This window comes from Neopsephotus bourkii, unplaced genomic scaffold, assembly GCF_033783945.1.
Source record: "Neopsephotus bourkii isolate Nb327-2 ecotype Australia unplaced genomic scaffold, CSIRO-AGI_Nbou_v1 NB_1346, whole genome shotgun sequence".
In the NCBI taxonomy this organism is placed as follows: Eukaryota; Metazoa; Chordata; class Aves; order Psittaciformes; family Psittacidae; genus Neopsephotus; species Neopsephotus bourkii.
In genome coordinates, this window is record NW_026901826.1 from 2861742 (window position 1) to 3150099 (window position 288358).

The 288358-nt window shown below is 36.1% G+C and overlaps 1 protein-coding gene across 6 annotated transcripts; it reads left to right on the forward strand.

The window, feature by feature from the left end:
* The first annotated feature begins 47169 nt into the window (after positions 1-47169).
* NLGN4X (neuroligin 4 X-linked) lies at positions 47170-215547 on the forward strand. 6 transcript variants are annotated; one of them, XM_061366500.1, is made up of 9 exons: positions 47170-47803; positions 74518-74693; positions 78751-78834; positions 102656-103496; positions 143687-143746; positions 146989-147141; positions 204268-204453; positions 205836-206625; positions 214337-215547. In XM_061366500.1, exons 4-9 carry the CDS (start codon positions 103025-103027, stop codon positions 215184-215186), a joined length of 2511 nt encoding a protein of 836 aa, XP_061222484.1. In that variant the 5' UTR covers positions 47170-47803; positions 74518-74693; positions 78751-78834; positions 102656-103024; the 3' UTR covers positions 215187-215547. The 6 variants fall into 6 exon arrangements, with proteins under 6 accessions (XP_061222484.1, XP_061222483.1, XP_061222489.1 ...); XM_061366499.1 differs by lacking the exon at positions 74518-74693; XM_061366503.1 differs by lacking the exons at positions 47170-47803; positions 74518-74693 and adding an exon at positions 63613-63632.
* The last annotated feature ends 72811 nt before the right edge of the window (positions 215548-288358 follow it).

Sequence of the window (288358 nt, forward strand, 5' to 3'; positions counted from 1 at the left end):
TTTGAATGCTGGGTCCAGCATCTCCATATTTGTGGTTCCTTCATCTCTGCAATAGATCTTGCCACACTCAAAACTAAAATATTCTTAAAGGCATGACAAAAATCAACTAGTTTCTTTTCTGTTTTTTTCTTTAATCCTTTTTACAGAAATTTGCTAGGACCTGTCATTCTTATGCATAACTTATTTAGTACCTCCTTCTATATGATAAGGATAGCTGGAAAATATTTAAATCCCTTGGAAATGGAAAATCCCCTCTTCACATGAAAAATAGGTGTTTGGAGAAACCATTTACATTCTATTTACATTTTGGTGACTGAAGGCTGAAATTACTTGGCCAAGAATGCCTGAACTACAAATCACAGAATCAGGTAGGTTGGAAGATACCAGTCACCAAGCACCTACTTTGATTGCCATGACTGCCAGCCTTCAAAGATGCAGATGGTAGCTTTCCAGTGCCATTATCCAGACTACCCAGCACCTTGAATATCCTACTTCCTAAATGAACAAAACGAAAGGATGTTTGCTGACATGAAGAGGTGAAGAAAAGTGAGGGGATTTTACTGTGTTTTGGGGGGATTTGTATGTGGTTTGTTTTGGGTTGGTTGTTTTTTTTTCTAAGATCTAAAACTGCACTGGATTTTGTGTTTAGGTTTTTTTTTTTTTAATATTTTTTCACCATTTGAAGGTGGTTTTATTAAAAAAAAAAACCTACTTACTAGCCTGGGAAATGAGCCTGAAATATGTTAAACTGTTTAAACTACTTTTGAATCTGTTCATACTTATAGTACTTTTATTCTCTAGTTCTTGGTTATTACTCATAGATTTATTATTCAACTGAACTTTGAAATAATTTCCTTGGGAAGATGTCAGTTTACTTTTCCTTTATGTGTTTTACCACACACATGATTTATACTTCACTTGCTCAGATGATAGAAGGAAAGCCTTTATATTACCAGTATTGCATTATTTGTCTTAGAAAAAGATTTGTCATAATTGCCTACTGGCTACCTCTGGGAAACAGTCTAACTTTTATGCCTCTCTTACTGTTAACAATATTGTGGATCTGCAAGGATTATTAATAAACTTACAATTGTTTTTAAACGTATAAAGTGCTGTATATATCATAGGTCACCACAAATGTACCCATGGAAACAGGTTGATAATTTGGAGAAAATAGCCACCTATCTCAAAAAAAATATAATCTGGGAAAAAGAAAAACCTCCCAGTTGAAATTCAGGAAGTTACATTTTTCTGAAAATAATATCTTTTGTCTACTGTATGTTTCTATAACAAGAGTTTACTTAAAATGTAAAAAGGACCAGAAAAACGTTGAGAGATAATGGTTTGAAAATAGTATGCATATATTCTTCACTTTTCCAGCTATCATCAGATTGGGTGAGTTGGACTGAAGCTGTGTGATATACACTGATCACAGGCAGGGAAATCATAATTCAGGTCTGGAAAGAACATGAATTCAGGTGACGTTTTTAGCTAGTAAAACACTGGGGCCTATATTAAAGAATACATCCTGTGCTAAACCAAAATGGCCCAAGAATTTGACATGTTTTCCCTAATCCATGTTCTAGTAAATTCTACTTTCCAAATGCCAATAAACTGCAGCCTCCTGGAACTGCATATTAGTTTGAGGTGCTAAAGTGTCTTGGTGTGACAAGATTCAGCTTCTATACAGAAAGATTATTAGTCTGCTTATGTTCAGGAACGAAGTATTGGTGTACACCTCTCTGGATCATATCTGAATATGTCTTGTGTGAAAAAACCTGAATATTCCACAGAAGAAAAAGAAGACAAGACAAAAAGAAAAAAAAAAAAGACTGCCCCCCAAAATAAAAGAGATTTAGAAGTCTTGTTGTTATCTAATTCTCTGCACAATGCAGTACATAGAATTATTAGCATGATATTTTTTCTTGTATCGCTATAAAACATTTTACAATGCCATCAACTTTTTCACAGACTCCTAGAAGCAAATTTGAGGGTTTTTTTCTATAATATATATATGAAAGAATAAATCAATTGAAATACAACCTCCAAGAACTGTATCCTGCAGAGCTGTTTTGTGAAGATGTTACTTTCCCTTGATAATTTTGAAACAGGACAGATTCAGACTTGAAGTACAGTGACATTTTTTTTCAAATGACAGCTCTTAACCATGACTGGTACATAGCCAATGTTGCATTGTCAGATTTTGTGGTGCATCCTCTATCAACGGTAAATTTAATATCATGAACAAAAATTTTTCTGACGTGTTCTCTCACTGAAGCAAGATTTAATTCTGAAAGTCTTTTTGCCTCTGTCATATAGATCAGAGTAGCACAGTAAACACAGGTAAATTACACATCAGCAGATAAGAAAGCGCATGAAGCTTTGGCTCAGAATATACTGCATATTCCACTGTTAGAACCAATTAAAAGCTTGTTCCAAGATATATTTACAGCAAAAGGATACTTTTTAAATTTTTTTTAGGAATTCTTGGTCTCAATCATCACACTGATTTATGTGAGTCAAAAGATATGTGAATGAAAACACCTTCATTCTTTGGTAAAAAAAAAAAATCCCATTCTCCAAGCTTATATAAAAACCTCTCTATGTTATATCTAGCGGAAGGTGGCATTAAGAGAAAAACCATGATAAAAATGGGGTCAGTGCACCTATATCAAAGTGCAAATCTTCACATAATGACTACAGCAACACATCATTATAATTTTAGGCATAGAGTAGTAAGAGTTCCCCGAAGTAATTAAATATTATGGTGTAATTGACTATTCCGTATCTTTAGATGGATATTAGTCTGCCTCTTTAATAAAATATGCATAAATTATATTGTGAGAACATCCTAAACTGCATGTTTTGATTTTAAAAATATAATTAGATTTTATATAACAAAACATATGACCACTAATTATTCTTGTAAGAAGTTATCAGTACAGCAAAATGTTGTCTTGTTTAAGGTAGGAAAGAAATAACTGTGTCTGGAAAAGCTGTGTTGTTCAGGTGTTTGTTTTCCTGCTTTAAACGCAAGCAATCAATGAGATCTGCTCTTTTTCAGAACTTCTTAAATAATTAGTTTTATAAATGACCTCTGACAAAGAGGATAATGTAAAATAACTATTATTTACCACAGCTCACTGGCAGATATTCTTCTGCCAAGACATAATTTAAGAGTACAAAAAGAAATCTTCGACAACATTTTTATAAGACACCAGTGGTAGTAACCAGCTCCCACTTGTGCGTTTGAAAAATTCCTCTTAATCCATTTTCCACTTAAGTCATTGATGCATCTATATTTTTACTATGTCCGATACTAAGGACAAAATTTCATGTAAGACAGATGTGTGCCCTAACGGCCTTAATCACAGAGCCTCTCAACAGTGACTGATACGAGGACCCACAGCACTGTGGTTGTGTCTGATTCAGAACTATGGAAGGATTCAGTTCCAGCTGTAGCTTAGAAAAGTCACAGAACAGCTGTTTTTCTGATTTTATATTTTTTTACATGTTAGGCTCAAAAGTTTTATGAATACAGCTCACGAGTTTTGTGCATGTATAATTACCCACAAGAAGTGGCTAATGAGATGTTAGCACTAAATGGGAAATTGGACTCTGCACATTATTAACATATATCATAAACTCTGGATTTGTTCCAAAGCTTGCTGTAGTCACTGGAAGATACTCATTTTATTACAGTCAGCCTTGGACAGGGCTGCCTTCGGAACTGATAGTTCTGCTAAAAAAAGCAATGAAACCCAGAAAATTCAAATTTTTTTCTAAAGTAAGCTATCTTTTGAGAAGCATGGTCTGAGATATTTTGTCACATCCCAACCTAATTTTTCTTCCATTCTGTTGCCTTGAGAAAGTTCCTAAGTCATTTTCCATGTATCTGATAAATATCAGCTTTGAGCTCTAAGAATTGAACTGTATTTCCTATATTTCTATTTTCTTGCCTATATATGGTAAGTTGGTCCCCTTCTATGCAATACATGCAATACTAGTTAGGTTACAAAATAACAAAGTCATCCCTACCTGGGTGTGACCTGGTGTGGTGGATTGACTCTAGTCCAGCATGGATCACCTGCAGCATTACCAGTCCTACCAGCAATCCTGCTCAAGCATGGGCTCCTCTCTCCATGGGGCCACAGGTCCTGCCAGAAACCTGCTACAATGTGAGCTTCTCACAGGGTCACAGCCTCCTTTGGGCATCCCCCTGCTCCACCGTGGGGTACATACAAATCCAATACATCACAATCTTTATCTTTGTCTCAATGAAACACATTAGATGAGAAGTAGGTAGACACTTTTTTAATGGACTTTTTACAGATGCTTCTTGTCACAACAAAAGTACCCTAAATCCTACCAACTTGCATGGGTAAGAGTGTTGGATATGTACATAAAAGAAATAAACATGTAGCATAGTGTGGTATGATATGGTATGGTGTAGTACAGTACAGCACAGCACAGGACAGCATAGAACAGAATAGCATAGCACAGCACAACATAGTGTTATTTGTGCAAATCCTGACAGTCACAAGACTCCTGAACTGCTACGATCCTTTGATAGGTCTTAGTAGGTCAGGGATAAAAGAGAATTTGAAATGATGAGGTAAATTAAAGACCAAATCAGACCCAGCTGACCAGAATTCAATCTCAGCCTAGTCCACAACTAAGCCTTTTTCAGAGAGAAAGTTATTCTCAGACAATACAGTTATTGAATTCTGAGCAGTACAACTTTGACCTAGAATTGAAGTGCTATTAAACAGCTATCAACAACTTCAAATACTTTTGCACTGTTCTAAAATCAGTACCATAGGCTGGTAAAAGCTATCCACTTGGTTCTTGAAGATTGCACAAATCTGAGTTAATTTTTCTGGAAGCAGTCACCGAATATCATTCTGTGAGAAGTCTTAAGTTTTCCAAGGCAAAAGGCCATTAAAGTGATAAAAGCCACAAAAACCATGTGTTACTGAGAAACGTGTTCCTTACGGCTAGAAGAAAAAATCTGTGACATATTTGACCTTTTACCAACAGAAGCTGTCAAGGCATTTCTTAGCACAGCATGTAGTAAATTACAGTGGTTTGAAGATTACTTAACTGTCTAGATCCTCTAAACTAGTGAATATCCAACCTTTTTTCAGAAAAACAAATAACAAAGTAATTGTTAAGCTATCTGGTTTTCTACCTTTCTTCATGTACTGTATGACTCCTAAGGGAGCTTCTGTATGTGTCAGAGAAAGTAGAGTGTTGGTGACATTGGATTTCAAGAAGGGGAAAGTGCAAGACCCAGGGAACTACAGACCAGTCAGTCTCACCTGTGTGACTGGCAGGATCATGGAACAGATTCTCCTGGAAACTATGCTGAGGCACACAAAAAACAATGAGATGGTTGGTGACAGCCAGCATGGCTTCGCTAAGGGGAAATCCTGCTTGAACAGTTTGCTGGCCTTCTATGACAGGGCTACAGAACTGATGGATAGGGGCAAAGCAGTTGTCATCTACCTGGACTTGTGCGAAGTCCCACATAACGTGTATCTTGTCTGTAAACTGGAGAGACAGAAATTTGGTGGATGGATCACTTGGTGGATAAAGAACTGGCTGGAAGGCCGCATGCAAAGAGTTGTGGTCAATGGCTCAATGTCCAATTGGAGACCAGTAAGGAGTGGTGTCTCTTAGGAGTCGGTGTTGGGACCAGTCTTGTTCCACATCTTTGTTGGCAACATGGGCAGTGGAATTGAGTGGGCCGTCAGCAAGTTTGACGATGACACCAAGCTGTGTGGTTCAGTTGATACACTGGAGAGAAGGAATGCCATCCAGAGGGACCTTGGCACGTACAGGCTGGATATAAGGAAGAAGTTCTTTACTGTGAGGGTGGTGAGGCACTGGTACAGGTTGCCCAAAGAAGTGGTAAATGCTCCATTCCTGTCAGTGTTCAAGGCCAGGTTGGACAGAGCCTTGGGTGACATGGTTTAGGGTGAGGTGTTCCTGACCATGGCAGGGAGGTTGGAACTAAATGATCTTAAGGTCCTTTCTAACCTTAACCATTCTATGACTCTATGATAATTATTCCATTTTTATGACCAACAGGAAGAGGACATTAGTATTTCTGAAGCAGTCAACAATAGTTATTATCATGAACAAATTACTTCATAGAAGTTGGAAGGGTACTGTTTAATTAATGGAATGAATGAATATCTCTTCTGCTTTATTTTTTTTTTTATTGTAATGACAGTAAGGATGAGTTGTTTTCTTTCTAATGTAATTTCTTCTTACAGTAAAGACTCTTACGTTTCTGCTGTAACATACCTTCTTCACAAGCAACCAGCAGGCATCAGGTTGTTTTGTAGCCAGGATATTACCATCAGCTACTAATCTTCACTGGAGGCTGAAATCAACGAATGGAAGACAAGCAATGAGGAAGTTTTAATTCAAATAAGAGGACAGCAGTAATTTATTCTAGTGGTACAACAAACCTTGGAATCTGTTGATGACATATCTGCAGTACTTTTTGAGGAATACTGTTAATCAAAGACAGCTTCTGAAGTTCTCTGCTTTTGGACAGTATGGGATATCAAAATTACCTTATTTCACAAGTGTTGTTGTAAAAGCTACTTATCCTATTGTTGTTGGATGACTGGGTATCTGATTCTTAAGGATATCCCTGTCGAGCTATTGCAAGTCATTGTACTTTATGTATGAGTACAAAGTTACTTTAAAGTGTGCACTGATTAGTGCCCCTGATTTCCTTCAACAGTTGTATTTAAATTTTAAAACCATCACCAAATATTATAGTGAAAACACAAGTCCCAGATGTCAAGTTTGCTAGAAAATAATCCAAAAATATTCACATATTTATTCAGCCCAGAATACAGCAACACCAAAGGAAACTCAAAACAAAAATGCACACTAAATAAAAAAATAATAACGAAAAAAAAAGGAAAAATGCACCTCAATAACATTTTGAAGAGTAGGGATAAATTCACTTGTTCACTTGTTCAGCCATATCTTAAATCGAAGTTCCTTTTTATAAGGCACTCAAATACGACAGTGATGCTTACTTGAATAGATCTCATGTAGGCAGATCTGAACTTCTCTTAAAGTGGAAATGGTTGATGATATCTATTACATGATGGATAGGTAAGTTGCTGTGAATGTTGTCTTGACAGTGCTTGAACCTTAACCAACCTCAGTGAAAAACAGTGGATATATAATGTCACTTCATCATGCAAGAAGCTTTCAAGACACTTCATAAATGACTTGTAACAATGTTTTACCATGCGAATTTCAGATACTACTTTGCTATAACTTTTTTCTTGTTTTTAAAGGCAGATAAATGTAATTAAGCATTGATAAACTATTCTTGTTTATTACTTAGAAAACTAATGCCTTTTGAGAACAAATACCATACATTGTTATTTTAATATATACTTCACAGACTGAACTTTTGATACGTGCTTTGCAGCAGTGACCACTACAAGGACTCAACTGTTTTTTGCACAAAAGCATTTGATACAATTCTACCAACCAAAAAAACCCAAATGATTAAAGTGAAAATTACTTTAACTTCTTAGATTAAGCTATTACCTCACCAATGGTACAAATGTTACTGCAATCAAAAAGAAGATAACTGTTTTATTAAGGAGGCCATGCTAGGTTTTGAAGTACTATTTTAGCTCTTAGTCGTAAGTAAAAAAAAAAGTTTATCTTTGACCAAATCAGCTGTGCATGAATGAGAGCAGAAGGTTGGTAGAAAATGTAAACTTCTTAATGCTTTTGAGATAAATCATCTTCACTTACCAGCTAGTCTCTTAACTGCGTGTACAAATACTGGACATACAATGTAATTTCCTGCTCTATATCATAAAGACAGCATTTTGCACTTTGAACTAGTAAATTGTTATTTCTAATATATTCATTGGACCTAAAGGTTTATCCATAGAACAAAAACTTTTTTTCAGTTTGTTATCTAAATTTTTTGTGAGAATATGCTTAGTATTTTTTCAGAAAGCCGTTTTTGTTACTTGCTTCCTAATTCCTTGCACTGATTGACATTGATCCCCAAATATTTCAGGTATCTGGTGAACTTCTTTATTGAACAAGAGGTTTTGCTTCAATCTTAAATAAAGTTTTCAGAAGATTTTAATCTTTTAACATCACTAAGATCTAATACGCAGACGAAAGTCTTCAGTTTAATTTAACATTTTTTAAAGCTGCAGATATAGATCCCTATCTCGCTTCTCCCAGTCTAAGCTCTAGTGCTGTTTTGTCTCATGTCAATGATCTCTCTTACAGACACTACCTGAGCATACTTTGGAGGTTATTATGGGCTAAATACTGTTCTTATTGGCTAGGATAGATGGCACCACCTTTTCTTTTCCTGGTTGGGAAGCATGGTGAGAGGGAGAATGGAGTGAATTTTAGGAAAACAAGCAACTGGCTCATTTCTAGTAATGTAGATGTAGCACTGGGGAATTTAGATAAAATATTCTTAACCTTATTTTGACCTTGAAATAAAACTGTGTTCTAGATAGTGACTTTTTGCAATATGTGAGAATGCAGCATTCTTTGTTGACTCTCATTTAGCCTTTTGTATTGAAATTAGCTCAGTATCAAAGTGATCAGGCCTTGGGTGTTTTTTGTTTGTTTTCTTTCTTGTCAAACCTATGAATTCAATCTGAGATTGAAAAATTTGTCTATTCTGTCTCCTTTTTCCTGGACTTTCATCATGTGCAATAAGGATCCTTGAATCAAAATCAAGTATAATATTAACAAAAAGAACATCTACATGAAATGGTGTAAAATCCAACATCATCTGTAGCTGAATTAGTACTCTAGTGTTAGTTTTTGTCAAAGCCTTCTTTAGGCAGGAAGGTAGTCATGATTTACAAATAACCAATATGTTAAATAACAAGCTCCACACTGACAGTCAGTTTTCTGACTATAAACACAGGTTTCAGCAGTCCATTCTAACACTTCTTCTGACAGAAAATTCACCTAGCAGATTGAATTTAATAAGGCAAGAGCATTCATCTTGTTCTCCAAATATCACTTGCTGTGCCACCAGCATTCATGTTAAAGTGATAACAAAATCCTTCTCTGATAGTATTTTGTTGTATTTCATTGTACATAAAATACCCTGGAGGCAGGAAAGATTCTGTGAGGTTCTCAGACATAGGTATAGATGATCAACAAAAAAACTCGACATGTTCATGAACACCTTTATGCAAAGGACATAGGTTTTACCATTGTACTTTCCTGTTCCTGTCATAGTCCCTGGAAACAGCTAGTACTTGAGACTAAAGCAAGTGAGCAGCTATTCTCAGTGACTCAGAAAGGATGATGAGAAAGCAACTGGGTGACTGAGTTTTGCTTTATAACCCCTTTGTTATTACATGACAGGGATAGTGACTTTCCCCCAAACATGAATGATCCTAAAGTGACACAGTTTAGTCATCCCCAATTTATTTACACAAATTTAGAGGGAAGAGAATGGAAAAAGTGTAGCATCATATCATAGAATTCAGCGCAGGGTGGTTATCACAGTTGGGTTGTTCAGCAGACAATTCCTGTACCCAAGCGACAGCTAGAATTACAGTTTCTCCACTGAGCCCTATATTCTGTGAAACTTATTTCTTTCCCAGCTTGAATACCCACTGAGGGTTAGGAGAATGCTGTTTAGAATTCATTGTATACTAAGAAGTTTTTCATGCTCCCAGCTTTCTAAAACTGCAGGTTGGAAAGAAAATAATTCAGTGTTAGAAGGGGGTTTATGCCTCATTTTATGTATACAGTGTGTTGTTAGAGTGCTCACCTGAAACACAGGTGCTTTTTGAATTATTTGTTTTAGAGTGTCTTGCTGTGTAAGTCCTGATACACAATATTGGAGAGATACTTTTTTTGGAATGTCAACCTCAAATTAGGTAAGAGCTTATAATGATGATCTTAACCCAACAGCTTTCAAGTCCCAATTTATAAGCTTGTCATTTGTATCCCCAGGGCAAGGAACATCTGTATATCAAAACTTTGCATTTAGGATGTATTAGCGTCCTTTTATAATGTGTAGTCAAAATGCATTTTACTGACTTATGAAACTAGGTTTTAACTAGAGATGATGCTTAGAATAATAATTTCTAAATCAAAACCTTCTGTGTGTTTTAGCATGAGGGTTTTTTAAAACCTATGGGAAATATATTATTTCAACCTTGGAAAGTGTCCATTTGGGGTGCACAAACAACAAAATCAAGAGGGGAAAAATGCAAAAAATTATGATGTTTATTTTCCCCTTTATTGGCCAATTTCTGAGAATATTTTTCTATGTCTTTTAAAATATTTCACACAAAAACTAATTAGGACTGCAAACACTGCTCAAGTTACAGCTGTCTGAATCAGGGTGTTTAAGGGCAATCTTATAAAATCTGTAACTTAAAGACATCCACATGGTTACCAGTTTTGCTGCTCAGCAACCTAACCAAATAAATAACCTAAAAAAGATTAAAAATTTAAATTCTGTTTCAAAAATTGTATGCCTTTCTGTCCTAATTAAATAATCAAATTAACAAAGTAGTAAAAAGCTTCTATCTTAATGACAGCTTTCAGTTTATCTTAATTGAGGAATACAAGGATGTTACTCTTCTGTTCTGCTTTCTGATACCCATGTCAAAAGACTGTTGAAGCTATATTTTTCTAAGAAAATTATACAACAACTTGAGTTGCACATTAGTAATTCACATTTTCTAAATGCATGTAGCAAAACTCCCACACATACAGAAAAGCAGTATAAAGCCATGTCTTACTTAAATCTCACCCTACTTTAATATATTTGCAAAGAACTATATAATTAATGATGAATTTATGAAATACATATTGTCTCATTTAAAAAAATCATTGTTGTGATCAATGACTAAATATTCCCAGATCAAATCAGTAGTACTAGCCTTTTGTATACTACGTAAACACCACCATTAAAAGAAGGCTTTTTCCTGACTGTAGAACTATATCTAGTAAAACTATATCTATATATAGTAAATATATATATATAGATATACTATATATATATAGAAGATCAGTGTCTACAGAGCCATTGTATTGTCTGCTCTTTTATATGGGTCTGAATCATGGGTCACCTACCGTCATCACCTGCGACTCCTGGAACGCTTTCATCAGCGCTGCCTCCGTACAATTCTAAACATCCATTGGACTGACTATGTGTCTAATGTCACTGTCCTCGAACAGGCAGGGGTCACCAGCATCGAGGCCATATTGCTGAAATTGCAGCTGCGCTGGGCAGGGCACGTCTCTAGAATGAAGGATCACCGCCTCCCCAAGATCATGTTTTACGGTGAACTTGCCACTGGTAGCCACAAGAGAGGTGCCCCAAAGAAGAGATACAAGGACTCCCTGAAACAATACCTTAGCCTTGGCCATACTGACTACCATCAGTGGTCCACCTTGGCCTCCAATCGGGAGACTTGGAGGCACACCATACATAATGCCACTGACTCCTTTGAGAGTTCACAAAGAACTAGTCTCGAGGAGAAAAGATAATACAGGAAGAATCGCGCCCCACCTGTTTCACCCAAGGAGACCCTCTGCTGTGCTTTTTGTAGCCGGATTTGCCTATCCCACATTGGTCTTCTTATTCATCAGCGCGCTTGTAGTAAGTGTGGGTAAATGCCCTTCCCAAATCTTCGTTCGCGAAGTCAAGCCATGATTGATCTATATATAGTAAAACCTGGAGCATTAGCAAAAGAGATATTTAAGCATTTCATCGCTTGTTTGTTCTCAGAGTTTCCTACCTATCTTGCACTGTGATTTTTGTCTTTCTACAAAGTTTTCTGAATTTTCTGTGAGTGGAAGGTTAACTTCTAATTATTTAAAATAGTAAGTCACAGTGTAATAGAATCATAGAATGATTTCCTGCATCGGAAAGGACCATCAAAGATCAGATAGTCCAATCCCCATGCTTTGGACATAGGCATATTTCACATAACCAAGTTGCTTCATGGTCAGTCTAACATGGCTTTGGACACTTCCAGGGATGTGGCCCCCACGAAAGTCAGGAATATTGATTTAATTGAGAAAATCCTCCCAGTAAGAACAGTGAATTATGACAATGCCTTGCCTGAAGAAGTTGTGGAAAGTTTTTCATCATTATGAAGAGGCTGTGTAAACTTCTGTCATATATCACATAGGTATGTAAGTCATGTCTGGAAGCAGAAGACTAAAGTGAATGATATTCTGATGTCATCTCCTGTATTTCATGTTTCTAGATTTCTGCATTACCTAATGATGAAGCCAACCATTCTGATAAGATCATATATTGAATTAGATACATTCTGGTACATATTGAATTAGTGATGCATATCTACAGAATATTTCCAGAATCTACTATATCCCACACTGACCTGATTTAGAAGTCTTCTGTCTGCATTTTTGTCTTCCCATCCCATTCCCTCTGAGCTCTTCTATCAAGCAAACTTTCACTAAATGCAAACACCCCTGATTAAATTTCTGTGAAAGAAGTTTTGATTTAGATTGATCCTTACTTCCTTTTTAAAAATCTTTTGGAAAATTCATAGCAATTTCTGTCCACAGGTTAATGAAATCAGCCTCCACTCTTTGATATTGATAATATTTTTTTTTTTTTTGTGCAGTTTCATGGAGGAAAATGTACATAGAAGAGGAAAGAAAAATACCTTGTCTATAGCAAATATCTATAAAACATTTTTCATCTTTAAAGATCTCTGAAATGTTTAAAAAAATGTGCCTCGAATCTTTAATTTCTTAATGTATTTCTTAAGCCTTGTGCTCTTTTTGTTTAGTAAGGCTAAGCGTACATAGAATCATAGAATAGTTAGGGTTGGAAAGGATCTTAAGATCACCAAGTTCAAACCCCCTGTCATGGGAAGGGACACCTCACACTAAAACATATCACCCAAGGCCTTGTCCAGCCTGGCCTTGAACACTGCCAGGGATGGAGCATTCGCAACTTCCCTGGGCAACCTATTCCAGTGCCTCACCACCCTAACAGGAAAGAATTTGCTCCTTATATCCAATCCAAACTTCCCCTGTTTAAGTTTCAACAGATTACCACTTGTCCTATCACTACAGTCCCTAATGAAGAGTCCATCCCCAGCATCCCTATAGGCCCCCTTCAGATACTGGAAGGCAGCTATGAGGTCTCCACGCAGCCTTCTCTTCTCCAGGCTGAGCAGCCCCAACTTTCTCAGCCTGTCTTCATATGGGAGGTGCTCCAGTCCCCTGATCATCCTCGTGGCCCTCCTCTCGACTTGCTCCCACAGTTCCATGTAGTTTTTATGTTGAGGACACCAGAACTGTACACAATACTACCCAAGCGAGGTCTCACAAGAGCAGAGTAAAGGGGCAGGATCACCTCCTTCGACCTGCTTGGTCATGCTCCTTTTGATACAGCCCAGGATACAGTTGGCTTTCTGAGCTGCAAGCGCACACTGCCAGCTCATGTTCATTTTCTCATTAAGACAAACATTTCCTATTAAAAATGATCAACAGAAAAATATAATCATATAGCTTGAAAGAGGTAAGATGTTTCCATGTCGTAATACAAGAACTGTCAGATTTTTGCCCTGAATTATCCATAGAAAAGATGTTTTTTGTTACAGCTGTGATGTTAATTAAAAAAAAACACAACACTACAACAAAACCAACAAAAAAAATCCCAAAACACATGCACAAAAACAACAAAAAAACCAAACAAAACCAAAACCAAAAAACAAACCAAAATAATAACAAACAAACAAAAATGAAAAAAGCCTCAAGATCTCTAAGTCTGAAAAATCTGTTTTTCAATCTGTTTGGTAAATAGCAAAAATGATTTATAATTTGTGAAAATAAACATAAATGTAACAGTGTTTGTATCAGCACTCGTTATAATTTTATAGGTAAATGCCAGAATTTGCAGTTAGCAAAACACTGTAAACCAAATTATAGTTGCAAAATTATTTTACTTTGAAAACTGACTGCTTGGTCTGCTCTGATCCTTTCACACATTTCATACCACTGTCAAACTAAAGGGACTATTTGCTCTTTCCCTGCATAGATTTTTAGCATATTTTTAAAGCTTCCCTTTACAATATGTTATCTAATGGCATACACAGAATCAATTTAGTTTCCTTTTTTCAACTGTAGTTGTACTTTTCTTTCAAAAAAATGAATCTGTATCTACCAATCATCATATTCTTTTACCTCCAAAACAGGTACCACTTGTCTTGAGTTCTTACTTTCTAACTGGAAGAATCTTTGTTACTGTCCATTCAAAATGAATTTTGAACATTGTAGGCTTCTTAGAGGGAGTGGGAGGGATGTGAAGGGAAAGTAGCTAAATGGCCTTTCATTCAGCTGACACAGCACAAATTTAGGAAGGTTTTATTCTAAACACTGCAGAAGTCATCTAGCACAATTTTATGTGTTTGCATGTATTCAGGTAGAATAGGCCATCCTTTTCCCTTATCAGAGATATTACATAAGTTAGTATGCTCACAAACTAACAAATAAGCCCAAGGAAATTAACAACTAACAAATAAGCCCATCTCAAAATAATACTGATTGACTATAAGTGTACCTTTAGCCAAAATGGATGTGGCCAGGCTTTTCACAAACAAAGTTTACTTTCTTGTCCACGTCTCTGACACAGAAGAGTTTCTCAACCCTATTTTAAAGGTTAAAAGCCAGGGGCACAGAAAGTTCAAAGATCTTGTCTCAAATTACTGGGGATTTTCTATTATAACTAAGAATTAAATCAAAACCTGATGCTGATGATTACTTCCATAACAGCAAACCTAGTTGTTTATTTTTGCTCCTACGAAGGAAGGATATTTCTCCCTTATCTTATTGTTATATTCTCTGAGTGCCTTGCCAACTTCTCCATAGAGGACTTACTTTTTTATGTGTGTGTGTGTGTTATATTTTGTTACCTATTTTTTTACATTTAGAAGAAAAACCTGTTGCCATGATCATTAGGACCATTTTATCTTTAGGAGTCATAGGAAGAACTGTCATTCTCTTTCGTCTTGCTGGTGAATATCTTAGCTCTTGCTGAATTTTCTGTTTCTTGTCTTCTGTAAGAGAAGTATCATATCCTTACCAAGGCATGCTTAAAATAACATGAACACATTATTCACAGCTTAAATTTTCTACATATAGTAAATGCATCATTTTGGCAACAATCTAACAGCAAAATAAAAATGCCTAATTTTAAAGGCTACCTATCTGTAGATATCTGATTACCCTCAGTAAAGTACATGGTAAAAAACACAAAGCACATTACGGTTATAAACCCTTGGTAATTGCTGCAAATGAATTTGTTCCATTTTAGGAGTTAGGAATTTTATTAAATATGGCTTAGATAAGCCTCAGCAAATTATTTATTGGGCAATAATCCTTAAAATGAATTTACTTTTACTGGTGGTTGACCACTTACAGCTGTTTAACAAACCATTCATAATACAATAAGTACAGGCATAAATGCTACTTAAACATCAACCAAGTCATTTTAAATTAACATAATCATCTGTTTATAACACTTGGTTTGATTCAGTGATTATAGCAGCCCTTACAAGAAAAGGAAACCAGCAAGTGTTATTTTGTTTGGGTTTATTCTGTATATGCATGTCTTGTAGGTATGTGGGGAATATACTAAGATAATTAAAAGGTCATGAAATGAACTTTTAAGTCACAGATTTGATGGGTACATATTTTTGCCCAAGATAGGTATACATTGCAGCTGTTATCAGCTACTTTGAGAAATGTCCTTGCAAGGAAGACCATTTCTTGGCTTCCAAGAGTTAGCTCTTCTTAACTTTCACATGGTCACTGTGAGCAGTGAATACCCAGCAGCTGTGGTGATTCACTTATCTGATACAAATCTTAAAAGGTAGACTACTACTATATTAACTATTTTTAGTTGCAGTCTACCATTAGAAGACCCACTGAATTTTCAATCTGTGTTAGAAAGTGAAGATGATGCAATAATGTTTCACTATACTCTTTGAAATCTTGAATTTTTACCACTTTGATGGATACTTTCTATGGCAAATCTTTGCCTCAGGTTCAAATCTTCTTTGATAAGGTCTGCTAAATATTGGTTTTTAGATCTGTTGCTACTGTTAACTGTTTTCTCCAAATTGACCTTGAATTTTGGAGAAAGGATTTGCATTTTTCAGTTGATTTTTTCCTTTAGAAATTTGGGATGTTTTGTCTATTGATATCTAACACACACACACAAATCTCTGAAACTTTGTGCTTGCTCACATAATTATCTTTTGTGTCCAGAAAGACTAACTGGAGAACTGACTTCTAGATGACAGCAGGTTAGAAGGGAGGACCAAAGCTTTGATATAAGAAAGGCTGATCTTGACTAAAAGATGGAATAATATGACAAGTTTTAACTTCATAGTTTCATGTTTCTTTGATTTTCTTTACTCATCCTTGTGAGAAGACTCACTGGGGAAGACAGGCAGCTAGTATTCATCCATTTTTAAAAACAGAACTAAGAGATGTCGAAAGTGTGTTTGGTTCTAAAAACATACAAACCAACCAAACAAAGAAATCCACAGACTTCTAATATAATGACTTCTGAATAAAGCTAAAGGTATATGCTATTCTTTTTTGCAAAACTAGCTCATGGTTTCTCAGGGATGAGGTGCTCTGGCATACAACAAATGCTTTTGGCTGGAACAAGGTGCTCTTGACATACAACAAATACTTTTAAGAACCACTGACTACATAGGCCAGGGTCAGGTGGAAAATATTAGTTCAGTCAGTCTTTTACAGTACATAAAAGACAGTAATTTGGTAATGTTAAGATACTGTTGTGGTTTAAGCCGAGCTGGTAACTCAGAAACATGCAGTTGCTCACTCACTCCCCCCCCCGCTTCCTCCCCTGGCTCCCAGAGGGATGGGGAGGAGAATAAAAAGAATGTAACTCACACAGGTTGAAATAAGAACAGTCCAGTAACTAAGGTATAACACAGACCTCTACTGCTACCACCAATAACAATAATGATAAGAGAAATAAGAAGAGAATACAACCGCTCACCACCCACCGACCGACACCCAGCCCAACCCAAGCAGTGATCTAGCCCTTCCGGGTAACTGCCCCCAGTTTACATCCTGGGCATGACGTGCTGTGGTATGGAATACCTCTTTGGATAGTTTGGGTCAGGTGTCCTGTCTCTGCTTCCTCACAGCTTCCCCTCCTCCTTGGCAGAGCATGAGACTCAAAGTCCTTGGCTGGAGTAAGAGCCAAGTGGCAATGGTGTTACCAGTGTTGTTCCCAGGCTGAAAGTCAAAACCACAGCACTGCATCAGTTACTAAGAAGGAGAAAAATGACTGCTACTGCTGAACCCAGGACAGATGCCAAAAATATATTTGTTTTGTCTGTTGCTTTTATTTTTTTCTAGCTGTTAGCACTGTGTGCAAAGTACAGTGTAATGTTTTGTCTCACTGTCAGAGAAGTTGTCCATAAAGCATACAGAAATCCTGGAGCATAGAATGAATGCTAGCAGAGCCATCCATAGTGCAACAAACTAGGAGATCCCCACCCATCCTTTTTTGACCCCATTTTCTTAAGAAGCTGAACTTCTTTTCAGAGAATGTTTCCCCTTCCAACTTTCTTATGCAGCTTTTCGGTCAGAAGAAGGAAAACTTTAGTCCACTTTCTTTATAACAACCTTTGAATTTAAAAAGAAAACTGTTGCAGTATGTAAAACTATTGTCTTTACTTGAAAAATGAAAGAAAAAGTACCTATTTATTTCAATATTGGCTTACTGTAATTTTATTTACATTTCATATCTAAACTTATATTGATACTGTATATATAGAATTTATTTCATACTTAATTTGCAACCAAAGTAGATGCCATGAAAATATGTACCAAAAGATTAAATTTAAAGTTGAATTCCCTAAATTCCCTATAGCACTTCTGATACTAATGAGTATATAAGATTTTACTTTGTTACTTATATGGAAGATTTGGAAATCTAGTCTGCCTACACTGTTCTAAAATCTCATGCTCCTTCTTGAAATGTAAGATGGGAAGATGGTGCAGCTATCTGAGCTGGTGTTGCTTCAGGCCTAGAAACAGAATGGTTGCATTCAGACAATGCATTCTAAGAGTAACCCTGCTGTAACTGAAGTAATGAGTTTTTTCACTGAGACAAGTAAAATCATGTTTAGAAACTTTATACAGAAATTGCATGGAAGTTAGCTTACATGCTCAACATTAGCAGACTGTCAAATTTAAGGCTGTGGGGGAAGTCCAGTGGGAAAACAGAAGCCCAGTGGGAAAACAGAACAAGATTAAATTTCTTGTGGTGTGCAAGTGGATGATTGTAAATAATTCAGACAAAATATTGATATTTCAAGAGGGAAGAAATAAAGAGTCCTAAGTTATTATAAATGTAAGTAATTTATAATGGCTATTCTCTGGACTTGCTTCAAACACTAATCAAAGAGTGAAGGTATATAAATACAAAAGATTTCTTGACCGAGTTCCAGTGGCAAACACCTGGAGGGCGTATTTGATGAACTGATAAAGGGGTTACACAGTCTGAGTTTTTTAATGTTTTATTAAATATGGGTAATTCAGAATCCTATATGTTAGTGCACGACATTAATAATACAATGGCAGCTGGACAGGAAAAAAAAAAGGAAAATAAGCAATTTTTCTATGAGATCATTTTTTTGCAAAAAATTACAGTAGTGAACAATTAATTATAATGCAGCTTTTTTGCAAACTCCTCACAGCAGGGAGGAATTTGCAAGAAAGGAGTTTAGTTTCTGAAAGAATATCGAAGTGGAAAATGAAATCAAGGCTGTTGAGAAACAACTGCTCTGTATAGTTTTACAGTCACCCCCGTTAGTTTTGGCTTTTTTTTTTCCTAGCACCTAACTAAATATAGACAGGTTAAGCTTGAAATAAACTTTTTCATTACAGTGACTGTTCTCGTTGATCACAATATCCCATTTTTTCCCTGAAGACAAATTTGTCATCTGAGGCAAGAACTTCAACATGAAATGTATCCTGCTATAGAAATTTCCTTTCTATATTTCTGTTCAACGTTTAACCTCACCCCTGTAGGTAACTGTGGAATCCATTTATCCTTCACTGTGGTTAGTATACCCCTCTTCTGTCCACAACAAGTTAATGCTAATGACTGCTTCAGCTTGTATTCACTTTCCTAATGGTGAACAGATAGATCTCCAATTCCATTGTTTTCACAAAGTGATTAAACTGTCTACATCAGTAGGTAAAATCAAACTAAATTGGTGTCTACACTATAAATTGTTCCCATGCAGTCAAAAAGCAGGAACATGCTCTTAAAATTCAGGGAGAAGGGAGTAGGAATAAGGGGAAGAGCCCTTTAGTTTACCTATGATTGACACTGAAACCCTATTCTAGTTACGGAGTCACATTCTGGAATTTAGAAGGGTTTAGGAATATTTTTTATTTGGTTTACTGTACAAGCCATCATCCCCTGCTATACAGTATATTAAAGAAAAGCACTAAAACCTGCTTGTATGATTCCTAGTGTTCTTCAAATTCGGCCAAAAAATCTAGGACTGCTTTTGCAGTTTCTTTTGCAGTAAATACTAATGTTATTCACATACCCCTAAAAATCTGTGGATGGTGTTTTGGTTTGGTTTGGATTTTTTTGAGGAGCAGACAAGCAAGTTTTCAATGAGAATAACTATGAGGTACCTCTAAGAAGAATTTTTGAAAGTTCTCATTATGAGGACAGAATTCTGTTCACCTGTGATCTGTGATTATGTCACTCACATGTTGCTTTTCTAGCTCAGATTTCTCAGGAAGGCAATTATAGGTGGTGAACAGAAAAGCTGGCTTCCCTCCCCCTGTATCATACAGTAACTTTGGCATGCATATTACGTGCATAAAAAATAAACCCAAATGTATATATCTGCAAAAAAGATCTCTATTTTCTGGTTATATACACATAGGTATAAATGAAAGAAGATAGAGGGTTATTCACTTTTATGACATTGTTGTCTATAATTGCTATCTTGGTTCTCTGCCATGGTTTAATGGTGTTATTGGTTTAACATCCCAGAACAGAATATTCCCTGGTTGCTTTACATCACATTTCTGTTTGCATAACATTTTAACTTAAGTTACTGTTTAAGTACATAATGATCTCTGCATGTTGTAAGATAAAAATTATAACAATATGCGTGTTTTGAATATGTAAGAAAGCATGTTATGTACTCTGAGTTAATTTCCATAAGGTCTACAGAGTATAAGACCTATTAAAATAACCCTTTATTTTGACCACTGTTTTTTTTAAAGGGCAGTAACCTCAAGCATGTCTCCAAACCTTTTAAAGGTCTCTTGTAGAATATATGCATGAAGACGTGGTATTTACATTGCATGTTCAAAGTTGTCTTTGCTACACAGATAATTACAAATGGGGTGAGATTTTTATTTCTAAATTGAAAAAGTAGTTTTAGCTCCTTTTATGTATTGAAGCAACTAGAGACAATAACATAAAAATAGAAACAGCTAACACCTATAGTTTTACACTACCCAGAAGGCCTGATAGGAAGAGAATTTGTGACTGTTGTGAGGTCTGTTCTCTGCAAAAAAATAGGAATTTGGAGCTGTTTAGTAAACTAAGTGAAGAAGATATGCAGCAGGATTGCTTAGGTACAGAATATTCTGGAGAGAAAGACTCAAAAGTACAGATAAGGGAAGTGCTTGCTTTTGATAATTGTTTATCTAGGGAAACAGGCTTTATGTGTATGGTTTCACATGAGGTATCAGTTTCCCCTATTAGAACTTTCCTGTTAGACATCAAATATTGATGATCGCTATGAATGAAGGAACATCATATGCAAAGGGTAAGTTACTGCAGGCATTTGTAGTAGATGCATTTTACTATGCACTTTGCCATGCTGGCAGTGACATTAAACTGTGACAATAACAAGCATAATATAGTTGTATTGTAATCTGCTATTAGATGGAGATGGGTTTCCTGATTGCTCTATGTATATAGCTTCTAGCGGATTAGTGTCCTTACGAGTACTAGTAGAAAGCGCTGTGTAAAAAGAATAACTACTGTCAATCTGTAGCTGACCCAAATGGCTACTCATGAGACTGATCCAAAATTCTTGTATACTATGGAGGCCACCAGCTTCTTCAGTGTCCCTGTTAATAAGGAATCCAAGGTTATTCCTACATTTTCAGTGTTTGATACAGGTAACAGTTTGACCTTCTCAAATATCAGCTTTATCTGTTTTGTGTACTATTTGGGAAAATAAGGAAAGTATGTAAAATGTTATATTTTAGAATACATATGTTGACAAACGGGCAGATTTAAAGCCTCCTGGGTATCCTTGGGGTATCATTGAAGAATTGTCTCCATGTTCTTTGGGGAGCTTATAAAACTAGAACTGCCAACGTATTATAAGACATTCATTCAAAGCAAATCCTATTCAAGCATGGCTGATCAAAAATATATGGCACTAATAATAAGCATGTGTAGGAATACTGTTCCTGGGCTTGTGAATCTGGTTATCTACAGCAAAAATTAAGCTAAAATAAACTTTTACTTTCTTCAAGCACAGTTTGCACCTCAGACTTAGGTTAGATAAACTAGCTAATTTTTACTGAAGAAAATCTAGTGGTTTATATACTCTTTCTTCAAGGATTTTATAAGATTTAAAATAGCTCACAGGATAAAAGGAATCTCACATTCTGTATCACAGTGTGGCAAGCTATTTGAGTAATGCTTGGAAACTTAGCAAATGCTTCATAGTAAGTTATAAACATCATCCCAAAATAGTAATACAGAAACAACTAACTCTGCTTATCTTACTTTTCAATGAAAAAGAAGAAAAAAAAAGTAGGTCTCTGCAAAAAGTTTAATGTATGTGGCATTATCATCAAGTATTCTGTTAGCTCTACATTACAGAACCATGAAAAGGTTCAGAACTGGGGGCAAATATCTGCAAAAAGCAGAATGATTTGGAATGACTTTTCAGAATGTAGATGAACTTTCAGAAGAAGCTGACTTGTATGAAGACTTCCCTTCGACAGGATTTACAGATGAGCACTGAACAGGAAAACAAAATCAATCTGATTCCCAAAGAAAGCCTTACATAAAATTTATCATTTGCTCAAAAAAAGAAAAGGGAGAGAGTCCAGGGGAGGGCTGAGGGGGAAACCACTATGCTGTTCCTATCAATACCTTAAAAATGGGCTTTTATTTCTTGATTGTAACTCATGCTGACGTGGATAAAGGAAGCAAAAATCGTCAAGGCAAAGATTTCATGAAACAGTCTACATCATTCAGCCTTCCTGTGAACAGGAACATGGGCAGAATATTAAGAAGAAAAAAAATGCTGTCATTAATAAGCTACAAGTATGTACATGCATACAGAGTGCTTCTACATTCATTCTCCAGCCACAAGGATGTAAAGGCTTAAGTTACAATATTAAAGACCAAGGAATCTGTCTGTAGATGCTACTCAAAAAGCATGACATTGAACAGGGGAGGGAAGAGAAGGGAGGATTATTTCTGTTAGGCAGGAGTGGGGATGGGGGGGAACAGTGACAGTGTAAGTTTTCAAAGCTATTAGCCAAGTAAATGTGCTCAGCAGTTTGATAACATACCTGCTAATAACACAGTGCAGTACTCAAGTGGATCTTGGTGTCCCTAAACTAATTGGTATAAAAAATAATATGCATTTTGAGGTAGTGAAATGGCATAAATCATGCCACAGCAAGCCACCAAAATCATCTGCTGTGAGCACTCTTGGAGATTATTAACTTGAATGTGAGTTTCATTGGGTTCCTGTGTCTTACTCTAACCACAAAGAAAAAATAATCTTGAAAACAAAACCAAACAAAACCAAAACATAACCAATACCAAAATCAACAAAGCAGATCTTAGGCAGAGTTTGTCTGGATGATTTCCATTTGACAGGTTTAGAATCAGGTGATAACAGAGGAGCTACCTTGTAGCCATATACAAGAACCTACAGTAGCATGCCTCAGAGAGAAAAAAGGTTGTCTTGTTTTTTTCCCCTATTGTCTTTTGTCTTTTTTCTTTTCTTTTTTTTTTTTTTTGTTGTTTTTGTGTGTGTGTGTTTTTTGGTTTTTTTTTTTTTAATTCCTGTTTTGCTACACCTAGCTAAAAGATTAAATAAAAGAAGGTTTAATATGCCAAGGTCAATCACTGCAGTTTTAACAACTTTGTAATCTGGAGAAAGATCTTTGAAGACGTATTTGAGGTGAGTTCTCAGAAATCTGTTCTTTCTCAGTTTCTGCAGAAATATTACTAGCATTAAGCATCCTGAGCACTTTAGATTTTGGAGTAAAAATTATGTGACCTTAAATGTGTTCCCTTGCTGTGTTAGAAAAGTTATAGCCTTTTCCCCAGGGGAGACTCTTTTCGTTCACATGCAATTACTCTTACACTTGTTTACGTTACAGACTTAAAATGCTCAGTGTGAAATCTGTATTGGCAAGGAAACCATTCTGGATTCACTGAACAGACATGAGTAATCCCACACCGCTTGTAATATTGCTATATCTGGCCAAAAATATTACAGCTGGCAAGAGTAATAAATAGCATTTAGGCCAGACATAAATAATTTTGTAGTATTATATTGCTATTCTGTTTTCTAGCAGAGAAATTGGGGTTTATTGTTAATGAAAAATCTGACATATTTTTTATGTTTCTTCATTAGAGACATTGGTCTATGTGTTTTAAGTGTTTGTAAGCAGTATTTCCTGGCCTACCGTGGTATGTTACTTAATTATCATTGCACTCTTTTGCTTCTGTTCTCATAAGAGGCAATTCTCCTAAAAGACCTGAATGGACTGCCTTGGTATGCCTCTCTCTTGATATTCAGACTTTAACAGTCTAAAAGATGCTTTCCTCACATCACTACAGCTAGTGACAGGTCAGCTACTTGTCTTGTTTTTTGTGCTTTGAACAGAAATCTAAGCCTGCCTCCAACCTGTCTCTTCCCTCTTCTTACATTTTTTATATTCCAGTAAGAATGTGATGGATTGATTTATTTATTTGTTTATTTATCTACCTATTTATTTATTTTGCCATGAGCTATAAGAACTCCTCCTACATTCAGGACAAACCTTTCCTTTGTGTTTGTACTGGTCCATGTGGGGTCAAAAAGAGCATTCGTTGTGGAAAGAGCTTGGCCTTGAAGCTCTGTCTGTTTCACACTTCTCTCATAAACATTCCCTGAATTAAGAGCAATAGATTCACAATATATGAATGGCTATTTATCAAGCTTTGTTTCATCCCAGCAATGGAAAGACCTGAGGTGGAAATAATTCAGAGTTATTATGTATTTGTATTGGTTTGGCTTTCATATTTAAGGGAAACAAAAAGAGGTACTGCGGTAGGAGTTTACTGATATTTCATGTATCTGTTGGTGAATGTAACTGGGAAAATATTTTGTCCTCTCACTTCCCAGTGGAAAACAACAAATAAATAAAAAAATCAGGTTTTGAGGCTACTAAAGAGGAAGTTCAGATAGATAGGCATTTTGTTACTGAAAGGGGGCAGAAGTATGTATATAATCCCCATTTTCAAGAAGGGGAGAATGGATGACCCAGGCAATTACAGCCCAGTCACTTTCACCCCTGTGCCTGGCAAAATCTTGGAGCAGATTCTACTGGAAGGCATGCTAAGGCACAGGAGAATCAACAAGGTGCTTGGTGACAGCCAGCATGGCTTCACTAAGGAGAAATCCTGCTTGACCAATTTGGTGGCCTTCTACGATGGAGCTACAGAACTGAGGGACAGGGGTAGAGCAGTTGATGTCATCTACCTGGATTTGAGCAAAGGATTTGACAGTGTCCCACAAAATATCCTCGTCTCTAAATTGGAAGACATCAATTTGATGAATGGACCACTCAGTGGATAAAGAACTGACTGGATGGCTACACACTAAGAATTGTGGTCAATGGCTCAATGTCCAGCTGGAGACCAGTAACGAGTGGTGTCCCTCAGGGATCAGTGTTGGGACCGGTCTTGTTCAACATCTTTGTCATTGACATGGACAGTGGGATTGAGTGCGCCCTCAGCAGTTTGCCGATGACACCAAGCTGTGTGGTTCGGTTGATACGCTGGAGGGAAGGAATGCCATCCAGAGGGACCTTGACACACTTGTGAGGTGGGCTGATGCCAACCTCATGAAGTTTAACCATGCCAAGTGCAAGGTCCTACACCTGGGTTGGAGCAATCCCAGACACAGCTACAGGTTGGGCAGAGAAGAGATTCAGAGCAGGCCTGCGGAGAAGAACTTGGGGGTTCTGGTAGATGAGAAAATGAACATGAGCTGGCTTCAGTGTGCGCTGACAACCCAGAAAGCCAACTGTATCCTGGGCTGCATCAAAAGAAGCTTGACCAGCAGGTTGAAGGATGTGATCCTACCCCTCTGCTCTGCTCTTGTGAGACGTCACTTGAAGTATTGTGTGCAGTTCTGGTGTCCTCAACATAAAAAGGACATGGATCTGCTGGAACAAGTCGAGAGGAAGGCCACAAGGCTGATCAGGGTACTGGAGCACCTCCCGTATGAAGACAGGCTGGGAAAGTTGGGGCTGTTCAGCCTGGAGAAGAGAAGGCTGCATGGAGACCTCATAGCTGCCTTCCAGTATCTGAAGTGGGCATATAGGGATGCAGGGGATGGACTCTTCATTAGGGACTGTAGTGGTAGGACAAGTGGTAATGGGTTGAAACTTAAACAGTGGAAGTTTAGATTGGATATAAGGAGCAAATTCTTTCCTGTTAGGGTGGTGAGGCATTGGAATGTGTTGCCCAGGGAGGTTGTGAATGCTCCATCCCTGGCAGTGTTCAGGGCCAGGTTGGACGAAGCCTTGGGTGTCATGGTTTAGTGTGAGGTGCCCTTTCGAACCCTAACTATTCTGTGATTCTATGATTCTAATGCTGTCTTATATGGGCATATCTTTAAAATTAATTTTCTCACTCTAAGCAAGAGTAGGAAAGCAAAAAAGTGCGGTAAATAATATTTATGTTATTCATTTCACACATTCGGAGGGTAACCTTTACTTGAAACCAAGGAAGGAGTAGCATATGTTAAGAATCATATTGATTTCTTTTGGCCCTACTATATTGATGTCCAGTGTGTCTGTTTAAAGAGCTATGCCCCTTGTATGTGTATGTTTGTTGCAAAGGGATTCAACAATGAACTTTTTCTAAACAGTGTTTAACATCACTTATGAAATAAAATGTTCTTTAAAGCAAATTAATTTTACATTCCTTATAATGAGTTTCAAATATATGAAGCTATTAACATGGTTGGAGGACTTCTGTAAGATTTACCTATCAGAGTTTTCTGAATTTGCCTTATCATGGCATGGGTCAGATCAAGAAACAGTTCAGAAAACTCTGCACGGCTATCACTAGGTTATTTCTGGTTTTTCTTTCTATTAACAGTCTGTGAATAGGAAACATCACTCTAAAGTAAAACAAGATACTGTGAGAATCAAAAAGCATCTGTTGTCACTATAAACTCTTAACTTTTAGGGTCTAATACCAGCTTGTAGGAATGATCTGGTTTTAAACAGCATTTTAGTCATAAAAAATTGTACTTTTCTAGATGTTTATTATTATCTCAGGACCATAAAATGAACTAGCAGAGGCTCTAAAGTCTTGCTTTTTGTCTGTTTAGAAGAAGAAGCTGATATTTTCAGTTGGGAGACAGAGTTAGCCCATTTTGTTTACTATAGGCCATGTAGCAAAGACAAACCTCAAAAGAATAAGGAAAGAAAAAAGAATGCATACCAGAGGTAGATTTTGTTATTTTTATATGGAAAATATCTTTATGGACATGCCTTATGTTAATACTGTGATTTGTATCTTTACCACTAATGAAAAAAGCAGATAAGCAAAAAAAAGAAACCTCAAATATTTTTTCTTTTATTTTCTTCAATTTTTATTTCAAATCACTACACAGTCTTAGGTAAGGTGTAACAGAACAGAGTATCTTCTTTTACAGTGCTACAAATTAAAAATTAAAATAGTGTGCTATATGTGTCATCATCTTTTTATAAATAAACACATAAAAGAAACTTAACACCAGAAAGATAAATATATCACAAATTGTTTGAAAGGAGGAAGACTGAGTGGTGAATGTCTTCATCCAGAAAGTCTGTCACTTAGACCAAAACAAATCAAAATAAAAACAACCAACACTTCCCAAAACAACCGAACTCAAATTGACACATCTTTTATTTGGCTATGACTGAAATTGCTGACCAGGAGGCAATGTGATGACCTCTGCTCTCAGCCGTGATCATGGCATTGAAAAGTGTCATTGTGAGAAATTGGAAAAGTGCAGAAATTACATCAATGACTGAGTGGACACACACAATACACGATGTGCTTGTTATGGAAAAAAATGGACACATTACTTATGAGATAAATGCAACAACAAGGCTGTCACCTGGTACCCTGCTTTTTTGGTTTGTAATTTTTTTCTTTTTTTTCTTCTCTTCAAATGTCATATACATTCTAGTCACCAAAATTTGAACAGTTATAAAGACTGAAAATAATATATCCATATATATATATATAAGTTAACACATATGAAGAAGCTGGCTGTATTTGCACTGAGAAGACAGTGGCTTGTGGGCTGTACTGGGGCTGTCTAGCGCCGTTGTTCATTTATCAATGGATAGCATGCTGTAACAACAGTTTAATTTACAAAGAACAACATATCAGGGACAGCCAGTGGTGGTACTGATAGTGATGTACAAAGATTTCATTTACAGCATTAGGACACAGTATACATTGTTTGTGTATTCCAGGAAAAAAGGTTGTATATATTCTTATTTAGAACCACCTAAGAAAATTCAAGGGGTTTGAAATGTCATTTTTAAGTACACATTATGCTAATATTTGTCTTTTATTTTTGTTTTGCAAACACAACATTTTTAGTTGTTTCTTGATATCCTATACATTTCATCATTCATGTCTTGAATATCCTCTTCAAAATTATAAATATGTTTGTGGTAGTGGTCTTCAGTGATAATTATACAAGACAGATGTTAAGTTTTTTTTGGGAGAGGATTGTAAAATATGATTTCCTGAAGAATGAAAGTGCAACAAAACACTTCAAGCACTCTAACCCCTATTAAAGGTAGTTTTCACTGCATTTCTGCTTCTTATGGTCTGACACTATTTTGTTCTGTAACCTTGTCAGAAGTATAAGATGCCTTTCTAATTTACTAGTAGCGCATCTGAGGTGTATAAGTACATCAAAATGTGTACATCTCAGAGTGCTAGATGAACTCACTTGTCACTCACTGGGGAAACTCTCATTCCATTGCTTAAACCAATGCTTAAGTAGCATTGCCAGGACTGGGATTATCCAGTCACATATGATAGAGGAGAAGGAAATGCTGGGCTTCACTTATTGCAAATGTACCTTAGGCTGCTATTGCTCTGGTTACTTGTAAAACCAAAGTTATTATAGCATACTGAATAATAAAATCAAAGTTGTTCAAAACATTTTTTGATTTATAAAAATACAACTCTTCAGTGTATGGAAAGTCCTTAAAGAAATCATCAGAGATATTGATATAATGAAGTCTTTATCTGTCTTATTTCCTGGAACTGTATTACAATTGATTCGGAGAAAACTCCAGGAACAAACTTGCCAACCAAGTTTTCAACTTGGAGAGCAGCATTATCATTCCACATACATGAGACAGATTTAGGCCTTCAGTCATATTTATATATCATCACCATACTAGTGTGATTCCCATGTGTTATAGAAATGGCTTTGATTAACACAGTGTTTGACTGTAGTCACAGTACTGAGTTTCTAGATGGAACATTAATTGGACAGGTTTTTCTATTATTTGATATGTTTAGTAGTATAAGAAAAATGGGAATATTTACCAGGGGAGGCACCATCCAGTCTAAGTGTATCAGAAAGTATTGTTTGAATTTGGATTCTGGACTTCCTGTCTAACTTCAGATATCAGCTTCATGTTCCTATTCAATTTACTTGTACTTTCTTTTGTCTCAAACACTTGGAAGGGACATGAAATTCTCTTGGTGGCGAGTATACACTTCAACTTGTCACATTCCTCATAGGGTATTAGTTGGAGGGGCATCTCCAAGGAATTTTCCAATTTTGTTAACCCTGATCTTGCAGAAATATTATTTCGCCTAAAGAGAGGGGAATGTTCTGACTGACTTGACTGATATTTTATTTCCAAATTGTTCCATTCAAGAGAATATGATTACTAAAGTTTACTTTCAAAGTAAAATGTTACTCATTGTAGATTACAGCATTGGAATTTGGCCTATATTTGTAGTATTTCTCCCTTTTGATAGGAAGAAAAAATGGCAAACCTGACCACACCACTGTGAAATTTCTCATAGGAAACACTTTCTATAGATGTCCAAATGGTTAATCTAAAAAAAAATAGTTTTCCCTATCATGTCTTTTCAGCATTTTAGTGAGATATGATGTTGTTTGGCACATTTTGGTGTGTAATGTGACTTATTACACTCTTAAGTAGCTTATGAAGTAAGCATAGTCTGCCTTCAGGGGTGTATTTCAATCAAAGCAGTTGTTATGTCAGTTGATTCCAGAAGCAGTGAAATAAAAATACAAGAAAAAAGCAGAAAGCTAGTCTGCTCCTCTGGGGTTTTTTATAATCATGCAGTAAATCGTTTTTGTAGTCAGATATACATGCTATTGCTTCCATAGAAAAGCAGTGGAAGCTGAAGCAGACACTGGGAGAAATGACTGCTAGTCATTCACACTTATCAGTCACTTGCTCTGTGACCTGAAGAACCCCTGTTCTGTACTTTTTATCTGTTGAATGAAAATCCTTTAACAGCTGATGACAGCTGTTGTGTGTTTCAAGCTTTCACTTAAACAGTGAGAAATGAAACATGTTTGTTGTGGTTATGTGTTCTGGATATGAACATATTAAATGAACCAAAACAATGCAAACCAAAACAAAACAAAAACTTTAAAAAAGCCTCTGAGTGAACTGGCAAGAACTGATTATATTTTAAAACTGAAGTTTTCCTGCAAACCAAATTTAACCGCACTGAGAACCTCCATTAGAAGATTAAGTGATCCCTGAAAAAATGAAACTGGAATTAATCTGGGGTGAGCTAGTAAGATGGCTAGGCAGTAGCTTATTAAAATTGTCAAATGACTAGAGATCAACATCTTGTGATGTCACACTGGGAAATGCAGCAAAACGTGCAGTAAAAATGTATTCCTAAATTTGCTGATATTTGCCCTTAAATAACATTGCTTTTGAAGTGAGACAGTAGTTTCAGGACAGAGGTAACACCATTCCCTGCCCTCCTTCTACCCCCCCAAGCTTCATATGGGTAGCCCAAATGGAGATTCACTTTGTAATAACACTGATGTGTTGCAAACACAATTTTCTGGAGAAACTTGCATTGAAACTGCAAAATTTTGGGATAAGAATAGTCCCATTAGTGAGCAAAGGAATTTGGATATTGAAGTATCTGGACTATTGATGTTGACGCTAGCATTGCCAGCGTAAACAGTTTGTCAGGCATTTATCTTTTGTTACAGGTGTGGCAAATATCTGACTAAGACCTTAGTAGCAAACAAACTGGGAAGCTTCTAAACAGCCAAGTACAGGCATCTGGGATAGGATAGGTCACCAGCATCCTTGTAAGTGTGCGACAGCAATTCTCAACCTTTTCAAACTGTGATTAGTCATCTAATTGTGCGTCCAAATTTAGGTGGCGCATTTTGCATGCATAATTAAGTTATTTCCTGAAGATCTCTCCTAATTTTTAATTACTGCTGAAGCTAGCGTTAAATATGGAGTTAGCCAGTCTGCACACCAATTTCCTTTAGAAACTGGATGCAGACAGCTTGTGACAAGCGTGAGTATTCATAGAATACAGAAACTGGCTGCTGTCTGGGCTAGGATATGTGAACTTCACCACAGGTTCAGGTTAATTCCCTCACTGTCTGGCTGCAGTGAAATCATTCAGTCTTAATTGGTTACTGAAGCATTGCTCTAATATGCAAAGCAGAAAACTTTTTACATTTAAAGAAATACTTCTGAAGCTCTTGTTCTCTATACCTGCTATACAAAAATGTAAAAGCTTAATACAGAGTGACAGAAACCCTTATCTAATCTGATTTTCAGTGCTGAAATCAGAAATGATGACAGTGTAGCCACCTTGTTTTGGTATATATTTCAATATCTTGTTAATCAGATTAAAATCTCTATACGCTACAATTATCTGAGTAGCAATACCACAGACAAGCAGGAGCTTTGCCCAAGTAAGGATTTAGTAATTTGTCCTGCCCCTTTCCTCTAATCCATGCTGCTTTGTTAATATGAGGAATTTTTCCTAGAGGTGTACATCCCAAAGCTCCACAGATCAGTCAACACACTGAAAACAATAGTAGCACTAAACTCATACTCTTTATGGGAGGTTTGCATTTTGCTAACAAAGATGGTCACAAATTTGCTGAATATGTCCCTATTGGCAACACCCTATTTTATTTGCCTTCCTCCATCATTCAACAACAAATGTCTTCAATAAGAGCTCAGCTGCTGTGTTCTGATTTTCATCTCAGTCTCTGCTCTGCTTCTGTAAGGCAAATCTTAACAAATCAAAAATGGAGGTCTTAGCTCCCTTTTCCATTTAGTCTTTCTAGCCTTGTTAAGTTAGACTCTTAGTGTGTAAATTAACCTGAAAATGCTCCACTGGCCTTTTCCAAAGGGGTAGTGTTTGTCAAAGAGGAGATCACAGGAAATAGTATTTTTCTCTTGTATGGTTTCTTCTTCCTTAACATCCACAAGCACTTTGCAAAGTTTGACTGGATTCAACCTCCTGCATTGTAGGAGACAAATGTTCAAATCACAAGGAAGTAGAAATATGAAGAAGGAATAACTGCTCCCCTCCTCTGCAAATGATTTACATATATTGTATATTCCCAAGACTGATATTTCCGTAGTGGGATATATATATGAAAAAAAACTTTTTTGGCATGTATTTTCATGCTATAATCAAACATCCATTTTATTTTATCAACACTGTGGTGGTAGATGTTATCAGTATGGTCACAAAGGGGCAAGACAAATCTGTGTGCAACAGATCAATAAACAGGCATTGAAAGGACCATTCTGGTGTGTCCTGTCTAACTTTCCTGATACAACAGGTACAGATATGGGTAACTACAAAGGGAATGAAATACAAAAAAGTGACAAAGCTTACGTGTTTATATATGGTTTCCTATTGCTGCTACTGCCATACACAAATATTTGGCCACAGAGACTGGTGGGATGACCCTGTAAGGCATTTTCTCTGATTTTACATAGGTTTCTTCCTGTTGATATTCCCATCACCAATCCTAAGTAAAAGAGTGGCTTAGGTGTTACAAAAAGTATTAGAAGAATTTTCTTTCCTTCTTTTCTCATAAATGTACCACATGCACTTTTGACTTAAACTTACCAAATATTCTCATTTGAATTTCGTTCTTAAAGAAATTGTTTAAAGCATTCAAACAAAAAGTTCACTAAAGGCTTACAGGTTCTGTTTTGTTGTGGCTTCTTTTTTAAAACTACACTGGATCTTTGACTAAAAGAAAATCCTAAGCTTTAAACTGAAAACTGATTCTGTTTTTTAAGTTAATCATCATGGCTCAAAATGATTTTCAGTTCATAAAAATGTCTTTCCTTCCACTCATCTCTTGTGCTGGTCTATACTCTTTTCACTCTGCCCCTCACTTATACACTGTCTTGTCTTTAAAGCAAATTATATCCATTCATAATTAATTGTATAATTCTAATAGAAGCCAACCTTTAAAAGAAGGAGAGACCTCTTTTGAGACACTTTTAACTTGCTCTTCAAACTATAAAATCTCTTTTGTCCTTCCCTGAGTTTCAAAATTCAAGTAACAATTATTGATTTCTGACATACTCTTCCATGATTCAACCCTTATTCATGTGCACATTATTACATATTTCTTTTTGACCTTTATTTTGTTGATTATTTACTGTACTCAGCTACCAGAGCTATGAATTGCTTAATAATTTAGCAGAAAACCTGTGGGTATTATATGCCCTCATAACTCCATTGATGAAATATATTCCATATAAAAAAGAAGTACCTTGTACTGATATTTCTCAGTCTTCCAGTATGACCAAGAATATTTACTATTATTAAGATCTGAAGTGTCAGTTCTGGCATAAGAGGAAGACTTTTAATATATCTAAGGGATATTGTAATATTAGTTTCATCATAAAAAGCTTTGTTAGGTCAAAGGTAATAGTTTATTTAATAAATGCCTTAAGTAATAAAAAAAAGTGAAAAAAGTCAGTTTCCTTTTGTCAAAAACCAATAGTATGACATGATTTTGGTTGAACTTTCCAAATACTGCACTGGAACTAAGTGGGAAAAGTTCATACTTAAACTTCATCTGTCAGGGTTGAAAGCTTTTCCACATGTAATAGATACAGCTACACTATTTTCATCTTTGGCTTTAGATATTTGACTTTAACTGTAAGAATAGTGATTTGTCTGGGTGTTTTATGTGATTGTGGGGTTTTGTGCTACAGATAATAAAATTTGTCTTCTCTAGTTTGCTCTCTTAAATTCCAGACAATTCCAGTGCCGTTTTTCATACGAAATTAAATTTTACAATCAGCAGCATATGGAATTTAAGCTAATGGGTCCATTTGGGTTTACACTCAGTGCAATTATGAGATTTAGGATGTTCCCTATGTAGTTCTCTATGATGAGTGAAGAAGGGATACTGCCTAAGAGCTACCACCCTGGTGCATCTTTGCTACAATTTTAAAATATAAAACACTTGTTATGAGTTTTCAGAGAATCCTTCTGGAATGAGATCATATCCAACTGATGCTTCTGCTGCAATAAATACCATGCAATGTAAAAAGTATGGAAACATGATCTTTTTTCAAAGGCTTTGAGAGATTTTAGCAATGTTTTCAGTATAATTTTTGTTTGTGATGTGTTCTGATTTCTGTTTCTAGCATGTAAATTCACTACTGTAGCATCATGGAGATGTTACTGAAGGGAAGTTTCAGAAACTACTTAGAAGATTTTCTTAACAGCTGCTGTTGGTTACACAACTCTGATTCTTCTGTGTTAGTAGAGGATTATATGTCCTGCTAATAATACATTGTCAAACAGATCTTTCCACATAGATTAGACCACCTAATGCACACTGTGTTTGTGACAGGGTAAGGCATGAAGAGAGATGTATTTTGATATATTCCATGTCATGTAAAAATTTCAAAGATTTCTGAAATCGGATTCTGAAATCCTTCTTAAAGTTTCTGAAATCAGATTACTCTTCCCCCTCCCTCAAATACATCCTTGAACAGAGGTTTCACGTCCTTAATAATGCTGTATTGTACAACTGGAATGGCACATTTTGGACCCCCTGAAGTTCCTTATTGGATATAAAACATAATTTCAGAATGAAACCCCATAAACATCAGGTGCAAAATTAGAATTCAAAATAAAAGATATTTTAAAACGGAAAGAAAAATACTGCTCTTGCTATAGCTGTTCTTTGGGGTTTTGGGAGAGTGTGTGTGGTTTGCTTTTTTTTGTTTGAAGAATGTAAACTTCAGTGGTCAATGGCAAACATACACTCACTGTTCAGGGTAACTTAAGCTGGTGTGAAGCATTTATGCTGACAGGAGGTTGCTGGCAACTTCATGCTGATATTACTGAATTAGGGATCAGAGACATGCTATGGATTCTCTAATCCACTTGGAAAGTTGAGAAGTCAGCATTCTGTCTTCTGATACAACTGTAAAATGAACAGAAACTTTATTGTGGTTGCTTTCAATTTCTGCACATTCTAAACATTAACGAATTCCTGGACACTTTATGCAATAGGGAAGTATTGTAGTAAATGAGATTCTTTCTTTGGTGGAAACTTCTGTATTTGTCAAAAAACAACTTCTGAAAGCTTCTAAATGTTATTATTATAAATGCAAATATTTCAGAGGATTTTATTTGCAATATAGAGTAAATATTTTACACACACACACATTTCTTTACCTATATATGATGCTGGCTGGTCATACACAAACAGTGCAACGTTTTGATTTATGAAGAAATATAGTACAATCCTCTGATAATGAGCTGGAATTTCATTTTATCTCCTGTTTTAGTGATATGTACTGTGTTTTCATCTGGAATGCCATGGATACAACATAGATCAAAATTCTCAGTATCTGCTCCTCTAAGAAGGTCATTCATATTTGCTTCAAGACTAAGATTAGATCATGAAATATGTTCATTGGTTAAATCTAGACTCCAGGAGCATTTAGAGAAGTACATCGCAAAATTTCCCATGGGTATATTTTGGCAGTGAAAGCCGGCAGCATCAGAAATGTATGTTGACTCCTAGTAAAAGTCATGAACGTTTTGCTATAATTTTATTAATTTTAAGTATGATGGAAAATTGCCAGACACAAATCACTTTATTTTTTTTAATTTTCTTTTATAAAAAAGGTATCTTTCTACAGCAGAAGTTAGTAAAAGATGGTACTTTATAATCTATTATATTGAATTTGTGAGAAACATTAAACAAAGCCAGGAATGGACCTCACTATGCTACTGTTTGTTTTCCTTTGTTAATACTTTTTCTGAGCTTTTGGAAACTTCTCAGAAAGAAAAAGAGTACAGCTGAAAACTAAAAGACCAAACATGTAAACATGGTTTACATGAGCAATAATTACAGAATTACCTTAGACTGATTAAGTGAGCATCCCTATGGATGCACAGCTATGGATCTGGGGACATATTTAGTTTCAGGATCGCTGAATCCCTATCATGAATATCAATTAATCATTTAATTTTTATAAAATAAGTGATTCCCATAGTAAAAGATTTTTTCAAAAGGTATGAAAACATGGCTGGTGGAAAATAATTTATTATATCCAGAATGAATGATAGTGCATTACAGATACTCATTTATGTATTCTCTTCTTTTTTTTTTTTTTTTTTTTTTTTGGTGTAAGGACCTATTATATTTTTTGACAGTCACAACAAAAGAACAAGTGACAATATTTGAAGTGTTATAATTATTCATGACTTAGGAGGAAGAAAGCCCTCTTTCTCTCTCCATACTCGCAGGCCCTCCAAAGCATGCACCGTTAAATGATCAAAAATTCCAGTCATACTTAGGGAGCAATTTAATGTCTGCTGAAGTCAATGGGAATCTTTCCACTACTCTTTGCTGTAGCTTGCTAGATCATAGAGTTTTTAGGAAACGGTTTGTCTTTTCATTAGGCACAAACCATGCAAAACAAATACGATCTCAATCTTGATTACATAATTGTACAGATACTGTTCTAACAGAAAATAGTAGGGGGTTTTCAATCCAATGTGTCAATGTGGACTATGTGAGGGAAAAAAAAAAGTAATCCTTTAAAATATTTCTCTCTTTTCTTCCTCTTTTCAGTGGTAGGTGAAATCCCAGCCTCCATTACCCTAACTTTCCTTTGGTACTGGCTTTAATAATGCCAAGATTTCTCCCAAAATACAAGTTCAACAAATAAGCCTACATGATTTTATTTAAGATAATTTGATACTATGACATTCTTCATTCTCTGCTGATTCTTATTTGCTACTTTCGAATAAATCTTTGACTAAACCACAATAAAATAAATTTTAAATACTGAAAGGTAGATTAAATTAGATAAAATATTTTACAATGTTTCAGACTTGCAAGTAAACCATACAGTTCCTATAGGTTTGAGCTTGTTTATCAGCTAGCACTAAACGTTTACTGTAAATTATATCATTAGTTTTCCTATTTTTTTTTCCATACTCAAAAGTATAACCTATCAAAAGAATGTGCCTTTTGCCTTGAAGTCTAAGTATTTTTAGGTCAATTGATTCACATCTAGTGCTTACTGTGTGTTATTAGGTTAGTCAGCTTCTGACAAATGTAACAGAGATTCCAAATAAGATTATTTTTATATCACTGTTTACAAATCTTAGTTCTCAGCTGGGATTAGGGAGATTAGAAAGCACAAACCATTAAAAAAAAAATCATGAAGATGTGTTAGCTTGTGGCAAACTAGCAAATCTGTTATCATCTTCGGTTGTCTTGTCTGTGTTTAGAACAGAAAAGTTGCCTATGGCTGAAATTACTCAGTAGAGACAAACAGTAGACACACATGCCACATCCCTACCATGCACAATGTTCAACGTATAAATTTGATTTTGGGTGCTAGCTGCATCCAGCTGGCCTCTAGCACAGCCTTAGGGCTTATGTCATCTGCACTGACAGACAGAAATGCCCAAGGAGCTGCTCTGCCAGAAAGAATCACTCAGTGCTCACTGTTTAAACCCGTTCCACCTTTGACATACCATTATGAAGTCTGGAGTTAGCAAAAAGTCAATGTTTGCTTGCATCAAGATGCTTCTGTCTGAAGATATCATGCAATTCTTCTACATTGTCAGACTCATTCAAGTTGTATTTGTGAGGGGCAAAGCCTGGATTCCAAATTATTTAAGGTGTGTCTGAAATAACAATAAAGTGCTCCCCCAGCTAACCTAGTCAAGTCTAAAGGGATCCATAAGTGGCTTTTTTTTGCCTTATTCACTCAAAGCCCAATGCATGAAGGTAAACTGCCATTAACTTTTCTTATTAAAAAATCTGCCACTTAAAATAGTGAATGCTACTCTCAGTTTACAAAAAAGGTTAGTTCTGAAGATCAGACGTGCTACCCATGCTGTTGACCTTGCTATAATATGACAGCACCTCACAGAGTGGTGAGACAGCTGTATGTAATAACCTCCTGAATAATCACACTTAGAAACCACCTTCTGAATGGAGCCAAACAGCTGCTTCTATTATTCAAATGTATTGGCTACTATTTTAAAACTTGTTTCCTCCAAACCAAACTTGCAAGCAAACACGTGTTTTTCAATTATCTGCGACCTTACCAAGTCACACCTCACTTCATGTAACCTCAAGGTTTCAGCTTGATTGGGTTTGGTTATTTATTTATTTATTACTTCTGTAAACACCTAAAACTGCAGCTACACTAACTTCATTCTGCAGGTTAATTAGGAGTAAGAATGTGGTTCACTAACCTGCTTAAGCCATGGCTTTCTTTGGAGTCTTCTCAAATTGTTTCATGATAATACCCATTACTAATATAGAGTGCCATTATGGTATTACCCTATTCACTATGATCTCCCAAACTGCAAGCCTAAGTATGCTTAGGTCAATTGATTCACATTTATTGCTTACTGCGGAGACACAGCAGCAAAAGTGTCAATGCTAGCTCGTATTTCACATGTCAAGGAATCCAAGTTTAAGAAATTATTCATGTAATCGTCGTATTTAAAATGGCCACCCAGAAAAAAGCAGAAGAGAGGCTTTTTTTAAGTATTGAACCAACAATTATTCAAAATGTGTAGGAAAACTACATGCACACTGTTAATATTTGCCAGAATAGAGCATTTCTTTTCCAGCTTGCAAGCTTAACTGACCTAGTTGAGGTAAAGAGACAAACTGCAATTTTTTCCACCTTTGGTCTTGATACGTGCACATTTAGAGGTAGGTTATAAAATGTTCTGTGAGTCATGTCAAACTGTGATAGAAATACACAACCTTCACCTCTCTCTCTTGAGTACAGTGAGTGATCAAGGGGTGCTGAGAGACAATAACTGCATTTGATCATAGCAGATGGTTTTCACTCATCCTGTTGACTGCACGGAATGACTGACAACCATATGAGGAAATAATAAGTGTTAAAAGGGCAATGATATGTTGGGACAAAGGAAAAGAGAGAACCATAAATCACTTTTTTTGTTAAAAAGGAAAATTGTTATGGCTGTGATAGTTGCTTACCATTTTTCAGAAGTGTCTAACTGTAATCTTACGCAACTTCTTCCTGCTGCACACACCTGCTGCCTCCAATATTAAATATATGTAATAAGGGCATTAGAGTAGACAGTGACTTTTTTATGTAATTGCACTAAGCCTCGGGATGAAACTGCAATAAATATAAGTTTTAACACACATAAGTTATCAATGAATATTACAATTTTATTAATAGTATGATGACAGCAAGGACACATGTTGACCAGTTATGACTGTCATGAGGTATGGCAATTTTGTGCAGGTCACCTTTTTTAATAGGATAATACTGTTAAATAATCTTATATACCTTATATAAAGACATATATAAAAAATACATCTTTTTTTACAATCCTCTAGAGCACGTGGTCTGTGTTGCTGTTTGACAAAGAATTAGGATATTATTTTAGACTGTCTGGTCTTAGATGTATCCTTCTCTGTCCCTTTCACAGGCTGTCACATGTGTAGAATTATCATAGACTCACAGAATGGCTTGGGTTGGAAAGTACCTTAAAGACCATCCCATTCCAACCCCCCTGCCATGAGCAGGGACACCTCCCAGGAAGACCAGGTTGCCCAAAGTCCCATCCAACCCGGCCTGGAACATTTTCAGGGATGGGGCAGCCACAGCTTCTCTGGGCAAACTGTGCCAGTGCCTCACCAACCTCACAGTAAAGAACTTCTTAAAAAGAAATGTTTAAAGCCATTCCCACTTGTCCTGTCACCACACGCCCTTGTAAAAAGTCCCCCTCTATATTTCTTGTGCCCCCTCTTAGATACTGGAAACAGCTCTAAGTTCTTCCCCAACCCTTCTCTTTTCCAGGCTGAACAACCCCACCTCTCTCAGCCTCTCTGCACAGGAGAGGTGATCCAGCCCTCTGATCATCTTTGTGGCTGTCCTCTGGACTTGGTCCAACAGATCTGTGTCCTTCTTATGTTGTGGCTTCCGAGTGAGTGCAGTACTGCAGGGGGGTCTCACCAGAGTGGAGTAGAGGGGGAGAATCATCTCCCTCAGCCCGCTTGCCATGCTTATTTTGAGGCAGCCCAGCATATGATTGGCTTTCTGGTCTGTGAGCACACATTGCCATGTCATGTTCAGCTTCTTGTCAACCAACACCCCTGAATCATTCTATCTGCTCCTATCTGTCTTCCTTATCTGGGGCTTATCTGCTCAGTCTTCCTAGTCAGACATCCTGTAACAGACTCCCACTATAATGTCACCTATCCCTGCCGTCCCTTTAAGCCTGACCTATAAGCTCTCAGTTGTCTCCTCCTCCATCGCCAGGTGTAGCTCCATGCACTTCAGATGTTTATTGACATAGAGGGTGACATCACCTCCTCATCTGCCCTGCCTATCCTTCCTGGAGGGCCTGTATCTTTCTGTTCAGCACTCCAGTCACAGGAGCCATCCCACCATGTCTCTTTGGTGCCAGTAAGATCATAGCCCTGCAGGCTATGAGTGGGGGATAAATAAGAAAATATCTCTCCCAGAGAGTTTATATTGTAAATGTCACACAAGAAGATGAAGGCTGAGAGGGATATGACCTATAAATAAATGAACATGATGATGACTGACACAGTTTTGTTTATTAAATATGTTTGTTGTTGCTGCTTTTCCCTAGATCCTGAGGAATTATCTTTCCAACCTGCTGTAAATAATTAGCAGAAAATATCCATAGCAGATGAGGCTTTGAAAGCTTTTGATAGATCCTCTCTAGGTCAGTGGATTATTCTGCCAATGAGGACTCTGATAGCACTAATGGAAGTCCACCTGAGCCCTACTGATGATAATACTACCAGCAGACACCCTGATAAATTATAATGGGTGCAGCAGTAGCAGCAGCCACTCCAGAAATATCCTTAAAGTGAATTTCCTTTAATGGCTGGGAAGACAAATGGCTCACATTTTATCATTGGATTCCTCCTCTTTCAGAAAATTGCCAATAAACTTCCTGCTCTTAGCTGAAGATTTGGCAGGGACTTGAACATAACAGATTTAATCCATTCAGTAGCTTTCATCTGTTCACTTATGTCAGTTATTTGTTCAAACCATTCTTCCTAAACCAACCAATCTTACGTCTTTTTATACCTGAAATTAAGATAATTTGTTTTTCAAATGGCTCACAAACTGAAGTGGTGTTTCTGAGGAGAACGAGCTTTTCTACAGTGGTTATTCAGAAGCAATTGCCTGTAAATACTTAAATTCATGATATACTTCCCATTTAGATTCTGGAGTTTCTTTTTGGTCTTCCCAGACCCTCTTAGCATGAACAGCTTCTACCTAACTCTTCCTAAACACAGAACCCCAGAGCATTAACTGTGAGCACACAAATGTCACCAGATTCCTGGGGCTTAATGAGCTACCTCACATTGGCTGAGCTTGCATGCTTTGTTAGCACTCTGATTTTCTTTCACTTAGCAAACATTTGCAACAGCCACAGTTTAAGACATTATTCCCCTATCCCAAGTTGTTTGCTCTTGTTCTGCTGCTGAAGACCAAACTTGCAGCCAGCGTGGCAGAACAAATATTCCTTTTCTCTTAAAGGATAGTTTAAACTGCCATTCATTGCTTATTTAATATAGTCTGTTGTCTTATTCTAAGTGGTTAACACATGCAAACTTTTCTTATGCTGATTTAATTTCAGAGAATGATGATCTCTGGCAGAGGGTGGCATTAAAGCTGGATCTAGTTTCCCTAGTGCTTGTCTATAAATGCTTTTAGCTCTTTTATTACAAAGTAAAACACATTACTTGTAATCTGTGAAGGAAATTGCCCCACATTTGGGATAGGCTAACAACATATTGATGAATAGGTTACTCAGCTGACAGGCAGAACTTGACAGTGTTCTTATAGCTTGAACGTCTCAGGTCTGGTAAGTGGCTTGATACCTGAGGCATTTCAAATAATACTTATGCAAATCTTCTTACGAAAGTCACTGTCAGAGACATTAGTGCTTCCAGAATCACCTGGTCACCATATAATGCCTCTTTTTGCTCAAGCATTCAGCGAGTGAAGTTAGGAGGCTTAGATTCAATGCCTTCATCAGTCTGTGGAGTTTCAAACATTTATTCTCAAAAGATTGCAATACAATAGGGGTAGTTTAGGTAGAAAGCACTCTCCACATTCCAGCTGAAACCGTACTTTGAGTAGCAAAAGAAACTGGAATATCTTGGCCAGGAAAAGCATGAATGATACAATCCAGTGAGAAGGGCATTTGGAAATAGGCATCACTATACTACTGAGACTGTCTTTTATGTAATTATTTTGTGAAAAGAAAAATAATTTCAATACTTCTGATCTTCTAATTGCCTCTTTTTGTAGTCCAAAAGCAAGACATCTTCTAACAACTTCTAAGAATTATTTTTGCAGAAAATTTACTTGCCATTTGAAGCTTGCAGCTATAGCATTCTTTTGAAGCCCACAGGTCTGTGAGCAATGTCTTACAGACCACCAGTTGACAAAGGAGTTACCTGCAGAGCTATTATGCTTGGTTTTGAACATCCAGATCCTTAACACTGTGGCTGTGGATGAAACCTAAATTGCTGAAGAGAGCTGACTTGTGAATGATTGTCGCATTCAGAGGTGACATTAGCATTAGGTATTTAGGGACTGTATTTCATTTCTCTTTGATTTCATTTAATGATATTTCTGCTCTCCTTCCTGTGCTATTCAAGTGCAGTTAAAGATGCACACACATACTGGTAAATTGTTTTTTGTTTCCTATATGGTGTTAGGTACATGCTTTTCTGTAATCCTTAAATTATGCTATAAATAATTCTTTCTAATATTAATAACTCCTCAGTCAGCATAGCACTTTAAAACTTAAAAGGTTATACAGAGCTTGTAAGATCTGACTTCAAGGCACTTTGTGTCTGTTTCTGAGAATGGAAGCAGGGGTGGATAACTAGCCTCTGGTTAGCTCAATCTTTTATACCAATGAAAGTTACAAACCACATTTGTCAAGATCAAATCAAGATTTCTATGGCTATGTAGGGCAGACTGCACTTTCAGCATTTATGTGAATGGTACATGAATATACACCACAAGTATTAATCTGAATAAAATTCTAAGCATATAAACCCTAAAAAAAAAAAAAAGACAAAAAAAGACAAAAAAGACTGATTTTAAAGCACAGGGAATAATTCAGCTTATTATTAAAGAATGGTTTTGTCTGTTTGCCTGCAGTAGGAGCTTTTTTAATGCTATTGATCATATTAACTACCATACCACTCAAGCAGCCTAACTGCACTGTACCTATATAGTGCCTAATACAGAAAATATAGGGGTCCCTCCTCGAAAGATGCAGACCTGAAAGGCAACAGGGATATTGGCTGTGAGTCTGCATAAAGATTGCCTTGACTCACTATCATTATAAATATCACCTTAGGCCTTGTGCTGTGTTGATTAGATGCTGTGGTTTCTGGGCAAACTGCATAACTAGAGAACATTTTCAGCTGTCCAGAATATATTGCACAGAAACACGCTGTATACCCTTTCACATATTTCCAAACATGCAAACTGAAAATACCCATAAGTTAATTATTGATCTCATGATTATTTGTGTCTGAGTGATATTTTGAAGATTAAACACACTACAGTATAGGAAAGCAGCTATTGTGGTGTTGCCAAATACTGATCAGGAGTTTGTCTCCCTAATTAGGTCTAGTTTCAGATAAAAGGAAGACCCTTGTTTTGAATAATCATGAACACAAGGAGAGGGTGTTTAAGAAGTTTCCAGTTCAGACAAGCACATTGGTAACTGAGGGAAGGTCTTCACAGTGCAAGTATTAGCTTTTTTCATTGTTATTTTCTTGTGGAAAAATTCCAGCAAAGGTTAATCATGTAGGATCTTGGTAAGGATCTCAAAGAAAATATTAAATAATTTCAGGAGAAGTTTGCAAATGCTGTCTATAGTAAGATCAATGACAACCAGTTTTCCATAAACATTAGGAAACATCCAAGCACTGTAAATTGATTTCTTTATAGAATGATATCTATAGTTAAACTGAGAATATAGGTCTCACTTTAAAACAAGATAATGCATTTTTGTAAATCAGAGGAAAAAAAAATGCTGAAACCATGCTTAGAAATTAGGAACATGAATTCCCAGCACACACGGAGGCCAAGATTAAATGTGATCCTTATAAAAATAAAAATGAGAAGTTGAGTAAAGGACTGTATTAATAGGACCTCAGTGACAATTCCATATCCTATTCCAGAGTTTACACTTTTAAAAGGATAATAATAAATGGTAAGGTTGAAAAAAGCCTTGCAAAGATGAATCATAGTCTGGAAAGCCTTGTAGTAAGAGACTAGGGAAACAGAATCTAATTATCTCAACAATAAGGAGGTTAGAAGGTTGACTAATAACGATCTGTAAAGTATGTAAGTTCTAAAAAAGAAGTTAATACTAAAAGGCTCTTTAATTCAATAGACAAATCCAAAGTGAAGTTTAATTCTGCAAGTCAGGAATGTGAGTTTGAAAGTGAGAGTAATTAGGCACTGGTAAAATTTACCCAGATGTTGTGGAATTGAAAACCTTTTTTTTTTTTTTTTTTTTTTTTAAGGAAAAACTCACATACTTTAGTTCCACAGCAAATAGATGGCTTTATGGAAAAAAACCCCAACCAACCGACAAAAAAAACAACGAAAAACAAAAAACAAAAAACCAAACCAAAACCAAAGAAGCAAACCTGAAAAAAAAAAACCAACAAACTGATGAAGCACTTAGCTGAAATTATATGAAGATCTCTGTAGATAATTATAATGGTCTCTTCCAGCTTTGACTTTACAGAAGGATGTCCAGAGCCTGGCAACAGTTTCCACCATTACAGAACTGAAACCCTGGCTCTGTTAAAGTCAGTATCTGTAACCCCTTCATGAAATTTAAGGTTGCATCTCAGGAAGGGTACAACTACAAATTCCTGTATTTTACTCCCTAAAAAAAGGACCAAAATATATGAAGTGAACCTTCTGTGCTATTATCTACATCTACAGTATTTTTGGGGTTGGAGCTTTCTCAGAAGGAGAAAACACCACTTAAAGTTCTAGTAAAAGATGCTAAGGAAAAGGTAATTGGAATGCAATTCCCTTCCCTTCTGTTATACTTTCTTGCTACAGAAATGAAATAGTGGAAATTTTACTATGATTGAACATGGGAGATTAAATCATGCCTCAGTTTGACTGACACACAAAAAGAGGTTGCATGGGATGGAACTCAGGAGAGTTTGGCCTGTCTTCAGTCAGACTGTCAGTATTGCAATTTCTTTAGATTTCACTGTTTACAAGTCGAGTTGAGTTGGGTTAATACTATAACACAATGCCTCCTTGTAAGAAGATATGGTGTTACTAAGCAAGTGGCATTCTTCTCTCTGAATGATTGCTCCTGGCCTCCTGCTTGCTGTTATAAATATGCAGCGGATTGCTGCAGATAACCTCCCAATAAGCCACAGCTTCCAACTGTACATTTAGCTTTTTGAAAGTTGTAAGAGGAGACGACTACATTCCACTGTTCTGAGTGAACACCTTCCACTAAAATCCTTGGATTGTCTACTTGTGTAGAGTCTATGGAAAGTTTAGGTTTATTGCTGTGTTTGAGAATAGAAACCACTAGTTGCAAATATTAGATATGATCCTTTTGTAACCTGCAATAAATTGCCTTCTGATATTACAACACAGGTGGGATATCATTATTCAGATTAGCTAGTGCATACTTTAATATCCTCCAAATTTATCTTGTAAAATGCACGACATACTCATCAAAATAAAGACTGTCCTGCAAAATTTGGGACAGATGGCAGTGCAAGATGACATCTTTTCTAAATGTGTCAAAATGTGCACTCAGTCAAGCAGTATGATTGGTTGCACATTCTGCGTGCGTTATTAAAATGACAAAAGCAGTAGAATTCACTTGCATGAACACCTGCTGTTAGGAGTCACCTAAAATAATGCAAAACATATAATTAAGCGATATAAAAATAATTATTTTACTGACAAATAAGTTAACAGTTTAACGTAGCTATTGCATTGCTTCAAATGTTTTAAGTCAGTGAATTACACCTGTGCTTAGATTTACAACATTCAAAACCAAAACATGCCTTCCTAAATGATACTGAATGAATACCATGCAACAAAACACTATATAAGTACAGACACACAACAGGCCTACTGTTGTCTGCTAGATGGTATCTTTAGATCAGATAGTATATATTCTTTTACCACTTGAAACAGGAGAGCATAGAAGTAATCGATAAGCCAAATATCACAACCAGAACTCAGATTTGAGAAAACAAAGCACTATCTGCTCTCTTGTTAGAATCTGACATTGTGGTAGAAGCAAAGCATCTAGAAAAGAATAGCTTCTGACTTATTTTTTCCTTTCCTTCTGCATGTGAAAATGTCAGAGACTCAGCTTATGAAGTCTAATAGAAGTCTTGTGTCAGGAAGTCTCCTCAAGGCATGAATATGATTTTTGCTTCAAATTATGGAATGATGTTCAAGACCTCTTTATTTTGTTCTCTGTTTTGTTCTCACAGAAATCAGCCAGCCCTCACCTGATCTCAGTGCAGGGTCTTGCGCTCTGGGTAATGTTAAGTGCTGTTATTAAACCCATCAAAGCAACATGCTGTGGAGTGAAACAAGGGGCATCTGTTGGAGGCCTGAGCACATATTTGCTACACCACCCTCAGTCTGAAATTATACATGGGAAGTAAACTGGAGACCCTGTGTTGTAGTACTTAGCAATAACCACAGGCCCTCCTCTTCAGCCCTTACACTTGACCTTCAAAACAGTGTCTAGCTAACTAAAATAGGGACATTAAATAACTGGTCGCATTGTGGGGAAAAAAACCCAAACAAAACAAACAACAACAACAAAAAAATCAACCAAGGCAAAATCAACCCAAACCACCACAATTGAAATAAAACAAAACGATTGGACACTGGGCAAATGTCTACTTTGCTATTTTTTTTGTATGTGAGGAAAGGCAATAGGAACAAAACACTTCAGTGGTTGGTATGCAATTATAATGTTAGCTGCCTTCAAATGCATCTTGGTGAACATGGTAACGACAGCCTGGTATTGTAGAGGCTTCAGCTTTCAAGGGTTAACAGAGACCACACTTGCTGAACGCGATCCCGGAGCAAGGAGAGCGACAGCCTAAACTGCGTGATTCCCACCCGCACACCGGCACACTCACCCCGCGGTGTGCACAGGCCCCCCTCCCCCGGTGGCCGGTGCCGGCGCCCGATCCCTGCTGCGCGGGGCTGCGGCGCTCCCGGCCCGGGGCTGAGGATGGAGACGGGGTTTCTGTAGCGATGGGGCCGGCGGCGGGGAGCCATTGGCTGCCGGCTTCGCAAATTTCATTCAGTTTGGTCCAATCGCAGGAGGAGAGCGCCTGGTACAGCCTGGACCTCTTCCCCCACCCGCTCTTCCCCCCTCTCCCTCTCCCCCCTCTCCCTCCCAGCTCGCCTCGCCTTGCAGATCAGTCTCTCCCGGCTCGGTCTCTCTGCATAGGCAGTCACGGCTCCGGCTCGCAGATCTAACTCTCCCTCTCGCACTGATTGCAATGAATTTTCTGCCCGAATGTAGGTCTCTTACAACCGAGAACACGACTTTCCTCCAATTCCAGTGTTGCTGGCTTTCTTGTCGTTATTTTTAATTTTTCTCTCCCCCACCCCCCCCCTTCCCCCTTCGTCGTCGTTGCATTCCTTTGGAGAAGGGAATCGCGTTGGATTCCAAAAACGAGAGCAGGAACCGTGTGTGAATAATCTCGGCTGCATGATAGCCCGAGAGGATTTCCTGAAAGAATCGGTGTGAAAAAGACCCCTGTGCTTCTGCAGCTATTCCGGTGTAAAGGTAGGAGTGCTGGATTTGCCGTTCGAGTGCTCATTTTCATTTTTTTCTGTTGCTTCCCCCTACCTTTCTGTTTCTTCTCTATTTGCCCCCCCCCCCCGCGAGGGTGGGGGAGAGGGAGAGGTGTTGCAGTTGCTACTCTGGCAAAGGGCGAGCAGTTTGCTGCAGTCGTCTGTGCTTTTACTTTTCCCATCGTGATAAAGCGATACTTTCTTTCTGCCATCTCCACCATCATCTGCGATCTGGTTGTCACATATGCATATTTATGCAAATTTTTTTTTTTTTTTTTTTTTTTTTAAATCCACTCCGGTCTCGTTCCCTATACATTCCCCCCTTGCACCATAATTTGTAGGCATTTTGCTGCAATCAGCTATTTGGAAAGGCTCTGGGGTTCTGTGTGAGATGTTTACAAAGTAGCTCTGCCTTACAGCCAAATAAACAGAAGAGTGTGGAGGAGAGGAGGGAAAAAATATCTGCAGTACAGGCAGCAAGGGAAAGAACGAAGCCACAGTTTCCTGCCAGCGCGGAGAAGAGCAGGAGCGGTACCTCATGCCCTGCGTGCGCCTCTGGTTATCGGGGAAACACAAAACCTACACATACGGCTCTGGTTAACCACTTCCCTGGCCGCCACCGCAACCATAGAGAGGCAGAAGGGAGACGGCAGTGGGGGGAGAACGAGGGAGGCTGCCGCTCAGAGGAAATCTGTCTCTTCTTGGGTTAAGCGGTTCACCCGCTTTGACTAAAGCCAAACCGCGATGGGTTTGCCTTCTTCCTCCTTTCCCGCCCCCATTTCCTTATTTTCTTTTTGTTTCCCTCTTCTCCCCCCCCCCCCCCCCTTTTTTTTTTTTTCTCACTGTGGGCTGAGGTAAAATGCCCGGTCCTATGTTGGGCATGGGTATCTGCACTCAGTGGAGCGGGGAACCGGCGCTGGGCAGAGCCAGCGTGCACGGAGCCCTGGCGCGGGGAGATGAATGGAGAACGGGGGGTAACAAGAAAGACAAAAAGACAGGCACCACCGGTGCCCCCCCCCGAAGACAGGCACCACCCTCCCCCGCGCCCCCAGCCCGACAGTAAATCGTCCCTCCGCACAGGCAGGGGGCTGGCGGCGTGAGGCGCCGCCGCGGTTTGCCCCTTCCCCAGGGTAGAAGCCCCGCAGCCCTCACCGACCGACCGGCATGGGCCCATCACACGGGTAGTGTTGGAACGGGAAGGGGGGAAGCAGCGGAGGCGCCGGCAGCCCCCGTTCAGCCCCAACACCCCCCACACGTTTCCGCGGGCGCGCAGGGCTGGGGCGGGCAGGGCGCGCCCCCGCGCAGCGGCTGCGGCGTGGAGGGATGTGGGGGGAACGGGCCCGTGCCAGTGCCCCGCGCGGGGGTGAGGGCAGGCGGCGGCGTGAGCCGGACACTTGGCTGGTTCGGGCGCGCGGCTTTTGGGGCAGGGGGTGTGCGGTGGAAGAGAAGTTTACGGAGAACACGGGTGCAGCAGGGGCGGGCGTGCGGCCGCCAGGTGGCGCTGCGGGCCCTTCCAGCCGCGCCACCTCCCGCACCGCAGGGGTTGTCCCGCGTCCGCCGCTGGGTCCCGCCGTTTTTGGGGCGGATCGGCCGCGTTAGGGACGGGGGTTCGGTGCTGTGTCCGCGCTGGGGTGGGGGTGAGCGCTTGGAGGGCGGAAAACGTTCGGAGGGGAGGTGGGGGGGCAGAATTTCCCCGGCCCAGGCCCTGCCGGGCTGCAGCAGGGAGCAGGGACGTGTGACAGCTGCGGGAACTGGTGGTGGTGCGGGGTGCCTGTGGTCAGCGTTTGCGTCTGGAGGCAAAATGTGTGGAGAGACTTTCTGCTAGTTACTGTGGTAAGGGTGACAGAAACGCGTGTGCAAGCTTAGACGTTTTGTATTTAAAAAAACGACCACTACAGAGGACAAAAATGGGAAAAAAAAAAGAGGAAAAATAAAAATAGAAAAAAGGAAAGTAAAAAGAAAAAAAAAAGAAAAATTAAAAGAAAAAGGAAAGGAAAAGAGAGCTCTTTAGCCATGTTTGATCTGTATTGAAAGCAAATGTGTGTAAAATTCTAGACTGACTTTTTGCTTTTAAATGATTGATAATGTTAAGGGGATACATGCACATGTTTAGAAGTAGATGATCAGAAGGCAAAGCTTAACTGGATGAATGGAAATCTCTGATATTTTTCTCCTCCCAAGCCATAAATACAACTGCTAATTTAGATATCTCATTAAATGGAAGGGCAGTAGTCCACATCCCATGGGACACAAATGAAGTTTAATAATTATCTAATGGATAAATCCTGTCAGCATTAAAGAAATAAACTGATTTTTCCTGTCACCCTAAGAAAAGAAGTAATAATTTCCACTGATTGTAATTCCTAGATGAGAACACAACTCTGCTTTATAAATCTGACCAGATTTTGTATATCAAATGAACCTTTCATTTTAATTTTGCTTACAAAGATTTATTTCATATTCTAACTATTAATATTACCTATGTGAGCTTCTATACAGGTAGCATCCGTACAGATGTGTGTTAAGGCAGGACATCTGAAATGTTTTTGCCTATACTACTGAGTAGAAGGTTGCATGGATTGTCTTATGAGTCATATTCTAATGAAAGATTAAAGACTGAGAACATGAAAACATGACGTGCAGTTTCTTGTAACTCAAACCAGAAAGATCTATGATGGCATGCAATTTTCTCTAACAATGTAAAAAGAAATGTAATTGTGTCCTACTCATTTTTATAATCTTGGAAGTATTACCCTTTTGTGTGTAAATACACCTGTTATTGCTCTCTAGTTGTATGGCTGTATATCATATAGGTGCAATTACTGTTGGTGTGCTCTATGCTTCTACAACCTATTAAGTTGTACCAGATACTGAAACTGAAATTCAGTTTGGCATCCAAAATGTCTTGGTCCTCAAGAGGATTCTAATTCAAAGCCAATTCAAAATTTTTTTTTTTATGTTTTTTTTTTCTTCGTTTAGTTTAATGGCCCTTAGGTTTGGTCTCTACTGGAGAGCATTTGTGTAGACAAGAAAATACATGTTTTCTTCCTCCTGCATTTCTGGAGGGAGTGAATACTTGCCTGGTATTATTTTTTTTTTTTTTAAATGCAGTGCTGCATCACAGACATGTAGATTATAAATTTTAAAATTCCTAATGTTTGTTCTTGATCATTAAAAACCAGTGGTCAGTGGTGAAGTGTCATTTCTTTTAAAGGTATCACAATGCAAGCAAACAAAAGCAAGCCTCATAGTGTAACTGAAACAGGCCAACGGGGTCAAAATAAGGCAAGTGGCAAAAACCAGTAGCTTTACTGGAGATTCTGTGCTAGCGTATCTATTTTATATTCTTTCAAATACTTTATCTTTTTAGCTGATCCTGTGTTCTTGGGCAAATCATTCACCTGACAATTCCTATGTTTGATAAATGTCACTCTAAATAGGCATCCTGTCATACAGAGATGAAGGCAAGAGGCAAAAGAAAAACTGTTTAACTGAAGCTTTGTGTAAAAGATACCATATAGAAACACAGATTTGTTTGTTTGTTATGGGTTTTTTTGTTTGGTGGGTTGGTTTTTTTTGTTTTTTGTTTTGTTTTTTTTAACAAAAGTGATTCAAGGAGCATTTACTGACTGCTGCATAGTGGTTTGCACATTTGTTTTTGACAGGTTCTCAATACAGCCTCCTCTTGGCCTTTCAAACACGCTTGCTGCTATTTGATGGCTGAATCACATAGTGTAAAGAACAGCTCCACCTGAGTAGGACAGGAATAAGCATCATGCTACAACCAGCATATAATTTAGTCATTCTGTCACTTGAAGACTTGTCAAGATTCAGGATCTTTGCTGCACGCGTAAGGTTGGTTAGTTATATGCACTGAATAGTAAGGCTGTGAGTTTTAAAAGAAACCAAAACTTAATAAAAAAGACTAAAACATAAGCTGCAGAAATCAATGTAAGTATCTCATGTCTAGCTGCAGCTATCCTCTATCGTAGTTCAACTCAGGTACTTTAAAGCAATGTTTGTAAAGCACTTCTGCTGTGGGTGATTTTGATCCTCACAGCTGACAGGGTTTTAATAGTTTTTTTAATAGTACAGCACTTTTAATAGTGCTGTACTTCTCATTGTATTTATTTTAGTAGTTCCCATACTGGATTTGAAGAGGAGAAAGACAAAAACTCAAACAAAAATAAAACAAAACCCTACACCAGTTATAACTCCTCAAACAACAAAGAAAAACAACCCAACTTGCTGTTTAGTGGAGTTGTTTTTTCTTTTTCCAATACTCTTGGAAAAATTATTTGCAATGAGATAGGTCACAATGCTAATTGACTTTAAACAACTTGAAATGGATATAAAGGTAGAGAAGATAAAATTGAAAAAATGATTAATAGCTTGCAGTACCTTATTTAAATTTAAAGGTCAAAAGGATGAATGCTCATATTAAAATAAGCTGTGTATGAAGCAGGTTACTTTATGTCTTGCATGCATACGTTGCATGAGGACCTGGATAGAAGCAGCCCATGTAGAACACTGGCTTTTCATGTGAGATCTGCAGTGGGGCTTTAGCAGTGGCATGGCTAATTCAAACCAAATGCACGATCTCTAGCTAGGAATGCTCAGATTTGTACTCTAATAATCTAAAAATAAATTGCAGTCAAAATGCATGATTCTTCCTTTTGTCTGTCTTCTGTGCTGAGTGCACACACCCCTCAATGCCATAGGACGTATTTAATTAGGTGTATGCCTCTGACTAGCTTCTGTAGAGGGTTAGGTTTTTCCATGCTTGTCTATCTTTTGTTATTTATGTGCTCACTGAGATTTTCAACTTGATGGGGAAGCTGAGCCTTTCAAGAGAGGTAAGCCTTGAAAATGAACGGCAGTCAGTAATTATGCAGTGGTTGTTATGATTTCATATATAGAATGAATTGGCTCATTTTTATATACTTGTATATAAATTTAATTTAAATAAATAAAAAATATTGACATTTGGTTGCACACATAGATACTAAGCCAGTTCAATATTTCACCATAGTAGATGACAGATAAAATATTAGTGGCATGATTTGATGGTAGCAAACTTCCATCTAGCAGTATCTTTTGGATTTCCATCTGTTGAATGCTGTAGACAAAAATATATGGCCTGCTATTTCTGATTGCAAATGAGTCCAGAGGTAAGACCTTTCCTTTGTCCTCCAAGTGGAGGTAGTCAGTCACTGTCATCTAGGAGAGGTCTAGTACAGCCAGAAGTGGAAGTTTGTCCCTAAGTGTTGCTTGACGTGTTATAATGGCTTGATTGTTTCGGAAATGCTGGTTGCTACAGTGTCTGGGTCAGTAGTCACAGGCCCAGTACAGACCTGGAAGGAACAGATTTTCAAACTCTTGCGACTGTGCTCTGTAGTGTTGCTGTCAAGTTAGTGGTCTTTCCAAGACTGACCAGCCATATTGATCAGTGCCATCATGTGGTGATCTTGTGATATTGTTGCTGGACATCACTGGGTTGGAGGTCAAGTTTCTTTATGTTTTAAAGTCAGTTTGGACCATTAGTGAAAAAAAACACAACAGTTTTTAATGGCAACAAGTCTTCTTTAAAAAAAAAAAAAAGTATTTAGAAACACTATGGAGAGGACCAAAAAAAATTCAGTTACATTTTCTCTAACAGGATTTCTTTTATGCTTTTGAACTCCAGTGAAAAATGAGTTCATGAGCTTCAATAACACTTTTGTTTGGAGATGTTATTTTCCAAAACAGACTGTGCAGTAATTAGTTCCAAATACCTATTTGTTTTATTCCAATAAACAAGTACTACATTATGTGTCCTACTTCTGACTTCTGATATATAAAAGCCCTACTTCTATGCACCCAAATGTAATAAAACAAGGACAAAGCTGATTGATAGCCTCATTTTCAAATAAAGAATTTGGAATGGAACCAGATTCTTGGTGTTTTATTTCTGTATCTTCATTTTGTACTGACTTCTGTAGTCCTGAATTTAGAATTAATTTTTCAGTTTTCCATAAATCTTAATCTTGCAAAGTAGATGTGCTAGTCAGTTTTCCTTTCCAATAAATAAAGTTCTTTGCAGACCTTATGCAGTACTCTACTATTAAAACCAGCAAGGAATTACTCAAAATTTATCAATAGTACAATTATAAATCTAAAAATATTTTTTCTGCTAATAAATAAACCTTTTTCTTTTTTTCCTTTCTACTACTTTATTGATTTCACTCCACCAGTCTGTATCACTTATTAGCCAAATATCTCTTTCTAGCATTTGGGCATACACAGATCAAACTATCAGAAAATTATACAGGGAATATATTTACGCTTTGAGAGATGAGTTTACCTTTTTCTGATCTACTGTGAATGATTTCCAGATCTGTCTTTTCAAAGAAACAAAATCAGTATATTATTAATACAGGGCCATATAACATATAAGCCATATGCTACCTAATGTACAATAAATTTTTACTCATTTTTTAATTGGATCTAAGCATAGAACATTAACAGACTTGTGTAATAGGACTGAGATTAACAGCCCATTGACAGATTAGTGTCATAGGATCAGGTCTTGTTGAATTCAGTGCAAAGAGTCCTGTTAATTTTAAAAGGCTTTTGGTCAGGTCCTAAGAGTAGGTAGAATTTGGATAGAATTATATGGAGTATTTGCATACAACTGGCAGTGTCATACCGCTTAGAAGTTTTCTCCCAGCTTCATGTTAAGTTCTGCTGATGAAATTGCATCAAACTTTTGTTTGAAAAGTAAAAAAGGAAGCAGTAGGCTCTGAAAAATAGGTACATCTGCATCTCTTCATTGAAAAGCTTCTTACAGGTGTGGATGATAACATCCACTAGAGAAGTATCCTAGATGATGTATGAGCATGTACTGTCTCAACTCATGCTCTGTTGGTGACTGTGTATAAAATAGAGGCTTGTTACTATCTGTGATTTCTCCCTGAAGTTCCTTGGATTGACTTTTCAACAGAAGCTGGGTATGTGCTAATAACCAAACTGATGTACTATACACATCCAGTTTGTAGACTCTTTCATGCAGTCATCTGGTTAGCTGTGGTTGTGCTGATGAGAGTTTTTGCCTTATCTCAAAAGTAGCTTTATAATATTGTTATGTTCAGTTGTACTGGTTTTGGATCATAGATGTCAATGTTATAGACAGTTGTGACAAAAAAGGGCAAAATCCTACCCTGGATTCCAGAGGAATTATGTAAGAAAAGGTGAAGCCCACATGAATCTTTGCTACATCTGCCATTACCAAAACTCTGAAGTTTGTATAGTAAGACTGTATCTGGATTTCATGGGATGTCTCAGACAGATAAAAAAGTTGCTAGCAATGACTAGAGGAAGCAGAATAGTGACTTATTGCTGTATGAAATGTACCGATCACCCAAATTTTAGAGCAGATGGTTCAAGGCAGTATTTCAAGACAACATTCATTAGTCAGTGTTGTTTCTCAGTTACCTACGTAGTCACTGATTTGCTGGCTGGATTGTCCCAAGCCAAATACATCTCTATCACTAATGTAATTATTTTAATGTCTACCTACTGCATTCTACATCATATACATGAAAGTAAAGATAAGTTCTCAGTACACAATGGCATGAGGGGAAGTAGAATTTTCTGCAAATTATGCACAGCTGGACAGACTAACTGAGGTGCCCAAGGCTGTGAATTTGTATTAACATAGCCAGCAGTAGGTCTGCTGCCCAAATTAGATATGTTCAGTGTGTATAGATTCCAGTGTGCAGGTGGTGAATTGGGAGACAGATGATGTAGATTCACTGGTTTTGGCAGATTAAATAATAGCAAGTGGCACAACTGGAAATTAATTGTGGAGCTGGAGCACATCTCCTTAGGGAAGAGCTAGCATGTTAATTTCATGCTCACTGTGATAATACTTTGCTTTAGTTCAGGTGCACAAGTTACAGTGCATGATAGGTGGACTTAGTGCTTCAGTTTAAACAGGTTAACAGGTATTAAGAAAACACGCTACTTCATTTAATATTACATTTGTTATGTCTTTTCTTTCCCCCCCGTTCTTGTAGCTGAACCATGTTCAGGTTATGTTTTTTGATGATAAATGCTTACTGTTTATATTGGTTTGATGACATCTCTACATAGAGGTAGTGTTTTGGATGCAGTACCTTAGGAATTTGATAATGTAGGCCAGACAGTACTTGCATTTAAAGAACAGAGTACCTTATTAGGGCCAGTAAGATTTTTACACTACTGGACTGTGAAAGGCATGCTGCATTGATTTGTCTGCTCTGATCTGGTAAAGAGGTGATACGTTGCTGAAATGTAGCAGGTTAATGTGCAGTTATCATGTACCATTATCTTACATTGAGTTGTTATGGGCATAGAGTGTCATGCAAGCACAAGCAAGAGCAGTTCCCTGCTAGAAGAGCTGGCCTGTCTTAATTTGCACTCTAGTGTAGCAAAACCCTATTTCTCCTTGAAATTGTCAGTCTGTATTTTTATTTCCCTTGGAAATAAGAAGTTGTAGTGAACTGTCCTCCTGCTCAAATCTGTCTTGTCTAAGAGCATTGGCTTCATGAGACTGAAACTAGAACATATAGTTAGGATTTCTCATTTTCTCTACTTCTGCAGTTCCTGCAAAGGTTTTCATTTGTTTGTTTGTTTCTTTTCCTGTAATGTTGTAATTTGTCTGAGCATCCCAGACCTTTTGAAGTGCTTTTTGTTCACGACTTACTAAGTGTATAATACTGGTTAGTATAATGACAATGGCTTCAACAGCTAAAACAGAAACCCCATTACCTCTTGGCAATTTGCATTAGCAGTTCTCTTATGCTGAATTTGCGCACCTTTTTGTGAAGGATTTCTTGTTCAGGCAATAGAAATTATATTAGCAATGTAGAAGTTACATTAGCAATGTTGTAGGAAGGATAGGAGATGAGAGCGGTTGTAATGGTGTTGAATTCTCTTAGCTCTTAGCTAGATAAGGATGGAAAACTAAATGAAACTTGCATTTGATATATGAGTAAATGATAACTGAACCATAACAATTCACAGAAATATCCTTCTGTGGTAGATTTTAGTTTTTGTTTGCCCCTAGAGGGTGACCATTTGCTTAGGCTTGATAGTGCACTGCTTTCTGAAACTAGTTGGAGCTGGTTTATTTAAGAGGAACCAAAATGTGTGTAGGTGAAGAAGATACTGTCTGGAGCCAGAGGTGTCAATAAGGATGTTGGAGAGATGGTCCAGTTCCATTTTGGAAGAAAATTCATGGATTTGTTAACAGCAGTGATAGCATTTGTAACACCACTTCTACCTCTTAAGGCCTGAAATCTAAGCACTAATTATGTCTAAAATAAGTCAACTGCATATTTTAGTTCTCACCTTTTCCTCTGTGCAAATGAAGATGCTTCTTCAATGGCCAAGCCCCTCATTCTCTTATTCATCATCTTTAACTTGTGGTGTTTTCTTTCTCTTCTCATTGCCTCAAGGTGAACATCCTAGTCAGAGACTGCAAACAAGCAGTAAGATGTAGACAATCAGTATTACAAGAAGGATAATGTGATTAGCTTTCACAGAAAAAGAATAATAATGGAGTGAGTGGGAGGAGGTAAGAAGTCACTTGCAGCTTCAGTAGAGTCTCAAAACAAATAGAGGGTGCTCACTAAAGAAACAAAATAAGAATATAAGAAAAGGATAGGAGTGACAGGTTCGCTGCTGACGACAGCAGGCAAAGCATGGAGAATAGAGTAGTGAGAGGAGTGGCAGTCAGATACTGGATTCTGGAGAGCTTACAGTAGTGGGATATAAGACAAGGTGGACCTACAAGAGGAGGTGATGCTTTTGGACATGAGAGTTTTGTTTAGTCTGAGGGGGTGCAATATTTTAAAAGGAAATTCACTATATGCATCAAGGTGAAATATGATTCTTAGTATCCTCACTCTGTAGGGACATAGCTTATACTCTTTGAAACTGAGTCTGTTTTCTTCTGAATAATCTTTTAAAATGTTGGGGTTTTTTGTCCAAGTAAAGCATTTACTAAAATGTCACCCTCTTTTTTTTAAGGAAACCATACCCAGTGGTATCATCACTGAATATATATCTATTTAGGATTGTTTATTTAGTTTTATCCTGTTTTTCCAAAGAATCATAATAAATCTTATTTTCTGTTTAATTTCAAGTATATGGCTTTTGTTTTGTAGTATTTTTTCTTTCTTTTTTCTTTTTTTTTTTTTCACTTTTTTTCTTTTTTTTTTTAACGTGTTGGTTTGAATTTTTTTTTTTTTTCCCAGTATGGCAAATTTTACTATTAACCTGAAGTTCCTCAGAGAAATTAGTCTTGCAAAGAAGTCCATGCAGAACGTGGTAAAAATATTACCTAGCATTATATAAAGCCAGGCTTGGCAAAGTACGTGGGTTTTGATGGTTCTGTCACTTGGTAATGGAGGGGGGAGGGGAAGAAAAGTAGAGTAAAATGTATCTTCATCCTACTCATATACATCACTCAAAGATGTTAATGTAATAGTTGATGAAAAGTCTGTGTAGGGGCTGCTGTACCATTACTTCATATCTAAGTTATATTCCATAGTTACAAATCTTTTCTCAGATCACTTTTTAAAACAAAATCACAGTGATGTAGCTCTGCCTAGGCCAAAATACTGTCTTTTAAAATAGTAGATCTTCGATGAGAAATAAACCAGGCAGAAGAAATCAGTTTTTCCTCAGAGTAGACCTTCTTTTCATGTCCTTAATAAGCAAGTTTCCCCTATACATATAAAAGGATGTAATGCATACATCATCACTTTTAAGAGCCATTTTTCTTCACTTGCTGTGAGCTGTACATTTAAAAGATTGCAAGCATGACTAAGATCTCATTAACACTGTTTTTATGCTGGTTTATACCATTGCCTTCAGTGGAACTGTGCCTAATATTTGAGCGTTTAGAAGTATTAATTTAGTGCTAAAAAAGAGAGTCAGGTTCCGGGATTCTTCTCCTCCTTCTGCAGCTAACATCTCATCATTTAATGTATTAGTTTGGCAGAGGTCCCATTTCAGCTAAGAACTTGTTCTCTGTGGAGTAAATTGTTTACCAGCCATCCATATATGTTTGCCTGAATGAATGTGAGTGAAATGGTCCATCACAAATTCATGTAACTGCATTAACCTTCTTGACATGGTGACTCTGAAAAGATAAGACAAGGATAGAGGTGAATGACAGGAGGTGGTGAAAATAAGATTGTTGAACACGACACACATTTTACTATGTGTAAATAGGCTTAAAACCTACATGATTTTTAGAGGTAAAAGTATCTTTTAAATTTATATTTCACCTTTAGGTGATTCATTTTAAATAGGAAGATTTTTTAATCAGAATTTAAATTCAGGTGTAAATGTTTTAAATTATGAAACCATGCTAACTTCTAGTATGTGCTCAGATTCTGTGTTTAGACAGGTAGAATTTTCAGGTACAGGAAGGTGAAAAATCAAATGGAAGAGGAAAAAGAAGCTACTACGACCTACTTTATTACCTTATAGCAATTTCTTTTTCTGCTGACACACACCAGGATTGATTATTTATAGTACATACTTCCTATGAATAAATAAGCACTGAATTTTATGTAAGGAGATATCTCAGCCCAGAAGTGGTTTTCTGGAGAAGACTGAGAAAGAGTTTGGCTGAAGAACTCATTTTTTTGTATAACAATATTTTGTCTTTATTTGCAAAAAACATAAACATTTTTTCTGCCAAAAAAGAAAAAAAAAAAAAGGATAGGTTAGAAAAGATAAAAAATCTAGACTTTGTCTAGACTGTTACATGCTTTCCAGAGTCTTTCATATATCTTTGAGAGTGGTTGGTTGTTGTTTTTTGTTTTGGGCTTTGGTGTTTTTTTGTTGTTGTTGTTGTGCTGTTTTGTTTTTTTTTTGTTTTGTTTCGTTTCATTTTGTTTGTTTTTTTGGTGGGGGGAGAAGGGGGAGAAAAGGAATGAATTTTTTGGGAGTTTCTGGGTTTGTCTTCTTTTTTTGTTTGTTTGTTTGTTTAGGTTTGATTTGGCTTATGTTCCATAGGAGGGGAAATAGTTTTCATAGAATCATAGAATAGTTAGGGTTGGAAAGGACCTTAAGATCGTCAAGTTCCAACCCCCCTGCCAAAGGCAGGGACACCTCGCTCTAAACCATATTACCCAAGGCCTCGTCCAACCTGGCCTTGAACACTGCCAGGGATGGAGCATTCACAACTTCCCTGGGCAACCCATTCCAGTGCCTCACCACCCTAACAGGAAAGAATTTCCTCTTTATATCCAATCTAAATTTCCCCTGTTTAAGTTTTAACCCATTACCCCTTGTCCTACCACTAGAGTCCCTAATGAAGAGTCCGTCCCCATCATCCCTGTATGCCCCCTTCAGATACTGGAAGGCTGCTATGAGGTCTCCACACAGCCTTCTCTTCTCCAAGCTGAACAGTCCCAACCTTCTCAGCCTTTCTTCATATGGGAGGTGCTCCAGGCCCCTGATCATTCTCGTGGCCCTCCTCTGGACTTGTTCCAGCAGATCCATGTCCTTTTTATATCGAGGACACCAGAACTGTACACAATACACCAAGTGAGGTCTCATGAGAGCAGAATAAAGGGGCAGGATCACCTCCTTCAACCTGCTGGTCACGCTCCTTTTGATGCAGCCCAGGATATGGTTGGCTTTCTGGGCTGCAAGGGCACACTGCTAGCTCATGTTCATGTTTTCAGATATCTAGACTGAAAAAAACCCCACACATGCAACACCACTCAATCCTGCTTCAGAAATGCACAAGATGGCTACTTTGGGAAGGAGAGGAGAGGGTGAGAATATGATACAGAATCAGCATATAGCTCCAGCACTCAGACTGGAAAATGCTTCTGGGTTCTCTGATCTGGGTGTAACTAAAGTCATGCCAGGAATCACTCTGGAAAACCCACAACTAATTTGGTTGCTTCAGTTCTTTTCTCTGTCCTGGGCTGGCAACCTAGAGACGTAGGGAAGAATTCTCATTCGAGATTTTTATAAGTATTTTTACAGAAAGAGTGTTGGATCAGGCTTACACAGACAAGGTTGTATTAGCATAGACAAATGATGAATGTTACTTTAGCCAGAAAAAAAACAAGCAAAACGGAAAACAAATGGGAAAGAGGTAAGAAAAGGGCACTCTTCCCAGTGGCAGGCCAGGAAAAGCAGTGGCAGTGGTGAGGGGTTCCAGATGAGCATCTTTCTTTGGGCTTTTGCTCTGATGCAGAGGGTGGAGACACCTAAGATGACTAAGTTGATGATTTTCATTTTTTCTTTGCCATGCTTCTCCCCTCACACTTCGTAGAACAGACCATGTGAAAATTACCACTGTCTGCTTCAGGTCTTTATTCTGTAAGTGCTGATTGTAATGCAGTGATTTTTCTGTTTAAGTGTTGCATGTTGGTTATTAAAATTAATTATTGGACAATATTTATTAAACATTTAAATCACTATTATCTGTTTTGCCATGCACCACATTTTGATTATCCCTACTATAAACTAAAATCTGCAAATCAAAAGGCAATGAAATCTCATGTGTGAGGGTGTGCAAAAGAGGGACCGTTCTCAGTATAGTGTTGGCTGTTTCCATGAGTGCCTACCATAGTGAAACTGTTGGGATTTGCAGCTGCAAGACTGTGAAAATAACAGCACAACCTAGAGTTTGAGAACATCAAAGGAAAAAAAAAATACTACCATGGAGTCTCTGGAAAAGAGTCTCAGTGTCTTAGGGGAAAACTTAGAGCTGCAAATTGCAGACCCTTGGCATTACCAAGACTGAGGTGCTAGCATACTCAAGGCAACAGCATTTGGAAAGCAAAAATTCCGCTTAGATCCCTTAAGCTTAACATCAAAGATATCAAAATTTGGATCATGTAAGACATAGCTTAGACTATTCTGCATGTTGCCTTTTCCTTATAAAGGAAGAATAGCGAGCATTCCAGTGATCTTTCCTTGTTTGTTTAGCTTGTTCTAGGCAAGGCATAGTGTATCAGTAGAATAGCTTAATTTTTAAACTATCTAATGATCTCTTAAGAAAAAAAAGTCAGTTTACCTTATTTTTTGTCTATATTCATGTACTAGAACCAGTACTTGTTTGTACACTGTTTCAAAGTATGAGGTGACTTTGTATTCTCGTATAAGTTACAGCATTTCATTATATATCCTTTGGACAGAAGGGCGTCTTTTCTTCCCAAGACTACATCATTTACGAAACAGTAATTGCTATGGTCTGTTTAGATGCATTGTGACTTTATAAATTACCATGAGAATTACTCAATATCCACATTACCTGATGCCTCAAGGTATTCCAAAACACAAAATCTAGCCACAGGCATTAACAACACATACAGTGATTGCTGTCATATCTTGGTGCTCTTCCCAGAAATGCCACATTCAGAAAGGAATGATGTTGCAATATCAGATGGCTAAATTCATTAGAAGCTGAGGTGCCACACAGGGACTACAGAGTTATCCTTGATGATCTTGGCTTTTGTAATGGCAAACAACAATGCCCACAGAATTCTTGAGCTGGATACCAACTGATTCAGTCTTCTGAACTAATCTGATCAGTGTTTTTTTGTTTTTTTTTTTCAATCACATCTTTAAGCCTAGCTGCAGTTTTCTTTCCTGAAAAAGCTATGCACTGAAGAAATTCATGTTTATTAATAGTCCAAGTAACTACTTCAGATCATGAGATCAGATGCCCAGTGGCTGAATGTCTCCAATTAATTATTCTTAGAGGCTGGCTGACGCAAACGGAAGCAGATAAGAAATTGTGACTGTGTAGATTCTGCATTGTTCTGGCATAAGAACTGAGGAAAAACCCAGCAACAACAAAATCATTTTACCATGTACCTTAGTTATTAATGGTTGATGAAAGATCTTTGCAGGGTATCCCGTTGTGAACTGTGTATGTGTTCAGTAAGGCTGTGTTTACAAAAATTTTGCCAAATACCTACTGAAGCAACAAAAACAGAGGTTCAGAACTGCCATTGGTAAGTTCACTTGCTGTATTAGCATTAAATTCCAAAGCTAGTCATTGCTTAACTGAGCTCATATGGAAAAAATAATTGGTAATTTATTAAGCTTTGTCCCACCCGACATGGCTGGGGGTGCAAATCTTACCAAGAGGCATCCCTGCTTTGGGAAAGTGAGAGGAGCAAGCCCATCAACTTACCTGAAAAATGGGACCACGGTCTCACCCTCTGCTATGGAGAAATACAAATACCAAATTTATACTTTTGAGAGAAGTAGAGATGAGACTGTAGTCAAATTACCTGCTGCTGCCATCATAGGTGGTGTGCATAGGTGCTGCTTTCTCACTTTGGTGTATTTTTATATATAAATGAGGCATAACGGGAGTTTCTGCTTGAGGGCTGTGGGACTTGTGCAAGGCCAGAACAGAACATGAAAATTAGCATCATTCCTCCTCTTCCACCCTACTGAGGTACCATTAAGGGCCATCTCACCTCCATCTGTTTACCTAATCTCTTCTAATAGCAGCCAATTACCCCTCCCAGGGTGTTGAATACACCTTGTTAATACCTTCACCACATATCTCACAGCCTCAGGCCTTATTCCTACATTAAACTTAATACTTGCTACTCTTTAAGCCTAGACAGTATCAGATACTGACCAGATGATCTGCCTGTTAGGATCCTTAAAAGTATGTGCAGATGATGGGTACGATTTTTCTAAAGTTTTAAGGAAAGACCTTGCTTGAGCAAGTTTTAAGGAAAGATCTTGGAATGGTTCATCTTGCATATCACAGAGGTCTGCTTTCAAACTGTAGACAGGTGTGTGCAAACTAGCTATTCTAGGTTCTCATTGCAATTTTTGGGAATAAGTAAGAACTTTGGGATGCAATTTACTTTTTTAAGGTCTTCTTTAGAATGAGATTAAACACTCATGATTGATGTTTGTAAGTAATAAGGTGAAACCTGATCAATGAACATAGATGTAATCTCGGTCAATTGAAATTGTTTCACAGACTGCATGCTGTTTGTTGGCTTTCCTGTTCTAAGGTCTTGCTTGAGACATCTGGAGCAAAGGTCATTTACCATTGCTCTTTATCATTATTTCTGTTAAAAATTGCAGGTCTCCTTTTAACATAAAAAATTGCTCTTTTCATGGCAGTATAGTTCTTACGGATGAAAGAGAGTATTTTATATGCCAGTCTAGTTATCTATGGGTACATTCTGTGTGAGACATTATGTTGGAAAAAAAAAAAAAATCTGTGGTGTTTAATAGTGTTTTCAATTATTCTGAATTTAAAAGGAGTGAAAAAACACTCTCATGGTAGGCGTAGCATATATGGGAAATAATTATAATGAATATGTTTTATTGTTGATAAGGTTTAAAGACTCTGCCTAACATCTCTTACTGCTTTGCGAGTTTTGCTAAGCAGAAAACAATGGACACAGTTGAATTTTATTGTGGTGGCAAAGTGTAATATAGAAGAACACTTACTTCTGGGGGACTAAGTTCACAATATAGACACTGAAAATGTCATAGGTATTTCAGAAGGAAAATCTCCATGTAAGTTGCCTGCCTAAACTCAAGACATAAAATGCAGACTTCCAAAAGCATCAATATAAACTGCAGTTTCCATTATTAGCCAATCCTGACCGTTCTAAAGTCCAGACTTTCTTATGGCATTATGAGTTAATTGGAATATGAAAACTTGGAAGCAGAAGACTTAGCTTCATTATTTATAGTAATGGTTGAGCATGTTATATAACTCTAATTAATTTCAAATATTTCGGTTCTATTTTAAAATTTTACCAAAGGGTACCAATAGAGATAATAATATACTTACTGGTTGTTACAGCACAGCTCTCTCAATTCAGCAGCAACAGTTAGTAATTCTCACATGGAAAGGGCTGAAGGAGTAGACACGTTTGGAATTTTTTAATTGACGCTCATGTAAAAAATATATTCCAAATAAAAGAAGTTCTAATAAAAAATGCCTATGCATATGTGTATGTATTCCTCAGATCTTTTAAATGCTTGTTTTTTTTATTGCCAAGCAGAAGATTGCATCATGTATCCACTTGATAATCCTGAATGGCTTTTATGAATAGTTCTTTTTTTCTTTTTAAGTAGTAATTTAAAAAAAAAAGATAAATGATAACTCAAATTCTTTAACAAAAAAAAAAAAAAAAAAAGAAGAAAAAAATGACCATCTGTAGTGGTTCATTTACTGTGAACATCTGTCTCTTGAATACCAGATAGGGAGGTTTGTTTTCATGTCGCACAGTCAGATTCTTGAGTGAAGCAGTAACATTTCTTTGTGCATAGATAATGAATAGCAGCAATTTCTGTTTACATGTTTGGAAGTGATTACACACTATAGTCTGAAATACAGTAATCTCAAAAGAATATGATCTGTGCTTTCTATAGATCTGTTGTTTTTTCCTAGTATCTCAAGTTCATCTTCAACTTCTGAAAAATATTAGTTAAAAAAAAAGAAAAAAAGGTTTTCCCTGTGATAATTCAAAGTTAAGAGCTGTTAAGCAAAACCAAGGTTTTGCCATGATATCCTATTGTTGACTGAGATTTAGTAATTTAATTATTAACCAAAACCAAACTGATTACTACAGCAGAGGCATTTACCACTTGCCAAGCTATGAGTCACAATTGCATCAAGTTAATAGAAAAAAAGAATAAAAAATAACTGCAAATGGCAATGCTTTTATGTGTTTGCAATTTAGATTATGTATTAGTGAAAGATCAGGTTTATTTGTAAAAACTTTAAATGGTTACTTGCATGCAGAATATCTTTGTTAGCATAGCTACCTACAGTGAGAAAATTTTCCACAAATAGTCAAATTACTTTGTGAAAAATAACATACAAAACTTTTGGAGTTTGCAATGTTCAAGGCAGACCAGGGTTTTATTGCTGCTGTGTTCTAACACCAGAGGGGTTGTTTGAGGTATTAGTTTTCCAAAGCTTTTGAAAATCAGGCCACTTAGCTGCCTGGTGTGAGCTTACACGTTTATCATTATCCTCTATATTAATATTGACTGCACGTGTATGTTTCTGGAGTCTATGTACTCAAAGCAGTACTTCTACAAATATTTTTCAGCCTGATGCAATGAGTAACTCCATGTTACTTGGAGGGCTGGACTCAGTACAGGTGTCAGCATAGTGACCTGGCAGTGCTGTTCAGCCCTCCAGATGCTGGGTGCTTTTCTATGGCAGAAAGTCCTCCGATACTCAGCTTCTCAGATCTGAACTGTTGGCTTCACACAGCACCATGATGTAGTATGTGGTATACTAGTTTGATCAGTGTTAGCTTTGTTTCTTTATATACCTCAGGGTGTATCATCTGTGCTTACAGCTTTTAGAAGTAAAATTTGTGTTGTAGTTCGCAAAATGGCAGAAGCTTTGCTTTTGTGCAAGAGAGTTCTAAAATGTTTTTCTCTTTAATGCCATACTTGAGACTTTGTGACAGGTATTGCTGTCACTACCATGCTCTCAGGTGTGATTTATAATTTTCCAGAAGCAGCTACCACTGAGTATAGTTACCTATGTCCTGTCAGAATTTCTTCCCAAAATTGTGTGTCCGGTAGGCTGCAGCCAAGTATAAGACAACAAATACAAGACATGGGTACTTGGAACAACTTGTGCAGTCTAGTGATCTCATGAGAACTTTTACTGACTTCAGAGATCTCTGGATCAATCTCTTAGTTTCTGCTCAAGGGAGCTGTAGCCTTTCTCTGATTTTGGGGAACTGAAATACTAAAAGGCCAACATATTCATAACTCATTCACTCCTGAATATCTCTATTCTTCCAAATAACAGCAGGGCAGAGAAAAGCAATTGGGTTCTCAACCAGACAAGTGGAAAGGGAGTAGAGATATTGGACTCATGACAATCGTAAATTTTTGTTATGACCTGTAATCAACAGCATATGATAAAAACTATTGCTATTGCAGGCAGGAGATCTAAAGATGACTGACAGGCTTGAGCAAGCAAGGTCTAGCTGAAGACAATGTTCTAAATACAGAACAATGACTTTATACATAGCCCTGCAGAGCGAGAAATCTTTTTATTTCTCACTCTGATTCAAGACAAGAGAGGATTTATTAGACTTCTGGGAAGCTCTGAAATCTTCAGCAAATATTCCAAGACACTGGAAACACTTTAGGCAACTTTGTTCATGTAATGGAGTTTAAGTAAATCTGCTAATATATTGATTTTCTGCCCTGGGGAAATTTAAGGGCTTTTATTATTACTGTGTTTGTTATTAGATTGTTCAATTAATTATTCTACACTGGTGCTAATTTTGGACAATTCTAAACTTCATAGATTCAGTTAGTACATGGAGTGATTGATTAGCTGAAGACTGAGATAATCCAATGCCAAGGATTCATGCTTCTCTTGTGGGTGTTCCAGGAATCTATCATCACTTTTAACCTTTATCTAACATTTGCCAGATGGTTCATCCAACACAATAAATTATAACGAATGATTAAATTATGATTAAGAAATTTAACTTTGTGCATTTGACTTAATTCTAAGTAAAAAGATTAAACAAAATGCATTTATTTCACAAATACAATTTAATACGTCAAACTTACAAAAGGGTTTAGTGCCATATTCTCACTTGCTCATATATGGTTTAAGGAGCCACAAGTCAAGTGCAAGGAAGGCGCATAGAGTTTTCAACTGAATTCTTGCCTCAGTGGTTGCCTGTTTAAGATTTGTTTAAGGAACTTGTGAATCAGTTTGCTACAGTAAGCATATATAAGTGGATACATGTAAGTATAGATAGGGAGATACTAGTTTTAAGAGAAGGCGACACTCAAAATGGGGAGAGAGGTGAAGGGAAAGCTGTTAGACTATTGCAAATGTTCAGAAAGTTGATAGGTATATACTAAACCTTTATTTGTTTGTTTATTTTCCTCTAGCATATCCAACAAATTAAGATGACATGAGAGAAATAATTAAAATAATTTGCACTGCAGAAGATGTATAGCAAAAGGCAATAAAGAGTTGTATGATTATATGCTTTGTTTTTTCACGTTACATTAGTCTGTAGGAATAATTCAGATGAAAACTATAGAATGCTCAGATGTTAAAACTTACTTATTTCAAGTTGGTTATGAAAAACACAAATTCTTCCAGCTTATGTATCCAGAATGTTAAGTTAAAAAAAACAGGTAATTTGATTTCAAATTATATCATTTAATAATATAAAATCATAAGGGAATTAAGTTAAGATTGCTTTGGTAAATTCAGATCAACTTTTGAATTCAAAACTTTTTTTCTGCGGTCTTCACAGAATCTTGTAAGTTATAGGAAAAGAAAACCTAACCCCATAGATGGTATTTAGCACCTCTTCTGCAAAACACCTTAAAATCAAACTTTCAAGACTGAACATGGCCTATTGCTATGGCTTCACTTTGTTCAGCCAGCAGTAGAGTAATCTGATAGGGAAGTGAGGGGTTGGACTGCAGGTGCCAAATCCCAGTTTTAGAGGGAACCTAGTATAGTTTTCTGTCCCAGTAAATCCATTTTACTTCCTTTCTCTGCCTCATTTGCTTCTTGAGATCAGGGAATAGGGCTGGTCATGAGGTTCTTGTCAAGATAGGATTCCTTCTCTTAATTTCCTCATTCATTCCCAGTGTAACAGTAATTATGGTAGCAGCTGCCTTCATTGCTGTTATGTCACATTTTGGCTGTAAAAAAGGATACGCATTTTAAAATACTTGCTTTTTTATGTACTATGATTTTGGTAAGCTGCCAAAACTTTCCTGAAAACAGATAGTGAAGAAGGAAAAACTGATAGTTTCAAGTACAGCCCAAATAAGTCAGAATGGAATTTAATTAGAAAAAGAAAGGTTTCCAGTGAAAGACTTCTCTCCTCATTGAATTTGAGGGAAGATAAATGGGAATCTTAGATATAAATTCTCCATAATTTTCCATTGTTGCTTATTGTTAGCAAAGCAAATTCTGGCTGTATTTAGACTACAGTCTGAAATAGGATTTGGAACAGGTGGAGCAGAGTGGGCTGTTGACAGGTTGAGCCATTATGTGGAACTGCTCTGTAGTCCCCTTTACTCCTTTCTTCCTGATTTCTCTTTCTTACAGTTGCTTTACCTGTTGTAAGGAAAGATCACATACAAAAATAAAGAAATCGGGGTTTTACTAGGATACCTTGTGATGTAGACAGATGTTGGAATGAGCCTTAGTGGAAGGCAGTAGAAACAGAGCTATTAAGTTGAAGGCTTAGAGAAGCTCTCATAACAGTCATGTGAAACATGGTCTTCTTGTGGGTTTCAAATGTGCTTGTGTTTGCTCACAAGGTTATAGTTGCCAGATATAGACATCCCATTTCATGTCTGTTCTTTGTAGTGTTGAAAGAAGATGGAGCTGTTTCTTTCCCTTTGTTCTGACTGTGACTTTCCATTGGTAAGCAGGTGATCCTGTATGAAGACTTAAGTGAGAGAGTTAAAATACAACCCCTGGACATAAAGGACCGTCTCAGTTCCAGTTCTTGTCTTGAATCAGGCTTTTTCTCAGTTTTGCCCAAAGATGATCACTTGAAGTGTGGGAGTTTATAGTTCAAGCCGGTCTTCAGTGGCTAATGCCAAATTATGCTGCTTCATAAGGAGAAATAATGATATGAGTAATTGATAAAGTGATTCACTGTCATGAATTAGATGTAACCGAACACTGAACATCTGCTATAGCCTTTGAAACACAAATCTGGCTTCTTTGAGTCAGGAAAGACTAATTTTGATGGCATACTCTGCATTTCTTGGAAAAGGTACATATATTTACAATCACAGAATCACAGAATGACTGACTAATTGAGATTGGAAGGGACCACTGGAGATCATCTTGTCTAACCCCTCTGCTCAAGCAGGTACACCTACAGCTGGTTGTCCAGGACTGTGTCCAGACAATGTTTAAATATCTCAAAGGAGGGAGACTCTACAACCTCTCAGAGCAACCTGTGCCAGTACTTGGTAACCTGCACAGTAAAAAAGTGGTTTCTGATGTTCAGAGGATACCTTGTGTGTTTCAGTTTGTGCCCACTGCCTCTGGTCCTGTTACTGGCATCACTGAAAAGACCTTGTACCCTCCCTTCAGATAACTATAAATACGAATAAGATTCCCCAGAGCCTTTGTCTGCTCATCCAGCCCAGGCAGCATCAGCTTCTCTATGAGAATCTTACGGGAAACTGTGTGGAATGCCTTACTGAAGTCCAGGTGGACAATATCTACTGCTGTCCCCTTATCTACCAAGCCAGTTTTTCATCACAGTTTATAAAGCTGTTAAAGCATGACTTTCTCTTGGTAAATCCATGCTGACTGCTACTGATGACTGCCTTGTCCTCCATATGCCTGGAAATGGATTCTGGATTAGTTGTTTCATCAGTTAAAGTTTTGAATTAAGAAAAATATCTCAAAATAAATCAATACTTGAATGCTTCTAGCAGCTGGTTTTTAAAGACTGCTAAGATGATTCTCTGATATCAAGCTGTTATACTCTGGGTTTGTTGCTCTCTACTACCCAACCCTCTCACAAGTTATTTTTTGTGTTAATGTTGTTCATTCCTCTTCACCAATCATTCTGAGATGAGTAATGAGGCTGGAAAAGTGCATTCCTTGCAGTTTAAATTGTATGGAGTTTAGTCCATGGGTATATGTAGGATGTGATTGTGTCTGCTCCTCACTTGTGATAATCTCCACACAGGTTAAAAACTACTTGGAGGAAATAAAGAAGTAAATCATTAAATACCTTTTGGAAGGAGATAAAATGGCAAGGTAAATGAAGGGGAATTATGTCTACATGGTCTGAGGGTATGGTCCAGTGATGACCACCTCTACCACCTCTATATATTCATTGCAGTTTGAGACATTTATTTTCACCTCATGATTTAATGCAAAATGCAGAGAGGTGGAACCAGTAACCTCTTTGATGCTTCTTTACATAATGCTTTACTAGGATGAAAGCCATTCTTATTTTATTTCATTCTTGATTGCTTGATTTTAAGACAAGTTCTTGTGTTAAAATTTCAGTTAGGTAATCTCAATTTTTCACAAAGTTTGCAAGGAGAGTTAACGTCACTTCTTTTACTAACAGATATAGTTGGGGAAAAAAATGATGAGCTTCTGGATGCAGAAGACCATCTCTTAAGGGGCTGAAACTAAAGCAGCAGACTTTACACTGAACACTTACTAGCAACAAATGTTCTGAGCATTACCTCCTAAGGAAATGTAGATACAATGCCTTTCATAACATAATTAATCTATCATTTAGACAATTTGAGACGCAACACCAGGTATAGGTGCTAAGTAGGTGGCTCAGTCATGTAAAAAATGTGAATATAGGCTATAATAGAAAATGAGGGCTTCTCCAGAGAAGAGGTGTAGAGACAATAGTAAGATCTGTGTCTCTGTGGAGTCCAATTTTGAATACTCTTTGGAACTAAGGCATTTAGTGCTTAGGTTTACCTAGGAGGTTTTAGCTAGTCTGGATGGAGAAACAGGAAAACGTAATAGAGGAATGTTAAAAAAAATCAATTATAACTTGTTGTTTCCATTCTTGACTGATTATGTGAGTTTATTCTGCTGTAGATTTTGGTGTGTTTTTTTTTTTTTTTTTTTGTGCATTTGTTTGCTTTTAATCCACACAGCTTTCATTAGGGTGAATGTGGAAAAAATATATCATGGATTTACATGATGTGGATTTTGGTATTTCTGTTATGGGTGGGAAGACAGCTGCTGCAAGAAGGATGTGCTTCTCATTTGTTTCTCATTATGGGATTGGTTAAAGTTGGATTTTTTTTTTGCTGTGTGAACAGTTCACTTGCAGTTCTGATTTTGGTAATGTGTTATGGCATCACAGGGGCCGGGAGCGTTAGAGGCTCCTTATGGAGGGCAGCAGAGCAGGGCCTGGCAGCCAGGTCCTATCCCACTCTAGCCAAGATCAGGGCAGCTGGGGGCACTGGTGCAGCCCCAGCCCAGGGCATTGGGTACCTCCCTGGGAATGGAGAGATGAGTTGAGACATGGGCTCAGTTAGTTCAGGGCTGTGGGGAGCTGGAGACCAACTCTGATGGGGTGTCACTGGGGCAGGGGCTGACTGTCCTGGGGAGCTGACATGGGGTCCAGGGCAGGGTAGGGGAGCCCTGAAGGGACTGGATGGGGACAGTCAGGGCTGATGATGCCCTTGGGGACATGCTAGACTGCAAGGTTTCCTATGAATATTTGTTTTGGAGATGCAATATGGGTGTGTTGCCATCTGTGACTTAGTTTACTAATGTTTCAATTTCATTCTGGAGTGCTGGGGAACACTGTGAAGGTGAAAATGAGTAGCGTCCAGTTTTCAAGAGAAGGAAGTCTCTTAACTCTGTTGGTGTCAGTTGGGGCCCTCTGCCTTGATTCCCTGGAAACTTCTGAGTTATATCAACACTGAACTGGAATAGCCTCCCTGCACGTCTAGTATCCACTGGAAAGATATTCAGATAGTATAGGAATGGAAAATTATGTAGCTAGATAGTCAAAGACCTAGATGCAGACAGATTTTGATGAGCTGATTTCAGTTTGATTGCTGAGATAGCAATTTCTCTCACACTGCATTTTTTGAAAGAGGATATGTGAAAAACAGCTCAGTGGCTTATATTTTGACACTGCATTAACTAACAATAATAGTGTCTGGTGCATGATTTGTGTAAAGTAAGTATAAGAACTTTTTCACTTCTGTTTTTCATGTATGAATTTTAATTCAATGTTCAGTCATTCCAGTCTTTCTGGCTATGAAAATTTTAAGAGATTTTTTTCCTGAATTACCTAGGCTGTTAAAAAAAATCATATGGGAGAAAGGCAAATATGTTTTTCAGAGTTTGCTCATGCACAGAGAGGCATTTTTGATTTCATCAAAAGTAAATGCTTTACTGGTAGTGACTTGGAGGTGACACGGATAGTCAACACTGCCTCTAGCATAGCAAGAGCTTTGCTGTAATAGCTGTTTAAGTGCTTTTTGGTACATTTCTTGCTGTTAGTTTCAGAAACAAATAATATTAAAAGGCCCAAGGAGACTTTAACTGTGTACTTGAAGTGAGGATTGAATAGATGATCTGAACTTCATGCCACTGGGTGGATTATTCTGTCTTCCATTCATCTGATTCCCTATCTACAGTCTTTGAATGCTGTACCTTGACAGGCTTGAGGGTTATTATGTGGAGCTCTTGCTGTTCCAACTGATCTTTAATTTCAGTATGTCTCAGCATGGTCTTGAAGCTCTGTTTGGATTCTGTTTCCTTTGACTTTGGGTTTGTCCTTAATCTTCTTTTTTTTTTTTTTTTTTTTTGTAATCTCAGATTGGTCTTTTCCCGTCCCCTTTCTGCTGTCTTTCTCCTTTAGCTGTTGTCTTCCTTTTCGTCCTCTTCCTTAATCTGAGACTTGGCCTTTCTCTTATGCCTGACTTGAGAATCAACCTTTTCTTTTCAAACAGGGTCATCATTCTCTTCTCTTCTCTTCTCTTTGACCTTAGACTTAGCCTTTCTTATGTACTTCATTTTTACTATGTCATATTCTACATGGTTTGTTGGCAATGTTACTTACTGGCCTGAAGTTCCTCAGGGGATTTGTCGTTCCATTTACTATTCAGAATTTAACATGGCAAATCACTCACTTCTGCATTACCATCATTTCTCTTGTGTGTGTTGCTGTTTCGACCTTGGGCTTCGTGAGTTTAATTCCTCCTGACTTCTCATACCAGTTTGCAAATTCTTCAGAAGATTTCTTCTGTTGTGTTTTGGTTGAAACTGAGTCTAACCCTTTTGCTTTCAGTCTGGGTTTTTTTTTTGTTTGTTTTTATTTTTTTAAATGTTTTTCTGGTTTTGTTTTTTTTCCTTTTCTCTTTTTTTTTTGTATTTTTTGTTGGGTTTGTTGGAGGGCTTGGTTTTTTTTGGAGGGGGGATGTTGGATTTGTTTGTGTAATTTTTTTGTTTTGTTTTGGTTTTCCCCTCAGCAATTTTTTTTTTTTTTTTATTTCTGGAGCTTTTCAGATTTCTGACCTATAGTATTAATTATTAGATTTGTTTGGAATCTTGCTATACTTATATTGTAATCCTTTCATCCTTTAGATTTCCATTTTTTGGTGTTACAAAAATCTTCAAATTTTCTAGCAAAATGTGTATTATATGCTATTCAAATATTTACCCTCATTCATCTGATGATAAAATGTTTATCTGCCGTACCACACATGATACCTTTGTTTTGACAAGTACTTCATGGTGATTCTCATGTGGACCACATAAGAAATTCACCTGTGTTTTGCCAGTCCTATTAGTTAGCAAAGACTCGTATCTAATAGTTTCCAAGGCAAGAAGATTTTCCAGATGTTAGTAAAAATATGGACTCCTTCAGATTCACATCACTTGATCCTAGCTGCCGTCGTGCATTACAGCTTCATTCCTCTTTCCCAGTCTGCATCCTGTGGAGATGGACTCAGCCTTTCTGTTTGTGTGTTACCATTCTTCTGCTTCTGCAATTGTGTATTTGGTAGAAACCTATTTTCTCTGAAGAGCAGTCTCTGGTTGTTGCTTGTGTTAGGATGTTCTGACTGCTTTCTCCACTCATCTGGTCTCTGCTCAGGGTTTTTCCTGACCTTGCAGACCTTGCCAGAGTCATAAATTCCTATTCTTTCCTTTTCTTGTAGTTTCTCTGTGAAGCCACCCACCTGTTCTGTTGGGTATTGTAGTTAATTGTGGCTGAGGACACAGTGCCTCACCTCTGACTTCAGAAGAGTGTCAATCTCTTTTTCCTCATTTCTCTGAGTATGCTACCACAAATGGATCCTTATGGGACAAGGAGGAATCCAGACCAAAGGTAGAGGTAGGTTCATAGGCTTAACTATTTCAAGCAGAAAGAGAAGCAGAAAGAGATGAGCAGGAAATCTTGAGGAGACTACTATGTCAGAGGGAGAAAGAAGCAACACAAGGAATAACACTTGGAAAATACACATTTAGAGGGAGTGTGTAGATATGAGGTTTTCTGTCTTCTGGTGTGCTGTTTTTGATTAAAGTTGAAAAATGTGTCTTCAAAATGGGAATTTTTTCATGTTGGTGAATTCCCTATCTGTAGGCAAAGAAAGATTTACTGCACATTTATCAGAGGAGAAGTTACATTTTACTGCCTTTGCTTATTTGATACTTTCTTACATTTGCTTTATGTAAAGAAGGTAAGAAACCACCACTCATTTCTTAGCTATCTGTAAGTAAACATAACATCAGTTGGTATATGTGAAGAGTGGGTTACTTCTTACTTAAAACCCACAGTCTTTGTCTCGTGGAGATGTATAAGCCTTCTACAGTTTGGGATGCCTATTTTTTTCCCAACTAAGTTCAAAGGAAGCCTGAGGTTAGGTTTAGTTAGTTTTCAAATACCTAAATTAGGGAGAAAGTTGATTCCATTTGTGCATCTGTGATACTCATCTAGTTGGGCTGTGTCCATTTCCTGCTGTGGGATCTACCTCTAACTGGCTTTTGTCTTCTTAACGTGCACCACCTCCCAAACTGTCCAGGCAATTAAGTTGAAATAGCATCATCTCCTTATCTGATGTTCTGCCTTCTGAGCTATTGATGCTGAGAGAACATCATAGAACTGCCCAAATACATTTATCTGCTGTTTAATCAATGATTTTCTTTTTATAGTTCAAAAGTTTTGAAAATTTCTCTGCCTACTGAACATGTCGCTGAGTATGAAATTCTTGAATTTAGCAGTGGGAAGAGCTTATTATTAAAATGTTCAGAAGAAAGAACTTGATATGAAACTGAATCAGTGGGGAAAAGAATGTAAACATTGTAAAAGATGCAGATTTAAAGATGTTAAGTTTTCATTTAAAAGGGCACGTTTTCTCAGAGAGACTTAATGAACCTGTCTGCCTAAACTGAAGTTAATTAAAATAATCCAGTCATTGTGATGAATAAAATTGAGCATCAAGGAATAAACAAGTATTTTCAGCCTATATCTGGGTATTGACAAGAGCTGTCAGATGGTGGTAGTTGGAAACAGTAGGTCATCAAGTTCAAAACATCTATGGGACAGATCTTATTTCTCAGGAAAAGACTAAGGTAAGTGTGTCAGTATTAGTTGCTTGTTGTTTATCACCCATAAAATAAGAGACTGTTGTGGTAATGCTGTGAAATGAGTCAACTGAGTAAGCTTAAACTTGAGTTACATTAAAACTAGGGTCATTGTAACATTGTAAGATTTAAATTACATATAAGTCTGGACTGGTGAGAAAACATGTTTTACACTTCAGAGAAATATGCTTTGAAGGGCTGCCAGATTCCCTTAATATTTTTAATAACATTTTGCAATTATGAGGAAATCGGTTGTCATTTATATGGAGATAAAATGACATAATATATATGTAGGCAACATCTATATTTTGTCTTAGAATTTGACTGTTAGTCTTTTAACATGTGTGCCTTCCTGATACAAGGGAGTGCTGTATTTGCAGTTGTTTTTTTTGCTGTTTTTTTTTTCTTCTGAGGATAACTGACTGTTACAGAGAGAAAGTCTAAACACAATCTGGAAATGTACAAGTGTGGTTTACTAGAATATTTACAGTCTAAACTATAATCTAGTCATCCATAAGTAGAATCAGTTTGGAAAGGATAATTAGAAGATCCATATGACAAACCAAAGGTGAAAGGGATAAATAGGTATGTAGAAAGATAAACTTGGAAAACAGTTCACAAATAGCACTTTCTTAATTAATTTTTATGCTTTAAAGATGGATACTATTTTGGTGCTGTGGAGAGACAGTATATGCAATCCCCATCTTTATCAGTAAAGCCAAGATGAGTCTTACTCTGTTCCTGTAGCAAGAATTAAGTTATAAAGGCTACCGAAATAAAGAAGTGCAAGTTTAAAATAACTGAGAAGGGAAGCTGTATTAGCCTTAGTGGATTTTCACTGTCCAGCCATTCCTTAAATCATTCCTTATTTCTTATATCCTAGGTTTAATCACTGTTGGAGAATGGTAATGGCTGGCAAAGTCTACACGAGCAGTGAAATCTCCAGTTAAAGTGCCACTGTCATGTGGACAGATTTAAGACATTACTGTAGTTTGGAGTAAAGATTGCCCTAAACTTCAACATCTGATTCCTCAATGGGTGTGTATGAGAAGTTGTAGTGTTGCCAGGCTTCCCCTGCAGCAAGTGTCCAGATGGACACTCTCACAGTTTAGCTAGAGTGTTTCACACATTCCTTATTCATAAGAAATGTTGCTTTGCTTCCATATTCCTGAACTTGTATGTTTCAGACATGCATTCAGATAGGCATTTCGTGGTATTTATTTCCAGTTTATAATCACAGACTTTACACAGAACTGAGGACTGTGTTTGCAGCTGTTTGTTAGGATGAATTGCACTTACAGGTAGTGGGTTTGCCCTAGTGAATAAAAACATTACTGAGAAATTCATTCATTGTGATTAAAATTTCAGAATCTGCCAGTAGCAAGTAAGTTACACCATTATAGTAAGCAATTTTATATTGATTTTGGTCAAAATCGAAGTCTAAAATCTGATGACTTTTCTTTAAAATAGTATGAGAAAAGCTTCTGAAATACAATATGGAAACCCACTGCCATGCTTCTTAGGATTCTTATTGCTAAAACCTAATTAATTTCTTAATATACAGGATACATACATGCACAGAGAGAATGTGTTTGTATGCATGTGTGTGTATAGATACATTGTTTGTGATTATAGTCCATACTTCATCTGTTACCTGGAAGTCATGTCTGTTCCTGCTGATGAGTAAGATGCTGATGGACCCTGAAAGCCATATAAGTTTGTGGAACACACTTGCCAATTTATTGCAGAAGTGTTTCTACAGTGTTAATAGGCACTATACCATGACCAAATGCATTGTGTGATTTTTCAGAAATTGAGGTTGCTTGACGTATTAGCAAGCTAATAGGAATACTTGACTGCCTCACCCTTGCTCCTGTAATTATTTTTGAAATGGTATTTTTCACACAAAGTGCTTCTTTGTGATGATTAATTTATTGAAAATAAGACTAAATTATATGAAGTGCCTTGGTACTTTAAGAGAGATACAGAAACAAACCACAGTCCGTGCATGAATTCGCCTGCAAAATGTGTGCAGCTATGAATGTGGTAAAATCAACTCTGCTGTCCTTTGAGGGAAGAGAAGTGATTTCAACTAATACAGTCTTGGAACCTAAGCAAATTACCTGAAATAACTTTCTTAACAATATTAAGGTTTGAGTTTTAAGTTGCAATGTCTCAAGATAGTTCTGACAGTAGAGACTATTGGTAAATACTGCTATTCAGTCTGTCTAAATAGTCTATCTAACATGGATAGGCAACTGGCAAATAGCCTATCATTGAAATGTCATTTAAGAATTGACTACAGTTTTGAATTACTCATAAGAAAGAAAACATAATAGTCAAATGGCTTTAAAAATGGAATATATATATTTTAATATATTTGAATTCTTGTATTTATATTTGAATATTTGTAATACATGTTTGCATAAATATTTAAAACCCAAGGGTTTGCAGTGGGTTTTTTTTTTTTCTTTATTTTTAAGTGCTTGCTTTAGCTCCCGCCCCCCCCCCCCCGCCGGCCCCCCCATATTTTTTTGTGGTATATAGCTTTAAGAGAATTCTGGTTTTGTAGCAGTGATCAATCTGCAAACTAAAAATATTGCTAATAATTTTTATAACAGAAATCAGTGCAATATGCGCAATGTATTTATTCTATGGGTATCAGTGTTATGATTTTTCTTTTTTTTATTCATGAAAACCAGCATTACAGCTGATTTATAAGTCACTTTTTTCACCATTTGTGACTTAAAAGCATGCATTTTTTCCCATTAATTTACTGAAGAGCACTACGTATTTCTTCCTAACAGGAAAAACTTCTGCTGTAAGTAAAATGACGTCATGCTGCCTCCTATGGGAGAATTATGAAGCCTTCTCAAAAATACAACGCAGTGGTAAGTACTTACACTATGTTCAGAGCAATTCTGTCTGCTGTAAAAATTAATATAAAAGAAATGAGAACAAGTCTCTGCTGCTGGTGTTCTTAAATGTGTTTGAAATACATCTTTGCAATATATACCTCCAATTAAAATGCTTGTTTACCATATGTTTATGTAATGAGACATGGAATACAATCTTGCTGAACATTAGTGCTTTTTATGCATTTATTCATGATAAGCATGAATTTTTATTATTTCTCAGCTCTGTAAGTACTGATATGAATTAGTTTGTAGTTAAATGGCATGGGATTAAACCTGGCTATCGTGACACTGCTTCTCTGTAAGGCTTGGGGTTTCCAGGCTGCACTGTATCAGACAGAGCTGATGGTCTTTCAGTTTGCAAAAATATGTGACAAGGCTTTAGTTTAGAAATCTATGTATAGAATAGATCCCATTTATAAAACAGATTAATGTAATTGCCATTCTTTCATACTGTGCCTGACACATTGATTAGTGAAATGGGAGAGATGTACAAATGACTAGAAAAGTTTCACTGTTGCATAGTTCTCCCTTCTCACTCTGTATGATCTATGAACGTTGAAGCAGATGTGACTTGTTCTGTAACCATCGTGCTAGCTGCAGTGTAATGACATTTCAATTCAGTGTAATCATTGGGTCCTAAATTCAAGGAGAAGGAATAGTAATATATGATAATAAAGTTTTGAATAAAGAATAATTCGAAGTATGACAGGTTAGTTATGAGATCTGAGGGTACCATTATGAGGAGTGTAAAAATCATACAAAGAGAATAACAGCTTTGAAAACTCCTGTGACTTTTACGTCACTGAACCATGTTTATTCCAATTTGTAACAATTAAATGTAACTGAATAAAAACCACTTTATAAATAGGATCCTGTTTAATAGTTTAGCATCCATGCTGATTGTGATCATAGCTGAGCTCTTATGAGTTACTATAGTGAATAGTACACGTATGCATGAATACAACACTTAATCTATAGCTACGTACTCAGAAAACTCATGATACTATTTTTCAGGAAAACGAGTAATTGATATGGAGTAAACAAGGCTGATATAAAGAATACAAAGCTGAAGTCAAAGTTAAAATAATAAATTTCTTTGGAACTAATAAATTGTGTTAGATTTACATTGTCTTACACCAGAATTAGCCACAGCCATGTCCGAAGAAGTAAAAGTCTTACCTCAAGAGCTATCACAGCACACTGAGATAAAACACAGAAGATCTGGGGAGGGGTGTGAAGGATAAACTGAGGGATGGTGTGATTTTGTTTTGACTGTTTTATCAGCATTTTGTTTGTTCTTCATAATGCACTGAGGGAGATTCAGGGAGAAGGAGAAGAAAGGGAAGCAAACAACATTAAACCAGAGAAGTGTGGTAGAGTATATTGATGTCTGTCTTTTAATTCCTGCTGCAAGTTCATGGACATCACAAGCCAGCTGTGCCTTTTGAAAATTTCCTTGTTCATGTGAAGTGATAATTGGACTATATGTTAAAAAAGCAGAAGAGTCGAAAATGAAGTTGTAAGTCTTGAGACAAATTTATTTCAGCTTATCTGCTGGTTAATTTTCTGACGTGTATGTAAGCCACAAATACACACGTTCAACTGCCAACCGGAAGGTACTCAAAAATATATGAACAGAAATATGGCAATATATGTGAAGATGTTTGCTATTTTGTCTAGAACAGGGTTATATTCCTATGAAGAGCTTTTCAGGAGGCAAATCAGAATGGATCTGAAGGCTTTCAGGAAAATATACAACCCAAGCCAAACTTGTGGACAACAGGAATCCATCTGGGTGAATGGAAGAACTGTGAGAGTGTGTATAATTACCAGCATTGGTTCAAATAGGTACAGTTGGTTCAGATAGATACAGTAGCTCGGGCAGATTTTGCTATATTGTGCTCTTGTATTTAAGAGAGATATCAAAAGAAATCCCCACACATTGATCACTTTTACTTTTTTTTCTTGCTATCATTCTTATCCAGAACTGCAGCTAAAATTCTTCAACATCCACTAATGTTTTCTCTGAAGAGAAAACTGCAATTTATAGAGTATGCAAAAAGTGCTTGCTGGCAATACACAATATAGTAACAGCGATGAAGGAAAGCAAATGGCCCATGCTTTGTTGTCAGATTTTCATCTTGCATCACAGGTGTAAGCTAGTTTAAATGGTGAGATTTCATTCTAAAATCCCAACCTGACAGCTGAGTGGGCAGATGGAGCCCTGTGGTAGTCTGTGAGGTGCTATGTAGCTTCTTTGATGTAGCCACATACTGTCAGATCCTTGATCTTGTTCTCAGACTCTAATCAGGCCTTCTGTCTTGTATCATTTATGATAACAAATGCGAGGGAATAAAAAAGCCTGCATATTAGAAAGCAAGAATAAATCTAGCTCTAGCTCTAGTCTTGGGAGTTTTAGGAAATGGATCAGCTCTTAATTCTCTGAAGAAATCAGGGCACAATGTAACCCATATTCTTAGAGCTGTCAGCTCTTCCTCAGCCTACTTTTCAGCTCTTGGGATTCACTGTTGTAGATCAGAGTTTTTGCTTTACCTCCTGTTGTCAGGGTTTATGACTGCAAATGGAAGTGCAGTCAGCTGAGCAGTGCAACCTCTGGTTAAGCAATGCCTTCAGCTCTTATTTCTAGATTTCTTTTTGGCTTCTCACTGTGTTTTACACTCTTAGATGGAAAAAAAAGTACTCCCCACATTTTTTCTGTCTTGGTGAAACGTTAGCATAATTTTAGCATGGGAGTCCATCAATTTAATAGACACCTCATGTCTGCTGCCTGTCCTTACTGAAGAGCTTGTATCTTTCCAGTCCATCACTCGTCATAGAAGCCATCCCTCCATGTCTTCGTGATGCCAGTAAGATCATAGCCCAGAAGGCATATGCATGTCTCTAACTCCTTTTGTTTATTTCCCATGCTATGTGCATTTGCATGGAGGCATTTAAGTTGGCCCCTGATTAAGCCATTACTGCCTGGAGTGGCTGGAATTCATTTATGCTGCTGCTCAGGTGTGTTCCTGCTGACCTGTGACCCCTCTCCAGGCTCTGGGCATCTCCTGCTGGCACCAGCATCAGACTAGTAGGAGTGGGATGGATCGAGGTTACTCTCCCCCAGTAACAATTGCACAAATAAAATCTGAAGATTGTATTGCATAAATCATTGTAGAACAGTAACGAAGAACTGTCAAAATTGCGTAATTTGAACATGCTACAAACTGGATGGCTAACAGAAGTTCACTGAATCATAATGTGAGCAAGCAAGTGAAAGTGAAATAGGAAATAATCACACTGTTTTGCATAGGGAGGTCATCTGATTGATTAGAGGTGTTTTTTAAAGTTGAGTCAGTTCAAAGAACTGGAGTGCAAATTTTACTACTCTGCAATGCTTGAACTTGAAAATGTTTTATCACTGTGACTCATAATTTAAATCTACAGTACTGAAAAATAATAGCAGGGTCATACTACTTTCTACAGGGAACTTTAAAAAAAAAATAAAGTTCAAAAATCCTCAGCGTTATTTTATCCAAGAAAAAAAGGAAAGCTTTTAAACATAAGCTTGCAGTGTAAATGAATACATGTATGCAGTTGTCCTCATCCTGTCAAGGTTGAAAACACACCTCATCTTCATTACTAGCCGTGAGACTGTAATATGGTTTTTTTTATTTGGATAGCTCAGCAGTATGGCAGGGGAAGACCATCCTTATATTTTACTAAATATTCCTTTACTTTCCCATCAACCATTGAGCAGCCACCTTCCTTGGTATTTATATAAAAGGAGTATTGCTGTGTAATAGCAAGATCTTGTATCCTCCTGGAGTCCCATGACTTAATTTGAGCCCTGCACACTGCAGTTTATGTTACTTCTAGAAACAACTGGCAAAAGATGATTCTGGGATCATGAATCAAGCTTCTAGGAGACAACCATATCCTGTAATCTTTTTTTTTTATTACAGGTTATAATGTAGATCACTGAACTAAGGGCTACACTCATTACTGGTGAAAACCAGTCTTGTGGATGGCAGACACCATTGTGATCAGACACCAAGATAAGTGGTACAGGTCATTTGCTTGAGGGAAGGGATGCCATGTGGGGGAACCTTGACAGGTTTGAGAAGTGGGATGATAAAAGCCTCATGAAGTTGAACAAGTGCAGGGTCTTGCACCTGGGTCATGACAATCCCCAATATTAGTGCATACATAACTGATAGTTTTAAAACATGTATAGCATTATAGGTAGCTTGGCATTGGAACTGGAATTTGGGGACAAAATAAGTGGGAAATCAATAATGATGGAATCACAAAGGTATTTTTATTTTGTTCTGATTTTTTAAGGAATTATACAGAGATTAAATATTTTTGGATAATGCTCTTATTTTGGCTATTTTCAGCTAATTTCATCAATGTGTATGCTACTAACAGTGCAACGTTATTTATCAAACAGCAGATCAGGAGAATTAAGATTTTCAGTTCCTTGAGAGAGATTTGGGTTCTTAAAAACAGGCTTCTAGTATAGTTTTAGGAATAAAACTTCCATCACTGCAGAGGGCCTGGGTATCTTTTAAGTACTATGTCATATCTGCTAGCCTTCTAGATAGATATGTTTCTAGATTGCTTTAAGTAAAATGTCTAGAGTGTATTGATTTGATAGACATCTAGCTCACCAGTTAGACTATTTCATTTAGTAAAAAAATGTAGTTGTCTACTCCCCAGAACTGAAAATTGCATCTAGCTTTTGACCTGAGAACAAACATGTGAGATACTGTATATCTGGGCAGATACAGAAGTGCCTTTTTGTGTTTCTAGAGAAAAATGTGGTTCCAGCGAGCTTTTTGGGTGCCTAGAAGATTTACAGGTATTTTGAGTGTTACATCTAAAAGTTTACCTGGAAATTACTGTAGCTCTAGACCTCAGAGAGCATTAGAATGCAAAAGAATTTATGCACTTCTGAGGTTACCTAGTAAGTCACATGCAGACTATTTGAATACCATTCTGAATTTGAATCTTGTGGTCCATACTCAGGATTTTTTTGATTTAACCTCTACCTTCTAGAAGTGCATCTTGTGGGAAGCAGAGGACTGAGGCGTTCTTCAGAGATTTTGGTCTTATAGATGAAATGAATGCTGACAAAATACGACACAGTTGTTATGTACTTATGGGAATGAATTTGTGAATGCTGGTGTTGCAGAGAAGGCTAGAGGAAAGCAAAATAGCCTGGGTTTTGTTTCTGAGAAGTTGACTTAAGTATCCTTAAATATCCTAGTATTTCATAGCTTGGGGAAAATATGTATCACAGTGTCTATAAAGAAGAGCAATGAATCTGGTGAAGGATCTAGAGTATGTCTTAGGAGGAGTAGCTGAGGGAGCTGGGGTTGCTCAGGCTGGAGAAAAGGAGGCTTATGGGAGACCTTGTTCTCTGCAGCTACCTGAAAGGAGGTTGTAGTGAGGTGGGTGTTAGTTTATGGTTAGGCTCAATGGTCTTAAAGGTCTTTTCCAACCTAACTGACATTATCACTCTCTAGCTCTTTAATGATGAAAAATACAGAATTATTTATATTCTGTGCCAAATGCAACTAATCCACTACAATTACGCTGATCACTGCCGTGAAAACAAGTTGATACAGCTGTTGAGTGACTAGGGAAGATGATGGCATGTTTCTTTCTTTTTCAAAATAAAAAAATAAAATGCTTTTGCCATCAGGAAGCCAAATCACTATTTCATTCTGAAGGTAAAATGTATTTGCTTGTTTTTTTATGTGAATGTAAAATACATTTAGCTTTAACTGTATGCCACTTTAGACCCACATATCTGGTGTTGTACACTGTAGAGCGGTATTTTGTTTTGATTTTCCATTTACATTGTTCACAAAATACGTACATATAATGTGATTTTATTGAATCTTAAATATGGAAGCCAAAAATATCTAAAATACACTTTGTACAAATTTCATTAATTAGTACATCTTTCATATGTACTGCTTTGCATTCCATTGTTATCTCCCAAGGAAAAAGTGAAAGAAAGGAAACAACACAAATACAGTAATACTGTTATCCACTATTTGAAGAAAAGTCCAGAATTATTTGTGTGTAAGTGAAACTACTCAGGTCAGGTAAAATGTAGATTCTGTCTGTTTTAGAGCGAGGTGTCCGTACCCATGGCAGGGGGGTTGGAACTTGATGATCTTAAGGTCCTTTCCAACCCTAACTATTCTATGATTCTATGATTACAGCCTCTACTGCTTTCGAACAGCTATGAACTAACAGTATTTTTCGTCTGGTGCAACTTCAGTAATAGTTACGGAGATTTGCCTGTGCTCACAGCATCAACGTGGATTTAATGCTTACACAACTATTCACAGAATGTTATTCAACCAGCTTAATTATTTATGTTTTAGTATGACTTTAGCAAATAACTGACAAAATTGGTGCTTAGCTATAATCTTAAAAATCTGCAATTTTTGTTACTGTAAGAAATTAATAATCTGCAACCAAATCCCTATTAAAATTGTGCTTTGCCTCTCCATGATGGAAAAAAATCTCTTTTATCTGGAACAAAGTCATGCATTTAACTCAAACTTAGTTTGCAGCCAGTGGAGTTAATTGTACTGAAAATTTGTGTTGCTTTCATCATTTGAGGCTTTGTGCTTTGTGTTAAAGGTATGTAGGTGATACTTCCTGTGCTATGTCAACACTGACTCCTCTTATGGGTAGATATGTCATGAACTCAGTTCATAAAAATGAGATGCAAATCCTTCAAAATTATGTATGAATGATGAACAATCAAACTGTTATGCTGAGTTAGTCTACTCTTACATAATATTACCAAAAGAGGATGTTAGACTAGAAGACATGTATTTGGACTGCTAGTAGACAGCCTTGAGGATTAATGTCTTTTGCATGTAAAGTTCTAGTACAAGAGTCCTTGGAAAGACCATAATTTAGTAATATTTCATGACCAAGTGTTTCAATAATCTCAATTCCCTCCTTTCATTGTAGCTATTTCTATTTAATTATATTTTTCAATGTAAAATATGCAAAGCTTTGTGTAAAGTGTAAAAAACATAACTTTTTTCCCATTTGTCATTTGTCTTTCCAAAAAAGATATACATTTAGAATGACCTGAAATGTAAATCCAATAAAAGGATGGAAAGAGCTCCCAGTTATAGCACATTATTAGGCAAATAAAACATACCTACTTTGTAATGAGTAATATAATTATTCCTATAGGTAATTTCCTATTAACGTAACCACTTAATTTTCACTGCATAGAAAAACACGTTCATTGTATTTGTACATAGCATTCTCATCCTTTTACACTGGGATACTTTTTGCAAGGTGTGTATACATTGCCAAAATTCTTTCTGGGAATTAAGTTACCTGTACATATGAAATTATTGTTATTCTGATCCAAGTACTTGATTATGAGGAATTAAAATAAACAGCCACCTCCCCCCTCAAATTCAAGGCTTCTGACAGAATTATGAAGATGTATTAGGATAATTATTAAAATTGGAAAACTTATAAACATAAAAAAATTCTGAAGAAATTTTTGTATTCTGCAGTGCATGCTAATTAAAATCACAGCAGAGCATAAACTGATCATAAATTAATTTAGCTGTAATTCAATTTTCAAAGGATTTATTTCAAAGGCTGCATTTCTATATAATTTTCTTTTTAAAACACCAGTTATTCTTGGGGAATTGTAATTCTTTTACTTTTCATTTGAATGATAGTTGATTGGCTTGTTTAAATGACATTTTATTTTAATAAGCATCTGATACTGAATTCTTGTAAGAAGATAACGTGTATTTAACAAATTGATTGGAAATCTATTGTTAGCGAAAATATTCATGTGAATATTATTTTTAATTATGATACACCAATTGTGAGTGAAAAATACAATTTATTGCATATGTCCCAATGTTTTCAATATATTCACTTTTAAAGAATATAGTAACTTTTCTGAGTAACAGTGTTTATTATTTTGGTCTTCTTTTGCATGTGTGTGAACACCAGAAGCTACTGTTGTGGAGTCTACCTCCTTGGAGATGCTCAAAAGCAACATGGATGTTGTACTGGGCAGCAGTCTTCAGGGGTGGGACCAAATGACCTCCAGAGTTCTCTTCCAACCAAAACAAATCTTTGACCCTGGTCTTCATTTAAGAGCAGTTAAATTTTTCTCCCAGTGGATTTAAAATAGCTGTATGTGCCTTTCACTTTCATTACCTTGAAGCATCAAAAAGGAGGGGAAAAAAAAGCAAACACAGGATTGTATTACAAGTTTGTGTAATGATGACCAGTAGCTTGAAAAGCTAGAGGATGGATAATTTAGAGACTGAAAGCATCTATTGTTGCTACAGTTCTGTATAAAGGAAGGTGGCTGCAAGAAGTATACTTTACTTGACCAAATTAACTGGAAATAAATATTTTAAAGGCTACTGAAATAATTTTAAATTCAAATTTTATTATTAAGTATTAGTGAAATACAGCTGATTGAGTGCAAAGGTGTGGGAGACTACAATTCAAAGTTCAGCTAATGGCAGAACAAGAATCTGTTTTCTGTACATGTAGAAGCCATCAGAACTAAAATCAAAAGTGTAAACAGACAATAAGCTACATAAGGGTACAAGAAATTCAGATGCTATTTTCAGCATAAACTGTAAATTAATGTAGAAGTAGAATTCATTAAAGGACACGTATCTGAATGACAAAGCTCTGATGATAGTGCAGAAATTAAGTAATGAGAGTTTTCAATAGGTGATCCTGAAAAAGAAAACTAATGCATTAGAATTTGAATTATGGAAGTTGAAGCTGGAATTGAGCAGTCACAGCCCTATCGCGAGAAAAATCCCTGTCTTGTCAGCTTAGTTGTCTTTCAGATTGTGGACTTAGTGCTTTTAAATACTAGAATTGTATTAGTGCAACAGGATTATGATCTTGTTAACTTTGAAATATTACCACAGTATGATGTGAGTTAATAAAATTAAAAAAAAAGGGATTGAAGTGTTATCAGAACTTTCATGCTTTTTCCGATTGTGATGTGTTGGACTGTAACATCATACTTTATTTTTTTCCCAAATGACCTGTAGTTCAAAGCAGTCTGGGATTCATCTGATGCAGAGTTTTTTTGTAAAAAATTATCTCATGGAGAATTTAATTTAAATCCTCACCTGAACAATTTTTACCTATGGTTATTTATGGTTTAGCATTTGAAATGTATAGGTCAGAAATCAGGAAAAAAATAGAAGAAATAATTCAGAGTAGTGCAAACCTTCTTGTTCAAAATATGAACAAATATGAAAACAGCGCTTACAGTTTTTAATATTAGTAGTGCAGATGTGACATCCAGAAAAACAGCTATCTTGGTACAAGAATTTAGAAAACATAATTGTTGCAAATATGCTGAAATTGTTATAAGATTTCAATATCCCAGGAGGACGGAGCCAGAAAAGTAATGAATCAGGACTCCTAAATGGTTACCTCCTATGGGAATATGCAAAATGGGAAGCAAAATCAAATTCCCAAAAGAAGGTGGTTAGCAGCTTGCCAAGGTGATAGTTATCCTGTTCAGGGGAAGACTTCAAGGAGAGTAGCAGCTGTCTAACCTAAAGCAAAAAGAATATTTGGTTTTCGTGTTCTAGAAAGCAGTAAAAATACTTCTGATAAAACATATTGCACTTCCCACCACTTTAAAAATAAACAATTGTATACACGGTCTTTAGATGATGGATCTTTCTCTTTCATGCCAAAGAAAGCATTATGTAAGGAATTATTGAGAAGAATAAAAGTGTAAGTCAGATCAGACAGGAATTACTGACATGTCTCCAATATGAGGTAGAATAATCTTCTCCTCTGTCAAAGGGATTTAATTGTCTCCCCCGACCTCCATCTGTCCTGTTAATTGGCTGCATTAGTTTGGGGTAGATATTTTTGTTTGGTTTATTAGTGAGATTTCTTAAGATGATATAATAGAAGCACACAGGAAGCTGTAGCTCCTGCCATGTGACAAAGTGCGTTGGTTTGTTTTTTTTGGTTTGTTTTTTTTTCCAATCCTGACCTAAATCAGCTGACCAAGTGCAGGAAAAAATAGATCAGTTCTTCCTAGTTAACTTGACAGATGCAAATTGTCATCTGTTCTGTTTTTTCTGCCATATTACCCTGTATGGATATGATAAAAGGAAAACCAGAAGATGTTTTGGGGGGGTGCAGGGAGAGAATACTAGAAATGCTTTACAAAACAAATAAAAAATCAATTTGACATCGATTGAACAGATGGGCATATGTTTTTCTCTATATATCTTACATGGGTATCTAAAGAGACAAAGGGAAGCTAGAAACAAATTACCAGGGAGGAGAAAAGATCCATAGGAAAGAATTATGATTTGGAGAACAGGACAAGCTAGTGGTGTGCACTCTGAGAAATATTTGAAAATTAGACAGGAGACTGAGAAAGCCACATGCAGAAGAGGAAAAGTGTGGAAGATACTTTTATAACAGGATACATTTTCAAGCAGGGGAGAACAAGAATAAGAGGTCTTGGAAAAGTACTGAGGCATAATGGTTTGTCATTAAATCATATTGGTAAAAGTTACTTCTCATTATGAAAGGTGCTAGTGTATTTGCTTACTTTCTCCTGTTTTCTTTTTCTCAACTGTGATTAGAAATTCATGTGGTGTATATATCTATAGTACAGTCAGTGTGAGTATTGCCATATGTATGGGCTACATGGTAAGAGAAATTTCTGAAAAATTAGAGTGTGCTAAAAAATATGATAATCATAGAATGGTTTAAGTTGGAAGGGACCTGAAAAGATCATCTACTTCCAATCCACTAAACCAGGTTGCTGAAAGCCCCGTCCAACCTGTCTTTGACCAGTTCCAGGGATGGGGCACCCACAGCTCCTCTGGGCAACCTTTCCAGTGCCTCACTATCCTCATAGTGGAGAAGTTCTTCCTTTTGTCTGCATCTGCCCTTTTTCATTGTAAAGCCAGTCCCCCTCATCCTATCAGTACATGCCCTTATAAAAAGTCCCTCTGCAGCTGAGGGATTCAACTCATCACTGGTCTCCACCTGGTCACTGAGTCAGTAGTGTTTCATGGGTCATGCTAAAAAGTCATTTATAAATAGTACTCATTGAATCAAAGAAGTCACAATACATGTGTTTTCTGTCAAGTTGAGAGACAGAAGCAAAATGACCATACATTTCTAATGCAATACTGTTTTTCTGCAAACCGATCACTTCTGTGATAGCAAAGACTAATGTTAGGTGTAAAAGGTGAAAATGCATGAACTTGTAACTTGTTCACTGGGATGTGATTTTGCTTCAAGGAAAATACCATGCAGAGTTTTCAAAATTAACACAGAGATGACAATGATTGTAATAATAAAAAAAAAAAAAAAAAATTGGGGATAAAATTAATTGAACGGAAGGTAGAAAATACCTGAAGTTTAGCCTAAATTGTGCGTACCGAATTTCTTACCAACGGATCCTGCATCATCTTTAATCAACCATCAGCAGAACTAATGAAAGGACAAAAACTATTAGGAGCTCCAAGCAGAATATTCTCGTCCTGTTTTAGTCATGAGGACTTGGTCATGTATGAAACTAACAGGAAAATTAAAAGTTTCTTAACTGTGCATCATGGTTATAGATAAAGTCCTGTATATCAACATGTCTGTATTGATAAGAGGTGAGAGAAAGAATCATCTTGATGTACATTAGCAGTCAGTTGTCTAATGTATTCTAGGCTCCATAAACAATAATCTTCAGGGTGTTTTCCTAGTAGTTGGCTTCAAGTAATATTTAACGTCAAATACCTGTGTTACAGTAGGAAGAATTGCTGTGTGAAATGTATGCTTCTGGTTTAGACAGAATATCTAACCCCTGAGCCCAAAGTCAATGAGACGAACACAAGCTTTAGCAATGTGCCTAAAGTAGAGGATGTGTGCTTTTTTCATTGTGCTAGGCAAAAATGGAAACTTTCCAATAATGGGAGTCGATGGTTGAGCATTTCTACACTTGTTCATGGGTTTCCTTTTCTACATTTACATCAGTTCTACACACTAATGAGTAAATATATTACGTTTGAGTCCTGAAAAGTCTTTGAGTTAAAAAAAGTGCTAAATTTGAAATGTCCTTTAAGTTCTTCGTGTGGTAGAATGATAGGGGCTGTCATGAAAATAATTTTGAGACGGTATTTTTTTACCTAAGAAAAAAGTATTCACTTAGTAATTCTGAGATTTCTTCTGAAATTTTTAAAAGAAAGATGATCTGATTTTTATCATTAGGGGAGGGTGGGGTTGAAAATGGAGGACATTCTTAACTGAATAGAAAATTACTCAGGAAACAAATTTTTATAGCCTTCTCCCAAGCAAGCTTAGCTTTCTGTCCTGCTGCCCTTTTTGGCAACAAATAGATAAAGTTGAAAAAATGGTGATTAAAAGAAAAACCAACACAAACCTCAAGTAACTGATATCAAAACATCTTTTTCAAGCTTCCATATGTGTGGAATTATTCTTTATAGTATATTTTTGTGCTACTTGGTGTAACGATTTTAGGATTTGCATTTACAAAGGTGTGGAATTTCAGAAATCTGTTTCTTAGTTTTCTAGAAATTGTTGTTGGATTCCGCTTTGTTTACTCAGCTTTTATTGTTGTTTTACAAATTAATTCCATTCTTGCTGTTGTTCTTGTTTACATCTTCTCATATTGCAGGTTTGTCAACCTATCTAATGTAAGATGACAGCCATATTTCATTAATTTTCTGGAGGAATATAACATATTTTTTCCTCATTTTCCATATTTAAGCAAAAAATATACACTATGTACAAGAAGGCACAGACAACCTTGGACTTCAGGAATACATCATTGGGCGGGAAGGATATGTCTTGTTCTGCCCATGAACCTACATTTCTGAAGAAATAAAATGGTCCAGGTATTGTTCTCTGCCGTTATGGCCACAGAGGACAGCACACCTGTATAGTGAAAATCTTCCTTACTTAACCAAAAAAGAAAACCAAACTAAGCTAGCAACAACAACAAAATATTTGCTTTATTTGTATTGTCTGTGCTAACAGACACGGCACAAAGAGAGAACCTCGAGGCTGTCCTGTTCCCTGGTGATGCCTGCTCATTGGCTGGCAGGTATGAATACAGTGGCAGGACAGTACTGCAGTCTATGATCTAGCCCTATTCAGTTTGCTGCTTACACCTAAATACTGGTGCTCACTGCAATGGCCTAAAACTGGACTAAGATCTGGAGCCATAATGGGACTTTTTTATTGATAATACTCTGCTTATCTTTTAGAGGTCCACAGTGTACAATATAATTTACAACTCCCAGTAGTTATGTAAACTAGAAAGTTAGGAATTTCATCATTCATTATGAATTTATCAGAGACAGGACAGTAAGCAGAGTAGTAGACATACTCTTTCTAAGCAGGCTCTTAAGCTCAATGTTTGGAGGGGAGAGGGGAAGGCAGCAGGCAGCGTAGGAGTCATAGCCTTCTTACTGTCTCCAAAGATCTAACGAGTGACTCTGGTAGGCATATCCTTCATAACATCTCATGGAGATTTGTCTTGCTGAGACAAGCTCTCTTTTCTCTTAAACACAGGGCTTAAGCTGTCATTTAGCAGGAGAAAGCCCAGTCAGTCAGGAGGAGAGCATCATGGGAACAGGAGGACCTTCTTCTCTTCTGCTGGTGAAGTTGTCCACTTTCTAGCAAAGAAAAGAAACTTAAGGGGAAGAATAAGTTAGAAAAAAAATCAATGACATGATAGCAAAGTAAAGCTAATCCCCAGTCTCAGTTTGTATTTCATTAAATTATTCTGCTACAAATTGCATAAGGCTTGCTTGAAAGTGAGAATACCTGTCCAAGACAGTTTAAACTTCTTTGGACTGCAAAGTTACAGTTCTATTACAGTCCAAAGGTGAGAATTTCAGAACAAAAGTTTTCCATTTAGAATTGACAGTGCTGCACACAGTCATCATAGCTGTCCCAGCCTTATTTGAAATCTAATGTTTGTAACTTGAAGGATGGGAAGTGTAGGTTTAGACTTCTCCAGATTAATGAGGGTAGTCACTCAACTCTCCTATTTCCAGGATGAGTGCATAATCGTAACATTATCATATGAATGAAGGCAGTATTACCACCTGCTAACTGAACTAGGTAATGCAATGAAAATGTATTCCTATGTCTCCTGTGTAATTTCACTTCTAGAATTTGTATAATAGAGTATCAGCTGAGTTTCTTTGGGGGCCATATAATACATTGAGGTGGGATGACTACGTGCCCAGTTGCTTTAAATTGCTTTTCCCACCGTGTTTAGTTATTTTAACACTTGTAATGTTTCTTCTTAGACTGGAATGCCAACAGAAGGATATCAAATTCTAATCACTAAATAGACTTAAGAGATCAGATTGCCTAACAATCAGTCCCTCAGTTTCTCAGTTGGTTCAGACAGGAGTTTTAGTTGTTTCTACTGCCCTTGGGGAGAACAAATGGTGCTTAACGGTGAAGAGAGAAGAATGAGACCTGTGAGTTTCCCTGTTTAATATTTAGACAAAACCTGATAGATTCCCTCAAGAATTTTTGTTTCAACTTGTTTGACCTTTTATACTGGAGACAAATTTGGGCCCATTCCATTACAGAAATATTTTTTTATGTCTTGTAGTGGTAGTAGGCAACAAACTTTAAGATTTTTGAAGATTTATTCAAATTATAAAGGTCTGTGCTGCAAATCTAAGAAATTGTATAAAGTAGTGATTTTTGTAGGCATGTGTTATTTTTTTTTCTAGCCATAAATTATTTTTTTACTTCATAAGAAATTTTACTCTGCAAGAGCTTTTGCCTTACAGAAACTCAGAGCTGAACATTATCTTGCAGATCATAATCTTTTCTTCTGTAGTAACACTAGGAAACAGAGGTGCAGAAAAGAAATGGAAAGATACAGAGTGTGTTACATTTCTTTTACAAGGTCATATCAGATGTAAAAGCTGGAAATGAAGTCAGCAGTTGTGCTAGACTGTACTGATGCTATTTTTTGTACATTTCCTTAAATTATGTTCTTGAAGAGTAGTGTGTTCTTACGACTTTGCAGCCACAATTAGACAAAGACTATTGAATAAATAAATGTATTTTGTGCCATGCACAATGTAAAAAGTATTTTAGGCATTGGACTCTTTCCAAACAAAGAAGACTTAGTAACCTGTCACACTACCTTGCAGTCAAAGTTAATTGTTGCTTTATTATTTGTGTCCTGACCTTTTCTTGCATTATGGCTTCAAATTTTAAATGTCTGTAGTGTCCATTCAGTATAAGGAAGCTTAAACTCATATAACAAATGGTCAGATTTTGATCTGAGTGGAACACACCTGGGATTTTTAGATAATCAGTACCATAAAGTTTATGTTTGCAAAGTTTATGCCATGTTTCTTTCTTCTTAATATTGACACCTCCTATTTACGTGCAATCTTCATCACTTTATCTGATGAAAGAAAGTATGAAAAATGAAAAGTGTCAAGTATTGTGAATTACTGATAATTTTTCATGCTGCTTATGTGTAATAGCAGTTAAAATTAGAGTGCAAAAATCAGTGAGGTAAGTACAACTGACCTAGCTGAGCATTTCCAGTTAGTCTTAGGTCCTTCTGGCTGTAATGTTTTTTTCTTACCATTTTAAATACAGAAAAAAAAAAAAATAGGGAAACTATATCAGATTGTCCAATAACAGCTTTTTATAATAAGATCCAAGTATCTGACTTTTTACAAAATGCTTAAGAAGGGTATTTTTTTTCTATTTTTCCTGAAAAGAGGTGATGATCACACTTCTAACTTTCCTTCTGCTTGCTTTTCAAATTATTTTCCTTATTGAGAGACTTGCCGTTTTCAAAAGCAGTGTAGGGGCCACACAGCCTTTTCTTATTGCCATTGTTCTTATAGCCATTGTTCTTTCTGATAGACTTAGAAATTCAGAGTAAGACTGGTAGCTGCAGGCAAGAAGCAAATGCATAAAATAAATGTGTCCATTTTCCGAAAAGTAAATGGTGAGTGTAGTTTCTGACGTGAGGGATCTACTGACACTGTCCAACTCTATCTGAAAGACTAACTGGAGAAATTTATAGGAAGATAAATGCAGCATGTTATCTGAAAAATGCACAAAAAAGTATGTAACTAATTCCTCTTTCTTTTCAGGCTTTATCTGCATATTTAAAAAAAAATATAGATATCTATGCTTGTCCTCTGTTATGTCTAACCATAAACCTAAGACCAACTCCATGGTCCATAATGATGTTTATATAGTTGGCATTCATTTTCACTTTAAGAAAGGGTACATTATAGTTCTTAAATTTGCATAACTGATATTTCGCTTTCTTTTAATTTCTAACCTTACCAATTCACAGTTCTCTTGAAAATTTAGAGTGACACATTAGAATGTGTTGTATTCTAAATTGCTAAAATTTGCTTTGATTCCTATTACCTGTTGAATTGCTGTGACTGAACATCAATGTATAACCACAGAAATCATACTGATATATAACTTGTTTAATCCAATTGATAATACAGTTATGTAGTTCAGATACTCAGCCCTAGTGAAGTTTATAATGTTAAACTAGTGTTACTGTAAGTCTGGATTTACTTTTTTTTTGGGGGGGGGGGGAACGGACGGACTTTTTGGTTTTTTTGTGTGATTTTTTTTTAATAATAAGAATTTTTGCAATCTATTCTTACAGGGAAAATGCCTACAAGAATTCAACAAAATACACATGATGTGTTAATTTAAGGCCAGGCATTGCTGTAGTTACAGTTCTGAGATTTAAAAATGTCTATGATTGGCCAATTTCAGTTAATAATCCACTAACCTAAGTAACCCAGTCCAGAAACTACACATGCAACTGTTCATGACTGATGTTTCTTTATGGCGTTCACTGTAACTTTTTTCTGGCTTTTCTGAATGGCTTTATGTAGCATGAGGAAAACTGAAGTTAAGCTCATTTCAGTTTATTAGCAAAATAGTCCTAGAAGCTGGGGAAAAAACATAAAGAAACAAATATTTTTTTTTAATAATTATTTGAAAGATGGTAGACAGAACCAATATACATTTACTAATATTTGGAAGAGTTCGTATGTTACTAAACAAACATTTTTAATACAGTGATGATTAAGAGGTTGCAGTGCTGAATTTGAGGTAGAGGTGCATTTGGGAAGTGCTTTTACAGAAAACAACTGCATAATTAGTTTTCTGCTAAAGTTCCAAGATATATGAATGCTTTGATAAAATTAATAGTTGGCATATTCAAAAATTGTTATGCCTTGGGTAGTTCTTATTTATAGTGCCCTGCCCCTACATTAATTTATGCATTTTTAAACAGGATAATATTTTTCATTTTATTAAAAAAAAAACAACCAAGCTGTGTGGTTCAGTTGATACACTGGAGGGAAGGAATGCCATCCAGAGGGACCTCGACACGCTTGTGAGGTGGGCTGATGACAACCTCATGAAGTTTAACCATGACAAGCGCAAGGTCCTACACCTGGGTCGGATAAATCCCAGGCACAGCTACAGGTTGTGCAGAGAAGAGATTCAGAGCAGCCCTGTGGAGAAGGACTTGGGGGTGCTGGTTGACGAGAAAATGAACAGGAGCCAGATTCAGTGTGCGCTTGCAGCCCAGAAAACCAACCCTATCCTGGGCTGCATCAAAAGGAGCGTGACCAGCAGGTCGAAGGAGGTGATCCTGGCCCTTTACTCTGCTCTTGTGAGACCTCACTTGGAGTATTGTGTGCAGCTCTGGTGTCCTCAATATAAAAAGGACATGGATCTGTTGGAACAAGTCGAGAGGAGGGCCACGAGGATGATCAGGGGACTGAAGCACCTCCCATATGAAGACGGGCTGAGAAAGTTGGGGCTGCTCAGCCTGGAGAAGAGAAGCCTATGCGGAGACCTCATAGCAGCCTTTCAGTATCTGAAGGGGGCCTATAAGGATGCTGGGGAGAGACTCTTCATAAGGGACTGTAGTGCTAGGACAAGGGGTAATGGGTTCAAACTTAAACAGGGGAAGTTTAGATTGGATATAAGGAAGAAGTTCTTTACTGTGAGGGTGGTGAGACACTGGAATGGGTTGCCCAGGGAAGCTGTGAATTCTCCATCCCTGGTAGTGTTCATGGTCAGGTTAGACAGAGCCTTGGGTGGCATGGTTTAGTGTGAGGTGTCCCTGCCCATGGCAGGGGGGTTGGAACTAGATAATCTTAAGGTCCTTTCCAACCCTAACTATTCTATGTTTCTATGATTCTAGACCAAATCAGACAAACAAAACCAAAACACAAAAAAAAAAAAAAAAAAAACACCAAGCAAGCAACCATACAACCACCCCTCCCCCCAAAAAAGAAAAAAACCAAACCACATAACAAGCAGAAAACAAACCATCCTAAAACTACTACTTCATAACTTTGGAAATTGTATCTTTCAAGGGGAGGAAGAGAAGGGGAAGAAGAAAATTCACAATTGATATTTTTGATAAATTAGATATTTCTGAAATCTTAATATTCTGTGAAAAGCATTTTGTACTGTACAAAATATCACTGTAAGGAGAATGTGAATTTTTATTGATTACAAGCTTTTTTTTGTTCTGATGACTAACCAGTGGCTCTTAAAGTTAAGCTAATCAAGCTGACTATACTTTCAGAGCATATGTCTAGAGAGAGATGTGGGTGTTAAACCTCATTCTGTATTGAGATCATACCTATGTACATCTGAAAAACCTTGCCCTAGGGAATTAGAGCAGAAGGGAGGTATGGAGGCTGATGGTGGTCAGGGACTGAAAGCTGAGGTGCACAGCAGAGCACTAGTTGGTTTAGCTAAAATCTGAGAAACCATAAGAAATCTGTGCAGTTGTCAGTCTCCTGTGGTCATATAATTTATTTGTGTTTGGGTTTTTTTGTGACTGTCCATGATCTGGACAAGCAGGTCAAAAAAAATTTGAAATCACTTCAGTTTTCTGTTCTACCCTGCATGACTTTTAACTCTTGTCTTACATTTCCCCAGCAGATACAGAATTAGTGTAGAGCTACTGACATACGCTGAAGTTGAAAAAGTGCTGGATGCAGATCTTGCAGTTTAGCCTGATTTATAAATTATTTAGTGTAACTTGGGGCACAGATTTATAATTGAGTACCAGTGGTGTTTCTAGTAGATGTACATTCATGTTGATTTCAGTTTGCATTTACTTCAAAGGCCATAGGTGTCTCATCAGCCTGAAATTACACTCTTTTGCCAATAAAGAAGTCATGTATGTAATTTCAGATCTTTGTCTTCTCCTTGGGTGAAGGAGAAGTTGCCATTTTAAACTGAATATTTTGATTTGCAGTGATTGGTTTTGATTGTTTGAGTGGGTGATGCTTCCAGCCAGCAGGTGTCTGCAAGCAAATTTGTACACATTTTTCCAATACTTGAAGCAGTAAAAAAAAAAGAAAACAAACCGAAAACCAAAACCCAAAAGCAACTAAAAAAACCCCCATGGAAAAAGACAACAGTATTAGTGATAAGAAATAAAGACATGGCAAGTACATTTCTTCCTGTAGACTCAGTATGTAAAGTTGTATTGCATAGCTGACTGGATGCATATAGATGTGCATTAAGGTTATTTTGGTATAATATCTAAAACTATTCTAAAATGTATGCAGTTATTTCTTTAAAAATAATCTCTAATTGCAATCTGTACTCTGTGTTTTGTAGCCTTTTTAATGATGCATATAGCAAAGTCAGCTAGTTAATCAATGTATTGCCAGCATGCCTCCTTCCTTATCTCTTGATCCTCTTATTGGAATATTCCATGATCTTTCTCTGTGCATGAATGTGTATGTCTTCATGTGTGAAAATAACCTTCTGAAAATGATAATTTCTCTAGCAGTATGGCAGTAAACTGAAAAGTGGGGTATTTTCTGACTTACAGTCTTTGCAAAGCATTTTTTTCAGGAGACTTCTTGTAAAGACTTTCTTGACACAGTGGTCACATGTAACTTACCGCTTATATAAACTTTTTCAAGATACCTGTTTAACAAGAAATATAATAAATTTTTATTCCGTCTGTTGCCCTTTAAGGGGCTAATAACAATAAGTTTAATAATCATGTGCATCACAATAAATATTTTTTTTTTATTCTGACTTACCATCTTAGAAGTAGTCTTTTATGGTATAAACCTTGCCTGTGCTAATGCACTTGTTACTATCCAGTGTTTGTCTGTCACTGGTTGGCACAGGCTGCAGGTCTGGTATAAGTCAATCACTGGGGCTGAGAGAGCTGGCTATAATTTGCACGTTAGCCAGTAGTTTCTTTCCTTACACATTCAGGAGATGTCAAATCTATGTCTGTGTGTGCATGAATCAGAAATACAAAGTTTGTGCATGCTTCTCTTAAGGTATTGGGGGAAATAAAACATTATATGAGTGGATTTAATATCCACAAATTTACTTTTGTTGATCTTATTTTCTAGATAAGGAATCAGTTAACAAGTTCAATTCCAGGTCAATAATGAATGTTTCCCTTTTCCTGTCCTCTCAACTTATTCAAAATAGCAACATATAACCAGATATTAGATCCAAAGATAACCTATAATTAGTATGGATAAATATTAAGTCACATTTTCAACAGTTGTATACTATCTCTAGTATATGTATCAACTGAGGAGTTCCACTTTCCTTCATATTGTAATTTTTCATTCTCTCCATGCTGCTAAGATATTCACTGTTATATGTCATTCACATTTTCTTTTCTTTCTTTGTTTCCTCTTTTTTCCATTTGCTGTTTGCCCAGACAAGTTTTTTCTCTATCCATTTTTCATCATCTAGGTCACTGTCTTTCATAGAACCATAGAATAGTTAGGGTTGGAAAGGACCTTAAGATCATCTAGTTTCCAACCCCCCTGCTATGGGCAGGGACACCTCACACTAAACCATGCCACCCAAGGCTCTGTCCAACCTGGCCTTGAACACCGCCAGGGATGGAGCATTCACAACTTCCCTGGGCAACCCATTACAGTGTCTCACCACCCTCACAGTAAAGAACTTCTTCCTTATATCCAGTCTAAACTTCCCCTGTTTAAGTTTGAACCCATTACCCCTTGTCCTATCACTACAGTCCCTTATGAAGAGTCTCTCCCCAGCATCCTTATAGACCCCCTTCAGATACTGAAAGGCTGCTATGAGGTCTCCGCATAGGCTTCTCTTCTCCAGGCTGAGCAGCCCCAACTTTCTCAGCCCGTCTTCATATGGGAGGTGCTTCAGTCCCCTGATCATCCTCGTGGCCCTCCTCTCGACTTGTTCCAACAGATCCATGTCCTTTTTATATTGAGGACACCAGAGCTGCACACAATACTCCAAGTGAGGTCTCACAAGAGCAGAGTAAAGGGCCAGGATCACCTCCTTCGACCTGCTGGTCACGCTCCTTTTGATGCAGCCCAGGATAGGGTTGGCTTTCTGGCCTGCAAACGTGCACTGAATCTGGCTCATGTTCATTCTCTCATTGACCAATACCCCCAAGTCCTTCTCTGCAGGGCTGCTCTGAATCTCTTCTTTGCCCAACCTGTAGCTGTGCCTGAGATTGCTCTGACCCTGGGATTGCTTCCTTCTACTTTGTCGTTTTATTTCAGTGCTTTATTCCAAGTTTATTTTTCTTACTATGTTACTACAAACTTATCCAGTGTGGGTATCAAGGGAATAGGAGCTGTTGTTTTTTCCTGAGCACAGATTATATCGTCAGTTGGGTATGACTGGAAATTCTGCTTTGTGCTTCATGGTCAGAAAAGTGTCAGGCTATGAAAGAGCAAGAGGAAACACCACCCAATACCAGTTGCTTACTGCTGACTTTGATTGTTAAAAATGATAGCAGAAACCAGAAGGGAAGACAGTGCTTCATGAGGAATTTTCAGCTAGCTGTCTGAACTCTCTGAGCACTCAGAGTGCAGCTGTTCCATGGGTAAGGATTAGCCAGGAGCTGCAGGCGCTGCAAGACTGGCAGGGAAATACTCTTGCTCTTGGGGCATTCTCCTAAAGCACCCCATTGATGCTGGGCTGGAGACACTGACAGGCTGCTGCCACTGTCCTGTGATTATTGAGTAAGGCAGGGTAAGGAGTCAGATCCAAGGCTGAACTGGGGACCCAGTGAGGGCAGGATCCAGGCTGATGGTGGGTATGGGCACAGAGTTTCCTGGAGCGTAGCTCAGGCAGGGACTGATGGACCTGGTGGTGCCCTCAGGGAGCTGCCACTGATTTGTCCTTCAGCAACTATGCTTAAATTGCAAGTCCTTTGGAGGCAGCATCTAAGCCTATTATCTATCAGTGAAAATGTCAATAGAAATTTTGATTCACCGTTAAGTAATATGTATCTGATAATTTTCTGGCTCTGGTATTCAGGTGTTTGAAAATTGTGGTATATGAGTGCTAAAATGAAGCCATTGAAGAGTTCCAGGGGTTTTGAAAAAATGAGATATCTTTCTTTCAAATGCTTTTTCTTATCTAAAAGAATCAGCATAGATGTCTCCTCTGGTTATTTTAGGGGTGTTTGTTTTCTTTTGTGGGCTTGTTTTGACTTTTAGTTTGTTTTTTTTGTGTGTGTTTGGTTTTGGGTTTGATTTTTTGTTTGTTTCTTTGTTTTGTTTTTTGCTTTTTTTGTGGGTTCTTGTTTTGTTTGCTTGGTTTTGTTTTGTTTGTTTTAATTTGAAATCACTGTCAGTAGCTACTTACCTTTTTCTTTTCTGCTTTTTAAAGCTGTTTTTGTATCTTCATAAGAGTCTTGACTGAGAACAGGACCTAGTAGTTCGGTTATATGAGTTTTATATATGTGTGTGTGTGTTCATCTTATCAAATGTAAAATGTCAGTGTCTGTTTCCCGTAACAAAGAGCTTTTTAGCTGTGGTTTTATTATTTGTCATTTTGATAAAAACAAGCTCTTTCAGGAAGGAGAATGCAAGAATTAACAAGTGCTCCATATTTATTTATGCTACTTGTGATGGTTAGCATATATATGTGTGATTTTTATTAAAAATTAACAGAATTATATGAATTGCCTTCTGTCTAAAAATTAAAACCAGAAGAATGCAAAAAGGTAATGTTGCATAGTTGTAACAATATATAGGTCAAAATCTGACTTTTGAGAGATTGTACAATTTTTTTATCTCCAGTTTCCACTGTTCCTTTTTATCAGATATAGAACAAAGAAAACAGATAGGAAAACCAGTAACTTCACATCTAATTTTGACTAATTGTTCTCGTGCTTGAACTAGTGCTATTACATTAATTGGAATTTCTCAGTTAGATGCAGGTGACTTAGGTTGTCATATAGAAGTGTAAGGATACCTGTGAAAAGTAAGAGAAACATTATCCAGTGCAGCAAAGCATTTAATAAAGGTTTCAAGTGGGAGTGCAGATGTGCTTAAAAGGAGATGCTTGTTTGTTTAGGGCAAAAAATACCCTAGAGGTAGCACTTAATTTGATAACCTTCCTGAATGCAGCAGTGTTTGGGCTGTGGTTTGGTTGAAAGTATATACAGAAGCAGAAACATTTGGTTTGTGGTATGACCTCTAACAAGCTTGTGGCTTTAACTTTCAGCTCTCTTACCTTATGTATCTTTGGAGACACATAGCTATCCATGGTGGCTACAGCTCATAAAACATTTGTGAGCCTTGGCATGGAAGTAATCTGGGAATTTAATTGTGTGGTTTGTTCTTTTAGAATAGATTTATGCCAAAATGAATGTGTCTGTTGATTTGTCTTGCTTGTTTTCTCTTGGCCGCAGGCTGACTGACTGGGCTGGACTTCACTGGGAGGAGCCATTTTGCTGTGGAGTAACTGTGGATCTCTCCCCATGCTGCTTGCTGGGAAGTGCTGTGCATTGCCAGGATTAAGCCAATGCTGAAGCCTGGGATGGGCCTTAGGGGCAAACACTCCCTTGTTTCTTTTGATGTTGGGATTTTTCTGTGGCCAGTCAGCTGAGACACCTACCACACATTAGCTTTTGTGTTTTTGCTGCTTGAACAAGGTTACATTTTCCCTCACTTCATCTCCTTTTGACTACTTTTTTGTGTTATTAGTTTTTATTTTCCTTGACTGATTAATTTTCGCTTGGCTGTGGAAGAAAAGAGTCCTGCTGATGTTGATTTAAATAATGTCGAAACCAATGGGACTTCTATGGCTGCCTTTGATCTTCACCCCAGTGTGTGTCATGTTGAATTCTAACTTCCTGCTGTGGATAACTGCACTGGCTATAAGATTTACTCTCATTGATGGCCAAGCACAATACCCAGTTGTTACCACGAATTATGGCAAAATACGTGGTTTAAGAACACCTTTGCCTAATGAGATCCTTGGTCCAGTGGAGCAGTACCTGGGTGTTCCTTATGCCTCTCCTCCGACTGGTGAAAGGCGTTTTCAGCCCCCGGAGCCACCATCATCTTGGACAGGTGTCCGCAATGCCACACAGTTTGCTGCCGTCTGCCCTCAGTACCTGGATGAGAGGTCACTGCTCAACGACATGCTGCCAGTCTGGTTTACAGCCAATCTGGATACTGTAGTGACATATGTTCAAGATCAAAATGAAGACTGTCTGTATTTGAATATTTATGTGCCCACGGAGGATGGTAAGTACTCCAAGGATCACACAACCATGCACTCACCAGTTATGCACATGAGTAGTATCCAAATCCTTAAAGCATCTTGCTCAGTTTCCTCCATGTTTAGTCTGTGGAAATGGATCATGCCTCTGAACATGCATTATAAGTAATACTCTGTTGATTGAATATGCTTACATTAATTCTCTCTCATGTTTCAGTGTAACATCAAACCACAATTTCATTTGCAGGCAGTGGCCAGGGTGTGTAAGCCAGTCTGAAGTTTACATTTGCAGTACAGCTGAGAGGAAAGCAGGAATAATCAATAATCAGAAGTAATGCATTTATTTTCCATGCATTAATGGTACAAATACTGCCACATACTAATTTTTAAATGAGAATCTTGCCTCTTATTTTTTGTTTAGTTTTATTACAATACCTCTGAGCCTATTGTTAACTCTGTTTGATTTTAATAGATAATAGAAAATTGTTATAGTATTTCAATCTGCTGGTTTTGTTTCCAGGATTTTTACCTATGGAACTTTTCAGTCCAACTTATTTTTCTTCATTCATTAAATCTAAAATGAAGTAAACATGATAGTATTATGCAGAGCTGAATAGGTGGCCTTAAGCTTTCATCTGTTTTCTGCAGTCTTCTCAAGAGGGCTACTTTAAACTACCTTCTGTAGGCAAAAAGAATGAACACAATTGGTAACACACAACTCTTCGAACTTTTTCATAATCTCAGACTTAAAATTTCTAGCTTTATGGCATGCTGAATGTGTCTTTTGTTGTTCTGAATGGTATTGCTTCTTACAGACAAGAAGACCTGTTTCATCAGTTCCCAAATGAGTTAAGTTTATTTGTTATCACAGGGAAACAAGAAAGCCTACTGGCAGTTATATCTGATATTCTGGTAAAAGCCAGTTCTTTCAGCCACTTAGAACGTAGTTACCAATGCATAACGTGACAGATTTCTCCCAGATAATGCAAATCCCTTCATTTTAGCTGAGGGTTTGATTTGCATAACCAAGGCATTGTTATTTCTCAATAACCATGCTCTAAATATGCAAATTTTGTACTTTGATTATTATAATCCTTCTGCCTTGATTGGCTTCTTTACTCAGAATTTCCAAGCTGTTTGCCAGTAATAAACATACCACCTTCTTTTCCTATTCTAATCAGCTGAAGCAAAAACTTGAAAATTAAAATTAAAGGAGTAAGGTTTGGGAGTACTGGGGGCTCTGCAAACATAAGTACTACTAAGCTGCTTAAATAAAAAGTACTCTAAATGTAAAGATGTGTGTATGGAGGCTCTGATGTGCATGTGTGTGTGCGCATGCATGTAGACGAAGGGGAAGATCATTCTAGTCAGTTCTTTCCTTCTTCCAGTCTCACTGTGCTGTATCTCACTCCTTGGGTAGTAAGATAGATAATTATTTCTCAAATTTGTTTATGTTCTGGTTTTTGTACTGCAGCTTTTAATTAGTCACTACAGTAAGCTTGCCCTAAGAAAGCATTTCAGGTTAATATTTTATTTGTTCTTGCTGTGCAGGTATCTGAGCTTTGCTAACTCAGTTTTATTTCAAGGCCCAGTGTTACTAAACTCATATATTCCTTCAGTCTAGTAAAAAGACTTTTCATCCATTAAGGAAGACAGGAAATTAGATAATGGCAAAATATATACAAGTATCTAAGAAAAGAATATTTGATATCAAATAGATAATAATAAAATACCATGTGCTGAATGACTAACAATCTGTAAAATTCCTTATCTTGCCTGTAAAAGCTAATAGCATTTGCTCTTAGATCAAAAAGAAAAAGGACTGATAAATTTATATTTTATAGATGATTTTGTCTGCTTAATTCCACAAAAAATGTATGTGTTCCTCCTGGTTTTGGATATTGTTTTTACACTGAATAGCATCTAAATTGAATCTGTCTTCTTTCATTTATCCTCTTTAAAATATAAATCCATGCATAAAAAAGTATATAGCTGAATAATGAGAAACAAGGTTTGGTGTCAGTGATGAAGGCAAGATTGCTTCTGTACAGTATAACAAGCACTGTTAACAGGTTCCAATGGGGAAATGGGAAAATTAAAAATAAATAAATGGAGTACATGATGTTTTAATTGTATGCTGTATATCCTATTACTAGTTAAATATAACTTGGCTTTTTTGGTGAAGAAAATATTCAACCTTCTGCTCGTAAAGATGATTAAGAACTGACCTACAAATTACATCTCCTAAGTTAGTGTGTGTCCAAATGATGCTAAATGTGAATAGCCTTTAATTGTAGCCCATACAATCTGATTAAATGCATTATGATTCATTATATGAGTTTTAGTTGGCAAAAATAAGCTATGTTGTTATGGAGACAGACCATGAAATTAGTTTTTGAAACAAAATCTCAAAGTGAATGGCTTTGAGTAAAATTTACATTTTCAATTCTTTCACAAGTACAGATGCATTTAAAAGAGCTTTGAAACTGTTTTGTGTCTGGGAGAAAAGGTGGATGGAATCATCCAAACCTAATTAATGTTCTGACTGTGAAACATAATCTGAATAATTTTCTACCTTTTTTTTAATTTTGATGAAAAACATCAATGAATTAAGTATTGTTACACACCATGCTTACTTCAAACCAATCCTAGTAAATATGTAATCAGAATATAGCTCAGGGTTGGTCAGGTTTTTGGTTTGCTTCGTTGCTGGCTTGTTTGGCTTTTTTTTTTTTTTTTCACTGTATAACATGACCTGTTTCTTATTGCTTGTGTGGTTTGGTCAAAGGGAACCAAATTTTGATCATGTACTTTGAATGAACAATTGAAGAATAAATGCACGCATAATTCATCTGATTGCATAATTGCTTCACTAGCATTCTGCCGGTGTAAATGAATGGAAATAAGAGTAGAATACAGTCCCTTTAACTAGGTAGATAAGATCAGTTATTTATAGTAAAATAGTTTGAAATGTTGATGTTTCTGTTGGATTAAATGACATAAAATTCCATAATTCCTTAAAATAGTTGGAGCGTCTGGGATAAGAAATTAGAAGTGCCTTGTTATACAGTTTATGTCTGTATTAATCATAGCCTTTCTTTTGACCCTGAATTTCAAATGTCAAATAGCAGCAGAATCCTGTCAGAATTTTCCATGTTAAAATGTTCTCACAAGGCAAAAAGCATCTTTGTTTTTAGGGGATTTTTTTGTTTTTAATTTTTGGTGAAAATATTTTTCATGATAGAAATCAAAACACAGAATATTTCTGGAATTCTGGCTATGTGGATTTTTATTCTTTTGCTGTTTTTCGCTGGACAAGAGGTTTTTACTGACACTTTCCTTAGGGTAACATTCTTATTTCAGAAAATCTAGGGTAGCTGAAGAATGATAATGTGATTTTTTTGCCTTTGCCTTTGGAAATGACAGAGTTGAGCCACTATAATTCACTGAGGTTTATTTTTTCATAATAAATGTAAAAATGCAATTATTTTAAAGATAAACAGTACGAGCAACAAAGATAAAATTTCACAAATTTTATGTCAAAGCTGTCATCATAAGAAATTACTCAGAGTGAAGCAAACAAAATATTTATAGTGAAATTATCATTTTATCAGAATTACTCTCTAAACAATTGGCTTGATCTTCAGAATCATTTGCGTGGGTTTGTATTGTCTTGTCTGTATTTTTCCACAAGAATACTTGAATGTCAGCTTTGAGGAGGTCATCTAGGGAAATGATATTGAGGACAGTGTGTTTATTATATCTTCAGTCTGAATATGGGTTTATCTACAGTGGAAATGCTAAATTGAAGAGGACACAGACTGTTAATCGGCTGTGTTTAATCCCTGTTTCACAGTAAACTTCAAAATTTTATTAATAACAAGAAAAGATAAAAATTAAAAAAAAAAACAGCAACCAAAACTCAATATGAACAAATCTTTTTTTGTTTAAAACCCACTCTGCTTCGATCAAAAAAGAAGATATAATAGAAAGATGTCTTTTTGTTGTCTTAGCATGATCAATAGTAAGTGTATAGTCTTATTTTGGTATGTGGATAGAAGGTACTTTTTACACAAGTGCACAGCTACTCAACCACCATATAACTGTTAAGGATGAACTAACGAAGTATTTAGCATCTTCAGAGGTTTATTCACTAAAATGCTCTGTGAACTCTTGTCTCACTTATACAAATACAGCTGAAATGACAACAAAAGGTGATAGGCCGTGATACTTATTAAAGCCGACTGTGTAGGTCATAATTTTTTCATTAGATTAGGGAAACTGAGAATATTGTCCAGAATTAATAGTATGTTTAACTGTGAGCTACCAGGAAGAAAAAAGTCTTGATCAAGAGCAGAGAGATCAGCAGTGTTCCTTCTCTGGCCAATCATATGAAGGGAAGGTACCTTCATTTTTTTAGACTCTGTGTCTATTTGACTGAGAAATAGATAAATTAAAAACTTGAACAAAGCTGATAAGATATGCCTTAGCTGATTTCTACAGCTTGCATATAGGTTCGCATTTTCATATTAGTCGAATGTCTGCTTAGTGTATAAGTGACTGCAGCCTCCTTCTTGTCATTGCTCTTGAATTGCAGTGTCTGTTTAACTTGGAAAAAGTATGTTTAGCAAAATTATACTGATAAAACCTAACTGCTAATTTGTATTTTTTTATTTTTTTTTTTTGCGGGAAAAAGGAGGTGATAGTAGAAAGATGAGTCCTATCATTACAATTACTTGATTGCATGTAATAAAAATAATTACAATTACTTGATCACAGGGAATAAAAAAGAAGTTCTTCAATGGTTTCTTTACTAATATATGAAATAAGAGCCTATACATAAAATAGTAACATAGTGTGCAACAAAGATGCAATATTGTGCAATATTATTTTTGTTGAATTATTAGTACGTGATGATAGCAATAGTAACTTTTATTTTCAAAATAAACCTGAATTTCTGTGCAAGAGTTTCCTAAACTGTATGTGGTGTCAAGTTTCAGCAGATATGTGTTGACATTTTTCAGGTAATCTCAAAATTTGTTCTGTTATTTCTTCAGTACTTTCGTCAACTTAAGTAGATACTTGAGAATCAAATCCAGTATTTATGCGCATAGCTTTAAGAATTTAAATCCAATATCTCTTGCTTACATGTTTATAGCTTTGATTCTTTCTCAAAATCGTTATGTGTTTTTGAAGTCGGTTATGAATTGTGTAATTGGTGTAAGAATGTAGAGTTTAATTCTGTTTTCTTAAGTATATTTTACTATTTTATTTTTAATAGTGTATTTTGTTATATATATTACTATATGAACCATATTTTTAAAAGCAAATTAAATATAGTTTTTAAACAGTATTTTAAATATTTTTAAACATATTTAGGGGTGTCTTTTTATTAGATGATAACATTTATCCAGTCTCATAGATAGTGTTCTGAGACAAAACAGAATATAACAAGAGTTTGTTCTCATTTTTGAGACTGTCACAGTTTTTTGTCAGTGACTGGTTTATTTTTAGCCTTCACCCTTTCACTCAATTCTTTGTCTTCTTTTGGAAAAGTTGCAGTTTAATTTTTAAAGTTATTTTGCTATTTAAATGCATTTCAGTTTCTACTGTGCAAAAATTGCACACAGTAAGACACATCCTTTTGTAAAATGCTTGTATCACTTTGGAAAGTGAGGATTAACAGTAGATAACAATTACAATACAAAATGATAGTGTAGACATTATTTCACGCAATTCCAGTTGTAGTTAAACTTTTTAATGTTGGAGAGGAAATCTCTCTCCATTGTGGAAGATAAATTCTCCATTGTGTCAGAGTGCCTCAAGTGAATTCTTTTCACTGTTAGGGTTCAATATATGCCCTACTCCTAATCCAAAAATACTGCAGCATCTGTGAGAAGGAAGGCGGCATATGTCTGACTATCCTCTGCCTACCAGGATAAAGCTGTGGCTAATCCAGGCCCTTATTTTACATTCTTGCTTTTAACAGTTGCAAATACCTTCTGACACCAAAGAGCACGATTCTAATCTAGATGAAATAAAGTTCTTAAATCCTTAGAGATAAATTCAGATTTAGTTGCTAATTTCAAAATGCTGTCCTTTCCTCCAGGAATTGCCCATTCCACAGGCACTTTACAGGATTGCACCCAAACAGCCTTTTCAGGAATTGGTATGCAGTGAAGCCTAGCAGGAAGACTCAGCATTCAATATGACATTAATCTGAACAGTATTTTTGGCACAGTTTCCTAAAGTTTTATCACTGCCTTATAATGAAAAAATCTGCTAGAATGGGGGGAATGGTCTTTAAAACACAATGAATTAATGTTTCTGCTGCAAAGACAACTTGATGTTATCATCCTTTTACTCAAAGAACAATGTCTTTGGAGCTGTAGAGGCTGTGCTATTTGCCCTGGTGATGCACAAGAAACAGCCTTTAGTCATGTGGGTCATGAGACAGATCATAGGCAATTTTACTTCATTCTGCCCATTCTCTCCCTCTTGTTTTGGTGGGTGATTTGTTTTTATTTTTTGGTTGTTGGTGGTTTTGTTTTGCTTTTTTTTGTTTTTTTAAATGTAGTTTTCCTCTGCAGTCCTGCAAAACATGTCTTTGTGCAGTGCTGCTTTTTGCTCTGTCTTGCTTTCTGACAAAACACAAATTGACATGACACCTACTAACACTGTGGCAGTGCCTCTCTCCTAGGGCAGTGCAGTGGTCCTCAGCAGAAGTCTGGGTTTTGAATAGTGTGGAATATATTGGAATTATAGCAGTGTCATAGATATACATTTTATATTTTTTATTTCCTAATAAGTCTTTGTGATCTCCTTGATCTTCAGGTGTTTTTTTCACATGCATCAGAAAGTTTTGAAAATTGTATCTTTTCATTTAAATTTGGTTCAGTTTCTCTTACTTAGTATATTAGTTACATCTTCAGATGAAATAGACTTGCTAAATAGCTCAGCTAACTCACAAGGCTCATAAATCAGTCTACATCTGTGGAAATACTAAAAGAAATTGTCCCCAGATCAGTATAATAGTCATAGGTAGTGTGTGAATCAGGCAAATTTTCAATTTTGTTCTAGGAATGTTTAGGGATTTTCAAGACAAATTAACACAGGTTGGAAATAAAGCAAATGATTGTCAGTTGCTCCTCAGATTTCCTGACAAAACTGTTGACAACTGAAATGAAGACAAAAATTTCTCTTGAATATAATAGCTTTTTGCACACTACTTTTGTCATACTTTTAAAATGGAAAGAATAGCTCCAGCATTCAAGACTTTGCGTCAGTACTTCTTTCTTATGACTCCAGATAAAATTCTCAGAATGGCATATAATCAATTATGCATGCTCTCATTTTGTGATAGTATTAGTTGTTATCCAAATAGGAAAAAAAAAAGTACTTTAAAGCTAGCATATTTCATTTGTGGTTGTGATATTATCATTATCTGAAGAAATATGAATGAATTTACGTTCTTAAGTAAGAACTTTTATGCTTCGAGCTTTTTTATGGATGTTGCTCCTGGTACCCAAAGAGGGAAACAATAGGAAATCTGTGAAAATGAACTAATGCTTACAGCCATCTGGTGCCGATATGTTAAAAATCCATTACAGAAATGTTATAATAAAAGGAACCTTTTTCTTTTACAGTTCTTGTTGTAGACAAACTGACACTGCAGAATAAATTTACTTGCAATGCTAAGCCAAATTCCTGTATTATATGCAGGGAATTTTAGTCAGAAATAAACTTTTGGTGCCTTGTTCCAAAATGCTTATTATTGCTGGGTTGGTGTTAAATGGACTTTTAATTGACAGGGTGTGACATATTTATTCTAATGGAGAGACATTACTTTGTGCTGACTCAAACATCTATTCAATTAATCACTGGTAATGTTTACAAGCCTTCATGTCTGGAAATCATAGATACATTGTCTGATTTATTAAATAGGCAGAAGGGTAAATAAAACCCAATCTAAATATATAGGCTTCAGTCTCTTAGAAATAAATGAGAATCAAATTACCTTTTATGTGGTATTTTAAGTGTGGCTAGAAAATTTCAAATAATAATTTTGCATTTGTAATACTGCCCCAATGGTTATTCTTTCACTTGCTCTTCATTCTTTATTCAGCCAGAAGAGGGAGCACAAGTTACCAGCAAACTAATTTTTTCTCTCAGCCCTGAGAGCGCTGCAATGATGCTGATGGATATGGAAGTAAACCATGAGAAACAGGTGCTGGTTTATGCCCTTCGAACAGATAGGAAGGGATCCTATCCACCTTTCCCAAGCTGAAAATTTATAACATTGCTAGTGTTGGTTCTATTTTTGTGGATTGAGGAATTTATGTATGGAATAGAACCTATTCAGGCAAAACACGCTCATACTGACAAACTTACATGAAACTATAATAAATAATAAAGGTTTAGGTGAGAAGCATCCTGGGAGTGCACCAGTTTGTGATTGAATAGCAAATAATAATACTTGCTATGAAAGTCTTACAAGGCATTTAATTGAAGAATTTATTCCAAAGAAGAGAATTTCATCTGTTTGCTGATTTAGGAGAAACTTTCCTGTGTAAGAAGAAATAATTTTGTCCTTCTTATTTATAATCTCAATTTAGATAAGGGGCAGATTTTTATAGATTTTTAATTGATGCAGTTGTCTCTCAATTTTCTGTATTATACAGATGAATCATGGCAAATGCCAAATGTGTTTTGCATCCTCTTATTTCGCTGAGACCAAAATTGTTAAGTATGCTGAAGTTTGGTCCTCTGTGACAGTACAGAGCGTTCAGTTTTTGCTATCATCATGTTGGAATTAACAGTATAACTAAGGTATATCAAGTCATCCATAATGCCAAATTACACAAATTTTGAAAGGCATAATGCACATGGTTCAAAAGGGGTGGTATGTTTGTGGTCTTGATGATTTGAGATACTTTTATCCTCAGGACTCCCTCTACCTAAACAATAGATCTTGCACTGCCTTCAGGGAATAGGCTGAGTTGCAGCTGATGTTTAGGGTGTGTCCTCAGGAGCTGTATTTACTGTGGTGATGTGTAAAACCACCCATATGGAATGATTGCTATGCTTTGTTACTAACAATTATTTCAAAGTGTATTTAAGTCTGAGAAAATGACACAAACACTATACAGAAGAGATAAGCTTAGTATGACAGTCTCTAGGTGGGAATATTTTAATGAAAATAGATTGAAGAGTGAACTGAATGCAAATAAATGCAGTAACATTAACTTAAAAAATGGGAGAAGTTTCTTAAAATCATGCTAGAGGGTCTATTCTTTATTTTCATTATCAAGAAATTATCTATAGTGCCTTCAGTCTTATTCCCGGAACTAAACCATAGTTTATAGATTGATTATGTAAATTTTTATTCTTAGCTGTAGCCATTTTCAGAATAACCCACTGAGATGCACAAGCCATAATACTTTTTTCTCTTTATTCAGTTTCACCCTTCCTTGCAACTGCTTGTTCTTACTGACTATTGCCATCATTTCTTTGCTTCTTTTAGAAGTGAACACCTTTGCTCGCTGTACAAGTGAATGCCATAAAATAGATGTAGCAGCAGTTTCCATTTCTAGAAAAGGATTTATCCAGATACTCTTCATGATTAAAAACAAACAAACAAACAAACAAAAAAAAACCAACCAAAAAACAAACTTACACACAAGACAAAAGGTGAGGAAACAATGAAACAGTGGCTATGGCTTTTAAAGAAATGGGTGGATCAGAAAATCAGCTATGCAGTGGGTGTGAAAGGATCAGATGAAGAAAGAAAACCTGATTCTCCTTTCATGACTTACTCCTGTAATGGACTCCCTCAGTGGTCCACTTAGCTATTCCTGGCAAGTTATGTTTTGGCTGTAGGGTAGTACATGAGGATCCTAATGAACCCTATGGCGGTCCATTAAGGTTTTCCATAATTTTGTGCTTGTTAGTTGTTTCTGTAGGTTTAATTTTTTAATTTTAGCACATAGGTCTTGTTTGCATTTTGGTTGTCATCATTAAATGCTCATCCCACGCTAGATGGTATAAATATCCCCAGCAAGTACTTGGGATATTGCAAGACTCAAAGGGGAGATAGATAGTGTTCAGATATTAATAGCATCTTTTCTCTAAATGCATACGGTTGCCTGTAAAAATGCCTGAGCATCTAGGAAGCGGGTGAAAGATCTCCATCATATAACACCTTCAGTTCAACCAGTTGTTTTCAGCTTTTAGCACCTTTATAAATGCGGCCTGTAATACTTAAGATAATTTTGTATTATTCTGAAATAAATTGAGAAGTTAGTAATGATAACTTTAGAATGTACCAGCATGTATAAGTATTCAAAATATTACAAAATTAATACTTCATGCCATTTGTGAATGCTGCTTCTGGGTATGTTATGTCTTAATATTGTACCAAAATTTTAAATGCATGCTATTTTACCCTGCTTGTTTTGCATATCTAATATAATATATCAGGAGGGTTTAGTATTGAGGTTATTAGCTGACTTCTTTCAAAATGCAAGTAAATAGCTTTTCAATTTGCTTGTCTGCATTATTTTTTTTTTCCCCTGTTCTGATCTTTTTCCACTTTGCATCAACAGAAATTATGGGGTTGTTACCATTACTTTCCAAAACCATATGATAAAACTGTTACTTCTGTATTATAAGAGGAGCAACTTTAAAGCATATTTTTTCATGAGGTACTTAGTGAATGTATTATTTTACCACAAGTAAACTTTTTTGTTTGTTTGGGACTTCTATTTGTTTTGTAAGCATTAGTTGGAACCACAAGCACCTACTAATTTGTGTTCCAATTCCTTCTTTTCTTGTGTATTTTTTATTAGAGATTTCTTGTCTAATGAAGAGATGTGAAGCAAAATTGCCTGGAGTTTTGTTCCTTTTATTTATTTTCTAATCTACTGAAAGGATTGGATTGTTTAGATATGTTGGGACTGAGGTGGTCTGAGGGCATTTCTAACAGTGAGAGATGTGAGGTAGACTGTCTACTGTCTTTGTGCATCGGTTGTCCATTCAGAAAATGAGGATTATACTGATTTTCTCTGATTGGGGAAATGCCTGTGGGTGATAAAAAGCTGAAGTTACTTCTTATGTACTTATCACCTAATAGACTACATTCTTACTTTTATTTGCATGCAGAGATTTTTATAGACCCTGTCTTACTCCCCTCTGTGAGCCGTTTGTTGTCAGCACTTTGCATACCATTGTGTTGTATTGTAGTGTCTAAGGAAAACTCTGGAAGGTCCAACGGGCAATAGATCTGGGAGTCATTGGACCATGATGATGGTAAAGAACTCAGGGAAGTGTTTTTTCAGTAAAGTGGTTCCTTAATGATCTGACTCTACTGATAGAAGAGTGAAGCCTTGCTATCAAAGTTTACATTAATTATTCACTCTCAATCTTTATGGGGTAGAGTCAGAAATGAGATGGCAGATGGAATTTCTCCAAGAGATAAAAGACAAAAGAGATTAAAAAAAAAGGAAATAGGACTTAAGCCAGAAGAGGATCCTAAAGCATTAAAATACTGAAAGATGAGAAAAATGTTGTGACTGCCAGTGTAATGTGTTTAAACTCAGAAGGGATCAGATGAATTACCAATGAATAAAAAAAAAGCTGTTACTAATGTGTTAAATAGTTAATAGGTTTCTCATATAAAGATTACCAAAAACATGGAGTCAGAAATGGATTTTGAAAGAAAAATATGCTATTTGCAGATGCAACATAATGGCTTGGAATGTTTCTATGAGTCCTTTAATTTTCTTCATTATCTCTCAGCTAATAAAGGAATTACTCCTGAGTACAATATAAAATGTTTGCTCTAGCAGATCTGCCAGCTGGTTATGACCTAGTTGGCATAACCTTTATAGATCATTCTGAAATAAATACTTCACATGACCTATAAACACACTCCTGAGTCTGGACTTAATGGGATATGTACTTGTATACTGTGTCCAGCACTTTGGGACCATCAGATGTATTCTTTATGAAGGAACTTGTTTATTGCACTTTTCAATCACCTAAGACTGCATAGACCTAAGACTATTTCCACTTTCTTATGGCTGTTACACAACCCTTATAGGGAGCAACCAACTACTTCTGTTTTCAGAGCTTAATTCTTTGAAGAAGATGTATTCTTTTTGATTGCAGCACACTTATGTGTGCATAGAATGTGTAAATGCTGGGGTTTTATTAGTAGAAAATAACAGCACATTCACCAGTTCCCATTTCCTTAATACAGCATTTGGGTTTGTATCCCTGGTTTTGTCGTTGAAACCCAGCTGGTAACAGCACCATGCATCCTTCCTTCCACCCAAAGCAGGATGGTGAGGAGAATCAAAAGAATATAAAACACACAGGCTGAGATAAGACCAGTTCAATAACTAAAGTACAGTATAATACTATTATTATTATTAATGATAAGGGAAATAACAAGGGGAGAGAATATAAAACTAAAAGGGGAAAAGGAAACCACAATGAACAGCAGTGATGCGCAATACAACTGCTCACCCAGCCCAACCCAAGTAGCAATCCGTCCCTTCTGATTATCCCCAGTTTATATAATGAGCATGATGTTCTGTGGTATGAAATACCCCTTTGGCTATTTTGGGTCAGGTGTCCTGTCTTTTCTCCCTCCAGGCTTCTTGTGCCCCTTGTTACTGGCAGAGCATGAGAGTGAAAAGTCCTTGGTCAGGGTAAGCGCTACTTAGCAACAACTTATCAACAACTAAAACTTTGGTGTGTTATCAGCATGATTCTCAGACTAAAGACCTTTACCCACTCTGCATCAGCTACTGGGAAGAAAACTGACTTTATCCCAGCTGAAACCAGGACACCTTGCTTGCTTTCTGTGGTCAGCAACCTTGTCTGTAACCTTGACTTGATTTCAAAGTCTAAACAGTTTCATGTATGGTGTGTTCCTTCTTGACCGATAAGTACATTGCTCTGTCTTCCCCACAACTAAGAATGACTGAAAAAGGTTCAGACACAATTGGGCTATTGCAGTATAAGATATCGCTACGAGCTGACTATGTGAACATTCTTAATCTAACTACCCTTTTAACCTAGATGTAAAAAGCATTAATTAAGGATGCTTAAGCTAACCTGTTTAAGTTTCCCTGTTTATTGTGAGTTTAAGGTACACATACTATGAGCAGCCACAGTTTATCTGATGTTTTGTAATGTAGTGATTTAAACATGTCAACTCGAGTAATCAAGATGACATACGAATATGTAGTTGGTAATTAAATATCTGAAGGGAATGTGAATTTCACCTGAAACACAATAAAATAGCAAGGGCTGGCATCCTTGTATTTCATCAGCATAAGCCAAGAATTATTCTTCCAACCCCCACATGACATACTGATCAAATGAATTAACAAATTTTCTGCTTTCTTATCAATGATATGAATTTGGTCATTTGGAAATCATGTACCTGTGATTGTAGATTGTACCTGTGTTTTGCTGTGTTCTTTGTGGAAATGTTGAGACCAGCATTTATTAGCATTTCTTTTTAGAAATACAAAACGCAATCTTGATGCCACTTCTATATTGCCAATGATAGTTCCTGAAGTTTATGAAGAAATAGATTTAAGAGCCTTATGTATTGTTTTCAAAAAATGTTGGCTTGCCTAGAGCCCAGAAAGTTCATACACTGCTGTGAATTTTTAACAAACAGTGAGAAATCACTAAGCTACTTGCCTGAAAATTGCTTTGAAAATTACTTTTGTATTTGACTAATATTTTCTTCAAAATTACCTGTATATGTTGATAATTTTGCACTACACTTCAGTACTCCTTACTACATTATAGGGTAAGCACAGATAAGCTTTCAGATAAGAGAGCTAAGGCCAAACTTCATTTTTTGCTGTTACACTTCATAGCTTAAGTTACACTACATAGGTAAAGTCATTGGCCACAGAAATGAGCAAAGAAAAATAAAATGTTCCTTTATTCTCTGAAAGGGGCTGTTAGTGCTGTACCTTGGAAATTATCCAAGTAAGCTGGTAGATCTCTCAATTCTACACGGAAAGTTTCTGTTGAGCACAACCCTTATGATTTTAGAGGAAAATCTGTGCTCTGTATAGAAATTTCTATGTCAGATATAAGCACTGTATTTCTTCTCTTAATTTCAGCAGACATTAGGTTAAACCTTGCTCAGTCTGCTGTCAGAACACCCTTTACAGGAACGCCTGATAGCAGCCAAGTCACTCAGTGTGCCCAAGTGAAATATTTGGTTTTAACGATTAAAAAAGCTGTGAGTACCTTTGGGGAGCAGTCCAAAGCTCCAGCAAAGTGGAAAACTGCTAACAGTTAGCAAATGCCCATGACAATACATTTATATAGTTTGGACCTCAGTGATCACCTGACTTACTGGACAAGGTTGCTGAAGGAAGAAGAAGCATCAGCTGCCAAAAAGAAATCAGCAATTTTTAGAGTTACTCGAAAACCTGGCCTGAATTCCTACAAGAGCCAAGTATGCAGAGAGCATGGTTCACCCTGTCTGGTGAGAATAGGCCACGGCAGAGTAGACCTAAGATGGTAAAGAAAACCTACATTTTCTCAGAAATAACAGTATATATACCAAAAAACAAAAAAAAAAAAGGAAAAGAAAAAAGTTGTGACGGGATACAGACATTAATTATAATGTTTCCTACTTGTTTCCCTCCAAAATAGCACAGCATCTTCACTATTCTTACCTATTCTTTCTTTAGTATTTCCATCTTCTGTTTTCTCTACAAATAAATTACTTTTCTACGTAAATCCTTAGCTTTATTTTCTCCTTTTGGGACTTAACAATCACAGGTCTGAATAAGCATATTTAATAGTCTTCATCTTTTAGGATAGGCCAGAAGCAATCCTTTATTTAGTCAAAGGTGTATTTGTGTTTTCTAGAAAAGTCTGTGATTATGTTAAGATGTCTTCTCAGGGTTTTATGTGCACAGACACTAGTTTTGGAGCAAGCTGTATGATAGGTCTGATAGGACAACATTGACCTGTAAAGAATTTGTATCATATTTTAAAAGTTTATTTATACTGCCATAAGTAGAAATGAGGTACAGGCAAGATTCTTGTATTAGGTTAAATGTATTTGTTTCAAATGGACTTTTGCATAAACAAAACCCTTAGTATCTAGCATATCCCAAATGTGTATGTATACATATGTGCTTGTATGCATTATACACGCATTCTTTGTACCTAATCCATTCTTTAATAATCTGAGATGAAATGCTTTGGTTGCAGGTGCAGCCTGATCCCTTTTAAGGACTGATGAGAGATTTCCATCTCAGAGAAGATCATAATTAGTTTGATTAATAAAATCTGAGTAGTTTAAGGGAATCTATTTCCATTTGCGTTTGAATGTATTAATTTATCAGTTATTAATGAGCATTTATTGCCAGAGTAACTAGAAACTTATGTTCTGCCATCTTAAGCATCTTGCATATTCTGTCTCTGAATTTTTTGTTCTCATTCCTAGACATTTCTTTTCTTTGACTATTTTCCTTCATTGATACACCATATGAACTTTATTATAAAAACATCAGTAGTTCTTGGAGTTTTAAAAAGACTTTTGTTACATCTTTGCTATTTTGTGGACTTATTTTTCCTCAGTTTATTAGTTTATTTTCCCATAGTTCTGACTGGAGCATTTGAAAATAATAGTTCTGTTCTTTGTTGCATACAATGGCTGCCTGCCTATCTGTTATACATCGGTAGTTACCTATTCTTCCTTTTCTTTGCTGTTTCTAACAATCCAGATGGATGTTCCTGTTTAAAACAAAAAAAAAATAATAAAAAGAGGCTTATCAAGGCTTTTTCATCATCACTTCTAATTGCCCACTTCCCTACTGCACAGTTCCATAACTGATTTCACTGGAGGTTTCAGTATTAGCCTGTATACTTGAGTTTTCACTGAACTGTTAAAGAAACACAAATTTATTGTAAGCGACTTAATTACGGTGTTTAAGTACTTTAACAGAGAGAAAATAGCACATACTAAGACTCTTAATGTGATAGGAAAGGCATAACAAGAACCACAGCTGGCATTATGAAGAGAGACTACTTCAGTAATGCAAGCATTTTCATTTTATTTTATTCTATTTATTTTATTTTACTTTAACTTTTTATCAGTAAGGAGAATTCAATCTTGTAGAAAAAATTCTGATGAAAATGAAAGTTTATTATTTACATCAGGAATATATCCATCTGTGATGCCCATCAATGTAGTGCAAGTCATTGGGCTCACAGGGTTTCATAACATAAAATATAATAGTAAAGAGTTATGAATATTTTTTAGTTGCTTTTTTTAAAAAAAAACTTTAAAACCATATTTTTCTTATCTTTGTTTCCAGTGATTTGGAAAATGCTTGGTAGATGGCTATCATCACCTTCCCATTGCTAGCCTGGCTAGGCAATCTATTCCTACCAGTATGCTTTCAGTCAAGCTGTGGCAAGTGTGTGTAGGACTACACAGGTGGCATTCAGCAGGCTCAGAAAGAAATGTCAGAGGAGAACTCTACCTGTGACCATACGTTATTTCTGTTGTTGCTGTGCCCACACGTTATTACTGTTGTTGCTGTGCCCACTCAGCTTTGGTTCTTGGAAATGCATGCAATGTATTTTTTTTACTGACAGGCTGAAAGCAACATGTGGGGGATTAATTGAAGTTAATGTCAGAACAGAAGAAAAAGCAATGTTGTACAGAGTGAAGTTTTATTCTGTACTAAGACCATATTATTTTGAAATATATTAAATCCTAAGTCTTATGAATCCTAGAAATTGTGATTTCATTTTGTTATCGTTGATACATGCGCATATTCCAGAGGTATTTTGTCAGTGGTGTGGGTTCACCTAAGCACGACATTTTTAGGAGTCTAAAATGGGATAATTTTGTATTTGTATTTTATTTACAGCTTTGCCACCAAGGGGCAAAGTCCCTTTTTTGTGCTGCATGCATACATAATATGAACTATATTACAGCTTTTAGGCTAATACGAGGTTTAAAAGCAAATATTCTCTGACTTTTTACTGGGGTAGATACAGTTAAAAGAAGAACAGAATTGGAGTCTCTTTCATTCACTGTCAATATGTAAGGCATTTATCTAAAGTACAGCAGGCAATACATTTGTTTCCTCTGCTAAGGGAACATGAACCCAGAAGTTCCTCTGAAGAGGAAAGTACTTCAGCTACTACACAATCGGTATTTCAGAGTGGCTTTTCTTAGCCATTTTCATTTTGAGGGCATTGAGATTGTTGAATGTTTGTTGATCTAGACAGCATCATAGAAAATGTTGTTCAGGTGCCGTTGAGGGAGGATATCTAGTTCCCAATTCCTTCTTCTGTAATACTTACCTATTGTTATGAAACCACCTCAAGAAGAAAACCTGAACTTTTAAAGAAATAAATACTTCGATATAAAGCATATTGGTTACAAAAGCAGCTAAAATCGATTTCTTTTAAACCTCCCTTGAACCGTCAGATTCTTCAAGCCCTCTTCTTAAAGTTTTTTCCTATCTTGCCACTTCTAAGTTTGAATCTGTTGATACTTTTGTTAGAATGCAAGTAAACTTCACTACATTTAGTTCTCACTGGATTTCTCATTAAATCTGGTTTCCTTCTTTTTCTTTTTTTTTTAATTTAAAATACTAAATAAGTAAGACTTTATTTCCTTGAAATGTTTGTTTTGTAAGTTTTATGCTTTACTCCAACCTAATACAAATATTTAATGCATTTTTACCTTTCCATTGTGTGGCTAGTACTGTTTCTTTTCTGCCAACAGCTTTTATGTGGGCCACCAGTGCTGAACTGTTTGAACAAAACCCTACTAGCAGTGTATATAGGAAAAACATAAACACAAAAGAAAATCACAAAAAAGTTTTCATAATAGAATTTTGAACTAGCTTCTAGCTTTTAATTTGGTACTGTGGAATCACCCTATCTTAATTTGTATATATTAGCAGATGAGATTCTCAAAAACACTGAGCTGTGCCTTCTCTCTGCCCTCTCTGGTACTTAGTGTTACAAGAGCTCTTCCATGGTAATAATAACTAATAATCATTTGGATAAAAAAAAACAAACAAACTTGTTTCTTAAACATTTGGTCTTCTATTCAAGCCATCTGACTCACTGCCTTTCACAGTATTTCCAGATCTTTCCATGCCTGCGTATCAATTCAAGGCACCAAGAAATATCATCGGTTTGGGTAGCCAGCTTTTGCACACCAGCTGGGCAGTACTGGTTAATATGGTCATGCTGCTTGAGCTGTCAGATGTTGCAGTAGAGAAGGTAGAATTCCTGAATCAGTCCTTGTTTACCTGAGAAGCAACATAGCTTGGATCTCTGGTATATTTTACTTTTTTCTGGCCAATCTTTTAGCTACCTAAGGCATTGACATTGACTAAAATTAATTAACGGTGTAATTATTTGTAGCAAAGGAGACTTAATTTCAGGAGGCTTATGAAAAATGTAATTGCAAAATAAATTTTACAGCCTTTTCCAGGAAAATTCTAGATGAGTTATGCATACAGCAGTCACAGAAATTAAAACCTTCCATCCTGGTTGCCATGGGATGCTTCAAACCAGTTTCTGTAATTAATAAGCTTGAAAAAAGGAGTTGTTATTTGTAAAGAATAACATATGTACTCTAGTATAAAAAAGTACCAGGAAATTGTCAATATGCGTGGAATACGGAATAGTATTGTTTAACACTAATAAGTAAGACAGAGCAGCAAAATTCCCAGGGGCTGAATTTACTGTTTGACTGTGAAGTAAGAACAGCGGTACCATATGAATAACAGTAGGTACAGAATAGCATCAAAAGGACTTTGCTTTCTGTTCTAGAACCTTAATTAAAGCAACTGAGTAAAATATTTTGCATGGAAAAAAAATAATGCTGTAATTAGATTAAGAAGGTATTTCATTACTTTCTGTTTGGGAGATAAATATTTTGGGGGATAAATATTGTTAAATTTTGGATTGAAAGTTTGTTTACCATTATCTATTTTGATATGAAGCATGACATAACCAGTGTTTTCTTATCACTATGTTGTTCTTGACTAAACTGAACACAGCTATAATTCTGTATGTCAGAATGCTTGGGATAATTCATTTTAGCTATACTGCATTTTCAGAAATAGTTCCCTTTGTAGCAAGTGCCCAGTATTGCAACAAGAAAAAAAAAAAACAGCAGTGTTATCATACCAGTTTCCTTCAAAGCTTGTCAGGATGGTAACTTTGTACAATTGTTTGACTTGGATGTTGCAGGTATTTCTGCAGAAGTAAATGATAGTCAAAGCTGGATGAAGTAGAAAACTATGGGTTTATAAGAGGGTATAGTGAAGGTGCGGCCTTCATGCTTACATGGGACCCTTCCCTGTTGCTTAATTGTATCTCTCTGACTGGGTGTAGAATTTGGGGTTTTGTTGTTGCTTAAGAATATATATCAAAATATCTGAGATAAATTTACCCCAGACTTCTTGACATTAGAATCACCACTGAGAATTATCAAAAGGACATGATAATTTGGGACTTCAGTGGTCTGAAGATGTCTGAAAATAATACAGATAAATAAGTGGTATGTTTTCTCTGAATTCATTAGCTTGTATTTTCGGCAGTGTATTTTCAGTCATGTTGAGCTATTTTAGCTGAATTTTCACAAATATGTATATTTTTAATTATTTTTTAACCTTTGAAAACGATTCAAGTAAAAGGCTATCAAAAGTAGGTTTTACCAATTTTTACTTGGAAGTTTAAATTGTAGTGCAAGTTTACGTGTCTGAACTACATTTGTCTATGACTAAATTTTTGTAAAAATGCTTACGTTTACAAGGAACAAATCTACTTTAATTTGCTTTTTTCATGTTCATAATAATTACAAGAAATATTTCTTTAAATCAATTATAAATGATAGCTTATTTTCTTGTAAATGATAGCAATTAACTGCCATTAATTAATGGAGAGTCATTAGAAGCAGATTACTCTGTGCTTCAGGTATTAATTTAAACTACTACATTTACCTCAGTTGTATCAAAGAAAGCCATTATTGTACCACCGTGTTGTTTCGTTAAATTGAAACAAAAGTTGTACGTTTGCAATGCTTTAAGAAAAAGGATTTTTTTTCTCCTGCATTATTTCTTTCCTGTAATGTTTGATAGTACTGAATTCTTGGTAAATATTCAAAGCTGATGCCATTAAAAAGAAAAAAAATCTATTCATTGATTGGATAATTTTAGGTTCTTCATTTTGTGTAAAGAGGCTACTTTAATCATGACTTGAAGTTATATATATTTATATAAAAAGCAGCCCTTCGGAATACAAGGTGTTTCAGAGAGTAACTATAATACAAATGAAGTTCAGCTACAAGAGGAAAAACCTTGAGGAAGTGTCACTATAAAAAATACAGCACTCTCTTAAATATTCTTATGCTTACACTAAGTTTACCCCAAATAAACCTACATATCTACAGTGTGCTGCAGCACTGCGTGGGGAACATAATGAGTTGCTTCACATAAATTAAGCGTTCTTGCCAATTATCAGAACTAATTAGCTTGAGTAGGCAGAATGCAGTATAGTTTTTCTGCTTCTAGTCACCAATAAGCCTGTTCAGTGCTAGCTCAGGAATCTCTACGGTGTTACTTCGTACATTGCAGATGATCTCTTAGGGACTCATTAAAGCCATTTTATTTTTCCCTGCATTTGAAACTTACGTGTGTTGCCTGGATTACCTATTTTTTAATGTAACCTATATTTTACAAATATATTACTCTTCTGAAAGCTAATCTGGATTTTAGTATTACCTTTTTTTGTGTGTGTGTTTTTTTTTCTTTTTGTCATTTTTCTATCTTGTCAGTGCTTTACCTTGATGTAATCAGGAACGTTGTGTCTCTTCTTTAACTAATAGGCTGGACAGTAGAAACTGTGTGTACAAGAGAATTTGTAGGCACATGTTTTAGAATCAAAATACTTAGGATTCATAAAACCTACCAATCACTGGTGTCATAAATTGTTTCCTAGAGAGGCCTCCTCGCTCTAGTGCTTGCCGAGGCTCAGGGTTTTTTTCTTTTTTTTAGAAGCTTAAGAGAGCTTTTGAAAGTTAAAGTTTTTACTGCTTCTAAGTATATATAGATAACTAGGGCTTAGTTCTCTGCTCCTTAGTTCTCTTGGTTTTCTACTACTGCATAAGAAATATTTCTTTCTGTAACTACATTGATTTCTGGCTATTCCTAGTAATTTAACACGGAGTATATGGAGAAAGAGCAGAAATCATACTTTTAGTAAGGAATTAAACCATATTCACAGAGTCATCTATATATAGGCAAAAAAACCCAAAAGAAAACAGTAAAACAATTAGGGATGTGAAATCTGGAGCCTGGACTTGGAGCCACATTAGACACGTTGGACAACCTGATCTGGTAGAAGATGTCCCTGCTTGTTGAAGGGCAGTTGGACTAGATGAGCTTTGAAGGTCCTTTCAGGTCCAAACTATTCTTTGATACTATGATTCTGTGAGGTGTTACATAAGCTATAAACTGGAGAAATCAAACATAGCTTCCTTAACTGGGGATTAGCATGCATTTGAGAATCTACAAGATTTAGCAATATGCAGTTTACTTTTTCTGAGTGAATTTAAACCTCACATCTGGAGTTTTGTCAGAAGCTGTTCAGGATGCTTTGTAAAAATAAAGTGTCATTATGTTTGTTATTTTTATTAATCTATTTCTTAACTGACAATTCTTAATTTCTTATGCAATTAATATTTTGCAGATTTCCAGTTCATTTGAATGCGTAGCCTATGTATTCATGCATGGATTTCTGACTTCTGTTGCTCTCTGACCCTTTCTGATGTGTTTGAACATAAGATAAAATGTGAAAATGTTCCACTATGACCATTTATTCCAAAGTTCAAATGTTTACCTTTCTTATTCTGATAGAATTTCTGGTAGGTTATTGGTTTCCTTTTCAATTCCTGCCCCTAGGCAATACAACTATGTTGTATGATATTAGATGTAGACAGATTATTTAGTCAAGTGTGCCATATATGGACTTGGATTAAATTGTCCTGGAATTTCCAAAGTAAACTTGACAGCAGCTTTTGGCACATAGCCATCACACTGTTTCCAGAATAAATTCCCAAGGGAACAGAACTGAAGCTAGTGCCTTGCCGTGTGGTCTGAGGCAACTAGGCAATAAAGGAACGTAATCAAGAAGAACAAGCATTTCTTTCTTTGCACCCCACGTTAGGGAGTAGGAAAGGTCTAATTGGAGGTTTCACATAAACATCTGAACTGTTAATTAAGCTCCTGTTGGTGAGACTTGCTGTCTGCTTTTTACACATTCTCTTCCAGTCATGTATGGCACCTTTAGAAAGGGACTTTAATGATGGAACTTGAAGGGTAACTTGTATGAGCAATGTATGTAGCTTGTAATGGGTATTTGGGACCATGGTCTGATTTTAAAACAGCTTCTTCAAATTTCAGTCTCTGTAAATAATGTCTATTTATCTACAGGTACCCCATTTATTTGGACTACCAGAAATAATGAGTTAGCAGCACAAGTTGTGCAGTTTCTTCTTGTAGAAATCTGCTATTTATTTTAAATAGCAGGTGGACTTGAGATTATAGTTCTCTGTTAAACTCCTGCTTTCCCTTCTGTCATTTCCAGGTTTCCATTTGGAGTATGTGTATAAGTAGTACCTAGATACATACTTAACGTTTGTCATTCTAACAATGTTTTTACAATAAATATGACAGTCACCCTAACAGTTCTTACAGCAAAGCTTACAGCATGTTTAGTTGTATTGACAGTAAAGCAAGGGCCAAAAATTAAATAGCCTATTTGCCTCTTCTACCTATTGACCCTTTTAGAACTCTTAGGATCTAGAAACAAACACTCATGCACTTACAATAGAATCTGTTTTGGAAAAGGGAAGATGCTAAATTTAGCGAGGGCTGAGGATGTGGGATTTTAATGTACTAACTTTGCCTTTTTTCTATCTTTTCCTAGTTAATTTTTCCTCAGCTGCTAAGGCCTACTTTTCCCCTGACATTTTCTTATTACAGCAAATAGATACGATAAAATAGTCTTCATCTCACTCCATCTACCAAAATAGTATTGATATTTTATGTGGAAACAAACATATTGTCTCATAATGTTAATGGATGTTATCTGTGCGTATTCTAAAGTCAGTAGTTGATTTTGCTGCTTATATGAAGATGCATTTCTGCAAGTGCAATAAAGAATAATATTGTCACATTTAAAATACAGCAGTGAAAGTATGGACAATGTAATGGGTTAGGATAAATAACTTTTAGTGTTTTATTCAGAATACATGAGTTGAAAAGACTGAATCTACAGCATTCAAGATAGTAAATCATGTTATGCAAAAACCTCTGTGATGGGATCAAAAATCCGTAAGACTGGAACTTTTAAAGGCATTGTTAGGTTCCATGCAGACCTGCTGTGTCTCAGCTAGTTATGCACTTCATTTTAAATTTCACATTTATTTGACATTGTGTTTAGTTTGCAAGCATGTGAATGAGATTATAAAAAAAAAAAACAACTGTGAAGCTGTAAATCAGTAAAAAAGCCCCAAACCCACAGTTACCTAATCAGAATTGATTTTCTTGTGTCAGAGTGCCCTTTTATAAGCTTCTCTAGGCTACTTTCAGACTATATATTCCACCTGTTTTTTTTTAATTGCAGACATGAAATATGATACCACAAACTTCATAAACCAAGACATCATTTTGCCAATGACTTCTCTTGTGGGTGAAAAACTGCTGTTCATTCTGCTAGACTGTACTTACTCTTCATTATCAGAAACCTCATTATTATAACAGCTTGCCATGTCATAAATCCCAGTTACTTGTGTGCAGGAAGGACTTAGTACTTTTCACTAAGATGGTAGAAGATTCCACGATAAATTATAAGGAAATGTAGCTGGTTTAGCATAAACCTTAGAGCAAGTTTATATGAGTATTTCCTCTAAAGGCTTTACATAATCTACAAAGGAAGACTTTTCAGCTTACTTAATGTTTATCAGATTCTGACCTGATTCAGAGTGTAACATTCTGGCTTTAGAAAGGAATGAGTCTTTGCTGGAGTCAATGATATGAATAATTATTTATGGCTAGATTGTGCCTTTAGGCAAGCCTTGAGTGAAAGCTCTAATGCATAATTAGTATTGTCCCAAAAGGAGCCCTGGAAGGTGTTGTGCCTTAGGGACAACCTTCAAGCTCAGTTCACTTTTTCTTCCCTTCTTGCTTCAGGGATTCACTTATTTTAACAGAACAGAGTTAAAAACTGATTGCAGTTCAAACACAGCTTTTAGGGATTGTATTTTACATGTAAGGCTACCCATGTTAATACAACTAAAATGTAATCCATTACTCTTTTTCTACTTTTCGTAAAACTGATTTTAAATTGACCTGATTTCAGAGGTCAGTTTTATTCTTGAGAAGTACATAGACTTTTCTGAAGTCCCAGTTCCAGAAATGTATTTGTGTTTTTTTTTTTTTTGTCAGTCATACTTAGTCACTTTGACTGTCTTGTGATCTGAAACCAGGCATTTAGTTAGGTTGTTTTGGAATTTTTTTTAATAAGGGTATTTTATTTGATTTATGAATAGCATATCTTGCCATTAAAGGAGAAGGAGAAGAAAGAATATGTACAGAAATTAGGTTACATATTTCTTTCGCAACTTGGAAGTCTCATGTTTTAGAGAATCAGCTGTACTGAGTATCTTGAGGCTTGTCCTTTGTTAGCATCTACTCTTTTATCAACTGTAGCTCCTGCTTCCTGATGACATAATACCACTGCTTTCTGACTCCATTCTTAGAGACTGAATTAGTGTTTATCTTTCTCCAGCAAATTCTTAATCCTTCTTTCTCTGCTAATGACTTCTCACCTGCTTAAATATTTCAGAGAAGCGTATACATCCATTTACTGCTGCAGCTGTACAAGCAAAGTCATTGCTTGTCACCCTCCAAGATAGCAATTGCTGCCTCTGCTAGTGAAGCTACTAAGATGATTGTCTCCTAACCCATTTCAGTCAGAGTGTTTTAGTTTAATCAGTTTAAAGAGCCGTTCTTTGTTAACGTGACACATTTTTGTCTGAGTTGAACTCTGGAGGAATCACATGTGCAGTTGAATTAGCTTCTAGCAAGAAGACAGTAATAAGCAGATGACAGATGGTGCAAAAAGGGTAGGATTTAGTCAAGAAATGGTAAATGCTTTCATGACTATAACTGCCAGTGGAAGAGGATGCAGCTATTGCCATCTAATTGAAAACCAAATTAAAAAAAAATACTCAATTTACAGTCAGTTTGTCAGAAGAAAGTGGTATGATCTGCTTGTGGTGTATGTGTGTGTGTGTATTTCATAGAATCATAGGGTTGGAAAGGGCCTTAAGATCATCTAGTTCCAACCCCCGTGCCATGGGCAGGGACACCTCCCACTAAACCATGTCACCCAAGGCTCTGTCCAACCTGGCTTTGAATATTTGTATTTGGCCTTGTGTATTTGTCCAAGCTATGAGTGAAGTGTGCAAGGGGAGGAGAAGAGCAGAAAATCAGCAAGACTCTTTACATCCTCTGTTTATGTCATTTGCAGAGATAAGCAGCACGGGAGGAACATTAACTGGACATAAACAAAAGCAACAGTAAAACATTGGTGTGCAATATTTGGCTCTAATTGCTGCTGCTGCCCCAGCTAAATATCCTGCTGGTCACCTCTTCCACGGTCAACCACAGTTCAGCTACTACAGACTCCAGCATGTCCATTGGAGATACTGGTGATGAGCCTGTTTTGATACCACCAGAAGCCTGCTACTGCATGGAAATAATTTCTTCATCTAGAGCTGAAGCCTGGGTTGATAGTGCAAGAGCATTAAACCCATGACATATAGGAAAAGCTTACTCTAAACCCCTATCTTAAAATTCTGTTTAACACATTCCATAAAGAAAACCTCTGACTCAAACTCTGACTGAAAAGAAAGATGTATTTTAATCCTAAGGAGGAAACATAGTGAGAGTGAAGCATTTTGTATTCCTCCCCTGATTTACTTGCTCCTAAGTTTACTATGTAATATATTAATGTGGGTGGCTTTTCATTTCACCCAACTAGGACTAAGCCTGTCTGCATGTTCTACACATTTTTTTCATGTATTTAGAATACACTTTAGTTTTAATTGCCTTCCTTCTTTTTCTTAAAATGAGGAAATTTCTATTCATGTGGACAAGCTGAAAAAGTGCTGATTGAATGCGATGTGTGCATTGCATTGCGACGGGTTACATCACTAGTCGTAACATGATGTAACCCAACGCAGCATGATGTAAGCGTCGTGATACATTGGAGGTTTAAAGAAATATCAGCATTCCCTTTTTGTCCCTCTGCCCCTTTCCAGGAATGTGCTGTCATTCTTCGTCTGGGAATGAATAATGTATGCCCATTGCCAGTCTGTGAATGCTTATGTCTTGTTCTTACTTATATGAATGGTCCCCTTTCTAATTATGGGCAATGAAGCCACAATCCTTAAAAGACAAATGTTATTTTTTTCTGTGTGCATATAGGTGCGGTTGCTGTCTATCCATTATCATAGATTTCTGATGAAAATTCAAAAAAAGTAATAATACAGATCTGCATTTAGTATTTATTCAATTTTTTTAATTGAGTAGCTAAATCCACAGAGTTTAAATACTTCTGATGTGCATTCCCAGTTGCATGTGCAAAGGGAGTATGAGGATCACAGCTTTTCTTTTTCTTTTTTAATTGTTTGCAAGTTGATGCATTTTCTTTATGACACCGCAGCTCTCAGTCAGTTCAGTCTGTATTCTGTGTGGGTGTTAGGGTCACTTGCCTTGTGCTTCCCATTGCCATTCCTTCTTTGAGGACAGATATTTGTGTATTTCTTTTATTAGTATATCTATTTTGAAAGTAAGTTATCAGGCACATGAACTGCAGATTTGAAGTAACCTATGAAAGATGCGCTTCTTTTTGATACTTGTGTGCAAGTAGTTGTATGCTTGGCTTTTGTGTTTTGAGAAAGTATTTCAAAACAGCTGTGAAGCACACAATGTTCTAAAGATGAACAGAGGTCCGCATTTTTATCCTAAGAAAATAGTATTTATTTTATGATACTAAAGTTGGAAGAGAATAAGATGGAATAGCACAATAAGTTTTAAAGGTGGAATGAAAACAAAGCAAGGACAAAACTTTCAGGAAACTCTATTTTATGATTCTGTGATTCGAGGTGAGTACTAGGATCAATAATAAGTCGTGTCCTGCCTTTCAATCCTAGTATCACTTTAGCACCTGCTTTTGATTTCACTGCTGTCACATCTTGAATAACTGTGTTGTTATAAAAGTCAGTGTACTCTGTGATATCATTAAAAACTGAAGTTGTAAGTGTTGTATAAGACCACACCAAAAATTTGTATGCAGTTCCTTTCTCTAAAACTGGTAGCTCTCATATGCATCAGGGTAAGGAATGCTGGTGGTGAAAGAGACTTCTGTCTCGAGAAACTTCATGGGAATTTTCTTCCCATCTATATTGGTGGCTGATCTGTGCTGTGACAGACATAATTCATGATTTCTGTTCCGTAAACTCAATTTGAACTTAAAGCAGTCCTACTTATCTCAATAAAATTAGACATAACTGCCTTTTTTGTCTTTTGTTGAGTTGTTGGTGTCAGTTACGTGGTGTAACATACCTAGACGTTAATACAAAATGCTAAAAACATGTTCTGTATTTCTGTGCATTATGACTTCATTACTTTTTTTAAGCATTACCATTTTTTTTGAGCTGTTAAACATTAAGGCTTTTAATATATATTCAGTTACTTAATGGAATTTAACACTCCTGAATTTACCAAAAAGTTAAGTCTCACTTCATGCATGCTATAAATGAACAATGGTGTTTTATTTTTTTTTTTTATTTTTCTGTTCACTAGATTTAACTGAGGGTTCTAATTGAATCTTTTTTCATCCGAGACCTTTTTTGTCTTCCAGCAATACAGAGTACTTATGGAAGACTTTATATTTTTGCTGTGTTCTCTCTGGAAATGGCACTGGATGTGAATGTATCATTCCTGATGAAACCTGACATACCTGATTATTATACACTAATGTACAAAACTACTATATTTTCAGAAACAATTCACACTGTCCTTTGACATTCTGAGTGTTTTATTTGTCCATTTTCTTAAGGTTCTCATTGCTATGACTAGAGTAATGCTATGACTAGAGTAATGACTAGAGTGAATATGACTGAAGCACTGGCTTCAGTCATATTTCACAGGCATTTAGATGTATGTTTGACTTCAGTTAAAAAAGTAGCACCTTAATTATCACCCATCATTTAGCTTTATAAACTGTCTTTGAAGATATTAATACTCACTCTGGCCTTGGCTCATATAGTTTCTATTACTGGAAATTTTCACAATATCATAATTCATCCCTTTTTCTAGATCGTTAACAGAATGTTACACAACATCAGATTAATGTACAGAATATTTCACTAGACTGTTCATCTTTTGGTATGTTGAAAATTGACCTCTGGTTGCGACTGTGTAGCTTGATTTTAATCCACGACTTACTTCACCTCTTTCTGTAGGAATAATTGTGTTCTCATCATCTTCCCACCGATAAAGGGTTTATCAAAGACTTTTTGAAAATAGAAATAAATTTTATCAAGTTTCTTTTATCAAGTATTCCATGAAGAGGCCTAAAGATTTCTAGGAGATCAAAGAGTGATGCTTTTTCTTTAAGGACAGCTGTGGGTTATTTTCTGTCTGCGCATCTAAATGCTCTATAATGCTTTTAACTACTCTTTTCCTTAGGCTGTTGTAACATTATTTTTCTTGATTTTAATATGCACATTATCTGTTCTTAGAAATATCTTTTGTCTTCTATTATAGCAGCTTATTTTAATTAGACACTGAAGTATTTTTCTAGCACATCAATAATTATATCCTTAAACCCTTGTTGAGAATAAAATAGTGGTTTATCCTTAATGCATCTAAGGATATAGGTGCCAATGTTTACTATTCTGACACTTCAGTTTATCAAAATATGTTGTAACTCTTTTTTATGTATCTTTAATTCTTGGGTACTCCAAAATAAATGCATATGATTACATCGTTTCCTGTAAAACTAGATACCCAGAGAAGAAAAAGAGAATAAGTATAGAACAAAGTAAAATTAAAAAATACAGAATCAGAGAAACTGGAAAAGTGTTCAGTTATTACTGAAAGCTGAAGATGAACAATAACTGAAGGCAGCATGAGATTGAATAATTCCTGTAGTCTAGTGTAGTGGAGTATATATTATGGGTAGTCAAACATGACCCTCGGATAAAGTTAACTGAAAAGATAGACCTTTATGAAGTAAAAGCATGAGGGGAAGGAAGGATCAAAGGCTTGTGGGGAAGAAGTAAGAGCATAATTTTAGAAAGATAACCAGTGTGAAGAAAGGATGGTGCCAGAGGATGCAAAAATGTGTAAAAGAATGAAGAAGGAGTTGGAAGAAAATAACTTGTCAGATGATGTCAGGTTTCTGCGTGTGGAAATCTGTGAGCTACTTTTAGAGGGAGGGAACATTATCAATTATTTTAATGGTCTGTTTTGTACCATGCTGATGATATTAATGGATTTGGAACCTATTTTCAAAGGCAAGAGTCTGAATCACAAATTAAGGGTTACTGGAATTGCTGCTTTTCACAGCAGAGATTCATAATAAACGGAAGAGGAAAGCCATGTAGAGACCTGTGAAATGAGATACTAAAATGAAATGTGATAAAGTCAATATAGGACAGAGAAGGGCAATGCACTTTGATCACTTAAGAAAATTATACCATCAGAGTTAAAATGTGGGTGACAGCAAAGGTTTATTTAAATGCTAAAAGGTAGAAAGATGTTTGCACTGCACTCTAGATGCAAATTTTGCTGAATGTCCCATCACAGTTTCGTTGCAGAAATTATTAAACATATGACAAAACTAATGTGTCATAGATTTTAGAAAATATGCAAAATAAAAACACAATCCTCCTAATGGTGGCCACATTTCTATTCAGCCAACAGTATGATTTTCTTTCTTGGCTGGAAACACACATTGATGGCTCATGACCAATTTTTTTCATCCACCTGTACCCACAAGTCCTCCCTCACAGGGCTATTCTCAATTCTCAGTCCATTACTCCCCAGTCTGTATTGATACTGGGGATTGCTCAGAACCAGGTGCAGAACCTTGCACTTGGTCTTATTAAATTTTATGAGGGTTCACATGGGGCTACCTCTTGAGACTGTTGATCCCTCTGGATGGCATTTCTTCCCTCAAGCATATCAACTAGACCACTCAGCTTGCTGCTGTCTGCAGACTTGCTGAGCATACACACAATCCCACTGTGCTGTTGGTAAAGATATTAAATAGTACTAGTATCAGTATGGACCCTTGAGGGACAGCACTGGTTACTGGTTTCCACTTGGACATTGCACTGATGACTGTAAGCCTTTGGATGGCAGCTGTGAAACCAATTCATTTTCCATCTAACAGTTCATCCAGCACATGCATATCTTTCAAGTTTAGCAGCACCAATGTTGTTGGAAACCACAGCAAAGCTTACAGAAGTCGAGGTAGATGGCTTCCATAGCTTTTCTGGTATGCACTAATGTCTTAGAAGGCCACTGGATTAGTCAGGCATGACTTGGCTCTTTTGTGGGTTGTTTTGTTGTTTTTTTTTTCCTTTCTTTACATTCCTGCACTGTCTGTGACCAATTTTATCAGGGTTTGATGGTAAGAATTATGAAATTACCAATTCTGGTGCCTAAAAAGCAAAACAAATACAATGGACATCCTCAGCTGTTCCCTGTGTTGTTAAAAGATCAAGCCATGGAAGGCTAGAAAGAGCGTGAGAACATGGCGAATGTCACACAGATACACATGTACAACCACATAGACAAAGAGTGGAATTAATGAAATTTATCTTTTGGCAGTTTCCCAGCTAAGCAACAACTATTACAAAAATCACCTTTCACCTAGTGTTTTTTTTCTTTGAAATTTTGCCTCAGGTGAAAAACAGTTGGCACAAATAGGGTGTTTCTTAGGGGGGAGGGGAGAGTTGAAAGGCATACAGTAAGTTCATTCTGCTACATCATGTTGTCTTTGTCAGGAGGCTTTGAGCTTGGACAGAATGCTTCATTGATGCCAGGAGAAAACTGAAGTAATAACCTGAGAGATCTGATCACAGTGATTGTTTTGCTGTGGTTTTAAGTCTGATAACTTCTTGTTGCTCTTAGTGGTAGGAAAGTTGGCTGTAGTGCTGCTATTTCCATTTGTTCTTGCAAGTGTATTTCAGTACTGATATGACTGACAGAGTAACAGCGACAGGTGTAATGTGGACCGATGCTGTGGCAGCCCTACCTTCAACCTCGCTTGCTCACTTTGTCATTGACCTTCAAAACACTTAAGCTCCATGGCTTATTTTCCTGAGCAAAGCTGCCAATTATAGTTAATTTTCTCAAATAGATGGTAGGTGTTCTAAATTGTAAATTGCACTGATTGAGACAAGGAAACATTCAGATCTCTTTTACAACTGAATACAAATGTAGCACTAAGTTGTTTTTTTTTTTTTCCTGTGGGAACTTAAGTACATATGACAACAGGTAACATCAGCACACATAAAGTAATAGTACTTACATAAAGCAAAAGAATAAAAGCTTGACTTGTTCCTTTTCACGAGAACTATTTATATTTAGCCAAAGACTGGAATTTGATTTCTCAGAAGTAATTGCATACATAAGCTGTATCATTTAACGCATGATTCTATATTGTTCATATATGATTCCTTTAAATGCAAAATTCAACTTGTTTTCAGGTGGAATAAATAGTAAAATATATATCATGTTATAACAAATGTCACATGCCATGTAGTATCTATATCATACAGAAGTTTTTATTATTTTCATCTTATTTCACACTTCTGTCACATAATAATAATTGACAAGCTACTTTTGTTCTTTTCTAAATTTTGAGAAAAACATGAACCCCAACATTGAAAATACTAAGTTTAAATTATTCTTGAAACATTGAAAAATGGAAAACCAACATGAAACATGAATTCTCATTAACTTTGATCAATAGAGAAAATATTAATCCACCAGAAGATATATAATCCACATAGTATGCATCAAAACTAACCAACTGTCAAGCTTGGATAGAGTTTAGGTGGATCAGATACTAGGAAGATTGGCGCTGTGGTACTGAAATTTGAAAGTTTAAATCATGATTCCAAACAGCTGTTTTGATGCTAGCTTAATATAATTAATGTAGCATGTGTGAATTGAAATGATTCTTATTCAGCTTTACCATTTGTAGATAAAATCTCCCAGTTTCATGATATGCTCTGAAGTTATGCTTTGAAAAAGTTAGAATGTAAATAAACTGGAATGCTGCAATTTCAGTCTGTGCTTTCATCCTTCTCATACCTCTTCTGTAATATTTTTCTGTGAAAACATCTAAAAATCTTCAAAGTTGAAGACAGGAGAGTACTGCCAGAAATACTGTTTTCAAGATCTAGTTAGTATGGACTGAATATATTTTCTTAAATTTTTGCTGGTATAGATTCAGGAGCATCTAGATCTTCTGATGACTTTATGCATAAAGTCCTACAACTGCTTAACACATTAGTGCCTTGTGCTAACTTTGTATGCCACAAAATGAAACCTCAAAACCAATGGCATTAACATAAAAGAAATTTCTGGTTTGTCTCTAGATTTTTTTGTTTAAGTCTAGATTTGGCCCATTTAATTTCCAGGATTTTAGTGAGACTGGGAAGTGCTATGCTCATGAACTTCGTGATCGTTACCCTCTAAATAAATCTCCTGACATTTGGATAAAGTTTGTTCTGTTTCTAAGCAGCCCAATCCTAGTATCTTGAAGACCTAGTACCTGGTCTTCAACTATCTTTCTGTGGTAATAATGAAAAAAATAGAATCAAGATTTTCTTATTTAAAAGGATGGTTTCCGTATGTTTGTTTAGAAGTCCTGACAGTTTTTTTCCATGATATCTTCTCATAGCATATTATTTTGGGGATAAGGACAATATTTTTGGTGGTTTTTTTTTTTTTTCAGTCAGGTGTGTTTTCAATACTGGGTAATAATGAATAAAATATTTACATGAACTTTCCATTTTCTATTTTATTTCCTAGCACCTGCTACTCAATCTAGGGAAAACCTTTTCTATGCATGTATTATTTTGGGAAATATTTGAATAATTAAATATACATATTTCAGATTATAAAGCTCTTCATCATATTCAACTTACACCTGGTTTTCTCTAAAATAGCTATTAGTATATTCTATCTCATCTTTTAAATTTTAATTTTTAACTCAACTCCTTTTTAATGTTTTCAGTTTTTTATACTCTAATTGTTCAGTTGGTTTGATATTGCTAATTCCAGTAGGAACTGATACATTTTGTGTAATGAAGATGACATTACAATCTGCTAGAGGAAAAAACTTGAAAACACTGGATTGTGTGCTAAACCCAAACCAAACAAAAAACCCAACCCAATATGAACAAAAAAATACAATGAAGTTTTGCAGGTATCTCTTTTAAATAGAGGTACTATCTACTACCTCCTACTTATTTGTAACTAACACTTCCATGATTCCCAAATAAAAATCTAGGATGTCAGAGATACAGTAAACATCAAAATTGGAAGTAAATAGCATGCCAGACTATTACACTATCTATTACAATGGAAGAAAATTGCATTCTCACAGGATCTACTGAAATAACAAACACAATTATTTCCTGAATTCTCTGAAGGCAGCTTCAAATTGAGCTTGTTTTCAACATGAAGAATCAAAATAGCTGCACCAAATAATTAGAGGTATTCTTAAGAATTGGTTATTCAGCCCACAGCTTCCAGTGTTGCCTACAAATGCCCAAAGCGAGAGTTTGCACAACTTCATCAGCAGTTGTTAAATGCAGAGTATGTGCTTGCGTTGTTCATCAGCCTGCAGATGGTGTAACAGTTACCTTTAGTTATTAAAACTGGCTGTTCACATTTTTTTACACATTCATTTTCATTCATTTTAAATGGGACATAGGTACTTATCTCTCTTAAGCTTATTTGAAAATATTCACACTTTAGTTATAAGTAATGTTAGGTGAACATTGTGGGATTCCTTCTGCAGACTAGTTACCTAGGTTGCATAGGGTGTAGTTACATGGAGGCTTGGGAATTTTGCTTAATAACAAATGCTGAATTGTGCATTCTAATTTAGAAATCCTGTATATTCTTAGAAGCCTAACTGTAGTATAATTATCATATTAACAACCTTATGTCCCTCTGCAGCTAATTCTACTTTACCCATATCTTACACCTGCTGAATTGCCAGTGCTGTATATTATATATACTCCTGGACAAATTTGCAGTGGGATTTATATATCCTACAGGGGCTTTCATATTCTTGGATTTTTACTGTAGTATATACTATAGACTTACTCATGTTGTCAGTCCTCAGACAAGACTGAAACCAGCTTCATGACAGTGTGGAATCTTGTACATACTGGTATTTTCTTTGAATAGGACTTCCCATATGCTGATAACTTTGCATGTGCCCAAAGAGCATTGCCAGCACAGAGGCAGTATATGTAACAAAAAGGGAAAGAGTTTATTTTTAAATATTTCATTATATTGAACTGATTGTTATATTTTGGATGTTGTAATTCAAGAAAGTAGCATGTAGGTATCTTTGACAAATTTCAAAATGGCTTTGCTGGTGAGAGAGGTGAAATGGATGAAAGGAAATGCTGTGCTGCTACGCAGCAGTATTGTGCACTCAGACATGTTAGCATTTTTATGTTCACATCTCATCAAGTACACCAGTTTAATAGAGAACTGTAAGCTATTAGAGGTCACTGCCACCCTTTCATGACAGTGTTTCTTCTGATGCTTCTACAAAAAATGCACGTGTCTAAATTAATTTAAATAACTGTATGATAGATTTATGCTTTTTAATGAGTCTTTCACTATTCAGTTAATAAGTATTGCAGTCTCAGTCCAGTTCTCCGTCAAATAAAGCAGATTCAGTTACACTGGAAGTTCAAGAAACACTCCCCTTATCTGTTGGAGGTCACTGAAAGGATAGGCTGCACAATGCTTTCTTTCTTTTGAGCCATTATAGACAGCTATGTCAAAGCAATGTTCTGTATTTAAAGACTTTAAGTTCTAAATGTTGTGTAACTTGTGTAACAGTTTTAAATCTTAATTTGAAAGTTTTAAAAATTATTATTATGAGTAATTTTTATTCAAAGTAGTTTATTTTATTAAAAAAATGTGCCAAAAGTAAGACAGGATGAAAGATAAAACTTAGTAATTTTACAGTTTTTTCCAGGATGAAATTTCTCCGGTGTCTCAAGGATATCAACAAGGATGCTGGAGAGGGACAATTCATCAGGGACTGTAGAGATAGGACAAGGGGTAATGGCTTCAAACTTAAACAGGGGAAGTTTAGATTGGATATAAGGAAGAAGTTCTTTACTCTGATGGTGGCGAGGCACTAGAACAGGCTGCCCAGAGAAGTTGTGAACGTTCCATCCTGGCAGTGTTTAAGGCTAGGTTGGGCAGAGCCTTGGGCAGCATGGTCTTGTGTGAGACATCCCTGTCCATGGCAGAGGGGCTGGAACTGGATGATCATAAGGTCCTTTCCAACCCTAACTATTCTATGCTTGTATGAATAAATACAATCTAAACTAACAAAAATATTTTCAGAATAAGGAATAGCTTTCAGGTGTGATTCTTATAGTAACTATGACAGGTGTCTAGTGTAAATACCAGTGTTTATCTTCATCACAACATGTATTTAACAATGTTCCTGAAATGAACGACTCACTTTCCAAAAATGAAATGTATAGGAAGCTTTGAAAAAATCGACTAAAGGGAAGCAATACTGCCCAAAGTTATATAAATTAAGGTTTTATTTATCTTTTGCATCTTACTTGAAATAAGAGTCAATAGCATGTAGCTGGTGAATATAGGATAGTACATATAATCAGAATGTAGATAGGCCAAAATTTCATGTAACAACATAGCTCCTAAGTGGTAACTGTTGTTACTATCTTTTGTAAGCTCTTTTTGATCCCAATAGTGATCAGGATTGTGTATCATCTGTACATCGAGTTTTTCAATAGAAGTGTCTATATAGATTTTTTTTTTCTCATAACTTCTCTAAAACTATTTGAAAGAAGCCTGTGAAATAGCATTTTCTTTTTTTCCCAGAAATCTAATTCAGGCAAAGTAAAGTAAAATTTTGAGCTTTTATTGGCTTCCACATTAAAAACTACAGTAGGGATCTAAGTCTTTATTTAGGAGAGGTATGGAACTCATCTAAGGGCTGCTTTAAAATCATTGAATGTGGCTGTTTGCTGGACTTATGCACACTGCTGACAGATTATAATTTCATTTTAATACCTTTATGGGAAAAGTGTGCCAGAGAATAAACCTGTGTTCAGACTATTAACTGTACAGAGCATTTTCATGTACATACATGTGTATATATTTACACATATGTATACACCCACACAATTGCACACACATTTTGCCAATATTCAGGAAACAATTAAGAAGTAATGGTTATTTAAATATAGGCAATATGCATATATTTATTTTTCTCTAATTCAAATCAACAAGCTTCTAAAAATACAGGTATGTAGATTGTCACTGTTTAAAGCCAGCCAGTAACCCCGACCCATGCAGCTGTTTGCTCTCCCCGCCACATTTCCCCATCCAGGCAGAATGAGGAGGTGAAACAAAAGAATGTAAACCCCATGGGTTGGGATAAGAACAGCCCAGTAGCTGAAGTAGAGCATACTACTACTAATGATAATAATGATAAGGGAAATAACAAGCGGAGAGAATATAAAACTAAAAGGGGAAAAGGAAGAGGAAAGCCACAATAAACAGCAGTGATACACAATACAATTGCTCACCACCCCCTGACCAATATCCAGCCTGACCCTAGCAGCAATCTGGTCCTTTCCAGGTAACTCCCCCTGTTTATATAGTGGGCATGACATGCTGTGGTATGGAGTACCCCTTTGGCTAGTTTGGCTCAGGTCCTCCAGGCTTCTTGTGCCCCTCCTCACTGGCAGAGCATGAGAGACTTATCAACAGCTAAAACATTGGTGTGTTACTAGCATTATTCTCAGACTAAAGCCAAACCACAGCACTGCACCAATTACTAGGAAGGAGAAAAAATAACAGTTATAGCTGAAATTAGGACATAGATTCATAGAGAACTTCTTGGTATGGTTATAAAGTAGCTAGAGAGCCTTAGCCATAATCATGAGCCAGGGACAGTGTCATGACCACAAAAGTCCCTCACTGATAGACCCCTCTTTTTGGACATGAAATGACTCAAGGCTTGCCCACGAAGTGAAACTCAAAGTTAAACCAGCCTACCAGTCTTGGGAGAAATGCAGAAAAGAAAGCACAGTTCCACTTTCCTGATGATCCCTTGAGACTGTAATGAACTGTTGACTTGAGGTGATTGTAAAATTATAATAGCAGCCATGGGATGGAAAATCAAGAGCTTTAGAGATCTATTGAAATGACTGTATAAATAAAACATATCACTAAGAGAATGACTACTAAATCCTGTATTAATCTGGTTTGAGCTGGAAGTTTCCAGAAAGTTGAGCATGCTCTATGTCAAACTAGGAGGTCATACAACTAATAATGTGCTATGTGGTTTCTGAAGACTGAGCAATTTCCCAAAATTAAATGGGGTCAAAAGGTATACTGTGTGACAGATGGAGCAATTGCATATAAATTGCAGAGAAATGGCGTCAGCTTAAGCAGTAGTTGATAATTTTTTGCTGCCATTAGGGGCTTCAGAATGGATAGCTAAAATGCAAGGAGTGGTAAACTGCATGCATGGGACCTGACTACATTACATACACACACACACACACACACACACACACACACATATTATCACTATTATGTGAATAGAGGAAGATGTAGCATAAATTGTCAATACATCTGGGAAGACTTGCAACCCCAGAAAATCTGTTTCTGAATGAGATTTTTATTCATTATCAAAGGAAATGTGATCCAGAGGATGTGCTTACGGTGGGTGACTTCTTCATTCGTGATAGATGTATGCATGGCACTGAGAATGAATCTCAGAATATAAGGTGACTTTACATCCACAGATAAATGAAATCAAGTTGGTTTTTTTTAAAGTTTATTAATACATGGGTCAGTGTTTCAGAATTAAAAACTTTTAAAAATAAATGCTTACTGAATTAAACTTTACAGTTACATTGCACATAGAGCTTCTTAGCAAGGAAAAAAGTAGCCCACATGACATCCAAAACTTGGATGTTGACTGAGATTTAGAGCCTGTATCCAACATTTCTCAATGAAACAGACAGATTAGAGAGCATCTGTATTTCATTAACAGTCATATTTTACCTAATTATGGACTGAATACATATAATTGAATGCACTCATATGTTACATACACAATAAATATCGTACAGTGGCATTGAAAATGTGAGCTTTGCGTGGAGATGAGTCTCAGCCACTGTTTTTCACATTTTGACTCACTAATCACCATTACTTCATATATAATGGCAGTGTTTCCAGAAAATTTCTGTAGAAAATCTGTATTCTGTCTGTATCAAAGAGAAGCAAACCAGTACACAGAACCCCAAACTGAATATATTAACAATTCTTAAATACGGTAGTAACGATTAACTGCATTCTGTCTGTTTTACAGTCATGGATTGAGATACACTTGAAACCTTGAATTTTGAGGGATATGAGGACATTTTAAATAATAGACTAAAAAGAAATAATAAAATACTTCTTTTAGCTAAATATGATGTCTCTGTGACATACTCAGAGTTCATACACAAACTCATACATACAGAAATTAATATACTGCTCTTTTTCAGTGTGTCCTGAAAACACACTTCCAAATAAAGACAATTCAGGGGAAAAATAGTTAATGTACTGACTTAGACCATTTTCTTTTTTAGAAGCCATGTTTAATTCATGAGTTAAATTAGAAACTGAGTTTCCTATTCATGTTTCACTCTTTATCAAGTAACCTTTAGCAAGAGGTCTACTTGCTACAGGAGCAAGGACATCACAATGAAATGCTGGGTACAAGGACATCTTGGTTTCCTTTTTTTTTTTTTTTTGCTAGGAAACAGAAATACTGCACAAGGAAACGAGTGGGAAAAGCTATGTTTATTTCCTCTTGCTCCCATAAACATAGTCTAGGGCATGTATGGACATGTGTGTTTATCTGCGTGTGCGTGTGTCTGTGAACATGTATACACCTCACAAGTATTTTGACAAAGCATACTGAATACAAATTAAAATGTAATCTTTACTGAATCTTCTAATAAATAAGTACAAGTTCTTTATCATGGTAAGTAATTGTGTTCAGTTAAATTCCAGGTGTTTCTAAAGAGCACGAAATGTGATATTATATGAACCATGGCTACTTTTGGACCAACTTCATGTTTGGAATCTACTCAAATCTTTTTCACCTTTTTCCAGTCTGTTGTTTTAAATATCTTACTCATATGGGAAACGAGATTCAATTTGAAGGTCTTTATGGTTTGTCTTGGTCCAGTCATGTTGAGTAAGATTCAAAGATAATTTCATTTGTATTATTTCCATCTAAAATTCAGGTTGTGGCTGATTCTTAATAAATACTAATGAGCATAAATAAAATGTTAAGTCATTGAAGCTAGTAACTGAAGGCATTATTTCTGCAAGGTTACAGGACAGAATGAAATAAATTGCATTTCTTGCTTAAAAACCATAATTTGGTCAATTTTTTAATATAATTTTTGGTTTATATTCTTTTTAATAGCGCATTAATTTTGTTTTTGCAGAAGTCACTTTTAACTGAAGTACCTGCATTGTCACACAATATGATACGTTTTTTCAAATATTTTCAATTTGTTCTTCTTGATATTTTATGTTTATGTGCAGTTTGCATCTTTTTTGTTTTTCAATTTCAAACGTAACAGATTTTGACATTTTTGTTACATTTTTTTTGTACTAGTGTTTTGGGTTTTTTTTTTTTTTTTAGTTTTTCTTTTTATTTTTGAGAACCTGCTGGTTTTGAATTCTCTTTTTTCCCTTTATTCTTCTCCTCACTATGATCCCAGGAGCCAACACAAAGAAAAGCGCAGATGATATAACCAGTAATGATCGTGGTGAAGATGAAGGTATTTTTTGTTTTTTCAAAGCTCAACCCTGATGCATGAACATAAACTTTTAAATTTTTAATAGTGATTGTTATTGTTATTGCTGTTATTTCAACATTATTTTTAGTCCCTTATTTGCGAAAGCACACTTCAGTGTGCTTCTTCATTTTCTTCTTTAGAGATTACTTTCACTGTTTTTCTTTTTAAATTTCAAATTAGCATATAGATGACTGCAGTTCCTCTGACATAGGTGTAAAAGGTATTCCTAAATATGTGTGAAGTGAGTAACATAAATATTATTTGAAACCACATATTGTTTTTCTTTATTCTTTCTTAGGTTGAGAAAATGGAATTTAAAAGCATGCATGTGCTCTTTTCCCTCCTACATATTTTCTAAATTCACCTGTTTGAAATTGATGAAAAAAGTCACATCACTCCTTTCTTTCACTTCCACTGTTTCCCCAGGGCACATGCTGTACATTGATGCAGTTGAATTGTGCTTTGTCTTTGCTGTTTTTATGTACTTACTTTTTTCTTTTTCTCACAGGATGTGGTTTATTTCAGAACACAAAAATAAAGGCAGCTGTTGATGTTGCTTTATTGTTTTTTTCCTGTAATCAGCTCGCCTCTGAGATACGTTTGTTCTGACTCTGACTGCATCCCCACTGAAATCACTTACAATCATTTTCATTGACTTCTTTCAGAATTGGATTGGATTCACTGAAAGGAAATGTTAAAGTTCACAGTGAAGTACCCAAAAAATTTTTACAAGGAAATACTTTTTTCTTGCCTTGGCACAGCCAGTCTGTTTGGGATGCGCTGATATAGAAAGAAGTCATGAAATCTCTCTCTATTCTCACTGTTTTCATTAAAGTCACACTGACAGTATATTTTACTTTCTGTATTTACCAAATTAAGACAAATATTTTTCAAATTAATTTAAAAGATAAAAATCTTGGGTAGTTTATTGGTGTGTTGTTTGTGCAGCATATTTCTTAATCCTCTTGTTCTCGACCAATCCAAAGTGTTATTCCATGGTTTGGGGTTGTTTGTTTTTCCTGTTTTCTTCTATCTGAATTCAGTTCAAATAACTGAAATATTTGTCCCTGTTGTTTGCCTTAGAATAATGCATTCTGCATACACTATCTCTGCTTTTCCTGGGAATTCAGCTGAATTGCAGCTAATCTATCTGTACACAAAATACCATAATAAAAATCTCTGGTCTTTGATTCACACTGATTGCCCTCTAGTGTACCCCCTTCGTTACTGAATTACACTGTTTCTTATAAAACAACAATGCAGTTCAAAATACTCCAAAATTTCTCTGTTATTTTCTTAATATTACCTTCCTATTTCTCTTCAGCATAGGTGTTCTTTTTTTCTAAGATATCATAATTTTCTATATCAAATTCTGTATTTAATTTTAAGCAAAAGATAAATCAGAAGCAAAACCAGAATTGCTTGAAAAACTTAAGATATATATTGGATTATGAATACATTGTAACTAAGACTTCTTAAAAAAATATAAAATGCTAGGATTTTTTGTGATTAACGAGGGCATCCACTTTAGATCTGAGAACATAAAGTGTGGAGCTCATTTCCTTTATGTTGAAGCTAATCGTGTTGCCACTGAAGGGGAAGAGGAAACCTCCCATTGACTTCAGCAGTGAAAGATTCAACCCTGAGGTAGAACTATGTAATAAGGAAAGATTAAATACAACAAACCATGCCATGAGACTTTGGAGAGAGGTAATTTAGTAGCACAAATAATTGTGTTAAATAACTGTTTGCTTTCATTTTTTCAGGGTTTAGCTTTGCTTTTACAGAAGAAAAACTTTTATATAGTTAGCTGAAAATGCTCAGAATAAAAAAAATACATCCACTGAAATGCACCTCTTTGCTTTATACAATCTGTGTAATAGCTGCATTACTCTTATAGTCACAACAATTAAGATCTTACCACAAAAACTTTTGTTCTGCTGCTCAAGCACAGTACATAAAATACAGCATGTTTTATATATGTGGTAACTCACTGCTGATCACCTATTTGTTATCTTCTCTAATAAAGTTCAGGAGAAGGAAGAGTTTTGGAAGATTTCAAACCAAGATGCCCTATCTCTAAGTATTTAGCTCAGCTTTTTATTTCGTTACTTCCTTTTCCCACTGTTCAGTATATGACTATCCTACCCAAACACTTCATTTTAATATCTGTTTTAGAATAATCAGAGACCCTGCCTTCTCTTGTATGTTGATTGTATGATTGAAAAAAGTGCTCCTATTACACATGCAGATACACCGATTATTTGTAAAAGGTGTGTATACCTAATGACAGCTTGCTGAATTGCCCTCTGCTTTTTTAAAGGGGCTTAGGCCCTGTTCCCACTGTTTCTGTAGAGAATGTAACTTCCCAATTTAGGTAGTCCAAACCATCTCTGGGATCAGGAACCTAACTTTTTGGTTAATAAAGGAACAGAGATTAATACAGTACTAAATATAACTCAGTTAATCTTTATAGCTCACCATGAAGTATGAAAGTATTACCTGTTTGCAAGAAGTCAAGAGCTTTTTTGCATATACAGAAGATCAACAATACCATAAGGAGCATTAATTCAAGGCTGTTCTTTAAGACTTAGCTACTATGATTTGGAAAACACAACACAGAAGTCACCATCTGATTTAAATATAAAAAATCTGGTCCATGAATTCACATAAATTCCCTGTTAACTCCTATGCTATTGAAAGAAGGAACAGTGTACTATGTTTACTTATATTGGAACAATTTGATTTTGTGATATTATCTCATACTGAACTATTGGGACTATAATTTTAACACTAATGTCTCAGTGAGGAATGGGAAAGTATAGATCATTATTCTAATTTTATTATGATATGTACAGCTATTTCTGTGCTGATTTATACTTGGATACGAATATTCTAAAAAAAGACAAGACTATTCCATAGTTTGATTTTTCTGCTTAGGCTTTTAGATTTTTATATATAAATTAAATTCCTTGAAATACTGAAGCTATTTCAAGTGTTCAGAGAACATTTCAGAGAAAATACTATTTGAAGTAACCAAGAGAAATACTCAAGCTATAACTATTAGACTTGTAGGATGACCCTGAACTGTGTAAACTAGCTGAAGTGGTGAAATTTCCTATTGAAAACATAGGAAATATTTTTAGCACTGTTATAAATTGTTAATTCCATATTTCCATATTTTTTATTACTTTATTATGTTTTCCTTACTTGAATTTTTTCAGACATTCATGATCAGAACAGCAAGAAACCCGTTATGGTCTACATCCATGGTGGATCTTACATGGAGGGTACTGGCAATATGATTGATGGCAGCATTCTCGCAAGTTATGGAAATGTCATTGTTATCACTCTCAATTACAGGCTGGGGGTTCTAGGTAAGTGACTCTTTTCTTCATCATCAGTTTCATAGAAAGATGTGATTGCTTTATTTATTTACTGATTGATCCTACATCCTTGAGCTAGTTTTAAAACAGACCATTCTTGCTGGTGGATTTTGAATTCTGTTTAATATTTTATGGAAACTGGGCTAAGTTACTTTCTTTTTGACAGGTCCCTTCACCTTAGACAAAAACGAGTGGGTATTTATAATGATGTTAGTGCTGGTTTATTTTCAGTTTGTCATTAGGTCATATTTGCTCTTGGCTTACTGATTTAATAAGTTCTTTGTAAAGAAAAATAAATTAACCAAGGATGAGTATTCACCAGTTTGAAAACAATGGGTAATGGTAGGAAGAGGAAAATGTTACTGCTTATCTGTATTTATTATTTTTGTGTGCAGGTTGTTTTTTGGGGTAGATGATATGAAGGTAATACAGACAAAACAGGCTGTGTACACTGATTAAATTTATGTTGCAGATAATATGGATTCAAAGAGCTTCATGGAGTAATACAACGTTATCTTTTTAAATATAAAGAACACCATAATAATGAATTATTGAGAGAATTTGATATTTCTGTCTTTCAAATAGAAAAAACTACATCTTCTTGACATTATAAAAATTCTTTTGTCAGCACTAGATTGAATAACAAAATGACCTTAGATCCATGACAGTACACCACAAGTCTTTGCTGCTGCCTTTGTGATTCTAGCTCCTGGATGTTTGCACATACAAGGCTCCTCTCCACATGAAGGTTTATTTATTGAAGTTATACTTTGCCATAGAAATTTAAACTAAAAATTTGCTCATAACAACAAACATTAGAGTTTATTTATCTTAATGAAAAAAACATATACTTTGTATAGAATAGCATATAGACTGCTCAAATATTCATATTTACAGCATTTTACATATGCAAGGTGAGGTGTAGCAGTTTTGTTTGTGGTTTTTTTGGTTTTTTTAGAATGGTATTTACAAAGGTGGTTTTTTAATCTTTCTTGATAGCAAAGTTGATTCGTATTCTTGGCATGCACTATTTCGAAACACAGGAAACTTTTTTTGCTGAGTTATCTATTAGCGTGGTTAATGTGTTTCAGCAATATTCTAGCACATCAGAGTACTATGTACAGACACATTCCTATAAGAAACAGAAAAGTATTGGAAGATTTTAAATGGATTAATAAAAAATACAGTTATGTTTGGCATTAAATACTGCTTTTCTGTAAATCTGCTGTGTTTTGGTTGCACTGAATTTGTAACTTTATACAAGAGGACACATGCAAACCTGATTTTAATGGCAGAGAGGTGTAATTCTGTAGCTATTATTGCTTCCTTTGGTGGAGGAATATGCATTGAATTGTTCACATTCATGAGTTACTGATGACCTTTGATAGCTAGCTAGATAGATAGATAGAACAATTGATCTTTCTTTCCTTTGGAAAATTATCACTTGAATTGAATGGACCTGAATGTGGGACATCATACTTCCAATAAATGTTCGTTCTGTTCTTGAGGCACATTACATTGTTTCCTTTCAGTCTATATTGTGTCATTAACAACAGTGGATAGAAAACCTATTAGGACTGCATAGATAATCACTAGATGATAGTAGCCAGACAAATCATAGAATCATACAACAGTTTGGGTTGGAAGAGACCCAAAAGTTCATCCAGTGCATCCCATTGACATGGGAAGGCATATCTGTCACTACATCAGGTTGCTCAAAGCTCCATCCAGCCCGACTTTGAATACTTCCAGGTGTGTGGCACAACTTCTCTGGACAACCTGTTCCAGTGCCTTTATCACCCTCATTATGAAAAATTTCTGCCTTCTATTCAATCTAAGTCTACCCTCTTTCAGTTTCAAACCATTACCCCTTGTCCTATCACTACAGAACTTGTTAAGAATTCTCTCTTCATATTTTTCATAAGCCCCCTTTATATATTGAAAGTCCTCAGTAAGGTCTTCTGGGAACCTTCACTTCTTCAGGCTGAACAATCCCAACTCAGCCTTTCTTCTTAATAGAGGTGTTCCAGACTTCTGATAATTTTTGTGGTCCTCCTCTGGACTCACTTCAACAGGTCCATGTCTTTCTTGTACTGGGGACTCCAGAACTGGATTCACTACTCCAGGTGGGGTCTTACAAGAGCAGAGAGGCAGAAGCACTTGCTGGCCATGCTTCTTTTGATGCAACCCAGGATACAATTGCCTTTCTGGGATGCAAGTTAACATTGCTGGCTCATGTCCAATTCTTTCATCCCCCTATATCCCCAAGCCCTTCCCTGCAGGACTGCTCTCAATCCATTCATCACTCAATCTATATTGATACTGGGGTTTGCTCTTAATGTGGGTACAGGACCTTGCACTTGGCCTTGTTGTCAAGGCTGTCAAGCTCCCTCTGTATGGTATAGCACATTAAGTGCTCCCTCTAGCATCTCTAAGTGCGCTACTCAACTTTTCATTGTCCACACACTTGAAGAGGAAACTGCTGCTGATCCTGCTGCTGTTACCATCAGCTTCCCATGGTTTAAACTGTGGGAACAAATCCCAGTTTGAGATCCTGGGATCAAACTGATAATATGATTACATATGTTTGAGAAAATCTGGATTTTGGAAATGCATTTTTCATACATGAGGGAAAATGAAAATTATTAAGGATGAATTTACCTACCTATCCTTCACTGAGTTTGGCCTAAAGAAGTACCTATACAGCCATGGTATATTTGTCAAGGTAATAGAATATAAACTATATGTGTTTCTTTTACTGCCTTCTGATATAATGCAATTTTAGTTACATTTAATGAAATCTGTGATCATCCTATAAGTTAGTCAAAGTCTTATGGTTTATAAAGACCTGGTTTTAATACAGCACACTGAACCCCTTGAACTCTAAAACCAGTTTTTAGCAGGCATGATAAAGACTAGGTTTCTGCATCTTTAGTTGGCAAAAGTCTGGTTGCCTGTTAGCTAAACTGAGATACTGAAAATTCTAGTCTCAGGTTAACCAGAAAGCAGGCATCCTACACAGAAAAAAAAGGCTTTACTTGACCTTCAGGGCTATAAAACATTTTAACTGGATAATAGAGACAAATATCTTAATACCTATCTTTTCTTCTTCCATCTGAGTAAAATGTAAGGCTTTAGACTGTGCTGTAACTCCAGAATACAGACAAACCACATTTCATCTACATCTTGAATAACTGCAGAGCTCTCTGGGAGTAAGTACTTCATCTCTCCCTCTCTCTCTGTGTTCCGGTAGCACCACAGCAAAACAGCAGACAGCTGTGCCCAAGACTTACCAACTTCTTAATTATCCCTCTCTGAGTAAAAGTACTTCTGGAATTACTCTTCCTGAGATTTCTAGGGCCCCCAAGCTTGCATGCAGCAATAATATGGGTTGTTGATGTTATTCAGAAGGCCTTATTTTGACTTTGAGTATAATTTTGCATTTATCAAAATACATTGCATGGATAGGAACTTCCTGGGACAATAAACCAGAAAGATAAAACTTCCTCCTACTTATTTTAGTGGACACTGTTAAAAAAGTGGAGTGCTGCTGTGCTAAGTTTAATTTCTTGTGCACTTTAGGGTTTGGGAGGATCCTGCATCTGCCAGCTCAGTAGTTTCTGTTGCTACTCATATCTCACCATGGTGACAACTGAAGACACTGCTGGAGTTACAGGAAATTCCTAACTTGTCCCAGTGCAAGTCAGTGCTCCTATATCTTGATAAATTGCCTACTACAACACACAGGAGTAATAAATTCCACTGTCTCCACCCCCGCCTCCCATGCTTTGCACACTGTGTAGGATGATAGAATTTTTTATAATAACTTTAAGTTATTCAACAGTCGAGTTGAATTTTCAGAATTCCAAAAGGATATATGGAATTATTTAACTGAAATAATGGAAATTCAGCAGAGTAGAGAATTAGGCAAAATAAATATCCTAATTCAAAGAATGGTATGGTATTACAGAAAACAGGGTGGTTTGAATAACCTGACTCACTCAGTCTAGGTATTGCTCAATTCCTCTTAATTATCTACTGTCTTAGTCTTCATGGATGTGCTTTAAGAAGAAATTATATCTTCCCAACCTATCTATAAACATGGTTTTAGTGCCCTTTTCAGGATAATGTTGGCAGGAAAAATACAGAAGTGGAACTATGTTTAGTTCCACTGCTTTACAGTGACATGACCTGAATTCTCTGTTTCATGGTAAGACTTCAATATGCTTAATTCCCAGTTATCTTGTGTATCAGTAAAAATTAAATCTGAGGAATCAGTCTTCATCCAAAAAATAACCCAAACAACTAACTCCCCAAAAACAATAAAACCAAAGTTGTAACGCTCTAGCATAATTTTTTTATGCAGTTACATTCAGTCATTTTATCATACACTTTGAAGAACAAAAAAATCCTATCTTCAAAAAGTTGTAATATTCAAATATGAATTTTACGTTCTTGTGTGAGCTATTAAAGGCAAACAAAAGATGAATTCTAGAAATGTGAATTGGGCATTTTGGAAGCCAGGATCTTATTACAGAAAAAAGGAATAGTAAAACCTGAGATGAATTCTAGAAATATGAATCAGGTATTCTGGAAGCCAGAGTTAAGTGAAACATCTACTGCAGTAAATGAGAGACACTCAGAGTTCAAAATTGTAAAATTGACTTAGTGTTTCCAAGACCATTTGCAGTTTAACATTTTCTTCCTCTTAGAATTCTGAATCATGCAGATTAAAAATAGCCTATCTCTTATCTATCTGCCTTTTGGGCAATAAGCATCCATTTTAAGTAGTCTCTCTGAAAAGGCTGAACTTCCTTTTAATAGAAATTATATCCACATGCAATTATAGATCATACTAAGCAGTGTAATATAAAACTTTGCACTAAATGTTAACATGCTATGAGGTAGTTCTAGTTTACTTAGTTTACATTTCCTAGTATTGCGTGCATGTGAAAACATGGCTGTCATCACTTGAACATTTCTGGCAGCATCAAGGTAAGTGTGACTCTGTCTAGACTGAAATTATACATGAATTTATGACATAAAAATATGACAGCTTATTCATAGTATATGTTAATTTAACTATTAATTTAGTAATTTTCCTTATTTTTCCTGTAATAACACTGAAAAGTAAGAATTTTCTGCATTGTAATCTGTTTGCAAAAATCATGCTTTTAGGTGATTTATCTGTGTTTTTTGTGACTGTGTGATTTTATACTTACTTGGGTAATCATTCTGTATTAGTAATATGCCTCAGGAATTATTATTTCAGAATTTGCAGACAGGCAGTAGGGAAAATCTGTATTTTTAAAGTAGTAAGTTTGTTTAGACTGGAACTATATTTATGTGTAGTTTCACTTTGTTATCACCAAGTGGGGCTTTTGCTTAAAAGTTTGTAAGAGCTTAAAGTTAGGGTTAAATTTCTCACATATACCTATAAAGTAGGCTGAGTGAGTGAAACACTTGAAGTATAGACTGGCAACTATTGTTCATTTTTGTATTTAACTCATGGATTTTATGTTACTATTACAAAATTCAGAAATTAACTCAGTGACAGTGAAACCTGGTATAAATCTGAAAATATTGATTTACTCTCATTGTCTTAATTGAGATAAATTGGCAATAAATGAAGTGTAACGAACTATTGAAATAACCTATGATTAAGCAACTGTCACTACAAAATGATAGTTGGTAAAAAAAAGTGATATTGAAGTTCAAGCAAAGTTCAAATTTCCTTCAACATCTAATACAGTATGTTCTGATTCAATAACCACCCCCTCCCCCAAAAACCTAACCAGATCTTTCTATAAAAACTTCCATTTCATCTTTGTTATTGGCAAATCTATTTAAGCCTGGACTTACAGTTGTTCTTCTCACAATTTTGCGGCTAAATTGAGGAAGTGTGGTCTGGATGATCGGGTAGTGAGGTGGACTGTGAACTGGCTGAAGGAGAGAAGCCAGAGAGTTGTAGTCTATGGGGCGGAGTCTAGTTGGAGGCCTGTATCTAGTGGAGTGCCTCAAGGGTCGGTACTGGGACCAGTATTATTTAATATATTCATCAACGATTTAGATGAGGGAATTGAGTGTACTATCAGCAAGTTTGCTGATGACACTAAGCTGGGAGGGGTGGCCGACACGCCAGAAGGCTGTGCTGCCATCCAGAGGGACCTGGACAGGCTGGAGAGCTGGGCGGGGAATAACTTGATGAAATATAACAAGGGAAAGTGTAGAGTCCTGCATCTGGGCAGGAACAACCCCAGGTTCCAGTATAGGCTGGGGAACGACCTGTTAGAGAGCAGTGTAGGGGAGAGGGACCTGGGGGTCCTGGTGGACGACAGGGTGACCATGAGCCGACACTGTGCCCTTGTGGCCAAGAAGGCCAATGGCATCCTGGGTTGTATTAGAAGGGGGGTGGTTAGTAGGTCGAGAGAGGTCCTCCTTCCCCTCTACTCTGCCCTGGTGAGACCTCATCTGGAATATTGTGTCCAGTTCTGGGCCCCTCAGTTTAAAAAGGACAGGGACCTGCTGGAGAGAGTCCAGCTCAGGGCAACTAAGATGATTAAGGGAGTGGAGCATCTCCCTTATGAGGAAAGACTGAGGGAGCTGGGTCTCTATAGTTTGGAGAAGAGGACATTGAGGGGTGACCTTATTAGTGTATATAAATATATAAAGGGGGAGTGTCACGAGGATGGAGCCAGGCTCTTCTCAGTGGCAAACAATGAAAGGACAAGGGGTAATGGGTACAAATTGGAGCACAAGAGGTTCCACTTAAACCTGAGAAGAAACTTCTTCTCAGTGAGGGTGACGGAACACTGGAACAGGCTGCCCAGGGAGGTTGTGGAATCTCCTTCTTTGGAGACATTCAAGACCCGCCTGGACGCGTTCCTGTGTAACCTTATCTAGGTGTTCCTGCTCCGGCAGGGGGATTGGACTAGATGATCTTTTGAGGTCCCTTCCAATCTCTAACCTACTGTGATACTGTGATACTGTGAACTGCAGAATTTCAGTATGAATTTTAAATAGGTAAGTGAAAGTTACTGGTTTTTCATGCTTCCAAGGATGTGCTGGCCTGCTCTGCAGTTTTTCCCAAAAATCTAATCTTGAAGAAATTAATGACATAATAAACCATCCAGCTGATTTTAATTTGACACTTATCCAAGCTTCTGATAGCCAGCAGGCAGTTGTGCAGGACAACTTGTGGTAAGGACTTACAGCTTACCTACCACACTATTGTTCTTTTTCTTCCCTGTGCAACTAATACTCCTTTTTGCAGAACTTAATCTGATTAAAGTTTGCAGTTCTGGGAAATGTAAGAGGTTGGAAGCCACAATGCATCACAGGCTGGAGTGCATACTGTAGAATCATAGAATCATAGAATAGTTAGGGTTGGAAAGGACCTTAAGATCATCTAGTTCCAACACCCCTGTTCAGCCTGGAGAAGAGAAGGCTGTGTGGAGACCTCATAGCAGCCTTCCAGTATCTGAAGAGGGCCTGTAAGGATGCTGGGGGGGACACTGTTCATTAGGGACTGTAGTGATAGGACAAGGGGTAATGGGTTCAAACTTAAACAGGGGAAGTTTAGACTGAATATAAGAAATAAGTTCCTTACGATGAGGGTGGTGAGGCAGTGGAAGGGGTTGCCCAAGGAAGTTGTGAATGCTCCATCCTTGGTGGTGTTCAAGGCCAGGTTGGACAGAGGCTTGGGTGACATGGTTTATTGTGAGGTGTCCCTGCCCATGGCAGGGGGGTTGGAACAGATGATCTTAAGATCCTTTCCAACCCTAACTATTCTATGATTCTATCAAATCAAAATCATACTTTTTTTTTTTTTCAGTAGTTAAAGAATTATAATGTTCACAAGAGAAAAAATGGTGGAAAGAGACTGTAGGAAATCTGAAATACTCTTGAATCTGTGCAAGAATTCTCTGAGTGGAAAGGAAGGACTCTTTCATTTTTTTCTTTTTCTTCATATTTTGGAGAACCTAGTTAGTCAGAACATTGGACTTCTTTTATAATGCTGTTCATATCTATGCCCTGGATTCTGTGGTGAGATAGATTATAAGGACTCTATTGCATATTGTCCATAGTGTTCATTTGTCACTTCTTTTTTCTTTTTAGTATTTATTATGCGATATACATAAGTTGTCTTTTTAGCTTGGATCATAATGATTTTATTAATTAAAAACTGAAACTTTACATTCGATTTCATGTCAGTCAAAAGAAGGCAAACTCATTGGAATGATGTTATATAATAGAACAAGCATAGGGGAGAAGGAAGTTTCCTCCTATAATTTAAAACATTTTGATGATATGGATGTAAAATACTTTCACATTTTTTTTTAGCTTCCCACAGTTCAATTTAGAACATCTACCTGAAATGCAGTGGTGATATAATGGTAATACACACATTGCTTATATTGTAACTTATTACAGATAAAGAACTGTGGTTGAAGTTATGAGTGCATTGAAGTCCATAATAAATTTACTAGTCAACTTAATTGTGCCAAGATTTCAGTGTACTGAATCCCTTTATTTTGTAGGAAATCACCAATATGATGGTCTGTGGTTTTAAACAGAGTTGTATAGTTTCCTCAAAAGTGTAAATGAATACTTTTATAAAGATTCTGGCTGACTAAAAGAAATACATGTTAAATCTTTTATTTTGTATTAGATCCTGCATAATTGCAGGGGGTTGCAATATTTTATAGAGAAATTAGAGGGGAAAAAGTAGAAAGTGTAACTCAATCTAACCAACTCTTGGAAGTGAGCCTGACAAGCAAAGCAGAATCGCAAAACTGTATATGAGGTAGCTGGTAATGTCAGTATGGTGCTCATAGTGCACGAGAAGGGGAGGGGCACTGTGCAGTTGTTCATGGAGTTAAAGTTGCATGATGGCACTGTGCAGCAAAATGTACTCTTGGAAGGATAACACAAAACAAATGCATTATATCCCAAAATACTTCAGACCCTCCTGTCATTCCTTGCAATCACAGACTGTCAGGCACTGAAAGATCAGAATATGTTTTACTGCTTTACAGTGCTACATAAATTTCAACTCTGTTGTACTAGCCACTATATGAATATAAAGAGTATAGAGCTAAAACTGTGATGTCTGAGGGCTTCTGATTCAGAACAGGCAATGGGTTATTTTGTTTCAATAACTCCAAATGCCTGTATAAGGTATCTGAGCATATTGAACGAATAAAGCTTTCCCTAGTGATGGATGTTAAGTGGGTACTTCAATAGATATGTGCAGGTAAAGGTTACCAGCTGAGACAGGTGATCAATTTTCATCTTTTCATTTCTGCTTTCTAATTGAAAATGATGACTTCCATTTAGGGAATGAAAGGAATGCGTGCTTTTGGCAGTCATTAGTGCCAGGTCACCTGTAATAGCACTAGTTCATTTTACAACTGGCAAAAAAAAACTGTTTCAGAATTGTCTTTATTTTATTTTTATGTTTTGTTTTCCCTCCATTTGCCACACCATCTGGAAATCGTATTATATATTTTGCCTAAAACTAGGTACCCCTTTTGGGAACTGGTAAAAGGGTAAAATAAATACTTATACTTAAGCAGAACTTAAGAGGATAAGAGAACAAAACCAGAAGGAACATAGGTTACTTAACTGATGCAATATTAACTTGCATAAAATCAGATCTTAGACATGTAAAAAAATCAAAACCAATCTCCAAGTAAGCTGCATAAATCTGTGTTTTCATTTCTACTAGGAATGTCAAACTACTATTTAACATGTACTCAGGTATGGGACACTATTTTTGCAACGATATCACAAGTATACTTTTTCACATTTTCTTTTTGTTCCATGTATAACAAACAATGACTGTAAATATTTGTTCTCTGTGAAAATATTTTTGTTTGAATAGCCAGTATCGACCTAACTTCCTCATGTTTCTGTTTATAATCTCATCTCTAACTGAGTTTCCATTAAAATGCATTTGAATAGATTAGAATAAACTTGAATATTCGACTAGACTAGAGTAGAATATATCTGGATCCCAGGGGGAATAGACCTCTGTCTCCCTTTCCCCTCCTCAGGAAGCTCTAAAGGGCAATGAGGTCGCCCCTCAGTCCCTTCTTCTCCAAACCAGAAAACCTCAGAATCCTCAGCCTTTTCACCAGCTTTGTTGCCCTCCTGATTGCCCTGACTGTTGCTCAAGAGTACTCAAAGTGAGGCCACACCAGCACTGAACACAGTGGGAAAATCACCTCTTTTGAGCGACTAGTTACACTGTGATGCACCCCAGGATGTGGTTAGGCCTCATGGCTGCCAGGGCACACTGCTGACTCCTGTTGAGCCTGCTGTTGACTAGGAATCTCAGATCCCTTTCTGTAAGGCTGTTTTCCAACCACTACCAGTTTATACTTGTGATTTTGGTCAAGGATCATTTGAAATGCCAGCTAATTTACTGTCATCTTTATACCGCCTACTGAAGCCAGCTAGCCATGCCTGTGTCTGATATGAGAAAATCAAACCTAGCTAGCCTTTTACTGTTCTATGAGTGCTGCTGATTTCTCTTAGGCCTCTTTATGAAGTTATTTATTAAAAATCTAACTTCATAAAGGGTAGTTTTATTAAAATTCAGTAATTTGCTCCCCTTTATGACCTTCATGAAGGATATGTATATGGAAAATATTTATGAGAATTATCTAGAGATTTACTTCAAATACAGTCTTCTGAAAGAGAAAATATGTAGAGAAGAAAAAAATTCGTTGTGCATGCCTGATAAAATAACAGAGTGTGAATTATTATTTCATCTTCATAACTGCATTCAGTATATTCAATAACTTGTGGGACAATTTTTTCTCACATTCATGATGAAATCCTGCTGTTTAAATCAATAGGGCTTTTACCTTTCAATTTAAGGCATCCAGTTTTCACCTTCAGATGTCTTCCTTAAAAGGCAACACCTTCTATTATCGCAGAGTACATCTTCCTTTAATTTTAAATAACTTGACTCTGTCATTTGCAAAGATAATAACAGGAAGCAAATCACTCAGACAAAGAAGTATCTCAGTCTGCTAATCAGTTACCTATATAGCTGACTCATCAAGGACAAATTGCCTGCATCTTGGTATCTGTGAAAAGGCAGTACCTAAAAGAAGGATATATTAGAATTCCCATCTCTAAAAATATCTTCTGTGTCATCTCAAGAAGGAAAATTTACATTTAGAAACATAACAAGTAAGTTACCACAGAAGTTATAAATTGGTGACATTTTACCCTTTCCACTTTGTGAAGGCAGTACTCAGCGTGCATGACTTTGATATACCCTGCCTAAGGGAAATTAAATTGATGGCTTAGGGAAATAATATATAGAGAGATATTGCTTTAGAAATTCAAATGCATCATTTATGTAACTTTCTGTTTATAAGAAGAAGTAGATAAAAGGCAGGATTAGAAAAATGTGAAATAGCAATTTTGTTTAAAATAGTTAGTATGTATACAAAATAATATATTTTATTTAGAAAACAATTGAGCTTTATTTTCACCCTTTATTGATGAAATGTAACGAGCTGACTGTTTTTTAATGGAAAAGCAAGATTACAGAAAAAAATTTTGAGCAGGGTCTTTGGTTAGTCTTGCTGATCACTAACACCTAACATTGCTTAATAATGTAACTGAAGCTGTATGGTTCAGTGGAAAGTTCCTGTACTCAAGAGTACCTTAACAGGAAGTAGATGCTACTCAGCATGCTGGTAAGCAAGTTGGGATTTTCTGACTTTCTTTTTTTTTCAATTTGTAAGGACAACTGCAGGATCAGCTTGAACTATATCAATATTCAAAGAATTACATCTAATGCAGTCTGCTGTTCATATTCTAAATAATTGCTTTCCATGTTTACTTTTTCCTCCATGCTTCCTGAAATAGAATTGTCAATCAAAAGTAGTTTATAATGACAACATCCTACAAGTGGCAAGGCTGACGCGCAGATGTTAAACAAATTTGGTTAACTTGTCTGTAAGCAACTACTTATACTTTAGCAATGGGGTCATTTCACAAAATCTCATAAAACATTCAAAAATACATTGGTTTAAAGTAGGGGTTTTGTTGCATCTTGAATATGTAGATTCTATTAAAGGATAGAAAAACAGCAGAATTCCTTCATGTTCAGGCATGCAAGACAGTAGTCTGGAATATTTACAAACAATATGGGAGATGTACTAGAAGGGCTATCAGAACGTCAGATAAAAAAAAAAGAATTTTATATATATATATATATATCAGGGAAGAAGCACTTGCAAATAAAAATTACTCTAGGTTTCTTGAATGCCTTGTAAGCTACAGTTTAGGGGTAAGACGGAATTCTGAATATTAGACACTCCAAAATTCACCCGAAGTTTCTTCTATTGCTCTGTAGTGATTGTGAGGTGGAACGCTGTTAAATAGCTTCAAATTAATTTTATTCTACAAGACAAAAAAAGTATTTAATGAAGTTTGACCCAAAGTCTGCGATTTGGACATCATTCAGGAGAACAGGAAACAGAGTACATCCTCTTAGCGTTTTTTTAATTAAGGAAATCCAGTTTTGGAGAAATTGCAGTTGTGAGTATTATATAACGACTAAATAAATATCCTCTAATACATAAAAAACACATTGCTTCTGAAAATACAGACTAATTAAAAACCCCCAACATTTGGCATATCTCTTCTGGGCCTTAATTGTAACATCTTTTGCACTTTTATATTTCAGAAAAGGGTAATGTTACCAACCAGAATGTATTGTTGGCAAATACAGTGTTTTTTACAATATTGGCCCTTTTAAAATGCGTTTATCTTAACAGCCAAAATAAGAGAAGAACCTATTGACTGGAATGTTAATGTTTTCCTATACTCTTTTTATACTTTTTGTTGTTACACAGTTTTCGTATTTTGGCTACAGTTGAAGTAAGGTCAGACATATCCTAATTGCAGCTTTTACAAGATTTTTTTATTTTTTTTATATGGATGTTTGCCTAGGGCACTGACTCTTTTCTGTGTCCTATAAAAAAGGAGATTTCCTGGTTAAAGTAACACTTCAACTACTGAAGCATCTGGTGTGAGTGCTGAAGATAACAGTTTGTGACATTGTAAGCTCAAGAAATTACTGAAGGCCAACAGGTATTCCCTATTTGGAATCAACCAAACTTATGAGTATTCCAGGAACTTATTAAACACTATTTACTGTTTAGCTTAAGGGAAAAAAAATCTTGTTCCCCCACCCTGAAGTGTAAAAACGATATTTTGTGTAAAGCCATAACTTCTGATTCTTGATTGTTTCATCATACAGTAGTTGCTCTGTTATTCTGTATTTCTTTTTTATTTCTTTTTTTTTTTTTTGTATATATGCAGCCTTAATTAAAAGTTGTAGCTTGGTTATGATTTTGCCTGAAAATTTCAGACGATATGAAGTACTTGCTGGCTTTGAAACTCATGTAAGTCTTTGAACACTATATTTTTTCTTTCTCCCATTTCCTTTTTAAAGATAGATTAGGACACAGGATGGGGATCTGTGAGGACTTGCCTGTAACGGTATAATGAGTAAATCAGAGGTAAAGTTCTTTCCTTTAATATGTTCTAGCAAACATGCAGCTGTGGGCTGAGAGAGGGCATTTCACACATCTGATTGAAAACAGTTTCTGCAAATGATAGTCACAGATTTCATCAAACTCATTGATTTTACCTATAGTCACATAAGCACTAGAGCTGGCATAAGCAAGAGAACAGGAATGTGAGTTGGTATACTGCACCGTGAAGTTTAAAATAGTCCTGAAAGGAATAGATCAGAGTGCCATTCTCAGATGTTTTCAATAAGACATATAAATTTGCAGTATCTGTCTGACTGTTATCAGAAACTTTGCAATCCAAGCTTGTGAAATGGTAGCCTTTTGATACAGAACTGGGCTGAAATGTGTTCATTAGACTCTTTCATCACCTGCTCTCTGCCTTTTTCCGAAGGACTGCTTTAACTGTCATTTTGGTTATAATGCTCTGTGTCTTCTTGAGGTGCCAAGTAGGTTGACCATAACATCCCTGAAAAGATTATTGCTCAAATGCAGTTGAAGTGATCACAAATGTAAAGCATGTAAAAAATAAAAGCATGTTTGAAACAGTGTGGTGTTTTGGTTTGATTTCGTTTGGTTTATTCTCTGTAGACTTGGTCATGCTTTGGACTGTCTCATTACATATTTTTGAGTGTATTTTTTTTTGGGTAGCACTTGAACACATAAAAAGGTGGTTATACCACGTGCAATGCAAAAAAGAAAACTAAATTTAAGAAGCCATTCTGGTTCAAGCTAAAGATATTTTTATTCTTTACTTTGTGTATCCTATCACCTTTGCCATATAAGCCAATAATCTTTGACCCATTGATGCAGGGACAAAATGTCGCATTTCCTGAAGTTAATTTCTTTCATGTATTCCTCCTATTTATACTGTGGGGTTTTGTTCCTCATGGTAACCTAGGAATCACATTCAAATCCTCTTAGAGCTGACTCTTTTTTGTATGTATGAACATCAGACATTTCTTGAATGCTGCCTACAGACAGCAAGGTTGAAGGTTACTTTTGACATGGTTTCAAGGTCTGATTGCACATTGTGCCATAATCATTTTCTGAAGCATGCTGTGTATTTTGCACATGGACTGCCTGGACAGTTATGTTCAAGGGGATGACTGGCTACTAAAAAAAAAAAAATAAATTAATAATCAAAAGGGAAAGAGCAAAACTGAATGCCAGGAGCAGAAGAAATGCTCAGAAACCAGGTGAAAGAAATGACAGACGCAACCGAATCAGAACTAGGTAATTATCCTATTGAATTCATGCTGGATTTGGTGATGAAGCTTGAAACAAAAGGACCTCCAATTGTTAGAGTAGTTATTAAGTATTTATACATTTTAAAATGTATTGTTTTAATATCATGCTCCTTAGTTACTATGCAGATTACCTCCTACTGCATTTTTTGTAACTGATTAATTATCTAAAGCTTCAATGCTTTTAGATGACAGAAGCTAAGCAGCAAGAATAGCTAAATGAATGCTGTAAGTGTACACTGAAGGGAAGGCTTATCATCTGTGACAGGGTATTGTGTTCTGTGGCTATCACTAAGCTGGATGCCTGGCAAAAGCCCTGGTGGTATAATTGACAGGATTGTGTATTTAGAAATAGTCTGATCTGAAAAACTTAGCTTGAGCCAAGAACAAAGAACCAATTAAAAATACGTAAATACTATTTACTTTCAAAGCATCTTTCTTAAAGGAAGGCATAAATAACAGCAAATTATATATGTTTATATATTAGTATGTATTATCTTTTCTAAAGTCATGCCTGTCCTAGTGCTCAATCATGTTTGAGAGATTTATTTTTCATATAATAATTACATTGTGTTATAAACTGTAATTATCTTTTCTTAAATTGAGCTGTTCTGAAATACTATGAACATTTTTTGGATAAGGAGATACAAACATATATTTGTGATGATGCAAATCTAGATTTCATGTAAGCAGGTTTTAGACTTTGTATAAATATGGAAAACAGAATAGGTGTCATGTTTTTTTTGTATACTTCTTAGCAGTAATATTTTGTTTTCGTAAGTGATTCTAATCCTCATCTACCTAATTTTATGGACTTAAATTTCACTTATTTATTTTTCTGCCTATGTTCCATATGCAGATAATTATATAACTCTTTACAAATGCCATGATCATGATTGTGGAATAGGCTGAGATAGCATACATTTATTTCCCTATGGAGAAAAAAACCTTATCAGAGACCATGACAGAAATAGAAGAAAACCAGCTACCTCTACCTGGAGAACAGTTTAGAAAACAGAACTTTTTTATGGTTATGGAACAGACAAACAGAAATTGTCACGGCTGTGTCTATAGGAGTCTCTGGCTTTTTGAAGTAGTGGTTCCTTAAGCATAATAAGAACTTGAATATGTGTTTGTTTGTTTATTAATGTCTTTGCGATCAAATTAAACTGAATTTCATTTGAGTATCTTGAAGAAATTTTTCTTTCACAGTCAACATATACTTCATTTCTTTGTTGAATTTTCTTACTAAGTTCTTGTCTGATGATCATTACTTAGTGGAGATTATATCCTAAAAGCTAATCCCAGCCTCTAATTAAAGAAATGACTCCACTGAATAATTACCAGAGAGAACACATGCTGTATAAACACAAAAGGAAAAGGTGGTTGAGTCCTCCTCACTGCTATGAATGCTGACTGTGTTTATTAGTATATTATAGACTAGTAACAAAAAGGTGGTATGACATGTTTCTTATAATTTCTATTAATTTAGTTAGAAAATACAGTTTATCCTTTTATCTTGCCCAGAAGAATGTACACAGTTCAGTATATGAGATGGTGTGTTCACACAGATAACCATGTGAGCTGATCTGCACACTAGGCAAGAAAAGGGAAGGGCTGGTGATATACTGGGTGGAACTAACTTCAGAACGTTAATCTTACTGAACCAAAGAGAAACGACATGCTAAAGATTCTTAATGTCACCTTGTCCTGTAAAATGGAGGATACTGTGGGTGTGAATGAAGTATGGCTGAGGCCTTTGTTCTCACAACTGAAGTCAGGAACAAGACTACATGGAAAGGGTTCTTCATAAAAAAGGAGAACTCTCTGCCGGGACAAAGGATCATATGAGGTATGGGTGTCTTCTGAGCCCTCAAATGGATGATCAGAAAAGCTCTGAAACCCACATTTTTATTTTCTCTGTGGTTATATCTAAGGTTCCTCTTGGAAGTCTCTGTTTTCTTTACGGTCCCCAGGAGTTAAAAGGTAGACTGTAGTAGCTCCATCAAATTAGATATCTTGGTCTTTCCATGAACATTTTTATGCTGCTAGTATGACCAATGGACCATCAGGATTCTTACTGAAATCCACTTTTATGGTTTCCAGGATTATATCCAGGGGCTGGAAAACAGTGGCAGTATGAAGTAAGCAGAAGCGTAGTCTCAGCAGGCTCCATACACACTCAGCAAGGGAAAGAGTGCTTCAGAGCAGGAGCCTGGTTCCATTGAATCACCCTCTAAGAGAACCCCAAGATATCACTGGCTGTACTAGGAAAACAGGAAAGACTATGTCCCTTTTATAAGTACTTACATTCAGTTGCTTCATTTAAAAGAAATGAAACACCATCCTTCAGGAATAAAATATTTCCTTCCCCCCCCCCCCCCTTCTGCTTTAATAATTGTTGTAAAAGAAATCTTCGTTTGTAATTTTGGGGTTTTTTTTGTTTGTTTTGTTTTGGTTTTTTTTTTTCCTGTAAGAGCTGAGGACTCTTGAAAGAGAGTGAGGGAGGAAGATTACAGGATATGAATGATGAACCAAGAGATACTGACAACATTTATATAGGCTTACGTATTTCTCTTGCAGTTGCAGTGTGCACAAATCACAAAAAAGAGAATGGAATCAAATGGGGGCAATACAGTGAGATCGGTGTAGAAAAATATTTTAAGTTAGTAACTGAAGGAAAAATTCTGTTCAAACAATAATACGTTTGTCTGAAATACACTGGACTTTTAAGGTTGCAAACAGATTTTGATTTATTTCTTTTAAAATCTGAAAAATGTCTACAGGTCTATAAGAATGTAATAGAATGGGAAAAAATTAGCAAGATCAGTTAATGGTTGGTGCTACACAGAAATTTGAAGTGGCTGTCAGGCATGACATAACCCAAGAAATGTTTGGTGTTGTAGATACAAAAACATATGTAAGGAGAACGGATAGAAAACATTGTCTGGGGCCACAGAGACCAGGAGTGTTGAGGGCTCCCCATGGTAGGTAAGGGCAGGGCCTAGCAGTCAGGTCCTGTTTCACCCCAGTCAGGATCAGGGCAGCCAGGGGCACCACGGCAGCCCCAGCCCTGAGCATTGGCACCTCCTTGGGGATGGGGAGATTGGCTGAGACATGGGCCCAGCAGGGCAGGGCTGTGGTTAGCTGGAGACCAGCCTTGCTGTGGTGTCAGTGGAGCAGGGGCTGACAGCCCTGAGGGGGCTGACCTGGGGGCCTGGGCAGGCACAGTTAGCACTGATGGTGTCTTCATGGGTGTGACAGAGGCAAATATCAGTGTGAGGCCCTTAGTGACATGGTTTAGTGGTGGACATAAGGTTGGACTTCATAATCTTAAAGGTCTTTTCCAACCTACTGGATTCTGTGATTCTGTAAAACAGCAGAGTGGCAAATAGAGAAAAATAAAATTATATTAATACAGAAACAGTGAGATTACTTTAGTCCTCTTGTTGTCTCCACATCAGTTTCAGCCAGTTGTGCCAGAGCATATTAGAGGATTATCTGCATGTAAAGATATATATGAGCTTTTCGAAATGGCAGGCTTATTCACCAAATAAATTGACACTTGATTCTGTAAGGTACTGAGCATTTGGCTCTAATCCAGCAAAATGTTTCACTTCTGCTTCAATCTAATGAATCCCTCTGTTCATTTAAAATGCACTGAAAATTGTTTGCTAGTAAAAAGGAAAAAAAATCCCCAAACCTAAACAACCTTTAAACTCAAGGATGCAGTTATGAGATTCTCAAGAATATCAGATCTTACATGACAGTTATCCAATATCCTTATCCAGCCTTCTCAACTATGTATTCTTCCCTGAGTTGATTGAAGGAATAGCGAAAACAAGATGTAAACTTTGGAGATAAAAATAACATTGTATGTGTGAAACACCAAATAGAAATGTCATAATGACACACCCACTGGTGCCCCTTAAAATGTAAGACATGCAGAATGAAAGGAATCCTGACATAATTCCTAGAGGGGACAATGTACACAATATATAATGGGAATACCACACCTCAGTTAAGAAACATGGAGAAGACCTGACAGCACTAACAGCTTTGACAGCAGAAGATGTACCTCCAGTGTATGGCATCTGACCTTTAAGAAAAAGGCTATCTCCCTAGTTGTTAAATGCAAAGAGTAAAAAAGGTTTGTCAGAATGGGGTGACTTAGTCACTGTTTTCTTAAGCATGACTAAATCCAGGACAGAACAAGATACAAATATGTGCATATACTAGGGTTTTATTCCTCCCAAGGTTAGTGATTTTATTGCATGATAAGTAAACATTAAACCAGAGGAACAGAATACTGAAAAGTATTGTAAAATTTCATATACTGTGAGACCAACAAATTGAAATGAGTTTATTTTGTATGTGACCCCAGTAGCAGCTATTTCTTACTCACATAATGGTCTTGTAGTTGGGTTCATGGCATTAAAACCAATGGATAAGAGAGTTCCTTGTATGGCAGAGGAGAATATCTTCATTGTAACTGAAAGGTCCTGAAAAGGGCAATAAGACAAATTAATAAAATATTTTGCATACAACATGATTTTCCTATTTTGCCATGAATGTGTGGCAATTTTCAGTTTGCAATTGAGATATTACATGCATGACTTTCAGTCTACATTAGACATTCTAGTGTAAGCCACCTCAAAAAAGTTTTTTTTTTGTGTCAAAAAGTAGTTAAACTATTACATTCAACAGATATATATGATACTGGAGCAGCTCAAGAAAGGAGAAAGGAACAGAGAATCAAAGTGGGAGATGAAATGGACTAAAAAAGAATTGCAACATTTATTTCTTTCATGGCTTGTTCAATAGCCTGCATTCTGTATACATATAATGAATAAATATCTTCCCTAGAGAAACAAAGTTTTCTAGCTTGTCAGTTGCTTTGTAATAATCACGTGATGTTGCTTTGATGACTTAAGTCCAGTTTTTAATTACTGCAGTTACTAACAATGATATATCTTCTAATATCCTAGTGGGGAAAAATAAATGAAATTACTAATGAAAATAACTTGCAGTCATGAAAAGGAGATATCATTTTTCTGTCCCTTTTGTTCTTCAAATGCAAGGCAGTATTTCAAAAACATAGAAGGCGAATACATGGGATATAGTAGTGTTGAAATAATCCAAAATTTTTCCAACAGATATAATTTTAGTTCTCACACAAATTTTTTGATTGTTTTAGTTACCAAAGGCCTACATACATAAAATATTTTCTTCTGGAAAAGGAACTGTAATGAAATTTATTATTTTGAATTTTGATCCTATTCTTCTCAATTCTTCTAATAGACTTCACCTACCATAGAGTGAACTCAGATTCTACCCATACACTCTCTCCTTTCTCCAAGTGGGATTCTGAATTCTAGTACATATGCAGTCAAAAAGAACTGGCATTGAAAAGGGAATGAAGCTATGGACCACAGTCACAACAGCCTGCTTAAAAAAAAAAAAATAAAAAAAATTGACAAATAGATCAAGCAAAATTTCATTTTACTTGTTAACCTCTCTCTGTTTTTCTGTATAAAGATGGAGAAACACTTAGATTTATTGAAATGTATACAGAATTGCAAGACAGTTATTTTTCACAGGTAAGATTCCTGGAGGAAAGTTGTGTAAGTGCATGAGATTTGGAGAAAATGGATGATATTCTGCGTTTCTAGAATGATTAGATCTCCAGCTTCACTGCCACTTAATTTGCTCAAACTACAAACAGTATTGCCATGCAAAGTATTTTATACACTAAGATCCTCTTGAGACAGTCAACAAATGGGAGAGAAATGGGAAAAAACCCCGTCAGCATACACATCATCTACTTGTGTAAAGGGCATATTAATGATATTTTTAATTTTCCTGATTTAGAAGACATCCTCATCTTTGTCTGTAAGTACAGGACATACAACAGACAGCCATCTGCACCATTGGTCCTTGTCTGCCGAAGTAACTTTTATCAGAGCTTTAAGCAGACAACGTGATTTACAGCATCCCAGTAACTGCTTATAAAGGATATGTTCATGCTGAATGCGATGCTTTATAACACTTCAAGCACGCGTTTAAAGACTGAATTGAAGCACTACTTTGCGTCATTCTTCTGTTTCTTTGTGTCTTCCATGTGATTATGCATGTGGCCTGCCCAATTTGTAGTACTATTCTGACAATGCACCTCACTTACCTCCTGTGTTTTCACACCAAAATACCTGTAAGCCTTCTTACTGTCCTGCTTAAAGGTTTTTAGTCAATGCTTCTGCAAGAAATGCCCTATATTGGTAATAGTTTGGACTAGGGAAAAGAATGTTTGCAACTGTTTATACCCTTATCTCTCTTTGCAATCTCCTTATCCCCTTGTTTTGCCTACATTCGTTTGGCATGTACAGCTGGCTTTCACACAGGATTGACAATATGAGGAGATAGTCCTGCTCTGGGGACAAGCCCGGCATATAGTGTATACGGCTACAGACCTTCCTCTGAGCACTAGTCCTGCAGTAATCCAGGAGGGTCAGAGATTGATGACTGGAAAACATTTGAATGAGTGACCCTTTAATTGCAGGGACAAGCCATTTTAAGATGCTTTGAGAATTTTGGCTATGGGTTAAATTGTCTCTACATACCTAGTCAGTATTTATAGAGCATAATGCTCAAAGAAATACATGTGGTTTAAAGCTATGGTTTTGTATACAACTGTTCTATGATGACAGTACCTTCACAATATAGGTGGAGTGTACAGAATGTAATGCAGTGTAATATATGCATTCAAGGTAGTTTAGCTAGACTGCTTTTTGAAACTTTAATCTGTTTAAAAGCAAATGGTTGTGAGATAAAAGCTGTCGTTTATCTTTTGGATTGTATGAAAATATGTAGTACTATAGTAGGGAAGGGGCAGTGTGTGTCTGTATGTATTTCTGATACATGCAACTTAGTCTGTTGATATAAATAGTTGTGAACTGTGTTCTGTGCCTTTTCTATTATGTATTATAAGTGGCATTTGCCTAATGGTTCAACTTTCCATTTAAAATTTATATTCAATTTAGAAAGAAAAAAAGGACCTTGAAAGAAAAGAGAACAAAAATATGATATAACTTCTTTATGTCCTGGCTGAGTTTTTGCTTTAGGAAATTACTTGCATAATTCCTTAAGCTGAATTATTTTACCACCTTTGAATCAATTAGTATTTCACACTTTATATTAAAAAATGCATATAAAGAAATAAAATAGTGAATAGTCTTTAATTAGGGAAAAGCTAAAAATCATTGTAGCAGACAGTCAATCTGGCTGGGAGAAGTGAGGTCTTAAGGCTAGATTCAAATAGTGTAATTTATATGTCTTCATTGTGGGTTTTCAAATGTGAGTTAGGTCCAGGCAATGAAGTCAAGGAAGCCATTCAGCTGTCGCTAAAGTGGATGCCTACATTTGGCCAACTGACTGATACGCTCAGCTCCACTGGCTGCATAGCTTAGAGCTCTGTTGCTTACAATGGGAGTGCAGACACCTGTCTTGAATGTTAACCTTGAACCTGAAGAATCTGATACTAGATTTCTTTATATGAAATTAATAAAGTGCAGAACATGTAAATACTCTATGACAGAGTAAAATAAATGGAAAGAGGATTTTTGTGTGGTAAATAAATTCAGTCTTAAGCCTTTTTATTACTCTCTGACCAGATCAAAATTTTCCAGCCAAAATTCAAAGATGGGCGTTTAGACAGCAAAAGAACTCAGATACAATAAAGATTCAGGTAGCCATCATAAATATTATATATTAGCAGGATCTTAAATAATATTTTATTTCAAAATCATGTAACAGTAGCTTCAAAAATTCTTAAAATTGGCCTCTGCTTTTAGCAGACAGGGTAATGTTTTTATTTTCTTTTTTATCCTATGTGGTTATTTTTTAGGAATAATTCTGTGGCTTTTGCTGATTGCTCTATTTAGAGTCCAAAGCTTATTTATGGGAGAATGTACTAACCACAATGCTGTGAACAAATCTGTTTCACAGCTAAAAATTTTAATCAGTGGATTTTAAGTACTTTAATTCCTAGATATAAATATAAAACAATGGATTGAAAAACCTGAGCTCCTTAGAACATCTGTTTGCTTCCTTCTCTGGCTCTAGTGAATGTCCTCATGCCTCTTGAATTCCTATTTGTTCGGCTAGGTGTCAGTAGGAAAACCAAATACCATAAGCAGGATTTTGCTTAGAATACTGTCTGAACTAATGTTTGGAACACTCTCCTGGAGTGCAGGAAATGTGATTTCAGTTCAGTTCCTGAGTGGCTGAGCAGTACCAAGGATCTAAGAGGTAATAATTTTCTGACATCCATCTCAGCTTCCATTGATGCCCTAAAGATGGCTAAAGAGGTTGACCTAGTGACTTACAGCAGATGGATTAGAAGGATGGAATTCAGTCTATCTGATAGAAATACCGTGACCGTGATATTTTGCGCTGCTTGTTCCAGAAAGACAGTCTTGCTAAATGCATGGCATTTTCCATGAAATCTCAGGAAAATGCAGAAATTCAGTCCTTATAGTACATTCACTTTGTATGCTAGAGAGGTCCCTCTTTGCCTCCCTGGGTTTTATTTGGGTTTTTTTGCCTGTTTGTTGCTTTTTTATTTTGGTGGTTTTTTTGGTGGGGGTTTATTTGGTGTTTTGTTTTCTTGTTTGGTTTCGGGGTTCTTTTTTGTTGTTTTTTTTTTGTGTGTTTTTTTTGGGGGGGGTTGCTTGTTTTTTTTTGGGGGGGAGGGCTTGTGTCGTTCTGGTTGAGTTGTTTTGCATAAGATTATCTTTAACTCTACTTTCTGTTAATATAGAGGTCCCATTATGTCATTTCACAATCCAAGTATTATCTATATTGCTCTGAATAAATCTCTGACTCAACTGTTGCCACCAGGCTCTACCTCAGTTGACCCCTACACACTGGCTTATTTTCTGCATTAGCACTGCATTATGTTGGAACTGGTATGCTGTGTTTATCTTTGGATTTCACCTTATGATATCACAAAATGTTGCCAACATAAATAAAACACCTTCACTGGTGTGGATGAAGTATTGCCCATTTACATTAGCAGACTATTTTGCCAGATTTTTAGCCATTTTTCTCAGAAGATTTATTAAGGAATGCAGGGTTATTGGCTCTTTTGCTTTATCAGAATGCTGAACTAAAACCATACTGTATTTAATAATTATATTATTAGTCACAAATTTGTCTACACAGAGTGTTGGTCTGATGCCTTGAAACCATGAAGAATACCTGCTGGCGATGTTCAGCAAAATGATTTTTCCTAATGGAGGAATGTCCCACCAGATTTCTTATTGCAGCTGTTCATCATTATGTACAGTCACCTATTCTGTTGCCACCATCATTCACATAAAAGGCAATTTTGTATGTTTCTCCCCCTCAGAGACAGCACAGCACATCAGCAGAGTCTTTACACCTTCTATAAATTCTTTATGAACGTGTGATCAATTCCTAAGCATTTCTATTTTATTAAAAAAGACTACCACCAATTTTCTTATATAAAATTCATATGAAATACACCCATTGAAATAAGTCAGCAGTTAAACTTTAAATGCCATTTAAAATTAAAGTGAATGTATATTGAGTTGTAGAGAAAATGTTTCTCTTCCTTCCTTAAAGACATAAGGCACTATGAAGAAGAAATGTTGAATTTGCACCTCATCTTCATATTTGTATTTCATTTTTATTGCAGAAAATTGTTGAACTTTAAAGTGTGGCTTTGGAATTTGACTTGAGTACTTATTATTGTGCTCAGCTTTGGACTGTACTTATTCACAACAGTTTTTATTGTTTATAACATTTTTTATATTTATGAATATTTTATTTTTGTGATTAATTGAAGAGAAGAAGTGACACAATGTATTAAGGTGATCAAATAATTCATTTAGAAACTGAAAACTAGCCCGTTCAATCTACAGGACTTTCTGTGCTTTGACATGAAAGAATTGCAGGATTAGAGTAACATCTAAAACAGATACTGCTTTTTTGTTTGTGGGGTTTTTTTCCACTTCTGGAAGATTTCACACAAACAGATCTTCATTTGAGTGTCCTACTGCATGAAATACCTTCCTTATCTTTTAAAAATTTCTGAGTGTCATTGTGGGTAAAATCCTGACCTAAGAGAAAATAGTTACAAAATGTTTTCCTAAATTAAATAAAGCCTACTTAAAATCTATTGAAGTTCACTATTACTATTGCTACTTTTACCTGGCTTCTTACAGATGCAGATTCACACATGATACATTCTACCTGTAGGCAAGAAAACATATTGCTGTTTCTCACAGATGCTAAACTCCCTTGCTGTAAATTCTGCATTTACATATTTTTTCATAAAATTTGCAAGTGCAATTCTGTCGTTTATGTTTGCTTATGAATTTGATAAAGACAAACTTTTTTGAATGTTTATTTCCTTAATAATTTTGTAAGAGATTTATCATTTCTGTGATCTATTTTCCAAAGACTGAAACCACTGTTTTCTTGTTCTGCTTTGTGTTTGTATCCTTCTATATAAGCTTTTGACCCACAAATTTCTCAGAGATGACTGCCAATGTCATGTTTCATAGCCACTGTAGAAGTGATTTGGAAATCTTTGAAAAAAATAGAGACTGATTTTTTCCAGTTCAATTTGAACGAGAATGGATTGTTCTTGGGGTTTGGTTTTTGGTTTGCTTGCTTTTTGTTGTGTGGTTGTTTTGGGTTGGTTTTGGATTTTTTTTAATACTTATATGCAGGCTGAATACATTATATGAAATATGACTAACCTTGGTGGACTCGGAAGATATTTCTTCTCTCTTTAAGGAGCGCCTGCCCTTAGGGTTAATTACATTATTTTCCTTTGGGACTAGAGGAATGATACCTGTCCCTGTTGAAGAGTGACCAGACATAGAGCAATAAGCAGTCTTTCTCCTAAAATCTTATTTTAGACTGGCAGTCACAGGATACTGAAAGAAGGCTAGAAAGGCACATAAAGAATATGGTAGTGGGAGAAATAATGGATTATAATTTATTTGAAGAGAAGGTATACTTAGGACAAGCTAGTGGAAAGAAATAGGAAATAGAGAAGGATGATAAGCTGAGGTGAATATGCTCATGAAAGAACAGCTAAGAAAAATGAAAATTGGGTAGGAGATTTAGAAAAACATAGGCAAAGAAATCTCATTCAAAAGCAGCATGTAAATTCGTGCCCAAATTTGGCTTCTATTAATCTAATTTCTTTGTTCTTTTCCATTTTCTCTGCTGTTGTGTACTAAGCATAGGACTGAGAAGAAATGTGTCATTTGAAATTTTTACATCTGGGAGTTTCTTCCTCTAGAAGCTTGTATCAAAGAATGTCAAATGGGAGGAAAGTCTATAGGCAGTGCGGCTTTGTTTTGGTTGCTTGCGCTTTTGCTAGTTCCAGTGAATTCTTGTCTGCAGTCTTCTTCTGTGTCTGCTTTGCCTTACTTGTTTATCTACTCAAGTTTAGAATTCCTAAATAGCATAGGGATGTAATGGAATAACATTCATAGGCAAGTAAGCCACCTGCTGCATGAAACCAAAACAAAGTGATTTTCTGTTTTGATTCAAATGGTTTATCAATTTCTTTTCAGTGCTATAATAAATCTTTGCTATTTATTTGTTTCCAAACCACTGCTTCGAGTAAAACTGACACCATGCTGCTTGAACATAACAGTATGTGAAAAAGTAACAAAACCCAAGGAGATAGATAGGTACTGTTTTGAAAACACACTACAAAAAAAAAAACCACACACAAAAAAAAACCAAAAACCCAAGGGGTAAAGAAAGATAAATCAGATGATAGGTAACAAAGGAAGCAAAGGGAAAGATACCATTTGTTTATCTGTATTTATAACAGTAAGCTGTACTTTTTTATGTATGAATGATTTAATCATATGTAAGGGTTTTTTTATTTTGTAAGTTTTCTTCTTTGTTGAAAATACACTCTTCATTTCCTTGTAGAGTTACAAGTAATTCAGTTTTTATAAAGGTTAAGTCCACAGTAAAAAAGGGTGAAAGACTTTGCTATTTCTCTCATTTGCATACATTCATTCATTGAGATAAACATTCATAAATTCTGTATTCTACAGAACAACTGGAAGGAAAGGTATAAAGCAAATAAAATAAATTTTAGTCAATGAAATATGTAAAACTTGGATCTGAAGAACTGATTTGCTTACTAGTAAGTCTGATGGTATTGTTTTCTTATTCAATTATAACTCAGTTGCTACCTGGACGAAGGGTGTGTCCTAACCAAGAATACAAATAAGGCAAATAAGTTACATTGAACTGATCACATATTACTCTGTCCAGTCTCTTTGTCTCATAGTGAACTTATCCTGTCAGTTGTACTCTTTCATATGCTGTCAAACAGCATACTGAATTTTATCCTTGATTTGGTAAGGATCTTTTAATTTATCCTTTCCCCTCAGAACACAGTATTGTGGGAACTGATCTGATCTCTTGCTCTTTTTATCACTGTTGAAAAATTTACAGTAATGTTTCATTTTATGGAAATAATAAAAATGGAAATGACGTTTTCATTTGCAATCTGCAATTAATATTTTATTGTAAGTTAGCATTTTCCTTCAGTGTTTGAGTATCCAGCCACTGTATCCTTCACTGATAATGCTAAACTGTCAGAAGGACTGATTTACCAAGCCAGATTTTGGTGATGTTTCTGGGAAGTTGGGAGAGTTACTGAACAAAAGAAGACAAAGCCTATAGTTTATAGACTTTTAAGAGTCTCCTGTAGAAAGAATGTTTTAGAAAGATACTGTAAGAATACAACAATATCTCTTCCACTACATGTTTTTTAAAAATTATGCCCATTTTATATTTGTTTAATCATTGAAATAATCTAGGTTTGTGTAACAACTTCACTGTGAGAGCCCCATTACTAAAATGAATTAGAGGCCATCGGTATTGCTTTCTTTTTTTCTGAAATAGGAAGTGAAATATGAAACGACTATGTGTCTTTATGAGAGATTAAGTAGCAAATAAAGTGGTAATTGAAATAAGCATTTTTACCAAAGAAAGTAAGGTGAACAAGAACAAAAATACTTCTGATCTTAAAGATCACTAGTAATGGAAATATAATAGACATCCAGATACACCATTATTGTTAAGCATATATATTATTATTCTGTAGTGTCAGTTTAGACTTGAACTAGAAATGTGGCTGGTAATGATCTGTGTATATAGTATAAATATTTGTCTAGCCTTGAGCACAGCAGATTTATTGACAATCTCAGTAAATTGCTTTTTTCTTGCAATAAAACTTACTTTCATGTTTAAAAGGCACGGATGATTTCTTTTTTGTCAAGTTTATATTCTCATCCACATAAATGAGACATCTTGTGCAGCGATCATGAGATGGTCGAATTTGAGATCCTCAGGACAGTGAGATATTAAGGTAACAGGAAGGGATTCTATAGGTACATAGCAAATAAAAGACAGACTAGGGACAGTGTGGGCCCTCTCCCCAAGCTGTCAGGAGAACTGACTACACTGGATTTAGAGAAGGCTGAGGTTCCATATGACTTCTTTGCCTCGGTCTTCACTGGCAAATGCTCTGACCACACCATCCAAGTCTTGGAAGTCAGACGCAGGGACTGTGAGAATGAAGACCTCAGGCCCACTGTAGGAGAAGATCTGGTCCAAGACCATCTTGAGAACCTGAACATGCACAAGTCCATGGGTCCTGATGAAATCCAACTGTGGGTCCTGAAGGAGCTGGTGAATGAAGTTGATAGACCACTGTCCATCATATTTGAAAAATCGTGGCAGTCAGGTGAAGTTTCCGACAACTGGGAAAAGGGGAATATAACCCCTATTTTCAAGAAGGGGAAAATGGATGACCCAGGGAATTACAGACCAGTCAGTCTCACCTCTGTGCCTGGCAAAATCTTGGAACAGATTCTCCTGGAAGGTATGATAAGGCACATGAAAATCAACAAGGTGCTTGATGACAACCAGCATGGCTTCACTAAGGGGAAATCCTGCCTGACCAATTTGGTGGCCTTCTGTGATGGGGCTACGGAACTGATGGACAATGGTAGAGCAGTTGATGCCATCTACCTGGACTTGTGCAAAGCGTTTGACACTGTCCCACACAACATCCTTGTCTCTAAATTGGAGAGACATCAATTTGATGGATGGACCACTCGGTGGATAAAGATCTGCCTGGAAGGCCGCATGCAAAGTGTTGTGGTCAATGGCTCAATGTCCAGCTGGAGACCAGTAATGAGTGGTGTCCCTCAGGGATTGGTGTTGGGACCGGTCTTTTTCAACATCTTCATCACTGACATGGACAGTGGGATTGAGTGCGCCCTCAGCAGTTTGCCAATGACACCAAGCAGTGTGGTTCGGTTGATACGCTGGAGGAAAGGAATGTCATCCAGAGGGACCTTGACACACTTGTAAGGTGAGCTGATGCCAACCTTATGAAGTTTAACCATTCCAAGCGCAAGGTCCTGCACCTGGGTGGGAGCAATCCCAGGCACAGCTACAGGTTGGGCAGAGAAGAGATTCAGAGCAGTCCTGTGGAGAAAGACTTGGGGGTGCTGGTCGATGAGAAAATGAACATGAGCCAGCAGTGTGCGCTTGCAGCCCAGAAAGCCAACCGTATCCTGGACTGCATCAAAAGGAGTGTGACCAGCAGGTCGAAGGAGGTGATCCTGCCCCTTTTTTCTGCTCTCGTGAGACCTCACCTGGAGTATTGTGTACAGTTCCGGTGTCCTCAACATAAAAAAGGACATGGATCTGTTGGAAGAAGTCCAGAGGAGGGCCACGAGAATGATCAGGTGACTGGAGCACCTCCTGTATGAAGATAGGCTGAGAAAGTTGTGTCTGTTCAGCATGGAGAAGAGAAGGCTGTGTGAAGACCTCATAGCATCCTTCCAGTATCTGAAGGGGTCCTGTAAGGGTGCTGGGGATGGACTCTTCATTAGGGACTGTAGTGATAGGACAAGGGGTAATGGGTTAAAACTTAAACAGGGGAAGTTTAGATTGGATATAAGGAGGAAATTCTTTCCTGTTACGGTGGTGAGGCACTGGAATGGCTTGCCCAGGGAGGTTGTGAATGCTCCATCCCTGGCAGAATTCAAGGCCAGGTTGGATGAAGCCTTGGGTGATACGGTTTAGTGTGAGGTGTCCCTGCCCATGGCAGGGGGGTTGGAACTAGATGTCTTAAGGTCATTTCCAACCCTAACTATTCTATGATTCTACAATTCTATGACTTGAGAAGTGTAAATATAAAGTGAAAATAAAAAAAAAAAAAAAAAAAACACAACGGGAAAGTAATAGCCCCACTCCTACGTCAGTGTAAATGTGTCTGCAGAAGGAGCTATTTTGAAAGACGTAAGAAGGAGTACTTAAGAACTAGCATTCAGATGATCTTTATGCAGGGATACTTGGCTTCTTGCTTTTTACCTGTTTTGATGCTAGAAAGAAACTCTGTCATCCTCAAGATTATTTTTGTTTCCTTGTGCTTTATATTTTAATTTTTTTCCATTTTCCAGACATTGAATTCTTGCATATACAGTCATGATAATAAGATAATTATACCTTTTTATAACACTGATTATACTGCATGCCACTTTACCACTGAGTTTGCTTGGGAAATAAGAATATGAAAGGGTACATGATTCAAAACATATTGATATTAGTTACAAATGCCAGTCCTTTGCCTGTACTGTCCAGTGCAGGATTATGTGAGAGCTCTGAGGATCCTGTATGAAATATGTCTTACAAATTCTGCATTTTTAACTGTGTAGATGCTCGTCCAGTATTCACATTTATGTAGCTGCTGTAGAATTTAGCATAAAATAAGTAACTGTATTTTACTTAACCATTCATTTCATAAATTCTGAGAATCTGATAGTAACTTATATTAACTGTATCACAGTAATAAAACAAAGGCTCATAACTCAGCCTGCATAAAAAATGTGCAGAGTTGCTGTTAGGCAGTTTCTGTTGACTGACTGAAAGAACCCAGATGATAAGATTCAGCAAGGTCCTTAACCTTGGTAAGGATAGATGAAGAGGTATCCTACCCTTAAAAGCTTCTCTGAAGTCTCTAAGTTTGGTTAAGCTCTTTTAAGACCTTAATACCTTCATTTGAGCTTATGTGGACATGTCATTTTCGTCGCTACCAAAGGGAGTATTTTGAGGCCCATTGTAGAGAATTCACTTTTTTAAACTTTTTACTCTCTGCTGTTTATGTGTTCAGATGGTATGCATAAGAAAAGTCTCATAAGCAGAGCAGGATGGTAGAAACCTGACCGGAAGAGAATACCCCATGACAAAACATTTCCAGTTGGATTTTCCCTTGTTATGTTAAAAAATATTTGAAGTAAGAAAGCTTCTTAAACTGACTGAGAACCCAGTAAAAATGTATTGAAAATTTGAACTTGCTCATGTTTTCCAGTATTCAAGACAAGAACTTACTTTTCCACTGCTAATACGGCTTCAAAACAACATTGATATTTTAATGTAGAAAGTTTATCTTTTTTTCACTCCTGTGTCTTCTGTGGATGGCTGAACAGAAACTTAACATAATTAATGCTCTACATAAGGCCACAGAACAGAGCCTCTTAAAGCTCTAATTTGATATTTTAAAAGAAAGATTGCTGTTGTGCTAATTGTATGGTACCTCTTATTGACTTTCTTCTATCTAGGGCTGAGCATGGCTGCTTCTTTATACTACTGTAACCTAGTAATATAACTTATTTTATATCAAATGTAGAATACATCTTATATAAGAGATAATAATTTATATCTTATAATATCTGTGTCTTTATATCACAATTCAAGTATTTCTTTGGAATTTTCATTTAATACTAATGTACTCTATTTTATAAAGTTTCAAGTTTGGGTCATTTTCTTAGCAGTGTTTCTCATTCTTAACTCCTGTGATCTCATTTACTTATCTGTGAAACTTTTTATACTGGAAAAGTTTACTGTGAAAGGGATGCTGTGCTGTGGTGCTTATCCTGCGGTCTGATAGATTTGGTTACTGCAGGAGGACATGCTTCTTTCGGTTTGATAAAGAGGCTGCCATTTGGGGGAGTTGTTCCTCCTGTAATATAGACGTGGATGCAATTGGAGAAAACAGTTTCACATCATCTAGCTTTAGACTGATCAGAGGAGTAAGTAATAGAAAAGCCTCTCTCTAGTGAAAAGTGCATAATAGTCTGGTATTTTTAGATAAAGCCCGGTTTGCTGGCAGATGGTAAACATTAAAATTACAGCTGCTGGATTTTACATTTGGGAAATGGTTCCTACAGGATATGCAGTCTGATTTTGCAAACAGTAAGGAATGTTAGTGGGTTCATTGATTTCAGAAGACCTAATAATTTGTTCAAAGCTATCCTTGTCCACAAGTATTTATAAGACTGGGATTTAAACAGGTTTTCTTCCTTGATACAAACATAAATAAAATCCCCAAACCAACCAACCAAGACAAAACAACAACAAACAAAACCAAAACAACAATAACAAAAAACTAAACAATAATGAGAAGTCATCACCATGTTCTCATAACTGTGTTAGGCTTTAAAGGTTAGAGTAATTCTTCATTTCAGTATTTTATTTTGTTCTGCACAGGAGGTCTATTAAGTTGCCAGTGAACCTGTTGTTTGTTTTGAGCTCTCTTTTAGTTTAATTTCTTTGTATTCCCATGGCAGTGTCCTTTTTACAGACATTGTGAGGCATTTAATAATAGGCAAATGCATGTAAGTTCTACTTACTGTGAATTGAACTGCACAGCTTAAGAGATACAATGAATTTGTCTGTACTGTTGTCTTAAAATCAAATAACTAGATACTGAAAATGCTTGTTACAAATTCATTCTCTATTCTCTGTTGTTCATTCTATGATATTTCTCTACATCCATTGGTTCCTTGTAAAAAATTAGTTAAAAATCCAAGTTAAGATGCAGATTCGAACCATATTTTTTACCATCATTTACACTTGTGTTCTAACCAGTTACTGTCTTTATAATCTTGTCTTATATTTAAATATAATGGGTTTGGGGTTTTTTTCCTGTTCTCTTTCTCAAATCATCTTCTAGGAAAGGGCTAGATTCTGTGTAAATCCTTTTTTTTTTTTTCTACTTCCGTGACAGGAAGAAGATGTAAATGTCAGTATTCATGGATAGCAACAGTGTAATTATTTTGTCTTTACATAGTAGTAACAGTAGATAGTGTTACATTGTTTCTGTTACTAAAAAATATTACTTTTAAAGACATATGGGCTTCTTTACCAGGCTTCAATTTAAACCCTGAATTCCCCCCGCCCCCCAAATCCTCTTGAAATATGTTAGAAATTTAGTCTGTTAATTTTTCTCTTTATTTCCAAGAAATTTGACTAATTTTATGTAAAAAAGTTTACTCACCAGCAGAATAAAATAATCCTCAGATACAGTTGCAATAAGTAACGCAGAATCCATATGAAAGACACTAGGAAAACTGGGTTAGTTGTAGCATGCATTAAGAGGAAATCGTATGCAAAGCTAATACTCACTTTGTTATGCAGTTTAACACATCTCATTTAAATGGGTTTAGTGATTTGTGTTACTGTAATGGCAATATTTCACAGAGATTCTGAGAGAAGTACTATTTCATGCAGAAGTATCAATGTAATGCCACAGTAGGAAGCAGCTGAACTGCCATCCTAAACAAATTGTGCAGGAGAAGATGAAGGAACAAATTGTTCTGATTGTTGTATAGGTGATCAGAAGTTAGCATTTGATAATCACTTTTAAAAGTGAGTAACAGCAGTACACATTCACAACATTGTGATCATCTGCCTCTGTTTAGGACATGAAATGCAGGAAGCTGAACTGAATACATCCCAGTGCCTGGACTTTAATATGTGAGGGAAGGAAAAATTTGGTCAGGAAAAACATAGCTACAAAATAAAGTTATTGTATAGTAATATAAAAATTTGCATGAAAATAAGAATTATTTCTTCATTGTCAGAAAAGGGTCTTCTACCAATCTACGAAATTGAAATTCCAAAGGGCCAAATATGACGAGTGGTCTCCTATGCTAGTACTTTGTTTCGTGCTGCCAGTTTAGTTCTTGCTCTATAAGGGTGTATATTCCCCAGTAACTGCTACCAGTGGTTTCAGTTAGCTATACCATTTGTTAGTTATACATAGCAACTTATATATAATTATTAATGCATGAGAAAATTTAAAATGGGGCATCTCTTGGTCCTAGACTAGAACATAGACTTCAGTTCACTATTGGCAGGCTAAAAGATAACCTATGTCCACTGAAGTTCTACTAATACAGCATCTTCAAAGTTGCACTTTGTTAGGTAAGGGTATGTTTCACAAAATAAAATAATTCCTCACTTAAATTTTAAGCCACTAAATCTACTTCTTAGTGGGGTTATATCAACATCATGCACTAGATCATGCACTAGACATTAGGTTAAAGTATCATCATTAGGTTAAAGTATCATCATTACTTCTTTTTTTTTTAAAGAACAAAATCATGATTTACGTCTAATTTTAATGTGTCTCACTCTAGCTTATAGCTGCCTTGATTTCAGTTTTAGGACTTTTCCTTGCTAAATGAGTTTTTGTGATCAGAAGAGTATTTTTATGTTTCTTTTAAGTCATGTCTCAATCTTCCTTTTGCAAAACATCAGGAGAACTGGGCTAAGTCTCAGTCTAAAGAATAAGATTACTTTTATTAAATGTGTATGCCTAAAATATAGTAGATATTAGCATTGACAGTAAAGGGAGACCTAGAGGTATAACTTAGATGTCTACACTGGCAAATTTGAAAATAGGAGCGACGATTAATAGTCCTTCTCCTTTGTCATTTTGCTGCATTGCTAGGGGTTTTTTTTTGTCTTATCCTTTACTCACACTGATAATCTTTTAAAATAAAAGCCTCAGAATGGGTGTCAATGCTCTTAGTAGGGACAATGTCATCCCCCTTTTCTTGCAAACTGCTTCCTTCTTATATACCCAAAGATAGCATCAGTCTATCAGGCTAGAATCTTCTCTTGCTATAAGAAAAACCTCAAACCCTCAGGGCTTTTTTAGTCATTGATTTGTAGTGTGCTGTCCCATTGCTCTCCTCACATTCACATACATTCTGTAGCTATAGCTTTGATTGCTGTTCATGTATAAATCTATGCTTTGCTTTGGATATAGAATTTTGTTTGAAGAAAAAAGAACAGACTAATAAATGGATTTTTATCGTGCTGCCTGGATGTTTTATCCTCATTGGATCAGTCATCTGTAAGACTTATTGTTGGTAATTTTCTATTTACTTTCAGATCATTGATGAAAACACTCACTTTACAGTGTGCTGAGCTTAGGGCTGGGAGCCCTGTACTTCTTTATTCTATATTAATTCTGAAAAATGTTTTCTCTGTGTCTTGGGTTTTCAGTTTCTCTGATCCATTTTCTTCATTTGTAAGATAAGGATAATTCTACTTTCTAACTCTACAATGGTTTAAAAAAAAAAAATCAACCCTGAAACAAAACAACAAAAGATTGAAAAGGAGAAGAGTTGAAGAGGAGGGAGTGAGACAAAAGGAATTTTACCACATAAATTGTTATGTAGGCCTATACTTCAGCAGATGGTAGTTATGATGCGGCTAGAGAGGATTTAGATGCACTTGTATGTCTCTGCCATAGCCACCTTTTCCATCAGTCCCTTTTCCAGAATAACAAAACAGTAGGTATTTGTGCACTTACTGTACTTATTCCAATCTTAAGGGGGATACCAGAAGAACCACCAATACAGACTTGCAATAATTTCATAGGAAGTCTTTTGGTATTAAACTGTCAAAAAAAGATCTGGGCTTTTTTATTCTAAATTCACACCATTTATTTCACTTGATTTGAAAAGTCTTCTTCAAAATTCTGTGTAAACAGGATGTTTTTATAATCCATATTATGGAGTGAGGGAATTAGGAACCCAGAAGTAGAATACAACTTGGAACCTTTCTCTTTCAGAATTTAGTAGCTGAAAATTTGTGCCAAATGACATGGATATGACCTAAAATTTAAGACCCTGGAAGTAACAGATATGGTGTACTAACGAGGAACTAAAACTTCTCAAATCAGCCTATGAAAACTGAAATACCTGTATCCCTTTATCTTCTTACCAGAAAGGATATTTTTAGTGTGTGTGTTCAAGTACTTCAGATCAGGCAAGCTCATAAAAAATACACTGAGCTTTTGTCCAGGCAGTTGGGCATTTTCTTATTCTAATTTTCATTCTCAGACACCATTCTGTGGTATTAAACAACACAGATAAATATATCCATGCATTGATGATGCATATCTGCATCTCTTTCTCAGAAGGCTCTTTATGCAATGAGGAATCTTGGATAAAAATAGGGGAAAAAAAGAAACACTGTGAATGGGTTCAATGACCCACTTACAAAAATATTTGGTGACCTGCCATGAAATAGTTAGAGAATGAAAAAAGCACCATCGAAATTCTGCATCCTGTTGGGAGCTCCCATATCTTTGGAAAGAATATTGGTACAAAGACTTGTTGTTGCAAACAGACAAATAGTGCTTGTGAGTCATTGCTTTGATCCCAAAGTAGCATGCAGACAAAATTGTCTCTTTATATAATGCAACAAATTCAGCAAATGATGACAAACAACTCACCAGCTCACATAAAAGAGCATTCACAATATCCAGGCTGCTTCAAAAGTTCCACTAATTGTTAGGCAAATACCAATTGTCACTAGCTGTTTTACCACTACTCATGTATTATGCATACATTTGTAATGAAAAAGCAGAGCCCTCTACATCTTACAAACATGAGGATCTAAAACAGGGAGCTTTCTAGAAGCACTTGGCAAGTTGTTGTTGATTGTTTTGTTTTGTTTTTTTTTTTTAACATTCCATAGAAATAAGTGATGTAAATTATCTCTGGAGAGATTATTTTATATGTTTGTTGACATGTTTAGTTGTCAGACCTTTCTTTTAGTTACTTGTTCTTGACTAGATGATTAACTTAGAGCATCTCTCCATGGAGCTTGCAGATGCCTGACTCCACAGTTAGGTCTGTTCTACAAAAGTAGAGTGTTTAAGTTAGTTAGTAGTGCAGTTACTGGAGAAAGATAGGTAGCTCTGAAGATCGCAGGAAAGAATGACTTTTTCTATTGCAGGCTTCTCCTAAGACAAAGCGACCATCCTACAGAAAGGAGATACCACTGGGAACCTTTCCCTTAGGAAGTCAGATTTGCATTCAGGAGCAGGCAGTGTATAGAAACAGCTATTTCTCGTCTTACCCTGGTATTTACCCAAGATGTGGGAAGCTTATTTTACTGACTTGCTGAGCCCCAAAGGTGATATTCCAAGTGATGATAGACTGTAAACTTTCTGATAACCTGGGTAACTATTCAGACAAGCCAGAAAAACTGTGGGGCCATAACCTGAAGAATCAAAAGGAAGCTGCATGCATGAATGATAAAAACATTTAGAAAAGGGAAGAAAGTGGTGTCAGAGTAATTTTTATATATGTATTCCATTTGTATTAGTGTTTAAATTCCCTTGGTAAAAAAACCCAACAAATAAGAGCAAAGCAACCGCAGTCCAGAGAATCAGTTCTGCAAACTTCTCCCAGTTTAGCAATATTTTTTTTTCTTACATTTCCTTTTCTAGCAATAAACACCACCCAGTGGGTTGAAGTGTTTGAGAAAAGGCAGTTTTTTTTTAATTGTTACTTAATAAACACTACACACACAAATATATGTATATAAAAATTGCACTAGAGACCAAAAAACACAGATAGGGCCTAAAAGTACAGTTCAAATTAAAAACAAGAATGGGATTTACAGTTTCTGCATAATAACAGAAGTTACACAGTTCTTCAAGCACATGTTTGAAATAATGTATTGTCCTATTATTTTTCATTTTAAGATGATCATAAGAGAGAATAGACTTAGAGAAAGAGTATTTCTTTAAAATTGTCTCATGATATAAGTTGGAAAACACAACTTCACATAATGTTATGGATTTTTCAAGAAAGACACTTCACATTGTATTTTCATCCAAACAAAACAAAAGGAGTAAATAAAACTAGGAATGTTGAATGCCATAGCTTATCCTCCTCTTTGTGCCAGCAATCTAGTGAATGGATGCAATAATCTATTTTAAAAAATTAGCTGGTGAAATGCTTTGAATAGAAATGAAAGACCATAAAATCCTGCTAGAGTTGTAAGAGTTCAGTAAAAATTATTTTATTTTCACAATATATAGAATCATAGAATCATAGAATGGTTAGGGTTGGAAAGGACCTTGAGATCATCAAGTTCCAACCCCCCTGCCATGGGCAGGGACACCTCGCTCTAAACCATAGCACGCAAGGCCTCGTCCAGCCTGGCCCTGAACACTTCCAGGGATGGAGCATTCACAACCTCCCTGGACAACCTATTCCAGTGCCCCACCACCCTAACAGGAAAGAATTTCCTCCTTATATCCAATCTAAACTTCCCCTGTTTAAGATTTAACCCATTACCCCTTGTCCTATCACTACAGTCCCTAATGAAGATATGAAGCAGTGTTAACAAAAAAAGGCAGAGAAATTTAAAGAAAACAGAATAATTATCATGTGATTGATTGCTTTGTTTATTCATGTGTATTAGGTATATAAAGTAGCCTTCTGTTCTGTATCTAGGCAACATAAAATTGTTCCATTTTAATAGTCAAGTATGAGAGTAAATATTTTTAATAGGCACATACTGCAAATGAAATGAAGGACTGGTTTACCCATCTGTTAAGTGTAAAGAGAAACAAAAAAAGAACAATTTTTGAAAAAAAGGTCAACAATAATCAGAATTTCTAAAAATTTTTCAATAAAGTACAACCATAAATATTAATATATCCTTAATTTTGTCTCTAATAGCATAACATGAAGAGGCTTTTGTATAAAATTACCCTACTTTTGTTTCTCTTCATTAGGAAGAATAATTTCATTCCTAACAATGATGTACATAAGCAGGTCAGAAATAGCTGCTTCTGGGGATCCAAATATGAAAACAAATTCACAACTTTTTTTCCCCGGATTATTTAATACTTAACACTTTATTGTTACTGTTCTTTACAAGCAGGATAGAGTGGAGGTAAAAATGAAAAGGTGCTGTCTAGTCATTCCTGGATATTCTTTATGCTGCTGAACCATAGTGATACATATATTGCAGTGAGAGTGCTTTTAGTGTCGTTAATGGTAATTTGTTTCAGTGGACTGAATTGTCTCTTAAGTTCAGGATTATGCTCTTGAATACATGATAGTTGGGAGAAATATTAAGTATGAAGATGATTTGATTTTGGCAAGAGCTTTTCCCCTCTTCAAGCTTATGAATTCCTGGAATTAAAGGATAGGAGCAACCAATCATCTTTGGCTTTCTGTAGAAACCAACACAAAAAGCTTAGACAAAACTGCAGAATGTGAACTCCTGGTCTTCAGAACTGGTTTCTAAAAAAAACCAATTATTTCTGTTACAGTCTTTGGTTGAAATTAACAAACAGAAAATTATCTATGTAATACTATTTGGAACTTTTAAACTGAATATTGAACAGTTTCTAACCTTTTTTTTTTTCTTCTTCAAAATAATCAGAATAAAACTTCTGGTTTTATAACCAGAATAAAACAGGATGAAAACATAGGAAAAAATTCCATGTACTCAGCATTTACGTTTCATAAAATAAGATGTATGTGTGCAAATCCAGAAGCAATTTCAGCTTTTCTGTATATGTAACGTATCTTTCAGGACCTGCTGCCTTAATCTTTTAGTGTCTTCTAGACTCTGAAGGCATCAGAATGGCTCCAGATAATATATATCTTTGGGTTTATAACTAAATTTAGTCAAGGTTTTTCATGCTTCTCAGATAAATTTTCTGCTTTGAAGAAGCATTTCAGAAGATCTGACTTTATCTCACCTGAATAATCAATCTAAAGTGTGGAAATGGTTATACTACATTTTATAAAATACTTCCTTTTTTTTTTTTTTTTTTTTTTTTTTGCAGCAGCAGATAGATTTCTTTCTTCGTTTTTTTATGCCCGGTACTGTTTGCTGTTAGTTGTCATATGCTCACAAGTATTTTGCTATATATTGAGCCCTACAACCCCTTAGATCTAAGTCAACTTGAATGCATTGAGGATTGTTTCAAGTACAAGTCAGTAAGGACTCTCATCTTTTACTAGTAACACATCGAGTGTGGGTGCATCAAGAGTTTGCTTTTTTAATGCATGCCATTTAATGCCAGAAGAAGGTTTGGATTGGTTCTGCAAGAATAAGATTAATGTGGAAGATTTTGATAGCATGTTTCATTTTTTGTAAAAGAAGTGGTAGTACAAACTAGGAGGTGAAATACTGTGGCTTTGAGAAGCATGTTAACTGCTGTCACAACCTTTCCTGGCTCTAAGGGGAGGGGAAGCAGTCTTTCCAACTATCCCTCCAACCTGTGCTGCTTCCCAAGAGGAATCTCTGTAATTTCTGTCTTCCTCCTGATTTCCTCAGCATTAAATGAATAGCTCCTTCCCTGCTCTTTGAGCACCACTTTTCTTGATTGAATTATCCCATGTGATACACTTCTGTGGGTGCTTCTCTTCCTTGCCCCTGGTATGAGGGCTACTCCCTCCCTTGCACATATCAGGAGTTGTGCTTGCTGTGGTCTTAAGAGATTACTCCCATTAAACTCTTGTCAGTGTGAAGATGATTACTTCAGTGGCAGTTCAGAGCAGGAGAGTGATTCTGTTTCAGTTTGCCCTCTAAAAAAGGTTTCTTTTTTCTCTTTCTAACCCCAATAGCTATAAAAGATTTTATGAAGATTAATCTTCATTTGCAAGAACTTGCCCCTGTGAATAGGATCTTCCTACCATTTGTATCTCTGAGAAGTCAAATTCTTGCTGTTGTTATGAATATTTTCTAGAAACTGATCAAGGATTTGTGCTAATTTTGTTTTTGAAATGTACTGGTTTGTGTACAATGGTAGTGTGTATTGGGGAAAGGAGGGGGAGGGTATCCCCCCAAATCAACTCTAGAAGGGGATTTTCACTGAACAATTTCCAGTAGTCTCTCAGAAATCAGCAAAACTGAAACCATCCTGAATCGAAAATTAAGAGCTAGAGCGTATTTTGGAAATATTTAGAAACCTCAGAATGTGTTCTAAAGCTAATTCTAGTTCAACTTTTTTATTCCAGTATTTCCAGCTTTCTCACATAGTAATAAAATCACTATATGGATACATAAATATAAACAATGTAATAATTAAAACCATCATCAGCTAATGAAGTTTAGTCTAAGATTTTTAAAACCAGATTTCTAAAAATAGAGAATAATAATTTATTATTGTTAGCCATTTTAGTGCTATAAAATAGACATTATTAACTAGAGAAGTAAGCACAGAAGAAATGCTCAAAACCCAAACACAAGTACAAATATACTATTGGGAAAATCCCACATTATCTGGAAGGTTAAATTAAACAATTCTAATTGTCATTTCCTTTTCTAAATTACAAAAATAATAATTGAAAATCTAATTTCTCCCTAAGGCACAGAGTAATTCTATTAGGAAGCCATTATATACCACTTGAGAGAAGGAGGTTTATGTGGTTCCTATAAAATGATGGCTATTGTAGCATGAACTCAGCTAGCAACAGGTGATTTTTATATTAAAATGTCTAAAGAAAAGCATGAAAGACATGAATAACCAGATACAAAGACAAAACTGCTCCCAGATAAGTAAAAAGTGAACAATGAATAAGACAATCTCCCATCAGGACCGCATGTTATAGAATAGTAGACTTAACAAGTCGCTTCTCCCCTCTAATTTATTTGTATGGTTATATTGTTACCTATTATATTTCTGTAATCATATGTTTGTTATTTAGGCTTATATAGAGCATGATTGAGATCAAGTCTAACTGCATGTAGGATCTTCGAAGTGATGTTTAATTTAAAGTTAGGAACTGCATGGTTGAATAAGGAGTATATATATTTATTTTCTAAATCATCAGATATTGTCCAAGACTGGTACAAAACAGCAAGAATAACCTGCTAAGATAATGTGGCAGGGAAAGACTGATCAAAACCTTCCAAATTTATTCAGAGCATTATAGAAAACTTATGAAATAGTGTGATGAAACAAAGAAAGAGATCCATGGTTTCATTGATTTGAGCATAACTTGTTATTATCCTAAAATCTCTTTTAAAGTTGATGAAATGCCTCAGATTGCCAAAAAGCCCACCTATTTTATGACTCCACTTTAATAAACTTGTTTGTCAAACATTATAGTGATAGGTTTTTAGCTTGATGTTTCTCTAGGAATGCTCTAACTTAAAATTGTTAAAAGTATGCTTCAAAATACTTAGCATTGCTTTGTGTAAATGATTGGATTACTGAGGCTATAGAAGTGTTAAGAAGGGGTTTACACTAGCTTTTTTCCTTTTAAGAATAACAGTTGTGACACATGATAGTTCTGCTGTTGTGGTAAACTCCTCTTTAGAAACGCTTGTTGAGGATATTCCATGTGTTTGGATGTGCACTTTCTTAGAACTGTGCATGCTGAGGCACATTATTTAAATCCATTTATTTCTCACAAGGGATTCATGATATCTAAAACCAATCTGAGGCAATCTATTTTAATATATTCTGAGAACTTCAGTGTCAAAAAGACGTAGAAAAGATCTTTTTGTGGAAAACTTCTTTAAAAAATAATTTACACATAGACTTCTTCCTATCAGCAGAAGTAACTCCCCCCAAAAAAAAAAATTGAGTATATTACTAGGCGTAGAAGTCTGTTAATATAATTCCTGAAACGTTACCTTGTCTTGTTCCAGTCTTTTGAAGCTCTATTTTGAATAGTAGATGGAGATAGAAGTGTGTGAACACTTTTATCTTTTAAAAATTTCATTTTAGCCGTATCTGAAGCTGCTGACTAGACCACTCAGCAGAGGTAATACATATGAGATGCAAAGGTTATGAGATGTGGTGACAATGTTACTCTCATCTGTGGCTTTTGACACTGGGATGGCTCCCCAGAGCCCTGTAAATCAGTGAAAGTTTAACCTTCATCACAGCCTAGTTAGCAAACCTATATCTACACGGTTGTAGGGTCTAACTTCGTGGTACACCTGAGACATCCTTGCACACTAACCAGACTTTCAGTGAAATGCAAATGCACCCATGTGTGATCGCCCTGAACAATGCCATTTTAAATTCAGCAAATTCGTAAGCTTTGCAAACTTGTTTACCAGTTAGTCTTGATTAAACACAAAAGAACAAAACACAGAACATCATATTTTATTTTTCTTCAAACCATTGTTAAAATCTGATGCCAGAGGAACTTTGGTATTTGCATATGCCAGTATCTGCCAGAACAAGCAAGCATTTTAGATGTTGGACAGGAAATTTAGTACTATGATTAGACAGGATTATTTAGTAAAAAACCCCTAGTGGTTCAAGATAAAGAATTATGAATTATTTACTCTGTATGAAAACCATTTGTGCTCTGCCTCTCTTAAAGGGGTCTATATAATATAATTGTTAATCATTTTAGAAGATATATGCAGAGAATGTAGTTTTAAAATACTTTTTAATAACTTTATTAATAACTTTATGTTCTTTATTTTTGGCTTCCAGAAATGCTATTAAAGGTTCTGTCAGTGATTAGTCACTGTCAGACTACCAAGTGGTAAAGTTCATTTCTCCCCAGGCCCTTTCCTAAGTGCTTTGTTAAAAGAGCTAAGCATTTTTCAGGTTATTAAAGAGGCTATAAATTTTAGTCAAATATCAACAGAGCTGATTTGTCTAATTTCTCAGAAAATCCTACTGCATGACACGTGCTTCCAGAACATCATACTACTTAATTTATAGGTTATTGACACCATAATTCATAATGGTATGCACCACAAATAAATAAGACAAGGTTATTATCAGGTTTTTTTAATAAAGAAATCAGAATGTAATTGCCTTCTTATAATAGCCGTTTCTTAAGATTAAAATAATACCACATACCTTTAACAATTCACTATTAACTGAAAAATACATACTCACAGTCTGGTTTAAAAGTCCACCACACTCCCCATAATGAAAAGTTCAGCTCTTAAGTGAGCCTAAGCATACCATTATTTATGATGCAAAATAAATGTTTATGAATTTTGTTTCACATACGAGTAGATTTTTTTTGGAAATTAAAGTCACAATGGAAGAAAGAGAAATAGTGCAAGTGCTGCTTTATTTGTGCGAAGTCAATTTAGCTGTTCTCTCAGTACCATATGTGCTTGTTTTCTGTGCTTATGAGCAACAAGCATTTTTCTTCAGTGTTCAAAGCATGTTTTTGAAGGCAATGTCTAGAATCATAGAATAGTTAGGGTTGGAAAGGACCCCAAGATCATCAAGTTCCAACCCCCCTGCCATGGGCAGGGACACCTCGCTCTAAACCATATCACCCAAGGCCTCGTCCAACCTGGCCTTGAACATTGCCAGGGATGGAGCATTCACAACCTCCTTAGGCAAACTATTCCAGTGCCTCACCACCCTAACAGGAAAGAATTTCCTCCTTGTATTCAATATAAACTTCCGCTGTTTAAATTTTAACCCATTACCCCTTGTCCTATCACTAGTCCCTAATGAAGAGTCCATCCCCAGCATCCCTATAGGCCCCCTTCAGGTACTGGAAGACTGCTATGAGGTCTCCATGCATCCTTCTCTTCTCCAGGCTGAACAGTCCCAACTTTCTCAGCTGATCTTCATATGGGAGGTGCTCCAGTCCCCTGATCATTCTCATGGCCCTCCTCTGGACTTGTTCCAACAGACGCATGTCCTTTTTATGTTGAGGACACCAGAACTGTATACGATACTCCAAGTGAGGTCTCACGAGAGCAGAATAAAGGGGCAGGATCACTTCTTTCGACCTGCTGGTCACACTCCTTTTGATGCAGCCCAGGATACGGTTGGCTTTCTGGGCTGCAAGTGCACACTGCCGGCTCATGTTCATTTTCTCATCAACCAGCACCCCCAAGTCCTCCGCAGGGCTGTTCTGAATTCTCTTCTCTGAATCAATCTATAACCAATGGATGGCTCCTGCACAGGGCACTGATGAGTGTCCAGGCTTCAAGCCAGCCATATATTACCAACGCAAAACCTCTTTTCTGAAAGAAGGTTCAACTTGGATGTTTTTTTCATCATAAATTAACTGGCACTGATGCAGTAGCTTCCGGATTTCAGGTGCTACTGAGTGAATAATAGCTGGTGCATTAGACCAGGTACAGTTGTATTTCAGTTCTGTGCTTGTAAGCATGTTCTTCTTCCAGAAAAAGACAGGAAGAAGCAGCAGCTTTAATTTAAATAGGTTTTGAATTCCTCAGCTATTATTCTGTATTCCAGATGTATGATACATTTTTCTGGTTTAATTTTTCTAGATAAAAAAAAATAATAAAGCACAGTTTGTGTTCAGTTTTTTTTCTAAGCTGTGTAAATGTTATACACTGCTGATTCAGGGGAATGGAGATTATACCTGAGAACAGGAAGCAACACAACCCCATGAGGTTAAGTTATTATGGCTACTTCTTGCAACTGAGAATGGTGCCTAAAAGGATAAGACAGCTGTCTATGGAACAGAAGATGATTGAGACCATTGCCAGTGATCACCTGTTAAACATCACTCTCTTACAAATGGTCAGTCCTCATAAGAAGTCCGCCATTTGAAATCACATAGCTTTTTATATAGATTCACGATGTTAGGCCATCTAGTAGGAAAATATTTTTTGTTAAATGATGAACTCCCTTGCATTTTGCTACATTTTGCATTTAAAAGTTCTTACCTCTTCATGTAGTGCATTTGATCAAATTTATATCTTCCTTTTATTTTTCTTCATCCCCCTTTTTAGGTGATCTATCTTATGTGTTGTATTAGTTGTCCAATATGTGCTACTTCTCTGCTTTCTGATATTTTGCTGCATTCATTCTTCCAACTGTGGATGCAGTCTTAAGCTCAAAATGAAACACACAAGAAAAATGTGAACAGAAGCACAAATATACAGCTTCCTTTAAGGGTCATGCATTGTGGCTTGGGGACAAGATCATAACTGACCTTTGTTTTCCTGTTTATTGTGGAGCCACTGTCCTATCAAAGACTGAGCCACTCTCTTATCAAAGGGTGGCTCACTGGAAGTCCCAGTTTCTGCCAGACACAGATGCAAGAGGCCATAACCAATCCCAAACTGGAGTGACCCTTGCCATGCTTTTTTTTGTTTTGCATTATTCTTTTCCTGCTATAGGGCCAGTGCAGAGAGGATTATCCTGCTTACATGTCTTTGCCATCATTGAATTATTAAACTTTTCTCATCTTCCTGCAAGAAGGTCTGTGAATTGGATTTTACCTGTTGTGCCCCTGTTGCATCACTATGAATTTGCCTTCACTTCACTGAATTCACAGAATCAAGGTTGCTCTGCTATATTTGTTAGATAACAGCAGTGCTATTTTATTTATTTAGTTGTTTGTTTATTTACAGAAACATTTATTTCCAAGTGTCTTTCCATTTGCAGTAGTGAGCATGTATCTAATTCAGGTCAAACAAGTTGAGTGAAAACAACTGTAGGCAATTAGAACAATGCACACTGATTGGCATGTTAGTGGCCCTTATCAAATGTGTACAAAATGCTAATTCCTTCCAAAACCTCATTTTCTAATAATTTCATTCACTCAAGACAAAGTGATTACTATAGGTGCTACCAGTTGCAATGCAGTTCTTACATAAGACAGCGAAGAGCAGTATTCTTCCTGAAGAAGAAGTAGTTTATGCCATCATAAGAAAATAAAACTGGAAGTCATAAGATACATGTCAGTGCTGGTGACTACTTTGTAAACTGCCAACAGGATTCATTGCAGAGCCACTTGGGGTGACTTAATTTCGTTGAATACTAAACCTGCCTGCCTTTTTTCAGAGGTAATGGTACCATTACGCTGACAGCTTATTGACCAGTAGAGAAATGTGTGTTTCAGTGAATTTCTTTGAAGTTCAATTTTATTTCTCTTAAAAGTAGCATTATATAAAAGCAACAAACTGTTGGTTAATTTTGTTTTAAATACTAAACATAAAGTAACTCAATGAAGTTCTTAATGCTGTGAGCCCTTATTTTTAATTTTCACAGTGACTTGTTAGCACTTGCTTTTTTGACACCAGTATATTAGTGCAATAATAGTGTCTGCTTGGTCACTTTTGGGTTTTTTTGCCTATCAAAAAATGATGTCTAAACCCTTTTATTGGAAGACACCAATCTTTTGCTGCTGATAGTTAAAGATAAAAATCCCCTTGCTGTTTTTGCAGCTGGTTGCCATTTATGTTGCACGGTTTAACCTGTCATTTGTAGGTGCAAATATAATGTCTTTAATAGTCTTTAAAATGCGTAACTTTTTTTCTGTGTCCTATTAGGTTTTCTCTAATGCGGATGACTAGCTAAAGATGTCAGGTCTTCCATAATAATATTGATTATTTAATTGAAAAAAATTGAAATATATTAGTTTAGTCTTAATTTCATGTAGATTTGATGTCGTGCTCCCAACTGATACCCAGTCCAACCCAAGCAGTGATCTGGGCCTTCTGAGTGACTCCCCCCAATTTATCTACTGGGCATGATGTTCTGTGGTATGGAATACCCCTTTGGCTAGTTTGGGTCAGGTGTCCTGCCTTTGCTTCCTCCCGGCTTCCTGTGCCCCTCCTCACTGGCAGAGCATGAGAGACTGAAAAGTCCTTGGTCAGGGTACTCACTGCGTAGCAACAACTAAAACATTGGTGTGTTACGAGACAAGGGTGGCACAAAATCACAAAATGAAATATATAAACCTTTAGAATCAGTTTTAAGAAATGTTAAATTTGATGGCTTTGTAACAGGAGCAATGGAAAATTACTGAGGTGCTTGATTCACAGGAAAAATATAGAGTACAGCTGGAGAACATACTGAGAATCCTTGTACAAGATAAACCATTGTAGCTGAGGTGGTTTTAGGCCCTTATGACCTTAGTACAAAATGACTGTAAGAGAAACAGGCAAGAAGAACAGGACATAAGGATAAGGAGTATCTGGGAATGGCAGGTGTCCAGGATGGGCTATGGTTAAACTAACTGATAAGTAGAAGGACAGGATGATTGTTATGTCTGTGGTGTTAACAAACCGATTAAGCTGGAAATGAGCATCTATTGTACACGCTTCAAAGGCTGCCAGAAGTGATGAAGATTGCTGGAAAAAGTAAACGACCTTTAGAGACCACCACCACAATTCTGTATGCATGCGGGGAACTCTCTGGAAAATGATGTAATCCACATGTAGCTTCATGAATATGTATGTATGTCCAGTGCTATATAAGGACGGCTTGTATAGCAATATAGAGACACATTTTAGGAGGAACTATGCCCCGTTTCTCCTGGCACTACAATAAAGAATACCTGCTGGTCAGCTTGAAAACTTGGTTGGCAAGTTTGTTCCTGGAGTTTTCTCTGAATTAGACTAAAGCTGAAACATAGCACTGCACCAGCAACTAAGAAGGAGAAACATAACTGTTAGAGCTGAACCCAGGACAAGGTTTCATCTATACTTAATAATAAACCCCCCTATTTCCAGCTTTAATAGATATATAGCACAACTCTCCTTGATTAAATAGGCACTTATAAATTCACCAGATTTTTTAGAAGTGGAAATTGTGCCACAGCTGTGGAATTGCGTACTGGGTCTCACTCCACATAGCGCAATGTTTTTGTTTTATGGCTAAAAGTGTTGATAACACACCCATATACTGGCTGTTGCTGAGCAGTGATAGCACAGAGCCTTTTTTTCTATTTTATTTTTCTCAGTGTGTTCCAGAGCTGGTGAGCTGGAGGCGGTCAAGAGGCTGGGAGGGTAAGCAACAGTCAGGACAGTTGACTCAAATTAACCAAAGGGGTATCCTATGCCATATAACATCACACTCAGGGGACATAACATTAGAGGAAGAAGTGGGGTGGGTTTGGCTTCCAAGTAGCTGTTGTTCAGGGACTGGCTAGGCATCAGTCTGCCTGTGGGAGGATTTCCTTTCCTTCATGGTTTTTTTTGTTTGTTTGTTTGTTTGCTTTGTTGTTGTTTCAGTTTGGTTTGGGTTTAGGTTTCTTGTTGTTGTTTGGTTTTGGTTTTGTTTTCTTTCTTTCACCTATTACATTGTTTTTATCTCAACCCACAAGTTTTGCTGCTTTTGTTCTTTTCATTTTATTTCTTCTTATTTCTTCTTATTTCTAGGGGCAGAGGGTGACTGCATTGCAGCTTTGTGGGTGCTTGGCTGCTGGCCAGGGTCAACACATCACAGAAAAGCAGTGACTCATTCAATTGTTTTACTGTAATCATGATGCATTTCTCTTGTTAAATACCTTTGGATTTGACCCTCTGGATCAGTGGTTAGAGAAAGCGTAGGCTGAATGAATACACCAGGTATTTGTCAGTGTCTTCTGAAACACATTTTTTTAACTTTTTCTTTTTTTCCTGGCAGTGACGTTCGTCGAACAATTGATTTATTTTAGCTTGGGGTTTTTATATTTTAATCAGGCTGTTTATAATGCATTCAGCAACAATCTTTTTATTGGACCTGCTGTTTTATTGGTTGTATTTTGTGTAATAGCAGGTTTTACTTGCGAATATTTGGATAAATAGTAAGTAAGAAGAAAATAAATCAGTTAATGTGTTCTGCAGAATTTGTTGCTGTCATCTTTATTTACTTTTTTTTTGTTAATCTTTATTCAGAACATTTGGCAAAAGCTTCTTTAATGACATTTCACATAGTTATGTGCTACTCATATGTTCAATCTCTAGTGCTTTAGATGACATCCACTGGCCTAACTTCATTGCACAGTGGTTTCAGAGCATTTTACAATGAACCAAGCAAATTTAAAAGCAGTTAAAGTGTCATGTACAATTTTTAATTGGATTCATTAGAAGTATTTCATTGTAGAAATATCATAATGACTTAAATGAAGAAAACTTGTTGACCTCTGTAGTGCTCTGATAAATTCATGGTAAGAAACTTTTCACTGCTTAGAAATGTGTATAAAAATAGGTTTTAAATCTTGTTAAAATGCATTCTATTATCTGTTATTTCCCTCTCCCCTCCCAACTGTTCTTATAACATATGTTACCCAGGGCTCTTTCAAAAAGCTTTTGTGTATTTAAGACTATGTATTTGCCTGAATTGTAAAGAACACACTTTAGATTCGAGTACCTGAGCAATATAGACAAAAAAACCTCATCATATTCTCTCTTCACCCTGTCTCTGACCTATTCTTTTGTACTGCATGTGGTAATGAGACGTTCTTACTAAACAAGCAGATTTGGGTTTTGTCCTCACAACAAAATTCATCAAGGCAGAATCAGACTTTATTGTTACATAAGCCTGAATTAGAAAATTGGATTAAATGCATCACTATCCTTTATATTTTAACATAATCTATATTATGTTAATATATAGCTATATATATTATACATGTTATATATAATATGTCTAGGTTGCCTGGAGCTGCTTAGGGTAATTAGCCATAGCAGGCAGAAATTTATTTTGGTGACTGTTACTTTAGCAGGCCATACTACTGCTTGAGTTGCTGAACATTACAAAATTTGCCTTGACAGTAACATCTGCACACAGCAAACCATTTTGTAGCTGAAGGAAAAACATTTTTATTTTGTTTTCAGGATGAAGAACTCTCTGTGTAACTATTTCTGCACGGATCCATACATGGCCAGGCCACTACTCACATTTGTCTTACTAGATAGCTGTCTCAGATTCTGCACAGAGTGAGTCTGTGCAGCAGTGGTGCTTACTCAGCTTTGTATGAGCCGTTAGTGCTGCAGGAAAAATTCAGCAATGTTTTTCTTTCTACTAACTGTGTGCCAAGAACATAATCACTCCATCTTGCATTCCACCATCTTTTCAGTAAAGTTTAAATGGTACTGTTAAAGCTACACACAGTTGAAACAAAAAGAAATATATAGTTACATTGATTCCAAATAAAATATTATCTAGCCATGCTTCCTGTCACCAAAGACAGTTGAGGTAGTTTGGGGACAGTTAATGAAGGGTAAGCATAATTCCTTCTAATATTCCTCTATGCTCCAAATATAGTGTCTCAGGGACTTCCTGAACTAACTGTAGTCTCTATGTACTCTGTAATCCCCAATGGATTTCACTTCATATTTGTATACATTAGCATTTGAGTTCAACAGATAGATACACTTTTACAGTGGTAAATGTGATATATACAGGCAAAAGCTAATAGAAAATATAAAGATTCTGTTGTATGCTTATAATTCGCTCTTTTCTTAAACATGGCCCTACCCTGGCACTTCACTAAAGGAGGACAAAAAAGACATGATTATGCTTTGAAGCACAGTCTCTTGTATCTTACTTTTATATCACTTATGTCATATTTCTGATCAGATGTACAAATCAATCTTATTTGTGATAACTTTGCCTGACAAACAAATTGCAGCAGGTCTGAGCAGCTGTTGTGAAGAGGCATAAAGTCAAAAGAAATGTGAAGCCAGACTATAGCAGTGGCTTAAAAAGGAGGAGAAAGATCAAAATGCACTATCTTGTTGATCTCATACAGATTTCCTGACAATTAATTTCTTCTTGTGCTATCTTGGCTACTCACTGTGTCTTACTAATTTTGGTATTAATTTTTATTTAAGGTCTAGGTCTCAGAAATTAAAACATTTTTCTTATTATAAGTACTAGAGATTAATTTGTTCTCCAGGTAGGGACCGACTTCATCTAAATTTGCCTGAAATGTAGGTGTCAGTTCTAAGATGGTCATCTACATTTGTCTATTTTCTACAGAGAAATAAAATTACTTTGATGGGAATTTGACCAATCCAAAGCTAGAGGTCTAAAAAGCTGAAGCTACTTTTAGATTTTTTTTGTCTCTCCACAGTAGCTGTCAAGTTAGTACAAAGGTAATAGATTAGACACAGGCTTTTTAGGTGTCTAAAGTTGTGATCCTTACATGTCTCCTTTGATCTGGAGCTCGAATATGTTAGTTATGATTGATGTTGTTTCTTGACATACTCATGCTATTCTCCCCAAACTAGCTATTCAGTGCACATAAATCATCACATGGCTTTCAGTTGAAATTACTTTTGTCTAAGTATTAAGATAGATTATATTTCAATATCATATTTATTACAAGTTTAATGCATTATAGTTGTTAAGCAGCCTACTGAGTTATTTGCATATCTGGAATATGTCCACAGCTGAGATGCAGCTGCAGCTGAGCCTTCTCTTTGCAAATTGAAATTCCATGGTTGGAAGAATATAATTTGATCCTGAGCATGTCCACACTAGCATTTTTAATTCTGATAAAGAGTTTCCACGGAAACCCCCATTATTCTTACCACCTCCTTGCACATTATTCACATTGCTTCACATTGCTGAGACATTCTGTAAAGTACAGCCTGGACCCTTCCAGGTGACCTTCAGCTGGAAGATGTGCTGACCTTTACTCTCTATGTCCACCAGTGGTCATTCATTTATCCCATGGGACCGGACAAGAGTTGGTCCATATTAAAAACAGTACATAAAAAGTGTCCAGTGTAGACACAAAGTCCAGCTATTCTGTTCGAGACTCTAGACTCAACACTTATAGGTCTGCATGGCATGCTAATGATTGAATGGTCTCTGGCCTCAGGGGAAGGCTGTATATAGACAGAAGTAACCTGGCTGGATTTCATAGATATTAGCATCTGCTGTTTGTCACTTTGGGTTCTCACATAACTTTTTAGTAATTAAGGGGAATATATCACCACTGGTTTCTTGGTGTTTGTTTATTCTCTCAGTAAGATTTTTGTGGTGTAGTGGCAAAACCAACATTGAAGACAGACCTAGGGATTTCCTCTTGTTTAAGTGGGATTTAAAAGAGTTCTGCATGTAGTTTTGTGTCTTCACTGCATTATTAAACCAGTGCAAGTGAGAGCATGTAGTTTATGAGTCCATTTTTAAAGGCTGTGAGAAAGGAAAATTCCCCATTATTTCCATGTATAGTCTTCTTCCACCTTGACTGTAGCTAATCTAGTAGATTAAAACTAAAGCATGAATTTAGACTGTGTCCCTTAATAAAATCAGAGAAATATGCATAGAGCTGTTACTTCAGAAACAATTTAAAAAAAGCATTTATTTTCTCTACATGAAAGAATGTAGAAAATACTAGATACAAGATTATTACAAGTAACACAGCAAAAAGTGAAATAAAGAATTCTTTGTGCCTCCTCTTCTAAAAGAATGCATTATTAGTTTACTTTTCAAGAATAAACTGTCATAAGGGAAAAGCTGCTCAATTCATGTGGTCTAAATCAAATCAGATTATTCATTTATTAATGACATGTAACTAACCAGCAGTCGGTGAATATCAGCATTATAAAAGATAAACTACAATCCTTGACACTTAAAAAAGATTAGTAAAGAGTTACAAGTTTCTAAACACCCTTCTATAACTAACTGTAAGAAGTTCTAACCACAGACTGTAATGGATGGGAACCTAACTGAGAGTTGATTGCCTGTCATGACTGAGAGGCATAACAAAGTATGTTTGTCATAGCGTATTCAGTAGAGTATATACATTTATGTTAGTTGTGACTATCTGTCAAAAAAAGACAGGAAAACATAGGTGTGCAGCTGTTCTGTGAGCGTCATACTTGGCTGCACTGGGGGCGCCTGGCCAATTCTCTCAGAGTGGACAATGGTGAGATCATGAGAAACTGCACAGTCCTGGGAGTAAACAATTAGAGATCTGGCATAAGGGCAGTTGTTTTGATAAGGGTATAAGAGCAGACCCTCTTGTGGCATGGCTGCTCCAGCATCAGGTAAGCTCCTACCACTCCCTGACCGACAGAGACTAAAAAACACCCCACAATACTGCACACACCTGAAGAGAGTCCCTGAGTGTCAGCCCACATGGACAGCCCCTGGCTGGGTGCAGGCACTCCATGGGAGGATGCTCTGTCCAGGCTGGGGGGAGTCTGCAATGTCGGTGGCCGCTTCTCACAACACCAGACCATGTCCAGCTGCTACACTCTTCCCACCTCCCCCTCTCTACTTTTACAAATTGTCATGCTACTTTTGCCCTTCTTTTCAAGCTGGCTTTTGCTTCACAAAGCTGTAATTCCCTGGTTACTACTCAGTCCAGATAGTAGTCATCTTTCCTTCTGGCATGGTAAGTTTGGAGTAAATGTCCCTTAAGACAACTTGGTGTATTTCACTCAACACATGTAGGATGCCCTCACATTCATCTTTTTCAGCTCTTGGCGCCCAAGTAATTTTGCAGTGGAAGAACCATGTGGTCAGTCTTCCATTGCACTGTGTAAGGGAAGACAGGCTTCTGAAGTCAAGAACTGAACGTTACTGTTAATACACCTTTCTGTATCATTATGTGGAAAAACAAAACAAAGCAGATCTCTTTGTTTTCCATATTCTGATATTGCCATTCTTTGTTGCATTAGGCCAGTGAGAAGAACTTTCAGGTTCTATCAAAACCCTAATCTAATTTTCAGATCACAGAATGCCCTTCAAATCACACCAAATCGTAAAACAGTAAACATATTCATTGCAGTTAAAAAAAAGTATACATAAAAGGCACAGAGTGTAAATCCCCATCTCAGAAAAAAAACTGCATTCTTTGTTCAGGATTTTAAGAGTCACACGTGAAGATCCTGTCTCAAAATATTCACAGTGGTCACAGAAAAAAAAAGAAAAAAAGAAAATTAAGTCTTAAGTCTTGTGTATTTCTGGACAGATTTTTTTTCTTTGCCTGGAATTCTTGAGATTGCTTTGAACAAATATTTTGATCTGGTATTCAGAACATGAAGGAAAGTGTATCCTCATCAAAAAGAGACAGATTTATTAATTCAGTTCACGTCATGTGGGGCTGACACTTTGCTATGATGATTACTTTTTAAATCAAGAAAAATTGTTCTTGCAATTAATGAGAATCAGCAGAGAACTTGGAAACAAAAAAATCTTCATTTGTCTAATATCAGATATTCATTGACTAGAGTTTTACTCAGTCACCTTTTAGTACATTTGAAAAGAATTCAAAATCACAGAGATCAACCAGCTTTAGCCTGATGCTGCTAGAAGAGCTAAATTGTGTTTAGGCTTTGAATACTGATTACCATGCTGCTTTAAAGGTTACAACAGTCACTTTCTCCCAGGGAGGTCATAGTTCTGATTGAATAAAGGCTTAATTATAGAATATTATGGCATACTGCAGTGAGACGCAGCAACAAATCCAGCAAGTGAAATTCTTCATTGACAGTCCTAAAAAGATAATAAAGGCATTTGAAAAAGAGAAAAATACATTTGTCAAAAAAAAAAAAAAGGCAGTTATGGGTTAATAGTTTGTTTGTGTTTTTCTCCAATAGAATAGAAAAGATGTTGCTGCTATTCTAACTAGTGTGCTTGCCATCATTAGAGACTTTTTTAATAAGAAATCCATATTAAATGCTATTTAACAATAAGGATATGATTCTTATTACTGCAGTTGTAGCAGCCATTTTGTAAAAAATACAAGGACTCATCAGATATACTTGCTGACATTAAATACTGATAAATAAGTACTAATTAAATATGAAAAAGTTCTTTTGGGTGCAAGATAATGCATTACATTTGATCATTCCTTGACCTTGCATGTGGAAATTTATGCCACCATAATGCAGGCCATAAAGCATTCCATATTTAGAACTTAGTGCTTATATGATCTTGCTTTTAAACTTTGTGGCTGCATTTTGTATCTTATTGTAGGAATTTCACTACAGAAAACATTATGGTAAAAGTCTGACAGGTGAAAATGTGAGACATCTAATTTCTTCTTCTTTTCCTATACCTTTCCTCTTCTTCCACTTCCTCTGTATTGTGAATCCCTTCCACCTAGTGAATTTTCATTCTTCCTATCACTGAAAAAATAACTGCAGCCAGTGCAAAGAGATCTATTGCCTCTGCCAAAGCAGGTGAAATGTACTGCAAGGCATTTTTTTTTTCTCTAAGGACCTCAGGCTTCCACTGTAGTCTTTCCTAAACGTATGAAGGTTTCATCACAGCAGGCTAAGGTGGCTCAAGATTGCAGACTCTCATCTCTAGCTGCTCCAGGACTACAGATCTTGAGAGTCCTGGGGCCCTCTTCTGGCAAATTTGTCTGAAATGATAATTAGCTTGGAAACACCAGCCAATTTTTGTCTTGGTAAGCAGCTATCAGCAGTGCCTAAATCACTAATGTCCATCTGAAAACTTTGTACGTTTTAAGGTAAATCCTAATAGACTTCTGACTTCTAGTTGTCTGACAGGATAAGGTCTATAGGAGTTAAAAAGTGAGTCGCTGGCTTAATGTGTTAATTTAGACATAGTTCAAGATCTTAACTGTGAACGATAGGCAGTGTGGATAACTGCAGTGTTTCACCTTACCTGGTTTCAGAAAAACAAAATGAATCCTAGTCCTACCTTTTTGGTCATTTTGTTCTCAGTTGAAAGACAAGCAGTAAATGTGTCATGCTTTGTTTCTAAAACCTGATAACCACATTACAGGAACAAAAATCAGCAGCGCAGCTCTCCCTGCAATTTCCAAGGAAAGAGAGAAAATCTGATTTGTTCAGATAAAATCTCCCTACTAAAGGCTGAATTGCCAAGGATATACCTACTATCTTCCTAATAAATATCCTCTGTGAAATTGGAGTATATTTTCTCCTAGGCTTTTTCCTGTTCCATTTACAATTTTCTTTATGCTTCTTTTTCTATTTGTGAGTGTGTGTATCCATTTCACAAGTATAATAATTTAAAGAGCTATGTAGTTCAGAACCATTTTGGTCCATAGTAAGAAGCATATAAATTAATGTGTTATGGAGCCTTGTTCTCAATAAAAACTGGAGATAACACTTCTTTGCAGAAAGATAACATACAGTTATCAAATGTATAAAATCTTCGGTTTGTCCTGTTGTATTAATACAGAATTATTTCCAACAGGAAATAATTATTTTTCCCAAATGTGGCCTCTGCAGTAAGGAAAAAAAAACTGAAGACAAACAACATGCAGAATGAGTTCCATTGCCTTCTTTCCTTCACAGGAGACATTTAACTAAAGACTGTGACCTTTAAAAAAAAGAAGAAAAGAAAAAGCCCACAAAATGAAAAGATAGGAAGATGTGTTGTGAATATGCGGATACCCTGTACCTGACTGTATCTGGTGAGCTAAAATTTTTTTTTTTTTTTTTTTTTTTTTTTTGCCTTATAGGGTTTTTAAGTACTGGGGACCAAGCTGCAAAAGGCAATTATGGATTGCTTGACCAAATCCAAGCTTTACGTTGGATCGAAGAAAATATTGGATCTTTCGGAGGAGACCCGAAAAGAGTTACTATTTTTGGATCTGGGGCAGGAGCTTCCTGTGTTAGTCTCCTGACACTCTCTCACTATTCAGAAGGTAACAATCCTTTGAGCAAAGTACTTTTTTCCTTTATTTTTTCCTTTGCATTACAGTATAACAAAAATGGCCATAACAGGTAGGCTGAATTAGAATCATATGAGGTCTGTATTTTTTGTGGAATACCTGCTAACTAATATTCTGGATTTCTATTAGTCAACATAAATATTATTATATGAAAAATTAGGTGTTATTGTAGCAGAAATTTCATGCAGTAAATGCCATGGGCAGTATTCTTTTTTTATCTTTATCAGCAGACTCCAGTGGCTCTTCTATCAAAGAATTTGCCTTAATTAAAATGGAAAAGGGAAGTGACCTTTTTCATTTTTTACACACTCTTGTCTGCATTTCCAACATGTATTTACATGCTTTTCTTAATAATAGCATAACCTTATTAAAAATGTATTTAACTTTCCACAAGGACTGTGTGATCCCATACAGTTCTACTTGCCCACTCCTTTCCCCCCACCCCCAAAAAAAATACAAAGCTTGACAGTATAAACCATGTGCAGAAGAGGCCCAGGCATTTCAATTTAAGTATAAAATAGGCCATATTAGTGATCTTACCATGAAAAAACAGATGAAGCAAGTTCATCAGTAAGCTTTTCTGTGCTCTGACACAAAGAAGCTCTTCAGACTCAGTCTTTTGTCTCTCCTTATATTAGTACATAGAAAAAAAACCCACAGAACTATTGAATCTCATCCTTCACACTTCCAAAAAAAATGTAAAAATATTTTAATTCAACATATAGGCAATGCTGACACACACACACAAACTGAAATGGTAAAGAAAAAATTATGTCAGAGTAGAATACTTAAGCCTATTAAATTGACTGTAGCAGAGCAGATTTTTTTTTTCAAATTATGTGATATGTGGCTTCTGTGAAGGAAATGAGAGTGTGTAATTTTCATTTGACCTTTAAACTACTGAAGAGAGCATTTATGAGAGTCATTTACATGGCAAAGAGGATATGATTGCTTGTAGCTGCCACTCCTTTAAAGAATTTTTTACAGGACTACCACTGTGCTAAAGCCAGGGGACTTCCATTAAAGATGCAAGAAAACTGCAGAACAAGCATGATTTTGTTCTTGAAACAGTAACCTGAAACCATCATGCTTTATGTGTGTGAGCATCAAGAACAAGAGATACTTTACTTAGTAGGCTTTTAGAGATACTATAAAAAAGTAGCAGTGAGTAGAATATATGGAAATTTAATTGAAATTTAGGTATATGCATCCTTTAGTGATTGTTCAAACAAAACTTTCTTTGCTTAGTGAAAGCTGTTTTTAAAACTTTCTTTGCTTAGTGAAAGCTGTTTTTAATTATATATATATATATATAAAAAAAATTGGATTTGTATTTAAACAATTTGTACCCACAGGCTTATTCCAAAAGGCAATCATACAGAGCGGAACAGCCTTGTCCAGCTGGGCAGTGAACTATCAGCCTGCCAAGTACACTCGGATATTGGCAGATAAAGTGGGCTGCGACATGCTGGATACCACTGATTTGGTTGAATGTCTTCGGAATAAGAATTACAAAGAACTCATTCAACAAACCATCACTCCAGCCACATACCACATTGCCTTTGGGCCTGTGATAGATGGAGACGTGATTCCAGATGACCCTCAGATTCTCATGGAGCAAGGGGAATTCCTTAACTATGATATCATGTTGGGCGTGAACCAAGGGGAAGGTCTAAAATTTGTGGATGGCATTGTAGACAATGAAGATGGTGTTTCCCCCAATGACTTTGACTTTTCTGTCTCCAATTTTGTGGACAATCTATATGGTTATCCAGAGGGGAAAGATACACTGCGAGAGACCATTAAATTCATGTACACTGACTGGGCAGACAAAGAAAACCCTGAAACAAGACGGAAGACCCTGGTTGCTCTTTTTACAGACCACCAGTGGGTTGCTCCAGCTGTTGCTACTGCTGACCTGCATGCGCAGTATGGATCTCCAACATATTTCTATGCGTTTTACCACCATTGCCAAAGTGAAATGAAACCCAGCTGGGCTGATTCAGCTCATGGTGATGAAGTCCCTTATGTGTTTGGGATTCCTATGATTGGTCCCACAGAACTGTTCAACTGCAACTTTTCCAAGAATGATGTAATGCTAAGTGCAGTGGTTATGACTTACTGGACAAACTTCGCCAAAACTGGGTAAGTTTGACCCCCAGCATTCCTTTTTGTTGATAGCATGGCTCTAAAATAGTCAGCATCCCAGTGCGGTGGCTTCAAACCCCAATCTTGCAGTAGTTTTATAGCAGTACTTGCGTAAGTCAGAAGGTAACTGGGGCTTATTCATATTTAATAGATTTTTAATTAGTGTGTTCCCTCAAACTATTTTCTTTCAGTAGCTCAGTGAGAATAATAATGCACTGTATTTTTTATTCAAAAAATAGGGCAATTATTAAGACAAAGCATGTCTCAGAAAGAAGAGGGTTCACTAAGATACTGAAAAATCAAAGGCAACATGTCTGCTACTTGAAGAAGGAACTGTCAGGCAGATAGCACTTATCAGCTACAAAAGAAAGGAAGGTGTTTTTAGCGACCTTCACAGGGATGGGGACTCAGGGAGGAATTGGAACACAAAGGCAGACACTGGAAAGAATTTTCCCTCTGAGGGCTGTAATGGCAATAATAAGTACTTGACTGGAATAAAGACTCAGATACAAATTTTGCTTTGAGAAGGTTAAAAATTTTAAATTAATTGTGGTTATGAAACAAAATAAGACATCAATGTTTTGCTACAATAGTGTTGTAAATATCAAGGAAAGAACTCTCAAGGCAGCTTAATCTGCAAGTGCTTTTAATAATTTCTGTACTCTTCCTGTCACATTCCTTTAAAGAGTATTGGAGTGTTTTACTAGAGCAGCAAGGCCTCTTTTTTTAACCTTGAATCTTGGCTACTGAATTAAAACAAAGATACTTGTGGCACAAAGAGGCTGTAAATCTTCCCAATGAATGTTGAATGGCAGGATTGGGCTCTGGAAACTGCAGCTTTACTGCACTGCAGTGAATGGTGTGCAGCTATATAAGAGAAAATCAGAGATGCCTAGCGTGAAACAGTCAGAGGTTTTAGCAAGTTTTGCAGCCTTTAATGAATCCAAATGACGTTCAAGGGATAGAGATTTTGCAGTCTTAACAAAAATCTCAGACATTAATTCAGTAAAAGACAATCAAATGCTTCAGGTCAATTTAAAAGGCAAAAAATAAAGCTTTTGTTGCACTTTAGACAAACAGGTACTTTTGCATGGAGAAATCCCACAGTACTGCAACAATAATGAATGAACTGTGGAATATTTAAATGCATTTGGCAACAGGAAGTCATCAGGGCAAACTTCAGGATGAAAGCGAGGTTTATGGACAGAGAATGCCACATGCTGGCTGTACCATACACTCAGAAAGATGATTCTCCCAACAGTCTGTCTTTTTTTTTATAGATGCAGTGACACATAAACATAGAGGACTTCAGATCCTTACAAATATGTATAACTGGAATTATTATGAAGATGCAAGATCACCACAGTCTGTTGCTTACAATTACTCTATGACTATTCCCTGTAGAATAAGAAGTAATACTTAAGCAATTATTTTGAGGCAGTCAGGAGCTTCTCACAGTCCCAGCTGCCACCATCACTCACAATTGCAAGCACTTTCCAGCTGTTGCTACTTGAAAGTTAATTTCAGCAGGCTGTACATGCCATCACCCAATTCTCTGGTTGCGAACCTATTGCCATATTGTACTTAAAGGCACAACAGGTGCTTTGGGAGAGCCATTAGCCATTTCTGAAACTTTGCTGTTGCTGATAACAGGAATGGGGAGTGTATCTTCTATTACAAACTTGTTTCTTTATACATGGCATGAAAGATGTGTCATTAAAAAAATGAGCTGTAAATTTTCAGTTTTCACAAGGAAAGGAGCAACATGAAATGGGTGACTTGTCATTTTTGTTTGTTTGTTTATATGAACAATGATTAATTGTTCTGTATAGTTCAAATTACATTTGCTGTGCACTTCTGATGCCTCCAATGCAAAAGGAAGGTTGTAGCATTTCAAGACTAAGGGAACAGGGAACATATTGGGGTAACCATTCTCTTCTCTACCCTCCCAAATGTAATCTGGAATCCATGTGCCCACTCAGATCCTCCAACTCTCAAAAAGATTGATATAGTTCAAGACTGCATTGTTGGGGGCTTTGTTTTGTTTATTTTCCCTACCCCTTCTTGAACTGAGCGTTTCCCATCCTTATTCTGATAGAGCTCGGCTTGCTTTGTGTTTGTACCCATAGCAACACATATGAAAAATCTGTTAACTGAAAGATTTTCTTACTCCATTTTTTCCTGTTGATGAGCCTTGAACATTAACACTGCAGTTTTATATATTTCATTTTAATGTTTCTGAGAATTTTCCAGTCTTGATGACTCTCCCACAGAGGTTGCATCCAGGTACTTACTGTATAATTACAGCTCAGGTGGTGCATCGTTCTGATGAACTGTGTTGGGCTTTTAACTGATATGCCACCTGCTGCTAAAAAACACACAACGTTTAATGGGCCTACTGCCAAGGCTAGGTTTGGAGGGCAGGTCAAGCTTGTAAAATCACTCGGTGTCAAAGAAATAGCACAAGGCACAGTGCTTTTATTGTGTTTTACTTTTAAAGTTGGTTACTGAAGCTAGCAAACAGGAGGTGACAATTAGAGTGTTTAATGGCAAGTGGATTGTGCTTGAAATGAATACCTGGAAGCTGCATTTTGCTAATCCTCCATTTTCTACCTTTTTATGTTTGCTATTTTTTTCTTACAGTGCTTTGGCCTTTTCAAAACTATGTTTCTAACATGCCTTAGAAATAGGAAAGCAATTTGTTACAGATTAGATGGGAGAAACTACATCTGGGATACAAAAATGACATGAAAATACAGCTTTTGATTTCACTATGTGCAAAATTGTATGCGGGAGCTTCATTAACAGGTGCACTTAAAACTTTAGTCTGCTGCCAGTAGTATTATCCTTGCTGTAAGGCTAATTTTATACGCTCAAATGTTCTGTTAGTTAGGGCTACGTTAGATCCTTCGCAGATACATCAACAGGGGGAGAGTGAACAACATGAAGGGATGTGTGGCAGTCCTTCACAGATACATTGCCAGACACACTCTTCTGAAGAAGGATTTGAAATTTCATAGAGAAGATAAGAAGCCATGCTCTCATTAAAGGCATCTGTTGGGTTTCTAAAAATTACCATCTTTAAAGGAGTTACAGTACTCTTGTTTTTGCTCCCAGTCATCCAGGTCTACATTGTTTGGTGATGGGAAGGTTAAAGACCTAAAGGATATATCTTTGTTTTCCTTGTAATTCAGATAAATACTCATGAATTATTTTACTACCATTGATTCTGAAGCAGAAACCTATCCGAGCTATAAAGGATGTCTGGTTTATATTCAGTTTGGCTTTCCAATGGAAGGCACAATTAAACTCACAATGATTAAAGTGTATTTTCAAGTCAATTTTCTGTGAAGCCCTTTATGAGGCTGTTGTATCTCTTTTTTACTGTTTTGTCTGAAGAAATAACTGTCTCCAATGGCCAATCTGTGTTAGCCAAAAAAACTACTGTTATGGTTTACTTTCGTTAGTAGTTATAATAGCTGACTGGGAGCATGGAAATGGTGGGACCTGGTGATAAGTGAGGAAAGGAGGTAGGGGAAAATACGCCTGTGTACCAGTGCTGCAGGCAGAAATGGCTGTACCATTATAAATATTATGACAATATGAAAAATCAGTAGAAGCAAGAAGAAATGCCACAGAGTTTTTCTTTTCTTTTTTTTTTTTTTTCTCTCTCTTCTTTTTCTTCTCCCCTCTCCCCACATATGGAGAAAAGAGGACTGCTGAAAGAAAGTAAATGGTCAAAGGGGTCTTTCAGTGTCTTGGAGACAGACTCATTACGTAACTGTTATGATATTTTGCTCTCCAATGAGTTAGAAAATGACAAAGAGAATAAAACACTTAAAGTGCTTTAATGTAATAGTTCCATTGTTCTGTGTGATAGTTAACACTGTCGCAGAAGTAGTTAAAGTGGTATTTTAACAAGTTATATGGAATTCAGGATAAGCGTGAACTTCAGATTCCCCGTCATTCTTCCTGTGCCAGTATCACCAGATATGAAATACTCAGTTCCCTCATTTGCCCTTCAGGTCAGTTACTAATTCACCTTGTGAGCAGGAATGTGTTTTGCTCTTCTGTCAGCATCCATTGCAGACACATTTACTTTATATCTTGTGAGAAAAAGTCAATCCTTTGAATATACTGCATTTATAGCTGTTAAAGCTTTGAATATGTAATATTTGTAGTTGAGTTATGAATTAAACATCAATAAATAGCAACATGTTAAATTGAGCAAAATCAGTGCAGACTGAAAGCAGGGAAAAAAGTGGTAAGTGAAGTCAGATGATTGTACACATTAATAAAAAAATACCCTAGATAATACAAGAAAGACTTCTTGTCCTGGTCTTCTGTCACATGGATGACAAGTTCAAGCATTGCATGATGGGGCATTTTTTTTGATGAAGCAACTCTTTAAACTGAACTCGAAATGTGCTAAAAATATATAATCTGAGAGCAAAATGAGCAACAATAATCATCAGTTTTATTCTAGCAATAGGATGAAGGAAAAAAAAAGGCCCCTGCTAACAAGTAAGTTATCCAATTCCTGTCAGATTCATTACTGGATTAGCATGTTTGCAACAGGTTTTGAAAGGGAGGTTTCTTAGCAGCCTTTTTTTTTTTTTCTGCAGTTGCACACTTGAGCATCAGATATATCCACAAACACTAAGGTGATGTGACAGGCTAAAAAAAGCAAATTTTATGTTAAAGTAACAGATCAAAAGTTTTGCCAAACAGTTGATTCAGTAGGAGAAATGACTGTATGTACATCTATAATTTATGCCTATCTATAATACTGGAAAGGTCTTCATAATAGGATAAACTGCCCAGCTACCTAAAGAAAAGATTTAACCTGTGATAAGTTGTAACGTGATGATTTTATGAATTATGTCCAGCGTACATAGGAGGAAGGCCAAGGAAAGTAAAAGTTCCTCTTATTTATATCCTCTGAATATTTCTGGTGAATTATCATTACTCTGTAAAACTCATCCATGGGTCATTAGATCCTTTATTTAACACTGGACTTAGTTATTACAGTTGCTAGTTTTCCTGTAAGAAGAAAAAATCATTTCTATACATATCCTCCAGTTTCAGAGAGAATATTCAGACCATTTATTCAGTTATTAAGTGATCAACCCTAGAACTCATGCCAATGGTAGAGTTCTGATACCCTCAGAACAAAAACCCTCAGAAAAAAAATTACTTGCTGTGGGGCTTGCTGATTTTTTTTCTGTTCAACGGACAGCTTCTTGCCCACACACAGGCATGTGAACAAATCTTGAAATACAAGACTATGCTCATGTAATGTAGTTTTCTCTCTCATGTTTGGAGGAGGTGGCAGCATAATTGGCTGTTCCTGACAGTTGTCGTTAAAAAGGAGAAATGGTGGTAGAGAATGAAAGAGAGGAAAAGCAAAGGGAGGTTGATGTTTACTTGTTTTGTAGGCTGTTTGTAGGGGAAGGGAATGCTAATTTAAAAGATTAATTGCTAAAGTTATCATCTGCTATCATTTTTATGGGGCCATTAAAAAAAAAAGTGCATGTCCAGCCTGGCTCACTGAAACGAGTGCTCAGCTTCTTCATTTCCTGTACTCTGTATCAAGTGCAAGTTATACATGTGAACAATCAAGTTCACATGTGCTAGTTTAATTTGCATGTTTTGTGTAGGACCCTTCCCAGAGTCTTTTGTGCTGTGAACCAGGATAACAAATGCGGAGAACATAAGATGGATTTTGAGTTTCTGTAAAGAAAAAAATGCTTTGCATTTTTATAGTCTTGCCGATTTTTAGTTTGTTTTAGAATTTATGTGTTGAATGCCCAAGTAATACAGTAATAGATATATTTGAATGGGGCCAGTATCTTCTCCTCTGGATTTGCCAATTCTTTCATTCTGTTCTTTAAGAACAAAAGACATACTTTTATTTCCTTCTTGAATGCATGTTATAATCCCTCAAAGTAGCAGTATACAGCTGCTGCTGTACTTCTTGGAAGTGGATATTACTCCTTGAGCTTTGACTAGAATGAGCAATTGCTTTGCAATTTTCTTTTTGTTCAGAATTAACACAATTTGGCTAACTTATTACATATAATAAGAGATAGATATCTTTGATATAGTAACATAAAAAAAAAATAGCAAAACACCCCCAAAAAAGCCTGAACTCCTAAACCCACAAGTATAAGTAAACCAAAGCACCAAAATTGTATAGAAAAAATCCTCATTCTTTCACTCAAAAAAAGGTAAGACAAATTCTGTCAGGTAAACGTATGAATACAGGAGTCATATGATTATTAAAGTCAAATTACCAGTCTGGTTGAAGAACCAAGGTATACCTCTTCATGAACAGTAAAGGAATGCTAAAGTAGGCAATCATGTTCATGAGCTTTTGAAAATATGGAAAGAAAAAAACAAATGCTTTCAAATCTGTAGTGGTGGGTCTTGGTATTCCCGTGACATACATAAGCGTATACTGGAAGAAAAGGAAAATACTAGAATCATTTTCACAGAAAATAAACTAATGCATATGGGAATGGAAAGGAGAATGGAAAGTTCTCAAAGTAATTCAGAGAAAATGAATCATGTACTCAGTATAATATATTGCAAAGTCCCATAATATACTCTTTGCTGCAAAAGATTCAAAGTCGTGCACAACAGAATATTAAAATTAGTATTAGTAATCTTAAATTTCTGTATTTTTACATGCCAAAAGGAAATAATATTTACATAAGTTTATCAAAATTATAAGGATATATAGACATTAACCACATTTAAATGTTTCTGTGCCTTTGGTTTGTCTTTATTCTGAACCTATTAGAAGAAAAGCAAAAGGTGGAAAAAGCATAATTTCAATTAAATATTTGGGTTACCAATTTTGAAATAATCTCTGAGTCATGTACTACTCTTATCTCTACTGCTTCTTAACTACTATAAAACTTATTGATCTCAGCTAATATATTTCTCATCTCTACAAACTGGGACAGAATTAAGGCTCACTGTCTTACACCCGTTAAACATAGTCTTTCAGAATCAATGAGCACACAGAACTTTCAAATAGTAATCTACTAATGCAAATAATGGAAAGAATTGTGACATGAAAATTCTTCAAAGGTTTTTCCATAAAGTAGGTATTGGAACAAAAATGGGGACTAATAATTCAGTAAAGGAACACAAGGAGAAATTGTTCCCAGTTATGTATTAGCCCTGCTACTTCATGGTTTGAATTTTTTTTAATATACGCAGCTAGTGTAAATTCCTACAGCCACATGAACTTCCAACTTTGCCATAGGGATTAGATGCCCATATTTACTACTTACAGCAGTGGAAGTAGTGGTACCTTAAGTGAGAAAAATTAATATCAAACCTTGAGAAGAGCTGAACCCACACCTTTGCTATGGATAAAGGTAGTACCTCTCTAAGACATCTTCAGAGATTGATACTGAAACATAGAACTTCAGATGAGCTTTTGTGAGCTGACACACAACCCTTTCTCCTTTTCAGTGTAAAAAAGTATTATAGTGTCTCATATGCACTGTACAGTAAACAATTTTTCTTTATTTATGAACTTATCTTTTTAAGTTGGTGAGGGTTTTTAGATTTTGGTTTTAGGTTGCGTTAATTATCAGATAAAACAGTAACTGAAAGATGGAGGGTTTGGGGGTTTTTGCTTTTGGCTTAGTTTTTTTAAAGAGTATAATATTGCCTGTTTTTATTCCTGTAGAGATCCAAACCAGCCTGTTCCACAGGACACAAAGTTCATCCACACAAAACCCAACCGCTTTGAAGAAGTGGCCTGGTCCAAATACAATCCTAAAGATCAGCTTTACCTGCATATTGGTCTGAAACCCCGAGTTCGTGACCACTACCGAGCAACAAAAGTTGCATTCTGGTTGGAGCTCGTACCACACCTTCACAACCTGAATGAAATATTTCAGTATGTTTCCACAACAACTAAAGTCCCCCCTCCTGACATGACATCATTTCCTTATGTGACCCGACGTTCTCCTGGTAAATTGTGGCCAGCCACCAAACGCCCAGCAATGACACCTGCCAACAATCCTAAGCATTCAAAAGACACCCATAAAACAGCTCCAGAGGATACGACAGTTCTCATAGAAAACAAGCGAGATTACTCCACAGAGCTGAGTGTCACCATTGCTGTGGGGGCATCCTTGCTGTTCCTCAATATTTTAGCTTTTGCTGCACTATATTACAAGAAGGACAAGAGACGTCATGAGACTCACAGGCGCCCTAGCCCCCAGAGGAACACAACCAATGATATAGCACACATACAAAATGAAGAGATTATGTCGTTGCAAATGAAACAGCTAGAGCATGACCATGAATGTGAATCGCTGCAGGCCCATGACACACTGAGACTAACCTGTCCACCTGACTACACGCTTACTTTGAGAAGGTCCCCAGATGACATCCCGTTAATGACACCCAACACCATAACCATGATTCCAAACACATTAACAGGAATGCAGCCTTTGCATACTTTCAACACCTTTAGTGGAGGACAAAACAGTACAAATTTGCCCCATGGACATTCAACCACTAGGGTATAGCTCAGCCCTTCCCCCTCTACCCTTACAAGCCACTTGGAAGAAAGAAAAAACAAAGAAGAGGAAAAAGTTATAATACCATCCTTTGAACACCTTGTCAAAATCTAAAGTAAAAACAAGTTAAAGAGAAGGACAGTCATTATTTTCTTACTGATCCTTCCCACAGAAACTCACTGATGTTAAAGATCAACTACAAACCCTGTGAAATGTGAAAAGTGTACATTGTTGTTATGATACTGCTTTAAGATCTCAGCTAATTTGATTGAAAGTTGAGGCCAGAAGAAGTCACTTAAAATGGTGTTCTGAGTGTAACAAGCAAAGCAGAGTCTTCTGGAGTGCAGAGCCAGTGACTGTACAGGTGTTTTGATTTATTTTATTTTATTTGTAATAAAATAATAAAAAAAAATCTTTATGTGCCATACCATGAATGGCCCTTGCTAAAACAAAGACATCACCATGGGCTTTTACCCAGCATACGAACCTGTAATCCAGATTGGGGAAATAGAATTTTATTATTAAAAACAAAAACAACAAAAAAAAAAAAAAAGAAAAAAGAGGAGGACTGACTATGCAGTAAAATACGTATAGTTCTGTGCAAAGAGATGACTTGCCAGCATGAACTATATTTAAAGAAACTTTGTAAAATTGTACATAGCTGTGAGTTTAAAAACAAAAACAAACAAAAAAAGCAGCTTTTATTGATGTTTTCAGTTTGAAAAGAGCTTTTAGAAAGATTGTGCATTTGGTTGTGACCTATGTGTATATACATTAGTCATATCACCTCTGTTTCCTCCAAGCCCAAAGGAGGAATTCCTTCTTAATTACTAGTGGTAAACAAAAACCATGAGTTTGTTCTAACATGTTTCATTTATATAAGGCCATGGTGTCATGCAGAGGATACAGTTGTCTGTGTGACCTGTGTATTTTCTCTTACAGGTTACACTAGTGCATGTTAAAGTATTCATAGGAGATCGTTGTTCTTTTCTGAAATTTTTTTTGCTATAATTTAATTTTGTGCTAGCCTTTGTTAAATTGCAACACAGCAATGGATTGGAAAATGGAGAAAAAAAAAACACAAGAGAAAATAATTACTATTTTAAGCTTGTTGGACTGAACCAAGAAACATCCAATAATATATATTCAGAGTCCAGTTTGTAGTTCTTGGTTATTGTGATACATTAGGAAGAGTTTTGTGCCCTAACAAAAGCAAAGAAAGCCTGTGTTTTAGTCAGCCTTTTCTGAGGAAATCTAGCTCTATATTCACCAGCAGTTGCAACAAATTCTCAGCTGAGAAAGCACCTTCTTAGCTTTGCTAAGTGAAACAAAACCACAATTTGAAAGTGGGGAAATGGTGAGTTGGTTAGCTGGCTGTTTTTTAAAGTGTTCAGAAGTGATTAATGTGCAAAGAACTTCTCTGCCCAGTATCCTGTTTTGTGCTTGAAAGTGTACCTGTCAGAAAATACTTTTTCTTCTGATTTATCACACACAGCAGTCCCATAGTCAGTGAACACTGAGAGAGAAGCAGAGACATCATCAGCTGTTCTTCAACTGAACAAAAATGAAAATCCCAGCAAGCATCACTCTTACGAAAGGCAAAATTCGTAGCTGATTATTCCGTTCTGTCCTTCCTTTGCAGAGGCAGGAAAGCAGAGGTATCAAAATAAGGAACTTAGCAATTTGATTCAAACAACCAATTCAAATATGAAAAGGTAGAAATAAGTTTACACAGATGAAGATTGCTTTATATATTCTTTGAAAGTTGCTCCATCATTGAGAGATAGTAACCAAAGATACTTGAACGAATTGGTCTGCACTTGAATATGATTATCCCAGATGTATTTTCTATTATTAATGAACAACTAAGCTGCATCAATATCACATGTCCCATAAGTATCTAACACAAGATGCCTTGTACCTCTTCTTGTTTTCTATGCTTTTTGTTTTCTAATACAATGTCTTGGAATAGTCACCCCTACAAATAAAATCAAAAGACAAGGTAATCACCGATTCACTGAGGTCTATTCATCTGCACAACTCCTTGTTGTAGCAGGCAGTAAAACAGATTCTGAAGGGAAGAAATAAAAAGTTAATTACATGATAAAAATGCAACATGTGGCTGATATAGTCCTTTATCTGTCATAAATGTGCTATAAACCTGACCTGGATGCTCAGGTTGGAATGTGATGAAGCAACAACCCCAAAGTACAATTGTAGCAAATGGAAAACTGTTTCATTTGGTTTTTTCCTTCACTGATCCATCACATAATATTGAATAGTGCTGACTCCATAGTAGCCCATTTTCACCACCTACGTAATGCCTCAGCTGAGATGCACCAGTTCATGTCTTTAAAAAAGGTAAAAAAAAAAAAGAGGAAAAAAAAAGCAATGAGGCTTGGCATCATAATCAGTTGGGTATGTTTGTAATGTGAATTACAGTATTTGTTTAGACCTTCAAATTGTCTTCTGCTAGCAATATGTACAGTACTGCATCAGGCTTGTGACATTTGGGTAAAAAAAAAAAAGAGTTCCTGTAAGTGAATGATTTTAGCTTTGAAAAGTAATTACAATCGAGTTGATTTAATAATTTGATACATCTGGAATGATGTGTGATTTGTAGATGGAACAGCTTTATACCGTCCTCATAGAATTCTATAATAATGATATCAGAATATATTTGCAAACTGTAAAAGAAAAACAAAAGTACTTTCCCAGGCTTATGCTCTTGACCTTAAGAGGCACACAGGGTTTAATGGTTTCTTCTGTTATTGTTTTGCAATTTTGGGTTTTTTTTTGCCTTAAGTAATGATAGAAGATATATATGGCTGGACACATATGTATAAACTTTTCAGCAGCATTTTTAATAATAAAATATCACAGTATTTTCTAATGCTTTGTGCAAAGAACTATGTGTTCATCCTTTTGTGTAGAAAGTCTTTCAGAGGTGTGTTTTCTGCCCCATCTCCATTTCATTATCTAATGTAAAAGATGCCTTGATACACAGTACAAAGATATTAAAGTAACAGAGGTTGCACTTTTAAGTTAGCATTGAGTTTTCATGGCTTTTGCAGTTCTGTAAGCCTGCCAGTAAAAGGATAGAAACTCCTACAATGATATAAGAAAACATATTTATTATCTGCATGCAGTGCAGCTGTCATAGAAGCAGTGGTTCAATTGTTTTGTTAGTATTTTCTTTAGCACTGAAAAAAAAAACCCAAACTTAGGTGAGCAGCTTCTCTTGTTAATGTATAGTTTAGCAGCTGAAAAATGTATCTTCCAAATTAGGGATCAAACTAATTCAGATAAATATTATACATCCAGCCTCCACAAGTAAATATACTTTTATTTTGTATTTAAAATTTGGATGAAGAATGGGTTTTTCTTAGGAAAAAAAAAAAAAAAAGTGGGAGTAGCAATATAACTTACCGATATATTTATTTAAGAGAATTACATATATTGCAGGTATGTTAATATCATTCTTCTTTCAAAAAATGAGTAAGTAAATACAGTTTGTTCCTTTATGCTGTTAAATTCAAGTTAACAACAACGCTTCCTTTCACTGGAAAGGTATGTAGACAGCAATTTGAACTGGGTGTTGTTTGCTTTCTGTAACTATTCTGCTGACTAGAGGTACTAACAATTATGTTTGATTAATTTTGAGCATATTATTGAAGAGTATTTGCAAAAAGCAAATTTTGAATGATTCATAACAGATTTCTGGTATGAAGAATCAAGCTTCAAGATAGAAACATATTATGTGCCTACTGACCTAATCAAGCAGCTTGAATTTTGAATATTGAATTTGTATATAAAGCTCTTGCAAATAAACTGCAGATTTAGAATTGTTGAGCATATATGTTTAATTACAGGTACACCTCAAAATTCCACAGCCTGCTCTGAAATAATTCATACACAAGAAAAGGGGTTACAGTTATTGTCATTTATGTGAACTGTTCACCTTACATTGCTGGGTGATCTTGATAAATTACTTTATTTTCAGTTAATCAGTTTCACATTAAAGGAAAAAAATCTTCACAGCTTTGTTCATGTTAACTAACTACTGTGGTTCTTTTATTTCTTTACAGTCTAAAATATAAATCTGCAGATTAGTATGTTCCTATTTGATTTTGCTAAGAGTGTGACAATTTAATGGTATTTAATATCACATAAAAATCATATGGAAGTAATAGCATAAAAATATGTGCTTGTCTCAGATTTGTAGTTTTACATTTGTATTATTTGTTATTTTCAAGTGTTTTTAGTATTTTTCATCTACAGCTGTTTAACATAACAAACCTCATCAGCCTAAATCTCTCCAGAGGCTGTTAGTAGCTGGTAAAACCTGGGATTTACATCCCACTAGAAATTATGATATTATGTATTTAATATCATAATATGTTAAAATGCTTCTCAGCACCTCAAATCCTGAAAACAAGACACTAAGTTTTCATTAATGCAAATGAGAAATAAGGTAGGGGTTTGGAAATGTCTAAACATCTTGCTCGAGCTGTAGCGTAATAAATAATATTTCACTTTGGGATGGTGTTTTGATTCAGACCATTTTGTTTGGTGTTCCACTGTGGCCACCAAGATTCTGACTGTCTACTTTCCCAGTCTTTTACAGTCCACCTGGACTACTTCATACAAATTTTACTGCTGTAAGGAACCCCAGGTCATTCAGGGATGACATAGAGGCAGTCCAGCCACTATGTCCAGACCAGAGAAAGATTTTTGGCATAAACCAAGTGAACTACAGACACAGTGTTAGTTAAGGTGAATATGTATTAATATCCCAGCAATTCAAATGCAGAAAAAGCATGTAATCAATTAGGTTCATTCCACTTTTTTTAATGGAAAGTTGACAAATTCTTACATTACCTACATTTTCCACCCTTTCCCCTAAAGAATAGCAAAATGTTTTCAGCCAGTTACAGTCAATTCTAGAATATCCACTTAATGTAAATGAAAAATGAAATAGATGACATCTTTTTGTTTTCCCTCCTCCATGAAGACCCTCAAGTGCTGAAAGTATAAAAAGTTCTTCCTCTACTGCCTTTTTTTCAGGGATTATAGGTTATGTAGATGCTTCAGAGTAGTCCCATTCACAGGAGTCCAGTTTTGAATACAAGGGAAAGCCAGACACAGAGCTGGCATATGTTGACTCTGACTTAGACTACAGAGCAGAGCAATGTTTATCATCTCCAACAGCCAGAGATATGGCACAAAAATACAGTGAACTTTATCTATGTTGTATTTAAAAAATATTGCATTTCTAGAGAGCACCTTCTCTTTTTTTCACTTTTTAATATCTGGTGTCATACTTTTTACCATACCTAATTCACAGCCATCACTCATTTCATGTCATCTCTTTTATTATTACTTCACCAGGTACTTCCCCAAAAGGTACAGATATGTAGGTTGTTCTTTTTTCTGTCACGCAGTTAAGTTTGGCCCCAGATTTGTTACATTCTGTGTTTCATTTGGCATTTTTCTTGCTGGTTTTAGTATTATAAAACTTCAGCTGAAGGAATGTGTACATGTCGGTATTCATTATCCTTGAAATGCATCAATCTCTATGGCTGTCTGAACTTTGTGCCAGCCCAACAGCTTTGGTTTGACATAGTGTATGTTTTAGTGGGAAATGTCATCTTGGAGACAGGCTTTCCTGTTACTCTGCAGTTTATATTACTGTTATTACTCACTGTTAGCATTTATTTGTTTCCTATATCGATCTTTAATCAAGGATAAATTCAATTGCTCTGTTGTTCTATTCCACAGCAAGATTTCTCAAACCCTGAAAGATCAGTGTTCTTAATTCTTGGTCAGATACACCTAATTATGCCATACCATCAAAACATAAAAAACTTTCTAATCCATTCATATTTCCTGATTCTCCCATCAGTGCTGGCACAGTTATCCTTGTATGACAAGAATTTGTGGTGTACTGCCTTCCACTTCCTGGGCACTTGGTTCATGTATCTGGGGAAATAATAAAATTACCATTTTCATGCACAAAAATGTCATTAAATCATGTCAAAGATAAGGAACACCTAAGGTAAAATTCATAGGAATTGCCGATACTGAAGATTACACTCTAATATCCTGCACTGGTAGTTATTTTGTACAGGAAACAATTTGCAGGTCAATAGAGAGCATCTATATGAGTACTTAGGACGCTTCAGTCACTGAATATCTCACTTCAGAAACTAGAGTGGAATTTGTGGATTTCAGGAAGTGAATATAATATTGCAGGGGTATATTTCATAAGAGTTTATGCTTTCAAGAATGCTTGCAAGCAGCAGCAGCAGCAAAGAAACTGCAGGAAGAATGTTTTAAATAGGAATCAAATGAAATTGTTTCTAAATTAATTTGACATGAAGAAATATGATACTATGTGATATGATCGTATAATAATGTAAAAGATATCTTCCATGTGAAGGGCCAACATAAAAGAAGGACAGGTATCTCAAAGGATGCATTTTATAGGGACTAGTCAAATGAAATCACTGCAGATAATGAGATTATAATGGGACTTTGAACAGAGATGTTGTGTCATAATGCTTTGCCATATGGATTTAGAGATGGTGAATATAATCTCCAGTGCTCATCTGGCTACTGGGAAGTACAAAATTAGATGCCAAGATGCCGTACTTTAGCCAGGCAACAGTGCTGCCGTGGTAGATAGTGCAGTAAAGTGAAATGTGCACTTCTGTCAGGGAATGATGAAAGAAACATTCAACTCACTTTATTCCAAGAAAGGCAAAGTGCCAGCTTTGTAAATAGGGAATAATGACAGTACAAGCCAGGCACAGGTCCTACCTGGAGAACCCATCTTCTGTGTTGGGGTTTTTACCAACAGGATTATGCTCCAAATCTTCTTTTCTTTCCTCACTTACCTAGTGGCGTGGCATGGAGAGGGGAGGTACCTGGAATATGCTGCATTCCAGTAACCACTGGCCCTTAAGCCCTCAAAAATCACTGACAAATGGTGTACTTTTAGGTCCCTCTAAGATGGAGCTGGGACCAAGAAACAGTAGGAGCTCTTCATTTATTATTAGCATTTTTTTCTCTTTTCAGTGAAGGACAGTCAAGAAGTAAGGGAAGAAGATCAGTGTGCTGCCAGCATCTTCCAATACTGTGGCAGAGTCAGCCAAGCTTCTTACCCAGTTTTCAGTTGGGCTGCCAGGTACATGAGAGGAGGCACTCAAGGAGCAGTGGTCAGTGGGGGAGTTGATAAAGATGGGACACTAGTCACTTGCTGAGTTGATTTTTTGGGCTTGAATGCCTCTCTCTCCCCCATTATGATGTGCTTATTAAAATATTTCTATGCTACTCCCCAGACTGTAGATTTAGCATCTTTAATTTAGCAGAAAGTCAGTAAGACTGTGATTAAAAATCAAATAACATTTTTTAATACCAAAAACTAAAGCTTCAGCACTTGCAGAAGTCATACGCAGCGTGGCTTGAATCTTGTGATCTGGCTGCAAATGTGTCCAAATCAGACACTTACAGTAAGAGTTTTGATGGAGGCACTAATATGAATCATCAGGTGTAAACACACGTAGCTAGGATTTTCTATACATTGTTGCTTCAATAAACTTACCTTTTCCTGCTGAGTCTGTGGGCTGTGATGCAGTATATGCCAAGGACACATGGACTAACTGCCAGTAGCTCTCAGACCTACAGCACACAGCTAAAGAAAAATGATATTATTTGCTGGAACTTTGGAGAGCTCAGAGCCTGTATTAGGAAAGTGGTCTTCTCCACCTCCTGCTACCATCCAGACATTACGTGTAATGAATTTTCCTGTGGAGACCCGTTTCTTCCTCCAGAAGGCTGCCATGTAGCTCGTGACATGGACTGAAAAATTATTCCACAGGGTGGTGGTATCTCAGTGAGTACACTGACCTCTGCAGAGCAGGTTTACAGACTTCGTTGGCAGTCAGCAGTTTACTAACAGATGACTACTAGGAAATTGCAAGATCTGTTCAGTAAGTACCATGTGAGAGAGAATACCAAACACAAAATGGAAATTAATTTTTGTTCATAAGATCACTGCTGTTCCTAAGCACTTCAGCAATTTCAAAAGATCCATATGAATCTGGCGTATCAAGCACACTTTATAATCTGGAGTCTGCAGGTAATCCTGGAGGAACAGGTAAACAGTAAAAAGCACAGATGTGTGCATTTGTACCAAACTGACTGTCATTCTACATTTTGATCTCAGGATCTGATCTTGGTTTTATTTTTCACCTGAAAAAATTTGGGGTTTGCAGGGTCGGGGAGTAAACACATTCTGAATCTATAGGGTTTTACTGTCATCTCTGCTTTCTTAGAAACAGAGTAATTAAAAATAGGAAAATTAAAATATTTTAGTCCTCTTAATTATTGCTTGAAGGAAACAGTAAAGTTGTTTGAGAAACAACATGTCTGAGCATACAGGGTTTTGGAACTGCCAAATTGTTACTGATCTTTATCACTGACTTAATTATTTCACGTTTGCTAAATGATACCTTTGTAAGTATGTAGGCTGGAACTGTCCCTTTTAATTTCACAGGAGAAGTTGCTTTAGGTCTAAAGCAGATGACCGATTATTACTTTCTCTACTGTTTTCTTTTTCAGCTGTTAAGAAAACAAAGTAAAGGTAGAATAGCATTTTTTCTTTCCTAATGGGGTGGAGTGTCATCCAGCTTGACACTTAAGACTGTATTTTTTTCCTAAGGAAGAATTTGCAGACTTGCAAAACAAATGCAAACTGATTCAAAAAGGTAAACAAGAACATTTATCTTCTCTTTCTTTCTTTTTTTTTTTTTTTAAGTAGAAAATTTAAATTTATGAAAAAAACAAATTGTATTGCTTTTAGTTCTGGGGTTATTATATGCCTCCATAACTTTAGCAATTGTTTTCAGAGCATTTTCTGCATTCCAGGCTTTGAAATGTGGAAATATGAAAACAATATAATTTTATAGGATATTTGGACAAAGAAGGTTTTTGGTAGATGTACCATTTCAGTTATTTTAATAGGCAATGATGTGATTTATGTGCAAATACAGAACCTTTGTAGGAACTCTTGCTAGCTGAAAATTTTTTGGATCTAGAAATCTGCATATTTAGGTATCTGGCATGTATTTCCACACGTATCTATATGTGCAGATAGAATTATTTTATATATATATAGTTATAAATGTTATAGTTTAATTATAGTTATTATCTGCTTCCTCTATGACACTTTTCAATTTAAGAATATAAAAGCTATTTTCAATTAGTTACAAGTCATAGAATATAAAAAATACCAATGCATTGATGCATTTCAAACATATTTTAGAACTGGTCCTTTTAAACGCATTTTTTTTTTCCAGAGATATACACAAACTTTTATTCAGAAGATGCTCACACACAAGCATAACCAAGGGAAAGGTGAGAAGCTAACTTGTCTATTTTCACTTACTTGGTAAAAATAATGCCTCAACTGCAGTAGTTCTGTTACAGAACCTAGTTCTCACTTGTTCCTCAAAGAAAAAAGGATAAATCCCTTTCATCTGTGAAGAATCAGGTTACAGAAATGAGGGTAAATAGAGTGGTGCATAATGGACAAAGCCAAGGAGGACGACAGAAGCTACAGAAGAAATGTAGTTGCTAACTAAGGACACATGAAGAGGAGTTGGAAAATTACCTGAGCCTAGATAGACTGAACTCAGAGTTCAGAAGAAGAAGCATAAACCAGAAACCAGGAAGAGAAAAGAACCAGAAAACACATAATATTGAAAAATAAAAGTTCAGAAAATAATGCACAGGACAAAGAAATAACGCTGGACTCCCAAGGTGTATTTTGGGGGGATTGGCAATATACTGTTAAAGGAAATTTCCCAATCCCCATTTATCAAACTTTCCTCACAAAGTAAACTTTGATGTACGTTACTAGTGGTCTTGGAGTGAATGAGATGGATTCCTTTTTCAGGTATATACTGAAAGATACTATCCAGGAGAGCACCCCATGCCTTCAAGCAAACCACTGGGGTTTGTGAATGCAGACCATTCTCTGACACTTCCCCACAGCCCTGGCACCAGTCCTTGTCCCTGTTGTATTGAACAGGCTACCAATTTAACAATATGACCTGAGGGTATAAAATGATAAAAGCTTCCCACCACATCAAGGCTAATTCATCATGCTAAGTTCAGTCCATGGCACGGTGCTTTTGAGTTCAGCCTCAAAATGCATCTTAAACTGCCAAGTCCTAGAACCATTTGCAAAACACTCATTTTTATATTCTTCTCAACACTATGAAAAAGGGAAAGGGTTGGTCCCACCATTGACTGTGAACAGATTATACTGACAAAAGGATATTTCTTTTTTCTTTTCATTTAAATAAAGCAAACACACATTTAATACAAAATCTGTTCCTGGTGGTTTAAGGATCCAGCAGTGCACTGAAGTTTACTTATTGTCCACTTCAGAACCTGAAATCTTTTGTTAAACACTTTAGTGTGAAAATATGCACTGTTTATATTATGCTATGTGTTCCTAGCACTGACTAAAATGCCAGCCACCCGTGGATGTTGGGTGTGGACATGTGCAAGAATATTTTTTTTTTAAGAAAAAAACAATTTCATAGTTTTAAAGATTTTTATTTTCTTAATGCCTCATTTTATTTTAATTCTTTTTCATTATCAAATCTATGCACTTCCTAGCATATTTTTTATAACCGCTATTTTACTCAGTTTGATAATTATTTTCATGACAAGATGTAGGGGGAATGAACTATGAATTACAGTGTTAGATTGCATGATCCTTCCCTGCTTACATCTGAGTAAATTTTACATCCATGGACAACAGCTTTGTCCCTCCACACCTCAAAAGGTACAGATAAGTACCTCTTCTGGTTTCTTTTCTGTACCAGACATAGTGAGGATTTTCATGTCAAAGTTGGGCTTTTTATTGTCTTAGCCTTGGATACACTGGTTACAAGCCCCTCTGTTAACTAAGGACACAGAACAACACATGCTTTCCATACTTCTATGACAATTCTGGTACCAGATCAAATGAGAGAACTTCTAGGATTTTTCATAAATTACTGCAAAGCCTGAACTTTGAGATTTTTCTCTATTTAAAGGTACGTAGGGAAAAAGAAGCCAACCAAACAAAACCCCCAACCCAAATATTTACATATTTACAAAGGACACAAAACTATGGAAGGATTTTTGCTCTCAGAGAAAAAAAACACCTTGAACCTAATACTGAATCTGACCCACATTTTATGTTGCAACTACTAGTCCAAAGACAGGTGTTTGCAGTATTCAGAAGTACAAATTAACAGAACTATTTTAAAAGGTATTTTTTCTGTGTTAAGTAAACCAGAGATTAATTTTGATTATTTTTTTTGAAGATGGCACTTTAAATCTCCTTTAAAAATCTCCTTTAAGTTCTTTTTTTTCTCTTTTTTATCTACTGAATAATCAGCTTAAACTTTCAGAGCTAATTTCTAAAGATCTTTTCTATATGTGTGAAATTTTTGGAAGAAAGAATTTATATAAAATCAGCCATCAGTTCAAAGAATCAAAGTAAACCAGCTGTTTACATAGAATTACTATGTTGTATACTCTTGGAGAAGTTACATTAATAAAAAAAAAATAATCCATTTATATTTGTTAGAAAAAGGCATTTTAACCTAAAGTGATATAGCTGCATTGAGTTTCTAATGCATTTGTGAATGTGGGAGACAGAACATCAAATTATCTTGATTAAGCAAAATGTATTATGTTTCATTTTAGCAAATTGATTTTTCCATGCAAAAGTTTGGGATTAGAGAGGCTAAAAGTGTAATTTATGTAAAGTAATTTTAAATCAAGCAACACAATTAGACAAGAATATCCTCAAACATGAGTGAAATACAAAATTTTCTTTACTGAACAGTTGAATTATGACAACTTGACCATTATTTAGTTCTGAATATCTGAATTTCCCATGCAGGAATAAAATTGTTTATTGCAATGTTTTAATCAGACCAATTCTCTCAAAACTGATTTTGAGGTATATTAAATAATATAGATAGATTGTTTTATAACATAAAAAAAAATCAAAATAAGAACTGAGCAAGGTGGTCAGGAAAAGTAAGAAATAATGGTTTTAATTAAGGTTACATGTGAAAGGTGTTAAGTATTATAGTGCCTCACATAAAGGCTGAAGACATTAAAATTCTTGTATATTCACAAAGAAGTTTCAACTCAAAAGACAAAGTTTCTGTTGTGGAGGTATTTTGTGAAGTTCTTTACATATTTTTGGAATATCTGTAGCCCCTGCAAACACATTAGCCATAAAATGACAAACAAAAATATTTACATTGCACATATATGTATAAATTCTTCCCTTCTAATAAGAAGGTAATATTTAGTTAATTATAAGAAAAGCAAACATATTTAATTATTACAAGACATTCCAAGAAAACCAGAAATTCTGTATCTGGGTATCAACATAATTATTAGGTCTGCCTTTCATAACCCAACACCCTATCACAATAAAATAATTTGAAATTATTAAAGCTCCTTTTAATATTTATGAAGAGGAAGCAAATAATAACATTGTATTAAAGGAGGCAGTGAAAACAGTGCTTCTAAACTGAAAGTGGAGTTTGCAAATATTAAATTAAAAATCATTCTCAACAGATGTTCAGAAATATATGTTCCTATAAAGAAAATGCTTTTATTGCTGTTGAAGCATTTGGAAAACAGAGATATTCTTTAATTCTCTCTTCATTAATAGATTTTTCCATGCCATTTAATTTCAACAAATCTGATGATCTGCACACTCAAATAGATGATATTTAAACACTTCAAAGCACAGTGATGTGGAGATGTAGAAAATATATCTATTAATATGATGGTCTTAGTGGTTTAAGAAATTGCCTCTTACTGACTTCTTCCTTGTTTGTAAATGGGTAAGATTATTGCATGCAGCAACTGGAGTTCTTTCTTCCTGTTTAGCTGCTCAGGCAGAGGAAAAATAGAAAGCATTCAGCAGCTCAGGACTGCTGCATTCTGGTTCAACTGCAAACATGCTTCAAGCTGTCCACACCTGTACATGAAGAAATTGTTTTCTGATTTCTGTTCTGTGTACGCTACTAACATTTCTCGTAATAATAATGAGCAATGGAATAAAGAATGGAGAGTGACACTGCAGTTCAGTCACTCTGCAGTCATTCAGGTATCAGGAAGAAAAGAAAGAATGGGAAGATGTAAAAGGAGAGTAAATACCAAGGGAAAAAGCACTTACAGAAAAGGTAGGAACTGTATAGATGTGGTGCTGTGCTTGGAGAAACAGATGCTAAGGCAGGAAAGACAAAGGACTGTGGAATTTGTAGAGTAAGAGCTAAAACTGATGGAGAAATAGACAGGGCAAGATTGGATTGGTGTTTAGGTAAAGAGTTAATTTTCAGCAATAAAAATTGAATGGAAAGTGTAGATGTCAAATATTTTTTGCAGACTACTGTAAGCACAAAAATTTATGTGCTTACAGAAGGTTAAAAAATATATATATATTTATGCCCAGCTCTGATTGGAACAGTAAGCTGGAGTAAAATTAGCTCTTCCACTCCATCTGGGAACCTGCTCACCAGAGACTGAAGCCACAGCTTTCATGGGATGACTATCCTTGACCTTTGTGTTACAATTCATGCACCCGTTCCTCCAGAGCTGAGGTAGGTTTTTCATCCCACTTTCTCATGTCTTCTCTGTGATCCTGCAGGTAAAACCATAGGGTGGCCCGTGGTGTGTACCTCCTTTATCTTCTCTCTCGAGCAGTAGGACGCCTTTTGTTAATAGCTGAGATATGGGTTGGTACATGTGGGGAACTGGATAGATCGGATAGATAGTCTCTCAATTGTTTGAACTCCTGGAACAGTTTTTCCACAGCTGAAATGATGGAAGGAATCATTAAAGTCTGCAGACTTTAAGACATAAGTATATGTAGACTGGGACAACGACTGCACCATCTGGATGGTTTGATAGCATGGCAGCTGCAGTAGTTTTACCCAGCACCAAGCAAAAAGAGTGATCCAGCAATGCACAGACTTCATTTAGCAGACCAGTCTGAGACCAGTCTCCAGCAGAACAAGATAGCCAGTTCAGTATCCTTTTTCTACAGTTTTCATACTCAGTGAATCAGTTTTCTAGTAGCCCGTTCCACCAGATGTAGTTGAAATAAAGAACTTTGGTGAGAGGAACTGAAAATGTAAGTTACAGTCATGGACTGCCTGTATCAAGCAGCTCTATTTAATTTTAAGTAACACTGGAGCAGCATTCTGTGACCTTAGTATTTGTGCTGAGATTTCACAATGAAAAAGAAACTGCTCTTGGGACAAGGGGTAAAGATACAAAGGATCTATGACATAAAAACTCTGAATAGGTGAAAGCAGGGTTTATATTTACAGAGGTTTGATACTAGCCATGCATAACAAAGCAGAAGAATGAGAGAGAGATCATAAGAGATAACTGCTAGGAAATATTATATAAAACAAGACAAGGACAGAAGACTAGAAGAAGTAAAATAACAAGGGACAAATAATGGGGCTTAAAAAAGTTCTTGCATTCTTTCTCTTACATTTAGGTAGAAATGTAGAAATACTATGCAGACATGTAATTTCAGTGTTATGAATCTGGATAATGTGCACATAATACTTATAATAGCAAAAAGCGGCAGAGGCTGGTGAAATTGTGGGAAGGTGTAAATGCAATAATATTGTGCAAATTGCATGCATTTCCACATTGGGGTGCTGATTGATGGCCACTGAACATGAGCCAGCAGTGTGCCCAGGCAGCCAACAGCATCCTGGCCTTCATCAGAAATAGTGTGGCTATCAGGGCCAGAGCAGTGATCATCACCTGCACTCAGCACTGGTGAGGCCACACCTTGAATACTGTGTTCAGTTTTGGGCCTCCCGCTACAAGAGAGACATTGAGGTGCTGGAGCAGGTCCAGAGAAGGGCAGCAAAGCTGGTGAAGGGTCTGGAGCACAATTCTGATGAGGGAGGGCTGAGGGAACTGGGGATGTTTAGTCTGGAGAGAAGGCTCAGGGGGGACCTTATCACTCTCTACAACTAGATGAAAGGTAGTTGTGGTGACGTAGGGATCGGTCTCTTCTCCCAAGTAATGAGTGATAGGACAAGAGATAACAGCCTCAACCAGCAGCATGTGAGGTTTAGACTGGATATTATGAAAAATTTCTTCACCGAAAGGGTGACCAGGTATTGGAAGAGGTTGCCCAAGGAAGTGGTAGAATCACCATCCCTGGAAGCGTTAATTGTGGAATTCCACCTAAAAGGTGGAAGAGAAAAAGCCAGTTCCTGCTTCCTGTACTATATTTCATTTTGTCACTCTTCTAACAAAAAAAAAACCCTAAGATGCAAGATTCTTATCTTGCAACATGCTTCACCCTCTAGGCTCTAGCTGGAACTTAACTGTCCTGTCCTTCCTCCTGCATGCACACACATGGCAGTATGCACTTTAGCCTGAGCCTTGGGGGAACCAGACAGAGCACAAATGTAGATTTAGGAATACCTCCAGAGGCATAGTGTATGGGACTTGGCTTGTATTGGCTTGCTTGTTGTCTTCCCACCACTACCCCAAGTGGCCCGTTAGGTGGGTCCTCAGGTGTTCTTTGCCCAGTGAGGAGCAAAAGCTATCTCTTCCTTTCTTGACAGTTTCTTGGGGATGAAATAATTGACTCATGCTGCAATAACAGCTCTCATTTCAGTTACCTGGACAAGAATTCTCAAGCAGTAGAAGCTCTAACAGAGGGTAGAATAGTGAAACATTATACCAGAGAGAAAAAAACTGAATGAAGAGTAAGAACTTCAGTTATGAAGAGGCAACATTATTTTATGGAGACCTACCAATAACCCTGTGGTGGTCTCTCAAGGGTTCTGTTGACCACAGTGTGCCACTGAGAAAATTGCCCCCTAGCTCCCTAAGGGAATGAAAGCTGTAATTCCTTAAATTGGACTACTTTGAAAATATCTTATTCCCCCTCCCCCCCTTTTTATACTACATTTAAATTTGTACTTCAGAATTTGAGTTAATTAATATGGAAAGACTGCAAACGTTCACAACAAAATTGACTCTTGAAGAGATCTAAATGTTGTGGGAAAGTGTTTCCCATTATTTATTTACCTATCACAACAGGTTCATCTCATACAGGGTCAAATGATCACGTAATATTTGGACATAAATCCTGCAAGAGCTAGGTTCCTATTAGTGACTTTGGAAAACACTATGTGTTCTCCTACAAAGCTTTAATTCCGCTAATTCTTTAATCACAGATGTGCATATTGGTCGAAATCTCTTCTCTCTAAAACCCAATAGCAACGTTTCCACTGAATGCAATACTTCTGAACCAAGAACAACACTCATGCTCTCTTTAAAATAAGACCAATGCATCACAGTTGCTTTGTCATTTCATGTCTTTTCTGTGTGTTTTTCCTCTCTGTTAGAAGCTGAGAAGAAAAAAATTGCTGGTGCCATATTCTATTAATGCATTTGAACTTCAGCTTATCCATAGCAAGATATTTACAGTTAAGACAGTATTTATCATGTGTTTGCAGGATTTAGTTACAGCTGTCTAAAAACATTTGGTAGTAAAGTTTTTTATTAATAAATATCGCTAGAAGTGGCACTTGCATACTAAGTCTCCAGTCTTAAGTCATATAATGGACATAATTTGTCACTGAAGATAAGTAACAATGTCAATTATTACAAAACAGCACTCAGTTTTATGAGCACTGTGCTAGATGAAGTACTATAGAAATATACATTCAGAAATTAAAATGAAGTCTAAGGAAAAAAAATAATTACTCAGATTCGTTAGGGACTGTAGTGATAGGACAAGGGGTAAGGGGCTCAAACTTAAACAGGGAAAGTTTAGATTGGATATAAGGAGGAAATTCTTTCCTGTTAGGGTGGTGAGGCACTGGAATGGGTTGCCCAGGGAGGTTGTGAACGTTCCACTCCTGGCAGTGTTCAAGGCCAGGTTGAATGAGGCCTTGGGTGATATGGTTTAGAGCGAGGTGTCCCTGCCTATGGCAGGGGGGTTGGAACTTGATGATCTTAAGGTCCTTTCCAACCCTAACTATTCTATGATTCTATGATTCTATGATGTTCAGATTGCTTTACTGAAATCAAAGAATAATTTATTCCAGAGTCAGCAAAATTGGTTGGGTTTTGGTGTTTTGTTTTGTTTTTTGCTTTTTTTTCAAGTCATCAAAGTTCTGTATAATATCTATATTAGAAACACCTCCTATTTACACAGGAATTTTTTTCCTAATTATACAGGAAATCTCTTAGTTGGATACATATTCATAGTTCTTACTTCAAATTCATAGTAAAATAGGGTAACTGATACATGAGAGAAATTAAAAAAATCACAAGATTAGACAAAATACAGATTAAATTTCACTTTAAATTTTAAGATCTGCCTGCTTCTCACAATGTGCAAATGTTACCATTTAGATTCAATTCACATATAAATAGTATGTAATTGTCTGCAAGGATTTCTTGCCTTTTTTTTTTATGAGGGAAGGGGGAGTGATAAAATGATTGAATTTTTATTACACTAGATTTTTTTTTAACTGAATTGTATTAATATTAAATTTTCAGTATATTTTTTCCAGAAATAGAAAAATAAAAGTTGGTTATCTTTGAAAAATATGAAACCAGAGTGACTGATTCTTATTTTAATACTTTATAAAATCAGCTTTCTGTTTTTAAAACCGTGTAAGGCATAAAAAAGACTAAGATAAATGAACTAGAAAATTATTCATTTTACCATTCAGATTAATAAATCATGCTCATTTGCCCCAAAGAATTAAGAAATATAAATAAAAGATTACAATGTTGCACCAAAGAAGCACAACACACTCAACATGATATTAAAACCCCTGCATTGTACCATGACTTACATACTAATGCATTCTTAAAAGCTTCAATAAAAATTGCAAAAGAATAAAGGAAAAAAAAAAAGATATACTGTAGTTAGTGTACCTTATCAAATTGTATATGAAAAATAAATCCATTTAAGCCTAAAAATGGATGAGAGGAAAAAAAAGTATATGATATAGTGATCTGATTTGTATGTTTGATTCAAAGTAAACAAGGTGATTTTTTTGTTATTTAAATCTACAATAGACAAATGTCAATGAAACAAGAATTTGAGTGTTTCCTGTGACACCAGTGACATGTCTAGAAAACTAATTTTCCTCATTAGAGTACATTTTCACTTTATGCTTCTTGCTTCACAGAAAAGGTTGAAAGGTGGGTTTGATTTTATATGGACATTTAAGTTGCAATAGCATTTAATATAGAAGCAGATCAAAAGGAGCAAAGTAAAACTAGTTTGTGCAAGCAAGAGTACAGTACCTTTTCTGATGAAATAGAATATAACACTCCACTGAGTTGCATAGAGCTCTATTTATGGCAACTGAAGTTTTGTCACAGAAAGTCTTCCTTGTATGTTTTTCTTACAGATACCTTTTTTTGTTGTTATCTGCTTACCGTTACTGAAGATAATCGAATTGCTTGTACTCTGTGCTTTGAAAGAGTAGAGTACTTAACAAATGGTTTAAAGTGCTAGTTCCCATAGTACTGCAATTCTCAGAGCAGGTTTTGCTTCTGTGTCACCACTGCCACCCTATTTACATTAATTTAAGCATAATTTGTGAAAAGAGACTGACCAGACATATAAGGGCTGTGTTTGGACTATTTTTCTCTTCAATTTAGCAGCAGTGTTGATATTTTGTATCTTTTCTTCTTATTTACTTTTTCACAGTTACATGGCTATTCCACATCACTGTAATTGATACCACACATGATATAGTATTGTTCTGTGGAGTTTTGGTTGGTCTTTTCTTGTTCAGGTTTTTGGTTTCCTTTTTCTTTTTTTTTTTTTTTTTTTCTCTCTTAAGGGACCCATTTCCATCATGTTATTTTTGTGTTATTTTAGCAAGTTTTTTAGTGCATTTTCACTCTTTAAAGTCACCTTTTGTCAGGATTAAAATACATAATCTCTTCCCTGAGCCCCTCAATTGATTTGGTGTTTGTCTTCAAATTAACTTGCCAGCAAAATGTAAAATCACAACAGGAAACAAATAAATGAACATGACTCTTACATCAAGCTACAAGAAAAAGTGAGAAACAATGCAGAATACTTATCCATTCTCCAAGCAACCTGGTTTGAGAGTGGGAGAAGATGAAATACTTCTATCTGAAGGGAAGTAGTTGCTCTGCTTGTTCTCCATGTAAGTTTCAGGTCTTGAATTTACTCTCAATGGCAACCCTCAAGGCAGAAAACTGTTCCCAAATAAAATACTCATACCTCACATTTTAGGGAAGTGTATACTCTAAGTTACAGACTATTGCTGTGGACTTTACAGAATCCCAGGATCATAGAGTGATTGAGGTTAACTCAACCTGGTTAAGCTGACACCATCAGGTTTTTTTTATAAAAGCCAAAGCTTTACAAGAATGTTTCTCCTGTGTCATCTCTACTGAGAAGTTTTTCTTTAGAGACAGAACAGAATAAATTCCCATATGGGACCTACAAGGTGTTTTGAAAATATCAGCTCTCCTGGATTTCTTGCTGCTTTTGAAAGGACAAAGAAGACTGCCTGGCTTGCTTTTGGGGTCTTTATGCTTTGCAGCAGAATACAGAGAAAGCGTATGAATGAACAACTGGTAGAGAAAATTGTTTCTACTGAAATCTCTCTCAGTTTTCTTCATCCAGACTTTTACTGTATTTTACTCAGAGGAGACCAAACTACTTTACTTCCTAATGTTAAATAAGTGCATTTCTGTGCTTTGACACAGACACTAGAGCTTTTCAAGAACCTGAACAAATAAACTGTGTTACACTGTTTCTAATTTCACAGGTTCATGGGCAGATAGAATCTGGGAAAGCAATGCCTTAATTCATAGTCCTCAGATTTTGCCCTGTGCTTTTTCCTTTAGAATTGGCAGCAGCTCCTTTTTGTGTTACTAATAGAGCCTGGAATGAAACAGAGCTCTATTAGCTCTAATTTTTAGCAGGGTATCAAAACTTGTAACTGAAGACAAGACAAGCAAAGCCATGCAATCTAACCTGAACATCATGATATTAAACTGTATAATTTTGTAATGCTCCCCCCAAACATTGTTAGTTGTTCTTATAAAAGGACAGAAATAAAGTTATGATAATTAGGAAATAAGCAAATAAAAGGATTACACTATATGTTGTATTCCTTTAATATATTTTTCCTTCAAATAATTCAACTTAGCATTACTGTCATCTATATCTGGCCTCACATGCCCTGTTACATTAATGAAATTTGCTAAACTGATGCAATGTGCTGACAATATTGGCTTGGCAGATCACTTATGATAGTAACAATAAGAAGAGCAACAACATCTTCCTGTCTTCAGCTGACTAATGCTATTAATTCTGTGACTCATGATTCTTCATATTTAAACAGGACAAAAAAAATCTTCACAACTGTAATAGCATAATTTACCCATAGATAAAAAGCAGTCGGTTTACATAATAGGAAACTTATTTTCTTTTTCTTCCCTATCATTATGTCCCTTGGCATCTTAACATCTTAACTTTCTCTAAAGAAGATTTAAAGTCAAACTTTTCATATCAGACTTCCATGTCTACAGGTGATGTTAGTTTACACCGATGAAAATAATATCTGAATAGTCTCAACCAGATCTCTGAAGTAATCTATCACTGGTCAGTATTGTTGAAAAGCTAATATATGTAAAAAGCAAGTATCATTTTTTGAACTATACTGATGTTACAACTCAATTGATGTTGTAACTGAAACATTTTATGAGTTTTATAGGTATTATAAACTGATCTATGTATTTTTCCCAGAAATCTTTTTTTTTTTTCTTGATACTGTTCTCTAGGATAATGTCAGAAGCTAAAACAAATACCTTTTATTATTTTATGATTTTTATGATTTGCAAACTGTATCTTTGTTTTACAGTTATACAAGATATTTCATAAAACCTGAATTAATTTTTTCAATTTAAGACTAGTCACAAACCTTATTTCTGTGGAACTAGCTATGGCCCCAGACTTCTCATATACTTTCACAGAATATCCTTCAACTATATAGCCATACAAGTTACTATCAAGAAATAGTGTGTAAACAAAAACAGAATGATTTCTCTCTCTGGTTATTGTGCTCTTCAAATCAGAAGAAAAGTAGCAAGCAATCAAATTTTTATTTTTTGCAGAAAGTCAAAATATTCTGGTTGTTTCTCCCTCTGATTTTATCTGTTTTAAAGATGTGATAGGCAAAAGCAACACAAAGGTAAAGAAAATTCTCAGTGATATTGCCAAACTTGTTGTTTCTGTTTCTGCCATTTGCATGAGGAAAAAACATTCTAAAAGGAAAGAAATCTTCATAGAGTGTAAGGAGATAATGTTCTCTCATTATTCTGATAGCCAAATAATTTATAATGAGCATCCCCTATGCAAAACATCAAAGTATTGAAGAGAAAATAAGTCCCCCAATATTCTTATTTGATCCTCTAAGGAATCCATCGTGCATTATTTCTCTTAGACTAGTTAGTAGTATATTGTCAAATTCAACATCATATAGCTTGATCAATGAGACTTAGTCACTTCCTCTGGGAATTCAAACATCAACAGTAGAGCTTATCAGTAGGATGTCTTTCTTTGTAATTTCCTTTACACATCATTGCATTTCATAATTTTTCTTGTCACAGCAGTTTCATAATTTTGTCCTTATTCGGTGATGAATACCTCTCTGTAGATGTCTGTGTTGAATATTTAGTATGTTTCTGAAAAACAATCCAAACGTGTTGGATTTCTGCTGCTGAACTGTGTCATTTTACGTTGCAAGCTACTAGCATTATATAAGCTTCACTACTGTCACTTGAGATAAACAAATTAGAAGAAACTACTGAAACAAATAGATACCTTCTACTGAGTAAACAACCTATTGTTTTCTGTAAAAAGTTATCTTTGGGGTTGAGTCTGTAAAGACTAAAATTTTTAACACTGTTCTGAATGAAATGGATGAACACCTTCACTATCATCTTCTCCCAGACTGATATTTTTTCCCAAGTGTTTAGATGGAAAGATAAGAAATAGGAAAACAACAGTGTCAAAGTACTGGATTTTTTGTGTGTTTGTTTCCTATTTTGAAATCAACATGTAGCAATTGCTAACATAATGTTTTTCTGATTAAACAAAAATAAATCTTCCAAATAAAAAACAGTATCTTGTAACTCACAGTATTTCTGCAGCAGAAAGAGCATTCACTAGGGCCTTACTGCTATTCCTGGGTAAATCAGAATTATTTAGTACATTTTGTATTCATCAGAAGAAGCAAAAAATGTTAACTGTTCATACAGCATTGATTTTAGTGTTACACAGCATCCTCATACAACACCCCAACTTTGTATTTTCTTAGTTGCTTTCCTTTTTTTTTTTTTTTTTTTTTTGTTGGGGGGAAGGAGAGGTACTCCTATTAAATATATACTTTCATAGCAAATTTACTGGTGCAGCAGCTTGGTTTTTGTTTAATGGCTTTTGAATCATTCTTGATTACTAATCTTTGGGTAAGAAATATATGGCTAGGATATCAATTGCTTGTTGAAAAAATGCAACTTCTCTTAATTAAATGCTACTCAGATTTTATTTACCTGACATGCTTTTTTTTTTTTACTTTTATCTTTTTTACTTTATATATTTTTACTTTATATTTTTTTACTTTACACTTTTATGTATGTTATGGATCAGTCTGTTACATATCCCCAAAATATGCCAAAAAATGGGTCTCTTATATTGATATAATTAATGCTTGTTATTTTTTCATGATGTAAAGGTGATCAAGCACTGGATACAGGGAAAGCACTGCCAATCTTTCCAAACTGTTTCCACTCCAGCAAACCCTTCCTACTACATTTGGCTAGTCATGCTTGCAGAAACATTAATTTCTGTGCAACATTCTTCATCCCGCAGCAGACAGGTACTAAGATGAAGTCGTCACCTGAGAGTCAATAGCAACATGATGGTTGACCTTGAGAGGAAAGCACAGGGAAAACTTGTGTTTTCAATATAGCTTCTGACCAACACGCAGAAAGTTGCTTTGTATGGATGAGCTGAGTATTTGGACATTTTAAAGCTCTTATTTTTATGAATTATGGGAATGGAGCCCTGGGATGAAGCTGTGACTTTCTGAGTGAATTTTTTCCTAACTGAAAGGTTTTTTCCTGGTATTTTTTTCCCTGTGCTTTTCTTACACTGATTTCTTCTCCATCTTTCTCTTCCCTCAAAAAGGTTACCCTCTAAATTATAGGTTAAGTTTTTTCCCACAGAAACCTGTCTAAGCTTACATATTGCTTTGTGACTATTACAGGTCAGGAACCTACAGGTGAAATAAGGACAAAATGCAAAGAAAAAGGTGTATGAAGAAAGAAAAATGCATTCTAGCATAGTTTAGAGGAGAAAATAGAAACAGCATTAGCTGGACTGGTTAAACACGGAAGGGAGAGCTAGGAGTCAAATATGGGGAAATTCATGGCCAAAACACAGCAGGGCATTTTCCTTGCAGATCCCAGTGAAGGGCTCTACAAAGCTGAGTTATGTGCTTCTCTGGAGACAGAAAACAGTCCTGCCTGGTTTTCTCCCACTAAAATGGGCTTCAGCAAAAAGCAAGGGTATTTTCCAGCCATGTGGGCTGTCCTTCATTCTGGATGTGTGAAGGTGTGCAATACATGTTGTCTTCCATACACCAGCCCCAGGGGCACAGAGATATATTGAATATCAAAAAACATTAAGCAGGAATATTCAGAAAATAGAATCCAGTCATGTATTTCTGAGGTCTGCTACATCTGTAGTACAGTATTATGTGTTCTTCTGCAGATGTCTATTTAGAACAAGTGGTAAAAGAGAGAAATTCTCTTTCAGATTAAGGTGCTTAAATATAATATTGGAGTCTACAGTATACTTTAGATTATGTGTAGTCTAGTCCATAGTCAAAGGAATTTACAGAACTAGTGTATTCATCCTAAAGTAGAAGTTTACTGGTCAGATGCAGAGCTTTTTAGCCTTCAGTGACAGTTGCCTAGACTTTTAGATTGTAATGACACTTTACAGAGAGCCCTCTTACCTGCAAATTCAGGTTCCAACAACCTGGCTTCAAGTCTTATCCCTGGTGTTCACGATGAAGTGGAGCTACACTCCTAGCAGCTCAGAACAGCCCAAGTATTTCCAACATTTATAACAAATAGGAATACATAGTACTATCTCAGCAACATACCTGAAAATGGGAATTTATATGCTACTGGATCATGATGGCAATGAATTTATATATTGTCATTTTATTGCTATTTATCTTTTTTTATTATTATTATTATTCCCAACTGAAATATTTACTGATTCCTGTTTAATCCTTATTTCACATTGCTTATTCTTTTAGTTCTGTTTCTTCAGCTAATTAACATTTCACATCTCTTAATTTCTTTCCTGGATTTGAGCAATTTAGCCTTATTAGCACTTCAAAATCAGAGTGAGAACTTTGAGCATATTGCCTAATTATGTAAGTAGTTAATTTGCCATTATGTAGAACTTCATCCATAGTAAGTACTTCTTTTAAAATTTTATCTGAAGACTGCAGTGTGAAATAATTTAATTTATTTTTTTTTACTAATTTTTCTTACATTGTTTTGAAATTAGTTATGAGAAGGAGTTAAATAATGTATCTTAGTACTTGGTTTTATCAAAGCTTTGTGTAAAACTAAGAATACACCACAGGTCCCTTAACACTTTAGCTTTTTATCTAAGATAGTCTGAAATCATAGCTATCTATGAGACTTAGCTTGATAAGAAAGAATCTCTAGAAAGATATTCCAAGTCAATTTATGAACTTGGCAATAGTTTTTTTATATCCCCTGGGTAAAGCCTTGTCAAATGTCTAACTTAAATCTGTATAACAAATTACAGATAGTGTCTTCTTTTAAAGCTTTTACTTCGTAGCTGACTGCTTTTAATTTTACAAGGAGATTGCGATAAGGTCCTGGACATTCAGATACAAGCTCTCTGTTCTTTTATCTTTCAAAGGAGTAATGCATGAGAGCTGCTACTAAATAAAAAGTGTCAGAGATTACTTTCAGTCATGAAAAAAGGCTTTACTCATAAATTAACCTACCCAGTCTGGTGAAGAGTTGCAAACCATGATTTTTCCTATGCAAGCAACTTGGAGAGGGACAAGAAGAGGGAGATGATTCTGAGCTAGAACAAGATACTTAGTTGAACTACAGTACAAAATGTTTAAGGTATTTTAAATTACAAGGCTACTTAGACTTGTGCTGTCTGAAGAGCAGGCTGCAGATGGATGTAGATACATTCCACTGTAATCAATGGGAATAGTTCATTAAATATCTTTAAAATGCCTGTCCAATAGCTCTGACTCACAAAAAAAATAACATTCAAAATCTAGTACAAGTCACTGTGTCTCAATTCATCTTCTCTTCTCCTGGGTTCTTCCACCTCTTGTTTGCTGTATAACCTGTTAGGTTTTCTCTGAGACAGATCCTGAATGAGCAAAGTTTGCAGCCAGATGCATTAATTTAGACAAAATTTGTGCACATTTCTTTTTAAAAAGAAGCATGATCCAGTGAAGTCTTCAGAAGTCAGCTGTGTGGTAAAGACAGGAATCTGTGAGGGAAGGAACCACACTAGAAGACAGACAAGCCCCTTCCTCAAAGTAAGTCATCTCCACTAAAGAAACAAATCTGTACATCCCAACTTTATAAATTAATCTGGTATGAAGATTTTTAGTAATATACTCTTCTGTAAATTATTTATTCAAAAATATGAAAACTGGCAAAACTGAAACTATTTGTGAACAGATTTAGTAAGAAAAAGTATTTTAATTGAAGGTTTCCTATCAACATTTTCAAAGTGATATATTTATATTTGATTTTTTTTAAACATCTTTTTTTCCATGTTGAAACTATTTAAAATAATAATTAAAAAATGTTTTACTGTTTTACTTTCTCTCTATACAAGGACAACTTTATCTAGGGCAAATGAAATGCTTTGTTTGACCTTTGATAGTTCTGCAAAAATTAACACAGATATGTTCCTAGTCATCCCACTTTTTTTCTCTTTTAAACCTAATTAAAAATTCAGTGCCACTAATAAAGAATCAGTTTCTTGTACAGCTCTGCTTAGGATTCTAAGCCCCACTGAGTTTCAATGAGTCTTTGTGTTTAATACTGTCCCACTGAAGTCAATGGGTGTAGGATGAATCCGTTTATCCCTCATAGACTTTGTAAATGCATGAGTCACACATCATGCAGCCAGGGAAGTGAGGATATCAGCCAGAATTGTCAGGACTGAAGCCAACACTGCTTTGTTGATCTCTTCTTAGGAAGAGCCATAGAAGAATGTAAATTAGTCCTTGCCCTTTGCTGAAACGAAAAGCACTACTTAACGTTTCTAGACGCCTCACTTCCACATATCCCCCAAATGCTGCTATATTCTGATTTCCCAGGGTATGTTTTATAAAACTGAAAAAAAAGTGGGAGTTCTGATTTATTTTTATTAACATCTTTACCAACTAAATCCCATATTTCTCATTCTCTCTCTCTATATACGTATATATATCAGCTTTGATATACATATTCATATGATGCCTTCATTGTTTCACCACTAGTTTAGAGATAACATTTAATAATTCTTGATAAATAAAATACATGAAAATATCACCTGCCAATGTATTAGGTTTGAAATTTATGACAGTACTTGACAGAACCTAGGTATACTGACAGGGACTATCACAATCCTTTCCAAACTACTACTGAAAACAAGTGAAATTTCATCACAGCTGCTTATTTACTTCAAGAGATATTCATCCTCTCTGTGTGCAGATAGAATATGTAGAGGACCTCCGAAAATGAAAAACTTGAGTGTAGAAATTATAGTTCTGAATATAGTGCTATTGTAGATGTATTTATCAATAAAAAAGCAGAAAGAAAAATATTATGTCAAACTTGAATAATCAAAAGGAATAATTTAACAAGAATATGGCTTGTTTATTTATGGTTCAGTTTCCACCTACCACACTTCAGCAAACCAAAATGGGCAACACTTCCCTATAATGCGCATCTCCATTGCCGTGGAATATTTTCCTTGATACTGTTGGTTGAAAAATGGGCTTTTTAATGACAGAGGAGTATTATGTTCAGTGTTTAGAATTAATCCAACTCTGAGCTAGATTAACTGGTCCACAGATTCTTTGAGCAGACCACCAGAGTGCGGAAGACAATGTATATAATGGAACTTTCTGAAATTATTTCTGGTCCAGATATATTCTCTTGTCTCTTCACATTTATGAACTACAACAGGGGGAGCTTGAAGCCTGTTGGCAAGTTAGCAGGTTCTTTGCCAAAACTCATGAGTTACAGATAATGATGAAGTTACATGGGCATCTTGGTTTTGCATTTAGACTTACCTGTTTCTCAAAGCTAATCGTTTATCCCTTCCAGCTCTATAAAACCTCCACATCACAAGCTCCTGTAACCAAATACTTTGTTAAGCCCTTTAACGCAATTGCAGACAAAAAATTAAATGGCAAGAAAATAAAGAGGTTGAGGAAATTCCTTTTTTCTTCATTTTCAGTCCAATTTTATACTTTATATAAGGGGACATACTGGAACACAAGATCAGCATTTTACAGGAAGACAAGAGGGTGGTGCTATCAAGACCTTACTGCCAGTCTTCTCTGCTCTGCCTTCACAGAATAAGGAAAGTAGGATTAAATTAATATTGTTTTGCAAATTGGCAAAGATAGCATTTGATTCTTTACCATCCTCTCCTCTTAGACCCACTGAAACCCCCAAGGGGCTGAGGGGAAGATCACCATGTCTGACACCAATGAGACAGCTCAAGTCACTTGCATGACAACCCTCCCTTGGGTAGGTAAATAAACATTGTCAGTGTTTATTTACATTCATTTCCCCCTGCTATTTGAAAACTTTTTGAGTAAGAGACATGTAGAAAAGTAGCTTTAAAGATTCTCCTGACAGCCTGGATCCCACTAGAGAGACTGAGGGAAACAAGAGCCATATGCACACCCTGAAATACTCAACCCTATTTCATCTTGAACCCCTGTGGCACAGTGGGTGATTCTTTGCATGTTGACAGTTTGACATCTGGTGTAGTGTCAAAATTAGGGATCCTGCATGTCCGTGTAGAAGCCAGCTGGAAAAAAACAATGCAGCATTAATCTGTTACTGAACAAAAAAACCCACACAAGTATTAAATGGCTGTTTCTTCACAGATCTCAAGCTTGCTAGCAATTTGGCTTCAATGAAGACAGGAATAAAGGAAAAAAAATCTTTTGCTCTTATTCGCTCTTCTAGGCTTCATGCAAGTGGGATTAAAACCTTTAAAATAATGAACAAAGTTTCAAAATGAGTTAACTGAGGAAAAGCAACACTTAATGAATTGCAACACTGTTTTCCCGTTAGTAAATTGATTGTTGGAGAAGATTCTGTTAAATCTAATAGAAGATATCTGATAGAAAGAAGAAATAATGGAAAGCATCAGCAGCCAGTGTGATTTCTTTAGTATTTCTTGGCATCATAGTAATAGGTGACTTTGTTCAAATAGAGTGGGGTTGTAGGTATTGTCTTGTCAGAACTCCGAATTTTTTCTAAGGTTCCTCCGTGAAGATTTCCTGACAACAACGAAAAACAAATCTTGAACTATAAGGTGAGTTATTTGGCACCTAAATTGTTTGCTTGCAGCAGTATAGTGTGTAAAATGTGCATTATTTATTCCAACCAATTGCATTGCTTGTCCATTTTAGTCCAGTGTAACTTTAGTGAAACCATGTCAGTCAGGCTTACTCAGGTAGATATTAACCAACTCATCTGAGAAAGAAACAACAACAACAAAAAAAAAAAAAAAAAAAAATATTAGCATTAGGCTTTTAATTTCCAGTTGTATCGAAGACTACTGAAGTCTGTTTCTGGGCTACAATTAATTGTAAAAAATACAAATATTACTTGACTGACCAGTTTTGTTTTGTTTTGTTTTGGTTCGGTTTTGTTTCTTTTTTTTTTTTTAGGATATCTTTTTTATGTCTAGAAAACAAGTACATACAATGTAATTGTTATGAATATCAGTTACCTGGTTTTCCCGTGAAATATCTATTTAAAAAATAAAATAAAGGTATTATATCCAAACTACAGCTTATGAATAAAAAGTGGCCATGAAGGAGGAAGGAATACTGACAGAGATTCTAGTGCTTTCATTAGCAAAAGTTCAAATGCATTTCTGAGATAAGAGTTTAGCTTGAGAGCTTTGCATAGTTCTGATCATTAAATAGTATGCAGAAGGAAGCTATTTTCCTAACAATTTCATGAACTTTTCTGCTTTTGAGAAGCAGAATATTAGATGATGGTCTCCAGCTATCAAATCCAACCAAAAATTTCTTTAAAGCACATGCATAAACTGATCTAAATTGAAAACTTGAAATGGTATGTCCTAGAGTGCTTGTTGTACTGATTTCTGAGATTCAGGTTTTTGTTGGCAGGCACTTTGTAATCTTTTTAGTTGCATTCACAAATTCCATGCATACCCAGAAACCAGGTGCTAATTTCACGAGCCTCCATCATAAAAAGGCAAAGCACTATGAACATGAAATCCATAAAAAGTGTATTATATTTGTTAATAAACAAAGATGGGAATAAATACATTAAAGAAAAATTAAAGTCTAAGAAAAGCATTGTAGCAAAACAGTCTTTCCTCTGAGCTTGGAAGAAAGAGATACACAGCATATTTTCCTGATCTGAACCCCATCTGTGTTAAGAAACATGGAGAAATCAGAAATAAATCTTTAAACTGCTTTTTCAGGCAGTCCATAGGTTCATGTAATGTCTCTTAATTTGGATTATTTGCAGTGGAACAATGATGGCTAATTGCTAGTCAACTGGCATAAAGAAGCACCACTATCTTTTTATCAAAAAGTGGTAGACAAATCAACATTTCATGTACTGTTATTCACATCACTTTCTTTGTTCCAAGTGGCATCACACAAAAACTTGTCTCTTCCTTCCTTCCTTCCTTCCTTCCTTCCGTCCTTCCTTCCTTCCTTCCTTCCTTCCTTCCTCCCTCCCTCCCTCCCTCCCTCCCTCCCTCCCTCTCCTCCCTCCCTTCCCTCCTTCTTTCTCTTTCCCACTGGCTTTTTCTCATTCATGTTCTAACTTTTCCCCTATTATTTACAATTACTTATTAATTAATAATTATTAAGTACTTAGTACTGATTACTAACTTTTCAGTGAATTATGTGTGCTAAGAAGGAAAAAATTACCCCGAAACTTAGTAATATGGACAAGATTTACAGCACATGTAAATACCCTAATCATGTTGTTCATAGACAAAAAAAAAGTTCAACTCCATCAACAAAACAGAAAACGTTTAGTCTGTGTATTGGGACTAAAGTATATCTACATGCCCAACAGTATATGTTCATGTAGCTAAATAAAAGGGCTGCAGGATTCCCAGCACTGAGGCCAACTGGCATAAGTGAATTCATGCTAACACTGTGCTGAGCTTATACTTCAAACACGTGACTTGTTTTGAGGAAACTATGTTTTACAGCAAAGCTGAGGAATGCCCTAACAATTGAACAGGATGGTCAGCTTGGGACCAAGGTTTAAGTTTTATCCCCAATTATTTGGCAACAAACATGTTCCTACTGCATTGCTGGTTAAAGGGATAGGCATCACTTGAGGGGTACCTAGGGAAGCACTTTCAGCACATAAACACAGTCATTCATATAGGCGAACAAATTGATTGCCGTGGATAAAATCAATTCCGATATCAAGGAAAGTGACATGTATTTGTCAAAAGGGCAACAGAGTCCTTAATGGTGAGAAAGCACTGTTCTAAGAAGAAAGCTATTATTTAACAGAAGCAATTAGCATAAGGCTGTTTAATTGTCAGTGCACAATATGCTGCTTCAACTTTGTGCATCTGGAAACAAAAAAATGAACAGCAGTAGAGCAAGGCACTTTAGCTGATTATTATCCATTTGCCTGCAAGTAAACTACAGTATCTCTTAATAAACTCATTATTTACATTTTAGTAATATAACAGAACAGAAATTTCATAAATATCGAAGAACTTACCTGAGACACTAATAAATCCATGTTATTTTATACAGACTGAAAGGGCATCCTCGTTTCTAAAAGTACTTAAGCAATTTGCGGTGGCATTTAATTGTTCTCCCTCTCAGTGTTGCAGCTCTGATGAACTGAATGGGTGAATTAGTGCTCCAAGGGGAAAAGCACACAATAAGCTCCTTTGAAGCAACTTGAGAAGAACTGAATATATTGTAGTTTTAGTTATGTTAATGAGACTTTGAGGGGACAGTGCAGCTAGGAATCACAAAGATCCTACAATAATGCTGGTATGCAGTAGCTACTTGGAAATCCTTTTCATAACTCTCAAAGGTATGGCATCATTTTCTGGTGATCAACAGACTGCCAAGACCTATCATTTTGTTTCAAAGGCAGAATATTATTTGCCTCATGAAACAAGGAGCATGACTTTAACTGGGACAGAAAGAAAAACCCCAAACCCACCAAACCAATACCAGAGCAAACATAAATATTCATATAGTTAGTAATTCCCTAATACCATTATCTTAAACATGGGAATTTTATTCCAGTCCTGTGGCAAAATGAACTATTCTACCATAGAAACCTCTGTTAGCCTGCCTGAAAGTAGAGTTCATAAGATATGATTTGTCCTATGAAAGCTTCCTAATTTGTCATTTGTTACACTAATTCTTTTTTTGTGGTTATTCAATTTTGAGGTTTATTTTCTTCAATAAGTCTGCTTGAAGTTGTGCACAGAATGGTATTAACAGATGAAATCCTGACAGTAGCAGTTACATTTTTACCTCCTTTTCACTATTACATGATATGTTCTGAGCTTAGTAAGATTTCCTCACCCCACCCATTGCACTGTACAGGAGGCTCAGCAATCTGTAGTTCTGTATCCTTTTCCATCTTGCCTTGTTTTTAGGACTACTTTCACTTCAACAGTCCCCACCACCAGCAGAATGAAATAACCAGCCTTAGGACCAGGAAGAACACAAAAATCTAAAACATAACACTAAAAAAAGAGGTAGAAACTAAGCATGTGTATACAAATTTTACCTGCATTATTCTTTTTTATATGTGTATAACAAATAGATATAGACTAATAGTGATTCTTGAATTAGACTATTTGAACTACAGTAACAATAATTTCTTGGATTTACATAAATACTGGGTGTGGGTTTTCCCCATAAACAAGATTTTGATCTTAGACTATGCATCTTTTGGAATCCCAGCTGAGAATTGTGCTGGGGTAAAATGTATATGGTTGCAAGAGTTTATGATTGATCTATCTTGTCTGTTCTTGCATACTGCTCCAAAATAAGGTATAAGAATTTCTTAACTGTCCTAAATTATAAGGGTTAGGTGTTTTTATTGGGGGGAAAATAAAGAAACAACGTGAACCAACTCTCAAACACACACATGTAAAAAAGGAAACAAAACAATCCTCTCCCAATTTTCTCCTGGGAGAAAAACTTCTTTCCTGTTTTTAGAAAGCTGATGGCTATCTGACCCATCACGTATAGAAAGATGGTGGAGGTTTGATTCCTTTTTGATTTATGCCAACTTACTTCCTGAATAACATCTAACAGTAAGCAGAGTTTTACAAACTGTTTTTTTGAAAAGGCAAAAAGTAAGTCCTTTCCTCATTTTATAGTGTGGTCCCTTCTGAAATATATTTGGTATTCTTTATTTAAGACAGTGTAAGTAGAACTGCTCAAGTGCCTTTTAATCTTTGTGTTCATAGCTTGTTTGACAGTTTTCTTTGTTTCTGGTTCAGAGAAAAGTTCTAAACATATAGTCACTGTCACAAAATTTTAACTTCCCGTCAAAAAAGCGCCCATATTATAATACTTTGTGTTCTCTTACAGCTTCACTTCTATTAATACAAATTTGGCTATATAATTCTGTTAATGAAGTATATGATAACACTAATATATTTTAAATTCCATTTTTCTAACAAGATGTACCCTTAAATAGAATCATAAAATCATAGAATGGTTTGGGTTTGAAGGGACCTTAAATATCATTTAGTTCCAACTACCTTGCCATGGGAAAGGACACCTTCACCTATGCCAGATTGCTCAGAGCCACATCCAACCTGGCCTTGAATGCAAGTTCTCTGGGAAACATGTTCCAGTGGTTCACCACCCTCATAATAAAGACTTTTTTCCTGGTATCTAATCTAAATCTACTCTTTCATCTTAAAGCCATCCCCCCCTTCTCCTATCACTACATGCCCTTGTAAAAAGTGATGCTTCAGATTTCTTGTAGGCTATGGTCTGCTTCTTCTTATGTTGTGGGCCCCAGAGCTGGATGCAGTACTCTGCAGGTGCAGTCCCACAGGAGCAGAGCAGAGGGGCAGAATCAAGTTCTTTGACCTGCTGGCCATGGTCCTTTTAAGTAGAGTATACCTGCTCAAGCTAATTGCTGGAATCTTAATGATGTATTATTCATCATATATCAGAAATAGATTTTTAACAAGATATCATAATTTGATAAGCATTCTATTAATAGTGTCATTTTTATTCACACTGTTCCCATTGTCTCACAGGTTTTTAGTAGCAAAGAGTAATACTGGCACAACTGGTACACTGATTTTTATTTTTTTTTTATGTTTGCTTTTATTTTGGTCTCCTCTGTTATTATATTGATATTTGGAAAGTTAATATTTGGATGTCTCCCTCGTATTGCATAATTCCCTGATACATATTCAGATTTTAACTTTATGATCTAAGCTTATTCCTCTAGTGTAACTGTCCCATTCATCAAAAGGCATTTCAGGTGCTAAAAAATGTGAAATCAATTTCAAGAAGCATGTGCTTCTTTTTATCCAAGGAAACTTTTGATATGGACATACCCCTTTACGGCAAAAAAAAAAAAAAAAAAAAAAAAAAATTCAAGAAAAGACTATGATAATTACTTATAAAAAACCCAAACAAAAAGAACTCCCCCAAACCAGATGTATTTTTCAGAATTCTAACCCTTTAGAAACCTAGAGGAAGACCCAAAAGCCCTCACAGAAACAGGTACCTAAAAACACAAGAAGTTACCCATTTTGTGAACATTTTATACTACATGTAAAGCAGTTAAAGCTTTTGTACCCTACGTATCTAACAACATTAATGAACAGAAAAATCTTCTTGGTGTCAATACTCTCAAAAACAGAATACTTAAAACCCACCACTTACTCTAGTAAACAGGAAAACAGAGTTTCTCAGTGCAGAATGAATAATCATAGCCTGGAAAGACTGCAGTTGTAGGGTTTTTTTGGTGGTGTTCAGCCTTAGGGGTTTTGATTAGGTAACTGATCACCAGAGTTCTTGTTTTGCTGTTTTCTCTAAGTGACAGTTTTGCCATGTGTACCTATGACGAAAAAAAAAAACAAACAGAAAATTCAAGCAGGCTTGAAGCAAGACATTGTGTTTTTTTTAGGTCAAAAAATAACCTAAAAGAAAAAAAAGAAATTAAGAAAGTGAAAGTATGTTTAAGACCAGTATTTGCACAGTTAAATTGAATGTTAGTTTCTAGCTCAGCCTGATGAAAGATATTAGTAATTACTGTTTAGCAGCTCTTGTAATAAAACTTCAGCACAGCTGTGGATAAAAGCTTAATTATAACAAGTCATACATCTTAGCTAAAAATGGGTTTCAAGGAAGAATGTGAGCTCTGTTTAAGATGAATTTGTGAGACAAGTTCTTAATGAAATTATTTAGGATCTCAGTAATGATCAAATTAATTAAACTTAACCATGAAACAGTATAAATGCCACAAAAGTACAAAATCAAGAAGTAAAAAATATAAACAATTCACAAGGATGAAAACGTTAGAATTTATAAAGCTTGACATAATGTCCACTTTGTGCAGGCATAGTAGAAAAAAAAATATAATTTGATAGCATCTAATAAAAATGTACTGCTATTCTTAAAAAAAAAAAAAACAAAACAAAAAAGGCAACAAAGAAACAAAGAAAAACAGTGCAAAAGAACATTAGTGCTGGGATTTTTTTCAAATTTTTCAAATTTTTTTTTTTTGAGGAAAAATCACTCCAACATTGGTACAGAGGATATCCAGCCAGAAAGCTACCTCTCATTTCTCTACGGTGTCCCCATGACCTCATCCTCCACTTCTTTTCTGTGGCTTTTCAGTACTATTACCTTGACAAAATCTGACCTCCTTTTCTGATTCTGTTCTTCTAAATTAAATACATGTGCCCCTTTTTGTCTCTCGCTCCTTGTCTTAGTTTTCATATTAGTGCCCTGACTCCTGCAGACATACTCCATCTCTTAATGATTATTTAAAAAAAAAAAGTTTCTTGTAGTCCTAGAATAGATTTTCTTCACTGTGGGCATTTTTGCAGCTCAGTGAGTCTCATCTGAGACATTTTTGGAAGCATACCACCTAGACAGATTTCTGTTTTCATTTGCATCAGACCTTCCGTATATCTTTGCTGAATTTCATGCCACTATATTGAGAGAATGGAAAAATTTCATAACATTATGTCCCTTGACTGTGCTGCTGCTGATCCTGTAAATCAAGATCTGTAGTGAGATACATCCTGAATATTGTAGCGTGTAAGAGGAGCTGTAGTTTCTTCCTGAGTTCTGTAAGAAATAAAACCTTGCCTCAGCTTACTAAGTATTATCTTCTATCAAGAAGTCCTCTTCTAGAGAGCATTTTTGCTTTGACAGATATTTCATACTGGTTGAGTTGAAAGATTTCATAGAAATGCAACAGTTTTAATGAAATTCCACTGGAACTTCAGAATTGGGAATGTTTCCATAAGAAGAAAAGACAAATATACCTTTGCTTTCTTTTAAAGCAAGGGCTGATTCCTGCCTAAGGTAAGGCACAGGTTGCAGAGAAGGAGCAAGTAAAGCATCTCAGCTACCATAATAGGTAAAAATGGATATTGTAAAAATGATAGAAACAAGACAAATAGACAAAACAAGAAACTGAACTGAGTTAGTATTAGAGAGGAGGGTCTGGCATGAAAAAGAAAAGAGGGGAGTTGATTCATAGAATCATCAGCTCTTCAACTGGTTAGGATTGGAAGAGACCTTAAAGATCATCTAGTCCCAACACCCCTGCCATGGGCAGGGACATCTCCCACTAGAACAGGTTGCTCAAAGCCTCGTCCAACCTGGCCTTGAATACTTCTAGGGGTGGGCTATCCTTTAAAGATGTCAGTCTCACTTCTTTTTTGCTGTTGAGACATGGAGTCGTATCATGTAAATGATACTACCTGTTTTCACCCCTTAGATTTTATTATCAGAATGTGAAATTATGAGAAAAACATGTTATTTTCACAATATTGAGGTTTAGGCTAACCTACTGAGGAAATGACAAAAAGGGCTTAAAATACCATGACTCAAACAGAAACACTCTGTTGTTAAAATTTATGTTATCTTTGTGCAACCTATGAAGCTAATCCAATGCAAACTGGTTCTGTAGTTAAACAGAAGTTTGGGTACCACATGTCTACCAGAGATTTATGAAATCAAACCATAAAAGGAGACAAATAAATAAGAGGAAGGGGCTTACCAAATAGAGTAAGGGGAGATGTAAAAAGGGGAGGAACAGTTAACATGTAAATTAGATACATTGGTTAGGCTGTAAAACTTGGAGTACCTAACCAATAGGGAAACAAGGGAGGGAACTTGAGGATGTGATAGGACAAAGTTCTGTTTTTACTGTGTGTGCCTACTTGCTAGGACACCTATTTTTGCCAACATATTAAATAAATAGCTGATTCACTGTTGTGTCTGACCTGAGCCTTTACAACAGTTTCTAACAGATGTGGGCTCGTATAGTGTTTTCCCTATGGGTCCTGCCTGAGCCTAGAGACATTTCTCACACAATTACTTCAGTATGTCTCTATAGTACATCAAGCTCCATACTGAAGAGCCTTGCTTGAACTAAGGCATATACTTGAAAAAAATCCAAATAAATATGTATTTAATATTCAGTAATGATTAGTCCAGTGACAGAGAAGCCAGCATATCATTTATGATTTATGCTAATATTTAGGTACATTTTTGACTAAAAATATACGTAAATTTGTAAAGCAAATTATTTTAATTCTAACTAATAGTTTTAATCAAATTGTTGTGTAATAAACTACCTAACTTTTTTTAAGAAGCAGTGTATATTAATAAATAGGGTAGAACAAATTAATTAAGAATTCCATGTAGCAACATGATGTAGTAACCTTTTAGTCTCCCAGTCTAAACCCTTTACTTCCTATTTTCCGAATACTTCATGCAGTCTCTTGGATATATGCAAAACGGATAAGGCAAGCTACCTGTTAAGACCTTACTACGTCTCTGGAGTTCTTCATTTGTGACAACAAACTGATTTTCAACTCTCTATTAAAACTTGTTCGAGTAGATGCTGCTTGGGATAATTTGCATCATTATTTTGTTTCACTCTTCCTACATTTAATGCAAGATTCCTGAACTTCACATCATCTGTTTTGATCCTAGCCAGACCAGTTTCATGCACATCTCTCAATGCTTTCTGTATGTGGGTGTGAAAGCATGAAAATGTAACCCCCACTTTTCTTTCCATAAGATGTCTCACTGAACTTTTTTACACTACTTTTCAGATGCTATTCCTAATTCAGAATCTGATTTCTCTTGTGCTTGCATAGCCCAGCCTTTGAAAAATGGCCTGGATAACAACAGGAATGTGCAACCAGTGTGTGAATGAAATACTCAAAAATATCTGAGAGTATGTTTACCTCAAATTGATAGTGTTAGAGAGATAAATTTATTTTTTATAGAATGGGAACCAGGGACTTACAGAAAGATGTGTGAAATGAAAGAATCCACTTGCAAAAAAAAAAATAAATTAAAAACTTGAACATTTGTAACAGGATGACAGACATCGCAGTGGGAAGAGAGCAGCAGCCAAACAGTCTGACACTGTGGGGAGTACCGCTTGGAAGGAGAAAGGAGAACCCTGCTGTGGGGCACCTGAGGCCAGCCAGGGGCACTCATACAGGACAACATGTGGGGACCCTTTCATGGTGTGTGGCGCCCTGTTGGATGTTTCCCTCCTAAGAAGGTCAGTGAGCAGCTATGAGTGGTGGGGGCAGTAGTGCCTAACGTAAAATGCTTAGAATATGTCAAGATTATCTTGGGAATAGTTTTATATCCTAGGATTTTCATGAAGGTTTCTTTTCCTCATTATTTAATTTTTTTCATCTTCACTACTATTTTGAAATTGCAGTGACTTTTTTCCTGCTGCAGCCTTGGTGTTTTTCGCAGGGTGGCTTCTTAGACAATAGATGTTCCATGTGCCTTCTTCCATCTGTACATGCTTTTTCTAAAAAAAACCAACAGATTGCATTGATGGTGATATTCAGTTGATGTTTCAGTACTGAAATCTAAATACCCGATTCCAGCAAGGCAGAGATCATAAAATGAATATAGAGATTTCCCATCTCTTAAACAGGTCATTTCTTCTGGAGAGAGGTACAGATAGCTCAAACAAGGAAACATCTATTTCACGTAGAGAAAACACCTGTATTATGGGGTTGGTTTTGAGTCTTGTGTGGAATTGACAGGTTATACACATTGAATGAGACACAATAAAAAAATAGCCAGTATAATCTTATAGAAAATCAGTCACAGAAATTCCTGTCTTCTTTCTAGAGTTCTGTTTTGAAAATGTATGCCTAAAAGAAGAAGAGAACACCTTTGGATAAAATCTATTAATTGTAGAACTCATGGAAAAAATACCTGGGTTGTCCATAATTCTCAGCTATCAAGATTATTTCAACGAAATATTTCTACTCCTCAATCTCTAACCACCAGGCAGGATGCAAGATGAGACCTATTCTCCACTTGCCTTTTTGGAATACTAGAACAAATGGGAACCTGACTTGGTAATGTGATGACAGACAAATCTAATTCAACCTCTTCTTTCACCCTAGTGTGGATCAGACTAAACCCAGCAATCCTTAAAGCAACACCTCAGTAGATGTACCTGTAGAAAACATAATAGAAGATGCAACATTTATCAATGAGTATTAACTGATTTATACCTTTTTGAACATATAAATTTCTCACAAAACTTTTATAGCCATATTTGGAGAATTTAATCTCAAATTTAAATTCAGACTCTTGCAGTGAAACTATGTCAGTGTTTTAGACTGTCTGAAGGAAGTCATTTTACAAGCAGATTCTCTTATCTTAGATGTTCACATTATGGTAGATCAACATTTTGGGATTTTCTCCAAAAGCAACTTTATTACATCTAAGTAGGCATCTCAAGGAAAACACTGACAGTGGGTATGATTACATTTGGTTCTAAAATTTCCATGTATTGCACCTGAAGTTAGTGTTTTTCTTTCCTTATTTTTTATTTTTGAATGAATTTTTGAAAGCTATAACTTTGTCAGGATTTTGGAGAATATTATTATCCTTTAACACTAGGAAATAAAATTGATTTGTTAACACTTTTAGCTTGTCTCTCTGCCAAATGCCAAATTGTTTCCTACCTGACTTGAGACCATCATCAGCTTGCTATACTTTTAAAAATCTCAGATAACTCTGTATCTTATCACTACCTTCAGAAACAACTTAAATGCCTGGCATATTTAATCTGTCCATTTTTGCCATCTACATTTATTTCTAATAATGTTCTTTTAGAGGAAAAACATAAATCCTTTCATCCCTTGATATTTATGTGCTTTAAATAACTCTAGATTCATTATCTACATAATAATTTCCACATGATCTTTGCTCATCCATATTACCATTTAATATTATTGCTGTTAAATATGGACATTTTCCAACAGTTACTTAAGAGATCCAATTCACACAAGGTCATTTTGAAGTAAAATAACTTACTTTAGCATGTATGAGAAAACCATTCCTTGTGACATTAAAAAAAATAGCAGTCCTGTACCAGACTTGCTGTAATGGCAAATATGTCAAGTCTGTTAACCTGGATTGACAGCATAGCACAGAAATCTGTATACTTCTGCTACTTTAGCACTGTGCTTTTCTGACCTGCTCTCACAGAGAGCAGCAGATGTTCATCAAGATTCTCTGTAATTGTCAATATTTCTTTGAAGAAGCCACATCTAGCTTGAAGTAAAATTAAACGTGCAAGCACAGGCTTCATCAGTGTTCAGGCTTTGATATTCAACAAGTTAAAATAAGACCTTTGCCAGTTCTACTTCTCTCCTTCTTTTAGACTGACAGGTTAAAAAGTACAAACCAGGCTAGTAATTCGCAGCACAGATGGTGCTGAAGACTGAAGGCTGTACTGGAACTAAAACAAACTAAGCATAGAGTTTGGGGATTATGTAAAAACTGGGATAATGTATCTTAAAAAAAAAGTTGCAACAAAAGCAGCTTGAATCGGTAGGAATTGCCAGCACTGTTTGCATCCTTATGTGATGTAAGGTGGCTGAGATGTGATTAACCAGATGGAAGAAGTTTGACTTTGCCTGTAAGTATTTTAGTAGATTCTCTATAGACAATGGCCAGGTATTGACTACTTTCAAGGGGCATGTGTTATGACTATTTTACTATATTTTTTTAAGAGAACAGAAAATGAAGAAAAACTCTAAAGTCTATTTGACAAGGATTCTGAGACATCTGAATTGGTCAGGCAAAGATATCATTGCTTGGAAATTTGGACTTATATTTTTACTAATTTAAAGAGAAAAAGGAAACAACATGGACTTGGGGATCTGTTTCTGATTCTCCAAGAAAAGTTGTGGAGGCTGGTTTAGGACAATTTTTTCATTTATTTTTTTTCAGTGAAAGAATGTAAGGAAGCTTTGCAAAGCAAATTTTTGTTTGCATTCCACATGCTGTTGTAGTTAAGAGAAGGTAAAGACTTAAAGCTAGTAGGCACAGTAGCTTTCTACTGTAGAATAAGGAGTACAACACATTCTTTCAACAATCATAATTTTAATCAGAGCTTTTAAAGATAGTAAATTACTTTTAAAAATACAGTAAATTCTTAAATAATTCCTTGTAAAGAAAGAATTCTAAGATTCAGTGATATATGCTTTACATTGCTCCATACTGAAAGAGGTCACTTACAATAACATGAACCATAAGTCTATGCACATTGGCACTAACAAGTTAAATCTTTCAGACATAATGATAGGATTGTATCCTTCCTAGAGAAAATGGAGGTACCACAATAGTCCATTGAAAAACCCTATTCAGTGAACAAGACTGGTTGAAAGTAGGATGTTGTCACTGTTAAGAAAGAGACAAACATCATACACTAATATGGAAAATGTTAGAGTTTCATTATTATGGCAGTAATTAACCCGTATGTTAAATGCTGCATCTTTTTGAAGTGATATTTCAGAACTAGACAAAATTTATATAATAAATCTAATTTTCACTGGTGAAGAGGATGGGGCAAAGACTTTATTCAGTAAAGCAATGGAAAGACTCAGGTTATATGATTTGCAGAGGAAGGATGGAAAGTAAATGTGATAGTATAATATTCAAGTAAGGCTAATAGAACTGCAGGATCAACTGTGTCAAAACTCTTTATCTGATGTTAACATCATAATGCTTTGTTTGATTTTACTAGTGGTTCATATAACATTTATAGCACTGAATGGTTGAAAAGAAAATAAAATCTGGGTCTGATATTCAGTAGGAAAAAAAAATGTATGAATGTATGTAAGGGGCAATGATGACAAACATATATCTTGCCTGGATTCCTGCCAGCATAGCTACACAGACAAAATGATGATCAATGCCTTTTCTGTTTACATTATTTTGTAAGAAATGTATATTAATAAATTGATCCAACTAAGAAGCCTCATTATAAATTCCTCTTATTATGTCAGCTAGAATAAAATCAGGCAAAGGCTTGATAAAGTCACCCCCGCCCCCTTAAATTAAAGATTAACCAAACTGCTAACTAAACTTGGTTCATGTCTTTCCTGATTGGAAATTCATTTGCATAAGAAAAAGAACACTTGAAATTGTTATATTGCAAGAACTAAAACCAGTTTATTGAATATTTTTTATACTCCTGATCTTTCCTAAAGGAAGCATATTTCTTTAGCTTCATGAAATGTGTCATCTAGTAGATTTGTTTCCTTAAGGCAGGCTTTATTAAGTCTTTCAGCTTGATGATGAATCCAGAAATGAACTCCAGATTATCTAATTTGTAACACCTTAGGTGTTCTTCCGTGTATAATTTTTCACATGTTGAAATAGCAGTAGTTCTTGTTTAATATCATTCCGTCTAAGAATAATGTAATGAAAGTGACTACACTTCTTAAAACTAGGAGTTATACAATAGGGTAGGACTTGATAGTGCCTTCTATCCACTGGATCTCTGAATGAATAGATAAGGCATATAATGTCTACTATACAGTAAAAGATGTGCATCCAGGTATTTAGATGTAAAGTCATACTTAAAAATCTTGTATGTGCAGTTACTGATGGTTTCTGTAAGAGTATGTGGAAAAAGACTGCCTGTTCCTTTAAGTGCATATTGTCAAAGTCTTTCTCAATGGAAAAAGGCCATTTCAATGCAAAAAGTCATTGTAAGAAATGGAGGAAGCTATGGGCAATATCATACAGAAACACGGACCGCATCTGGAATATTGTGTCCAGTTCTGGGCCCCTCAGTTTAAGAAGGACAGGGACCTGCTGGAGAGAGTCCAGCTCAGGGCAACTAAGATGATTAAGGGAGTGGAGCATCTCCCTTATGAGGAAAGGCTGAGGGAGCTGGGTCTCTATAGTGTGGAGAAGAGGAGATTGAGGGGTGACCTTATTAGTGCATATAAATATATAAAGGGGGAGTGTCACGAGGATGGAGCCAGGCTCTTCTCAGTGGCAAACAATGATAGGACAAGGGACAATGGGTGCAAACTGGAACACAAGAGGTTCCACTTAAACTTGAGAAGAAACTTCTTCTCACTGAGGGTGACAGACCACTGGAACAGGCTGCCCAGGGAGGTTGTGGAGTCTCCTTCTCTGGAGACATTCAAAACCCGCCTGGACACGTTCCTGTGTAACCTTATCTAGGTGTTCCTGCTCCGGCAGGGGGATTGGACTAGGTGATCTTTTGAGGTCCCTTCCAATCTCTAACATACTGTGATACTGTGATACCTGACCAGTAGATGGTAAGAGAGATAGTGACAAGAGCAAACTTGACTAGACACAGTAATTGATAAGGATATGGTTAATGTGCAAATGTTTATTTTTTTTTAGTAAGATTATCTAACCTTGTCAAACTGGGATGATAAAGAAAGGGAGGGGGACAAACATGCAAAGACATAGAACCTGACCATACCAGTACTTGGAGCATCTAAGACTACATGTGCTTATGACCACAGAGCATGCACAAACATGTGTATGTGTGTCTATGTTCATGTGTGCCTGCACCTCCTAATAGACCATGACACCCAAGGCTCTGTCCAACCTGGCCTTGAAAACTGCCAGGAACGGAACATTTATCATTTCCTTGAGCAACCTGTTCCAGTGCTCCACCACCCTCACAGTAAAGAACTTCTTCCTTATACCTAATCTAAACTTCCCCTGTTTAAGTTCGAAACCATTACCCCTTTTCCTATCACAACAATCCCCAATGAAGAGTCTCTCTCCAGCATCCTTGTGAGCCCCCTTCAGATACTAGAAGGCTGCTATGAGGTCTCCACACAGCCTTCTCTTCTCCAGGCTGAACAGCCCAACTTTCTCAGCCTGTCTTCATACGGGAGGGGGGCTCCAGCCCCCTGATCATCCTTATGACTCTCTTCTGGACCTGCTCCAACAGCACCATGTCCTTCCTGCATTGAGGACACCAGAGCTGAACACAATACTCCTAGTGAGGTCTGACGAGAACACAGGTGCAGGATCACCTCCTTCGACCTGCTAGTCACGTTGCTTCTGATGCAGCCCAGTAAAATGTTAAAACATAACTTTTGAAGAGCACAAGGCATGCTTTTCTATCACTTAACAGATGCCACAGAGAACATTGATATTTCTTATGTTTTATAAAAATACTTTTTTCTCTCCCTGTTTATATTTTATGTTTCCACTGTACAGTTATGAGGGAAATGCCTCTCCTATAATCATGAAGACACTGTTGTGTTTATTTTCATTTGGTTTCATCTAAGTGGCATTTAGCGCCTGCAGAATAGATGATTGTTGACATGTTCTCTAATTGCTCTCTGTTCCTACACAATTTGCTAGATTTTATAGTTATTTTCAACTATTTTCACCAGTCAAAAGTCTCACTCAGCATTGGAAGTGCCCATTAAGTGTGTTCCAGGTTTGCAGGGTTCATTCTAAATAAAATGGTAAGTATCTATAGATATGCTGCATCTGAGTTCTAAACATTTTTCAGTAGATTGCAATTAAGAGAGTGGGCTTGTCTCTACTGGATAGAAAGTTACCAAAGCTGCATACTTCCATTTGTTTGTTTGTTTGTGTGTTTGTTTTAGTTGATTATTTAGTTATTTAATTGCTTATGTGTGAAAAGTTAATTTCAAGGTGGGTTTTTGTGTGAGAGGTTAGGATGCCTGCATAGTAGTGCATCAAGTAACTACCTAGTCTTATTTCAGAGAGGACATTTTGACTTTTCCTCTCAGGTCTTATGTCCATTTCTGTGGCAAGAACATTTCGTTGTGACATTTTCAGAACTTAATTTGTTCCAAAAACTGCTCCAGCAAAGCTCATCTGATTATGTCTTATTGAGGACAATATGATCCTTCTAGATAATATTAAAAAAAAAAAAAAAAAAGTACGTTTCCTTACAAGGTAAGCTTAAGAAACCTTAGGTTTCCTAAGAAGGCAAAAGGCTGAGATGCTGAAGTGGTTTGCAAAGGAGTGACAGCATGGTGCTAACACTTTTCTCCATACAGCTAAACCGGTTTTCTTTGATCAGACTAAGCATCTAGAGAGGCCAGCCAGCTCACACCAAGTGAATACAGTGTGCTACAGTTCATCCCTTTGCTGTAGAACTGCTTTTAGAAGCATTTTAGGAGACATTTTTCTGGCTGGAATATCAGTTCTTAATATCTTTTGCTTAGTCTGGAGCTCCAGGCTGGATCATGTTTTCCCAGGATCAAAACAAAATGATCACTAATCAGTTCTAAAGTCACATTCTTTCTTTATAAAATGAACGGGGTTGTCATTGATTGCTTATGTTTGCTTTACAGTAACATTCACTTATTCTGTTGGAATCATACTGTGGACTGTTTTCCAAACCGTGTCCTGCTGTGCTCCGAAGTGGGAGATGGACAGGACCACAAAGATATGCAGTAATGTTCTTGTGGCTCTTATGTTCAGAGATTCTTTGTAAAGGAGAATAAGAATCATAGGAGTAAAGCAGTAAACATTACTCAACCATCCAGTTCTTCTCTTTTTTTTTTTCTTTTTTTTTTTTTTTTTACTTGTGCTCTAAACATCTTTAGAAATTGTGGATTCACCACTAATTAAAAAAATAGAAAAAAACCCACAAAAAAAAACCCAAATCACAAACCCAAAACAAAAAAGAAAAAGCAATTCTCTCTAAAAAAAAAAAAAAAAAGCCAACCCCAAAAAAACAACTAGAAGAAAACTATGTAGAATACCTGCTCACAAGGGGGAAACATATGTGTTTGTTTTCCTTAAGCATCTTCATAAACAATTCTGATATATATATATATATGAGAACTAATTAGAACCGTTCTGTCAAAATAAAGCTCTACATAAAAACAACCCTAGGCACTGATTGCCAGCATGGATAGATCTTTAATTATTATTCCTTAAGAAAAAATATTTTTACTGGAAATTTCCAATTCACTGCCTACAGCAAGAACTTAGAAATAGGCTCTTTTGCTGAATGTGGAGAAAAAGAAAGAAAAAAAATAAAAAAAGAAAAAGATTGAACAATGTGGCCATGTCACCTGTTAAAACCAGACTGAAATTAATCCCACATTATCCATGGTTGCATCATAGTAAATCCAGCTGTGAATTGTTCCTTTGTTGGTTTTGTGCCTTTTACATGATCTAAGAAAAAACAGGTTTTTGCACATCTTTTATGAGAAATGGTTTAATTTATCCTGCCAATTAAGAATATCTTTTCAGAAGGTGAGTGGGTAATTAGAATGGGTATTTTTTGTCATTTTATGCCAAAGCATAAAATTCAACATTTCATTTCACCAAGGGGATTTACCATTCTGCATGGATGGATGCATCTTTGAAGAAGATGAGGGCAAAGATTCCCTGAAGAAAATGTATTAATCACTTAGTATCTTTTAGAGACACAGCATATGCTCTATAATATAGGTCAAGAACAAAATACATATAAATCCCAAGCTTGTCTAGAAGAAATTCTCTCTTCACATTAGTATTTATACTCAGGTTGGTCTTCAATTCTATTTAAGATAGCAGGAATTCCTACTAATGCAGAAAGCCAATTGAAGTACTGACCCCCACTGATGTTCCACATAGTCCATATTTGAAGGCTTAATATAAAGCCTGTCTCCTTACTGCTTCTGTGCATAAATATAGACTTCCTCCAGTAAAACAAATGCAATATTTCTTTTGTCAATCCCTTGGCAGAAAAAAACCCACCAAATTTATGATCACCCAATTCCTAAAAAGGGTAAGCTTTTTTATCCTTTATGTTATAGGGCCATGAGAACACATACAATGTCACCCAACTGCTCAAATTTTGTTTCAGTTTTTGTCTGTCAAGAATCTATGTTCCTCTTAGAACATTCAAAGCTTCTTATAGGAGATTTCCAATCCATTTTTATATGTAGAAAGCATTTAACCTTACATAATCAAGACAGTGTGTTCCCTTACCTCTATTGCTCTGCTTTTAGCGATAAATTCCTGTTTAACAATGCTGAGAAAGCTAGAAATATCAAGGGGTGATCTAATCCACTTCATAAATACCCTGTAAAAATGTTAGAGCTTTGTAGAGGTCTTCAGCTTACTGCAAAGTCTGATAATATAAATGAAAATCCTTTTCTTTTGTTTAACTTCTCTGCCATGTGTAAGAATATGAATAAGAATATGGAGTCTAAATATAAGAATATGTGAGGGGATTGATTTTGTTTATATAAAATAGAAATGAGTACTAGGTATTTTATTCTGTGTGGCTGGCCCATGTTACAGTAATGACAAGTTTTTTTCCTTTTCAGAAACTGAGCTATATTCAGCTATTGCTTATGGATACATTTGTAAAGATCATTATTCAACAACAGTCATACCCATACATTGCAACATATAAGCAGTCCATTGAAGCATTCTTCTGAGACTGTTTTTATTTTGAAATGTGTTTTCTCTACATATTTTTAACATGCCCTTTCTAGAAGGCACAACCTGTCAATATGTCATACTGCTGCTGGATTTCTTTAATTCACCCAAGCCAAATAATTCCGAGTGATTTGGTAAGAGCACTCAGTTGCATTGAGAGCACTGCATTCCCATGGATCTGGTGGGGACTCAAGTCCAACTTCTGTTCTTCCATTGCACGAAACTGCTTTTCATGTCTCTCAAGCAGAACTACTTCTTCCTACTAGAAGTGCTTTCAGTGTTTGATGTTAAATTCTGTGCTTCACACTGCAATGACTGTAGGAATGTAATGAACTTCTTACCTTGCATGGTGTCGCCATGCACTCTGTTAAGGGAGTAACAACTAGTTGCTCAAGAAGACAACATTATTATGCCTGAGATTTTGTTTGCCTGTTAGATAATTAAGTTTATGAAGAAAACAAGTCTGCTTTGCAATGGAACATTTGCTAAATGAATGTCTGAACAAAGATATATCCTTCATAAATACTATTCGGTATTATTAAACAAATTTTTGACCAGTCTGCCCTAGGCAGAATATCTTGCGTTCAAGTAATGCATATGCAGAAATCATTAGTACTTTGTACATTTATAATACTATAATATACATAATGAAATTAAAATTACCCAGAATTCAACATTAGTTCCTCTCCTGTTATCCTAGAAAAAAATTAATTATAAACCAATTTGATGGAAATCTTTGATCACTGTTGCAAATATTCTGAAAACTTTTTTTTCTTTTTCAGTGCAGATGAATTTTACAAAGGGATTTGCACAAATTTAAGATACAAGGTTTTACAGTAATTCCTCACAGGAAATGAGGCTTAGTTTTGAATGGTGGAGTTAAAATGACTAAACCATGAAAACACTAAACAACATAGCAGTCTAGGTTTTTCTGATAAAAATGTATGAAAATATGATTTTTGCACAGCTCTGAAAATACAGGAAGCAAATGTAGCAAAAAGAAGAAGTTTGGCATATTTAATACTCCACTTGCCATCATTGTATTCTAAACCTGTCCTTATGTTTTTCACATTTTGCTACAGCTTTCTTTCAGACATCTGTTTTTTTTTTTCTGAGTCCTGCTTTACAAAATTCTTCCTCTGAGTCCTGAAATCCAGTGATGGTTCAGCTTGTCTTCATATAATTCATACAGAGGGTGACAGAAGCACTGCTTTACCACCATCTTTTGAAGCTCAGGTCTGAAGTAATTAGTATGAAGTAGATATCGTTCCTTACTAAAGGACTGCAAAAATATTTTCAAAATATTGGAAAGCTGATTTAATCTCTAACATCAGAGAATGAATCACATTATAACCTGACATTAACCTGTGGGCTTTCTCCTTAGGGAAAACTTATATCATAGAATATTCATGAAACAGCCCAAAGCTAAACAGTCAGGATCAGGTTCACTAATTAGGTAAGATTCTCATGTATTTCTCTGAAGCACATAGGGATTGGAAACTAAATGAAAATTATCATCAGGGAATTCCCTTTATATTTGATAATTCCCTCTGACTTCACATGTGGCAGATTGAGGCCATATACCTGCTGTTTTTGAAAATATTCAAGTAAAAAAAAAAGAAAAAAGCAAAAAGGACAGTTTGTTCTGCTTTATATTTCCACTAATAAGCTGAAAAAGAACATTTCGCCACTGGTAGAGTAGATTTCCATTAGGGCTATCTGTTTTCATTGGGTACTCAGTGACCATTCCCAAGAGATCCTGAGAAGCCAGGGCACTCTGCTTTTGCCTGTTGTTTGGTAAGAGGGAAGCATATCAGGACAGGACCTTTTTTTTTTTAAGATTATTATGTACTACCTCTTTGTAGTATGTAGTATGCAGTATCTAGTATGCAGTGTGCAGTATGCAGCACTTACTATGTAGTATGTGCATTACGCACTACTGTTCTGTAGTTGCTAATAAGAATTTTGGTCTAAGATTATTATCATAATGAAAAGAGAGGGGGAAAATAAAAATTTTATGCATATTTTACAAATTAATCAACATTTTAAAATTTTATGTTCAACACTTCATATATATGAGTATATATATTATATGACATGTCATTAGAACAAGGAGATAGGAAAGAAAATTAACCCTGGTCATTCTGATCATAGTTGGACCTAAACTGAACCATATTTCACAGTTTTTCCCGATTTAGTAGTGCTTGATTTGGAGATTATTTCAACATTATGATTAAATTTTTGTATAAAATTAATAATGCACACTCATCTTCAAAGAAAGTTTTTCTAGGGATTATTAACAGACATATTCTGTTCTACATCTGCTGCAAATCTGCCGTTTCCTCAGCCCTGTCTTTATAACATTAATAGTTGTTTAAGAGAGGGAATATGCTTCCTCTTATCCTTTTAATTTTTATCTTTCATTCACCTTTCATCTTAACTTTTATTTATTCTTAATCTTTCTATTCGGCAATTATTTAAAAATTCATTGAGTAACGAGGGGAGAATAACCTTCTAGTGTTATTATTTGTGAATGTACAGTTACTCTGTAGGCTAAAATCTGGTAGTCATAGAATAATTATTTCACTATAATGTACTAGTAAGTCTCCTCCACAGCATTAGAAAGTAATTAGCTTGAAGTGTGAAGCAGTTTATTTTTATTTTTATTATTATTATTATTATTGCTTCTTTGTAATTAGATTAAAAAGTGTTGGATATTTTTATAAATATTAAATAGTAAATATTTTTCTACTATAGATGAAGAACAATGCTGGACTACTGAGTGAAAGATAAAATATAAAATTTTTGTACTTAGGACTATAAGGTATTTGCAAGACCTGAAGTGCCTACACTGAGTAGGAATTCAAGACGTTCAGAAAGGACTTGCTTCACTCCTGCAGTTGCTTTTGTGCTTGCTTTCTTTATCCCTTGATAATATTGCATTCAGCTGCCTGTGGTTTCTCTTTGTTAAGCTCATTTGTAGCTGTCTTTTGACAAAAGACAAATTAGGAAATGAAAGGATATACAGTACTTTTTTTTTTTTTTTTTTTTTTGCCATTTCAGAGCTCTCCTCTTTAGTCAGCTTAGGCTGAAGAAATCACCATTTTTTTCAGGGTGTGTACTTCAGGTAAAATTTTATTCCTACTTCCACACTTACTTGGGGTCAGCCTTGTAAAAACATCTTCCAGTTAATCTGAACTAAGAAATTCCATTGGTTATGCTCTTGTGTTTCATGCTTTCACTGTATAGGTAAGGATGTGCATTTATTCTTCTCTCTCTTCTTTTTCTGAGCATTTCTGTGTAACCAAGCAAATGAGTGGTGAGGTTCTATTGCTAAGAGTAGCATTCAGGTAGGATTTCCCAATCTGATACTCATCATGCCAGAAAAAAAGATTAAGCTTTTCACTCCTTCCTGAGCAATTTTTGGTATTTTAGAAGATCCCAACTGATATATTTCATCTATATCTTATTTAGAATCAGTTTTCTTTTCATTTTTTTGGAGCTTTTTTTTTTTTTCTTGAAATGGTTTAGATTTTATCTTGAATATCTTTTTATCTTTTACTTCATACAAGGAAAATCTAAAGGGCATTCTAAGAAAATAACACTGCTCAGAGAGAAAAATGAGTTTCTAAAGGAGCTACTGAATTAGGCGTATTTAAAAATAAAACTGATATCTTTTTTATGGATTTCTTATATGCTCCTACAGACAGATCCAAACATGCATGTATGCATGAATATTTATGCATAGAAATCCTGGGTGTAAAATGCTGTCTGTTATCTGAAATACGGTAACATCTACTCATATATTTCCTCCACCAATTTGTGATTTAAATGTTTTTTTAGAGTATAATTATTTTCCCACTATTTCATAGAAAATTACAACTGATTAGTCTAATGCCCTGTTGAGCCAACTTCAACTGTTCAAATTAATCTGGCTGATGTAATCTAAAATACAATTTGAACAATTAAGTACATGGCTGAAAAATTATATCTGGGTAGCTGTACATCCATTGATGAAATTAGACCTCATAGCAGTCTTCCAGTATCTGAAGGGGGCCTACAAGGATGATGGAGAGGGACTCTTATCAAGGACTGTAGCAATAGGACACGGTGTAATAGGTTCAAACTAAAACAGGGGATGTTCAGGTTAGATATAAGGAAGAAGTTCTTTACTGTGAGGGTGGTGAGACATTGGAACAGGTTTCTCAAAGAAGTCGTAAATGCTCCATCCCTGACTGCTCAAGACCATGTTGGAAAGAGCCTTGTACACCATGCTGTACTGGGAGGTGTCCCTGCCCATGGCAGGGGGCTTGGAACTATATGAATTTAAGGTCCTTTCCAACCCTAGCCATTCTATGATTCAATTATCCTATGATTAAAGAAAATATGATGACACATTTCCTTCTAAATTCAGGAACCAAAAGGATATATCATGGGCAGTTCATATTTGGGATAACATATGTGCTGAAATCCATCCTAATTACAATGGAAGTCTTCATCTATTACACATGAGTAAACAGAAAAAGTCAAACATAGCTTGGAGGAGCACTTCAAACATATTCAGCTAAAAATTCTATCTTTTTGACACAAATTCCTTTGCCAAATTACAAATAGTAGTTCTTGTAGCTGAAATAGTAATAATACTATACTAATCTATTGTATTGTTTAATAAAAGAAAAATCTTGTCCTTCCCCCCAAAATTTAAACTTAACAAAACATAGGGAAAACACTGATTATTTTTCTGTGTCTTTTCTGTGTAGTTTGCAAAGTACTTCCAAATAGAAAACATACGATGCTCAGCATTGTTTTTTTGGAATATATGCACATTCAAAAGTAGCCAGAGAAGCGGTCCTTGTATGATCTGTGTATTGTGCTCTCCCCTGAGCAGAAGATCCATGTGAACCTCATGAAGTTTAACAAGTCCAAGTATAAGGTCTTTCACCTGGATGGGGGAAATTCCCAGTATAAATGCAGGCTGGAAAATGAATAGGTTGAGTCTATTACAGGTTTTTATTATAGATGAATAGATAATGAAGCTAGCTACCAGATCCCAGAAGAGGATGGATTTTCAAATATATGAAAACTAGTATATTTTATTAATATACAATAAACTATAAATAAATCACCTTCTGTAAAAGTAACATGGAAAATTTTGATGTTAGTTATAAGAAAAAAAAATTGTCATTAGACATAAACTTGAAATCCTTACTTTTGCTTCATTGAGAAATACAAAAGCTGTGTTATTTTGCTGTTTCACGGGGTCTTTTTAATTGCAGAACCAATAAAAACTACCACAATAGGGATTTAATTTCACATGTTAGGAAGAAATGAATGCAGTGATCATTCAAAAGATATTTTTAATATTTATTATTATTTTAATATTTATCTTTTGCAAAGATAACTGACATCTGCAAAGAAGAAGTTTCAAAGAAAACTTCATAATTTTCTTTTTCTAATTATTAGAAACATTTCAAAAGTAGTAAAAACATTTCCTTAACCTAAGCTCTACAGATAAGTATTTCAGCATTTAATTTTATATATTTTTTTTATTTTAAAATACTCTGATGAAGACTTTAGAGATTAGAAAGGATAGTTACAGACTGAAAAACAGTTCACTTCTTTGAATCGAATTAATAAAAATATACTGTTAACATAGCTAGTGAATATTAGGTACATGATGCATGATGACCTAAGCTGTCTGCAGTCATTACTAACACTTCAGTCCTTGTTCTCTTTTTTATGTTCACATACACACCAATGCTCAGGGTTCTTCTCCTGTTTATGGTTACATCTTTATTCTTGATTGACACCATTTCAGTGTCCTTAAACTGTTATTTAGTGGCTCTTTTTTTTTTTTTTTTTCCATCAAAGTTAGCTAAATTTATAAATACAGCACTTAAGTATTCTGGAGTGTTATATTTGCTGGCCCACAACCACCACTAGACATTAGTCAGAGAACCAATTTCTTGCTTTTTTCCATTCTCAACCAGTGAGCACTTGAGTATGTAAATGTCCTGGGTTTAGCAGTAGCAGTCATTTTTCTCTTTTCTCTTACTAGCAGACTAGTACAGCTTTAACTGCAAATATTAAAAGATATAACCTCATTGCTCACTGTCTGATCAATGGCAAGAACACTCCCCTTTGAAAGAAGAAATTCCTGGGAAACTCAAGTCCTTGATTTTAACCATTCAAAGAAGAATTTTCCACTCCCCTGTGGGATCTGTTTCACTTTAATTTGTGAGTAAACTGAATATCTACTTTGCAGTCCTGGAAGATCTTCTCTTATACTTGGGTGCCTTTAGAAATTCTTAGACTTTAAGCAAGTCTTTTAAAGTTTGAATTTGGCATCAAAGGCAGTTCAGCTGCTGAAATAGTAATAATACTATACCAGTGTATTGCATTGTTTAATAAAAGAAAAATCTTGCCTTTCCTCCATCCAGCTGTACTTTGAAGCAAATGTTCACTTTAGTAATAAAAAGCAGGATGTATTGAATATTCCATAAATAAAAGGGCAAGCATAAGAAGTAAAAAGAAACAAACAACCAAACCACCAAAAAAACAAACAACACTGTGATCACATTGAAGGTTAGAAAATGAAGAAAGGCCATTCAATTTCTCTCTTAATTTTGTATCTGAATGCTGCATCACTGTACATTAGAAATGTCAAAAAGAAAGAAATAATTCCTTTCCTTGCAACACTGCCATCGGAGTGCAACAGATTAAGATTTGTGTCTTATAAACTTGGAAAATATATTATTTGATCTTTGAACATTTTAGGATTAAGCAAAAAATTCCAACAATGAAAAACCTGCAAGAAAGTCTGTTATAAGAGATATCCATTGGTCTGATACAAAGAGTTCCACAGTCTTTTACCTGAGAACCTTAAATAGTTTAAAACAGAGACAAATACTGTTAGATCCCTATTATGTGCTAGTTATATGCTGATTAAATACAGTGAAGATAAAGTGCTTGTACAGGCCAGTGCTCTTCAAACATGATTTAAAGATTCACCTAGATAAAGTATGCCTTGAGGCCTTCAAATGATCACCATGTATTCCTTATCCATGGTAGGCACTCCCCTGAATTCAAAGTCAGAATCTGTTAGAACGTTTTTAATGACAACAGTACTACTATACAGCATGATCAAAAGGGGTTGGTATTAAAAATTATATGAAAGATGACCTGCAGAGTTGGAAGTAATTAGTGAAGAGGCAATGTCAGCATTTTAAAGGTCATGTTCGCTTATTCATCAACAAATATTTATAGACCGACACACATTGAATTTCACTCACTGCTGATCTAATCTGTATGACCTAGCTTTTGTTCTGCATGGGCAGCTGGCTACCTCTTCTTCACCAAGATATTAAAATACAACATTAAGATTCTTAAAAACATTCCAGCTAAATTGAGATGTGACCACTCTAATAATATTTACTCATAAAATCTAATATTGGGTTTATTTATACTGTTTGGGTGTATGTGTCTAAATACATATGTGTAAATGTATATATATAAAGAAGTAGACTTTTTTTATTTGGTATATCTTTTTTTTCCATTGTCAGGCTGTTGTATCTGGCATATCTCAAGGTGAACAGGTTTTACTTGCCAGGATGTTATCAACTATGTATTTTTGAACACTTTTCTCTCTGTAGAGCAACAAATGCTCTACAGTTAAATCATATCAAGAAGTGTAACAGCTGAAATTTTTTTCTGGAACTTTAGGTTCATGTGTTTATCTGAAAAACATAGCGATAACTGTAATGTCACACATCTATGTCTTGTTATCCTTGTTATCTTCTTCTGTGAAGCAGAAATATTTAAAAAGGTGAAAAATTGATGGTAATGTTCTGCATCTGTTTATTTATGGAGAAAGATATCCCACCTTTTGACATTTTACCCTCATAAATTCAATTTGAAAGAGATAGCTATTCATAAATATATACAAGTTTTATTTTCACTAAGTTAAAAAAAAAAAGAATTCTAACAATGCCTTGCTGTGTAAGGGAGTTTCAATGAAAACACTAAGAATGGCATGAATACTGCAGCACAGCAAGCTGTAAATAGTCCATGAGACTCTTGGAGTGAGCAGAGGATAGTTTTTTAATCCCGCGGATAGTCTGCCCAACTAGAATAGAATCAATACCAGGCCTTACCTGTTGCTTACCAGCACAGATAAACTCATAAAAAATGTCAAGACTGGGGTCAACCTGGGCTGTAGTGATCATCTCCTGGTGGAATTCACAGTCTGGGCAGATGAAGAGTAGAGTCAGGATGATGAATTTTAGGAAAAAGAACTTTAAGGTTTTCTAACTATTTAGTGGCTGGGACCCCCTGAAAAACTGCCCTTAGGATAAAGGATCAGAACAGAGCTGGATCAATTTAAGTTTGACCAGAGTTCCTCCTTACACTAAAGTGTAAGAAGGAAAAGCACAGGCAGTAGAAACCAGAGATACATATTCTAGGAAGAATACAGGGACACTGTACAGGTTTGTAGCAGTGGCACCAGAAAGGTTTAGGCACAGCTGGAGCTGAATTTGGCAGGGAATGTTAAGAATGATAAGATGGGTTTCTACAGGTATGTTGCTCAGAAAAAGATGTTCCCCTTGATAAATAAGACAGGTGAGCTACTGAAAACTATCATGGAGAAGGCTGAGGTACTCAGTAATTTCTTTGTCTCAGTTTTCATTTGCAATCACTCATCTCTCAAGTACCTGAACCTAAAGGCAGTGACTGGGGCAACAAAGACCCTCCTATTGTAGTAGATCATATTTGAGACCACCTGAGGAACTTTACAGTGAGGATGGTGAGACACTGGAAGAGGTTGCCTAGAGATGATTTGAATGTCCCATCTCTGAGAGCCTTAAAAGCCAGGTTGCACAGGGCTTTGAGCAACCTAGACTAGTGGGAGGTGTCTCTGCCCATGACAGTGGGGGTGGAACTAAATGATCTTTATGGTTCCTTCCAACCCAAACCATTCTATGATACTAAGAACATACACGAGTCCATGGGACCCAATAAGATGCATCCTATGGTCCTAGGGAACTGGCAGATGTTGTCACTAAACCACTTTTCATGATGTTTGATAAGTCATGGCAGTCAGGGGAAATCCCCACTTATTGAAGAAAAGGGAATATTGCATCAAGTTTTACAAAGCCTAATAAGGAGGACCCAGGGAACTATTGACCAGTCAGCCTCACCTCTGTACCCAGTAAGATCAGGAAACAGATCCTCCTTGAAGACATCTCAAAACATATGAAAGACGAGGAGGAAATGTCAATACAACTTCATCACAGGCAAGTCATGCCTGACTAATGAAGTAGCCCTCTATATCAGAGTGATTGAATCAGTGAACAAGGGAAGAGCAACTGGTGTCATTTACCTGGACTTCTGTAAGGCCTTTGATATGGATTCCCAAAATATTTTTGCCTCCAACCTGGAGAGGTATGGGCTTCATGGGTAGACTGTTAGACGGATAAGGAATTGGCTTCATGGATTCATCTAAAGAGTTACTGTCAACAGCTCAATATCCAAGCGGAAAACAGGAATCAGTGATGCCCCTCTGGGTCTATACAGGGACCAAAAATGTTCAATATATTAATCAGTGACATAGTGTCATTGAGTGCACCATCAGATAGTTTGCAAACAATAGCAAGCTGACTGGTGCAGCTGATATGCTAGAAGGAAGGGATGCCATCCAGAAGTACCTTAACAGGCTGGAGGAGTGGGCCTATGAGACCCTCATGAAGTTCAAAACAGCCAAGTGCAAAGTCCAGCACCTGAACACTGGGGCAATCCTCAATATAGCTGCAGGCTGGGGAATGAATGGATGAAGAGCAGCCCTATAAAGAAAAACTTAGGGGTGCTGGTGGACGAAAACTTGGATATGACCTGTCAGTGTGTGCTTGCAGACCAGAAAGCCAATCCTATCCTGGGCTGCATCAAAAGAAGCATAACCAGCAGGTCAAAGGAGGCAATTCTCAGCATCTACTTTGCCCTCATGAGACCCTACTTGGAGTAGTGTGTTGAGTTCTGGGGCCCACAGTACAAGAAAGACATGGGCCTGTTGGAGTTAGTCCAGAGGAAGGTAACAAAATTAGTCAAAGGACTAGAACACCTCTCCTCTGAAGAAAGACCCAGTTGTGATTTTTGAATATATTTGCATCTCTTTAGTTGCATCAAAGGCTATAAAGCAAAGAAATATTGTGTGACAAAGCTATAGAAATATATACAGATAGTTTTATGAAGTGAAGCAATAGTATGTATTTCAGCTGAATTTAACGAATAGTGTTTATCTCCCAACTAAGTGTAGCCATCTGGATAACTTTTCAAGGTTAGTTTTTTAATCTTGGTCTATTTTTCCTCTGTAGTCAATGGGGATCACTTACCTCTTCTAAAACAGGTGTTCAGTGTAAGCTGGATGAGTAACTCTTTCCATGAACTGAAGAACTGAAGAACTCTTTCCATGAACTGAACTTCCATGAAGTATTCTCATACTAGGTGAGAACAGTAATCAAGTTTACACAAGCTAAAATGAGGTTGAATAAATCTCGCACAACAGAGAGAAATATTTTGCTGAAGTGGGGATCTAGATGAAGTAAGTTAGATAAAAGTTTCAGAGCACCAAGATGGTTGGCATTCTTTAGAATTCTGTTCCAGGACACATTTCCTCAGCTCCCATGGTTTTAACTTGTTTTTTATCTCTTCAGGAGGTAACTTTATCATATAGATCACACCAGTGTTCTTTGAATTAAGAGTTCCTATTTGAGAACTTACCTTTGCATCATCTAGTCAGACTGCCTACTTGGGAGTTACTGCTTGAAATCCTTTGGTGTAATTGAGATCAGTGAAACACTGTCACTTGTTTCTGAGACACAGTCTCTCTGTGACTTCAACTTCCAGTGCTTACTGTAGTGACTTACCTAATTGCATATTTTATTCTAGCTTTCCTGGGGCACTTGCTGATTCCTCTGCATTATCTGAGTCTTTGATGTCTATTCTAAATGAATAAGATTTGCTTGTAGAAAACAAATCATGTTCCTGACTACTGCTTCCCCCTTCTTTCCTTAATACAGCACCATCTGTATTTATGCATGTACTGTAGAGCATTTATTCATTTATAAGTGTAGAAAAATGACAGCATAATTATATCTGTAGATTAAGTATTTTCCGTTACTATTTCTTTTTTGCTGAGGATGATAAAACACAGAATAGACAGAAGGTAGAATACAGACATTTTTCTGCTAAAAAGGGTCCTTTTTTTTCATTGTGCCTTTCAATATTTAGATATTTTTATATTATTCGTATTTTTAAAACAATAACTTTGTGCAAATAATAAAATATGTAGACACATATATACAAAGTAAAATTCACTGTTTCCTAAACCTTTAACTATAGTGAAATCTATGCTAGAAGTTCTTTCATTTTCAAATTAGCTGACATTAGATATAATCTCTAAAATGCGTTCTTTTATTCTTTAAATTTGCATGACTGATCTATGTTCTTAGTACCCACATCCCTGTATGCCAGATAGCTCAGCAGACAGTGGAGCAGACACCCAGCTGGGCCTGACACGTCAAGTGGTTGGAGTGAGCGCTCAGTTCCCCTGCACCGATGTGGTGCCATAGGGCTATCACTGGTGTACGTGCAAGTGAGCATGTTTGTGTTGTGGAATACAAATCCTGATGTGTAGAAGTAAACCTGTACAGAAAAGAAATGGCTCCATGAAGAAAGACAAGACTACAGAATAATAAAAGATTTACCAGAAAATATGATAAGAATATGCTTTCAAATGTTATTTGCCATCACCATTTTTGTACACAGTTTTTGATCAATTCAAAATACGTTTTTTTTCTTCACTCAATATCTTTACCTCCACTGTACAACTTCATCTGAACCATTAACATCTTGATTATAATTATTGTGTTCCTAGCTTTACCCCAGAGAAATTCCATTGACTCTATGTGGTTTCTTCTGATTTATACCAAGATAAGGAAGATGAAATTCTAACCATTTGTTTCCCATTGTAATAGAATGAGGAAAACTGTGTTATAGCTTTTTGACATAGTCAATCCTGTTATAGCTTCAGGAAATGAAAGCTGTTAAAAAATCCTCTCCATTCCATTTTTTAATGTCTGGTTTAACCTTTCTAGCCACATTAACCTTTGTATTACTATTAGTAGTTCAATTATTCATAAACTCCTTATTCCTAAAATGCTTGATATTATGCATATTTTACAACTTCCATGACTTGAGGTTTCTTATTAATTTACTTTTCCAAATTCTTGACCCCAATAGAAAAGGTTATTTCCACTAGTGAGACTGAGCTTATGTCACTCAGTTTTGACATGCAGAATTGTATTTTGTCTACTTGTTTGCCAAAATTCACTAGTTGGCTCATTAACTGATTTGAATCTCTCTATACTAATGATTCAGGTAAACCAAATATATCCAGCGATGGAAAAGAGTTTTGATGCCAGTACTGTGGATGGTTGGTATCTTTATTATTTTCTGGACAGTTAGTAAATCTTAGTTATTCAATGGTCAGTGAGTAATTAAAGAATAATATTATAGCTTTGACTATAGCATAAACCAAATGCACTATGAAACATACTAGACATTTTTATGGTGAATAAATGATTTTATCTAGGTAACGTTTTCCAGCACTGTCATGGGGTAGGACAGAGATATGGCCACTGGAGCCACCTGACATATGTACAAAGCAGATATATCACTGGTAGTTTTATAGCTTCCTAGTAGAAATGGGAAAAAAAAAACCAAAACAAAAAAACAGAGATGAATGGGAACAGGTGAAGAGAGAAGCTTCCTCCTTTGATGTCTTGTCTTATAACAGCACTATTGGAGGAATGGGAGGTAGGACTGTCACTTCTACTGGCCTTATTATGGTGATTTCAGGCACTGTTAATGAAGAACTATTTGCCTGGTTGTGATTGCAGTCACTGATTTGCTGGCTCCTGCTACCTTGGGCAGGATGATTAAGAGGAAGGAGAGATCATGGAATATGAAGGGATTACCACTGCCTCCTACTTCTCTCTGCAAATCTGTTCTGTATCCTGTGAGCTGGCAGATGAAAAAACACTTTACCAGTGGCTGTGAAGTGTCAGGGCAGGTAAAATCAAGCTGTTTTTCACAAGTGTTTCTCATACAGAAACCCAGAATATGCTTTGGTTGAGCAAAAGCCTATAATTTTAATGAGCTGATTTTCTTGAGTAATAGCTTGTGACTGGCTTATCGCTACTTTCTTTCCCACATTTCTCTCTCATTTTTCCAGCTCTTTCTAGTTATGGATATTTCATCTGCAGAAAGTCTGAAAAAAGTTTCTGAAATTGTTTGCACTGAAAGGGAAACAAAGAAGCTGGACAAATTATAGAGGATGTATTGTAAATATGCATAATAACAAATACAGAATAGAGAATATATATGTGAAAACTTGTTTATCCCATACATAAAGTTAAAAGAAGTTTCAAGTCGGGAAATTCAAAATCACTAGAAATAAATTCATGTTTCATTCATATAATTGCACAGTTAAATTCAGTCCCACAGGAATTTGATGTGATTGAGAATTGAATGACATTTTTAATGTATTATACAAATATCAAGGAAATCTACAGCTGCAAAAATGAACTAAAATAATAATATATGTAAGTCCTACAAAACCTCATGCCTTAAGGCTCTGACGAATATCTCTAAAAGACCAAAGTGGAGAAAAGAAAACAATACATTAATTTCTACACCTTTCTTTAAAGCAGTTAAAACCATCAAGTATTTGAAACTAAACTGGTTCAGGCTGTTGATGCAGTCAAGCAGATCTTGTGTTCCAATGTGTTAATGCCATGGATATATACAACTGAAACATCTCATCAGCCATGTTACATTTCGTTTTAGTTTTTTAGCAATCATCTTCCAGGTCCCAATAGCTAGGGCAAGAATTATCATTATGGGCATTGCAGGACATTGCAGAAACACAGAAACACCACTTAAAATTAACATCACGCTTTTAGGAAGAAAGTTTTTCAGGTTTTCAAACATTATCGATAAAATTTTGTAGAGCAACCAGATTTTCTATAAGATCTCTGAAGTCTGAGTCTGCTAAATCTTCTGTTTACTCTATGTGAAATATTGATTCTAGCTTGGATATAGACATGATGTTTCTTCCCTAAAAATTAAGAAAATAAAATTACCAGATACTTCTATTTAAATTATCATAGACAGAAAATCTTTGTCTAGTTCATTTTGAGATTCTCCTATACAGATTTCCTGGAATACTGATATTCAGTTATATTTTTTGATACATAAATTATGTGTTGGCAATGTATGTGTGAGTTAAGTTCCAAAACTCTTCTATTTGTCTATAGAAATTCAATTAGTAATACTATTATATCAAGACTGTGAGAGACCTAAACTCTGCTGGAGCAGCAGCTGGATCACCTCAGCTGGCAGTCCTTGGGTCCTGTATGACATGTACCCATACTGTGCCAATGCAGGGGATACTTTGTGTCTGTGCAGCTGAATCCTGTCCCAAGTGACTGAAACACCTCACTTACCTCCAAGCTTTCTCCCAAGGTATCACTGCTTGGATGTCAGAATCTCTTCTTTGAAGTCCGGGAAGCGGCTTGCATAGTACGATAGATGGGAATAGTACGGTGCAAATCATCACTTTGTATAATACTATCTTGTGCTAAGTGCAAACAGATATTTATATGACCACATGTGAAGACTTGGGAATGATAAAGTTCTTGCAGGCAAAATGCATAAAAGTGCATTTTATCTGTTGTGCATCATATGATATATTTTACCGATTATTTCTTTGCTACTCTTTTAGTCATAAGAGGTAAGATTTAGTTTCCTTTGGGTCTTTGTTACTTTACGTTGCACCAATACCATTTCAGAATTCTAGTTCATTGTAGTAACTTGTGGACTTATGAAGAAATCCCCACCATAGATGCAGAAACAGTCCATTTCTTAGATAAAAACAATGATTATTTCAAAGAAAAATTAAAAAACTGTGTATATTAAAAAAATACTTTTAATAATGAGAAAATCAACAGATTTACTTCCAAAATTTAGGTTTTCAGTTAATTTAGCTATCATCTTATAGGGGCAATGTCTTATTGTTTATTTGACATGCTTATAAAATTAGTATTTAGATGCTTGGTTGCTAGTTCATATCCCACATTTCAAAATATAGATATTTGAAAACAAGCGGCTAAACATTCTTTCCAGTTCTTACATGGTTTACAGTTGTTAGACATGGGTAAGAATAGATACAGTACCTTTCAGAAATACAAGTTTTAAACATAAGGCATGAAAAAAACATCCGTTTATTTATTTATAAAACTTTCTAATACTTTTTTTTTCAACCTCCATGATAAAGTTAATCTATCCTAATACATCCACAAAAAAATCCCAGTTAAAAGAGCAATTTCAAATGTGAACACCTCTTGTGATAGTGCACTTTGCGTGTCAAAGCTAAAGACACATTTTCTGCCTCTGAACTAGTAACCTTTTAATATAACCAAGTAACCACTAAATTTTCTGCCCTACATGTCTTGAGACTTCATTTGACTCTTACAAAATACTCTGACTCTGACCTTTTCATGCAAGGGAAGTCAAATGTGGTGACATTATCAAAATCTGTATTTTATTATTTTTATATTTATCACTTCTTCAGACTATGTGAAAAATTATGTCAACTTTTTTCTTCAAGTGCAATAAAATAACTCTCTTCAACCATTTATTAAGATTCCACAAGGTATGTCAATACAGAAAAGAACATTTTAAATATTTTTTCCAACTGGTTTATATATTTACTTCACTCATACAAAACCAGTTCCCAAGTAAATGAGTTACTGTAGATTTTTATTTGAATTTCATGTATTGAATGTAAGAGCTACTAAGTATAGGAAAATCTTACTAATTTAATTTTTCCCATATAAATATTGTATTAGACATTCATTTTTAAAAATTGAATTGAGTTGAACCTATGTAATTTCCTGACTGAAAAAAAATTCAGGTGTAATGATTTGGCAGAAGAAAGGCTATATGAAAAGAGATTCCTAGAGAAACTTAATTAGGAAAATAAAAGCCTGAAATAAAATCAGAACAGAAATATTTAGATGCAAGTGCACGTAACAGTGATTTCCAGGAGATTTCCAAGATCATCTATGGCACAGTAAAAACCAAAATATATTCATTAATATTCATTGCTTTCAGTTAGGCTACAAGAGTTTTTTTTTGGTCTTTATTCTTCTTTGAACATGTACATATCGTATTTGTTGTGGATGAAGGTCACAAACTTGTCATTCCTGTATTTCGAAGAAATAGAGTGAAGACTAATCCTCTTAACTGAATTATAAGTTAATATTTTCGTGCTGTGGTTTTATATTTTTGTCTAGTCCAGTCCTGTTCTGTTGTCCCGCTTCCCTTGTATACAGAAATAAATATCGGGGGGAGGGGGGGGGGGGGGGAGGTGGGAGCGGAAGAGGTAAAGAAACAGCTGTGTGGAGCTGAATCTCAAAGATTTAGCTTTCTAGCCAGTCTGTAAAAAACTGAAAGGTTTGGGATTTAGTTCAGGTTAGGTTGGGGTTTTTTTTGGTATAGGGCATTGTTTTTAATTCAGGGATTTTCTGTAGTCTCATTAATACATTCACATTTTTTTCTTCCTTAAACTTGTGTAGGAAGATTTTATTCTAATGGTGGCTTGCCAGGCTTACCTTTTACCTCTGTGTATGTCTATTTCTTAGATCAGTATTTGTTTTGAAGATTCTGAGGAATTAATTTTTAATTAAATCTCAATTTTGATGAAATAAAGTATGATTAAACAGTTTTCCATGCTACCATGCCCTCAAGCCTACTACTTGTAAACATTTATCTTGCAGAATCCTATTTGTGACAAAGGCAAGGTTATTGTATAGGTTTGTTTTCAGGAGCAGCCTGATACTGGATCAAGACTTATGATTATGAGAAGGCATTAACCCATATCTGCCTGTTTAACTGAGCCCAAAGATGAGAGAGATGCAGATTTGAAAAAAAAAACAAAAACCAAGTATATTTTTGCATTTATTGCACAGGAAGAAATATATTGTGGAGAAAGTGATGGTCTTTACTACAGCTTAACTTGGTGGAATATGTTGTGAAAATTCATACCTCAGGGTCTTTGATCACACATCTTTTCTGAATGTGAGGAGTCACTGATTTGGATGCCCTGCTTGCCCTCACCAGGTTACAGTTTCCTCTGCCCATCACTGTTTCCCCCACCCCTGAGTCTCCGTGTGTGCTGTGATTGGCCCTTAGCAATATAACCTTAAAATATGACAGAAGAAGTTGGTTGTAAGATATCAGCCTGAAAAGGAGGACTGCCAAAAGTGGAAAAAGCTTGTAACCCTGCTGCATAGGAAGGCTCTGCAGAGGGACCTGGAATTGTCAGCAACATGTATACGAAGTTAGGTAAGTTTAATTTCAACAACATAAAATAAAAATATCTCTTATCTTAAAACCCTAATGTATCATAAACTGTTCTGTTTTACAATTTCTGTAGAAATCACTTAAATATAAAATACTTGTTTTAAAGTTTAAGATAATTCCCATTAATTAAGAAAAATGTCTAAATACTTATTAAACTGCTTAATCTCATCAAATGATTTGTATTTATCCTAGTGTTAAAAAGGTGCTAACACCCAGGAACAACTGCTTTGCATACTCAGACCAGTAACGTTCTTTAGCATGGTGGATGGATAGAATTTCCTGGCCCCTAACTACTGTTATCATGCCAGGAAATGTTTCACAGGACTACAGGAGGACTAAGGCTGGAAGGGGCCTCTTGAGATCTAGTCCAGAGTTCAAGCAGTTAGAGGAGTTTGCTCAGTATTGTGGCCAGTTTTATTATCTCCAAAGCGGGAGACTCCACCACACCACTTCTCTGGGCAATCTACACCAGGGCTCTGTCACCCTCACAGTGAAAAAGTGTTTCCTGGTGTTTAGAGGGAACAAGTCCTGTACTTCAGGCTGTGCCCATTGCCTCTGGTTCTGTCACTGGGCACCACTGAAAAGAGCCTGGTTTCCTCTTATTTACCCTCACCTCACCCTACTGGGAATTTATACACCTCACTAAGACCCCATGTCCCACATAAAGCCTTCTCCTCTCCAGACTAAACAGTATCAGCTCTCTCAACTTTACATTCTGTGAAAGATGCCCCAGTCCTTAATCATATTTGTGACTGTAATTTCACTGATCTCCTGTAGATTCATTCTAGCAAAATATTACATTAGGATTTTTGCCTATTTCTTCTGTTGTTATAGCTGGTCTTCAGTTAATTTCCTCAGTGCTTAGTACTTTTTCTTTTTTTGTCTTTTAATGTTGGGCCATAAGTTTTGTTATCTGATCTTACTTTGGTCAGTAACCCAGTCGCGAACACAAAGGAATATCTGCTAGTCAGTAGTTTCTAAAATCTGACCAAGTTCATAATGCTTATATTTTTAAAGCAGGTTTTAGAAATGCAATAAGAGACTAAAGCAAAAAAACAAACAAAAAAAAAAATCCCAACCCAACCAACCAATCAGCAAAAAAACCTAGCAACCAACCAAACATACAAGCCTGCTAAATAAATACAAAGAAATTATCAATCATGATTTTTTTCTTGGTTTTATTTTTTGCTTGTTTCTTTGGGTTTTTTTTGTTTGGTTGGTTTTGTGGGTTTTTTGTTTTGTTTTATAGCTATGGAGAAGTAGCTTTGTTTTTTGTTTGGTTATTTTTTTCCAAAGGTTGTTTCTTGATTAACATTTCCTAAGACAAGAATATCTTTGAAACAAAGTTTCTTAAAGTCTTTAAGCACTATATTTTCTATGCACTAAACAAGTAATTCTAGAATGCTAAAAAAAATAATAAAATATCTCTTGTTGTTAATCTGGAAACACATGAGAAAGTCTGCTTATCACCAAAATAAATGTTTGTGATATATTCTCATAAAATATTTCATAAAACATGAAGGTAAGAGTGAGCAGGTGTTGCCATGGAAAATATAGGAACTAATTCCTAACAAGATAAATCAAAAGACTTAGTTCATGCAGTTGGATAGTCACTTTGGGATGTTTCATCTTTTCAGTTTCTGATAAGAAGGCAGCAGTACTAATTTAAAGATAACTGTGAAGACAAATATCAATGATTTATAACATAGAAGATTTTATTATTTCAGAATTCATGTTGTTTGCTGCTGCAGCTAGGAGAAATTATGTCCTAAAGCAGTTAGTTACACAAGTTATGACTAGGCAGTATATTTTGTTTAGCTTCATTTTCTTCTGGGTATGCAAGTAATCATTAATTTAAGTTACACTAAGTTTGAAATTTTCATTGTAATTTTTCCTGGTAGGTATAACAGCATACATTGCATTAAACTTGCCTTTGCACTGGCTTAAAATCACAAATCTGTCAGCATTATACATGACGACACTTTCGTACATAGAGGACTATGATAATTCACAAAACAGTAAAGCCTGTTGAACATAAGTTTCTTTGATTTTTCCTCTCTTCTCCTAGTAGGATATGGTCTCTGTTTTTATTTCTATGCCTTCAGCAATATTTCCGGCAATCCCATGTTGTCTGAAAGTCCTTATAAACTTCATACAAATATCTACATGGGCAGTTCTTGAAAGCCAAACTACTTCACAAAGTGAGCTTTTATCAAAGCATTAAGCTGTTAATAAATGAAGAATGTTTATCCTCAGAAGAGCTTCAAAGAGTGTTTTGATGAAGATGAGCCTTCTTTCTCTCTTGCAGCTGTCCTTGCTTGTGGAGGGGAGCTGGCAGACCAGATAAGGCTTGCTGCCAGAGAATAAGTAGGAGGAGGTGGGCAAGGTTTCAGTGCAGGTGTTCCTTTAGAACTTGCTGTTTGATTACATCCTAAACTGTATCTGTGAAAGTGAGGCTGCTTTTGTTCTTTTGTGTCTGCCCTGTGCTATTTTTAAACATGTTATAGCCCCCAGGAAACATTTGCACTTTTTTAGATCACTAATTAGAAAACAAAAATCAAAGTGAACAACGACACTGACCAGGAATCATTTATAACAGATTCATATTCATTTTCTATCTTTTCAGTCATGCTGCTGAGGTCATTCTCTTCTATAATTCATAAGTAATAATACTGAATGAGGAGAGTCATCTGTAACCAGCTGAATAAAGATGGACAGAAAAGCATTAAGTTAAAAAAAATAATTTCTCACAGAACGGCAGCTTAATAAGCTTAATAGTTACTTATATGTTGGCAGAAGGAGCTTTTCAACACTTGAGTGTTTCCACCTTCAAGTACAAGTTGAATTGCTCTGCTGCTTTCAGTGTCTGTTTTTTTCGGATTTTGTTATAAATATAGCTCCTAACTTGAAAGATGGCTTACCTTTTTTAAAAAAAAAAAAACAACAACTTTTTTTGGTGGGGGGAGTGGTGGTAATATTATTTTCTTCACAGGTCATTAATGTTTTTACCTTTTGTTCCACCTACTGTATACATCTATTTCAATCTGGAAGAAATTCTAAGTCAAGTCCTTGGAAAAAGTCTTTCTAACTTGAATACTGATCATTCCATTCATCATTTGTTAAATTTACTAGATACAAGACAAAGGCAGAATGACCTGAATATACCACACATAAGGACTTAAATCTATAATAAATCCAGTTTCCAGTAAAGTCTTCATGGTCAATTATCCATATCATAGAATCTTATAAACCAGATCACAGCATACACATAAAATAATGTTTTCATAGTAGATATTTCATATCTGAATCATAAAATCATAGAATAGTTCAGGTTGGAAAGGACCTTAAGACCGTGTAGCTCCAACAGCACTGCCATAAGCGTTTAGAAGTATTAAACATCATCACATAACCTACAAAATACAGTCCAAAATATAGAAGCAAGAGGATTACAACCATTTCAGCCTATACCTGAAAGTGTAATTTTCCAGCTCTGTTTTCTCATTGCAGTGCCAAACTAGCTGAAAAGAAGTGGAAACTGGTCATGCCCCTTCAGCTGCATATTGCTCTGCTATGATGAGATACCTGGGAGGCATAAAATTCGTATTGGCCTTTCTTCAAGCTTTTTTCTTCTGAGTGGTGTCAAAAAAAGCATACTGGTAATGCAGAAAAAGATTCAATTATTTATACTATATGAAAGTAACTTGTTTCCGAGGCCCAGATAGAATTGAGTCTGGCCAGGAATGTCAGAGTTAACAGGAAAGGCTTCTATAGATGTATTTCTAACAAATGACAGACTGGGGATAATGTGGGCCCTCTCCAGAGGGAAACAGAAGAACTGGCTACCCTGGATTTGGAGAAGCCTGAGGTTCTCAATGACATCTTTGCCTCAGTCTTCACTGGCAAATGCTCTGACCACACCACCCAAATCTTGGAACGCAGATGCAGGGACTGTGAGAATGAAGACCTCAGGCCCACTGTAGGAGGAGATCAGGTTTGAGATCATCTGGAGAACCTGAATGTGCACAAGTCAATGGGACCTGATGAAATCCACCCATGGGTCCTGATGGAGCTGGTGGATGAAGTTGCTAAGCCACTGTCCAACATATTTGAAAAATCATGGCAGTCAGGTGAAGTTTCCAACAACTGGGAAATGGGAAATATAACCCCCTTTTCCAAGAAGGGGAACATGGAAAAGCCAGGGAACTACAGATCAGTCAGTCTCACCTCCATGCCTGGCAAAATCTTGGAGCAGATTCTCCTGGAAGGCATGCTAAGGCACATGAAATATGATGAGGTGCTTGGTGACAGCCAGCATGGCTTCACTAAGGAGAAATCCTGCCTGGCCAGTTTGGTGGCCTTCTATGATGTGTTTATGGAACTGATGGATAAGGACAAAACAGTTGATGTCATCTACCTGGACTTGTGTAAAGCATTCGACACTCTCACACGACATCCTTGTCTCTAAATTGGAGCGATCAATTTGTTAGATGGACTACTCGGTGGATAAAGAACTGGCTGGATGGCCGCACAAGAGAGTCGTGGTCCATGGATCAATGTCCAAGTGGAAATCAGTAAGGAGTGGTGTCCCTCAGGGGTCAGCGTTGGTACTGATCCTGTTCAACATCTTTGTCAGTGACACGGGCAATGGGGTTGAGTGCACCTTCAGCAAGTTTGCTGATGACACCAAATTGTGTGGTTTCGTTGATACACTGGAGGGAAAGGATGCCATCCAGAGGGACACTGACATGCTTGAGATGTGGCTAATACCAACCTTATGAAATTCAACCAAATGCAAGGTCCTACACCTTGTTTAGTGCAATCCCAGGCTCAGCTACAGGTTGGGCAGCCAAGAGATTCAGAGCAGCACTGTGGAGAAGGACTTGGGGGTGTTGGTCAATGAGAAAATGAGCATGAGCCAGCAGTGTACACTTGCAGCCCAGAAAGCCAACCATATCCTGTGCTGCATCAAAAGGAGCGTGACCAGCAGGTTGAAGGAGGTGATCCTGCCCCTCTACTCTGCTCTCGTGAGACCTCGTTTGAAATATTGTGAGCAGCTCTGGTGTCTTCAACATAAGAAGGACATGGAGCTGTTGGAGCAAGTCCAGAGGTGGGCAACCAGGATGATAAGGTGTCTGGAGCACCTGCTGTATGAAGACAGGCTGAGAAAGTTGGGGCTGTTCAGCCTGGAGAGGAGAACCTGTGTGGAGACCTCATAGCAGCCTTCCAATGTCTAAAGGGGCCCTACAAGGAAGCTGGAGAGGGACTCTTCATCAGGGTCTGTAGCAATAGGACAAGGGGTAGTGGGTTCAAATTTCAGTAGGAGAAGTTCAGGTTAGATATAAAGAAGTTCTTTATTGTGGGGTGGTGAGGCACTGGAACAGGTTGGTCAAGGAAGTCGTGAATGCTCTATCCCTGGCAGTGTTCAAGGCCAGCTTGCACAGACCCTTGGGTGACATGGTGTAGAGGCACCCCTGCCTATGACAGGGGGTTGGAACTAGATGATCTTAAGGTTCCTTCTAACTTTTCTGTGATTCTATTATTTTTCAGGCAGCAGGTGGACACAAGGGGAACAAGTTTCTTACCTAACTGTATCGAGAGATTTAATATTGCATTTCCCACTGTCTAAGAATATATCCTGATGTTAGGCTGTCTGGAAGTACAGTTGTTTGACTCTGCTACTTTGTGTAGTTGAGCAATCTTTGTCACAACATTAGGGCAGTACCCTGACAACTAATGCTCTAATTCCATACTCTGAAAGATAGGAGAAAGTGCATATTACAATGCTTTGTAGATTTCTCCACATTTTATGAATAGACACCAGAGAACAAAATGTCTTTAACTGTAGGAAAATTGGACTGTTTTTATCAATTCATCTTATTTCAGGCAGGACCCTTTGATTGCTTGTAAAGGTCCTTTTTTCTATTTTCCTTGACTATAAACAGGCAAGCATTTTAATCCTGATTCCCTCTCCTCAAACCACTTTTCACTCACCTTGGGTTTTTTTCCCCTTTCTTTTTAGGGAATTTTAAATTTTTATTTCATTTTTTTTTATTGCCATAATCAGTTCTCTCACTGAATTATAAAATTTAAAATAATGAATCTATTGTTTCTAACACATGCAAGCAAAACCAGTAAAGGCAAAAATGACCTTCACTTTTGTGATATTTCTATACCATTGTTTGGGTGGTTTTTTTTTTTGGGAAAATGTTATTTCTAAGTTAATATGTCAGAAAAATGTCTCCCCTTACAAGATACTGGTGGCTTCTCTAGCTCTTTGAGAAAAAGAGAATAATAAAATTAAATAGGAGGACATTGTAAAAAAAATATTTTATGCTTTTTTCAGCAGAACAGTTAAGTACAGAAGACTAAATTTTTTTTTCTGAGATTTCCTTGTTTTTTCAGAAAGGATATATTAAAATATATTTTGTAATACTCTACGTCTTTTGCATCAGCTTCAGTGATAGAGCTAAACAAGTTGATATTCTTTGAAAGTTGTCAAAAGGTAGCAGACCAAGATCATGTGTCATGGTCATAGATCATAACCAATTCAAAGCACAGACTTAAACTAATAGAAGGCTCTTTAATGCAGCAAACAAGTTCTACTGACTAAAAAGTGAAACTTGACAATTTCAGATAGGAACTGAGCACACATTAATTACCAAGGAAGAGAACTAACTTTTATACACACCCATTATTCTCTTGCAGTGAATTCTCCACTACATTAAAATTTAAAATTAAAACCTGATACAGAAGTTAGAGGCACTTTCTTACCATAAACATGTGAATAAAGATATTTTTAGTGTGATAAAAATCCACCTGATCTGAACATATTTCATTTGATTGCCTAAAGAGAAATATAATTTTTTTTTTCCCATATGTCTTTATATTCAGTAAAAGCAGAGCAGAAAGTAAAACGAATGGCTAGATTTAACTACTTCTGATTGTAAGACCTAATCAGGTAGGAAGTGGCTTTGAAACTGGATCTTCTCAGTCAGAGCTGTGTTGTTAAATATTTCAAGATGAGTTTCTCATTGTCAAATTTCATTTGCTAGCATATAGAAAAATTTCAGCTCAAAGAAGGAAAGGGAATATGTTAGGCCAGCTGTTGTCCTGCCTTTACAGCGTTCAAGACCCCTATTATGTTTTATTCTCTTAATGAAACAAAACATGAATTTGTGCAAAGAGATAAGATGAAATAAACTCTTTCATTATTGTGTAAGTGTACTTGGAAGGCTAAGCTGAACTGCAACCAAATAAGGAAAAAAACTTGATAGTACAACAGTCCCACTGCTCACTAGAGGGTTAGCAAACAGAACACGGGAAAATAGGGAACGTAGGAGAGACCTCTGTTCAGACTCCATAAAATCCTTGAGCTTGCTTACATTTTATGGTAGCATCAGGAAGAAAGAAATACATTAAAACCCCCAGCCATCCAGGAATGTATGATTCACAAGTTTACCCTTATTCATGAGATGTAAAAAATGTCATTTTTATTTTATTGACTATGCAATGTACGTATTTACCTTCTTTTGTTTATGAGTCACAACAGCCTTTTCAACAAGACCAATGAACAACAGCTTGGTTACACTTTCCACTTTCCTACTTTGAGTCTCCACCTAAAAGCCAATCAATTAAAGAGCCCAGTGGATAGCTTTTTAGGGAGTTTTTCAGTATGAGAACATACTGAGCATATTTCAGCATGAGAACTTACATCAGACATGACTTAGGGAAAAGTCAGCAGGAGGACTAAGGTTCAGAAGAAAGGAAGCAGAATGTCAGTAATAATGGGATGGTGGATTGCTCCTTTCATAATAGGTATTATCTACAACTTTGAATTCAGATGTTATGTGTTGAAGAAGTCATGTTTAATCCCTAGCTTTTTTGACAGAATATCTATCTAGGTTGGAAGTTGTTTTGTTTTGTTTTCTTTTCTTTTTTTTTCTTTTGTTTTGTTTTGTTTTTAAATCTGTAGTGAGTAAGGAAAGGAAGCTTAAAAATATAATTCCACTTACAGGCTGTATGATCACAAAACGAGCACTAAGTTATTTCTTCCCTCCCCATCTCACCTCTTACAATGTCTTTGAACATACAGTTCTTTAAGATTATTTAAGATTAAAAAATATTATATACAGATAAAAGGGAAAATTTCTGCATACCCATTAGTGACCTGAGAAAGAATATATAACTTACTCTCTCTATCCCCTATAACCCATCTGACAAATAGCTATGTTCATTTTGTTTTTGACTGCACCACAGTAGAGTGGACGG

Excerpts from the sequence above, each read along its gene's own strand:
- NLGN4X (XM_061366500.1), top strand. The coding sequence starts at position 103,025 with ATGTCGAAACCAATGGGACTTCTATGGCTGCCTTTGATCTTCACCCCA. Across the intron at positions 103,497-143,686 it reads TTATGTGCCCACGGAGGATG|GAGCCAACACAAAGAAAAGC; the intron begins GTAAGTACTCCA and ends CTATGATCCCAG. Across the intron at positions 147,142-204,267 it reads TTACAGGCTGGGGGTTCTAG|GGTTTTTAAGTACTGGGGAC; the intron begins GTAAGTGACTCT and ends TTTGCCTTATAG.